The following is a 247,371-nucleotide window of genomic DNA, read 5'->3' as shown; positions in this document are numbered from 1 at the left end:
AACGACTCGTTAACGACTCGTTAACCGAAAGACAGAGGGGAATGAAATGCCCATTTTACAAACGAGAACCGAAAGACAGAGGGGAGTGAAATACCCATTTTACAAAAGAGAACCGAAAGACAGAGGGGAATGAAATACCCATTTTACAAATGAGACAACTGAGCTACGGCAAGATTATGCATCCAAATCACCCAACAGGCGCCCTAAATACGAGAACCCAGGTCGTCTCTTTTGGCGGCCCAGTACCCGTTTTTATAAGTCTCGACCCCTTCACTACCAGCTTCAGCGCTTAGAACAGTGCTTTGCACATAGTGAGCGCTTAACAAATGCCATCGCTCTTATTACTCTCCCAATCGCTCAGGCAAAATGGTCTGCCCAAAGTAAGCTCTGATGAGCGACTCGTTAACGACTCGTTAACCGAAAGACAGAGGGGAATGAAATGCCCATTTTACAAACGAGAACCGAAAGACAGAGGGGAGTGAAATACCCATTTTACAAATGAGACAACTGAGCTACGGCAAGATTATGCATCCAAATCACCAACAGGCACCCTAAATATGCGAACCCAGGTCGTCACTTTTGGCGGCACAGTGCCCGTTCTTATAAGTCTCGACCCCTTCACTACCAGCTTCAGCGCTTAGAACAGTGCTTTGCACATAGTGAGCGCTTAACAAATGCCATCGCTATCGTTACTCTCCCAATCGCTCAGGCAAAACGGTCTGCCCACAGTAAGCTCTGATTGAACGACTCGTTAACGACTCGTTAACCGAAAGACAGAGGGGAATGAAATGCCCATTTTACAAACGAGAACCGAAAGACAGAGGGGAATGAAATACCCATTCTACAAACGAGAACCGAAAGACAGAGGGGAATGAAATACCCATTTTACAAATGAGATAACTGAGCTACGGCAAGATTATGCATCCAAATCACCCAACAGGCACCCTAAATACGAGAACCCAGGTCGTCTCTTTTGGCGGCCCAGTACCCGTTTTTATAAGTCTCGACCCCTTCACTACCAGCTTCAGCGCTTAGAACAGTGCTTTGCACATAGTGAGCGCTTAACAAATGCCATCGCTATTGTTACTCTCCCAATCGCTCAGGCAAAATGGTCTGCCCACAGTAAGCTCTGATTGAACGACTCGTTAACGACTCGTTAACCGAAAGACAGAGGGGAATGAAATACCCAATTTACAAACGAGAACCGAAAGACAGAGGGGAGTGAAATACCCATTTTACAAATGAGACAACTGAGCTACGGCAAAATTATGCATCCGAATCACACAACAGGCGCCCTAAATATGAGAACCCAGGTCATCTCTTTTGGCGGCACAGTGCCCGTTTTTATGTTTCGACCCCTTCACTACCAGCTTCAGCGCTTAGAACAGTGCTTTGCACATAGTGAGAGCTTAACAAATGCCATCGCTATTATTACTCTCCCAATCGCTCAGGCAAAACGGTCTGCCCACAGTAAGCTCGGATTGAACGACTCGTTAACGACTCGTTAACCGAAAGACAGAGGGGAATGAAATGCCCATTTTACAAACGAGAACCGAAAGACAGAGGGGAGTGAAATACCCATTTTACTAATGAGACAACTGAGCTACGGCAAGATTATGCATCCAAATCATCATCATCAATCGTATTTATTGAGCGCTTACTGTGTGCAGAGCACTGTACTAAGCGCTTGGGAAGTACAAACTGGCAACATAGAGAGACAGTCCCTACCCAACAGGCACCCTAAATATGAGAACCCAGGTCGTCTCTTTTGGCGGCACAGTACCCGCTTTTCTAAGTTTCGACCCCTTCACTACCAGCTGAAGCGCTTAGAACAGTGCTTTGCACATAGTAAGCGCCTTATAAATGCCACTGTTATTATTATTACCAAGCAAAAGATCATAAGTCCCGTAAATCCCCACCGACCAAGACCACCCGAAACTTGAGGTATATGTATGTATGTTTGTACATATTTGTACATGTACATGTACGCACATATTTTTTACTCTATTTATTTAATTTGTACATATCTATTCTATTTATTTTATTTAGTATGTTTGGTTCTGTTCTCTGTCTCCCCCTTTTAGACTGTGAGCCCACTGTTGGGGTAGGGACTGTATCTACATGTTACCAACTTGTACTTCCCAAGCGCTTAGTACAGTGCTCTACACATAGTAAACGCTCAATAAATACGATTGATGATGATGATGAGAGACATAAAAAGCCCAAAGAAATGGCGCTTTATTAACAACCTATGAGAATTCTAATAGTACAACAACCACAGCTGAAAAAAAAGCCAGGTAACTCGAATCACAAAACGCAAACTTACTCTTCCGCCATAACACAAAAAAGCAGCTGCACGCTTAAACACTGCTCTTGTACATACTTAAACCTGTTCTTATACCAGCGAAACAGGGGAGAGCGCGAACGCAGTCCCCCACTACCACAAATTATGCAGTCGAGTTTCCCGCATTTGGGGAAATCGCAGGGGTCAGCACAGCCGGAGTGCAATGGCGGAGCCTCACCCTGGGAAAACCACCTACGTGATCATGGTGTCTCCCCTGCCAGGTAAGTATGAGTTGTTTGGGCCACCAATGGCCACGGCCTCCCACGCAAGACGCTGTTAAGTTGCGCTCCCTAATGACACGCCACAACCCGCCTCCCAAAATAAGGCTCTTTGGGACTGTATTTACCGCTCTCCCTAGCGCTCATAAAATGCTGCCCTTTCCTCCGCAAAATCCGCTGCAGGATTGTACCGAAAGGCCGGCCGAGCCATTTCCCAGGATGCACAGCGCTTTCATTTACATATACCCACCCTCGAGGCTGACGTCATCGCCCTGCCCTTTCGGCCAACCGTTTGTACTGGGCGCTTACTGGGCGCAGAGCCCTGTACTAAGCGCTTGAGAGAGTACTAGGCAACAGCAGACACATCCCCTGTACTAAACGCTTGAGAGAGTACTATACAACAGCAGACACATCCCCTGTACTAAACGCCTGAGAGAGTACTATACAACAGCAAACAGACACATCCCCTGTACTAAACGCTTGAGAGAGTACTATACAACAGTAAACAGACACATCCCCTGTACTAAACGCTTGAGAGAGTACTATACAACAGTAAACAGACACATCCCCTGTACTAAACGCTTGAGAGAGTACTATACAACAGCAAACAGACACATCCCCTGTACTAAACGCTTGAGAGAGTACTATACAACAGTAAACAGACACATCCCCTGTACTAAACGCTTGAGAGAGTACTACACAACGGTAAACAGACACATCCCCTGTACTAAGCGCTTGAGAGAGTACTATGCAACAGTAAGCAGACACATCCCCTGCACTAAACGCTTGAGAGAGTACTATACAACAGTAAACAGACACATCCCCTGTACTAAACGCTTGAGAGAGTACTATACAACAGTAAACAGACACATCCCCTGTACTAAACGCTTGAGAGAGTACTATACAACAGCAAACAGACACATCCCCTGTACTAAACGCTTGAGAGAGTACTATACAACAGCAAACAGACACATCCCCTGTACTAAACGCTTGAGAGAGTACTATACAACAGCAAACAGACACATCCCCTGTACTAAACGCTTGAGAGAGTACTATACAACAGCAGACACATCCTCTGTACTAAACGCTTGAAAGAGTACTATACAACAGCAAACAGACACATCCCCTGCACTAAACGCTTGAGAGAGTACTATACAACAGTAAACAGACACATCCCCTGTACTAAACGCCTGAGTACTATACAAGAGTAGACACATCCCCTGTACTAAACGCTTGAGAGAGTACTATACAACAGTAAACAGACACATCCCCTGTACTAAACGCTTGAGAGAGTACTACACAACGGTAAACAGACACATCCCCTGTACTAAGCGCTTGAGAGAGTACTATGCAACAGTAAGCAGACACATCCCCTGCACTAAACGCTTGAGAGAGTACTATACAACAGTAAACAGACACATCCCCTGTACTAAACGCTTGAGAGAGTACTATACAACAGTAAACAGACACATCCCCTGCCCACAACGCGCTCACAGTCTAGTGAGGAGACAGGCATTAATATAATAATAATAATAATAATGATTGCATTTACTAAGCACTTACTATGTGCAAAGCACTGTTCTAAGCGCTAGGGAGGCTAACAAGGTGATCAGGTTGTCCCACGGGGGGCTCACAGTCTTCATCCCCATTTTCCAGATGAGGTAACTGAGGCCCAGAGAAGTGAAGTGACTTGCCCAAAGTCACACAGCTGACAAGTGGTGGAGCCGGGATTTGAACCCATAACCTTTGACTCCAAAGCTCGGGCTCTTTCCACTGAGCCACGCTGCTTCTCCTATTCATTATTATTCATTATTAATATGAATAAATAAACTACACTGGAACAGTGTAACAGACACTTTCTCTGCCCCCAACGCGTTTACACCTCCTAGAGGCAATAAATAGTTAAAGGTTTACTCTCCGGCCCCTTCAGAGCCTTACTGAAGGCCCACCTCCTCCAAGAGGCCTTCCCAGCTTCAGGCACACTTTTCCTCATCTCCCGCTCCCTTCTGTGTTGCCCCTACTTGCTCCCTTTGCTCTTCCCCCGCCTCGCTCCACAGCACTTAAGTATACAACTGTCACTTGATTTATTGATTGATTTATTAGAGAAGCAGCGTGGCTCAGTGGAAAGAGCCCGGGCTTTGGAGTCAGAGGTCATGGGTTCAAATTCCGGCTCCACCAATTGTCAGCTGTGTGACTTTGGGCAAGTCACTTAATCAATCGTATTTATTGAGCGCTTACTGTGTGCAGAGCACTGTACTAAGCGCTTGACTTAACTTCTCTGGGCCTCAGTTACCTCATCTGTAAAATGGGGATTAAGACCGTGAGCCACATGTGGGACAACCTGATCACTTTGTAACCTCCCTAGCGCTTAGAACAGTGCTCTGCACATAGTAAGCGCTTAATAAATGCCATTATTATTATTATTGATGTAGGGACCGTCTCTATATGTTGTCAACTTGAACTTCCCAAGCGCTTAGTACAGTGCCCTGCACACAGTAAGCGCTCAATAAATACGACAATTTATGAATGATGTCTTTGTATTGCTGTCTGTCTCCCCCCTCTAGACTGTGAGCTCATTGTGGGTGGGGATTGTCACTACTGCTGCACTGTACTTTCCCAAGCGCTCAGTACAGTGCTCTGCACACAGTAAGTACTTGTTAAATACCATTCATTCATTCAATCGTATTTATTGAGCACTTACTGTGTACAGAGCACTTTACTAGGCGCTTGGGAAGTACAAGTTGGCAACATATAAAGACGGTCCCTACCCAACAGCGGGCTCACAGTCTAGAAAGGGGAGACAGAGAACAAAACATATTAGCAAAATAAAATAAATAGAATAAATATGTACAAATTAAATAAATAGAGTAATAAATATGTACAAACATATATACAGGTGCTGTGGGGAGGGGAAGGAGGTAAGGCGGGGGGTGGGGAGGGGGAATCATTGAATTTAATGATTGAATGAAAGTCTTAACGATGACTAACCTTGCACCTGTATATATGTATATATGTTTGTACGGATTTATTACTCTATTTTATTTGTACATATTTATTCCATTTATTTTATTTTGTTAATATGTTTTGTTTTGTTCTCTGTCTCCCCCTTCTAGACTGGGAGCCCACTTTTGGGTAGGGACCGTCTCTATACGTTGCCAACCTGTACTTCCCAAGCGCTTAGTCCAGTGCTCCGCACACAGTAAGCGCTCAATAAATACCACTGAATGAATGACAGAGGGTGGCAATGAATAATTATTTGTCGTTGGGGCCCAGAAATGCAGTTGCTCGAACATGAAAACACACAGATCATCCAGAAAGCAATGAGCTCAGAGGGAGGCTGTAAGAAGGGAACATAATTTTAATGGAGACATCGGCTTCATTAAAGCCAATGTACTAGTAGCTGGTTACACATAGTTGGCTATACAACAGTAAACAGACACATTCTGTTGTGATCGGGTTTGTCTGATCTCCATTTTGCTTTCCCATCCCTTCCTCCCATCCCTTTGTACACCCTTCTTCATGGAAGAAGGATGCCCGCCAAAACTTCCCGCCACAAACCCTGCCTAACCAAGGCCTCCCCCACCCTGACCTGCCTGACAAAAGCCATCCCTGTTGTCCACTAGCGGACTTGACATGACTGACTCCATTTTGTGCAGGCTGAGAGAACAACTCCTTTTTGTATTGTCTGCAACAGATGCCTTCAAGGCCATTAAACAAGTAACACTTATCTATGTAAGGTCGTAGGTCAGATGACATCCTGACAAGACAGTGACAACAGAAGATAACCGAACTTACACACCTATTTATACAAGGCCATATGGCAGATAACAACAACCTTTACAAGGCAGTAAAAACAGAGAATTTACAGCATCCTGTAGGTGCTAATTGGATTCCTGAAATTCCTAAATGCTCCCTCCCATGTTGCTGTAACTCAATAAAAGACACAGTGAGACTGGCATCGGGGCTGCTTGATCTGGGTTCCTGGCCCCTTGCAGCCGCGCGCTAATAAAATCCACTTCTAGATTACTACTTGGGTCTCACTCGCTGATTCTCGGCACAACAATTCCCTGCCCACAACGGGCTCACAGTCTAGAGGGGGAGACAGACATTAATAGGAATAAATAAACTACACTCGAACAGTTTAACAGACACTTTCTCTGCCCCCAACCAGTTTACACCTCTTAGAGGCAATAAAAGTTTACTGCACACAGTGAGCGCTCAATAAATACGACCGAATAATAATGGAATTTATTAAGCGCTTAATATGTGCAAAGCACTGTTCCAAGCGCTGATAAGTGGAGATGATGGGGATTGAACCCGGGGCCTCATACATACAAAGAATGCGCTCTCCCACTGAGCTGCATGCCCGAACCCAAACGAAAGTGAGACGTTGGGTTGGGTAGGGACCGTTTCTTCTATTTATTTTATTTTGTTAATATATTTTGTTCTCTGTCTCCCCCTTCTATCATCATCGATCGTATTTATTGAGCGCTTACTGTGTGCAGAGCACTGTACTAAGCGCTTGGGGAGTGCATATTGGCAACATATAGAGACGGTCCCTACCCAACAGCGGGCTCACAGTCTAAAAGGGGGAGACAGAGAACAAAACCAAACGTACTAACAAAATAAAATAAATAGAATAGATATGTACAAGTAAAATAAATAAATAAATGGAGTAATAAATATGTACAAACATATATCCATATATACAGGCGCTGTGGGGAAGGGAAGGAGGTAAGATGGGGGGATGGAGAGGGGGACGAGGGGGAGAGGAGGGAAGGGGCTCAGTCTGGGAAGGCCTCCTGGAGGAGGGGAGCTCTCAGTCCCTTCTAGACTGTGAGCCCGCTGTTGGGTAGGGACCGTCTTACTATGTTGCCGACTTGTCCTTCCCAAGCGCTTAGTCCAGTGCTCCGCACACAGTAAGCGCTCAATAAATACGATTGAATGAATGACAGAGGGTGGCAATTGTTGTCCACTAGCGGACTTGACATGACTGACTCCATTTTGTGTATGCTAACAGTAACCCTCCATTTTGTGCAGGCCGAGAGAACAACTCCTTTTTGTATTTTACGCAAGGCTCAGCAACAGATGTCTTCAAGGCCGGTAACAAGTAACACCTATCTATGCAAGGCCATAGGGCAGATAACAACAACCGGCACAAGGCAGTGAGAACAGAGGATAATGAGAATTTATAGCATCCTGTCGGTCCTAATTGGATTCCTGAAATTCCTAAATGCTCCGCTCCCATGTTGCTGTAACTCAATAAAAGACACAGTGAGAATGGGATCGGGGCTGCTTGTCACTCGTCCCTCTCCCGGGAGGTGAACGGGCAGGTAGCCACTTTCCTCTATCTGAACTCCTGTCTCCGAGTCATTTTTCCTATCTGCGTCACCACCCTGGGTACAAGATTTACACCGATTAACCTATTTTGCACCCTACTTGTCGATAACAGTAACGCCTGATTATTTGTCGTTGGGGGTCAGAAATGCAATTGTTCGAACATGAAAACACACAGATCATCCAAAAAGCAGTAAGCTCTGAGGGAGGCTGTAAGAAGGGAACACAATTTTAACTGAGACATCGGTTTCATTAAAGCACACAGTAAGCGCTCAATAAATAGGACTGAATGAATGTTGGTTAGGGACCGTCTCTATATGTTGCTTGTAATAATAATAATAATGTTGGCATTTGTTAAGCGCTTACTATGTGCCAGGCACTGTTCTAAGCGCTGGGGTGGATACAAGGTAGGGGCTCACAGTCTTTATCCCCATTTTACAGATGAGACCGTCTTTATGTGTTGCCGACTTGTACTTCCCAAGCGCTTAGTATAGTGCTCTGCAGTACGTACTCAGCACCCCTTTCCCTAATTTCTTTTCTTCTCCTTAAACCTCCTATCCCCCCAGCAAACCTAAAAAAATAACGTTTTGCGAGGGGGTTTTAAATGGTATTTATTCCACACAGTAACGACAATAAAGTGCTTGGGGTGAAACGAAATCTGGTCAGGTGACGTACCCGAAGTGAGCTCCATTTTACAGCTGAGAAAACTGAAATCTAAGAACTACATATGATTTGCTTAAAATCACGCAACAGTCGAATGAAAGTAGCGCAGACAAGACTGGATATCTACAGCCTTCTTCAACACTCTCTGCATCACTTAAAAGAACGCACTGTACCAAAATCAGAAAACACCCTACTAAGACTACTCCAGATTTTTAATGAAGAGTGACAAGAATCAATCTACTTTTAAACTGCAAATCAGGGGAAAGCGCGAACGCAGTCCCCCACTACCACAAATTATGCAGTCGAGTTTCCCGCATTTGGGGAAATCGCAGGGGTCAGCACAGCCGGAGTGCAATGGCGGAGCCTCACCCTGGGAAAACCACCTACGTGATCATGGTGTCTCCCCTGCCAGGTAAGTATGAGTTAAAAACGTTTCCACGACCCCACGCCATGCCAGGCACCCCACTGACTACTTATGCCCACTCTGCCTAGGCCCGATAAAACTCTCGTATATTCGCTTGGGGACTGCCAGAACACTATATTTTCGTTTAAAAATCCCTAGCAAAAGCCGATTCCCCAGGAAAAGAAGAAAGAATTTTAATACCGGAGCATTACCCAGAATGCAGAGCGCACTGTTATTTCCATAGCCATCCCTCCTGTTGTCATTACTCTGGAAGCAGTCTGGATGGAGACCAAGGGGAAGGGCCTGGAAAAGTTCTGAACATTCATTCATTCATTCACTCATTCATCCATCCATCCATTCATTCATTCATTCATCCATCTATCCATCCGTCCGTCCATCCATCCATCCATTCATTCATTCAGATTTATTGAGCGCTTACTGTGTGCAGAGCACTGGACTAATAAGCACTTGGGAAGTACAAGTTGGCAACATATGGAGACGGATCCTGCCCAACAGTGGGTTCACAGTCTAGAAGGGGGAGACAGAGAACAAAACAAAACATATTAACACAATAAATTAAATATAAATAAACATGTACAAATAAAATATAGAGTAATACATACGTATAAACATACATACATATATACAGGTGCTGTGGGGAGGGGAAGGAGGTAAGGCGGGGAGGATGGGGAGGGGGAGGAGGGGCAGAGCAAGGGGGGGGGCGCAGTCTGGGAAGGCCTCCTGGAGGAGGTGAGCTCTCGGTACATGGAACCGACAGGATGCGATGACCGACTGTAATGTGGGTTGAAGGACAGAAATGAGGCGAGGATACTTTTCCGGATTTCTGAGACGGGGAGGATGGTAGTGATGTCGGTAGTTCATTCATTCATTCATTCAATCGTATTTATTGAGCGCTTACTGAGTGCAGAGCGCTGGACTAAGCGCTTAGGAAGTACAAATTGGCAACATATAGAGTCGGTCCCTACGCAACAATGGGCTCACAGTCTAGAAGGGAGACAGACAACAAACAAAACATGTGGACAAGTGTCAAGTCATTAGAATAAACAGAAGTAAAGCTAGATGCACATCATTAAAAATAAGTAGAATACTAAATATGTACAAGCACAATAGAGTAATAAATCTGTACTGACATATATCCAGGTGCTGTGAGGAGGGGAAGGAGGTAGGGCGAGGGGATGGGGAGGGGGAGAGGAGGGAGGGGGCTCAGTCTGGGAAGGCCTCCTGAAGGAGGTGAGCTCTCAGTAGGGCTTTGAAGGGAGGAAGAGAGTGAGCTTGGCGGATGTGCGGAGGGAGGGCATTCCGGGCCAGGGGGAGGACGTGGGCCGGGGGTCGATGGCGGGACGGGCGAGAACGAGGCACAGTGAGGAGGTTAGCGGCAGAGGAGCGGAGGGTGCGGGCTGGGCTGGAGAAGGAAAGAAGGGAGGTGAGGTAGGAGGGGGCGAGGGGATGGACAGCCTTGAAGCCGAGAGTCAGGAGTTTTTACCTGATGCGTAGGTTGATTGGGAGCCACTGGAGATTTTTGAGGAGGGGAGTAACACGCCCAGAACGTTTCTGCACAAAGATGATCCGGGCAGCAGTGGGAAGTATAGACTGAAGTGGGGAGAGACAGGAGGATGGCAGATCAGAGAGAAGGCTGATGGAGCAGTCCAGTCGGGACAGGATGAGAGATTAAACCAGCAGGGTAGCGGTTTGGAAGGAGAGGAAAGGGCGGAGCTTGGCGATGTTGCGGAGGTGAGACCTGAAGGTTTTGGTGACGGATTGGATGTAAGGGGTGAACGAGAGAGCGGAGTCGAGGATGACACCAAGGTCGCGGACTTGTGAGACGGGAAGGATGGTAGTGCCGTCTACAGTGATGGGAAAGTCAGGGAGAGGGCAGGGTTCGGGAGGGAAAATAAGCAGCTGAAGGTGATGGGAAGCTCCTAGGCACAGGCCTAGGAACCAGAAGACTTGGGTCCTAATCCTGTCTCTGTCACTTGCCTGCTGTGAGACCTTGGGCGAGGCAGTTAATTTCTCTGTTTCGGGGTCCTCATCTGCTAAAAGGGGATTCAAAACGTATTTTCTCTAAGGGTTTGGGTGGGAAGATTGGGAGTTCAGCTTTGGACATGTTGAGTTTGAGGGTCATTCTCGTTTCAGAAGGTAGGAGGAAATGTGAGTTTTTAGACAAGGAGAGAGGTCGGAGTTTTAGGAAAAGAGATTGTAAATAAAGCTATACGGGCAAGTGAGCCTCCAGGACAGTGGGTTTAAATGGACAATATTGGAGGACCCAGAACTGAGCCTTGAGAGACTCCACATTTGTGGGGTAGGAGGGAAAGAGGTAGTAGGAGAACCTTTGTGAGAAGCAGCATGGCCTAGTAGATAAACAACAGGCCTGAAAGTCAGGACCTGATTCATTCATTCATTTTTATTGAGCCCTTGCTGTGTGTAGAGCACTATACTAAGCGCTTGGGAGAGTACAGTACAATAAACAGACACATTCCCTGCCTGCAACGAGTTTACAATCTGGGGTGGGGGGGGGAGTGACAGTTCAAATCCTGACTCTGCCACTTGACTGTTGTGTGACCTTGGGCAAATCATTTAACTTCTGTAACATTTAACATCTGTAAAATGGGGATTAAGACTGTGAGCCCAATATGGGACATGGCCTATGGCCAACCTGATTAAGCTGTATCTATTCCAGTACTCAGGCTAGTACCTGGCACATAATAAGCACTTAACAAATACCATAAAAAAAGGAGGAAAGTCTCTGAAACCAAGGTTTGGTGCTCTTTTCATCATCATCATCATCAATCGTATTTATTGAGCGCTTACTGTGTGCAGAGCACTGTACTAAGTGCTTGGGAAGTACAAATTGGCAACATACAGAGACAGTCCCTACCCAACAGTGGGCTCACAGTCTAAAAGGGGGAGACAGAGAACAAAACCAAACATACTAACAAAATAAAATAAATAGAATAGATATGTACAAGTAAAATAAATAAATAAATACAGTAATAAATATGTACAAACATATGTACATATATACAGGTGCAGTGGGGAAGGGAAGGAGGTAAGACGGGGGGGATGGAGAGGGGGATGAGGGGGAGAGGAAAGAAGGGGCTCAGTCTGGGAAGGCCGTATTTCCAAGTGAAGGGGGTAGTCCACAGTCTCAAAAACAGGTGACAGGTTTAAGGTATTTGATGGAGTAGAGTCCGTTGGATTTAGAAAAGAGGAGATCATTGATGACTTTGGAAAGAGAAGCCTCAGTGGGGAGAAGGGGGGCGGGGTGCTCAGAAGCCAAATGGCAGGGGATGGAGAAGAGAGGTTGGGAAGGAGAAGCAGTAGATATAAACATCTGGTTCAGGGAATTTGGAAGTGGTACAAGGGAGTAATAGCTGGTAGGGTAATAGCTGGAGGGTGCAGGGGGCTGTCAAGGGTTTTGGGGTCTTTTCTGTCAATCGGTATTTATTGAGTGCTTACTGTGTGAAGAACACTGCACTAAGCATCTGGGAAAGTTCAATTCAGCCAAGTGGGTAGGCACGATCCCTGCCCACAAGGAGCTTAAAGTCCTCGGGGGAGACAGACACTAAAATAAGTCACAGAAAGGGGAAATAGTAAGGATATGTACAGAAGGACTGAGGGTTTAGGATGAATATCCCAGTGCTTGAGGGTTTCCAAGCCAAGTGCCTAGGGAAAATGAGGGGTTGGCCAAGGACCGCTTTTTGGAAGAGATGTGATTTTAGGTTTAGACAGTGGGTAGAACGATGGGCCACCGGATATGAAGGAGGAGGGAGTTCTAGGCCAGAGGGAGGACTTGGGCAAGGTGTTGCCGGTGAGAGAGACATAATTCAGGCTCAGTAGGTCGGTTGGAATTGTACTTCCCAAGCGCTTAGTACAGTGCTCTGCACACAGTAAACGCTCAATAAATACGATTGATTGATTGATTGATTGATTGGAATTAGAGGAGCGAGGTGTGAGGGTTGGGTGGTAGTATGAGATCAGCCAGTTGAGGTAGATTTTTGAGATCAAGACGTGTTTGAGAGCACAGGGGAAATTTCCATAAAAAGATGACCATGATGTGGGAAAAAACGCCAATCCCCTTCAGGCCTTGGCTTACATGCTGAGCACTGTGACAGAGAGAATCAAGTCGGACGCAAAAGTCTTCACAGTGTGAGGAGTAAGATTTTTAAAAAGCTTTTAAAAGATTTTTAAAAGATTTAAAAGATTTAAAAAGATTTAAAAAGCTTTAAAAAGCTTTTAAAAGATATAAAAAGCTTTTAAAAGCTTTAAAAGATTTTTAAAAAGAGATTTTTAAAAAGAGATTTTTAAAAAGGTTTTTAAAAAGGAGTTTTTATGGCAAACTCCTATAGCGTCCCACTTTATAAAAACTGGGGAAGACACAAGCTAGTTAAATGGGACACAGCCCCTGTCCCCCTGATACTCAATCTTATTTGCCATTTTACAAGTGTTGCAACAAAGAAGTAAAATGATTTCCCCGAGATCGCACAACACCCAGACAACTACAGCTCCTATGAGCACCAGCTAACTGGAAAGAAGAAGAGAGAGCAGTCCCACAAAGCACCCCGTGCAAATTACCTACAACTTTACTTGGGAAACTGAACCGAAAATAAAAGAGATCACGAAAACTGCCCCCCCCACGCCCCCGGACTACCCTGTCAACTTTCATCACCATCCATCGTATTTATTGAGCGCTTACTATGTGCAGAGCACTGTACTAAACGCTTGGGAAGTACAAGTTGGCAACATATACAGTCCCTATACCCAACAGTGGGCTGTGCTTCTCGACTTTGGTGATAATGAATTAGAAAAATGCATCAAACCAAGGAGCAAACTGGTGTGACCGCGCCAATAAGACCAACACAGAAGAATAACTCCACCCTCAAAGACTCATTCATTCACTCGTATTTAGTGAGCGCTTACTGTGTGCACTGTACTAAGCACTTGGGAAGTACAGGTTGGCAACATATAGAGAAGCATTGTGGCTCAGTGGAAAGAGCCCGGGCTTTGGAGTCAGAGGTCGTGGGTTCAAATCCCGGGCTCTGCCAATAGCCAGCTGCGTGACTTTGGGCAAGTCGCTTCACTTCTCTGGGCCTCAGTTACCTCATCTCTAAAATGGGGATTAAGGCTGTGAGCCCCCCGTGGGACAACCCGATCACCATGTAACCTCCCCAGCGCTTACAACAGTGCTTTGCACATACTAAGCGCTTAATAAATGCTATCATTATTATTATATAGAAACAGACACTACCCAACAACGAGCTCAAAGTCCAGAAGGGGGAAACTGACAAGAGCACAAAAACACATTAACAAGCTAATCAATCAATCGTATTTATTGAGCGCTTACTGTGTGCAGAGCACTGTACTAAGCAGAGACTAGTGAATATGCACAAATAAAAGAAGCAGAGTAAAGAATCTGTACAAGCACACAGAATTACTTCAGAGCAAAAAAGAAGCGGTAGGATAAGGTGGAACAAAGAAAAAGAAAATTAAGTCAGAAAAAACAATGAAAAAAAGAAACAGTAGAATAACGGGGAACACAAATGAGAAAACATAAGCCAGAAAAACAAATGAAAAAAAGAAGCAGTAGAGTAATACAAACTACAGAAAAAAATTAAGTCAGGGAAAACATACACTTTCTCGCGCTTTCATATACATATTCATATATATAAAGGTATAAAAACTTAAAGTAGTTATTTAGTCTCTTCTTGCACTAGTAAAACAGGGGAGAGCGCGAACGCAGTCCCCCACTACCACAAATTATGCAGTCGAGTTTCCCGCATTTGGGGAAATCGCAGGGGTCAGCACAGCCGGAGTGCAATGGCGGAGCCTCACCCTGGGAAAACCACCTACGTGATCATGGTGTCTCCCCTGCCAGGTAAGTATGAAATAAAACTTTTCCACCACCCCACGCCATGCCCGGCACCCCACTGACTACTTGTGCCCACTCTGCCTAGGCCCGACAAAACTCTCGTATGTTCGTTACGGGACTCCCAGAACACTATATTTTCGTTTAAAAATCCCTAGCAAAAGCCGATTCCCCAGGAAAAGAAGAAAGAAATTTAATACCGGAGCATTACCCAGAATGCAGAGCGCACTGTTATTTCCATAGCCATCCCTCCTGTTGTCATTACTCTGGAAGCAGTCTGGATGGAGACCAAGGGGAAGGGCCTGGAAAAGTTCTGAACATTCATGCATTCATTCATTCATTCATTCATCCACCCATTCATTCATCCACCCACCCATCTATCCATCCGTCCGTCCGTCCATCCATCCATCCATCCATCCATTCATTCATTCAGATTTATTGAGTGCTTACTGTGTGCAGAGCACTGGACTAATAAGCACTTGGGAAGTCCAAGTTGGCAACATATAGAGACGGTCCCTGCCCAACAGTGGGCTCACAGTCTAGAAGGGGGAGACAGAGAACAAAACCAAACATATTAACAAAATAAAATAAATAGAATAAATATGTACAAATAAAATATAGAGTAATAAACACGTACATAGATACATATATGCAGGTGCTGTGGGGAGGGGAAGGAGGTAAGGCGGGGGGGATGGGGAGGGGGAGGAGGGGTAAGGGGGCGCAGTCTGGGAAGGCCTCCTGGAGGAGCTGAGCTCTCAGTACATGGAACCGACAGGATGCGATGACCGACTGTAATGTGGGTTGAAGGACAGAAATGAGGCGAGGATACTTTTCCGGATTTCTGAGACGGGGAGGATGGTAGTGATGTCGGCAGTTCATTCATTCATTCATTCATTCAATCGTACTTATTGAGCGCTTACTGAGTGCAGAGCACTGGACTAGCGCTTAGGAAGTACAAGTTGGCAACATATAGAGTCGGTCCCTACGCAACAACGGGCTCACAGTCTAGAAGGGAGAGAGACAACAAAACAAAACATGTGGACAAGTGTCAAATCATCAGAATAAATAGAAGTAAAGCTAGATGCACATCACTAACAAAATAAGTAGAATACTAAATACGTACAAGCACAACAGAGTAATAAATCTGTACAAACATATATAGGTGCTGTGGGGAGGGGAAGGAGGTAGGTCGGGGGGGTGGGGAGGGGGTGAGGAGGGAGGGGGCTCAGTCTGGGAAGGCCTCCTGGAGGAGGTGAGCTCTCAGTAGGGCTTTGAAGGGAGGAAGAGGTGCGGAGGGAGGGCATTCCGGGCCGGGGGAGGACGTGGGCCGGGGGTCGACGGTGGGACGGGCGAGAACGAGGCACAGTGAGGAGGTTAGCGGCAGAGGAGTGGAGGGTGCGGGCTGGGCTGGAGAAGGAGAGAAGGGAGGGGAGGTAGGAGGGGGCGAGGGGATGGACAGCCTTGAAGCCGAGAGTCAGGAGTTTTTGCCTGATGCGTAGGTTGATTGGGAGCCACTGGAGATTTTTGAGGAGGGGAGTAACACGCCCAGAGCGTTTCTGCACAAAGATGATCCGGGCAGCAGCGGGAAGTATAGACTGAAGTGGGGAGAGACAGGAGGATGGGAGATCAGAGAGGAGGCCGATGCAGTAGTCCAGTCGGGACAGGATGAGAGATTGAACCAGCAGGGTAGCGGTTTGGAAGGAGAGGAAAGGGCGGAGCTTGGCGATGTTGCGGAGCCGAGACCAGGAGGTTTTGGTGACGGATTGGATGTAAGGGGTGAACGAGAGAGCGGAGTCGAGGATAACACCAAGGTCACGGGCTTGTGAGACGGGAAGGATGGTAGTGCCGTCAACACAGATAGGAAAGTCAGGGAGAGGGCAGGGTTCGGGAGGGAAAATAAGCAGCTGAAGGTGATGGCAAGCTCCTAGGCACAGGCCTAGGAACCAGAAGACTTGGGTCCTAATCCTGCCTCTGCCACTTGCCTGCTGTGAGACCTTGGGCGAGGCAGTCAATTTCTCTGTGTTTCGGGGTCCCTATCTGCTAAAAGGGGATTCAAAACGTATTTTCTCTAAGGGTTTGGGTGGGAAGATTAGGAGTTCAGCTTTGGACATGTTGAGTTTGAGGGTCATTCTCGTTTCAGAAGGTAGGAGGAAATGTGAGTTTTTAGACAAGGAGAGAGGTCGGAGTTTTAGGAAAAGAGATTGTAAATAAAGCTATGCGAGCAAGTGAGCCTCCAGGACAGTGGGTTTAAATGGAGAACACTGGCGGACCCAGAACTGAGCCTTGAGAGACTCCGCATTTGTGGGGTAGGAGGGAAAGAGGTAGTAGGAGAACCTTTGTGAGAAGCAGCATGGCCTAGTAGATAGAGAACAGGCCTGAAAGTCAGGACCTGATTCATTCATTCATTTTTATCGAGCCCTTGCTGTGTGTAGAGCACTATACCAAGCGCTTGGGAGAGTACAATACAGCAATAAACAGACACATTCCCTGCCTGCAACGAGTTTACAATCTGGGGTGGGGGGGGGGTGGTGGCAGTTCAAATCCTGACTCTGCCACTTGACTGTTGTGTGACATCTTGGGCAAATCATTTAACTTCTCTGTGCCCTAGTTCCCTCATCTGTAAAATGGGGATTAAGACTGTGAGCCCCCCGGGGGACAACCTGATCACCAGCGCTTAGAACAGTGCTTTGCACATACTAAGCACTTAATAAATGCTATTATTATTATTTATTTTTATATAGAAACAGTCCCTACCCAACAACGAGCTCACAGTCCAGAAGAGGGAAACAGACAAGAAAACAAAACACATTAACAAAATAAGGCACATAGACTAGCGAATATGTACAAATAAAATAAGTAGAGTAAAAACCCTTTACACTAGTGAATATGTACAAATAAAATAAGTAGCGTAAACAACCTGCACACTAGTGAATATGTACAAATACAATAGAGTTAAAAACCTGTCCACTAGTGAATATGTACAAATAAAATAAGTAGAGTAAAAAACCTGTACACTAGTGAATATGTACAAGTAAAATGAGTAAGAAACCTGTACAGTAGTGAATATGTACACATAAAATAGAGTAAAAAACCTGTACACTAGTGAATATGCACAAATAAAATAAGTAGAGTAAAAAACCTGTACACTAGTGAATATGCACACATAAAATAGAGTAAAAAACCTGTACACTAGTGAATATGTACAAATAAAATAAGTAGAGTAAGAAACCTGTACACTAGTGAATATGTACAAATAAGTAGAGTAAAAAACCTGTACCTTAGTGAATATGTACAAATACAGTAAGTAGAGTAAGAAACCTGTACACTAGTGAATATGTACAAATAAAATAAGTAGAGTAAGAAACCTGTACCTTAGTGAATATGTACAAATACAGTAAGTAGAGTAAGAAACCTGTACACTAGTGAATATGTACAAATAAGTAGAGTAAGAAACCTGTACACTAGTGAATATGCACAAATAAAATACAAGTACAGTAAAAAAACCCGTACCCTAGTGAATACGTACCAATAAACAAGCAGAGTAAGAAACCTATAGACTAGTGACTCTGTACAAATGAAATAAGTAGAGTAAAAAACCTGTACAAGGAGTTATTTCAGGAAGAAAAAGCAGTGGAACACCGTGGAGAATGAAGAAATTCAAATCAGGAAAAACATCCACTCTCTCCCGCCACGCACAAAAATACAAAAACTTGAAGCAGTTATTCAATCTCCTCTTGCACTAGCGAAACAGGGGAGAGCGCGAACGCAGTCCCCCACTACCACAAATTATGCAGTCGAGTTTCCCGCATTTGGGGAAATCGCAGGGGTCAGCACAGCCGGAGTGCAATGGCGGAGCCTCACCCTGAGAAAACCACCTACGTGATCATGGTGTCTCCCCTGCCAGGTAAGTATGAGTTGTTTACTCCCGCAGGAAGGTGGCCCTACATTCACGACACCTTTCAGAGACGTCTACTACGACACGGCCAGACACAACTCATGAAACGACCTGCTGGACGAATTGCAAAACATCCAATGCATTCGCCCAAGAGTTAAAAACCTTCACCAACGGTGGAAATTGTAGTAAAGATAAAATTTTATCAAACGAATGCCCAGAATGCACAGCGTGACATTTACATATGCCCTGTCCTATTGAGGACGGAACCGCTCTTTCGTTTCCTCTGCTGTCTCAACTTTCACATTCTGTTCTGTTTCGGGTTCAGTACTTTTCCCCACATGAAATTCTCTGAATCCTCCCAAACAACTACGTAGTCTGCAGAAAATAAGTACCATCGTTGTCACAATTAGACCTTTATTGAGCGCTTGCTAGGTGCCACAGTTATAAGCACTGGAGTAAGTTGTTCAATTCACTCATTCAATCCTATTTAGTGAGGGCTTAGTGTGTGCAGAGGACCGTACTAATTGCTTGGGGAAGTACAGTACAACAACAGACACATTCCCTGGCCACAGTGAGTTTACAGCTTGTGGGAGAGGGATTAATCAGGTCTAACAGAGTCTCTATCCCACATGGTGTTCACAGTTTACATAGAGGAAACGTGAAAAGTAAGCTACAGGCCTCTACACTATAAACTCGTTATGGGCAGGGAATGTTTATTGTTATATTGTGCTCTGCACACTCACTAGTTAAATATCCAGTAAATTCGATAGACTGAATGAGCTATGGAAAAGTTGAGTGGCAAAGTCTCATAGCAAGTAAGGGGTAAACCCAAGCTTAGAATCCAAGCTTTTAAACCTTTGCTGCTCTAAGTTGACCACATTATCTCTAATAATAATAATAATATTGTTTGTTAAGCGCATAATATGTGCCAAGCAGCGTTGGCTCATCGTTAAGAGCATGGGCTGTGGAGTCAGAAGTCATGGGTTCAAATTCCAACTCTGCCAATTGTCAGCTGTGTGACTTTGAGCAGGTCACTTCACCTCCCTGTGTCTCAAGTTACCTCATCTGTAAAATGGGGATGAAGACTGTGAGCCCCTCGTGGGACAACCCGATCACCCAGTAACCTCCCCAGCGCTTAGAACAGTGCATTGCACATAAGTGCTTAATAAATGCCATTATTATTATTAATTACTCTTCTTAAGCGTTGGGGCAATAACAATAATAACGGCATTTGCCACACACTTACTATGTGCCAAGCAGAGGGGTAGATACAAGGTAATAAGGGTGTACCACGTGGGGCTCACAATCTTAATCCCCATTTTACAGATAAGGTAACAGGCACAGAGAAGTTACATGACTTGCCCAAAGTCACCCAGCCGACAAGTGGCGGAGGCGGGTTTAGAACCCATGACCTCTGACTCCCAAGGCCGTGCTCTTTCCACTGCGCAACGCTGCTTTCCAGGGGAGAAGTCATTTCCAGGGGCGAAGTCCCAGATACTATGGGGAAGGTCATTTTTAATGCAGTTAAAATTGATATCTGCCTCTACCTTTAGATTATAAACTCCTTGTGGGCAGGAAAAGTGCATATCTACCTTGAACTCCCCCAAGTGCTTAATATAGTGCCCTGTATAAAGTAAGCCTTCAAATACCATTGATGATGATAGGATAAAAAATAACTTGTTAGTTACTCGCTATAAAGCAAGCTTTTACTTTTATACTGTTAGGTACTCAATTACTTAACCGCATTCAAAGCCCAAAAGGGTGAACTATGTACTAGGAAAGCACCGGACAATACTTTAACTTCACCTATCTTCCGGGCTATAAAAAAAAAACCCTCACCACTAACAGTTGAAAAGAAAGACTACAGTTCTTCACTCAAAGACTTAGTGGATACAGCATGAGCCTGGGAGACAGAAGGACCTGAGTTCTAATCCTGCTTCTGCCACATATCTGCTGTGTGACCTTAGGCAGGTCAAATCACTTCTCTGGGCCTCAATTCCCTCATATGTAAAAGGAGGATTCCACGTGGGACACAAACTCTAACCTGATTAATTTATATTTCCCTAGCGCTTGGAACCGTATTTAACACATAGTAAGTGCTTAACAAGTGCCATAATTAGTATTAAACTACAGAGAGTCAGGTCATCAAAATACATGACAAATATTCAGGGTTTACCGCATCTATACTATTTTGTCTCCCTCTCACAATATACAACTAGGTATAGAATTTAAATGACATTAAATGCAACATAATGATAATAAAGGCATTTACTAAGCACATCCTTCGGGGCAAGCTACGGGAGTAGATGTTTAGCGGAGTATAGACCTTTAAAGCTGGTGTGACATTGAGAAAGTCCAGTAATTCTTCGCACAACGATTTCCTCATCTGCAAAATGGGGGTTAAACAGTTGGTCTCGTTCCCCTTTAGACTCTGACTCCCACATGAGGCAATCATTGGGTCCAGTTCAATTTATCATCACCATATACCAATGTGTCTTTATTGAACACATTCCGTGCACAGAGCACCGTACTAGGCGCTTGGAAGAATACACTACAACACAGTCGATAGACCCCGTTCTCTGCCCATGAGTTTACAGTCCCGAGAGGGAAACACACAGAAATAGAAACATACTGGCACTTGGAACGTCTCAGGTCCAACAAAAGCAATTACAGCAATCATCATCATCAATCGTATTTATTGAGCGTTTACTATGTGCAGAGCACTGTACTAAGCGCTTGGGAAGTACAAATTGGCAACATATAGAGACAGTCCCTACCCAACAGTGGGCTCACAGGCATGGAAAATGTACGTTAAACTGTACCCTCCCAACTGTTTAGTTCAGTGCACTAAACACATCGAAGCTCTCACCATTTAATAATACCCTTTGGCTTAAAAAAAAAAAATCTATCTGCTAAAGCAGATTGAGGAAGCAGCGTGGCTCAGCGGAAAGAGACCGGGCTTTGGAGTCAGAGGTCATGGGTTCGAATCCCGACTCCACCATATGTCTGCTGTGTGACCTTGGGCAAGTCGCTTAACTTCTCTGAGGCTCAGTTCCCTCATCTGTAAAATGGGGATGATGACTGTGAGCCCCACGCGGGACAACCCGATCACCTTGTATCCCCCCCAGCGCTTAGAACAGTGCTCTGCACATAGTAAGCACTTAATAAATGCCCCTATTATTATAAAGCCAAATAGACCCCCCAAAAGAGCGGTTCATTCAGAAATACACAGAAAAGACACTGCGTGAAACCCACTCATAACGGCCCTGTATCGCTAAAACAATAGGATCTGCTTTTAAACACCAAACCAGGGGAGAGCGCGAACGCAGTCCCCCACTACCACAAATTATGCAGTCGAGTTTCCCGCATTTGGGGAAATCGCAGGGGTCAGCACAGCCAGAGTGCAATGGCGGAGCCTCACCCTGGGAAAACCACCTACGTGATCATGGTGTCTCCCCTGCCAGGTAAGTATGAAATTTTCGTTCACGGACAGACCATGTTATATCCGGCACGTCACTGTAAAGCCATGCCCGCTAAGACATGGCCCAATTTAACTCATAAATGTTACGCCTTGAAAATACCCAAACACAGCAGTCAGCGTCTAAATGATGGCAACATCTGCTGGACTCACGCCAAAAAAAGAGTGATAAATACAAAGCGCACTGCCGAATCCATTTCCCAGCATGCACAGCGCCCCACAAACCATCCCGTTTTCATTCATTCATTCATTCATTCATTCAATTGTATTTATTGAGCGCTTACTGTGTGCAGCAGAGCACTGTACTAAGCGCTTGGGAAGTACAAGTTGGCAACATATAGAGACGGTCCTTACCTAACAGCTGGCTCACAGTCCAGTAGGGGGAGACAGACAACAAAACATATTAACAAAATAAAATAGAATAAATATGTACAAATAAAATAGAGTAATAAATATGTACAAACATATATACATTCATCCGTTCAATCGTATTTATTGAGCGCTTACTGTGCGCTGAGCACTGTACTAAGCGATTGGGAAGTACAAGTTGGCAACATATAGAGACAGTCCCTATCCCGCAGTGGGCTCACAGTCTAAAAGGGGAAGACAGAGAACAAAACCAAACATACTAACAAAATAAAATAAATAGAATAGATATGTACAAGTAAAATAAATAGAGTAATAAATATGTACAACCATATATACATATATACAGGTGCTGTGGGGAAGGGAAGGAGGTAAGATGGGGGGATGGAGAGGGGGACGAGGGGGAGAGGAAGGAAGGGGCTCAGCCTGGGAAGGCCTCCTGGAGGAGGTGAGCTCTCAGTAGGGCCTTGAAGGGAGGAAGAGCGCTAGCTGCTGACAATTGGCGGAGCCGGGATTTGAATCCATGACCTCTGACTCCAAAGCCTGTACTAGAGATCCTCATTCAAAGACACCCCCGCCCCCCCCAAACTAAACCAGTAGTTAAAGTTAACGGGATCATACTCCCCGGACCCTAGCCCCTCCTCGACTCCATCTCCCGTTTTCCAGAGAGAAGTAAAAGACGCTTAGGCTCCATAGTGCAGTCATCATCAACTGTGGTGTTTGTTAAGTACTTACAATGAATGGGCTAAGCACTGAATTACTTCAGGTCGGAAATCAGGTCGGCCACCGTCCCTTTTTATTTCAGTGGGTGGGGCTCACAGTCTAAAACGAGGGAGAATTTATGTACATAGCTGTAATTTATTTATATATACTTTGTATTTTTGTATTTATTTTATTCGTCTATCTCCTCCCCTCTGGACTCCTCTAGGCTCGTTGTGGGCAAGAAACGTGTCTGTTTACTGTTGTACAGTACTGACTCAATGTGTCAATCCCCATTTTCCAGATGAGGTAACTGGGGCACAGAGAAGTTAAGTGACTTGGCTCAGTCACACAACTGACGAGTGGTGTTGTCGGAATTAGAACCCATGACTAGATTAGATTAGATCAGAACCCAAGTGTATTTATTGAGCGTCTACTATGTGCAGGGCACTGTACTAAGCGCTTGGGAAGTACAACATATGGAGACGGCCCCTATCCAACAACGGTAATATCTGCCTCCACCTCTAGAATGCAAACTCGTTGTGGACAAGAAAAATATCTATTTACAATGTACTCTCCCAACTGCTTAATATAGTGCTCTATAAAGGGTAACCCCTCAAACCCCATGAAAAGCAGCATGGCTCAGTAGGAAAGCGCCCGGGCTTTGGAGTCAGAGGTCGTGGGTTCAAATCCCGACCCCGCCAATTGTCAGCTGTGTGACTTTGGGCAAGTCACTTAACTTCTCTGGGCCTCAGTTCCCTCGTCTGTAAAATGGGGATTGAGAGTGTGAGCCCCCCGTGGGACAACCTGATCACCTTGTAACCTCCCCAGGGTTTAGAACAGTGCTTTTCACATAGTAAGCGCTTAATAGATGCCATCAAGAAAATACGATTGACAGTAGTATTAAGGTAAAGAGCTGATACACGCTATAAAACCAAGCTTTCATCACTCCAAAAGTATCTCAACTAACAAAGTGCATTCACTGAGAAAACTTGTGCTCCAAACCGTAAAAACATATCTCAGGAACATAAAACCGAGATCTTACAGCCGCAAAGAACTAACAAGGTTTCCTCAAGTCGCTCCTGGAACACCCCCACGTGTCACTAACTGAGCGCGAAATAAAGTCTTCAGAGAAATTTACTCTTGAAACTAGAATTTCAGGGGAGAGCGCGAACGCAGTCCCCCACTACCACAAATTATGCAGTCGAGTTTCCCGCATTTGGGGAAATCGCAGGAGTCAGCACAGCCGGAGTGCAATGGCGGAGCCTCACCCTGGGAAAACCACCTACGTGATCATGGTGTCTCCCCTACCAGGTAAGTATGAGTTACTCTACTCATAGGACAGGGCGCCATGTCCAGCAGGGCGCTGTACACATATGTCTCCTACGACACAAGGCGGCCGAATTCAAATGTCATTTGGTGTGGGCCTGTGCTACCACTCTGCCTAAGCGAGAACGGCTGCTCTCCTCAGCAAAACCCGTAAATCCCATCAACGAGAAGATGGGCAGGTCATTTCCCAGGATGCACAGCGCTCCCGCCTCTCCATGCCCCGCCTTCCCTGTGACGTCACCCACCGGGGCCTTCGGCTCCTCCCAGCCTCCGCCCGGTTCCTTAAGGCGCATGCGCACTACCTTTCCTTCCCTCTCCTTCGCGAAACCTCCCAACTTTAGGAGAAATAACACCAAGGAAGGAGCAATTCGAGCCACCCAGGCTCGAATTATGATTAATTTATTATTGGACCAGTCTCTTAATAATAATAATAAAAAGAAGAATGGCATTTATTAAGCGCTTACTATGTGCAAAGCACTGTTCCCCCACTTAATAATAATGGCATTTATTATTGGACAAGTCGTTTCATGATATTAATGATAATGGTATTTATTAAGTACTTGCTATGTGCAAAGCACTGTTCTCCCACTTAATAATAATGGCATTTATTATTGGACAAGTCGCTTAACAATAATAAAAATAACGGCATTTATAAAGCACTTGTTATGTGCAAAGCACTGTTCCCCCACTTAATAATAATAATAATGGCATTTATTAAGCGCTTGCTATGTCCAAAGCACTGCTCCCCCACTTAATAATAATGGCATTTACTATGGGGCAAGTCGCTTAATAATAATAGTAATAATAATGGCATTTATTAAGTGCTTACTATATGCAAAGCACTGTTCCCCCACTTAATAATAATAATAATGACATTTATTAAGCACTTGCTATGTAAAAAGCCCTGTTCCCCCACTTAATAATAATGGCATTTATTAATTTATTATTGGACAAGTCGCTTAATAATAATAATAATGGTATTTATTAAGCACTTGCTATGTACAAAGCACTGTTCCCCGCTTAATAATAATAATAATAATAATGGCATTTATTAAGCGCTTACTATGTGCAAAGCACTGTTCCCCCACTTAATAATAATGGCATTTATTATTGGACAAGTCGCTTCATAATAATAATAATAATAATGGCATTTATTAAGCGCTTACGATGTGCAAAGCACTGTTCCCCCACTTAATAATAATGGCATTTATTAATTTATTATTGGACAAATCGCTTAATAATAATAATAATGGCATTTATTAAGCGCTTACTATGTGCAACGCAGGGTTCCCCGCTTAATAATAATAATAATGGCATTTATTAAGCACTTACTATGTGCAAAGCACTGTTCACCTACTTAATAATAATGGCACTTATTATTGGACAGTTCGCTTAATAATAATAACAATGGCATTTATTAACCACATGCGATGTGCAAAGCACTGTTCTCCCACTTAATGATAATAATGGCATTTATTAATTTATTATTGGACAGGTCGCTTAATAATAATGGCATTTATTAAGCACTTACTATGTGCAAAGCATTGTTCCCCCACTTAATAATAATGGCCTTCATTAATTTATTATTGGACAAGTCGCTTAATAATAATAATAATAATAATAATCATGGCATTTATTAAGCGCTTACTATGCGCAAAGCACTGTTCCCCCACTTAATAATAATGATAATAGCATTTATTAAGCACTTATTATGTGCAAAGCACTGCTCCCCCACTTAAAAATAATGGCATTTATTATTGGACAAGTCGTTTCATAAGAATAATAATAATGGCATTTATGAAGCACTTGCTATATGCAAAGCACGGTTCCCCCACTTAATAATAATAATAATAATGGCATTTATTAATTTATTATTGGACAAGTCGCTTAATAATGATATTAATAATCATGGCATTCATTAAGGGCTTACTATGTGCAAAGGACTGTTCCTCCACTTAATGATAATGATAATGGCATTTATTAAGCGCTTAGTATGTGCAAAACTGTTTCGCCACTTAATAATAATGGCATTTATTATTGGACAAGTCGCTTAATAATAATAATGGTATTTATTAAGCACTTACTATTTGCAAAGCACTGTTCCCCCGCTTAATAATAATGACATTTATTAATTTATCGTTGGACGAATCGCTTAATAATAATAATAAAGGCATTTATTAAGCGCTTAGTATGTGCAAAGCACTGTTCCCCAGCTTAATAATAATAATGGCATTTATTATTGGACAAGTCGCTTAATAATAATAATAATGGCATTTATTAAGCACTTACTATGTGCAAAGCACTGTTCCCCAGCTTAATAATCATAATGGCATTTATTAAGCGCTTACTAGGTGCAAAGCACTGTTCCCCAGCTTAATAACAGTAATGGCATTTATTATTGGACAAGTCGCTTAATAATAATGATAATGGCATTTATTAAGCGGTTACGATGTGCAAAGCACTGTTCCCCCACTTAATAATAATGATAATGGCATTTATTAATTCATTATTAGACAGGTCGCTTAACAGTAATAATAATAACGGCATTTATTAAGCGTTTACTACGTGCAAAGCACCGTTCCCCCACTTAATAACAATGGGATTTATTATTGGACACCGAAGGACTCGCTTTGTCTGGATTAACTCACTTTTGCAACGGAATACCCGTAGAGAAAATTCGTGACAATTTCGTGAAAAGTGCGGAGACAGAGAGTCCTCCACTACCACAAATCACACGGTTGACTATCCCACATTTGGGGAGGGGGCTTGTTCGCTTTGGTGAAAATAACTGGGGAAACAGAATACACAAGACCTGAATGGATTTATCCCACCGCAGAAAGCCACCAAATGGCAAGCACGACCCGTAAAATCACGACCCGTAAAATCACGGAAACGCATCTAGATGAAAATTCCGTTTGACTTATAACACCAGAGCAGGGGAGGGCGCGAACGCAGTCCCCCGCTACCACACATTCTGCAGTCGAGTTTCCCGCGTTTGGGAAATGTTGCAAAAGAAGAACTGAAAGGATTTGTTACAGTAAGTGCTAGTAAAGCGCTTAGGACCTTTTCAAAAAACTATCTCGTTCATCTGCGTGCTCAGTACTTTCAGAAATAAAATCCTTTCCCAAACCCCCAATCCACCAAAGCAGTCTCCAGGAAATTGCATCGGTATTATTACGAGAGCTGTGGTATTCGTTCAGTACGCGTTGACGAAGTATGTTCTCAACACCGGAGCAGATACAAGTTAACCAGGCCCGGGATTCCCCGTCCCACACGGGGCTCACAGTCTAAATGGGACCTGGGACTAAGTAAGAAAGACAACGGGCGGCGAGGCCCCGTTTCGGAAAAGAGGGAACTGAGTAACAGAGAAGTTGAATAGTTTGCAACAGTGAATTGGCAACGGCGAGATTAGACTGCGAGTCCGCGCCTGTCAGGCTCGGACTGCTTAAGCACCGCTATGTGCAAAGCACTTAAGTGAATTAAGCACTTGCTATGTGCAAAGCACTGTTCCCCCGCATAATAATAATGGCATTTATTAAGCGCTTACTATGTGCAAAGCACTGTTCCCCCACTTAATAATAATGGCATTTATTATTGGACAAGTCGCTTAATAATAATAATAATGGCATTAATTAAGCACTCGCTATGTGCAAAGCACTGTTCCCCCACTAAATAATAATGATAATGGCATTTATTAATTCATTACTGGACAGGTCGCTTAACAATAATAATAATAATGGCATTGGTTACTATGTGCAAAGCACCGTTCCCCCACTTAATAATAATGGGATTTATTATTGGATACTGAAGGACTCTGTCATTTTGTCTGGATTAACTCACTTTTGCAACGGAATACCCGTAGAGAAAATTCGTGAACATTTCGTGAAAAGTGCGGAGACAGAGAGTCCTCCACTACCACAAATTACACGGTTGACTATCCCACATTTGGGGGGGGGGGGGGGGCCTTGTTCGCTTTGGTGACAATAACTGGGGAAACAGAATACACAAGACCTGAATAGATTTATCCCACCGCAGAAAGCCACCAAATGGCAACCACGGAAACACGACCCGTAAAAGCACGGAAACGCATCTGGATGAAAATTCCGTTTAACTTATAACAGCAAACCAGGGGAGGACGCGAACGCAGTCCCCCGCTACCACAGATTCTGCAGTCGAGTTTCCCGCGTTTGGGAAATGTTGCAAAAGAAGAACTGGCAGGATTTGTTACAGTAAGTGCTTAGGACCTTTTAAAAAAACTATCTCGTTCATCTGCATGCTCAGTACTTTCAGAAATAAAATCCTTTTCAAAACTCCCAATCCATCAAAGCAGTCTCCAGGAAATAGCACTGCTATTATTACGAGAGCTGTGGTATTCATTCAGTACCCGTTGACGAAGTATGTTCTCAACACCGGAGCAGATACAAGTTAACCAGGCCCGGGGTTCCCCGTCCCACACGGGGCTCACAGTCTACATGGGACCTGAGACTAAGTAAGAAAGACAACGGGCGGCGAGGCCCCGTTTCGGAAAAGAGGGAACTGAGTAACAGAGAAGTTGAATAGTTTGCAACAGTGAATCGGCAACGGCGAGATTAGACTGCGAGTCCGCGCCTGTCAGGCTCGGACTGCTTTCAATTCCACCACATTGTTGTGACATTTCCCAACTACGAAAGGGACACTGAGCCGAAATGTACACTAGGAAATGTACCCAGCTACGAAACGTACACTAAGTTTTCCTCCACGGAACGAAGTCGGCGGAGTAGCATTGGCCGAAATAACGGGAACGGGGCCAACAGGAAGCCACGCCCCCACTTCTAGGGGTAGAAAAGCAGCAGCATCGCGAAGCGGCGGCACAGTGGGGCTGGTTTTTTGCGGGCTCTGGTCTCCTGTCTCCTGCTTCTACTAGCCTGCCAGCCCTTTACCGGGCTGGGACTTTCCAAGCGCTTTCAACAAACCCGACTTGCCGGCCCAGCTCGCTCGCTCGCTCGCTCTTCGATAGCGGCTCCCGGAGGAAAGTTTCCGTCGGCGGAGAAGAGGAGCCCCGGCGGGCCGGCCGGCCGGCCGGCCGTACGGAGAGCCCTCCCTCTCTCTCTCCCTCCCTCCGTCTCTCCCTCCCTCCGGCCATGCCCGGCCGCAGCGCCAACGCCTTCTCCGTCGCCCGCACCCTCCTCGGCCACCTCCTGGGGCGGCTCTGGACACCGGGCGCCACCGGGCCCGGCCCCACCGCCGGAGAGGAGCCTCGGCCGGACAACCTCGTCTACGTGATCATTCTGCCCTGTCCTGCGGCGGGGAGCGGCCTGCTGTTTTCCCTCCAAACCCGCCCGTCCCGCTAGAAGCCGTGGACGGCTCATCGACGGCGGAAACTCGACGATGGGATGTAAACCTCGGCCTGGAGCGACCACCTTCACGCCCCAAAGCGGGCGGGGACCGCGGACTAAACGGCTGGCTGAAATGGGCGGGCTCCACGGTGGACAACTGACCCCAAGACTCCTCTTTTCCAATGATGAAAACTGAAATATTGAAATACTTCAATATTGAATTGAAAATATTATCATTTTCATTGATAATTAAAAAATGTATAAGAAGAGCCGCAATCTCCACCGTGTGCCTGAATTGCCTCTCCCAATCTTCTGACAACCCACCCTCTTTCCCTGGGCCTTTATCCCCTGACCCACGTCTCGAACGTCTGTGTTATCACCTGCTCCTTTCACCGCTTGCTCCTCGACGGCTTTCCTTTCCTCTCCTCTCCGACCTCCCCCCCTGGGTGCGTGTGTCTCTCCACTTTGGGGATATTGAATTTGTAGATGACGGAGGTACTCTGAAATGAAGAAACTCGCCCAACACCACTAAGCGAACGAGCGCCCGACCTCCTATTTGATCGGGAAGGCAGGATTCACTGAAGAACTAGCATTGCCTGGATCAATTTGCTTTTGCACCGGAATACCAAGAGGGAGCACGAAATGCCATACTAATGGCATTTATTAATTCATTATTGGACAGGTCGCTTAACAATAATAATAATAATAGCATTTATTAAGCGCTTACTATGTGCAAAGCACCGTTCCCCCACTTAATAATAGTGAGATTTATTATTGGACACCGAAGGACTCGCTCTGTCTGGATTAACTCACTTTTGCAACGGAATACCCGTAGAGAAAATTCGTGAAAATACCGTGAAAAGTGCGGAGGCAGAGAGTCCTCCACTACTCTGTGCAAAGCACTGCTCCCCCGCTTAATAATAATAATAATGGCATTTATTAAGCACTCACTATGGGCAAAGCACTGTTCCCCCACTTAATAATAATAATGATGGCATTTATTAATTCATTATTAGACTGGCTTAGCAATAATAATAATAATAATGGCATTTATTAAGCGCTTACTATGTGCAAAGCACCGTTCCCCCACTTAATAACAATGGGATTTATTATTGGACACCGAAGGACTCGCTTTGTCTGGATTAACTCACTTTTGCAACGGAATACCCGTAGAGAAAATTCGTGAAAATACCGTGAAAATTTCGTGAAAAGTGCGGAGACAGAGAGTCCTCCACTACCACAAATCACACGGTTGACTATCCCACATTTGGGGAGGGGGCTTCTTCGCTTTGGTGACAATAACTGGGGAAACAGAATACACAAGACCTGAATGGATTTATCCCACCGCAGAAAGCCACCAAATGGCAAGCACGACCCGTACAGTCACGACCCGTAAAATCACGGAAACGCATCTAGATGAAAATTCCGTTTGACTTATAACAGCAAACCAGGGGAGGGCGCGAGCGCAGTCCCCCGCTACCACACATTCTGCAGTCGAGTTTCCCGCGTTTGGGAAATGTTGCAAAAGAAGAACTGAAAGGATTTGTTACAGTAAGTGCTAGTAAAGCGCTTAGGACCTTTTCAAAACACTATCTCGTTCATCTGGGTGCTCAGTACTTTCAGAAATAAAATCCTTTTCCAAACCCCCAATCCATCAAAGCAGTCTCCGGGAAATAGCACTGCTATTATTACGAGAGCTGTGGTATTCGTTCAGTACGCGTTGACGAAGTATGTTCTCAACACCGGAGCAGATACAAGTTAACCAGGCCCGGGGTTCCCCGTCCCACACGGGGCTCACAGTCTAAATGGGACCTGGGACTAAGTAAGAAAGACAACGGGCGGCGAGGCCCCGTTTCGGAGAAGGGGAAACCGAGTAACAGAGAAGTTGAATAGTTTGCAACAGTGAATTGGCAACGGCGAGATTAGACTGCGAGTCCGCGCCTGTCAGGCTCGGACTGCTTAAGCACTGCTATGTGCAAAGCACTTAAGTGAATTAAGCACTTGCTATGTGCAAAGCACTGTTCCCCCGCATAATAATAATGGCATTTATTAAGCGCTTACTATGTGCAAAGCACTGTTCCCCCACTTAATAATAATGGCATTTATTATTGGACAAGTCGCTTAATAATAATAATAATGGCATTTATTAAGCACTCGCTATGTGCAAAGCACTGTTCCCCCACTTAATAATAATGATAATGGCATTTATTAATTCATTATTGGACAGGTCGCTTAACAATAATAATAATAATGGCATTGGTTACTATGTGCAAAGCACCGTTCCCCCACTTAATAACAATGGGATTTATCATTGGACACTGAAGGACTGTCGCTTTGTCTCGATTAACTCACTTTTGCAACGGAATACCGGTAGAGAAAATTCGTGAAAATTTCGTGAAAAGTGCGGAGACAGAGAGTCCTCCACAACCACAAATTACACGGTTGACTATCCCACATTTGGAGGGGGGGGGGGCTTGTTCGCTTTGGTGACAATAACTGGGGAAACAGAATACACAAGACCTGAATAGATTTATCCAACCGCAGAAAGCCACCAAATGGCAACCACGGGAACACGACCCGTAAAAGCACGGAAACACGACCCGTAAAATCACGGAAACGCATCTGGATGAAAATTCCGTTTAACTTATAACAGCAAAGCAGGGGAGGGCGCGAACGCAGTCCCCCGCTACCACACATTCTGCAGTCGAGTTTCCCGCGTTTGGGAAATGTTGCAAAAGAAGAACTGAAAGGATTTGTTACAGTAAGTGCTAGTAAAGCGCTTAGGACCTTTTCAAAAAACTATCTCGTTCATCTGCGTGCTCAGTACTTTCAGAAATAAAATCCTTTTCAAAACTCCCAATCCATCAAAGCAGTCTCCAGGAAATAGCACTGCTATTATTACGAGAGCTGTGGTATTCATTCAGTACCCGTTGACGAAGTATGTTCTCAACACCGGAGCAGATACAAGTTAACCAGGCCCGGGGTTCCCCGTCCCACACGGGGCTCACAGTCTAAATGGGACCTGGGACTAAGTAATCAAGACAACGGGCGGCGAGGCCCCGTTTCGGAAAAGAGGGAACTGATTAACAGAGAAGTTGAATAGTTTGCAACAGTGAACCGGCAACGGCGAGATTAGACTGCGAGTCCGCGCCTGTCAGGCTCGGACTGCTTTCAATTCTACCACATTGTTGTGACATTTCCCAACTACGAAACGTACACTGAGCCGAAATGTACACTAGGCAATGTACCCAGCTACGAAATGTACACTAAGTTTTTCTCCACGGAACGAAGTCGGCGGAGTAGCATTGGCCGAAATAACGGGAACGGGGCCAACAGGAAGCCACGCCCCCACTTCTAGGGGTAGAAAAGCAGCAGCATCGCGAAGCGGCGGCACAGTGGGGCTGGTTTTGTGCGGGCTCTGGTCTCCTGTCTCCTGCTTCTACTAGCCTGCCGGCCCGTTACCGGGTTGGGACTTTCCAAGCGCTTTCAACAAACCCGACTTGCCGGCCCAGCTCGCTCGCTCGCTCGCTCTTCGATAGCGGCTCCCGGAGGAAAGTTTCCGTCGGCGGAGAAGAGGAGCCCCGGCGGGCCGGCCGGCCGGCCGTACGGAGAGCCCTCCCTCCCTCTCTCCCTCCCTCCGTCTCTCCCTCCCTCCGGCCATGGCCGGCCGCAGCGCCAACGCCTTCTCCGTCGCCCGCACCCTCCTCGGCCACCTCCTGGGGCGGCTCTGGACACCGGGCGCCACCGGCCCCGGCCCCACCGCCGGAGAGGAGCCTCGGCCGGAGAACCTCGTCTACGTGATCATTCTGACCTGTCCTGCGGCGGGGAGCGGCCTGCTGGTTTCCCTCCAAACCCGCCCGTCCCGCTAGAAACCGAGGACGCCTCATCGACGGCGGAACCTCGACGATGGGATGTAAACCTCGGCCTGGAGCGACCACCTTCACGCCCCAAAGCGGGCGGGGACCGCGGACTAAACGGCTGGCTAAAATGGGCGGGCTCCACGGTGGACAACTGACCCCAAGACTCCTCTTTTCTAACGATGAAAACTGAAATATTGAAATACTTCAATATTGAAATGAAAATATTATCATTTTAATTGATAATTAAAACATGTATAAGAAGAGCCGGAATCTCCACCGTGTGCCTGAATTGCCTCTCCCAATCTTCAGAAAACCCACCCGCTTTCCCTGGGCCTTTATTCCCTGACCCACGTCTCGAACGTCTATGTTATCACCTGCTCCTTTCACCGCTTGCTCCTCGACGGCTTTCCTTTCCTCTCCTCTCCGACCTCCCCCATGGGTGCGTGTGTCTCTCCACTTTGGGGATATTGAATTTGCAGATGACGGAGGCACTCTGAAATGAAGAAACTCGCCCAACACCACCAAGCGAACGAGCGCCCGACCCCCTATTTGACCGGGAAGGAAGGAGTCACTGAAGAACTAGCATTGCCTGGATCAATTTGCTTTCGCACCGGAATACCAAGAGAGAGCACGAAAGCAGTGCTCCACTACAGAAAACTAGACAGTTTACTACCGGGCCTTTAGGGGGGCTTCTCCCCTTTCGGAATACAACAGATACGAGCCAAACGGAGCCATCCGAGGATTACGGCACTGGATTAAGCGGCACTACACCCCAGCAATGAAAACCCACACCTCATAACAAAAAAAACAGACTGTCAGTACCGCAATATTAAAATGACTAAGCTGCACACTCCAAAAAAAACCACCCACGTGAAGACGCCTTCTCCCCGACTGAAAATTCATAGCCCCTACGGCCCACCCCACGCCAGGCAGCCCACCTTAAACTCACGCTCGGCAAAGGTACCACGTTACATAATTGCTCAGTAACTCCTTAGCCTGTCCGCACGCTACATCTACCGGCATCAACAATGAAAGGAAACGCCTGAAAATGAAGACTAGCGAAGAGATTTTGGCGAAAGACGTGCCGGCATGCCCAGCGTTCCCTCATCTCCATATTCCGTTTCTCTGCTCCTCCCCCGCCGCTCTCTTTCCTCCGCCCAGCGCCGTTATTCCTCCTTTTTTTACCTCGGCTGCGAGCTCCCTCCCTAATCTTTCCTCACCTTCAAACCCCCAACCTTAAACGGCCACGAAGGAAAATCAAAAAGGATGGATCGAAAAAGCTGGCAGATCTGGCCCCAAGACATACAAATTTTTACATTTCAACGCCTCAAAATGGCTTCCAGAGGGGAAGACATTTTACTCTGTGTTCTGGTTTCGTTTCTGTTTCATTTCTCTCTTCCTTTCGGTACGAGCTCAGCAATCTCTCCTCACCTTAAGACTCCTGGCTAACAACGAGTACAAAATTTAAAAAATGGTATTAAAATGCAATTCGTTCAATCGTATGTACTGAGTCCTTCCTGTGGGCGGGGCACTGTACTAAGCGCCGGGGAGAGTACAATTTCGACAACAAAGCCAGTCACTACCCTACAGTGGCCTCACAGCCTAGGAGGGGGAGAATAACACCTCTCAGCCTCGACTTCTAGACCCTCAGCTCGTTATTGGCAGGAAACGTTTCTACAAACTTTACTATATTGTACTCTGCTAAGCGCTCGGGACGGTACTCTCCGTTCAACCAGCTCAATATTTACTGAGCTATACTAAGTGGCTGGGAGAGTACAGCGTAACAATATATCAGACACGTTCCCTGCCCTCAACGAGCTTACGGCCTAGAGGAGGAGACAGACGTTTATATAAATCAATTACAGATAGACCCTTAAATGCTGTGGGGCCAGGGATGAAGAAAGGGAGCAAGTCAGGGGGGCACACTAAGGAGTGGGGGAGAAGAGCTAAGTGGGGCTTGGTCTGCCAAGGGCTCCTGGAGGAGATGGGCCTTCAATAAGGCATTGAATCAATCAATCAATCAATCAATCGTATTTATTGAGCGCTTACTATGTGCAGAGCACTGTACTAAGCGCTTGGGAAGTACAAATTGGCATCACATAGAGACAGTCCCTACCCAACAGTGGGCTCACAGTCTAAAAGGGGGAGACAGAGAACTGAACCAAACATACCAACAAAATAAAATAAGTAGGGTAGAAATGTACAAGTAAGATAAATAAATAGAGTAATAAATATGTACAACCATATATACATATATACAGGTGCTGTGGGGAAGGGAAGGAGGTAAGACGGGGGGATGGAGAGGGGGACGAGGGGGAGAGGAAAGAAGGGGCTCAGTCTGGGAAGGCCTCCTGGAGGAGGTGAGCTCTCAGCAGGGCCTTGAAGGGAGGAAGAGAGCTAGCTTGGCGGATGGGCAGAAGGAGGGCATTCCAGGCCCGGGGGATGACGTGGGCCGGGGGTCGATGGCGGGACAGGCGAGAGCGAGGTACAGTGAGGAGATTAGCGGTGGAGGAGCGGAGGGTGCGGGCTGGGCAGTAGAAGGAGAGAAGGGAGGTGAGGTAGGAGGGGGCGAGGTGATGGAGAGCCTTGAAGCCCAGGGTGAGGAGTTTCTGCCTGATGCGCAGATTGATCGGTAGCCATTGGAGGTTTTTGAGGAGGGGAGTAATATGTCCAGAGCGTTTCTGGACAAAGATAATCCGGGCAGCAGCATGAAGTATGGATTGAAGTGGAGAGAGACACGAGGATGGGAGATCAGAGAGAAGGCTAGTGCAGTAGTCCAGACGGGATAGGATGAGAGCTTGAATTAGCAGGGTAGCGGTTTGGATGGAGAGGAAAGGGCGGATCTTGGCAATGTTGCGGAGCTGAGACCGGCAGGTTTTGGTGACGGCTTGGATGTGAGGGGTGAATGAGAGAGCGGAGTCGAGGATGACACCAAGGTTGCGGGCTTGTGAGACGGGAAGGATGGTAGTGCCGTCAACAGAGATGGGAAAGTCAGGGAGAGGACAAGGAAGGAGGGGATTGTCATCGTCGGACATTCATTCAATCGTATTTATTGAGCGCTTACTGTGTGCAGAGCACCGGACTAAGCGCTTGGGAAGTCCAAGTTGGCAACATATAGAGACGGTCCCTACCCAACAGTGGGCTCACGGTCTTGAAGGGGGAGACAGACAACAAGACAAAACATATTAACAAAATAAAATAAATAGAATAAATATGTACAAATAAAATAAATAGAGGGAGGCAGCAGACTTTTCACATTTTAACTCTAACTGGCACATGAGACAATTCCCATCTGTCTCCCCTTTGGCACACCTCCCCTTTGAATAACAGGCCAACTGAGGCCTTGTTTGGCTTTGGAGCTAATTTGCTGGATTAAACCATTTCCTGCCTTACCTAGGGGTTCCTGAGTTACGTTAATTTCCCGACCCGTAGAGAACTTTCCCTAAGGCCTCCACTAGGCTTTGCACTCTCAATGATGAGAGGAGTTTACTTGCCAGCAGAATTCAGAAAGTGGCACAGATCATGCAGTAGAGTTCCCCTAGCTGGGGGTGCCTCTCCCCTACTTTGGTAACACTGAATTGGAAGATGACAAGGATGCAATAAACTAAACACACTGGTCGAGGACAACGAATCAAATACGTAGAAAATATTTATTTTTTAAAAATATTATTAAATTGCTCATTGTATTTACATGGGAGTTTCTCAGCTTCTCATAACAAAACCACGCCTCCCATTAACAGCCAGACTTCAAACTCATACTACAGAAAAACGATTCATCTCACTGTTGTACTAGCCAAGAGAAAGCGCGAACGCTGTCCGGCGCCACCACAAATTGTACAGTCGAGTTTCCCGCATTTGGGGGTCCTTCCGCGCTCTGATGACAATAATTGGGAAAACATATATGACCTGAAGAGTCTTTTCCAACCGCGGAAAACCAACGAACGAGAAGGACAAAAACACAACAGCTCTTTACACCCCCCGAACCTTACCCTTGCAACAATAAAACTACAAAAAAATTCTGTTTTTATACTTGCGAATCAGGGGAGAGTGCGAACGCAGTCCCCCGCTACCACAAATTATGCAGTCGAGTTTCCCGCATTTGGGGAAATCGCAGGGGTCAGCACAGCCCGAGTGCAATGGCGGGGCCTCACCCTGGGACAACCACCTACGTGATCATGGTGTCTCCCCTGCCAGGTAAGTATGAATTACCTACTCCTGCAGGACGGTGGCCCGACATTCACGACACCTTGAAGACACCTCTACTAGGACACGGCCAGACACGACTCATGAAACGACCTGCTGGACGAATTGCAAAACATCATATACATTCGCCCAAGAGTTAAAAATTCTTACCAACAGGGGAAATTGTACTAAAGATAAAATTTTATCAAACGAATGCCCAGAATGCGCAGCCTGATATTTACATCTGCCTTGCCCTATTGAGGACGGAACCGGTCTTTCGTTCCCTCTGCTGTCTCAACTTTCACATTCTGTTGTTCTATTTCGGGTTCAGTACTTTTTCCAACATGAACTTCTCTGAATCCTCCCAAACAACTACGTACTCTGCAGAAAATAAGTGCCATCATTGTCACAATTAGACATTTATTGAGCGCTTGATAGGTTTCACAGTTATAAGCACTGGAGTAAGATGTTCAATTCACTCATTCAATCGTATTTAGTGAGGGCTTAGTGTGTATAGAGGACCATAGTAATTGCTTGGGTAAGTACAGTACAACAACAGACACATTCCCTGTCCACAGTGAGTTTACAGCTTGTGGGAGAGGGATTAATCAGGTCTAACAGAGTCTCTATCCCACATGGCGTTCACGGTTTACATACAGGAAAAGTTAAAAGTTAGCTACAGGCCTCTAAACTATAAACTCGTTATGGGCAGGGAATGTTTATTGTTGAATTGTGCTCTGCACACTCACTAGTTAAATACCCAATAAATTCGGTAGACTGAATGAGCTATAAAAAAGTTGAGTGGCAAAGTCTCATAGCAAGTAAGGGGTAAACCCAGGCTTAGAATCCAGGCTCCTCTTTTAAACCCTTGCCGCTCTAAATTGACCACGTTCTCTCTAATAATAATAATAGTAATATTGTTTGTTAAGAGCATACTATGTGCTAAGCAGCGTGGCTCATCGTTAAGAGCACGGGCTGTGAAGTCAGAGGTCATGGGTTCAAATTCCAAATCTGCCAATTGTCAGCTGTGTGATTTTGGGCAAGTCACTTCTCTGGGCCTCAGTTCCCTCATCTGGAAAATGGGGATGAAGACTGTGAGCCCCCCGTGGGACAACCTGATCACCTTGTAACCTCACCAGCGCTTAGAACAGTGCTCTGCACATAGTAAGAGCTTAATAAACGCCATCACTGAGGAAGGAAGTAGGTGAGATGGAGGCCCAGCGAGAAGGTTAGCGGCCCCAGAGGAGCAGCTGACTCCTTGACTCATCCTAGTCTGCCTTAGACAGTTATCACCCCCGGGACTAAGGGCCGGCCGGGGCAGGTCGATGCAGCATGCTGTAGTGGACCGAGGTCAATCAATCAATCAATCAATCGTATTTATTGAGCACTTACTGTGTGCAGAGCACTGGACTAAGCGCTTGGGAAGTCCAAGTTGGCAACATATAGAGACAGTCCCTACCCAACAGTGGGCTCACAGTCTAGAAGGGGGAGACAGAGAACAAAACCAAACATATTAACAAAATAAAATCAATAGCATAGATATGCACGAGTAAAATAAATAAATAAATAAATAAAAAGAGTAATGAATATGTACAAACACACTTACATATATACAGGAGCTATGGGGAAGGGAAGGAGGTAAGACGGGGGGATGGAGATGGGGACGAGGGGAAGAGGAAGGAGGGGGCTCAGTCTGGGAAGGCCTCCTGGAGGAGGTGAGATCTCAGTAGGGCCTTGAAGGGAGGAAGAGAGCTAGCTTGGCAGATGGGCAGAGGGAGGGCATTCCAGGCCAGGGGGAACTCCACCTATCTCCCAGGCTATAAAAAAACCCACCCTCACCACTAACAGTTGAAAAGAAACACTGCAGTTCTTCACTCAAAGACTTAGTTTATAGAGCATGAGCCTGGGAGTCAGAAAGACCTGAGTTCTAATCCTGCTTCTGCCACATATCTGCTATGTGACCTTGGGCAGGTCAAATCACTTCTCTGGGCCTCAACTCCCTCGTATGTAAAATGGGGATTCCATGTGGGACACGAACTCTAACCTGATTGATTTATATTTCCCTAGCGCTTGGAGCAGTACTTAACACATACTAAGTACTTAACAAGTGTCATAATTAGTATTAAACTACAGAGAGTCAGGTCATCAAAACACATGAAAAATATTCAGGGTTTACCGCATCTATACTATTTTGTCTCCCTCTCACATTACATAGCTAGGTATAGCATTTAAACGACATTAAGTGCAATATAATGATAATAAAGGCATTTATTAAGCAAATCCTTTGGGGCAAGCTACGGGAGTAGATGTGTAGAGGAGTATAGACCTTTAAAGCCGGTGTGACATCGAGAAAGTCCAGTAATTCTTCGCACAACGATTTCCTCATCTACAAAACGGGGGTTAAACCGTTGGTCTCGTTCCCCTTTAGACTCTGACTCCCACATGAGGCAATCACTGGGTCCAGTTCAATTTACCATCACCATACACCAATGTGTCTTTATTGAACACATTCCGTGCACAGAGCACCGTACTAGGCGCTTGGAAGAATACACTACAACACAGTCGATGGACTCCGTTCTCTGCCCACGAGTTTACATCCCGGGAGGGAAACACATAGAAATATACTGGCGCTTGGAGAGTCTCAGGTCCGTAAGGGCACAACAAAAGCAATTACGCAATCGACATAGGCATGGAAAGTGTATGTTACACTAGCACCCTCCCAACTGTTTAGTTAGCGCACTAAACATATCAAAATTTTCAACATTTAACAATTTTCAACATTTAATAATACCTTTGGAGTAAAAAAACTCTATCGGCTAAAGTCAAATGGACCCCCCAAAAAAGCGGTTCATTCAGAAATGCACAGAAAAAGCACTACAAAAGACCCACTCAAAAGTAGGATCTGCTTTTAAACGTCAAAACAGGGGAGAGCGCGAACGCAGTCCCCCACTGCCACGAATTATGCAGTCGAGTTCCCCGCATTTGGGGAAATCGCAGGGGTCAGTACAGCCCGAGTGCAATGACTGAGCCTCACCCTGGGAAAACCACCTACGGGATCACCGAAGGACTCGCACTGTCCTCTCACTCTCACTTTCGCAACGGAATACCCGGAGAGAGTGAAATACCGTGAAGAGTGCGGAGACAGAGATTCCTCCACTACCAACAATTACACGGTTGACTATCCCACATTTGGGCGGCCTTGTTCGCTTTCGTGACAATAACTGAGGAAACAGAATACACAAGACCTGAATAGATTTATCCCACCGCAGAAAGCCACCAAATGGAAAGCACGGAAACACGACCCGTAAAATCACGGAAGCACTACCCGTAAAATCACGGAAACACGACCCGTAAAATCACAGAAACGCATCTAGATGAAAATTCCGTTTAACTTATAACACCAAACTAGGGGAGGGCGCGAACGCAGTCCCCCGCTACCACACATTCTGCAGTCGAGTTTCCCGCGTTTGGGAAATGTTGCAAAAGAAGAACTGAAATGATTTGTTACAGTAAGTGCTAGTAAAGCGCTTAGGACCTTTTCAAAAAACTATCTCGTTCATCTGCGTGCTCAGTACTTTCAGAAATAAAATCCTTTTCCAAACCCCCAATCCATCAAAGCAGTCTCCAGGAAATTGCATCGGTATTATTACGAGAGCTGTGGTATTCGTTCAGTACGCGTTGACGAAGTATGTTCTCAACACCGGAGTAGATACAAGTTAACCAGGCCCGGGGTTCCCCGTCCCACACGGGGCTCACAGTCTAAATGGGACCTGGGACTAAGTAAGAAAGACAACGGGCGGCGAGGCCCCGTTTCGGAGAAGGGGAAACCGAGTCACAGAGAAGTTGAATAGTTTGCAACAGTGAATCGGCAACGGCGAGATTAGACTCCGACTCCGCGCCTGTCAGGCTCGGACTGCTTAAGCACTGCTATGTGCAAAGCACTTAAATGAATTAAGCACTTGCTATGTGCAAAGCACTGTTCCCCCGCATAATAATAATAATAATAATGGCATTTATTAAGCGCTTACGATGTGCAAAGCACTGTTCCCCCACTTACTAATAATGGCATTTATTATTGGACAAGTCGCTTAATAATAATAATAATGGCATTTATTAAGCACTCGCTATGTGCAAAGCACTGTTCCCCCACTTAATAATAATGATAATGGCATTTATTAATTCATTATTGGACAGGTCGCTTAACAATAATAATAATAATGGCATTGGTTACTATGTGCAAAGCACCGTTCCCCCACTTAGTAATAATGGGATTTATTATTGGACACTGAAGGACTCTGTCGTTTTGTCTGGATTAACTCACTTTTGCAACGGAATACCCGTAGAGAAAATTCGTGAAAATTTCGTGAAAAGTGCGGAGACAGAGAGTCCTCCACAACCACAAATTACACGGTTGACTATCCCACATTTGGGGGGGGGGGGGGGGGCTTGTTCGCTTTGGTGACAATAACTGGGGAAACAGAATACACAAGACCTGAATAGATTTATCCCACCGCAGAAAGCCACCAAATGGCAACCACGGAAACACGACCCGTAAAAGCACGGAAACACGACCCGTAAAATCACGGAAACGCATCTGGATGAACGCAGTCCCCCGCTACCACAGATTCTGCAGTCGAGTTTCCCGCGTTTGGGAAATGTTGCAAAAGAAGAACTGAAAGGATTTGTTACAGTAAGTGCTTAGGACCTTTTCAAAAAACTATCTCGTTCATCTGCGTGCTCAGTACTTTCAGAAATAAAATCCTTTTAAAAACTCCCAATCCATCAAAGCAGTCTCCGGGAAATAGCACTGCTATCATTACGAGAGCTGCTGTATTCATTGAGTACGTGTTCGTGAAGTATGTTCTCAACACCGGAGTAGATACAAGTTAACCAGGTCTGGCGTTCCCCGTCCCACACGGGGCTCACAGTCTACATGGGACCTGAGACTAAGAAAGACAACGGGCGGCGAGGCCCCGTTTCGGAAAACAGGGAACTGAGTATCAGAGAAGTTGAATAGTTTGCAACAGTGAATTGGCAACGGCGAGATTAGACTGCGAGTCCGCGCCTGTCAGGCTCGGACTGCTTTCAATTCCACCACATTGTTGTGACATTTCCCAACTACGAAAGGGACACTGAGCCGAAATGTGCACTAGGAAATGTACCCAGCTACGAAATGTACACTAAGTTTTTCTCCACGGAACGAAGTCGGCGGAGTAGCATTGGCCGAAATAACGTGAACGGGGCCAACAGGAAGCCACGCCCCCACTTCTAGGGGTAGAAAAGCAGCAGCATCGCGAAGCGGCGGCACAGTGGGGCTGGTTTTGTGCGGACTCTGGTCTCCTGCTTCTACTAGCCTGCCTGCCCTTTACCGGGTTGGGACTTTCCAAGCGCTTTCAACAAACCCGACTTGCCGGCCCAGCTCGCTCGCTCGCTCGCTCTTCGATAGCGGCTCCCGGAGGAAAGTTTCCGTCGGCGGAGAAGAGGAGCCCCGGCGGGCGGGCCGGCCGGCCGGCCGTACGGAGAGCCCTCCCTCTCTCTCTCCCTCCCTCCCTCCGTCTCTCCCTCCCTCCGGCCATGCCCGGCCGCAGCGCCAACGCCTTCTCCGTCGCCCGCACCCTCCTCGGCCGCCTCCTGGGGCGGCTCTGGACACCGGGCGCCACCGGGCCCGGCCCCACCGCCGGAGAGGAGCCTCGGCCGGACAACCTCGTCTACGTGATCATTCTGACGTGTCCTGCGGCGGGGAGCGGCCTGCTGGTTTCCCTCCAAACCCGCCCGTCCCGCTAGAAGCCGAGGACGGCTCACCGAGGGCGGAAACTCGACGACGGGATGTAAACCTCGGCCTGGAGTCACCACCTGCGGCAGCATCGGCCGCCCCAAAGCGGGCGGGGACCGCGGACTTAACGGCTGGCTAAGATGGGCGGGCTCCACGGTGGACAACTGACCCCAAGACTCCTCTTTTCCAATGATGAAAACTGAAATATTGAAATATTTCAACATTGAATTGAAAATATTATCATTTGAATTGATAATTAAAAAATGTACAAGAAGAGCCGCAATCTCCACCGTGTTTCTCAATTGCCTCCCCAAATCTTCTGACAACCCACCCGCTTTCCCTGGGCCTTTATCCCCTGACCCGCGTCTCGAACGTCTATGTTACCACCTGCTCCTTTCACCGCTTGCTCCTCGACGGCTTTCCTTTCCTCTCCTCTCCAACCTCCCCCACGGGTGCGTGTGTGTCTCTCCACTTTGGGGATACTGAATTTGTAGGTAACGGAAACACTGTGAAATGAAGAAACTCGCCAAACACCACCAAGCGAACGAGCGCCCGACCTCCTTCTTGGCCGAGCAAGAAGAGTTCACTGAAGAACTAGCATTGCCTGGATTAATTTGCTTTTGCACCGGAATACTAAGAGAGAGCACGAAAGTCGTGCTTCGCTATGGAAAATTAGGCAGTTTACTACCGGGTCTTTAAGGGTAAAATGCTTGCTTCTCTGCTTTCGAAATGCAACAGATACGCGCCAAACGAAGTTATCCAAAAACTACCACGGTGATTTCAGCAACAACACTAAAACTACAATGCAGTGAAAGGCAACAACTCATACAGCGAAACTCGTAAGTAACTCTGTTTTTACACTCGTAAGCCAGGGGAGAGCGCGAACGCAGTCCCCCACTACCACAAATAATGCAGTCGGGTTTCCCACATTTGGGGAAATCACCGGGGTCAGCACAGCCGGAGTGCAATGGCGGAGCCTCACCCTGGGAAAACCACCTACGTGATCATGGTGTCTCCCCTACCAGGTAAGTATGACTTGAACCTCTCCCCACGGGCCCACCCCACGCTAGGCACCCCACTTTTAACCCACGCTCGGCAAAGGCACCACGGTAAATAATTGCTCAGTAACTTCTTAGCCTGTCCGCACGCTACATCTACCGGCATCAAAAATGAAAGGAAACGCCTGAAAATGGATACTAGCGAACAGAATTTGGCGAAAAACGTGCCGGCATGCCCAGCGTTCCCTCATCTCCATATTCCGTTTCTCTGCTCCTCCCCCGCCGCTCCCTTTCCTCCATTCAGCGCCGTTACTCCTCCTTTTGTTCCTCGGCTGCGAGCTCCCTCCCTAATCTTTCCTCACCTTCAAACCCCCAACCTTTAACGGCCACGAATGAAAATCAAAAAGGATGGATCTAAAAAGCTGGCAGATCTGGCCCCAAGCCATACAAATTTTTACATTTCAACGCCTCAAAATGGCTTCCAGAGGGGAAGACATTTTACTCCGTGCTCTGGTTTCGTTTCTGTTTCATTTCTCTTTTCCTTTCGGTACGAGCTCAGCAATCTTTCCTCACCTTAAAACTCCTGGCTAATAACGAGTACAAAATTTTTAAAATGGTATTAAAATGCAATTCATTCAATCGTATTTAGTGAGCCCTTGCTGTGGGCGGAGCACTGTACTAAGCGCTGGGGAGAGTACAATTTCGACAACAAAGCCTAGTCACTACCCAACAGTGGCCTCACAGTCTAGGAGGGGGAGAATAACACCTCTCAGCCTCGACTTCTAGACCCTCAGCTCGTTATTGGCAGGAAACGTTTCTACAAATTTTGCTATATTGTACTCTGCTAAGCGCTCAGGACTGTACTCTCCATTCAGCCAGCTCAATATTTACTATGCGGCTGGGAGAATACAGCGTAACAATATATCAGACTCGTTCCCTGCCCTCAACGAGCTTACAGCCTAGAGGAGGAGACAGATGTTTATATAAATCAATTACAGATATACTCAAATGCTGTGGGGCCAGGGATGAAGAAAGGGAGCAAGTCAGGGGGGCACACTAGGGAGTGGGGGAGAAGAGCTAAGTGGGGCTTGGTCTGCCAAGGGCTCCTGGAGGAGATGGGCCTTCAATAAGGCATTGAAGGAAGGGGATTGTCATCGACGGACATTCATTCGTTCAATCGTATTTATTGAGCGCTTACTGTCTGCAGAGCACTGGACTAAGCGCTTGGGAAGTCCAGATTGGTAACATATAGAGACGGTCCCTACCCAACAGTGGGCTCGCGGTCTAGAAGGGGGAGACAGACAACAAAACATATTGACAAAATAAAATAGGATAACTATGTACAATTAAAATAAATAGAGGGAGGCAGCAGACTTTTCACATTTTAACGGGCACATGAGACAATTCCCATCTGTCTCCCCTTTGTCACACTTCCTTTTTGACTAACAGGCCAACTGAGGTCTAGTTTGGCTTTAGAGCTAATTTGTTGGATTAAACTATTTCCTGCCTTATCTAGGGGTTCCTGAGTTATGTTAATTTCCTGACCCGTAGATAACTTTCCCTAAATCCTTCACTAGGCTTTGCACTCCCAATGATGAAAGGAGTTTACTTGCCAGCAGAATTCAGAAAGTGGCACAGATTTATGCAGTCGAGTTCCTCTAGTTCTCTCCCCTACTTTGGTAACACTGAATTGGAAGATGACAAGGACGCAATAAACTAAACACGCTGGTCGAGGACAACGAATCAAATACGTAGAAAATATTTATTTTCTAAAAGCATTAATAAATTGTAAATTAATTGCAAATTGTATTTACGTGGGAGTTTCTCAGCTTCTCATCACAAAACCACGCCTCCCATTAACAGCCAGCCTTCAAGCACACACTACAGAAAAAGGATTCATCTCATTGTCGTACTAAACAAGGGACAGCGCGAACGCTGTCCGGCGCTACCACAAATTATACAGTCGAGTTTCCCGCATTTGGGGGTCCTTCCGCGCTCTGATGACAATAATTGGGAAAACCTATAAGGCCTGAAGAATCTTGTCCAATCGCGGGTAAGCAACAAACGAAACGGCAAGGGCAAAGACGCAATGACAGCAACTGGGAAAACATGTATTACCCGAAAAGTCTTATCCCACCGCGGATAACCAACCAGCAGCAGGGAGAAAAAGTTAACAGATCTTTACATCTGCAACCTTGCAACCGCGAAAGCACGGCAAAGACAATCTACTCTTATACTTGCGAATCAGGGGAGAGCGCGAACGCAGTCCCCCACTACCACAAATTATGCAGTCGAGTTTCCCGCATTTGGGGAAATCGCAGGGGTCAGCACAGCCGGAGTGCAATGGCGGAGCCTCACCCTGGGAAAACCACCTACGTGATCATGGTGTCTCCCCTGCCAGGTAAGTATGAGTTATTCTACTTCTAAGACAGGGCGCCATGTCCAGCAAGGCGCTGTACACATATGTCTCCTATGACACAAGGCGGCGGAATTCACATGTCACTTGGTGTGGGCCTGTGCTACCACTCTGCCTAAACGAGAACGGCTGCTCTCCCCAACAAAACCCGTAAATCCCATCAACGAGAAGATGGGCAGGTCATTTCCCAGGATGCACAGCGCTCCCGTCTCTCCATGCCCCGCCTTCGTGGTGACGTCACCCACCGGGGCCTTCGGCTCCTCCCAGCCTCCGCCCGGTTCCTTAAGGCGCATGCGCACTACCTTTCCTTCCCTCTCCTTCGCGAAACCTCCCAACTTCAGGAGAAATAACTGGATGACACCAAAGGAGGAGCAATGCGAGCCACCCAGGCGGGAAATGCTTAACCCACAATACCTCAAGCAAGTTCCATTACGACCAGAATGTGATCCCCCTTTTAAATTAAACCTCCAAGCTAAATCAATCCGCAGGGAAATAGATAGTTTCCGCAAGTAATGGGAAGTCTTTCCTTCAAACCATGTCAGCGTAGCAGGCCATCGCAATCCCTCAGTACCACAAATTATCCAGTCGAGTTTTCCCCAATTGGGGAAATGTCAGGGGTCAACATACTTGAGGTCCAATACAAGGACCGAACCTCACCTTCGGAAAAACACCTACGTGAACATGGTAAGTAAGAGTTAACCACTCAACAACTGCTCAATTAGCCTGCGCACAGACTCACACTACAACCTCGTAAATAATTTGCTATGGGGCTGTTTAATCACTACATTTACGAGTAAAATGCTGCTCTCCTCTGCAAAGTCACTTAAATGACAATACTGAAAGTGTGGTGGAAGCATTTTCCAGCATGCACAAGGCTCTTCTACAAATCTCATCAACTCATTGCTGGCCAGACTCTTTCTTCTATTAATTCTTAATTGCACATGCTCAATCCTCAAAACTCCCAATCTAAAAAGGCCTCAAAAGAAAAAAGGGACTGTAAGCTTCCTGTGGGCAAGGAATGTGCCTGCTTATTGTTATACTATGCTCTCCTAAGTACTTACTACAGTGTTCTGCATATGGTAAGGATTCAATCAACACGACTAAGTGAATAAAAGAGATGGTACTCTACAGCACACAAACATGCAATCTAGGCGCTGGCTGAGTCCCTTAGTCTCAATTTCTTAAACTAAGGCATGGTTAAAACACTGACACTTGTGCCTAGAAAGTAATGAACTTCTCAAATCAACAAAATACCCATATGTACCTTTAGAACAAGATATCATGGTGCAGTCTCCCAGTACCACAAATTACTTGGTTGAGTTGCACTCAGTTGGGGAAATTACAGGGGTGAGCACAGCCGGAGCACAGGGGGTCAGGTAAGTATGAGTGCTTAGCCACAGGACACGACACCACGGTTGGACGACACACATGAAATGCTTAGGTCTCCGATTACCCCAACGGTAATTCGGGATTATTGCCTGCCATCAAGTGCTACAGCCCATTCTGCCATCAATAAGGAAAGAATTTCCCATCTTGACCTTAGCATGGCATCCACACCTCGTTTGCCGACCACATGCTCGGCCCTCTTCCAACCATTTTCATTCCTTTAATGCCCAAGCACTAATTTTTGTGGGTTCTTACTTTGCAGTTCATATTTTTTTTTGTTTACTGAAAACCTAGGACACATTTCAGGAGCCATGAAAACACCTTCTAATCCATGATATCCTTCTTATTTAGACTGTGATCCCCATGTAAGAAAGGGACTATGTCCAACCCGATGAACTTGAATTTACACCAATGCTTAGAACAGCGCTTGGCACATAAGCACTTAAGATCTATTTTTAGTAGTATTGTTTTTATTATTATGACATAACCTCTCAGTCTTTCAAGATCTCCACTACCTTTTGATTTACTATGCACTTTTCCATCAACAAAGCATTGCACCTAGTAAAAGCCAGGGAAAATTACCCAAATTAAAATCACTGAGCTTACATTCTAAATGGGGAAGACATCTATTTTTTCTTTTGGTTCTTCAACTTTGTCTACCTGAGGACATGAACATTACTAAAAACAGTGAGCATAAGTGAATTAAAGTACATTTAATATTTTAAGCAGGTGGATTTCTCTTTGGGTCTACCCCAGTCTAAAGTACCAAGTAGACAGTGGGCAAATTTACAAGAACACCACATCTGCATTATAGGAAAACTATATGGCCAATTTACAAAGGTCTAGGAGAAGCAGCATGGCTCGGTGAAAAGAGCACGGGCTTTGGAGGCAGGGGTTCAAATCCCAGCTCTGCAAATTGTCAGCTGTGTGACTTTGGGCAAGTCACTTAACTTCTCTGGGCCTCAGTTACCTCATCTGTAAAATGGGGATTAAGACTGTGAGCCCCCGTGGGACAACATGATCACCTTGTAACCTCCCCAGTGCTCAGAACAGTGCTTTGCACATGGTAAGCGCTTTATAAATGCCGTCCTTATTATTATTAAAAAACAATTTGTTACTTCAAGATAGCCCCTAGCTTCTTCCAACAGTATGAACTGTTTCAAAATAGTTGACTTTTGTAAGGTAACATACAGCATTTCTTCCAGTTGGTGCAACTAGAATGTATTTATATTGCCATTCTGGAAGGATGTTATTCCTGTTGACTCTTCAGGAGTTAAACAGGGGCTGGGAATTGGGGCTGTGCAGAGAGTAGATAAATGCTCATTGTAAATGCCTTGGAGGTATTATTTTCGGAACAGACTTTTTATTTGACCTCCTATATTGCTTGGCTGAATTACAGATGGCAGAGCTAGTTGACACCTTGGTCTCTTGGGAAGAGCCAGTGTGCTGCTTTGAGGATCTAGGAGATATAAGGTGGTGGCTGGCGAGGTTCGGAGGGGAATAACATCTCGTGACTATCTTTTGGATATTCTGACTTGAAAATTGAGGGTGAAGCTGATGACCAACGCAGGCAAATCAGTGGGTCTGAGTGGAGCCAACATGAAACTAAATCCAGTTGGGTTCACGTGGCCTCAGAAGGCTACCAGACTTTTCACAGGGGCATCCTCATTTGGGAAAGATTTCAAGCCAGGGACGCATACCACAGTGGGCTAGACGACTGCATCACACACAGAAACTCCACAAATTTGAGGGTTTTCCTGAATTGGTGAGGCAGCTTCCAATATGTAAAATCAATTTCCAATTTGGTGTTGCTCACTTCCAGAGCAATGAGGATTCAATGAGGTTTGCCTGGAGGAAAAATTTTGAACTGGTCTGGACCTCAGATTTCCAGTCCATAAAGGTTTCTACTTTGAGAATACACTCCTGCTCATCTTTCTCTCCCTTCCCGCCCAAACTGCATTTTTTTCTGACTGTGAAATCTTTCCTGGTTTTTACAAAAGGTCACTTATTTTTAATTCTCGATTTTTACACTATTGTTTAGTGAAATATCTTCAATGACTGACAGAGTTTGATATGCTACTGCAGCACATCCCTCTGATTAGGTATTTTATATTATTTTTGTAACCAGTTTGGTTATTGTAAATCTCATCAATACAGACAACACATTTTTAGATCCCCTCAGAATTGTCTTCACACAACTTTACTGTAACTCTCTCTGGGAAATTTGAGTTAAAACCTCAGAGAAAAGGTTGCAATCCAGTTTTAATGCCGATGTATCTTCACTGCATGGAAAGTCCATGATAAACAATCAAGCTGACAATTTTTATACACATTACTTTTTAAGATGTTATGATAGGAAAGTAATCATGAAGAGAATTAATACAATGAAAATGGGGCTGCAGGTAAGACTGTTAGCTCACTGTAGGCAGGGAACATACCTTCCAACTCTGTTTTATCATACTCTCCCAAACACCTAGTACAGTGCTCTACACAAAGTAAGTGCTCAATAAATATGATTGATTAATTGATTGTGGTCAGACAATGGCAGAGTGACAATATCTGTCAGATGTCGCAAATTGTTCTTCATAACCCACATAGCTCACAGAGCTTCAATTAAACCACTCATGTCCTTCAACTGGAGAAAAATCAATTAAAGTTATTACTTTCTACTTAGAGTAGATGAATGATAGGTACCACCCATAACCGCCCTTACAGAACCCACAGAATGAAACATCTGAACAGTGCCCAGCGCTTAGAACAGTGCTTTGCACATAGTAAGCGCTTAACAAATGCCATTATTATTATTATTAATATTATTATTATCATCTCAAAATGTGAGCGCCCTTCTCAGGGTCCGGGGTTCCCCTTTTCTCTAACCACTGTTCTACTGTCCTCTTCCAAGAATTTAGTACAGTGCTCTGCACACAGTAAGTGCTCAATGAATATTAGTGATTGATTGATTGATATGGCTCGTGGCCAGTGCAAAGAGCATGGCTCTGTGAATCGGAAGGTTTGGGTTCTAGTCCCAGCTCTTCAAGTAGAGAGATATCTACTTGAGTTAAACCATTAACAGATAAGGTTTCAATTTAAGAACCATTTAGGCTTTTCTGGGGCGGGTGTGTGTGTGTGTGTGTGTGTGAATTCATTCATTCAATTGTATTTATTGAGCGCTTACTGTGTGCAGAGCACTGTACTAAGCGCTTGGGAAGTACAAGTTGGCAACATCTAGAGACGGTCCCTACCCAACAGCGGGCTCACAGTCTAGAAGGGGGAGACAGACAACAAAACAAAACATATTAACAAAATAAAATAAACAGAATAAATATGTACAAGTAAAATAAGTAGAGTAGTAAATATGTACAAACATATATACCTATATACAGGTGATGTTCTAATAATAATAATAATAATGGTATTTCTTAAGTGCTTACTATGTGCAGAGCACTGGGGAGGCTACAAGGTGATCAGGTTGTCCCACGGGGGGGCTCACAGTTTTAATTCCCATTTTACAGATGAGGTAACTGAGGCCCAGAGAAGTTAAGTGACTTGCCCAAAGTCACACAGCTGACAATTGGCAGAGCTGGGATTTGAACCCATGGCCTCTGACTCCAAAGTCCATGCTCTTTACACTGAGCCACGCTGCTTCTCCAAGCACGCTGCTTCACAGTTCTAGACTGTGAGCCCGCTGTTGGGTAGGGACCGTCTCTATATGTTGCCAACTTGTACTTCCCAAGCGTTTAGTACAGTGCTCTGCACACAGTAAGCGCTCAATAAATACAATTGAATGAATGAATGAATGAGGGGAAGGAGCCCCTTCCTTCCTACTGAGCCCCTTCCTTCCTCTCCCCCTCGTCCCCCTCTCCATCCCCCCATCTTACCTCCTTCCCTTCCCCACAGCACCTGTATATATGTATATATCGTTGTACATATTTATTACTCTATTTATTTATTTATTTTACTTGTACATATCTATCCTATTTATTTTATTTTGTTAGTATGTTTGGTTTTGTTCTCTGTCTCCCCCTTTTAGACTGTGAGCCCACTGTTGGGTAGGGACTGTCTCTATATGTTGCCAACTTGTACTTCCCAAGCGCTTAGTACAGTGCTCTGCACATAGTAAGCGCTCAATAAATACGATTGATGATGATGATGATGAAGGAGGTAAGGCGGGGGGGATGGGGAGGAGGGGGAGAGGGCTCAGTCTGAGCCCGTTGTTGGGTAGAGATCGTCTCTATATGTCGCCAACTTGTACTTCCCAAGCACTTAGTACACAGTAAGCGCACACAGTAAGCGCTCAATAAATACGATGGGATGACATTATTATTATCCAATTTCTCAGGGCAGGGGCTCGGTCCGAAGCTTCTAGAACCGAGGCCCCACCCTCACTTCTGATGCGATTCCCTTATTTAGTGCCATACTCTGTCACGCTTCTGGCCAGGCTTAGGGCTAACCACGTCTTCTTTTCTTATTTTATTTTGAACCCAACCGGCTTCCTCTCAACGCGGACCTCCCCAACAACCACCGTCTTCCCCAGACGGGACGGCCGTTTGAATCAATCAATCAATCGTATTTATTGAGCGCTTACTGTGTGCAGAGCACTGTACTAAGCGCTTGGGAAGTACAAGCTGGCAACATATAGAGACAGTCCCTACCCAACAGTGGGCTCACAGTCTAGGAAGTTTGCCTTGGCCTGTTTGAGAAGCAGCGTGGCTCAGTGGAAAGAGCCCGGGCTTTGGAGTCAGAGGTCAGGGGTTCGAATCCAGGCTCCACCACAAGTCTGCTGTGTGACCTTGGGCAAGTCACTTAACTTCTCTGAGCACCAGTTACCTCATCTGTAAAAATGGGGATTAAGACTGTGAGCCCCACGTGGGACAACTTGATCACACTGTATCCCCCCCAGCGCTCAGAACAGTGCTTTGCACATAGTAAGCACTTAACACATGCCATCATTTGTTAATGTCATTTGTCATTTGTTAACAAATGCCCCATCTGTAAAAACGGGGATTAAGACTGTGAGCCCCACGTGGGACAACTTGATCACATTGTATCCCCCTCAGCACTTAGAACAGTGCTTCACACATAGTAAGCACTTAACAAATGCCATCATTTGTTAAGGTAATTTGTCATTTGTTAACAAATGCCCCATCTGTAAAAACGGGGATTAAGACTGTGAGCCCCACGTGGGATAACTTGATCACACTGTATGCCCCCCAGCTCTTAGAACAGTGCCTTGCACATAGCAAGTGCTTAACAAATGCCATCATTTGTTAATGTCATTTGTCATTTGTTAACAAATGCCCCATCTGTAAAAACGGGGATTAAGACGGTGAGCCCCACGTGGGACAACTTGCTCACACTGTATCCCCCCCAGCGCTCAGAACAGTGCTTTGCACATAGTAAGCACTTAACACATGCCATCATTTGTTAATGTCATTTGTCATTTGTTAACAAATGCCCCATCTGTAATAACGGGGATTAAGACTGTGAGCCCCACGTGGGACAACTTGATCACATTGTATCCCCCCCAGCACTTAGAACAGTGCTTCACACATAGTAAGCACTTAACAAATGCCATCATTTGTTAAGGTAATTTGTCATTTGTTAACAAATGCCCCATCTGTAAAAACGGGGATTAAGACTGTGAGCCCCACGTGGGACAACTTGATCACACTGTATCCCCCCCAGCGCTTATAACAGTGCTTTGCACATAGTAAGCGCTTAACAAATGCCTTCATTTGTTAATGTCATTTGTTAACAAATGCCCCATCTGTAAAAATGGGGATTAAGACTGTGAGCCCCACGTGGGACAACTTGATCACAATGCATCCCCCCCAGCGCTTAGAACAGTGCTTCGCACATAGTAAACGCTTAACAAGTGCCATCAGTTGTTAATGTCATTTGTTAACAAATGCCCCATCTGTAAAAACGGGGATTAAGACTGTGACCCCCACGTGGGACAACTTGATCACACTGTACCCCCCCCAGCATTTAGAACAGTGCTTTGCACATAGTAAATGCTTAACAAATGCCATCATTTGTTAATGTCATTTGTCAACAAATGCCCCATCTGTAAAAACGGGGATTAAGACTGTGAGCCCCACGTGGGATAACCTGATCACACTGTATCCCCCCCAGCGCTTAGAACAGTGCTTTGCACATAGTAGACTGTGAGCCCACTGTTGGGTAGGGACCGTCTCTATATGTTGCCAACTTCCCCCTCTCCATCCCCCGCATCTTACCTCCTTCCCTTCCCCACAGCACCTGTATATATGTCCATATGTTTGTACATGTTTAGTACTCTATTTACTTATTTATTTTACTTGTACCTATCTATTCTATTTATTTTATTTTGTTAGTATGTTTGGTTTTGTTCTCCGTCTCCCCCTCCTAGACTGTGAGCCCGCTGTTGGGTGGGGACCGTCTCTATATGTTGCCAGCTTGGACTTCCCAAGCGCTTAGTCCAGTGCTCCGCACACAGTAAGCGCTCAATAAATACGATTGATTGACTGTACTTCATCATCATCATCATCATCATCAATCGTATTTACTGAGCGCTTACTATGTGCGGAGCACTGGACTAAGCGCTTGGGAAGTACAAATTGGCAACATCTAGAGACGGTCCCTACCCAACAGCGGGCTCACAGCCTAAAAGGGGGAGACGGAGAACAAAACCAAACATGCTAACGAAATAAAATAAATAGGATAGATATGCACAAGTAAAATAAATAGAGTAATAACAGTAATAACAGTTCTCTGTCTCCCCCGTTTAGACTGTGAGCCCACTGTTGGGTAGGGACTGTCTCTATGTATTGCCAATTTGTACTTCCCAAGCGCTTAGTACAGTGCTCTGCACATAGTAAGCGCTCAATAAATACGATTGATTGATTGATTGATTGAATAAATATGTACAAACATATATACAGGTGCTGCGTAGTACAGTGCTCCGCACACAGTAAGCGCTCGATTGATTGATTGATTGAATAAATATGTACAAACATATATACAGGTGCTGCGTAGTACAGTGCTCCGCACACAGTAAGCGCTCGATTGATTGATTGATTGAATAAATATGTACAAACATATATACAGGTGCTGCGTAGTACAGTGCTCCGCACACAGTAAGCGCTCGATTGATTGATTGATTGATTGTACTTCCCAAGCAGTTAGTACAGTGCTCCGCACGCAGTAAGCGCTCAATAAATACTATTGATCGATTGATAGTAGGCGCTTAACAAATGCCAGGATGATGATGATGACTTTCCGTTCCGTTCTTCCCCTCAGGGAGCCTCCCCTTCCCGCTGTCTCCCGGCCTGGGGTACCTGCTTGGTCGTTGGGCGGTGAGGGCCGTCGAGGAGCCGGGCCTGGGCTGGGGGCAGGTGTCATGGCGGGCCTCGCCCACCCCTGAGGAGACGCGCGGCCGGCGGCCCCCCTCCCAGAAGCCTTTGCGAGCGCGAGAATGGACAAGAAGGGCCGCCATGGCCGCCAACGCCCACGAAGCCCGGCCCCCCTCACGCCCAGAAACGCCCCTAAACGCCTTTCAAAGGCCTCAGGAAACGGTTCAACGACAACTGAAGACAATCCACGACTCACCCTCCGATTTCCAATGGCGTTTGCAGGAGAAAGAAGCGGTTTGGGGGCCGGACGACTGTTCTGCCCATCCCGTGTGGCCCAGTGGCAAGCGCACGGCCTTGGGGGCCCCAGCACGTGGCTTCTAGGCCCGGCCCCCACACTTCATTATCAGGGCATTTACTAAGCAATTACTATGTGCAAAGCACTGTTCCCCCCCTTCATTTCATTCATTCATTCAATCGTATTTATTGAGCGCTTACTGTGTGCAGAGCACTGTACTAAGCGCTTGGGAAGTACAAGTCGGCAACATATAGAGACGGTCCCTACCCAACAGTGGGCTCACAGTCTAAAAGGGGGAAACAGACAACAAAACAAAACATGTAGACAGGTGTCTACAGGTATCATCATCATAATAATGGCATTGATTAAGCGCTTACTATGTGCAAAGTGCTGGTCCCCCATACATAATAATAATAATGGCATTTATTAAGCGCTTACTGTGTGCAAAGTGCTGGTCCCCCATACATAATAATAATAATGGCATTTATTAAGCGCTTACTATGCGCTTACATATTTATTACTCTATTTATTTATTTATTTTACTTGTACATTTCTATCCTATTTATTTTATTTTGTTGGTATGTTCGGTTCTGTTCTCTGTCTCCCCCTTTTAGACTGTGAGCCCACTGTTGGGTAGGGACTGTCTCTACGTGTTGCCAATTTGTACTTCCCAAGCGCTTAGTACAGTGCTCTGCACATAGTAAGCGCTCAATAAATACGATTGATTGATGGATTGATTATGCGCAAAGCACTGTTCCCCCACTTAATAATAATAATGATAATGGCGTTTATGAATTTATGATTGGACAAGTCGCTTAAGAATAATAATAATGATAATGGCATTTATTAAGCACTTGCTATGTGCAAGGCACTGTTCCCCCACTTAATAATAATGGCATTTATTAATTCATTGTTGGACAAGTCGCTTAATAATAATAATAATAATGGCATTTATTAAGCGCTTGCTATGTGCAAGGCACTGTTCCCCCACTTAATAATAATAATGATAATGGCATTTATTAATTTATGATTGGACAAGTCGCTTAATAATAATAATAATAATAATGCATTTATTAAGCGCTTGCTATGTGCAAAGCACTGTTCCCCCACTTAATAATAATGGCATTTATTAATTTATGATTGGACAAGTCGCTTAATAATAATAATAATAATAATGGCATTTATTAAGCACTTGCTATGTGCAAGGCACTGTTCCCCCACTTAATAATAATTGCATTTATTAATTCATTATTGGACAAGTCGCTTAATAATAATGATAGTAATGGCATTTACTAAGCACTTGCCATGTACAAAGCGCTGTTCCCCCACTTAATAATAATGGCATTTATTAATTTATTATTGAACAAGTCGCTTAATAAAAATAATAATAATAATACTGGCATTTATTAAGCACTTGCTATGTGCAAAGCACTGTTCCCCCACTTAATAATAATAATAATGACATCTATTAAGCACTTGCTATGTGCAAAGCACTGTTCCCCCACTTAATAATAATGGCATTTATTAATTCATTGTTGGACAAGTCGCTTAATAATAATAATAATAATAATAATAATGGCATTCATTAAGCACTTGCTATGTGCAAAGCACTGTTCCCCCACTTAATAACAATGGCATTTATTAATTCATTATTGGACAAGTCGCTTAATAATAATAATAATAATAATGGCATTTATTAAGCACTTATTCTGTGCAAAGCACTGTTCCCCCACTTAATAATAATAATAATGGCATTTACTAAGCACTTGCTATGTGCAAAGCACTGTTCCTCCACTTAATAATAATGGCATTTATTAATTCATCATTGGACAAGTCGCTTAATAATAATGGCATTTATTAAGCACTTACTATGTGCAAAGCACTGTTCCCCCACTTAATAATAATAATAATAATGGCATTTATTAAGCACTTACTATGTGCAAAGCACTGTTCCCCCACTTCATAATAATAATAATTGCATTTATTAAGTACTTACAATGTGCAAAGCACTGTTCCCCCACTTCATAATAATAATGGCATTTATTAATTTATTATTGGACAAGTCGCTTAATAATGATAATAATAATAATGGCATTTATTAAGCGCTTACTATGTGCAAAGCACTGTTCCCCCACTTAATAATAATAATAATGGCATTTATTAATTTATTATTGGACAAGTCGCTTAATAGTAATGAAAATAATAATGGTATTTATTAAGCACTTACTATGTGCAAAACACTGTTCCCCCAATTAATAATAATAATAATAATAATAATAATAATGGCATTTATTAATTTATTATTGGACAAGTCGCTTAATAACAATAATAATGGCATTTATTAAGCGCTTACTATGTGCAAAGCACTGTTCCCCCACTTAATAATAATAATAATAATAATAATGGCATTTATTAATTTATGACTGGACAAGTCGCTTAATAATAATAATAATAATGGCATTTATTAAGCGCTTACTATGTGCAAAGCACTGTTCCCCCACTTAATAATAATAATAATAATGGCATTTATTAATTTATTATTGGACAAGTCGCTTAATAATAATAACAATCATAATGGCATTTATTAAACACTTACTATGTGCAAAGCACTGTTCCCCCACTTAATAATAATAATAATGGCATTTATTAATTTATTATTGGACAAGGCGCTTAATAATAATAATAATAATAATACTGGCATTTATTAAGCACTTGCTATAAGCACTTGCTTGCCACTTAATAGTAATATTAATGGCATTTATTAATTTGTTATTGGACAGGTCACTTTATAATAATAATAATGGCATTTATTAAGTGCTTACTATGTGCAAAGCATTGTTCTAAGCACTGGGGAGGTTACAAGGTGATCAGGTTGTCCCACGGGGGGCTCACAGTCTTCATCCCCATTTTCCAGATAAGGGAACTGAGGCCCAGAGAAGTGAAGTGACTTGCCCAAAGTCATACAGCTGACAATTGGTGGAGCCGGGATTTGAACCCATGGCCTCCGACTCCAAAGCCCGGGCTCTTTCCACTGAGCCACGCTGCTTCTTGTCAGCTGTGTGACCTTGGACGAGTCGCTTAATAATAATAATAATAATGGCATTTATTAAGCGCTTACTATGTGCCAAGCACTGTTCTAAGCGCTGGGGAGGTTACAAGGTGACTAGGTTGCCCCACGGGGGGCTCACAGTCCTAATCCCCATTTTCCAGATGAGGGAACTGAGGCCCAGAGAAGTGAAGTGACTTGCCCAAAGTCGGGGGGCTCACAGTCTTCATCCCCATTTTCCAGATGAGGGAACTGAGGCCCAGAGAAGTGAAGTGACTTGCCCAAAGTCACACAGCTGACAGGTGGCGGAGTCGGGATTTGAACCCATGCCCTCCGACTGCAAAGCCCGAGCTCTTTCCACTGAGTCACGCTGCTTCTTGTCGGCTCTGTGACCTCGGACAAGTCGCTTAACTTCTCTGCGCCTCAGTGACCTCATCTGGAAAATGGGGATTAAGACTGCGAGCCCCAGGTGGGACAACCTGATTACTTTGTATCTATGTACCCCAGCGCTTAGAACAGTGCTAGGCACATGGTAAGGGATTAATAAATACCATTATTATGATGATTATGATTATCATCCCGGGTCCGCCACTTGTTTGCTGTGTGACCTCGGGCAAGTCACTTGACTCCTTTGTGCTTCAGCGCCCTGAAAAATGGGGATTCAGTCCGGCTCTCCCTTCTTTTTGGACTGTGAGCTTCGTGTGGGACAGGGACAGGGACGGGGATGGGGATGGGGACGGGGACAGGGGGTGGCATCGGACCCCCGGCCCACATCACCCCCCGGGCCTGGAATGGCCTCCCTCTGCCCATCCGCCAAGCTAGCTCTCTTCCTCCCTTCAAGCCCTTCTGAGAGCTCACCTCCTCCAGGAGGCCTTCCCAGACTGAGCCCCTTCCTTCCTCTCCCCCTCGTCCCCCTCTCCATCCCCCATCTTACCTCCTTCCCTTCCCCACAGCACCCGTACATATGTATATATATTTGTACATATTTATTACTCTATTTATTTTACTTGTACATATCTATTCTATCTATTTTATTTTGTTAGTATGTTTGGTTTTGTTCTCTGTCTCCCCCTTTTAGACTGTGAGCCCACTGTTGGGTAGGGACTGTCTCTGTATGTTGCCAATTTGTACTTCCCCAGCGCTTAGTACAGTGCTCTGCACACAGTAAGCGCTCAATAAATACAATTGAATGAATGAATGAATGAACAAGACTGTGTTTCTAGAGACTGTAAGCCCGCTGTTGGGTAGGGACCGTCTCTATATGTTGCCCACTTGGACTTCCCAAGCGCTTAGTCCCGTGCTCTGCACACAGTAAGCGCTCAATAAATACGGTTGATTGATTGATTGATTGATTGATTGATGAACTTGGATCTTCCCCAGCGCCCATCTTCTCGGAGGCCCCGCCCCTTCCCCTAGGAGACCCGGCCCCACTCAATCAATCAATCGTATTTATTGAGCGCTTACTGTGTGCAGAGCACTGGACTAAGCGCTAAACTGCACTCCTTCGCAGGCCACGCCCACCACCTCGGAAGCCCCGCCCATCCCTTTCGGAGGCCCCGCCCATCCCCTCACAGGCCACGCCCATCTCCCCGCAGACCCCGCCCCTTCCTCGGTGCCCCTCCCTGCTCAGGAGGCCCCTCCCCTGGAAGACCCCGCCCATCCCTTCGCAGGCCACGCCCAGCACGTCGGAGGCCACGCCCACCCCATCTGAGACCACGCCCACCTCCTCGGTGGCCACGCCCGTCCCTTTCGGAGGCCCCGCCCATCTTCTCGGAGTCCCCGTCCATCTTCTCGGAGGCCCCGCCCCTTCCTCTGGTGCTCCTCCCCGCTCAGGAGGCCCCTCCCCTAGGAGACCCCGCCCCACTCCTTCGCAGGCCACGCCCACTCATTCATTCATTCATTCGATCGTATTTATGAAATGAATTATTCACTATCATTATTATTATAAATTTATTTCTTTATTTATTTAATTTAACATCACTTAAATATTAAATAATTAAATATTAATTAAACAATTAAATATTTGATTCAATTTATTTATTCATTAAACAATTTATTAAATTATAATAATTCTATTATTTATTCATCGCATCGGAGGCCACGCCCATCCTTTCGGAGGCCCCGTCCGTCTCCTCGCAGGCCCCTCCCATCTCCTCGAAGACTCGCCCATCTTCTCGGAGGCCCCGCCCCTTCCTCGGATGCTCCTCCCTGCCCAGGAGGCCCCTCCCTTAGGACGCCCCGCCCCATTCCTCTGGAGGCCCCGCCCATCTCGTAGGAGGCCCCGCCCATCTCCCCGCAGGGGCCGCCCACCCCTCGGAAGCCACGCCCCTCTTCTAAGAGGCCCCGCCCACCCCTCGCACGCCCCGTCCATCTCCACGGAGGCACCGCCCACCCTCTCGGAGTCCCCGTCCACCTTCTCGGAGGCCACGCCCACTCCACCGCAGGCCACACCCACCCCATCGCGGGCCCCGCCCATCTCCCCGGATGCCCCGCCCATCCCTTTCGCAGGCCCCGCCCATCTCCTTGCAGACTCCGTTCATCTCCTCGGATGCCCCGCCCATCCTTTCGCAGGCCCCGCGCCCTCCCTCTGCCCATCCGCCAAGCTAGCTCTCTTCCTCCCTTCAAGGCCCTGCTGAGAGCTCACCTCCTCCAGGAGGCCTTCCCAGACTGAGCCCCTTCCTTCCTCTCCCCCTCGTCCCTCTCTCCATCCCCCCATCTTACCTCCCTCCCCTCCCCACAGCACCTGCATATATATATGTTTGTACATATTTATTACTCTATTTATTCATTTATTTATTTTATTTGTACATACCTATTCTATTTATTTTATTTTGTTAGTATGTTTGGCTTTGTTCTCTGTCTCCCCCTTTTAGACCGTGAGCCCACTGTTGGGTAGGGACTGTCTCTCTATGTTGCCAATTTGTACTTCCCAAGCGCTTAGTACAGTGCTCTGCACATAGTAAGCGCTCAATAAATACGATTGATGATGATGATGATGATGATGATGATCCCCTCGCAGACCCCGTTCATCTCCTCGGATGCCCCGCCCATCCTTTCGCAGGCCCCGCCCACCGCCCCGCAGACCACGCCCATCCCCCCCGCAGGCGCCGTTCGTCTCCTCGGAGGCCACGCCTATTCCATCGCAGGACACGCCCACACCATCAATGGCCACGCCCATCTCCTCGGAGCACCGCCATTCAGTCGCAGGCCACGCCTCCTTCAACCACAAGCCACGCCCATCTCCACGAAGACCACGCCCCTCCCCCTCGGAGGCCCCGCCCCTCGGGTCGGGTGTTCGGCCGGCGGGGGGGACTTGGCGGGCTTTGCGCACGCGCGGCCTCTCACTCGCCCTCCGGCTCGCCCCCTCGCCCTCCCGCTCGCCCCCTCGCCCGCCCACTCGCCCGCCGTTTCTTCCGGGCCGGTGGATCGGCCGGCGGGTGGGTGGCCGCCCCGCCATGCAGCGGGCCGTGGGCAGTTTCCCCGTGGCCCCCGCCGTGCGCGCCAAGCTGGTGGCCGCTGGCTTCCAGACGGCCGAGGACCTGCTCCACATGAGGCCCTCCCTGCTCAGCCAAGGTAATCAATCAATCGATCGTATTTATTGAGCGCTTACTGTGTGCAGAGCACTGGACTAAGCGCTTGGGAAGTCCAAGTGGGCAACATATAGAGACAGTCCCTACCCAACAGCGGGCTCACAGTCTAGAAGGGGGAGACGGACAACAAAACCAAACCTATTAACAAAATAAAATAAATAGAATCATCATCATCAATCGTATTTATTGAGCGCTTACTGTGTGCAGAGCGCTGGACTAAGCGCTTGGGAACTACAAGTTGGCCACATATAGAGACAGTCCCTACCCAACAGCGGGCTCACAGTCTGGAAGGGGGAGACAGGGAACAAAACCAAACCTATTAACAAAATAAAATAAATAGAATCATCATCAATCGTATTTTTTGAGCGCTTATTGTGTGCAGAGCGCTGGACAAAGCTCTTGGGAACTACAAGTTGGCCACATATAGAGACAGTCCCTACCCAACAGCGGGCTCACAGTCTAGAAGGGGGAGACAGACAACAAAACCGAACGTATTAACAAAATAAAATAAATAGAATCATCATCATCATCAATCGTATTTATTGAGCGCTTACTGTGTGCAGAGCACTGGACTAAGCGCTTGGGAAGTCCAAGTTGGCAACATGTAGAGACGGTCCCTACCCAACAGTGGGCTCACCGTCTAGAAGGGGGAGGCAGAGAACAAAACCAAACATATTAACAAAATAAAATAAATAGAATCATCATCATCATCATCAATCGTATTTATTGAGGGCTTACTGTGTGCAGAGCACTGTACTAAACGCTTGGGAAGTACAAGTTGGCCACATGTAGAGACGGTCCCTACCCAACAGTGGGCTCACAGTCTAGAAGGGGGAGACAGGGAACAAAACCAAACATATTAACAAAATAAAATAAATAGAATCATCATCAATCGTATTTATTGAGCGATTACTGTGTGCAGGGCACTGTACTAAGCGCTTGGGAAGTCCAAGTTGGCCACATATAGAGACAGTCCCTACCCAACAGTGGGCTCACAGTCTAGAAGGGGGAGACAGGGAACAAAACCAAACATATTAACAAAATAAAATAAATAGAATCATCATCAATCGTATTTATTGAGCGATTACTGTGTGCAGGGCACTGTACTAAGCGCTTGGGAAGTCCAAGTTGGCCACATATAGAGACAGTCCCTACCCAACAGCGGGCTCACAGTCTAGAAGGGGGAGACAGAGAACAAAACCAAACATATTAACAAAATAAAATAGAATAGATATGTATAAGTAAAAGTAAAATAAATAGAGTAATAAATACGTACAAACATATATGCATATATACAGGTGCTGTGGGGAAGGGAAGGAGGCAAGACGGGGACAGCCTCGACTGGCCGCCCAGCACTGTGCTGAGCGGCGGGGGAGGTCCAAGATAGGCAGGGCCCCCATGGGGTTCACCAAGTACGAGGCAGAAGAATAATCGTAATAATGATGACAGAATTTGGGAACAGCCCGGGCTTTGGAGTCAGAGGTCGTGGGTTCAAATCCCGTATCTGCCAATTAATAATAATAATAATAATAATGGCATTTATTAAGCGCTCACTATGTGCACAGCACTGTTCTAAGCGCTGGGGAGGTTACAAGGTGATCAGGTTGTCCCACGGGGGACTCACAGTCTTCATCCTCATTTTACAGATGAGGTATCTGAGGCCCAGAGAAGTGAAGTGACATAATTAATGATGACATTTGTTAAGCACTTACTATGTGCAAAGCACTGTTCTAAGCACTGGGGGGGGGTGATACAATGTGATCAAGTTGTCCCACATGGGGCTCACAGTCTTAATCCCCATTTTTACAGATGAGGTAACTGAGGCTCAGAGAAGTTAAGTGACTTGCCCAAGGTCACACAGCAGACTTGTGGTGGAGCTGGAATTCGAACCCACGACCTCTGACTCCAAAGCCCGGGCTCTTTCCACTGAGCCACGCTGCTTCCCCCAATTGTCAATTGTCAGCTGTGTGACTTTGGGCAAGTCACTTTTCATTCAATTGTATTTATTGAGCGCTTACTGTGTGCAGAGCACTGGACTAAGTGCTTGGGAAGTACAAGGCGGCAACACATAGAGACGGCTCCTACCCAACAACGGGCTCACAGTCTAGAAGTCACACTTCACTTCTCTGGGCCTCAGTTACCTCATCTGGAAAATGGGGTCAAGACTGTGAGCCCCCGTGGGACTACCTGATCACCTTTTAACCTCCCCAGCGCTTAGAACAGTGCTTTGCACATAGTAAGCGCTTAAAAAGTGCCATCATTATTATTACTCTTATTATTAAATGCTTACTATGTGCTAAGTACTGTTCTAAGTGCTGGGGTTGATATAGAGTAGTCAGGTTGTCCCACGTGGGGTTCATTCATTCAATCGTATTTATTGAGTGCTTACTGTGTGCAGAGCACTGTACCAAGCGCTTGGGAAGTACAAGTTGGCAACATATAGAGACGGTCCCTACCCAACAGCGGGTTCACAGTCTAGAAGGGGGAGACGGACAACAAAACAAAACATATTAACAAAATAAAATAAATAGAATAAATATGTACAAGTAAAATAAATAGAGTAATAAATATGTACAAACATATATAAGTTTATACAGGTGCTGTGGGGAGGGGAAGGAGGTAAGGCGGGGGGATGGGGAGGGGGATGAGGGGGAGAGGAAGGAGGGGGCTCAGTCTGGGAAGGCCTCCTGGAGGAGGTGAGCTCTCAGTATGAGCTGAGGCACTGTGAAGTGACTTGCCTAAAGTCACCGAGCAGACAAGTGGCGTAGGCAGGATTAGAACCCACGTCCTCTGACTCCCAAGGCCGGGCTCTTTCCACTAAGCCACACTGCTTCTCTAAGCGTTGAATCCCCATTTTACAGACGAGGGACCTGAGGCACAGAAGAGGGAAGTCACTTTTTGCCCAAAGTCCAAAGGCAGATTAAGAACCCAGGTCCTCTGACTCCAAAGCCCGGGCTCTTTCCAAATACCATCATCATTATTACGATTATTCTTCTCCCTCCTACTTAGTGAACCCCATGTGGGCCCTGCCTATCTTGGACCACCCCAGCCGCTCAGCACAGTGCTGGTTACCCAGTCGAGGCTTGTGCCCTTTACAGCGCTTAGAACTGTGCTTTGCACATAGTAAGCACTTAACAAATGCCATTATCATTATTATTATTATTATTGTTATTATTTACACCAGGCCTCGCTGCTTCTCAGGAGCCCCTTGCCCTCCAAAAAAGCACCCCCCCAAAAGAAAATACCACCTGATTCTCGTCCCTCCTCTCCACCTGCAGCCCCCCACCCCGGTTTCCTCCCTCCCCAAGCCCTGTGGTTTCAGCTCCGGGCTCCCCGAGTTTTGGGAAAAACTCCTGAATCTAACATGAAGTCTATCGCAGAGTTTTTCATTTTACCACAAATGAGGTCGCTCCACACCGGTGTCGCTTTTTCGTTTAGGCTAAGTCACTCAATATGATGCGATTTCCCAAAAAGTGAAGCGCAAGGTGGGATGGAATTGAACCTACTTTATGGAAATCAGAACCTAAGCAGTTGGGGGATGCTTCTAATTGGAGGAGGAGAGAATAGTAGTTACGGTTTTTTATTAAAGCGCTTACTATGTGCCAAGCACTTTTCTAAGCATTGGGGTAGGTATAAGATTCAAGGCCCTGCTGAGAGCTCACCTCCTCCAGGAGGCCTTCCCAGACTGAGCCCCTTCCTTCCTCTCCCCCTCGTCCCCCTCTCCATCCCCCCCATCTTACCTCCTTCCCTTCCCCACAGCACCTGTATATATGTATATATGTTCGTACATATTTATTACTCTATTTTACTTGTACATATCTATCCTATTTATTTTATTTTGTTAGTATGTTTGGTTTTGTTCTCTGTCTCCCCCTTTTAGACTGTGAGCCCACTGTTGGGTAGGGACTGTCTCTATATGTTGCCAATTTGTACTTCCCAAGCGCTTAGTACTGTGCTCTGCACATAGTAAGCGCTCAATAAATACGATTGATGATTGATGATTATCAGTTTGGATACAGGCCCTGTCCCAAACGGGGTTTACAGTCTACGGAGGAAGGAGTAGCATTTAAACTTGTCTACATGTTTTGTTTTGTTGTCTGTCTCCCCATTCTAGACTGTGAGCCCGTTGGGTAGGGACCGTCTCTATATGTTGCCGGCTTGTAGTTCCCAAGCACTTAGTACAGTGCTCTGCACACAGTAAGCGCTCAATAAATACGATTGAATGAATGAATGAATTTAACCCCCATTTTACAAATGAGGAAATTGAGGCACAGAGAAGTGAAGTGACTTGCCCAAGGTCACACAGCAGGCTAGTGGCAGAGGCAGAAGTAGAATCCAGGTCCTCTGACATCCAGTCTTGTGCTCGTTCCACTAGGCCACCCTGTCCCATCCATTAGGATGTTTTTAGTCCTCTCAAGGCAGGACCTTTTTTTGTTCTGCAGATTTCGTTTGGCACCTAGCCTCCTGTAGATTCTAAGATGTTTTTTTTTTTTTTTTTTGCTTTGTTTTGGTTTCTCTTCGTGGAAAGAGCCAAGCGTTTCCATTTTTAGCAGAGAAGCTTCACGCCTGTCTTGAAGTTGGTTGTGATCTGTAGTGTTCCAGATAATTGGCCGAATTAATCCCTCAAGGCAGCACACTTAAGCATCAGAGATGTCAGACAAGCATTCAGAAAGTAGAATATATTTTGCCACTCTTCTGCTTTTTTGTATGTGTTTGGGTGCTATTTGTTAAGCACTTACTATGTGCCAGGCACCGTACTAAGCGCTGGAGTAGATACAAGGTGCTCAGGTTTGGACCCAATCTCTGTCCTCCATATGGCTTGCTCAATAGGCCTGTGGCAGAGCTGGCACTAAATCCTCTTGTTCTCAGGCCTTCATATATTCATTGCACTAGATCATGCTCCCTCCGTAAATACTAATTCAGACCCGGACCCTGACCCGAAGTAAGCCTGCCGGTCTAAAAGCAGTGGGGTGGAGGAGGTGATGGACAGAACATGATACAGAAAGAAATAGATTAACTAAGAAACGATAAAGAAATAACATGAAGGAAAACCAGCAAATTAATAACGGTGATAACAACACTAACCACAAAAGCTGCAGGCTATTAAATAGGTTGAAGGGAACAGTTTCAGAGTCATCATCAATCGTATTTATTGAGCGCTTACTGTGTGCAGAGCACTGTACTAAGCGCTTGGGAAGTACAAGTTGGCAACATAATGTCGCCAATTCTCAATGTCGGAGGGGATGAGCTGCCTATATAGCGTCTCGCTGTTCTTTCCTTGCAGGTTCGGCTTATTATTATAGTTATTTTTAATAATTAAAAAAATATTAGAGAAGCAGCGTGGCCTAGAGGATAGAGGCCGGGAGTCAGAAAGTCCTGGGTTCTAGTCCCTGCTCTGCCACTTGTCTGCTTTGTGACCTGGGACCTGCTTCAGTTGCCTCATCTGTAAAATGGAGATTAAAACTGTGGGCCCTATGTGGGATAGGAACTGTGTCCGACCTGATTACCTTGTATGTACCCTGGCGCTTAGAACAGTGCTTGGCACATAGTAAGCACTTAATAAATACCGCAGTTATTATTACTAACAGAAGTACCCGGTGGGCAGACAGGGCTGGGGTAGGGTAAGCAGGGAATCACTAATAGAGATGCATCCTTGGGCCTCTTAATTAATTAATTAATTATGCCAGGCAAGCGGCAGAGTCATGATTAGAACCCATGACCTTCCAACTTCCAGGCCCTTGTTGCCCAGGAAAAGAGAGCTGGCATCTGGGGGCACCTGGAGTTGAGGGTGTAATCACCCCTACCCTCATCTCATTGCATCTCATAAACTCCTCCCGCAAATCCCTATTCTTGTTTAAATCATCATCATCATCATCATCAATCGTATTTGTTGAGCGCTTACTATGTGCAGAGCACTGTACTAAGCGCTTCGGAAGTACAAATTGGCAACATATAGAGACAGTCCCTACCCAACAGTGGGCTCACAGTCTAAAAGGGGGAGACAGAGAACAAAACCAAACATACTAACAAAATAAAATAAATAGAATAGATATGTACAAATAAAATAAATAAATAAATAGAGTAATAAATCTGTCACCTAGCATTTTTATACGTAGATTGTAGTTCAGTCAGCTACTCTACATGAGCAGACTTTGACTTCCAAATTTCTAGGCAGTCAGGAAGCATGACTTTATTTTGCACAGCTTTAAAATAGATTATTTTGCTCATTTTAAAAAAAATTGGGAATTAAAACGCTTGAGAGTTGTTTCCTGTGGGAAATATTACTTTTAGCTCTCTTTTGTTTAACACTGTTTTCATGGAACTTATTACAATGTTTACCAGATTATTTGGTATAGAGTTATGAGGAAAGACAAGAAATGCTGCGTTTACTTTGTTACCTAAAAGAAAATTTTTCTTTTTGACTTTCAGAAATTGGCATTTCTAAAGAGGATGCATTAGAAACACTGCAGATTATAAAACGAGAATGTGTCTCACATATGCCAAAATCGTCGTGTGCATCAGAGTCAGGAAAGAAATATACAGCCCTGGAACTTCTTGAGCAAGAACACACCCAAGGCTTCATAATTACCTTCTGTTCAGCCCTGGATAATATTCTCGGAGGAGGAATACCTCTAACCAAGACAACGGAAATCTGTGGTGGGCCTGGTGTTGGAAAAACACAGTTATGGTAAAAAAAAAAAAAATTGTAAATATGGATTTTATTTATTAGTCTTTAAGGTTCTAATGAGTGTGTATCTGGAGGTCTTGGATTGGGATCGGTTAAAGAAAACCGTTCATTAACATCAGAGAACGTTATTGTCAAGTTGAATTTTGTGTCCAGAACCTGCTCAATTATTTCAGTTGCTGCTCATCCTCTTTTAATGAGTAAGCATAACTTTTTGTGTGTGTGTGTAACTTAGCATTTTTACAATTTATTTAGCGTCATCTTCATTTTTCTGGAATTTTTTTGTGTGCTTTATGTTTTTTTAATGCCTTTTGTTAAGCGCTTACTTTGTGTCAAGCACCGTTCTAAGCTCTGAGGTAGATACAAATTAATCAGGTCAGGCACAGCCCCTTTCCCAAATGGGGCTCACAGTCTAAGTAGAAGGGAGAACAGGTATTGAATCCTCATTTTGCAGTTAAGGAAACTGAGGCATGGAGAAGTGAAGTGACTTGCCCTAGGTCACACAGCACGCGAGAGCCGGGATTAGACGAACAAGGTCCTCTGATTCCCAGGCCTGTGATTTGTTCACTAGGCCATGCTGTTTCTGTTTCTGTGTGTTTAGGTGTTTTTCATTGGTTTCTATTCTGCATTTGGGCTAGTTTTACTTTTCTTTATGCTACCGAGAGCTGAAAGCTTGCCACTGAACTCTTCTAAAATTGTAAGCTCCTTGTGAGCAGGGAACGAGGCTGCCAATTCTATTGTACTGTACTCTCCCGAGCGCTTAGTACAGTGCTCTGCACATCATGGGCACTCAAATACCACCGACTGACAAATTGAACTCTGCTAAAAAGGAAGCATACTGTCCAGTGATGCAAGGTTACATCAGGAAGTAAAAAACAAGGCTAGTGTAGCTTTTGGGTGCTGTGGCATTCTGTTGTATTGTACTCTCTCAAGCGCTTAGTACAGAGAAGCAGCGTGGCTCAGTGGAAAGAGCCTGGGCTTTGGAGTCAGAGGTCATGGGTTCAAATCCCGGCTCCGCCACTTGTCAGCTGTGTGACTTTGGGCAAGTTACTTGACTTCTCTGAGCCTCAGTTCCCTCATCTGTAAAATGGGGATTAAGTCTGTGAGCCCCACGTGGGACAACCTAATCACTTTGTATCCTCCCCAGCGCTTAGAACAGTGCTTTGCACATATTAAGTGCTTAATAAATGTCATTATTATTATTATTATTATTATTATTACAGTGATTGAATGAGTGAATGAATGATTTTGGGTGGCTAGGGCTTCATTTTGGTCTGCCACTTACCTCAATAAGGGCACCACATTGTTGAAGGGCAGTTAGCGCCGTGAAACACAGACCTAATACGAATGTCATGTTCAATTTGTAGAACAATTCTGTCAGTGCCACCTGTGAGGCAAACATTGTATCAACAAGCAACAAAGATGAAAATAAAGTGGTTTTGGAATGCAGTCTATCAGTACTGAAGACCTGAGGGGTAGCCAGTCAGTACTTATTGAGTATTTACTGTGTGCAGAGCACTGTACTAAGTGCTTGGTAGAGTACAGTATAGCAGTATAACAGACCTAGTCCCTGCTCACCATGGGTTTACAATCTGCGGGGGGGAGACAGACATTAATAAATCAAATTACAGCTATGTATGTAAGTGCTTTGGGGTTGGGAGGGGGGATGAATATAGTTTTGATTTGAATATAGCTGAGTCTAGCTTTGAATATAGCTGTGCATATAGCTTTAATTCTATTTTTTATGGCATTTATTAAGCGCTTACTATATGCAAAGCACTGTTCTAAGCGCTGGATGTTCTGTACTTGTCCTTCCCAAGAGCTTAGTACAGTGCTCTGCACACAGTAAGCGCTCAATAAATACGATTGATTGATTGATGTTCTGGCGATTTTGACACCTGTCTACATGTTTTGTTTCGTTGTCTGACTCCTCCTTCTAGACTGTGAGCCCGTTGTTGGGTAGGGACCGTCTCTATATGTTGCCGACTTGTACTTCCCAAGTGCTTAGTACAGTGCTCTGCACACAGTAAGCGCTCAATAAATACGATTGAATGAATGGATGAAATGAAGGGAGCAAGTCAGGGCAACACAGAAGGGAGTGGAAGAAAAGGAAAAGAGGGCTTAGTCAGGGAAGGCCTTTAGGAGGAGATGGGCCTTCAATAAGGCTTTGAAGCTGGGGAGAGTCATTGTCGGATTTGAGGAGGGAAGGTGTCCCAGGCCAGGGGCAGGACGTGGGTGAGGGGCCCGCGGCAAGGTAGACGAGATCGAGGCACAGTGAGAAGGTTACTGTTAGAGCAGGGTGTTCAAAAAGCTGCTCTAAAGTGAGCTAAAATGTGAAAGCCATAAATTGAATGGATAGAGGAAACATAAAGACACAGAGAAACCTAAAATTCCAGTGATTTGGTAGAGCTTTTTTTAATGATATTTGTTAAGGACTTCCTATGTGACAGGCACTCTACTGCGCACTGAGGTAGTTCTTGTAGAGCTCAGAGAACACCTGAATATAAACAGTTGGGTTAAATATAGGTATATACTTAATGCCAGTCCAATAATAATAATAATGATGGTACTTGTTAAGCGCTAACTATGTGCAAAGCACTGTTCTAAGCACTGGCGGGGGGATACAAAATGATCAGGTTGTCCCACTTGGGGCTCACAGTCTTAATCCCCATTTTACAGATGAGGTAACTGAGGTGCAGAGAAGTTAAATGGCTTGCCCAAGGTCACACAGCTGACAAGTGGCAGAGACGGGATGCGAACCCATGACCTCTGACTCCCAAGCCCCTGCTCTTTCCACTGAGCCACGCTGCTTCCCCAATGAATTTCAGGTCTCAAGTAATTCAAAATACATTTTTTTTTCTTCTGCAGTTGGGATAAACACGCTGAAAGAATCAGTATTATTCCCACAGTGCGATTATGTTCTAGTTGTTTAACTAGTTTAACACAACGCATGTTAAGGCAAGTGGAGTTGGGATAGTAGGAAACTTGTGCGGAGCTACACGGTGTCAATCTAGGTATAGTGCTGCTCTACTTTGCAGCCTCACTGTTTTGCTCATCATCATCATCATCATCAATCGTATTATTGAGCACTTCCTGTGTGCAGAGCACTGTACTAAGCGCTTGTGAAGTACAAGTTGGTAACATATAGAGACAGTCCCTACCCAACAGTGGGCTTACAGTCTAAAAGGGGGAGACAGAGAACAAAACCAAACATACTAATAAAAGAAAATAAATAGAATAGATATGTACATGTGTTTCTTAATATTGCAGTGTTTAATACAGTAAAATAAGTGTTCTAGTTGTTCTGACGACTTTGACACCTGTCTACATGTTTTGTTGTCTGTCTCCTCCTTCTAGACTGTTAGACCGTTGTTGGGTAGGGACCATCTCTGTATGTTGCCGACTTGTACTTCCCAAGCGCTTAGTACAGTGCTCTGCACACAGTAAGCGCTCAATAAATACGATAGAATGAATGAATGAAAGTAGCAAAGGGGTGAAGCATTGTGTTAGTGGCATACCTTAATAGTAATGTAGGATTTCTTCATTCATTTGTTCTATCATATTTATTGAGTGCTTACTGTGTGCAAAGCACTGTACGATGCAATTGGGAGAGGACAGTGCAACAACAGACACAGTCCTTGCCCACAGTGTGCTCACAGTCTAGATGGGAGACAGACATTCATATTCATAAATAAATTACAGATATATACTTACATGCTGTGGGGATGGGAGGGAGGATGAACGAAGGGAACAAATCAGGGTGACGCAGCAGGGAGTGGGAGAAGAGGAGAGGAGGGATTAGTCAGGGAAGGCTTCTTGGAGGAGATGTGCCTTCGGTCAGGCTTTGAAGTGGGGGAGAGCAATTATCTGTGTGATATGAGGAGGGAGGGCGTTCCAGGCTAGACGTAGGATGTGGGAGAGAGGTCAGCGGCAAGGTAGATGAGACTGAGGTACAGTGAGAAGGTTAACATTAGAGGAATGAAGTCTGTGGGCTGGGTTTTAGGAGAGAAGCGAAGTGAGGTAGGAGGGGGCAACGTGATTGAGGGCTTTAAAGAGTGCTTTAAATGTGTTTCTTACACATCTTTCAAGGGTCTTTTTTGGTCTTGCCTTTTCTCTGTAGTATTCAGCTGGCAGTTGATGTACAGATACCAGAATGCTTTGGTGGAGTGGCAGGCGAAGCAGTTTTCATTGACACAGAGGGAAGCTTTATGGTGGATCGAGTGGAAGGCATCGCCACGGCCTGTATTCAGCACCTCCAGCTTGTTGCAGAATCACACCTGGAAGAGGGTGAGTTAAAGTTAGATTTTCAACATGGCAGAATCAATCAATCAGAGGGATTTGCTTCCTGGGTGTCAGACACTGTACTAGGCGCTTGAGAGAGTACGGTACGGTAGAGTTGGTAGACACGTTCCCAGTCCACAGGGCCCGGGAGTCAGAAGGACTGTGTTCTAATCCCGCACGGCCGCTCGTCTGTTGTGAGGCCTTGGGCAAGGCACTTCGCTTCTCTGGGCCTCAGTTATCTCGTTTGTAAAATGGGGATGAAGACTGGGAGCGCCATGTGGGACTAGGGACTGTGTCCAACCCGATTAGCTTGTATCTACCCCAGCCCTTAGTACAGTGCTTGGCACATAGTAAGCGCTTAACAAATACCAGAAAAAAAGAAACCCCAAAAACAGAACTCCCCCTCCAAGCTCTCCCTAAGAACTTGGCCCTGTCCACCAGGTGGGTGGGGCTTTCCCAAAATTCCCGATACTTGCAGAGCTCCTCCCAGAATGTTGCAATAGCTTCTGGGACAATTCGTACTTCATTCATTCATTCATTCATTCATTCAGTCGTATTTATTGAGTGTTTACTGTGTGCAGAGCACTGTACTAAGCGCCGGGGAAGTACAAGTTGGCAGCATATAGAGACGGTCCCTACATAACAACGGGCTCACAGTCTAGAAGGGGGAAACAGACAACAAAACAAAACATGTAGACAGGTGTCAAGTCATCAGAATAAATAGAGCTAAAGCTGGATGCACATCGTTATCAAAATAAATAGAATAGTAAGTATGTAATTCTGCTTCCTTCCCTCTACTCCTCTTTCCAGGCTTGTTTTTGAAGGGTTTTTAAAGCACATTGCTTCGCGTGCGGCCTGGCTAACAGCAGCTGGGGAAGGGGATGGCCTTATTGGGAAGCAAGTGTAAAAATACTTTTCAGAAAGTGGCACCAGATGGGGGAAAAGCAGGGACCACATGGACTGGGGATACAGCGGGTAGGAGAGGGGCATGGGAAATTGGAAACAGTTTTAGAAGTAAGGATGTGGCGAGGGGAGGCGGGAGGGCAGGAGGAGACCATTTTAAAGGGGGGCAAAGTGAGAGGAGGGAGTAGAGAGGATTCTGAGTACCAGGTGGGGTCCCCAGGGAGGGCCAACACACGTCCATTTTACTGTCAAGGAAAATCAAGTCGGCCACCCTATTGTGGAAACTCCGTGACTCAAAATAGGTGTATATAATCGACTGCGTTCACAATTTGGGGACAGGGACTTCTCTGGCCCGATGATCTACTATCCACCCTAGTGCTTGCGGCCACAGTAAGTGTCACCGCAGTTCTGGGAAATTTTGTTTAAGAAAAAGGATATCTGACTGGGGATCAGGCCCCCCCCCCCCCCATTTATTAATGCTGTTTCTGTGAGAAAATTAGCTCCAACTTAGATTTCGACCTAGGCCGTGGTTTTCAGGAAATGATTTTGTTATGTATCTGAAGGCTGGCCGCAATTGTTTTTGATGGGCAAAAGAAAAATATCATCTAGAGACTGGAGAGCAGGTCAAATAGTAGAACCTGTTTGCATCCCGCAAATGGGAAGAATGAAGAATTAAGATAAGACAGCTTATGCAGGTTCTATTAAAAGTCGGTGGGGTGACTAAAAATAGGACTTGGAGTCAGAGGTGCCCATCCTGTTGGGACAACAGGGGTCACTCAGTCAGTGGTATTTATTGAGCACTTACCGTGTGCAGGGCATTGTACTAAACGCTTGGGAGAGTATAATATAACACTAAACAGACACACTCTCTGCCCACAATGAGCTTACAGACTTGAAGACTGGAGGGTAGTGCCTCCCCAGTTATCTGAGCTGGAGTCCTAAACTCTTTCATTCCAGGCCTCCTCTAAGACCTGAGAGTTTCCAGGAACGGCTGAGAAACCTCCAAAGGGTGGTCTTCTGACGCATTAGCTCTTTGAAGCCCGTCCCCTCCCAATCTTCATCCGTTTCTTCAATCCCGCCCCCACTTTGCTTCTACCCTCAAATAAAAATTTGGTTCCTTTCTGGGCTTCCTGGCTCGCAGTGCTGAACTTTACCTAAAGCCATGTTTGTGGAGAGACAAAGCCCAGAACAGGTGCCCACTCATTTTGCTTTCCTTCTAAAAAACATTCACATTTGGTAGGGCGGAGATGCTCCCTTAGAATGTAGATTTCATTTCGTTTTTTTGGTTTCTTTCCCACAATCGCCGATCCAACAAAACGTTGAAAGCAAGTCATTGTCATCGGACTAATTGCTGTTTGTTTCAGAGCAACAAAAAGCTTTGGAGAATTTCTCCCTTGAAAGCATCCTGGCCCATATCTATTATTTTCGTTGTCACGACTACACGGAGCTGCTGGCACAGATTTACCTCCTGTCAGACTTCCTCTCAGAACATTCACAGGTATGGGTTGCAGTAGAATTAACCATTGATTTTTGCAGGGTTTTGGAAAGCTTGAGAAGTACAGTAGTACAAGAAAAAGAGAGATGAGTTTTTTTTAACACATTTCCTTTTTTTACATTATAAATAGATGCACCCTGAATTTCTCTTCTGTTCCCTGCAAATGATAGATTAACTTTTAGTATAATTTTCCACCTTTGGATGTGTTCCCTAGTCAGCAGTTTTCTGCTCCTTAAAGGTAACTTATAATTGATTCTCCTGTGCTCTGGAGAGAGGGTAAATTTGGCTCTTAAGGCTCTGTTGATTAAAACACATAGGTATCACCACTAAATTCTTACTGACTACATTTCTGCTCCACACCTGAAATTACATCCCTTCAAAATATGAGAAGCAGCATGGCTCAGTGGAAAGAGCTTCGGGGTCAGAGGTCAGGGGTTCAAATCCCAGTTCTGCCAATTGTCAGCTGTGTGACTTTGGGCAAGTCACTTAACTTCTCTGTGCCTTTACCTCATCTGTAAAATGGGGATTAAGACTGTGAGCCCCCTGTGGGACAACCTGATCACCTTGTAACCTCCCCAGCACTTAGAACAGTGCTTTGCACATAGTAAGCGCTTTATAAATGCCATCATTATCATTATTATTATTATTATTAAAATAGGTGAGAATCAATGAAAACTACTCTACCGAATTTACTTGAATCTAGAGGAAAGCATGTTTTCTGAGAATTGGTACCATCTTGCTCTCTTTCCAGTTTTGACCGAAAGCACTCTTCCTTCTTGCTTTTCACTTCCCTTACTTACCCCTTGTAGAATCTGTATTTTCTGCTTACATGTAACAGTACAGTGAGATGTCTTGGGATGCCATCATCATCATAATCATCAATCGTATTTATTGAGCGCTTACTATGTGCAGAGCACTGTACTAAGCGCTTGGGAAGTACAAATTGGCAACATATAGAGACAGTCCCTACCCAACAGTGGGCTCACAGCCACCTGCTCCTGCCAGCTGGAATTATGTGGGGATCCACCATTTTAAGCTAATCTTCCTTTTTCAAAGAATTTCAGTTGAACATGGCTTCTGGGGCTCTACTTTCTGCATAGTAGGTAACCCAAAGGAGCACTGACTCTGCTCACTGAAGTTCGACTGCAAGTTATAATTGTTTTTCAGTTGGCAGTTGAGCATCTGATCAGCTTAGTATTAGTTGCTCTCTTGGAAAACATTTATGATGAGAAAGTCTATAAATTTGAAACTTCTTGACTGTAAGCTCGTTGTGGTCAGGGAATGTGCCTACCAATTCTGTTTTTTTATTGTACTCTCCGACCTGCCTATTACAGTGCTCTGCACACAGTAAGTGCTCAGTAAATACTGTCGATCAATTGATTGAACTGACTCACTTTTAAGCCAATTCTGCCCCAGGCAATTGTTTTTAGCAGTTTTGTTTGAGATCATTTTCCCAGCAAAAATAAATTTTGGACCCAAATATACATAGGACAAAATACATTTCTAGTGTCAAATAAACATTTACTGAACATTTTGCTGAACATGCCAATTCTTCCTTCCCCCTGCAAAAAATAACCAAAACAACAAAGCAAATCTACCCTTGTATGTTTTTTGTTTTGTTGTCTGTCTCCCCCACTTCTAGACTCTGAGCCCGTCGTTGGGTAGGGATTGTCTCTATCTGTTGCCTAATTGTACTTTCCAAATGCTTAGTATGGTGCTGTGCACACTGTAAGCGCTCAGTAAATACGATTGAATGAATGAATAAGTTCCACAAGGCAAAATATTGGCTGCTCTGTGTGAATCACAAAAAAACCTTTGATTTAAATCCAATACTCAGTGCTGTGCAAACAAGACTCAAAATACTTACACTGTTAAGAAACATGAGGTTTAGTGTTATTTTGTTTGCTTGGATTTGTTGTTTTTTGGTTTGGTTTTTTTTTTTTTTTTTGCCATATGTAGACTTGGCCATAGATGCCTCCTCTGTCTAATTTACATTGGGTTAAGACTATATTGGGTCTATCACAACAAAGATACTTTTCTTCTGGGTGAAAAATAGAGCCCCAAGTGTCATTTTAAAAATTTTGATTGATGTTCCCTGGCTCTTTATTCTTTTGAATCTCCGAAAACTATTTAGCACACAGCCAAAGGACGGAAGCTTTGTGGGAAGTGATCTTGAAAATTACTGTTGAAAGAATTATTTTGCAGAGGTAAACCTTCAGATTGTGAATCCTACATAAACTCAGTTTTGATCAGAATGATAGCCCTCAGCTTCAAATAGGTTATTTTTAATATGACGCACCTTTGTAAAGAGCAACATCCTCTCACCCCCACAAAATACGAAATTGCCTCGACGTATACTCTTTATGTCCAGGTGAAAACCAAAGATTAACATTCATTTTTCCCTTCCCTTTTGGCTGGATGAATGTGATTTTAATAAGGCTTTGAAAGTGGGGAAAGTGGTAGTCTGTCCTGTGTGAAGAGGGAGGGAGCTCCAAACTAGAGGGAGGGTATGGGCAAGGGGTTGGTGGTGAGGTAGATGAGCTTAAAGGACAATCAGTCAATCAGTGGTATTTATTGAGCATTTGCTTACTCTGTACAGAGCACTATACTAAGCTCTTGGAAAGCTACCAGGTAACAGAGTTGGTAGACACGTTTCCTGCCCGTGATGAGCTTGTAGTCTAAGGGGGAGACAGACGTTAATATAAATGAAATACAGATATGTATTTAAGTGCTTAAAGGATACAGATCCAAATGCATAGGTGTCACAGAAGGGAGAAGGAGTGGGGGAAAAGAGGGCTTGATTGGGAAAGACCTCTTGGAAGAGATGTGACCTTAATGAGGCTTGGAAAGTGAGGAGGGGGCGGAGTTCCATGTTTAAGGGAGGATGTGGGAAAGGGGTCGGCTGTGAGATTGATGAGATCGAGGCACAGTGAGCAAGCTGGCACTACGGCAGGGAAGTGTGAGGGCTGGGCTGTAGTCAGCGATCTGTGAGGTAAGGTCGGAGAGGGGTGAGCTGATTGACAGCTCTAAATCCTATGGTAAAAAGTGTCTTTGATGCAGAAGTGAATGGGCAACCACTAGATGTTCTTGAGTGAGGAGATGTGTATGGAGCGATATATTTTTTTAATGATCTCGGCAGCAGAGTGAAGTATGGACTGATATGGGGAGACCCAGGAAGCAGGTAGGTGGTCAGTGAAGAGGCTGATGGAGGAGTCTTCTAGCCTGTGAGCCCATTGTGGGCAGGGATTGTCTCTATTTGTTGTTGAATTGTACTTTCCAAGAGCTTAGTAAAGTGCTCTGCACACGGTAAGCGCTCAATAAATACGATTGAATAAATGAATGAATGAGTCAAGGCGGGACATGATAAGTACTTGGATCAGTGTGGTAGCAGTTTGGATGGAGAGGAAAGGGCGGATTTTAATGATGTTGTCAAAGGGAGAACTGACAGGATTTGGCAACCGATTGACCATGTGAGTCGAGAGAGAGAGACGAGTCGAGGATAAGGCCAAGGTTAGGGGTTTGTGAGACAGGAGGATAGTGGTGTTATCTGCAGTGACGGGAAGGACACCACACTGAACTAGGAGCCCTCTCTTTAACCGAAAGACCCTTCTTTCTGAGCATTTTCATTTTTGGGTGTTTCTCTTTTTTAAAGCAAATGATGCACTCACATAATTTACCAACAGTGCTGTTCTCTCCTTATATGTTTAGGTGCGATTGGTGGTAGTGGATGGTATCGCATTCCCTTTTCGCCATGACTTTGATGACCTCTCTCTGCGAACAAGACTGCTAAGTGGCTTGGCCCAGCAACTAATTAGCCTCGCGAATGATCACAAATTAGCTGTAAGTTTATGGTCTTTGGAAATATTGTTTCATAGCCAATTAGAATATTGTTCAAATGAAGTTCACTGGTGTCTGGAGATTACAAAATAGTGCTCTAGTGATTTAATTTAAAACTGATTAAATTGTTAATGAGAAGGGTAAGCATAAGAGTGAGAGCAAGTTTGTGTGTGTGCGTGTGCGTGCGTGCCGTTTATCTGGACAATTTAATCTGGTAAGTTACAAATGAATTTGTTGGCCAATGTCAGAATAGCAGATTTGTAATTTCTAAAATTTTTTTCTTAAATCCTTTTTGAGTATGTAAACCTTAGAAGCTCCTGGATATATGTACAGTCTCTAGACTATAAGCTCATTGTGGACAGGGACTGTGTCTGTTTTTTGTTATATTGTACTCTCCCAGGCACTTAGTACAGTGCTCTGCACGCAGTAAATGCTCAATAAATACGATTGACTGACTGACAGGTAAGCAGGTTTTTATCTCTTGCCAATACTCAAGACTTGTGAATTTTTGCTGCAGGTTTTTCTCTGGACTCCAATTCTCCCTTTTCTTTCTGGAACATAGTTACACTAAGCTACATAACAACCTAGGAGGCATGTTTCCTTTGCAGTATGATATCACAAAGGTGACTTTTGTAGACTTATTGCCTCTTGCTTTTTTTTTTGCACGTGTATGTATGTTTAATATGATGTATGTATGCTGATTTAGCTGAACTCTGTATGTGTGTATGTATGTGTATGTAAAACAGTAGGTGTATGATGTATGCTGATTTAGCTGAACAGTGTGTGTATGTGTGTAAAACAGGAGGTGTATGATGTATGCTGATTTAGTTGAACAGTGTATATAACAGGAGATATATGATATATGCCAAATTATTTGAACCAGGATTTTAACTGGAAGGGGGAATTGAGGCCTTAATAGTTCAAGAGAAAACTGTTTCTCTGAACAGGTTTTTTTCACTGGTAGTTGCCTAGTGCAAAAGTTTACAACTACTAATAATAATTTTGGCATTTGTTAAACGCCTACCATGTGCCAAACTCTGAACTAATCACTGAGGTAGATACAATATAAGCAGAGAGGACATGGTCCTAGTCCTACTTTGGGCTCACTAGAAAAGAGGGCAAGGCCACGCTTCCTCATTAGTACTTTGAACACCCCTGTCATCCACTTAAACACAAGTGATAAATAAGAGTAGCTGAGACTTAATATCCCAAATAGCAATGAGAATTTTTGAAATGCTTTTATTTTCTTGTGATGAGGTTTTTCTTCCATCATATAAAATGCTTTAGTACCCTACCCTTGGAATATTTTTCACCCCATTTACCACAACACTCCAGCCTGTTAATTGAGAGTTTTTATAGCCAGTAGATGGCATGCAATACCATCAGCTGTTTGTAGCTACAGTTGAAGGATTTTTTAGAAGACAAAATTATTTTTGTATTCTTAAAATGGTGTTTGAAACTTTACTGTTTCTAGAGTTTCATTCTATTAGGATTTTTTTTTGGGGGGTATCTGTTAAGCACTTAATCTGTAGAAGGCACTGGGGTTAATCAGGTTGGACACAGCCCAAGTTCCACTTGGAGCTCACGGTCTTCATCCCCATTTTACAGATGAGGGAACTGAGGCACAGAGGAGTTAGGTGACTTGTCTAGGGTCACACAGGCAGGTGGCAAAGCTGGGATTAGAACCCATGTCCTCTGACTGCCAGGCTCTTGTTCTATCCACGCTGCTTCTCGTGGGGTTTCTGCATCTCTCACCCAGTTGTTCATGAAATTCCTTTTGTTTTGCCATTTTACATTAGGGTATTTGCCTAAATATTTCCAAAGAAATAGTAAAATTACATTTTTTAAACTTGCTGGGGGCACCATCTAAATTGGGCTACTTAGCCCCATGTAACAAAGCCAGAGGCCAATGTTTCAATTTCCATCCATTCAACATGGCAAAGTGGGTAAAAAAAGTGAAAGTATTCTTTCAAAATGTGTTGGTTAGTAGAAACAGGTTTACAAATGAAGTAGCTCTTAACCTGTTAATTCTTTCCTTGCTTGGAAATTTAATTTAACAGACTTGTGCATGATTATGAGCCACCTCTGAGTCTGTTTGAAGACCCCAAGGCTTGATTTGAACAACTTTTAAATGAGAAAGAATCAAGTTATTTGAATTTTAAAAAATAGAAAAAATGGATTAATCACTGAATTTGTGTTGGACAACCATTTTCCATTCCAGATCCTTCTACAGATTTTGTTGATAATCTGGAGTATCACTTCCCCATTCCTGATTTTTCTTGTAAATATGAAAATGATAGTATTGTCTGGAAATGTAGCTCATGAGGTGGGGTTCAAGTAAAAGCAGTCCAGTGTAAATAGGGAAATTATCCTGGAGCCTTTTTTAATTTTTTTCACTGATTCATTCTGATTTTCAGATTCTATCATGCATCCATTGTCTTTTTTAAGCCTCCGATTTCTCTGAAGCTAGTTCCTTGAAAAACCCCTTGACTGTTTGGCTTTATTTTTTATAATTCTGCATTTAGTATGTTTAAAATAATTTTGTATTTATGAAACAAGTACTCATTCTAGGGAGGAAATTGGGTGTTCTGTCTAGTTATAAATAAAAAATTCTTCTGTTATGAAAAGAAAAATATTTACCCCATCATACTTTTTTTAAATTTACTGAAATGTGATCCAAGTTCCTTGGTGGGAGGGAACATATCTTTTGCTCTAGTGTACTCACTCAAGTGCTTTGCATTCGGTAAAGGTTCATTCAATAAATACTGTTGATGGATTGATTTCAGAAAATGTTCTTTCTTCTCATCTCTTATATGCAGGTAATTTTGACAAATCAAATGACCACAAAGATTGATCAGAATCAGTCCATGTTGGTACCAGCTTTAGGTAAGTAATTAGCTTGAGCTGTGATTTTTTTCTCATCACAAAGCAGAGTTATGCTACAATTACTGCGATCCCAAAAGGACATTAAGGAGGTAGTGGTATTTAATAGGCAAGTGAAGTATGTAATAAAATGCTATTGTTACTTTACGAGTTATTCTGGAAATAAGATCCAGAGTAGTAATGGATAGAACACGGGCTTGGGAGTCAAAAGGTTTGGGGTTCTAATCCCGACTCTGCCACTTCATCATCATCATCATCAATCGTATTTATTGAGCGCTTACTATGTGCGGAGCACTGTACTAAGCGCTTGGGAAGTACAAATTGGCAACATATAGAGACAGTCCCTACCCAACAGTGGGCTCACAGTCTAAAAGGGGGAGACAGAGAACAAAACCAAACATACTAACAAAATAAAATAAATAGAATAGATATGTGCAAGTAAAATAAATAAATAAATAGAGTAATAAATGTGTACAAACATATATACATATATACAGGTGCTGTGTGCTGTGTGAGCTTGGGCAAGTTACTTCAATTCTCTGGGCCTCAGTTACCTCATCTTTAAAATGGGGAATGAGACAGCGAGCCCCAAGTGGGACAAGGACTGTGTCCAACCTGATTTGGTTGTATCCACCTCAGCCCTTAGTACATTACCTGGCACACAGTAAGTGTTTAACAAATACCACAATTATTATTATTCTTATCCAGACTGCAGCAGTCCTGGCTTGTTTTTGCTTTTCTTTCTTTTAGAATTATTTCCAAATATCGTTAGTACAGTTAAGTCATTGACATTCTCAACAACTTTAGTCAGTCAATTTCAAAACTGAATGAAAATATAGTAATAATTCGAATATCTGGTTTAATAACTGCTGCACTGTTATCAACTCAATTACAGTATTATTTTTTTTACAAAGCCCTATACTTTGTGTAGAATCCTGGTTGATTCTGCATTGATTTTTTTCACCTGTTTTTATGGTATTGGTTAACCATTTGTTACTCTGTGCCAGACACTGTGCTATGCATCAGGGTAGATACAAGCTAATAAGGTTGGACATGTCCCACATGGGCTCACAGTCCTAATCCCCATTTTACAGAAGAGGTAACTAAGGCCTGGAGAAATGAAGTGAGCTATAAACTCAATATGGGCAGACACTCATCTGCTAATTCTCCTGTATTGCACTCTCCCAAGCACTTAGTACAGTGCTCTGTATATAATAAGAACTCAATAAATACCATTCATTGATTGTGCATGTTAAGAGCTTTGGGCTAAAGCTGATTGAGTCCACTGTTGGGTAGGGACTGTCTCTATATGTTGCCAATTTGTACTTCCCAAGCGCTTAGTACAGTGCTCTGCACATAGTAAGCGCTCAATAAATACGATTGATGATGATTGAGCCATACTCTCCTTCCAGGGAAGAGGAGAAGTAACTGTCAAATCCAAAAGCTCATTTTTTTTTTTTAATGGTATTAAGCGCTTTCTATGTGCAAGGCACGGTACTAAACGCTGGGGTAGAGACAAGCTAATTAGATTGGACACAGTCCGTTTCCCACATAGGGCTTCCAGTATTAATCCCTACTTTACAGATGACGGAAGTGAGGCCCAGAGAAGTGAAGTGACTTGCCCAAGGTCACCCAGCAAACAAGTGACGGAGCTGGGTTAGAACCCAGGTCCTTCCGACTCCCAAGGCCGTGCTTTATCCACTGGATCATGCTGCTTCTCTACTGCTCATTACAGATTGGGAGCGTGTGTCCCAAATTGCCCCTGGGATTATTGGGATTAATGAAGAGGCCACGTGCCTCTTGAATCACGAGAGCGCAGTGCCTGGCTAGCCACTCTGGAGAAATAGTTGGGAAAATAAGCCTGCACTTACTATGATTCTGCCCGAGTCCTGCCAACCTCGTTCTGTCTTCCTTCCATTAGTTTCCAGACTGGTCAAGGGCGTACTGGGAGTGATGGAGTTAGTCGATTTGCCCACAAATCAGGACATAGCATTGATTTTTCTATTGATTGCAGACTTGCTTCCAGTAAAGAAATGCAAGTCGGGCTGGAGGGAGACTGTTTGTAATTACAAGGTGGTTCATCATTCTGCTTTCTGGAGCCGTAAAGAGCCACGTTCAGTAAAAACCAATCCCCAGGCCAGCTGGTGTGTTAATTTCCCAAGGCAATTACTTTTCTTTCGTCAACTAGGAGGAGCAACTAACTTAATTAAAAATGACCCCCGTCTAAGCTAAAACTTTATTTTATATCCTGCCATCAGTTTTAGAGTTTTTAAAAAAAACATGCAAATGGGGATGGTGGGCTTTTTGGGGAGATTTCAATCTCCAGCTTTGCAAGCTTCTTGCCTGAGGTATTTTCTTTTACCGTGTTTGTTTTTCTTCAGAATAAAGGCCAAAATGCAAATAGTTGTGTGAACAAACCCATCAGCGCAGGTGTCAGTGAATGTGAAATGAGTCAGTTCTCAGTTTTTCCCACCTAGTTGATTGCCATCAATACTAGACCCTGAACGGGCGAGCAGAAGAAGAAAAACAAAAGAGGAATGAGAGCGACAAGCAGTCAAAAGGACAGGAATATGCATTCATGTGAAATAAAGTATAAAAGGTTAAAATAACAAATCCATAAATCAGTAGCATTTCTCCAGGGCCTACTTCAATCAATCAATCAGTGGTACTTTTTGAGTACTTACTATGTGCGAACACTTTTCTACATTCTTGGGAAAGTAGAACTACAGAGAATAAGGAGATGCGTTCCCTGTCCAAAATGAGCTTGCAGTCTAGAGGGCAGAACTTAGCCCTGTGCTTAACAAATACCGCTGTTGTTATTACTGTCCTTGTGAGGTACAGAAGGGCTGAAGTGGAAGTTGGGGAAAATAATAAAGCACTCTCTGTCAATTTACAGAACTATAAGATTGCATTATTGGGTGGCAGAGTTAGGTTTACATGGATATGAGTCAGGGAAACCTTCATTTTTCGTCTTCATCCTTCCTGCTGCCTGTCTTTTGATGGTTTTGCTCTGCATTGTCTTCTCAACAAAATGGAGGAAAGGGAAAATCAAAAGAGGAAAATCTCAACTCCCGTACTGTTGCTCCTTGTTTGCAAGGATTGGTAGGGGAGGAGGTTGACTGAAAGCTGCTTAACTGAGCCTTTTTGTGATACCTGTTGATTTGATTTCTCCATGTATATTTGCCCTCCAACAACTTGGTTAATTGAGTGTTGGGACTGATTGGAGAAGTCATTTTATTTGGATCGTATTTGTTTGAATTGTGAATGTAGAAAAAACCCTTTTTTCCCTCTCCTTTGTATGTTTCTCTGTGTTTCTGCTTTTTGGCAGCCATGCCGGTTGTAAAGTGAACTATAAGAATAGCTTGTTTGGGAGCAGGTATGGGGAGAATTGTGGCTGGGTTTTTGTTTTGTTTTTTGAGTGAATATCCAATGTATGAAAAGCCACTTTACATCTGAGGAAATGAAGCTATTGGAACAGAAAAATCTAGACACTTCCATTTCTGTGACTCATCCCTCCAAAGATCAAGTATTGTCTTGTGCTTTTAAATATGAAATTTTTTTATTGGCATTTTTCCTCCCAATTTGAGGTCAGAGGCTGCTAAGTCCGCTTGTCTAAATTGCTCGTATAAAGATAAATTGATTCAAGCAAAAATCTTCTGTCATTAACCTAGAGGGTAAATTCTATATCTACTGACAGGCTATTTTAGCATAGTAATAAAACAGCCAGAGCGGAAAATCTCTTTCCCAGACCATTTTTTTTTATGGTGTTGGTTAAGCACTTACTATGTGCCAGGCACTATACTAAGAGCTGGAATAGATACAAAATAATCAGGTTGGACACAGTCTGTTTACCACCTGTCTGCCCTGTGACCTTGGGCAAGTCGCTTCACTTCTTTGTGCTTTAGCTTCCTCATCTGTAAAAGGGGTCTAAGATGGTCAGCCCCATGCGGGAGAGTCGGAATTCGAATCCAGGTCCTTCTGACTCCCAGGCTCGTGCTCCTGTCTGCTGTGTAACCCTGGGTGAGACCCTAAACTTCTCTGTCCCTCAAATCCCTCATCTGTAAAATGGGGATTAAGAACGAGTGCTTCTTGAGGGCTTAGAACACTGCTTGGCACATAGTAAGTGCTTAAAAAATGTCATCATTATTATTATTATTTACTGTTTGATAGAGAGGTATTGAGTGAGGTAATGAGAGAGAGAGAGAGAGAGGTATTGGCCCTGCTGAGAGCTCACCTCCTCCAGGAGGCCTTCCCAGACTGAGCCCCTTCCTTCCTCTTCCCCTCTCCCCCTCGTCCCCCGCTCCATCCCCCCCATCTTACCTCCTTCCCTTCCCCACAGCACCTGTATATATGTATATATGTTTGTACATATTTTTTTTACTCTATTTATTTTATTTGTACATATCTATTCTATTTATTTTATTTTGTTAGTATGTATGGTTTTGTTCTCTGTCTCCCCCTTTTAGACTGTGAGCCCACTGTTGGGTAGGGACTGTCTCTATATGTTGCCAATTTGTACTTCCCAAGCGCTTAGTACAGTGCTCTGCACATAGTAAGAGCTCAATAAATACGATTGATGATGATGATGATGACAAGGACTGTGTCCAATCTGATTAGCTTGTATCTACTCCAGTGCTCAGTACAGTACCAAGCACATAGTAAGTGCTTAACAAATACCATAAAAAGAAAAAAAAGATTTCTAGGGCCAACCAAATACCTCTTTGCCTTTACTTGATTGACTCCTGAAATGAATCAGCACCCACTGTTAGAATAATGACTATCAAGCCTCCTGCCAAGAAATGTGGTCCTGAGGACCACACAAAAGTACATACAAAACACTTGAGCAATACACCAGAAGAAGTAGAAGAACCGATCTCTGCAAAACACTTTCTTACATTTCTATCCAGTGAAGGTTTTTGCTTCTTTTGATAGCGTTTTTCATCTTGAACTAATTTGCTTTGCACTTTTTCCAAAATTTTGTACCATGAACAAATACTTCATGTTTCCCCCCTTGCCTTCCCCGGGCTTGTGACCTAACAGTTTTGCAAATGCTTAATCAGTAGTTAATGAATAATTGCACATGGTTTATTCAGCACGCAGGCTTTTAATAACAGAACTTAATTTAAAAAAACCTGATTCCCCACCCCACCCCCCAAAGAATAAAAATTTAGCAATAGTCAAAGGGTCTTTGGTGATTAGGCAGCAAGGTCCTAAGTCACAATGGTAATTAGTCTAATTGTTTTTTTCTTGATTCACTCCCCCGCTCCCCTTTGTCTTTTTCTCTCTTAGACAAATTATTTTTCCTTCCAATTTCTATTCTTGGAAACATTCTCTTATAAAACTCATAAAACCACTAATCCCCAAACTCTTGTTAAGTTTCCTAGTGGAAGAGAAGCCATTAATCATGAAAAATAACAGCTATATTATCTCTTAAGAGTATGAAATAGAGCAAAAACCTTAATCTGAGTGTTGTTGGATCATCTATAGGCTTAGAAATTTGCCCTCTAGGTAAAATTCACTTTGATAGTTCACTTTAGGGTTTGGTTCAAATAATTTTTTTCTGATGCCATAATTACCCCGGAAACAAATATTAAAATTAAAATTGCAGTCCCCAACCAAAGAAAATGTATCAACTTCATTCGCATGTATTGGAATTTAGTATTTCAAGAGGCTCTTCCTAGTCTGTAAGCTCCTTGAAGGCAGAAGTCTACCAAGTCTATTGAAGATTTGAAGGTCATATTAATCCACGTACACTAAATTGGCTTAAAGGAAAGAGCAACGGGAGTATGCAGCATTTCAGCAGATGGCTCGAAAACCAGTTTTTTCAGGGGGCTGCACGGCTTCTGTTTTTTGGACACAGAATGCCGGTGATCCGGTCTAAAATTCAGATAGCAGTCATAGTTGATAATCGAAAGTGTCCTGTAATGACTTAGTTTAAAATGCCCATTCTATCTTATTCAGTGTATGTAATTTTTCCATCATGCAAAAAAAATACTCGCTTATAGGAATTGTGTTCTTTCCCTCAGGGGACAGCTGGGGACACGCTGCGACAATTCGGATAATCCTTCACTGGGACAGAAAGCAGAGGTAGGTGAAGGAACACAAGGTCCACATCTCTGTGACAGAATCGCTATTTCATAACAATAGTGCTAATAATTATGGTATTTGTGAAGTGCTTAGAAGCAGCGTGGCTTAGTGGAAAGAGCCCGGGCTTGGGAGTCAGAGGACGTAGGTTCTAATCCCGGCTCCGCCACTTGTCTGCTGTGTGACCTTGGGCAAGTCACTTGACTTGTCTGTGCCTCAGTTACCTCATCTCTAATATGAGGATGGAGACTGTGAGCCCCGTGTGGGACAACCTGATTACCTTGTATCTACCCCAGTGCTTAGAACAGTGCTTGGTACATAGTAAGCGCTTAATAAATACCATAATTATTATTATTACTACTATGTGCCAAACACTGTGCCAAACAGTAGGGTAGATACAAAATAACCACATTGGACACAATCCCTATCCCACATGGAGCTCACAGTCTAAGAAGGAGGAAGTAGGATCTGACATGTCAATTAAATCTGTTGTCTTGTACTCTCCCAAGTGCTTAGTACAGTGTTCGGCACATAGTAAGCAATCAAAAAATACCATTGCTTGATTTAATCCCCATTTTGCAAATGAGGAAACCGGGGCACCTAGAAGTGAGTGACTTGCCAAGGTCCCAGCAGACAAGTGGCGGAGCCGGGATTAGAACCCAGGTCCTTTAACTCCCGGACCTGTGCTCTTTCCATTAAGGCTACACTTCTTAGTAAACTCTTCCTCATAAGCCATTTAATGAGAAGTCACAGCTCTTAATTCTTGTTCTAGTCAGTACATTGGGCTTGAAAGACATTAGGTTGGGGTCTACCCAGGCGAGGGATTTTCTTCTGTAAAATTCCATCTCCGGGTAGGCTTTCTGTTTGTTCTGCTAACTTGCTCTGACAACTGCTTCCCAGGTTGTGCCAGGAGCTCCTTTTCCCTTCCCTGACAACATGTGTAGACTCCGGGAACAGTCCTGAGGTTCCGGAAATTAGCAGCAGGGTTGGGGCTAGCGGAGCTCAAATTTTTTTCCATCTGGCAAATGGGTAGCCAGGACTAGTGATTTTAGTTTGGCTTGCAAAGGGCATTCTCTGCTAATGTTAGCCAGCCAATAAAATGGGTATTTAAATAAAAAGTATTCCCGATAGCTTTCCAGTTCTAATTCTTGAAGTTAGTTTTGGCTAGCGTGTGGAAATCAGTAAATATATCTTGCACTTTCCTTGTGTCCAGAGTAGCTGTTATCCAAGAAATGTTGCACTGTGCCCAAACTTTTTTTTAAATGGTATTTGTTAAGTTCTTACTATGTACCAGGCACTCTACTAAGTGCTGGGCACTCTACAAGCTAGTCAGGTTGAACACAGTCCCTGTTCCACCCTTAAGGGGCTCACAGTCTTACTCCCCATTTTATTCATTCATTCAATCGTATTTATTGAGCGCTTGCTGTGTGCAGAGCACTGTACTAAGCACTTGGGAAGTACAAGTTGGCAACATATAGAGACAGCCCCTACCCAACAGTGGGCTCACAGTCTAGAAGGGGGAGACAGAGAACAAAACAAAACATATTCACAAAATAAATAGAATAAATATGTACAAATAGAATAAACAGAGTAATAAATACGTACAAACATATATACCGGTACATATTCATTCATTCATTCATTCATTCAATCGTATTTATTGAGCGCTTACTGTGTGCAATTTTACAGATGAGGAAGCAAAGTGGCTTGATGAAGGTCACACTGCAGACTTTGTGTTCAGAGTATTGAGGCAAGCAACATAAATATAACTTTGATTATTGCGTTGATGGTTGCTCTTGACAACCACACTTTTACGGGAGCTGTACCTCTCTGAGTGCTTTACCACTAGGGAGTAACTTGGACAAGGGAGGAAAAAAAGAGACTTTTGAACCCTCCAGCAGTAATAAATTACAGAATTAAGTAACTTGGACATCATTTCAATCAATCGTATTTATTGAGTGCTGTATGCAGAGCACTGTACTACATGCTTGGGAGAGTAATCTAACAGAGTTGGTAGGCAGGTTCCCTATCCGCAATGACCTTACAGTCTAACCAACATCATTTTTTTTGTGTGCTCAGTCTCCAGAAAAGTTCAACTTTTGTCTTTTCTTTTTTTTGGTGCGGGTGGGAAGGAGCAGGGGATATGAATTTCCATCTTTTTACTTTCCAAGTTGGTGATTAAATACCTTCCGGAACAAAAACTGTAGTTTGCAGTAAACCAGCAAATAATATTTCTTGGGGGTAAAATTATTTTGGTGATTCAAAATGATTCTTAACCGTGCACCCTGTATGAAAGGCAGGTCTTTCTTCCTATTGCATATTCATGATGGTAGGAGAGAGTGCTTGCCTAAAATTGTACCTCGATGTGCCAGAAGGATCAGGTGGTAACGCCGGGTGACAAATCACACCCCCACACAGGGTTTCATATGTGTGCTGGGCCGCAGAGCACAGACTGAGCTTCTGTCTCATTTCTTCCTGACCTAAACTACGTAATTCAGCCATATGTTAGGCTTCATCCCAGAGGTGGTGGAAAGCCAAACGATGCTTCTGCTTAGATTTTTAAGCTGCCGAGGGCTCAGAAATGCAAGGATCTCACTTTTATATCCAGGAGTATTCGCCCAAGACAGATGGCTCTGGTTAAGCCTCGAGCAGGTGTGGGAAGGCACACAGATCCAGAGGTCAAATCACAGAGGAGGTTAAAGAGGAAAAAAGCAGCGAGAAAACACTAGAAGATTCTAAGTGGGGAGAGGATAATCAAATGGAAAGGGAAAAAGGACAGGGTTTTACAGTCCTTCTAGACTGTAAGTTTGTTGTGGGCAGGGAATGTGTCTGTTATATTGTACTCTCCCAAGCACTTAGTACAGACTGTGAGCCCACTGTTGGGTAGGGACTGTCTCTGTATGTTGCCAACTTGTACTTCCCAAACGCTTAGTACAGTGCTCTGCACACAGTAAGCACTCAATAAATACGATTGCATTTTACAGTGCTCTGCATACGGTAAGCACTCAATAAGTATGATCGACTGACTGACTGACAGGCTTCTCAAATGTGAAAGAGAAGTAGTGCTCTCCCCGGGCCCAAGCCCATATTTCTCTCGCTACCCTCTGCAGCAATAGGGAGGAATGCTGATTCCATGGGCAAACATGGAAAAAACACGGGCCCTGCGGACACAGCTATGTCTCAAAGTGCTTTGAAAGAGGTCACACTCTCTTCTACGCCCAAGAGACCAGCAAACACGAGAAGGAGCTTGAGCTAGTGGATAGAGCACGGGCCTGGGAATCAGAAGATCGTGAATTCTAATCCTGGCTCCACCAATTGTCTGCTGTGTGGCCTTGGGCAAGTCATTTCACTTCTCTTTGCCTCAGTGTCCTCACCTGTAAAAGGTGGATTGAAACTGTGAGCCCCACATGGGACAGAGACCGTGTCCAACCCGATTTGCTTGTATCCACCCCAGTGCTTAGTACAATGCCTGGCTCACAGTAAGTGCTTAACAAATACCAGTATCATTATTATTATTTTTATAGAGCACAAGCCCAGGATTCAAAAGGACCTGGGTTCTAGTCCCAGCTCCACCACCTGTCTGCTGGGTGACCCTGGGCAAGTCACTTCAACCTGGGCAAAGTCACTTCACATTTCTGGGCTTCACTTACCTCACCTGTAAAACGGGGATTAAGACTGAGCACCGTGTGGGACATGGACTGTGTCCCATCTGATTAGCTTGTATCTATCCCAGTGCTCAGTACAGTGCCTGGCACATAGTAAGTGCTTAACTAATACCACAAAGCAAAAACCAAAAATAAAACCTGTGTCTTCTACCTGATATGGTGGAAATAGAACCATGACTTTTGCCCCATTCTTGAACGCACTCTCTTGAGGATGGAAGCCAGGGGGGAAAACAGGAACATCTACATCTTTGTAGATGTCTGGCCAGGGAGAGGAGGGCTCCGAATAAAAAAAGCCAAGAGAGGGAAAGTGACTAAAAAAGCGGGGAAAAAAGCAAGAGTCGGGAAGAGGGATAAACAGGGCCAGGGAGTTAGTGAGAGATAGAGGAATTGGACTGAAAAAGACATATAACGTCGGTAATGGAATAGAGGAGAAGGAAGAGAGGGGACAGAATGTGACAGCAGCACAAGAAGGGGGAAGGATGTTGGTGAACAAAAGGAAAAGAGGCACTAACAAGGCAGGAGAGCAAGGACAGAGGCAGCAAAACCAGTTAAATGGAGGCATAAACACCAGAGAGGAATAAACAGATCAACGTGACAGCTGAGGAAATTAGACGTAGAGTGCTACATGACAGTGGGAAATTTGGAAAATATGGGATTCAGAGGGGCATGAGAAAAAGAAAAATTATATCCTTTCCCCAACTCTGGCAAAGCCGTTCAGCATCTCTGGAGATAACCTAGGTTTCTTAGACTCTTGTTTTCTTAAACTTGGGCCAATGAATAACAGTCACCATTTGGTATCTTGATGTAAAAATGCTAAACATTTTAAAATGACCCCCAAAATGTAATTGAAATTCCTTCAAATGGAATCAAGCCCTCTTGCATGTCATAACTGCTGAACTGTAAAACTGCTTCAAGGGAGGTGATCTAGTTTAGGGTTTTTTGGACCATTGAGGGAGGGACAGAGTTCCAGTCCCGAGGGTTTTCCCCACAGAACACCCATGTCTTCCTGCTGGGGCCCTGCTGAGCTGGTTTGGGCCACTTCAGACTGTCCATAGCCTGGGAAGCAGCAGCTCCTTTCATTTGTAAAGAAGTCAACTCGTGGACTCAGAAGTTCCTCCACGCTTACAGGTGCCGCAGGTCCCAGCAGGCCAGAGATTACGCTCCCATTCGCCCCTGGGCTTCAAGTTGGACATGGTGCAGCTTATTGGACTTTCTCAGGGCCTTTCCTGGTTTGAGGGAGGCCCAACAGACTACTTTTGTGGAGGGTTCAGACGCTCAGACAAGTTCTAGATCCCGAACCCAGTGAGGGTCTTCTCCTTGGGCGAGAGTTGGGGGGCTAACTGAAGAGGGAATCCTACAGAGCCACACTTTGGTCACTGCCATCACCACTTAGCTGCTGTGCACCTCCTCATCCCCTCGCTGAGGGGATCAAGAGGGAGACAGCTCCCCCAGGGTTGCCCCCCACACAGACAGAAGGTGTGTCCTGCTCACTCTCCTTTCCCAGTCACGTTCCCCCTCTGGAGTTCAGCTCCCCTCCCCTTCCCCCCCGATGAACAGAATCCAGATTAGTGGATCAAAGAAGGCTAAATAATAATAATTTAATATATGGTATTTGTTAGGCGCTTACTATGTGCCAGGCACTGTTCTAAGCGCTGGGGTAGATCATCATCATCATCAATCGTATTTATTGAGCGCTTACTATGTGCAGAGCACTGTACTAAGCGCTTGGGTAGTACAAATTGGCAACATATAGAGACAGTCCCTACCCAACAGTGGGCTCACTGTCTAAAAGGGGGAGACAGAGAACAAAACCAAACATACTAACAAAATAAAATAAATAGAATAGATATGTACAAGTAAAATAAATAAATAGAGTAATAAATATGTACAAACATATATACAGGTGCTGTGGGGAAGGGAAGGAGGTAAGATGGGGGGAGGGAGAGGGGCACGAGGGGGAGAGGAAGGAAGGGGCTCAGTGTGGGAAGGCCTCCTGGAGGAGGTGAGCTCTCAGTAGGGCCTTGAAGGGAGGAAGAGAGCTAGCTTGGCGGATGGGCAGAGGGAGGGCATTCCAGGCCCGGGGGATGACGTGGGCCGGGGGTCGATGGCGGGACAGGCGAGAACGAGGTACAGTGAGGAGATTAGTGGTGGAGGAGCGGAGGGTGCGGGCTGGGCTGGAGAAGGAGAGAAAGGAGGTGAGGTAGGAGGGGGGTAGATACAAGGTAATCCAGCTGGACACAATCCCTGGCCCTCCCAGGGCTCACAGTCTTAATCCTCATTTTACAGATGAGGGAGCTGAAGCGCAGAAAAATGAAATGACTTGTCCAAGGTCACTCTGCAGACAACTGGCAGAGCCAGGATTAGAACCCAGGTCCTTCTGACCCTCAGGCCCATGCGTTATCTATTAGGCAAGGATATTCAAGGAGAAAAGATAACTTAGTAAGTGACGGACAAAAGCCAAGTTTGTATTTCTACGCTCCTAGAAATACACAGCCCCTTTACTAACCAACAGGGTTTCCCCTCAGCTTTACAAGGAGTCCACAGTCCAACTCAAAAGTGGCTCAGCAGTTAGGTTTTACTCTCAGCATCCTTCAGCACAGCCCCAAGGATCTCCTTTTCGTATTGGGCTTTTTTTTATATCTTTTTCATCACCTCCATCCCTTTCCCTGGTGATTGGTTCTCAGTCCTCAGGTGATTGATTCTCCCTAATTATTCAGGTGGAGTTCAACAGTTTCATAATTAACCCAGCGTGCTAAATTGCCAAGAGGGGTTTTTGAGGCTTTTACCTAAATTACTTTTCCTGTGCAGCTTTCCCCATTCCTTAATTGTATTATCCCTGGGATGGGGAACTGGTTAAATCAAAATAAGCATATTTCTTCCTCTCTTTTTATAGTATTTTAATGAATTAGCTTGCTGTGGTGACTTTTACTAGCAAACTTTACTCCTCTCTTCCTTTTGCACTATTGTATTAGTATGAAACTTTCATAATAAGCAACTGTACGAAGCTTAGCGCCTTTTCAGACATTCTGCTTTACTTTTGTCAGGGTACAAGGGCATTTTATTAAATATTACATATGGGAAGCAGCTTGGCTTAATGGAAAGAGCACGGACCTGGGTTCTGCTCCAGCTCCACCACTTTCCTGCCTTGTGATCATGGGCAAGTGACTTCACTTCTCTGTGCCTCAGTTTCCTCAACTGTAAAATGGGAATTCAATACCTGTTCTCCCTCCTACTCAGACTGTGAGCCCCATGTGGGACAGGGACTGTGTCCAATCAAGTTTATTTGTATCTACCCCAGTGCGAAGAACAGTGTTTGACACATAGTAAGCACTTAAATACAATAATAACAATAATATATGTGGAAACGGACTCTGTGCTTGACTCCTTCTGAGCCAGGTTTTCAAGTGAAGTAGGCTCTACTTCCACTTTCCTGAAACTGAAATTTTGAAAATGGTTAATAAGAGTGTCCACATTTATTATGATCCCCACTATTGTGAGAACTCCTGGAAGAGAAGTTGTTTCAGTGCTTAGAACAGTGCTTTGCACATAGTAAACGCCTAATAAATGCCATTATTATTATTTCAGAGGAAGCCATGGCTCTTGAACCCTGATTTGCAGATAGAAAACAAATGAGCTGCCCAAGGGCACAGGTTTATTATTATTCTTTCAGCTGGATCCTTAAAAACAAATGAGATTGCACATTTGGAACTAGTACCTAGGTAAACTTAAAGAACAAATCTCGCTTCAGGGATTTTCACTTATAATCTATAGTAAATCAGATTTACCATATAAACCATATTAATATGACACCTGATGAAAACTGAATGGTTTTCTACTCAAGTTATGGCATTTAATTCGAAGAGCCTGGTCATTTAATGAAATAGCACCTCCACAGGCCCTGATAGCTCAGCACTGTTTAGTTGAAACCAAGAGACTAGCCTATAAAATTTTTATTTTAAAGCACATTTATTTAAAAATGAATAGCCAAATAGACTGGCTCTGCTCAGGAGTAGAGTAGCGAGGCAGGGACGGCTTTGCATTCTCTATTTCATAGACACACACTCTTACACGGTCATCCAGACCCCCTCCAATCTCCTTCCCGGGAACACAAGCCCGTGTCGAAATAGTCACCGGAGTCGAGCCGATACCCTCATGGTGTAGTGGAGCAGCAGAAGTAAGTAAGGTAGAAAGGAGTCCCTGTTGTGGTTCAAAGCTAGGGGCAGCATGGGTTGGTTGGTTTTTGTTTTGTTTTGTTGTTTTAAAATGGTATTTGTTAAGTGCTTCTATGTGCCAGGCACTGTACTAAGCGCTGGAAATCAGGTTGGACACTGTCCCTGTCCCGTGGGGGGCCTCACAGTCTCAATCCAGTTAAAACCCATGACCTTCTTGCTCCCAGGCCCATGCCCGATCCAATAAACCACGCTGCTTCTCCTGGCTGTCTTGCTGGCTACTGCTACAACGCTTCCCTTTTCTTGCTTCCCTCCCTGCCCCCAAGTTCTTGCCCAATAATAATAATAATGATGGTATTTGTTAAGCGCTTAATGTGCCAGGCACTGTCCTGAACACTGGGATGGATACAAGCAAATCAGATTGGACACAGTCCCTCTCCCACATGGGGCTCACAGTCTCGATCCCCATTTTCCAGATGAGGTAACCAAGGCCCAGAGAAGGGAAGTGACTTGCCTAAGGTCACAGAGCAGACAAATGGTGGAGCAGAATTAGAACCCATGACCTTCTGAATCCCAGGCCCATGCTCTAGCCACTAGGCCATACTGCTTCTCTGCAGGGAGCCCACAGCAGCAGCAGCAGCAGAAGCCCATTCAAAGAGAAACCCCACTGTTGCCATAGAGAGGCTCTCAGCCGTGCCAACGTGCCTGGAAAAAAGCATACGTTCCCCTTCCATGGCAGCTTGGCCTTGACACGTGTGCTTTGTCACCGTGGTGCACCCAAGAGCTCAGTGTCCCCATTCCCTTTACTGACATAAAAAGACATTTTAGCTCCCTCTAGACTGTAAGCTCCGTGCGGGCAGGGAATGTGTCTGTTTATTGTTGTATTGGTCTCTCCCAAGTGCTTAGTGCGGTGCCCCGATCACAGTAAGCGCTCAATAAATACAACTGAATGAATGCATTTTACTAGCTAACCCGTGAGATTTTAGGGGATTTTGCCTCAGGAAAAGGGTCTCCTTTCAGTCATTCCGCTCTAGTGTTCTGTGCCATAATGAAGCAAACTACCTGGTAGCTAATTATTTTATACTGACACTCCCTTATATTACCTTCATTTGAGGGCAAGTACTCTACCGTAGTTCTTTTAGAGAAGCAGCGTGGCTCAGTGGAAAGAGCCCGGGCTTTGGAGTCAGAGGTCATGGGTTCGAATTCCAACTCCGCCACATAGCTGTGTGATCTTGGGCAGGTCACTTAACTTCTCTGGGCCTCAGTTACCTCATCTGTAAAATGGGGATGAAGACTGTGAGCCCCACGTGGGACAACCTGATCACCCTGTATCCTCCCCAGTGCTTAGAACAGTGCTTTGCACATAGTAAGCGCTTAACAAATGCCATTATCATCATCATCATTTTATCTCTTTTTTTCCCCCTTTGGTAGTTTAGCTTTTTGTTAGCTAATATAATGCTATACAGTCTTTACTGGGGAATCTAAAGATACAGCATAATTGTGAAATTCATTTCTAATCAAGATGTTTGTATTATATCTCCCAAATCAGGTTGGCAACATTGTACAAATCACCCAGTCAGAAGGAGTCAACGGTTCCATATAACATTACGGTTAGTACTATTTGACTACTGTGTTGTTGTATTTAAGTCTGTGGACGGTGACGAAGCTACTTGAGGGCAGGGATTATGTCTAGCTACTTTATTGTACTCTTCCAAGCGCTTAGTACTGTGCTGTGCAAACAGTACATGCTTAATATTGATGGGTGTTGTGTAAAAAATACTACCTGCCTTGATATAAGTTGCTTCACGCTTAGCCCCTTCAAGAGTAAGCCTTGGTCCTTAAATTATTATTTGTGAAATATTAAAGCCATACTTAATTCTCCAGCATTTTCCATTGAAATGAAAATTGGTCAAAACTTTCATTCTTAATAATTTGGGAAAAACACTCTCCTTATTTTCGGGTCAAGCGTTAGGCTGCAGTCTTGAAAATCTATCATGTCAGCAGTTAGACCAACTTATGGGTCTGAAAAAACTTTAAATTAGCCCTCCCTACTAGCTCCTTTCCACAGCTAATCTATCTTCTCTCTGAGTGAATTTAGCTCTGAAATTATGGCTAGACGAGGAGTGTGTTGCTGCTGCCTCTAGATTGTAAGCTCCTTGTAGGCAGGGAACAAACGTCTACCAAACCTGGTGTATTGTCCTCTCCGAAGTGCTTAGTCCACCCAGAGTAAGCCCTCAGTAAATACCATTGATTGATTGATTGCTTGCCTCTGACGACCTAATTGGAGACATTGTCTTCCAAGAGCATGAATGTACAACGTAGTTATCTTAATGTATTTGGCTCCAAGTTTTTCTTGGAATTAATGTCTATTTGGAACATCATCGCTTTTTTCTATCAACAGGGCCAGGGTTTCCGAGATGTCACTGCTCCTCCTCCCTGGTCAACCCCAGAAGGAGCTTCAGAGAATCCTCGCAAAAGGTCCCGAGTGGAAAGCTAAGATGACTCACATTCCAAAGAGTAATTGTGATATTTTGCCAGTCCATTTTTAAAATGTTACCAAATCTAGTCATTTTTTAATTGATTCAGAAAACACATATCTTTGTGGAATATCTAAACACCCAGAATAAGATTTTCGGTAGAGTTTTCTCAGAAACAGTGTTATTTTCGCCTGCTTTGGTATGTGTGACACTTGACAGCCTGATTCGGTGGATGCAGTGTCAACGGAAAGACATTATGATTCTGGGGTTCAGATCCAGGCTTTGCACTTTACAGCATCTCCCATTCTTTTCCCCTTCCTCCATTCCCATTCCCCTCTTCTCCTCCCACACTCTGATTTCTTGGGCTGACAATCCAACTTGTTTTTGAAGCACAAAAATGCAATAATTTCAAGCATCCTTATGGAGTCACCAGCAAAATTTCAAACCATTGATGAGAGGATCAAACTTCAGAAAGTTATTGTTTGTTATAGGGCTCCATTGATCTCTCTGGGGCTGGGGGAGCCATCGGATCCCTCTCCTCCCTCCAGATACACTGTGAGCTGTTTGCCATCCAGAATGTCCTCCGTCTGGTTCCTAGTAACTTAATTCTGAAAAACCTAAAGTGTGCTTAAACCATTTTGTCTCTAAGTTATAGTCTTCTCGTTTGATTAAAGGAATTTCTTGGGCTCTGGTTTATCTTTGCAGTTCCTGCTAGAAACTGTTCAGTACTTGCTGCTGAAGAGCCAAATTGGAGCGCACACATTTATGTAATAGGGTTTTGCTTTTTAAATCCAGTAATGTACCATATATGTTGCCATATATATGTATATATGCCATATATATATATGTTTGGTACATATGTTGCCAACTTGTACTTCCCAAGTGCTTAGTACAGTGCTCTGCACACAGTAAGTGCTCAATAAATACGATTGATTGATTAATGCATTTTTTCTAGTTATCCAGGAGTAGGTGGCACCCCCGTGGAACAATCTTGGGTGTCTCCTCCCTCCCCTGCTCGGCCTTCCCCCCGTACATCCACACCATTTGGTCATAGAGGTGAAAATCATAGTCTTTTTTTCTACGTTCATTGCTGTCTAAAAATATTTTTAATACACCTTTTATTAATTGAGAAGCAGCATGGCGCAATGGGTAGTGCACGGACCTGGAAGTGAGAAGGTCATGAGTTCAAATCCTTACTCCATCAGTTGTCCGCTGGGTGACCTTGGGCAAGTCACTTCGCTTCTCTGGGCCTCAGTTCCCTCATCAGCAAAGTGGGGATTGAGACTGAGCCACACGTAGGGCAGAGACTGTGTCCAACTCGATTTACTTGTATACACTTAATGCTTAGTACAGTGCCTGGCACAAAGTAAGCGCTTAACAGATAGCACAATTAAATGAGAAAAAACAACAACACGAGGGTAGGGGAAGGATAAGGTTGCTGAGGGGGTCGAGTTTGGGGTACTGAAGGCGAGCAGGAAAATGGCTGGAAACTAGGGAATGGGACCAGGAGCGATAGATTGGGTGAAAAGTTGATGGGATTAGCCAGCAAGCCCATAGGATATGGCCTTAGGTTTCATATATTGTGAGGAGCTTGTAACCTGGTGTATGCCTGTATCAAGGGGAAAAATGGCATGATTTTAAATTCAGAACCACAGTTCAACCTGCCTAGTTTTGAAGCCTAAGGGCAGAGGCTTATGCTCCCATTTGCTTTGATTTTGTTTTTCGACACTCAAGTAATTCAAATCATAGCCTTGTTCCAGTATAATGGAACGTTAAAGCTTTTAGAAGGCTGAATTCATTTTTGTCTGGTAGGAGAATTTAAAAAGCACATTTCCAAATGGAGGTTTTTGAACGAGTTCTTCAGTTCACATGGTAAGGCAGCATTGCCGCTTTGTCATTCATGTGCCGGTGTTCTTGTGTGGGTCAAGGTGCACGTTTATTGGGATTGTAGAAGGCCTCCTGAGGGAGGTTGGTTGTTTTTTGTGTTCTAGCCCAAGGGTGTAATAGGCACATGAATTGGTGTTTTTCTTTTTTGAAAGACTGTTTAGGGAGGCAGTGTTGTCTAGTGGAAAGAGCAGCAGACTCTGACAGTCAGCATGGCGTAGTGGATAGAGCACGGGCTTTGGAGTCAGAAAGAAGGTCATGGGTTCTTCTCCCAGCCTCACCAGTTGTCTGCTGTGTGTCTTCAGGTGCGTTACGTCTCTGGGCCTCAGTTACCTCATCTGGAAAATGCGGATTGTGACTGCGAGCCTCACATGGAACAGGGACTATGTCCAACTCGATTTGCTTTTATCCAGCCTAGCACTTGGTACAGTACCTGGCACATAGTAAGTGCTTAACAAATACCATCATTATTATTATTATTATTATCATCATCATAAAATGAGATAAGTAATGTGAGAATGCTTTGGAAAGCAGAGTTGTAGAAAATTCAAGGTATTATTGAATGGTTTTTTCTGCTAACCGTTTCAAAGTCCGTACTTCTCATTTTTGGACATATAGTTGTTCCTGCAAGTCTCAATTTGGAATCTTAAATTACAAATTTCCATTTTTGGCATTGCAGTTGTACTCCAATCACATTTATTACGTTATAGAATTTTTCCTGCTGGCCTGTTTTCCCCACTAGCTTCTTTGCAACACTTGCTTCTAGCAGTGTGATTGTATTGTATCCACCCAGTGCTTGGCACATAGAAAGTGCTTAACACATTATTATTGTTGTATTTATTGAATTCTTATTACATTTTTCACATTTTTACTTTGAAGTCCCATTGCACAATAGTTGTGAAATTGGGGGCTGGACATTTCAAGTACGTTCGTCTTGTGTTTTAGGTGCTTTTGCACCTAATTTTGGACTCTCCTCTTGCTTTAAAAATAGTTAGAAAATTTTCAGTAGGGTGAAAACTATAGCTGGTTTACAATTATGCATCTTTTGTTAGCCTTAGCTTCTAAACTTACAGTTAATGTTAAAATTCACGAGCTGTTTGTTTCCATAGAAGTAGTTTGGGCACAGGATGTGTATTTTTGGCCATGGCAAAATTCCTTTTGTACCTGCTGTTTGGGCGGGGGCGCAGGATGGGGGACATTTTATTCCTCATAAAAGTTTGCCGTTCTAACAAATGTATTTTTTTAAATCAATGATTATTTTCCATATATAAGAAATAATGTCAAACAAGATAATGCCTGCACTACAGTCCCCCTCTCTGTACTATATTTGAGGCTACGAACAATTGATTTCTTTTGTGACCTAAAAAGCAAATCGATTTGAAGCAGTTAAGAAATAACAGATCACCATGACAATCAGAGCCTCTGGAGAATTCTCTTGAGCTGGCATCGTTTCGATCAAGGCAGAGGAAATATTTTTATTAACACTTAGCCGCATCTTGTTGCGGTACCCTTATCAAGTCCTAACTCCTTGACCCTGGCAGTTGGCGCCAAGGAACGTGTTATTTATTGGGTGCTTACTGTGTGCAGAGCACTGTACTAAGCGCTTGGGAGAGTGCACTAGAACAGAGTTGGTAGACCCGTTCCCTGCCCACAAAGAGCTTACAGTCTAGAGGGGAGACTGTCATTGTTCATGACCACAAGCTGCACTACGAGCGTGTCCCAAAGTTAGAGAAAAGGGGTGAGTGCATCTGGTGCAATGTTGAGAGGAGACTGACCATAAGGCGAAAGATGAGAAGCAACGTGGCTCAGTGGAAAGAGCCCGGGCTTTGGAGTCAGAGGTCATGGGTTCATATCACAGCTCTGCCAATTGTCAGCTGTGTGACTTTGGGCAAGTCACTTAACTTCTCTGGGCCTCAGTTACCTCATCTGGAAAATGGGGATGAAGACTGTGAGCCCCCGTGGGACAACCTGATCACCTTGTAACCTCCCCAGCGCTTAGAACAGTGCTTGGCACATAGTAAATGCTTAATAAATGCCATTATTATTATTATGTCCTCATGGGTGGGGGCCACGTCTACCATCTCTGTTGTACTGGACTCTCCCAAGTGCTCAGTACAGTACTCCACGCCCAGTAAGTGCTTGATAAATACCATTGATTGATGTATTGTGTGATACAGTTAAATCAGATTTCCCAGCAGGGAGGCAAATCTACTTTCCTCTGGGGATTTTGAGACTTGTTAGGAAATATTGGCTGATGTGAAGGAACAGGTACATCATTCTGTTCCTTCACGTCGACCAATATTATGATCCTTGGAACTCTAATGGAGAGGCAGCGTGGCCTAGTGGATAGAGCTTGGGCCTGGGCCTGGGTTTTAATCCCAGCTTCACCACCTATCTGCTGTGTGACCTTGGGTAAATCACTTCACTTCTCTGGACCTCAGTGACCTCACCTGTAAAGTGGGGATTAAGACTCTGCACCCCGTGTGGGACATGGACTCTGTCCAACCTGATTAATGTGTATCTACCCCAGCGCTGGCACATAGTAACTGCTTAAATACCCTAAAGAAAATTAAAAAATGGGTTTGGGAGATAAAGAGCAGCTGATTGACTGTGGACCTGGGAATATTTCTGTGACTAACTTCCTTGATACGATTTCCAAACCTTAAGGAATTGATCTTCATTAGGATATCTTGCCATACCGTGTCATAAAAATGCCGTTAGAAGTCACAAGTATTCTTATCACTGATAAACCCAGTCACATTATAAAATCGTTATCTGAGTAATTGCATCCTCATATTAAATTCTCTCTTCAGGTAACTGTTTCAGAGTCAGGATACTTTTTCCTATCAGAAGCTAATTTAGAACCGGTAGGACGTCAGAGCAGTGTCTATAAGTGTACAGACTATTATTTAAACTTTGACAATTAACAGTACTTGACCAAATTAGACATGTTACCAAGTTTGTTGCTTAGTGATCTGAATTGTTACGTAGAATTCTTTTCTTCTATGTCCTTGAGGAGTTTCAAATCCGTGCTCATGGTTTCAGCTAGTACAGATTGGAAATGTTTTGGCTTTTGGGCTAATTGATCCAAATTGGAAAGGATAGTAAATAATGCTTCTTTTGTGCCTCTACAGATGCTTTTTTCTCTGAGTGCTAGTTGTTGAAGCTAATTCAGTTTACAGAGGTTTAAAATAAGAAGTTCAGACTCACCTAATATTCCACGTAAACGACTGAAGTTTAATGGAACAACTTTCCTGAGAAATCATTTTCTATTAAAGAAAAAATGTATAGATTTTTTAAAAAAACCATACTACACCCCCAAAAGAAAATGTTGTCATTGAATAGCATTGTGGAATTTGTTACATTTTGCTTTTCAACTGCTGCTTTCTGTTCATATTTGCTTGGTAATGATATAAGAGTATATCATTTAATTTATAATTTAATTTCTCTAGTCCCTCCAAACACCATCCATTCTCTGTGCTTTCTGTTTTGTGGCTAAAGCACAAAATGTATGGCTCTCAGCAAGGAATTGATATTATTTGATACCTCGTATAAAATAAATTGTTAGATTTCTGTTCCCTTTTTGTTTCCCTTCCAAAGTCCTTCAGTTATTTCAAAAATGCTTTTATTTTTAATAGTCCTTTTTCTGTCTCTTCTTTCCTTGAATGACCATCTTATAAATGTAGGATCACCCATCATCTAATAGTCACCAAAATTTGCCCAGGGAAATGTGAATTTTAATAACTTCATTGACTTTCTTTAGATTAACATAGGGCTATTAAAATCTGTTGTATTAATGATTCCATCCATTATTAAACAGCACTTTCACATGGTATAGAGGAAATAAATATAATTTATGAAAAGGCTACTTCCTGCAGAAATTTTCAGTCTTCAAGAGGCAGTGGCCCACAAACGCAGGATAATAATAATAATTGTGGAATTTGTTAAGCACTTACTCTATGCCAACCCCTTCTCTCTGCTTCCGGTCAGTCGGTCAGTCAGTCGTGTTTATTGAGCCCTTACTGTGTGCAGAGCACTGTACTAAACTTAAGCACTGGGGAGAGAACAATATAACAATAAACAGACACAGTTCCTGCCCACATTGGGCTTGCAGTCTAGAGGGGGGAGAGAGAGGTTAAAGGCTGTCAGCGTAGGAGGCTAGTTCTAAAAATGGTCCTGGAAAAATTAGGGAGAAGGGCATAAGCTGAGTTGCCCCCTAGACTATAAGATCCTTGTGGGCAAGGTTCGTGGCTTCCTTTTCTAGTATATTGTCCTTTCCCAAACTCTTAGTATGACGCTCTGCACGTAGCAAGTGCTCAGTGAATACCAATGATGGATTGGTTTGTGCGGCAACACTGAAACTCTTGGCATATTAGGGGCTGTGGCAGTGGGAAGAGGCTTCTGAAGGTTTCTGGAATTGAAGGAGAAGGTGGGTTCTGGAGAGGAAATTAGGCCTAAGGCAGCATCAACACGTGGAAGGAGCCAAAGGCCAGGCCCATGCGGCCGTGAAAGTGACAGTCATCCAGGGCACCCGGTCTCCTCTCTCCCACAGTTGAGTTCAGAGCAGATCACCTACCCGACTTCTGCTCCCAGACATGGTGCTGCCCTCTTTACCCAAGCAGGAGGGGCCAGCCTGATGGGTGAAAACAGCAGTTGGCACTATTTTCCCATGTTCCATACTTCATGCTGCTGCCCGGATTATCTTTGTCCAGAAACGCTCTGGGCATATTACTCCCCTCCTCAAAAATCTCCAGTGGCTACCAATCAATCTGCGCATCAGGCAGAAACTCCTCACCCTGGGCTTCAAGGCTGTCCATCACCTCGCCCCCTCCCACCTCACCTCCCTTCTCTCCTTCTCCAGCCCAGCCCGCACCCTCCGCTCCTCTGCCGCTGATCTCCTCACCGGGCCTCGTTCTCGCCTGTCCCGCCATCGACCCCCGGCCCACGTCATCCCCCGGGCCTGGAATGCCCTCCCTCTGCCCATCCGCCAAGCTAGCTCTCTTCCTCCCTTCGAGGCCCTGCTGAGAGCTCACCTCCTCCAGGAGGCCTTCCCAGACTGAGCCCCTTCCTTCCTCTCCCCCTCGTCCCCCTCACTATCCCCCCGTCTTACCTCCTTTCCTTCCCCTTCCCCACAGCACCTGTATATATGTATATATGTTTGTACGTATTTATTACTTTATTTATTTATTTTACTTGTACATATCTATTCTATTTATTTTTTTTTTGTTTGGTTTTGTTGTCTGTCTCCCCCTTTTAGACTGTGAGCCCACTGTTGGGTAGGGACTGTCTCTATATGTTGCCAATTTGTACTTCCCAAGCGCTTAGTACAGTGCTCCGCACATAGTAAGCGCTCAATAAATACGATTGATGATGATTTGTGTTTTTTTTTTGTTGTTTTTTTAAATGGCATTTGTTAAGTGCTTACTAATATTAATAATAATTGTGGTATTTAAGCGCTTATTATGTTCCAGGCACTGTACTAAGCCCTGAGGTAGATACAAGTTTAGCAGGTTGGTTAAAGTCCATGTCCTACATGGGGCGCACAGTCTTAATCCCCATTTTACAGAGGAGGTCACTGAGGGTCAGAAAAGCGAAGTGACTTGTCCAAGGTCACAAAGCAGACGGGTGGCAGAGCCAGGATTAGAACCCGGTCCTTCTGATGCCCAGGCTCTATCCACTAGGCCATGCCACTTCTCCTTACTCCAGCAGTGCTGTGCATATCTGTGGGTAGGCACTGAAAGCAAATCAAGGAGGTGGCAAGGCAGCCTAAAGGGGAGAGAGGATAGAAAGCCGAACGAACGGGACAGGTCTGGACATTGGAGGGTTGGAGGATTGTGGGGCAGAGAGTGAAAGCCGAGAGGAGAGTAGGGATCGGTGCCAAGAGCGTGAGAGAGCTGAGGTTACAGATGCGGACTGAAGGAGGAGGGCGGGAACGGGAGAGAGGACATCTGGAAAGAGAAAGCCTAGCCAGAGGGACAGGTGGGAAGAATGCCAAAGATGGAAAACAGAGTCCAAAAGAAGGTGGGCATGCCTGGGAAAGGGAGAAGGGCAAGTCAGAGCAGAGAGGGGGCCCACGTCAGTAGAAGATAGCAGTGCAGTCTGTGATGTCAGGAATGAGAGCATGCATTCAACCTAAAGGTTAAACAGGCAGGAGAGGGAAAGGGAGGGAGAGTCAGTCACAGACAGAAAAGAAAACCAGTCAGGCAGTGGTGTCTGTTGAGCACTACCTGTGGGCAAAACATCATCATCAATCGTATTTATTGAGCGCTTACTATGTGCAGAGCACTGTACTAAGCGCTTGGGAAGTACAAATTGGCAACATATAGAGACAGTTCCCTACCCAACAGTGGGCTCACAGTCTAAAAAACACTGTATTAAGCGCTTGGGAGAGTACACTGGTCACGTTTTCTGCCCATAGTGAGCGTACAGTCTAGAAGGGGAGACAGACATTAATATAAATCAATCAATCAATTACGGCTCTGGATATAAGTGCTGTGGGGCCGAGGGAGGGGTGAATAAAGGGTGTAAATGCAGGATACATCTTTTCCCTCTTCTCCCCTGCAGGGATGAGGATCCCAGCAACTGTTGTCTGCCGGAAGGACCTCTTTCAATAAAAAGTAATGGAAAGCAATCCTTGCAGATCAGGGTGTGGGAATGGACCGATCTTAGGGTTTTTTTGTTTTGTCTTTTTTAGGGTATTTGTTAAGCGCTTACTATGTGTCAAGGACTGTTCTAAGTGCTGGGGTGGATGTACAAGGATATCAGGTTGGACACAGTCCCTGTCCCACATGGGGCCTGCAGTCTAAGTAGCAAGGAGTAGGATTTAAGTGCATAGCACAGTGCTTTGAACACAGTAAGCGCTCAGTAAATACAGTTGAATGAATTTAATCCTTATTTTACAGTTGAGGAAAATGAGGCACAGAGAAGTTAAGTGATTTGCCCAGGGTCACCCAGCAGGCACTTAGAGGACCTGGGTTCCAGTCCTGACTCTGCCAACTCCAGGCCCGTGCTCTTTCCACTAGGCCAGGCTGCTTCTCAGGTTCTCTTCAGATTCTTTGGGATTTCGACAGGTTAATAACTATTATAGCTATCTTGCTTTGGATAACCAGTGGACACCCTAACATTGTTACAAGGCTGTGTCCTGTGACGTGCTCATGGATCTTAAATTGAATTATAGATGCTACCAATTTGCCAAGTGTAGAAGTGAGAGCCTTTAATTCCCAGGATCAACTCTGGAACTCTTCCTTGGCAGTCTGTCAGTCTTCCTATTCAGCGGCTGTTTATCACAGTAGGTTAGGCGTTTTTGCCAGGATTTTCATGATTGGAAGCACCTCAAGGCCAGGGACCTTGTCTTTGTCATTTCTGGGTTTTTTTTTAATGGTATTTGTTAAGCACTTAATATGCGTCCAACACTGTTCTACGTGCTGGAGCTGGTACCGGTCAATTAGTTGGACACAGTCCCTGTCCTGCATGGGGCTCACACTCTAAGTAGAAGGGAGAACAGGTACTGAATCCCCATTTTACAGTTGAGGAAGTTGAGGCACAGAGAAGTGAAGGGACTTACCCAAGGTCACACAGCAAGCAATTGGCAGAGCCAGGAATAGAACCCAGGTCCTCTGACTGCCAAGCCCATGCTCTTTCCACTACGGCATGCTGTTTCTATTGCACTATTATTATTATTGTTATTATTGTGGTACTTAAGCCGTTTCTATATGAATCAAGCACTGTTCTAACCCCTGGGACAGAAACAAGTTAATCAGGTTGGACACAGCCCCTTTCCCTCATGGGGCTCACAGTCTACTCAATCAATGTAACTGTTGAGCAGAAGCAGCGTGGCTCAGTGGAAAGAGCCCGGGCTCTGGAGTCAGAGGTCATGGGTTCAAATCCCGCCTCTGCCACTTGTCAGCTGTGTGACTTTGGGCAAGTCACTTCACTTCTCTGGGCCTCAGTTCCCTCATCTGTAAAATGGGGATTAAGACTGTGAGCCTCCCGTGGGACAACCTGATCACCTTGTAACCTCCCCAGCGCTTAGAACAGTGCTTTGCACATAGTAAGTGCTTAATAAATGCCATTATATTGAGCGCTTGCTGTGTGCAGAGCACTGTACTAGGCTCTTAGGAGAGTACAACACAACAGAGTTGGTAGACACATTCCCTGCCTACAACGAACTTCCAGTCTAGAGGAGGGAGGTGAAGTAGGAGGGAGAACAGGCATGACACCCCCATTTTAAAGATGAGGAAACAGGCCCAGAAAAGTGAAGCGACTTGCCCTAAGTCACATAGCAGGCAAGTGGCGGAGCTGAGATTAGAACACAGATCCTCCAACTCTCTGCCTTGGGCTTTTTCTACTAGGCCACACTGGTGGCCCAGCTGGTTAGCAGGTGTTCAGTGTGTGCTGCCTCACCACCGTACTTTTTTTTAAATGGCATTTATTAAGCGCTTACTATGTGTAGAGCACTGTTCTAAGCGCTGGGGAGGTTACAAGGTGATCAGGTTGTCCCACGTGGGGCTCACAGTCCTCATCCCCATTTTACAGATGAGGGAACTGAGGCACAGAGAAGTGAAATTCTCACCTATCCACTCCACACACGGGGTAGGGGCTACCTATGCTCCATCATCCTCTTCAGTCACCCTCACACCAATACCCAAGATGGCTGGCAAACAAAAAGACCTTTTGGTATCAAGTCAAACCAAGGATTTTATCGAGCCCGTTGCTACATTTAGTGTCCATCTTTGCATCTTTTTACACCTGGAACAATCAAGTGACCTCACTGATCGAACAATCAGTGATGTTTGTAGAGGGCTTACTCTGTGCAGAGCACTTTACTCAGTGCTTGGGAGAGTCCAATACAAGAGTTGGCAGACACGTTCTATGCCCACTATGAGCTTACAGTCTAGAGGGGGACACAGACATCAATATAAATAAATCATTTATATATAATTTCAAGATATGTACATAAGTGCTGTGGGGTTGATGGGGTGACTATCAAACGTCAAGGTCACTGATTACTTAACTAGCTTCCTGCCTGGTATATTTGAAGAATATTTTATTATTAGCTTTGGCATTTCTCTCAAGATGCTCTTCAAAATCTTTTTTCGCTTACCCAATTTCCTGACCTGCCCCTTTATGGACTTTCCAGTTCCCATGTTAGTGAACTTTCCATCTACCACTTTTTTTTTCCTCTGAAAAGCATTTCACTCTGGCAGTAGTTTAACTCTGCAGGGTTTTTAATATGTTCATTTGCTTTATTTTATTCTGTTGAACGCATTGTACCTTTGCTGCCAGTATGGTGTTTTTTAAATAGCCTCCAAGTTTTGTGGAGGTTAGAGATTTTTTAGCTCCTTTTTTCCACTTTTTACCTTAAGGTTCGCATTTTCTCATAGTTCCCTTTTCTAAAATGTAGTAGACTTTGATGGCTTTTTGGCTTTCTCTCCCTAGTGAGGATGCTAAATTGCAGTAGTTATGGCAGCATGATTAAGAGTGGTCTCCTACATCAAACTCCAGCCCTTAAGTCCTATCCACTGCCTGGAATTAAATTGTAAGTTCCTAGTGCAACACTGTACCCCGTAAGTACCCATTGATAAAACCATTAAATTAGAGAAGCAGCTTGGCCTAGTGGAAAGAGCCCGGGCTTTGGAGTCAGAGGTCATGGGTTCAAATTCCGGCTCCGCCACTTGTCAGCTGTGTGACTTTGGGCAAGTCACTTCACTTCTCTGTGCCTCAGTTACCTGATCTGTAAAATGGGGATTAAGACTGTGAGCCCCCTGTGGGACAACCTGATCACCTTGTAACCTCCCCGGCGCTTAGAACAGTGCTTTGCACATAGTAAGCGCTTAATAAATGCCATCATTATTATTATTATTATTAAAGAGCCCAGGCTCGGGAGTCAGAGGACCTGGGTTCTAATCCTGGGCTCTGCCACTTGCCTGCTGTGTGACCTTGGGCAGGTCACTTTTCTGTGCCTCAGTTGCCTCATCTGTAAAATGGGGATTAAGACTGAGAGCCCCATGTGGGTGTGTCCAGCCCGATTAGTTTGTCTCTACCCCAGCGCTTACTACAGTGCCTGGTGCATTATAAGTGCTTAACAAATACCCTAAGAAAATAATAATTTCTCCCCCCAAAACCTCCACTGTCAAGTCTGACGGTGACAGTCCACTTCAAGGCGCCCACACCGTACCTCCGGGTATGTGTGGTGCAGATGCTCTGCTCAGCAGCCCCCCTTCCCCGACTGGGTTTAGGGGAGCTTCGGGCGAGCCCGTGTGGGGCTTGAAGGCCAGCGCGGGCCAGTGAGGGGCTGTAGTTCAGCGACCTTCTCGGAACATTCCCACGCCCTCAATTTTCCTGATTCGACTTCACTTCCGGACAAGTGACACATTTCTAGGCTAGAAGTTTATTTCGGATATGTCGTTCTTTTGGGGAAAGAGGCCATTAAGTGTTTTTCCTTCTGCTTTCACCTTTAGAGGGCAATTCAATTCAACCTTGAATGTTTGCCTTCCGCTTATTTGTGTCACAAGCAGAAATCCCTGTTTTTCAACCGAGTCAGGTTACTGCTGACCTTTTCCTCCCTTTCCTTTCCTAAATCTTTCCCTGTACTCTTTTCTGTCTTTTTCTTCCTTTCCCTCTCCTCCCGGTTTCCCTTTACTCCCTTTCTCTGCCCCCCTCTGCTCCTTTGTTCTTCCCTGAGTCCTTCTTCTGACCTTTTTTTTTTTTTTTGCCTTGCCACCTGTCCCCTGACTGCCTGTGGCTGCCCATTCCTCCGTGACCTAGTGGGAAGCAGCATGGCCGAGTGGAAAGAGCAAGGGCCCGGGAGTCAGGAGGTCCTGGATTCTAATCCCGGTTCCCCCACTTGTCTTCTGTGTGACCTTGGGCAAGTCATTTCACTTCTCTGGGCCTCCGTTACCTCATATGGAAAATGGGGATTGGGAAGGGGACAGGGATGGTGTCAAACCCAATTTGCTTATATCCACCCCAGTGTTTAGTACCTGGCACATAGTAAGTCCTTAACAAATGCCACAATTAATAACAATAATAATGATGTTGGTATTTAAGCGCTTACTATGTGCAAAGCACTGTTCTAAGCACTGGGGTAGATGCACGGTAATCAGGTTATCCCAAGTGGGGCTCACAGTCTTCATTCCCATTTTACAGATGAGGGAACTGAGGCCCAGAGAAGTAAAGTGACTTGCCCAAGGTCACCTAGCTGACAAGTGGCATAGCCGGGATTAGAACCCATGACCTCTGGCTCCCCAGCCCGTTCTCTTTCCACTCATCCTCTCTACCAGCTCCCTTTTCTTCCATGAGCGACTCAGCTCTCATTTTTCCATATTCTCCTTTTTCTCAGTTGCTCGGTACTCCTCTGGATTGCGCCTTCCCTAGGGTTCTGCCTCTTCCACTGACCTTTTATTTTTCCCAGGTACTCCCCACTGGCTCATTTTTCTCTTGCAGTAGAATAATCATTATGGTTTTTGTTATGCACTTACTACATGCCAAGTACGGCATTAATTGCTGGGGTATATAAGATAATCAGGTTCCACCCGGGGCTCACAGTCTAAATAAGATGGAGAACAGCAATTGCATCCCCATTTTGCAGATGAGAGAACTGAGGCACAGAGAATCAATCATTCATATTTATTGAGCACTTACTGCGTGCAAAGTGCTGTGCTAAGCGCTTGGGAGAGTGAGCCTGTTATTGGGTAGGGATTGTCTCTGTTGCCGAATTGTACTTTGCAAGTGCTTAGTGCAGTGCTCTGCGCACAATACGATTGAATGAATGAATATAAAGTAACAGAGTCAGTAGACGTGTTTCCCACCCACAGCGAGCTTACAGTCTAGAGGGAACCTACAGTCTAGTGAAGTGACTTACCCGAGGTCACACGGCAGGTATATGGCAGAGCCCGGGATTAAAACCTTGGTGCCCTCCCTGATGCCCAAGCCCGGACTCTTTCCACTTTGGGCAGGGAATGTGTCTGTTTATTTTTGTAGTGTTCTCACTCAGCAAGCGCTCAATAAATGCGATTGAATGAATGTTTCCTTATCTGCCCCCCCATGTCCTCCTCCTAGCAGCCACCTTTTTCCGTGAGGCGACCAGATGGCGACGGCTGATTTTACTTTCCATCCTCCTCTCTGTGTAACAGCAGTTGGTGGTTTTGCTGCTTAGGAACAGAAAGGGCAGGCGGTGAATCTCGGGGCCAGTCATCTTGATTCCAAATCGGGAAGGAGCGGTCTAGGAAACCTGAACTTTAAAATGTCGGTCGAATTTTGTACGCGTTCTAGAAGTTCTCTTTTGGAAGTAATGCTAGGCATTCATTCATTCAATCATATTGAGCACTTACTGTGTGCAAAGCACTGTACTGAGCGCTTGGGAGAGTACACTCTAACAACAAACGGGCACATTCCTGCCCACAATGAGCTCACGGTCTAGAGGGGGAATTAAGGTATTAAGAGAGAAATCACTGTACTGAGACAGTTTTCCAGAGATCCAGAATTCGCTGTGTGAATAGGTGTAATGAGAACCCGTGACTTTGAGAATCCATCGTGATTTAGAAATAATTCCTAATATACTATTTAGTCATTTGGGGGGCCAGTCGGACTAGGTGTCAGTATGCAGGGTCACGGAGAAGCTCGTGCTTCATGTTGGGGCTCCAGATATCACTTATAGATTCTTCTTTGACAAAGTAATCAGGCTTTTCATTTGCCAAAATGACTTAGTTTCCACCCCGGAGAGCTGTGACAGCTCCATTATTTCTGCGGTAATGGACAGTGGCTGTGAGGACTGCACTCCACGCCGCTTCTAGCCCAAGCAAACCATCCAACCACCTCTGATCACCATATGTTTCTGCCCTGTCCGTGAATGGGATTTCTGCCTTTCTTTCCAAAAGCAAATGTCATTATGGCTCAGTTCCATCAACCCCTCATTCTAGGAATAAAATGTGAACTCAGCCTAGAGGACGGACACCTTTGCCAACCACCTTCATACCAAACTACTCTCTTTTGTTTGACTATTCGATTTAAAATTACAGGTGCGGTGTAGACGAACGGAGGCTCAGTGGAGAAGAGCACGGGCTTTGGAGTCAGAGGTCGTGGGTTCGAATCCCGGCTCCGCCACATGTCTGCTGTGTGACCTTGGGCAAGTCACTTAACTTCTCTGAGCCTCAGTTACCTCATCTGTAAAATGGGGATTAAGACTGTGAGCCCCATGTGGGACAACTTGATCACCTTGTATCCACCCCCAGCGCTTAGAACAGTGCTCTGCACATAGTAAGCGCTTAACAAATGCCATCATTATTATTATTATTATTATCTGCTAAAGTGAATGTGGCACAATCGCTATCTGCCTCTGATTTCTTGCAGTTATTGATGAAAAATGCAAGGAATTGCTAAACATTGAAAGGGGAAAAAAACCCCAATTAAGGAACTAGGTAAAATGGGTTTCACAAGCTTGAGGAAATTCTGTGTTGGTCCTGGGTGGTGAAGATTGAGAGAAACCTAGTTTACAAAGTATAGCTGTTCACTTTAAGAGGAACTCACGTCAGAGATTTATGAGGTTTGAACATCCCCCCAAACAGCTGGTGTTATCATCTCCTCCCCCCTCAGCAGACCCCTGCCTAGAAATGATCATCATCATCGATCGTATTTATTGAGCGCTTACTGTGTGCAGAGCACTGTACTAAGCGCTTGGGAAGTACAAGTTGGCAACATATAGAGACAGTCCCTACCCACCAGTGGGCTCACAGTCTAAAATTATGGCACCTGAGCTAATCTGATAATTGTGGTATTTGTTCATCGCTTACTACGTGCCAGGCACTGTACTAAATGCTGGGGTGGATACAAGCAAATTGGGTTGGACACAGTCCCTGTCCCGTGTGGGGCTCACGGTCCCAATCCCCATTTTCCAAATGAAGTAACAGGCACAGAGTAGTGAAGTGATTTGTCCAAGGCCTCATAGCAGACAAGTGGCGGAGCTGGAATTAGAACCTACGGTTTGTACAAAAGTGCTGTGGTTGATTGATCTGATGTTATTTATTTTACTTGTACATATCTATTCTATTTATTTAATTCTGTTAGTATGTTTGGTTTTGTTCTCTGACTCCCCCTTTTAGACTGTGAGCCCACTGTTGGGTAGGGACTGTCTCTAGATGTTGCCAATTTGTACTTCCCAAGCGCTTAGTACAGTGCTCTGCACATAGTAAGCGCTCAATAAATACGATTGATGATGATGATGTCTAGTACTGCAGTCTCTCTGACAGTCTCCCAGGGAATGGACTAGAGAGAAGCAGTGTGGCCTAGTGGATAGCACACAGGCCCGGGAGTCAGAAGGACCTGGATTCTGATCCCGGCTCTGCCACTTGCCTGCTGGGTGACCTCGAGCAAGTCACTTCACTTCTCTGTGCCTCAGTTCTCTCATCTGTAAAATGAGGATTAAGACTGTGAGCCCCATGTGGGACAGGGACTGTGTGGAGTCAGAGGTCATGGGTTCAAATCCCGGCTCCATCACTGATTAGCTGTGACTTCGGGCCAGTCACTTAATAATAATAATAATAATAATGTTGGTATTTAAGCGCTTACTATGTGCAAAGCACTGTTCTTAACTTCTCTGTGCCTCAGTTACCTCATCTGTAAAATGGGAATTAAGACTGTGAGCCCCCCGTGGGACAACCTGATCACCTTGTAACCTCCCCAGCGCTTGGAACAGTGCTTTGTACATAGTAAGTGCTTAATAAATGCCATCATTATTATTATTATCACCTTGTACATACCTCAGCACTTAGAACAGTGCCTGGCACAGAGTAAGCACTTAACAAATATCATTAAACCCCACACCCTCCTAAACGCCCCCCCAATCCCCACCCCAAAAACCAAAAAAAACCCAACTTCTTGACTGTTTTCCGTTCCCTTGTCTACTATTGTATTGTTAGTTAGGGTTCTACAGAAGTAATATAATTCAATGACAGAATTTAGCCAGCTGTTACAATTCTTTGCGCTGGGTTTCCCTGCTGCAGATTAACTCATTATTTCAGTTTTCTTCAGACTAATCATTAGTCAATCAATCAATCAATCAATCGTATTTATTGAGCGCTTACTATGTGCAGAGCACTGTACTAAGCGCTTGGGAAGTCCGAATCACCTAGTTGATTCTACAATTTTGTTGCGCTGTACTCGCCCAAGTGCTACCTACAGTGCTCTGCACACAGTGAATGTTCAATAAATATGATAAACAAATAAATAAATAATAAATCAATCAATAAATGGCTGCTTCTAAGTTCCTCTTGGGTGCCATGAGTGCAGCCAGGAAGCTGTAATGGTGAGGTCACTACTGACTTGAAAGACTTATAGAGACAGCTGGCTCCATTGAGGAGCTTTTCTCTCATTTTCTCTCATTTTTTCTTTAGTTCCCTGCCTTTCAGGACTCAAAAGAATCCTTCCTTCTGAAGGCAAGGTTATGTAACATTTAATATCAGCAAGCACACCTCTCTTACTGTTGTAGAGAGGAGTAGGCTTTTTTCTTTTAATTTTTTTGTCAGTCATTTAGTAATAATGTTTTCCCAACATACCCCATTTCTTTTTGATGTGCTAGCTGAGTCATGAATTAATGTTACAAATAAATGTCATCTAGACAAGGTAGCATTAACTTGAGAAGTAAAACATTGTAACCCATGACAGCCGAGATTTTTTTAAATCTCTTAATAGCGATGTCAAAGACATTTATTGAAAAGTCATTAGGTTTTAACGCTTGGTCACTTTGGCTTGCAGCAAAAACTTCGTAACAGAGCGATCTTTCTGCAAGGTTTTCCGACTGAGAAATGAACAGGTGGGTTGCAAACAAAGTAGCTGAAATACTTTGGCAAAGAGGGAAAACATAAATAAATACATTTTGACTGGCAGTTGACTTTATAGGGTTTTCCCATTTACTTTGGAAGTGAAAATAGGTAATTAAGGAGGTGTTCATCTACTCGCTTTTTACACTCGCCGTTACATATATTACTTTATCTCTTCAGTCTGGGATGTTGAATAGTGATTACTTGAAATGCTGCTTTCATGTAGAACATTAATGGACCAAAGCCACTTGCGCTTAAAATAACGGTATCACTGCAGGGGTTTGAGCTATTATATAATTAATAACAGCTGGCAGGATGAGTCTCACTGTTAATAGCTGGTTGGAGAAGCTGTGTCTTGTCGCAGATCCTAAATTCAACCAGTTACCAATAGGAAGGTCAAACAAGATGCAGGTGCATGGTATTGGGAATAAGCAAGGAGACTGTTTTTCAGGTTAAAGAAGGAAAGAAGCACCGCTTTTCTAAAACACTGCATTTTATCTGGAGCAGGAGAACAAGTTCCCAGAATTTTTTATTTTATAATGACATTTAAGTGCCTACTGTGTGCTAGGCACTGTACTAAGAGCTAGGGTAGATACAAGATAATCAGGTTGGACACAGTCTGTGTCCATATGGGGCTCACAGCTTTAATCTCCATTTTACAGACGAGGTAACTGAGGCCCAGAGAAGTGCAGTGACTTCCCCAAGGTCACCCGGCAGACAAGCGGCGGAGCCGGGATTGGAACGTGTGACTTTGACTCCCAGGCTGTTGCTCTATTCATTCATTCAATCGTATTTATTGAGTGCACTGTACTAAGCGCTTGGGAAGTACAAGTCGGCAACATCCACTGGGCCATGCCGCTCCTCAAAAGCGCAGTGACTTGCCCAAGGTCACCCGGCAGACATATGGCTGCCAGTAGAGAAGCAGCGTGGCTCGGTGGAAAGAGCCCGGGCTTCGGAGTCAGAGGTCATGGGTTCAAATTCTGGCTCCGCCACTTGTCAGCAGTGTGACTTTGGGCAGGTCACTTCACTTCTCTGGGCCTCAGTTACCTCATCTGTAAAATGGGGTTGGACTGTGAGCCCCCCGTGGGACAACCTGATCACCCTGTAGCCTCCCCAGCGCTTAGAACAGTGCTTTGCACATAGTAAGCGCTTAACAAATGCCATCATTATTATTATTATTTTTCTCTGGGCCTCAGTTCCCTCATCTGTAAAATGGGGATTAAGACTGAGCCCCCCCCCCCCCCGTGGGACCACTTCATCACCTTGTAACCTCCCCAACGCTTAGAACAGTGCTTTGCACATAGTAAGTGCTTAATAAATTCATTCATTCATTCAATCGTATTTCTTGAGCACTTACTGTGTGCAGAGCACTGTACTAAGCGCTTGGGAAGTGCAAGTTGGCAACATATAGAGACGGTCCCTACCCAACAGCGGGCTCACAGTCTAGAAGGGGGAGACAGAGAACAAAACATATTAACAAAATGAAATAGAGTAAATATGTACAAGTAAAATAGAGTAATAAATATGTACCAACATATATACAGGTGCTGTGGGGAAGGGAAGGAGGTAAGGCTGGGGGATGGGGAGGAGCGGGGTTAGAACCCAGGTCCTTCTGCCTCACATTCATTCATTCAATTGTATTTATTGAGCGCTTACGGTGTGCAGAGCACTGTACTAAGCGCTTGGGAAGTCCAAGTTGGCAACATATAGAGACGGTCCCTACCCAACAGTGGGCTCACAGTCTAGAAGGGGCTAGCGGATGCTAGTGGATGTTTCCACGGGCACGTAGGCAAAAAGCAGCGTGGCTCGGTGGAAAGAGCCCGGGCTTTGGAGTCGGAGGTCATGGGTTCAAATCCCGACCCCACCACGTGTCAGCTGTGTGACTTTGGGCAAGTCACTTCACTTCTCTGGGCCCCAGCTCCCTCATCTGTAAAATGTGGATTGAGACGGTGAGCCCCCCCTGGGGACAACATGATCACTTTAGAAGCGCTTAATAAATGTCATTATTGTTATTATTATTGTTATGTTGCCAACTTGGACTTCCCAAACGCTTAGTCCATCACCTCGCCCCCTCCTACCTCACCTCCCTTCTCTCCTTCTACTGCCCAGCCCGCACCCTCCGCTCCTCCGCCACTGATCTCCTCACCGTTAGGCCTCGTTCTTGCCTGTCCCGCCATCGACCCCCGGCCCACGTCATCCCCCGGGCCTGGAATGCCCTCCCTCTGCCCATCCGCCAAGCTAGCTCTCTTCCTCCCTTCAAGGCCCTGCTGAGAGCTCACCTCCTCCAGGAGGCCTTCCCAGACTGAGCCCCTTCCTTCCTCTCCCCCTCGTCCCCCTCTCCATCCCCCCGTCTTACCTCCTTCCCTTCCCCACAGCACCTGTATATATGGATATACGGTTGTACATATTTATTACTCTATTTATTTATTTATTTATTTATTTTACTTGTACATTTCTATCCTACTTATTTTATTTTGTTGGTATGTTTGGTTCTGTTCTCTGTCTCCCCCTTTTAGACTGTGAGCCCACTGTTGGGTAGGGACTGTCTCTATGTGATGCCAATCTGTACTTCCCAAGCGCTTAGTACAGTGCTCTGCACATAGTAAGCGCTCAATAAATACGATTGATTGATTGATTGATTGATTAGTCCAGTGCTCCGCACACAGTAAGCGCTCAATAAATACGACTGATTGATTAAGAGCCCCCGGTTAGTGGGCGGGCCCCCGGGATGCTCCGGGCTCGGGGGGGGGGGGTGTCTCCATGGTTACGGTCTCCAGGCAGCTCGGCCCGCCCCGTCTCCCAGGCGCGGGGGCTCGCCAGGCGGGGGCGCGCACGTCGAGCCCATTTTTTTCCCGCGGGGGCGCGCACGTCGCGGGGGGGGGGGGCGCGCCCCCCAGCCGACTTTTCCCCCGCGGGGGCGCGCGCGCACGTGGTGGGGCTCGGCGGCGCGCACGCCCCGCCGTCCGCCCGAGCCCTCGGCAGTGCCGATCGGCCGGCGGGAGCGCGGTTGCCCGGCGACGCGCGCCCGGGCCCGGAGCAGCAGCAGCAGCAGCAGCAGCAGCCGCCGCAGCCATGGCCGCGGGAGGCCCCGACGAGAAAACTTACCGCCGCTTCTTGGAGCTGTTCCTGGGGGAGTTCCCGGGGCCCCAGCCCCAGCCGCCCGAGGAGCGGCGGGAGGAGCAGCGGGAGGAGCCGGAGGAGGAGGAGGAGGAGGCGGCGGCCGGCCGGCACGACGGAGGCGGCGACCCGCAGGCTCAGGAGGGCCACCGGGAAGAAGGGGAGAAGGGGGACCAACGAGGAGGAGGAGGAGAAGAAGAAGAAGAAGAAGAGCGGGAGGAGGAGGAGGAGGACCAGGAGCAGGCGGCGGGTCCGGAGCATCCGCCCTCGGCCCGTCCGCAGCCGGCGCCGCCCCTGCCGCCCCTGCCGCCCCTGCCCCCGCTCCCGCGCCCGCTGTCGGACCGCATCACCCCGGAGGAGGTGGAGGGCGAGAGCCTGGACCTCTGCCTGCAGCAGCTCTACAAATAGTTAAGTGCCGGGGTCGGCCCAAGGCCCGAGGGACGGGTGGATAGGGTGGGGGGGAGACACCAGCCCGACCACCTCGGCTCCTCTTCCTCCGCTCCCCTGCATCCCCATCCCCCCCCCCCCCGCCTTACCTCCTTCCCCTCCCCACGCCTTACCTCCTTCCCCTCCCCACAGCACCTGGTTCTATGTTTCCCCACAGCACCTGGTTATACGTTTGCACGGATTTATCCCTCTATTTTATTTGCACGTATTCTATTTTATTGTGTTAATATGTTCTGTTTTGTCGTTCGTCCCCCCACCCCTTCCAGACTGTGAGCCCGCTGTTGGGTAAGGGCCGGCTCTATGTGTTGCCGACTTGGACTTCCCAAGCGCTTAGTACGGTGCTCTGCACACAGTAAGCGCTCAATAAATACGATTGATTGAATGAATGAATGAATGAGTCCCCTCCTTCCTCTCCCCCTCCTTCCCCTCCCCACAGCACCTGGGTATATGTTTGCACGGATTTATCCCTCTATTTTATTTGCACGTATTCTATTTATTTTATCGTGTTAATATGTTCTGTTTTGTCGTCCGTCTCCCCCTTCCAGACTGTGAGCCCGCTGTTGGGTAGGGACCGTCTCTATGTGTTGCCAACGTGGACTTCCCAAGCGCTTAGTACGGTGCTCTGCACACAGTAAGCGCTCAATAAATACGATTGATTGAATGAATGAATGAATGAGTCCCCTCCTTCCTCTCCCCCTCCTTCCCCTCCCCACAGCACCTGGGTATATGTTTGCACGGATTTATCCCTCTATTTTATTTGCACGTATTCTATTTATTTTATCGTGTTAATATGTTCTGTTTTGTCGTCCGTCTCCCCCTTCCAGACTGTGAGCCCGCTGTTGGGTAGGGGCCGGCTCTATGTGTTGCCAACGTGGACTTCCCAAGCGCTTAGTACGGTGCTCTGCACACAGTAAGCGCTCAATAAATACGATTGATTGAATGAATGAATGAATGAGTCCCCTCCTTCCTCTCCCCCTCCTTCCCCTCCCCACAGCACCTGGGTTTATGTTTGTACGGATTTATCCCTCTATTTTATTTGCACGTATTCTATTTATTTTATTGTGTTAATATGTTCTGTTTTGTCGTCCGTCTCCCCCTTCCAGACTGTGAGCCCGCTGTTGGGTAGGGGCCGGCTCTATGTGTTGCCAACGTGGACTTCCCAAGCGCTTAGTACGGTGCTCTGCACACAGTAAGCGCTCAATAAATACGATTAATTGAATGAATGAATGAGCCCCTTCCTTCCCCTCCCCACAGTACCTGGATATATGTTTGCACGGATTTATCACTCTATTTTATTTGTACATATTTATTCTATTTATTTTATTGTTCTGTTTTGTCGTCTGTCTCCTCCTTCCAGACTGTGAGCCCGCTGTTGGGTAGGGACCGTCTTTATATGTTGCCAACTTGGACTTCTCAAGCGCCTAGTACGGTGCTCTGCACCCAGTAAGCGCTCAATAAATACAATTGAATGAATGAATGAGCCCCCTCCTTCCTCTCCCCCTCCTTCCCCTCCCCACAGCACCTGGATATATGTTTGCTCGGATTTATCACTCTATTTTATTTGTGCATATTTATTCTATTTGTTTTATTGTTCTGTTCTGTTGTCTGTCTCCCCCTTCCAGACTGTGAGCCCGCTGTTGGGTAGGGACCGTCTCTATATGTTGCCAACTTGGACTTCCCAAGCGCTTAGTACGGTGCTCTGCACACAGTAAATACGATTGAATGAAGAAATACAATTGAATGAATGAATGAGCCCCCTCCTTCCTATCACCCTCCTTCCCCTCCCCACAGCACCTGGATATATGTTTGTACGGATTTAATCACTCTTATTTGCACATACTCTATTTATTTTATTAATATGTTCTGTTTTGTCGTCTGTCTCTCCCTTCCAGACTGTGAGCTCGCTGTTGGGTAGGGACAGCCTCTATATGTTGCTAACTTGTACTTCCTAAGCGCTTAGTACAGTACTCTGCACACAGTAAAAGCTCAATAAATACTATTGCTCCCCATCCCCCCGCCTTATCTCCTTCCCCTCCCCGCAGCACCTGTATATATGTATATATGCTTGTATGTATTTATTACTCTATTTTATTTGTACATATTCATTCTATTTATTTTATTTTGTTAATTTGTTTTGTTGTCTGTCTCCCTCTTCTAGACTGTGAGCCCGCTGTTGGGTAGGGACCGTCTCCATATGTTGCCAACTTGCACTTCCCAAGCGCTTGGCCCAATGCTCTGCACACAGTAAGCGTTCAATAAATACGATTGAATGAATGAATTCATTCATTCAAGCCATTCGGTCGGATCTACTGAGCGCCTGCTGTGTGCAGAGCAGTGGACTGAGCGCTTGGAAAGTACACTACGGCAATGGAGACTCAGTCCCTGCCCGCCGCGGCCTTACAAGGGTAGAGAGGGGAGCCAGGCAGCCGGCCAGCCCCACCTGGGCCCCTCGGGGCTCCTCCGAGTCCCGGCTTGGCCGCCCTGCTCCACCTGGGACCCCCTTCCCCCTCCTCTTGCCTCCGAGCTCCCCAACCCAGTCTCCCCCCACCCTTCCTTCCTTTCTTTCGCCCCCGCTCCCCATCCCACCGCAAGACGCTTGCTTCTCCCCCCGTTTCCAGGCCCTGCCTTTCCCCTTTCTTCTCATCTCCTCCATTTCCAGGTCCTCCTTTTCCCCTCCTTCCTCTCTTTGCTCCCCATTTCCAGGTCTTCCTTTTCCCCTCCTTTCTCTCTCCACCCCCATTTCCAGGCCTTCCTTTTCCCCTCCTTCCTCTCTTCTCCCCCATTTCCAGGTCCTCCTTTTCCCCTTCTTCCTTTCTTCTTCCCCCATTTCCAGGTCCTCTTTTTCCCCTCTTTCCTTTCTTCTCCCCCCATTTCCAGGTCCTCCTTTTCTCCTCCTTCCTCTCAGCTCCCCATTTCCAGGTCCTCCTTTTCCCCTCTTTTCCCCCATTTCCAGGTCCTCCTTTTCCCCTCTTTTCCCCCATTTCCAGGTCCTCCGTTTCCTCTCTTTTCCCCCATTTCCAGGTCCTTCTTTTCCTCTCTTTTCCCCCATTTCCAGGTCCTCCTTTTCTCCCCCTTCCTCTCTTAGCTCCCCATTTCGAGGTCCTCTTTTTCCCCTCCTTCCTCTCTTTGCTCCCCATTTCCAGGTCCTCCTTTTCCCCCATTTCCAGGTCCTCCTTTTCCCCTCTTTTCCCCCATTTCCAGGTCCTCCTTTTCCCCTCTTTTCCCCCATTTCCAGGTCTCCGTTTCCTCTCCTTTCCCCCATTTCCCGGCCCTCCTTGTCCCCTCTCCTCTCTTCTCCCCCCATTTCCAGGTGGTTCTCTTTTCTCCCCCCCCCCATCGAACGGGCCTATTATTCCTCGTGCGGGTCTCCATCTCCCTCCCTTCCTTCTTCCCGGTCCTTTTCCATTCCCCCCCCCCCCCTTTTTTTTCCCCGGGACCCGCTCTCTCCCGTTGGGAGCTATTTGGCTGCTCTTCTTTCTACCGCGCTGGGAAAGGAGCTGGGCTGCAGCAGCGACACTAAGAATAATAATAATTGAGTCTAAATCTGGGGGCGGCTGCAGAAAAGACCCTTCCTGGGGCTAAGGTTTGAAAGGAAAGGACCCCATGGAGGCTTCTGTAGGAGGGGGAAATCTCTCCCCAAAAGAGAAACAGCATCTCCTGAAAAGGAACTAGAAGGGAAGAGAATAAGCTAGGGAGGGACATATGGGGGCAAAAATCTAAAAGCCGGCCCCCTGAAGGACAATAAAATAGGGAATTTAGATTGTTGCTGGAAATTAGTCCTGCAATTCGTTAAAAGAGCAAAGGCAGAGATTGGTCCCGTTAATTGCATTTAGGTACTGTTCTCAAGCAGTTTTGATACACGGGGACGGAAAGAGAAAGTCAATGAACTGCCTAGTGCAGAAAATCAATAGCCTGAACAAAAAGCTCATTACCAATGCTTTAGTTGGTATTCCTTTTCTGTCTGGGGGGCCTTAATTAGAAGCGGGTGGTGCTGTTTCAAAATGGAACTGTTTTTACCTAGAGGGTGCACGGGGAAATCAGTGAACCAGTGAAGAAGTGTCTAAGCCGGGGAGCATTTTTGCCATTTGAGCTGATAATTGTAACCTAAGATGTTACACGGTATCTCTCCTAAGTAGTTTGTCAACAGTATTAGATTCAGGTCAATTTTAAAGTGCCTTTTGGATTCGTGAAAAAGTCAAACACGGGAAAGGTCAGGACATTTAAAGCAGGTTTTCTCTCTCTCTCTCTCTCTCTCTCACACACACACAAAGTCGGCAGACATGCTTAAAGTCATTCCAAATGTTACAGTAACAGATTCAAGAAGTGGAAAAGGAAGCTTTCATGAAGACTGCAGAAGTATTTCTCTTAATATTTCCATAAGCCTTATTGACCTCAGTTCACAAACTCATTTCATGTAAGGCACTACCTGTAATAGACTTTTTTAAAATTCTGTTACTAAAAGCAACTGGGGGAATTTCTAGCTCAGTGCCTGTTTGGGAAAACACTCAGTTAATGCTTTCGGTTACTCCTGTCACCTTTGCAAATGTAATTACCACACCATGCTAAAGGAACAACATTTTACAGGCTACAGAAGTTGTAAAAATTTGCCTGGGGCGTATTAAGAGTTGAGTTAATGTAGCAACATGTATCCTTTCAGATAGAGAAAACCACATATTTAATTGTTAGCCAAAATGTGTAAAGCTTTAGGCTAGGAAAAAAAGGTAAGCTGTGGAAATGTGGGGTTGAGTAAAAAATGCCACAATGGAAATCAATGTGGAAAGTACCCCTTTCCCATAAGATAATCCGATGGTGTCTTAATGGTGTTTCTAGGAAGATGGTGTGCATCTCTTTTAATTTATCATAAGATGGCATGGCTTAATTTAAAATTTTAGGCTGAATATTGGCTTATATCCTGATTTCTTTTTAGAAATACTTGGAAATGTTAACAGAGCATTGTAGAGTTCTAAAAGCCATGAAATATATTCAGTGAAACAAATCTGAGAAGAATTTTAAGGACCTAGGGAGTATATTCTTCCTTAAAACATACTCAAATATGTGTCTGATCCTTTTGGGGATGTTTAGCACACTTTTTCAAAAGCCTGGTGTCATGGCTGTCATGTTGTTTATGCTAGCCAACTGAAGGAGCTGTAGGTCAGGATTTCTTGCATCACTTTCAGATACAGTTTGGAAATTTACTTCCAACACACTGTCAGCAGGTGTTACTTTAATTAGCAGGCACATTTTTTTTTTTCTGTGCTACTTGGTTTGCCCAAAATCTAGCTATGCATATATCCTATACATCGCATCCTTTTTTAAAAAAACTTTATAAATGGACTTGAAGCTGAGGGAAAATAAACTATGTTTTCCTTTTTAACAGTATTTTTTGGCATATTGGTCAAAGTCATGATTTTTCTGTGCACAGATTTCTCTAATAATTTTAGAAAAGGGGCAGCGCACATTGATATAAACTCTTCTAAAACTTTTTATCTCAAACCCCTATGACCATTTGAGAAATAGTAACTTTGCTACTAAGTGAAGTAAATGCGTTCTGACGCATTAAATTTATTTTGTCATAATTAAATTGTATTTTAAAAACTTTCGTAATAATTTTTATTGTTAAATCTAGTTGAGCAGTATATAAACTTAAACTGTTTTCTCTCATGAATGTTTTTCCATAGGTGTAGTTATTGCTTACCCCCACGCTTGCTTAGCAGTAATACCTTCAACTTCTAAATGGAAAATCCATTCATCTGTACTGTGATATTTAAGCACAGTTTTATTTCTAAACTTCTAAATATTAATTCAGGGAGTCGATTAAATGTGTTTCAAGGAAGTATTGTACTTTCATTGCAGTTTCTGCAGTTGATAAGCAATTCCATTGAAGGTGGGATTGGAGATGTGCACATATTGAAAAGGAAGATTTGAGACTGGGAAATTCTAATTGGTGATTCATCCTGTGGTAGATATGAAGTGGAGGGAATAGTCCTTTGATTTTTTCACTGATGGGTTACTTTGCACTGTGGATTCAATTACCTCTCTTATATAACAAGAGAAACAGAATGTGCAGTCTAGCAAAATTAAGTCCCCTTGAAATCTCCATTAATACCGTTATCCGTTTTTATCTTTGCGGAGTTTCCTCTGAGTTTTTCCATTTAGTTTATTAAAGCCCCCCTGAAATCTTCAGTAGTAGTTTTATCCCCTTTTTCTTCATCGATGTATTTCCTGAAATAGTTGTTCATTTAGTTTGCATCTGACTCCCCACCATCCCCAGACGATGAGAAATTCTGATGACCTGAGCAGCCCCAGATAGCTTTGCTTAAGCACTAGATGCCCTACTTGTGGGCTGCTTTCCCCTCCCTCCCTTCCTGTCGTGGAGCATGTCATTGCAGTGGGGTTTTTCACTTTGAAAAATACAGAATACCCTGTGTCTTTGGTGCTCCCCTTTGGTACCTTGCCTTGTGGCTCCGCCTGAACATCTCTGAGAAGGTTGCCGGACCTCTCGTCTAGGAGCAGTCTTTCATCTCCGACATTTTACTCTGGTGCTTTCAGCCTTCTAAGAGTTCTGGTGGCCTATGGCCACGCTTCTGCCTAGAGACTGTTACCTCAGGAAGTGGTCCTTTTTTGTTCTTGTTCCCTTTCCTGAAAGAACTCACAGTAAACTAGGGGTTTTTGGTATTCATTTCAATATGGAGGATGCCATCCATTACTACTTTGAATTTATTAGGTGCCAATGGCTCAATTCCTTTCCCTTCCCCTTCTTGCAGTGACCTGTGGACACTTGGGGTTAGACCTGCATCTTAAAAAAAAAATGGTTATCACCACCATTTCAGACCTGTTTCTGTTTAATTCTGGTAGTGTTTATGGTATGAAAGGATTCCTTTTCAACTTTTTTCCTTTGGAGAAGGGAAATCTCGGCATTCCCAGGTTTTGTTTCCAAAGGGCTACTGTGAATCACATTCCTTCGGATTCCCTCTCTGTAAAACAGAATTCAGCTCCTTATGAGATTTAGGACAATATTTTGAGTTTCTTAGTTGATGTGTGGTGTGAAAATGCAGTTTATTTTAATCAGAAAACACGTTTGCCTTTTTTGTCTTCCATGCTAAATACTGGTGAATGCTCTTTCCTTTCAATCAATTGCTTGAGTGGTGACTTCGAAAAGAGTATGAAAAAAAGCCCAAATCTTCCATGCCTATGTGGGTATAATAATAATGGTAATTGTTAAGCCCTTCTATGTGACAAGCACTGTTCTAAGCACTGGGGTAGATACAAGGTAATCAGGTTGGCCCACATGGGGCTCACAGTCTTAATCCCCATTTTGCAGATGAGGTAACTGAGGCATAGAGAAGTGACTTGCTCAAAGTCTCACAGCGGATAAGTGGCAGAGCCGGGATTAGAACCCATGACCTCTGACTCCCACTCCTGTGCTCTTTCCACTAAGCCATGCTGCTTCTCCATAGGGTATATGGATCTATTAAAAACTAACATTTCAATTATGTTGAATTAGATGAGAACCTAAGCTTAAGTTGTGGCTCAATTAGTAATTAGATGACTTTGTGGAAAGACTTTCAATTTGGGGAACTCAGTTTCCCCAATTATACAATGGAAGAAAGTGCTACACCTATGCAAACCCGGCAGACCCCCGTTAGACCTTGTAATTCCACTTATCATGATGTTGTTGTTGTTGTTGTGTTATGCTGTTGAGTTGTGTCCATCCCATAGCGACACCATGGATACATAAGCAACTACAAAGCATTTTCCCCAAGCAATATGACATCAAAGCCCCTGGAATAAGGTAACATTTGTGGAAATACAATAGTGCTCCAGTATTCGTAAAGCGTGAGCCTTTTAATCAGGGACACTTGAGAAACCATAATGTATGGAAATGCCTTTATTATTCTCTTGGAGTTGACAGGCTTTAATTTTAAAGATCCATTCTCCATCAAGAGTTCAATTTATCTGTCTAGGAAGACAAAGATAGAATTCTTGTCTTTCAGTTTGTGGTTTGATTAGTTTGGATATTGAACACCTGATGCTTAAGCTACTGAGCTATTCCTTCTGTCCAATATTTTTGTTCAGGTTTTCAACTGATTAGGGAAATAATGTTTTAATCTCCAAATATCTTTTTTAAATGGTCCTAAAATGATCTCACTACAAATGTCGTGGTGAATTTATCAGGTGTTCTAAATGTCAGTAACGAAAAGTGATTGTATATGTAGGGGGTCAGCTACGGTAAAGATTAAATAGACATTATGGAAGCTAGGAGTGAATATATTTAAAAAGGATTTCAAAATATTACGCTTAAATGTCTCATTTCACATATACTTTGAGTTGGCACAAGCAGGATAGTTCTAAGGGTAACAATATAAATGGAAAAATCCACATATTTTGTGTGCTTACTACATGGGCATTGTTTTAATTACATGATTTTCAGGTTTACTGTCCCGAAAATTTTAATCCTTGCTTCTCTTCAAGAAGGCAGTTTCGTTCGTATCTCAAAGTATGTTTGCTACAGTGACTGAAATTCCCAATGGCAAGGGTGCCGTCATAGAGGAATGTCACTGGCGTGGAAGATCACTTCAGGGAATATGCCCTATTGCTCTGGGCCAACTCTGCCTGCCAGGTTACTCAGAAAACAATCTTCCTGTCACCAGACTCTCAGGATTAAAATACATAGTTTGCCTTTCCCGATTGTATCTCGTTCAAGTCTAATGACTTCTGTTATTTATAAGATTGCGTTTTTTGTAAAGCAGAACATGGTTCCCTCAACCGTAGACTCCACGAAGGTAAAGATGACGTTGCATTTGTTTCGTAGACTCCAGGTTTTTGTGGGTGCTCAGATATTAAATGACAACAAAAAGATGCATACTTTGATTCCATTTAAGGGATTTAAATGACCATGTTAATAAAGTGGCAGGGACTTGCGTTCTTTGGTAGCATTTAATGTCTTCAAAGCTCAGGAGAAGAAAGGCTATGCCAGCTTTGTTCAACTAATTGTACTTTGATTAATATAACACTCTTTATTCAAAGCATATTGCTTCCTCCTTTAGAACAGGCAAAGTGAGGAACAGAGTGGTTAGTTGATTTTCAAAGGTCTTTCAGAGAGATGGTGATGAAGCCAAGAACAGATCCCTTGACTCCCATTTGAGTGTTTAAGCTGGCCTCTAAGTAGGTAAATACGAATTTACAGCTTTAGAAAAGAACGTCCCCCAGCCATGATATTTTCAAACCCCTAGGTAGTTGAATAAAAATAGCTTATGTTTGACTTCCTCAGCAGTATAAACCTGCAGATGGCTAGCTTTGTCCACATTGGAAGTTAAAAGGGGAAAGAGCAGCTGTGGACCTATTTTATGTTCCTCAGGCCAAATATCATAAGCAAACTTTCATTACAGAGATAAATACCAGTGGAAGCACTGAGGCATCCCAATTCAGAAGTTACTTTGACAGTTTCCCAAAATCGTGTGAGTGGGGGTGTGTGTGTGTACACACATACGTTGTCAGTACTAATGAGAATAATGGGGCTTGGCCCTGGCCACACTCTCTTAACAGACTCTACCATTTCCAACAATGTCATAAAATTTCTTTTTTGAAGTAATGTCTTGCTGGAAATGTGTTAAAAATTGACACCTATCAGGATATCTGTAACCTTGGGCAAAGCAGCATGGCTTAGTGGCAAGAGCCTGGGCAAGAGTCAGAGGTCCTGGATTCTAATCTTGGCGAGACACTTAATTTCTCTGTGCCTCAGCTAACTCATCTGTCAAATGGGGATGAAGACTGTGGGCCCCACGTGGGACAACCTGATTGCCTTGTATCTACCCCAGGACTTAGAACAGTGCTTGGCACATAGTAAATGCTTAATGAATGCCAACATTATTATTATTATTGTTCGCTGGGCCTCAGTTACCTCATGGCAAATGTAGAAATGTTAATCAGTTTGGACACAGTCCCTGTCCCACATGGGCTCACAGTCTAAGTAGGAGGGAGAACAGGTAGTGAAACCCATTTTACAGCTGAGTAAACAGGTACAGAGAAGTGCAGTGATTTGTCCAGTGACACCGCAGCAAGCAATTGCCAGAGCTGGAATTTAGAAATCTGGTCCCCAGGCATGTGCTCTTTCCACTAGGATACAGATGATAGGGGTAATAATAATTGTATTTCCTTCAGAGTTGGTACGTGTGTATGCTTGAGTTGGTACGTGCATATATGTGTGTTTTCCCTTTGGAAATATCATAACTGGACAATATAATGTCCAAATGGGATTACACAACCCTCAACTCTGAAGCATCAGTGGTTCTTTGAACCATTTTATAATATGTAGAAGAACTAATTATGTGATGAGAATGATTACAAAAATCTTATGGGGAATGGGTCCAATTATGGGGCTAGTAATCTGTGGCAAGTTACTAAAATATAAGTAATCATTGCTATATTGTGTACTCTATCAATGCTGACCAGTATTTGTTGTAGTAGATTTAATGTTCCATCATAGTGACAAAAATGTCTTCGTGCCATCATTTAACTTAAAAATATTTTCTTAAAAAATGATTTTGAGTAAATGAGTACTGCATCTGTAAAGAAATGACTCCATTTTTTCAATAATTAATATTGAAATTGAACAAGTTAACTAGAGTGAATGATTCACTTTTCAGGATTAAAAATATAGCTGCAGGCTTCTAATAACTGAATAGTTCAGGGTTTTCATGCTCTGGTTTTGTTACTGTGTTCTGGATTCCATAAAACTATTTGCAAACCCTGTATTTCTAATTGTGTTTTTTTAAGAAGTGGAGGTAAAACAATCTGGCCTTTGGATGTTTCCCCACTCCTAGTTTACAAAGAGAATAGCTTAATTTTTAGTGGAAAAATCTGGGATTACTCGTATTCAAATATACTGAAGCTCAGTATTGTCTATGGATTCTAGAATTAATTGACTGTACTAGAAGACACAAACATCAGCGCCCAAAGAAGGTTTTTGCCAATTTTTGGTATTGTTTCTTTTCTTAAAGAACAGTCAATGGGTCTTGATTATCCCTGGTTACCATGTCTTCAGTAAGTATATCCTTAACCAGGGAGCTTCTAATTTCAGTTGCTTGAGAATGTACCGTAGTACTTCAGCATCTGAATGAGCCTTTTTGATTAACTGGGGGAAACCAACTTTGGTTCATTCATTCAGTCGTATTTATTGAGCACTTACTGTGTGCAGAGCACTGTATTAAGCGCTTGGAAAGTACAAGTTGACAACATATAGAGACGGTCCCTACCCAACAGCGGGCTCACAGTCTAGAGGGGGGAGACAGACAACAAAACAAAACATATTAACAAAATAAAATAAGTAGAGTAGTAAATGTGTACAAGTAAAATAGAGTAGTAAATATGTACAAACATATATACAGGTGCTGTGGGGAGGGGAAGGAGGTAGGGCAGGGGGGATGGGGAGGGGGTTCAGTCTGGGAAGACCTCCTGGAGGAGGTGAGCTCCCAGTAGGGCATTGAAGGGAGGAAGAGAGCTAGCTTAGCGGATGTTGGGAGGGAGGGCATTCCGGGCCAGGGGGAGGACGTGGGTCGGGGGTCGATGGCGGGACAGGCAAGAACGAGGCACAGTGAGGAGGTTAGCAGCAGAGGAATGGAGGTTGCGGGCTGGGCTGGAGAAGGAAAGAGGGGAGGTGAGGTAGGAGGGGGTGAGGTGATGGACAGCCTTGAACGCGAGAGTGAGGAGTTTAATTGGTTGGATTTAAAGGGCAAAATTACCCATCTAAAGATAAAAGCAAAATGAAAAAGCAAACATTTGACCTCTTAAACCCTTGAACCCAGCTGCCTTTGGACTATTTGCCATAAAAATCAAAGCTGTGAAAAGAGAATGTAGCCACTTTAGCTATTACTATCTTATGAATATGGTACTCTAATAAACTTATGTAACCATTTGGCACTAGAAAATACTGAAGGGACTAAAAACCAAAAAAAGACATTGATCCCATTTGTACTTGAGTACCCTTAGACTCTCTATCTTGATTTTATGTAGCAGAAACTGAAGCTAATTTAGAGGCCTAGGTGAATACCTTTTTTTCATGTAAAAAGCCCCGCTTAACAGCTCTGCTCCTTTGCTTTGCCACAGAGGGCTTTTTTGGGGAGGTGGCATGGGAGGGGGACATGAGGGGGAAGGAAAGCGGTGTGTGAACTAACATTTTATTTTGTAATTCAGGCCTAAAATTGTTATATTTACTTTTTCCCTTGAAAGTAAAGTCAGCTTGATTTAAACTATTTCAGCTCGATAACTTTGAGACACTTGATATTTCTGTTGTCATTTATTGCCTAAAGTTTCAATTTATCATTATAATATAAGAAATGAAATCTGGAACTAATCCCTTTAGAAAGCAACAAAGCAAAAATCTCTTAACAAGGTTTACAGAGGAAGGAGTGATAAATATTTGAACCTGGGAGCTTATGTTTCAAAAGCTGCCCATTTTCAAAAGTTGATCTTTTCTAGGATAAATGGAAACACATTTAAATATAGAATGATGTCTTTCATATTTCTAAAAACTCTTTTCTTTTTGTGTAGAGAACTGGTTATTTCCTCAGAGTAAACAAACACGAAGTCTGAGTTAAACAAAAAGGGATTCCAACTTCTGATTTAGGAACTTCATTGAATTAGAGAGTTTGCTTTAACTCCAGATAATTTTTGCTGATAAAAGTTCATGTTAAATCTTCCTTCTTCATCTGTTGTATTGATCAGACCCCTGTTCCTTAGCCTGCCTGTTTATAGGCATTAGCTACTTCATGAATGTGGGAAAATTCTGAGGAATTGTAACCATTTTTTTTGCAAGTTGGTTAAAAAAAAGGTCTGTTTGAAATTAATGGCTAAATCGAGACTTTCAAATTGTCTGTGAATTTTAGTTGTATTTGAATTCTCTACTTACTATGCTCTGCCTAATATTTGTCAAGTACCACACCAAGCACTGGGGTAGATTCAAGGTAATCAGGTTGGCCACAGTCCCTGACCCTCATGGGGCTTAGTGTAAGTTATTTGTATAATTTTTCACTACTAAACAACCAAATAAACTGTCTGATTGTGGTGAAAGATGAAAGAATAAATATGATAACATCATAGGAGTCTATTATATATCTTCAAATGAGAAAGACAAGGTAAATGGTGAAGAAAGGCTTTGGTTCAGGATATTGCTGTGACTCTACCCAAGATATATGCTGGCAAGATAATTCAGGCCTCCTGCAGGTCATCAAATAAGTTTTTGAGACTGAACTAAGGATAATAATAAATGTCTCTATTGCTGAATTGTACTCTCTGAACACTTAGTACAGTGCTGTGCACACAGTAAGTCAATAAGTACATTTGGCTGATTGAATAATTAATTGTTGTAGCATTTGTTAAGTACTTAAGCCTGCTCTCTGCCACTAGCTAGCACCCCCTCACTCCGAATGTTCTCAACCACACCATGTTTTTGGTTCGCAGCTCTTCAGTCCATGAGACTTGGTCACCCTTATATTGGAAGAAGTATGACATGCAAGAGCAGAGAAGGAATTTTCCCACTAAACGCTGGGTTCTCCCTTAGCACATGTTTCACTGGGTTTTCATTTAGAACACCTTTAGGGAAGTAGGCTATGTTTGACCACGTGAACCACTTTGGTTACAGTGGGATTGGAAGGAATGGTTTATGTGCATCCATTCAGTGGTATTAATTGAGGGTGTGCTGTGTGTCAGTTGGGGGAAGATCACGGAAATGAAAAATAAGATGTGGTTCTTGGCCCTTAGGGAGATCGCAATCTGAAAGATGGGGGCCGGGAAGTTGGCAATTGGCCCGTTCATTCATTCATTCAGTCGTATTTATTGTGCCCTCCCTCCGCACATCCATCAAGCTAGCTCTCTTCTTCCCTTCAAAGCTCTACTGAGAGCTCACCTCCTCCAGGAGGCCTTCCCAGACAGAGCCCCCCACCTTTTCCTATCCTCCTCCCCTCCCCATCGCTCCCATTCCCTCCCTCTGCCCTATCCCCTTCCCCTCCCCACAGCACTTGTGCCTATTTGTACATATTTATTACTCTATTTTATTAATGATATGTATATAGATATAATTCTATTTATTCTGATGGTATTGACACCTATCTACTTGTTTTGTTGTCTGTCTCCCCCTTCTAGACTGTGAGCCCATTGTTGGATATGTTGCCAACTTGTACTTCCCAAGCGCTTAGTACAGTGCTCTGCACACAGTAGGCGCTCAATAAATACGAATGAATGAACAAATGAATGAATTAAGCGCTTACTATGTGCAGAGCATGTACTAAACGCTTGAGAAAGTCTGAACACAAATGACTTGTCCTAGTGGAAAGAGGTGGGGCCTGGGAGCCAGGAAGACCTGGATTCTAATCACTGCTCTGCCAATTGTCTGCTGTGTGACCTTGGACAAGTCATTTAACTTAGTGCCTCAGTCACCGCATCTGTAAAATGTGGAGTAAGACTAAGCAGTGTGGCCATGTGGATGGAGCGCGAGGCTGGGATTCAGAAGGACCTGGGTTCTAATCTTGGCTCTGCCACTTGTCTGCTGTGTGTGTGTGTGACCTTGGGCAAGTCCCTTCACTTCTCTGTGCCTCATTTATCTCCTCTGTAAAATGGGAATTAATATTGTGAGCACCATGTGAGACAGGGACTGTGTTAAACCTGATTATTTTGTATTTGCCCCAGTGCTTAGTATAGCGCCTGGCACATAGTGAGTGCTTAACAAATACAACTGCTCCTTGTGGGTGAGGAATGTGTTTAGGCTTTTGTTGTACCTTCCAAGTGCCCTCGACAAATACAAGTACTACTTTTGAAAAATTGGATTATCTGTAAAATCCACTCTCTGTCATTGCCAAGCTTGTTAAATACCATTACTATAAGAAACTAGTTTATAAAATTCACTCTATCATTACCAAGTGGCAAATATATGCTATGAAAAATTAAAAAACAAAACAAAAATATTCAAAGCGAAAAATATCGCAACAAGTAAGGTGTCTTTTTTTTGCTTTGAACAATGCTCAATATTGTGGAGACATAATTATTGCTAATAATTAGGATCCTCTTATAGTTCCCTTATTTTATCCAGTAAGTGAAAAGTCTATCAGGGTGAGCGGATCGGTGATGGAAGTAGATAGCAGGGTGGTGGAGGGATAATAGAGCTGTTTTCACTCTTCTAAATGGGAAAAAAAGGATTGCACAAATGCTCTTGGAAATGTCATGCCATCAGAAGAGACAACATCAAAGAGAAGGAAGGAATGGGATGTTCTATTAAGTTGAGAGAGAAACAGACCCTCATTTTCAGCAGTGTTCCCATAAAGCCTTAAAGATGGCCAGCTGAGAAAACAGATGGTGGAGATGCCATACTTTAGAAATCACCAAGCCATGTTTGGCAGACTACCAGTTAGGCTCCGTAAGAACATCTGCCTGACAATGAAATGGGATATCTCTTTGTCACTGTTCTCCTCTCCGTTCTTTTCAAAACCCTGCTCTCTTAACATACTCATCTTGCGTATTTGGGCAGTCATGTCTTTCTCCAAGCATCTTCACTAGATGTCTCTTCTTTTCCCCATCAACTTAACTCTCTTTTTTCTTAGTTTTATGGGAAGTTTCTCATTTTCTCCTCTTTTCCTTGATGCCACCTCTTTTTACTTAACCCCTAATATTCCTACCTACAAGTCTCTTTTCAAGTGTAATTTGCCGGTACAATCAATAGCTTTATGAAAGCCCATGTATTTCCTAAAGCATTTAAATTAGCCTACTGTCCCTTAATCTTATCCTTAATCAATCAATCGTATTTATTGAGCACTTACTGTGTGCAGAACACTGTACTAAGTGCTTGGGAAATACAAGTTGGCAACATATAGAGACAGTCCCTACCCAACAGTGGGCTCACAATCTAAAAGGGGGAGACAGAGAACAAAAAGCCCAAAGAGTTAACTACCCTGGAAAGGTGATGGAGTCCTACTTAGAACCAATGAATGGTATTTATTGAGTGCTCCCTACATACAGAGCAGAGCTTGGCATATAGTAAGCGCTTAACAAGTACCATAATTATTAATTATTATTATTATTCTGGTATATTGTAATGAGAAGGTTGGGAATCAAAGGATCTAGACTCTATTCCAAGGTCTTTTAACTGTCCTTCATAAACTCTTTCCCTTTTGGCCTATTTCTTCATGTGTGCTATTAATTGTACTCTTCCCCAGGAGTCATCGGGGAAACCTTAAAGATAGAGCATCGACCTTTCTTACCCGCCCCACTTTGTCGATTTCTAGTGATTTTTCTGAAATCTATTTCCTGGGAAGAAGACAGTATCAATCAATCAATGGTATTTATTGAGTGCTTACTGTGTTCAGAGCACTGTACTAAGCGCTTGGGAGAGTACAGTGTAACAGAGTTGGTAGACACATTCCCTGCCCACAGTGAGCTTTCGGTCGAGAGGAGGAGCTTACAGTCGAGAGGGAACATGCCGTTCTTCTTGACGAGTCCATCAAGGCGAACAACCCCTCTGGAAGGCCTCGCTAACAGATGGATTAAACCAGAAGGCAGAAACAACACCAAGGTGCATAATTTGGAACTCAGTTTTTGCCAGAAGACTTGTGAGGGCAGGGTCAAAAAATACAGACCCAAGATTTGATGGCAAGCATCAGCTTTGGCAGCTAGCTTAGACTCTGGCACAGAAAAAGCTAGCAGAATGTTCTGGGTATCTTGCCAGTAGTAAAAGAACACAAAAATGACATTTTGGTGATGCAGATCTTTCTTTTTCACTGCCAGTGATTCAAATTTGTAGGGAAGACTTTAGCTATGAGGAAGTAAATGAACCAATGCCTCTATGCATACCCGATCCCCTTATTACAGTAGAAATGCAATAAACATTTATGGAGCTGGAAGAGGATACAATTCTATCTCATCGGGTCTAATTAGATGCTTCTATGCACCAATAATGAACTGGTCTCAGAAAACAAGGTTTGCTAATAGACTAAGAGAACTGAGTGCTAGGAAACTTATAAGAATATAGCCTCTGGGGTCAAGACACTGGTCCCGCCAGCCTAGTATTCTTTTCTCCGTCTAGGCAAAAAAGAAAGCTTAAAAGAACGGTGTGCATTTCACCTCCTTTGACATCAAGCCTCAGTGTTTAAAATCTCACATTTTCCTCTCTAATAACCCATCATGGACCTATTAAATGTCTTTGCGAGCCTTCTAAGATCTACAGCTCGGCCATGGATTTATTAGAAATGGCCTCAAGCCCGTTGATATTTTCTGCCAATATGACATCCCGTGATCACAAATTACATATGCTGACTTTTGTGGTTACCCTGAGTATGTATGTTCCTGGTCATCCCTGAATTTTGAGGATCACCTTATTTTGCTGAATGCATTTGAAGAGGCAAAAGGCAGTTAAAGAAGTTCTGAGGAAATTAAAAATAGCGGTGAAATACAAATGGAGATGACATTTCCAGGAGACGGGAAGTTTTAGAATTATGTGGTCGTTGAGAAAATATCCAGTCAAAAGGAATTCTTTTCCAATATTTGCAAATTGAAAAAATTTCAACAGCAGGTTCATTTTTACCTTGGATTTATATTAGCAGGGAAAGAAATAATACATTTCAAATTGGCCTAGCTAGTATCAACACTATATATCCTTTTGTTCCCTTTTTAATGGTAAAAATATCAGAGAAGCGTGCTTATGAATTTTAACAAGCCATTTAATCATGAGTCTTAGTAATTGGTGTTCAAAAGTTTGTAGAAAAATGGCCTGGTCTCTGAAGTCTTATATTTTGAAAAGGGAAATAGCTTTAGTTGAAAAAGAGCATTTTCCAAGGCTGGGCTGTAGCACCCTCTTTGAAATTTCTGGAAGCAAGAAAAGTTGATTATGATATTTCCTAAGTGCTTACTAAGTGGCAAGTAGAAAGATCTACGAAGCCCTCGAATATACTCTGGCTGTGATGAGTTTGGGATCATTTTTTTCAAACCCACCTCTTTCAAGTGGTGGTGAGGATCCAGCCTCAATGATGGCAGGCCATTGAGACTGTGGCTGTCCAGCAAAGCTCTGTTGCGGGTCCCCCTACTCATCTCAGTTTACCCTGACTCTTTCAGAGAGGTCTTCTGCTCCCCTGGCTTCCTGTAGGCTCTCAAATCTACCTCACTAGGCCCTGACCCCTCCTTTCCTCTCCTCTCACTCCCTTCTGTGTTGCCCAGACTTGGTCCCTTTATTCATGCCCCCCCCCCCCCCAGCCCCACGGCACTTATGTCCATATCTATAAGGTAATTTATTTATATTAATGTCTATCTCCCCCTCTAGACTGTAAACTAGTTGTGGGCAGGGAAAATGCCTGTTATATTGTTATATGGTACTCTCCCAAGTGCTTTAGTACGGTGCTCAGCACAGAGTAAGCGCTCAGTAAAGATGACATACTGACCCCCTCCAGCCATTCAGTCTTGCACTCAATTCAGTCTTGCCATTTCTTCTTACCTCTGGGGATGTCCCGCCAGCACCTCAAACTCAAATTTCTAAAATTGAACTGATCTGCACACAGTGAGTGCTCAATAAATACCGTAGATGGATTGATTTGATTCCTTCTTAAACTCAGTCATCTCATTTTCCCTCTCGGGCTCTTCTGTCTATCCTCCCTGTCCCAGAAGACTGCAGTCTTGCTGCGGACTTTAAACTTGTCTTTCGGCTCTCAAATTAAGATTCTGCCAGTTCTTCTTCAGCTTACTGGTTTTATTCCTTCCTGTCCTCCGAAACAGACACTGCCCTGGTTCAAGCTTTAACAATATGGTTAGGATACGGTAGCAACCTCCTCACTGGTTTCCCAGGCTTTAATCTCTTTACCCTTTCATCCTCTACTACACTCTGCTGCCCGGATCGTCTTAAAACATTCCTTGGGATGTGTCCCTCCAACTCCTCAAAAGCCTCCAATGGATACACACTTCCCTCCACTTTAAGCAGAAACTCCTCGCCTTTGGCCTCAAAACTCTGCCCCAACTTTCCTCATCTTACACGATGGCTCTCTTTGCCCACTGTGTTCCAGTTCCCACTGTTTTCTAGTCCCAGATTCACCTAAATCCATCCCACTCTGGACTCTCCCACCTTCAACCTCTTTCTTATGCTATCCTCCTACTTGGGATTTCCCTCCCCCTTCAAATAGACCAGCCCCATCTTCAGAGTCCTCCCATCTCCTCCAAGAAGCCTTCCTTAATTCATTCTCAAAATCTCAAGTCATGTCCACCCAGTGACAATCATGTATCTCGTATGAAGCAGTGTGGCCTAGTGGATAGAGCATATGGGCCTGGGCGTCAGAAGGACCTGGGTTCTAATTCTGCCTCTGCCACTTGTCTGCTGTGTGACGTTGGGCAAATCACTTAACTTCTCTGGGGCTCAGTGACCTCATCTGTAAAATGGTAAAAAAAAAAAAACTGTGAGCCTCATGTGGGACAGGGACGGTGTCCAATCTGATTTGCTTGTATCCACCCCTGCACTTAGTAATAACAATGATAATGATGATAATAATAATGGTACTTGTTAAGCACTTACTATGTGCAAGCAGTGTTCGAAGCATTATATGCCAGTACCTGGCACATAGTAAATGCATAAATACCACAGTTATTATTATTATCATCCATTCTCAGCACTTAAGTATTTATGCCTCATCCAGTTGTTTCACTAATGGCACCTGAATCACCTATGAGTCCTATACAACTTTAAACAGCAAAACAGCATCACTAATCCGTCCCTGGAATGCAAGATTGATGGAATTCTTCCCTGGATGTTACTTTGCCGAGCTGGACGTGTAAGAACAGATGGCAGTGAGAATAACCAAATAGTTGAACAGGGGCAACTATAAGCTGGGTGAGCAGAAAAAAAAAAGTATTTAAGGACATCCTGAAGGACAGTGTCAAATGAGTCAGGCTCAGTATAGGCTGCTAAGAAACCTCAATGTTGGAAACTCAGCCTGGATGCAGAGTGATCTGAGGTGAGATGGATATTTTCTAGTAGAAGTGTTGGAAGCTGGGAGTTGAAAAGGGACTGATAACGTGGGATAGTTTTGACAAATAGTTGTAGTCACAAACCAAAAGACAATCTCTGCAAACATGTATGTGTGTATACACACACACACACACACACACACACACACACACACACACACACACACACACACACACACACACACACACACAAAGTCCATGGGTCCCTCATCTTTTCAGCTATGCATGCTTACCCAGGTTGAGTTCACTATTGGTATCATCATCTTCTGATACTCAGGATTATCATTTTCTCTGAATATGGCCCATGATTTGACTTTGGCCCGGGTTGCCCAGATCACAAGGCTTCTCACCTTGCATAACACAGTGCATGTCAGTGCCTGAGGAGACGACTATGTGAGTTTTTGCAACAGGTCAAATTCTCCACCTTGTGTGCACATCTGAGAGATGAAAATGGTGATTTCACATGTGATTCCTTCGTGGACCGATCAAGTTATTCTTTTTCATTTTGTTTCAAATAGATCTATGAGGCAAGAATTAAAGTTCACAGATTGCGTCGCAGTTCTTCTCAAAGGCGGGAATGTTCTCTTGAACTTAAAAGATGGAAGTCAAGTTAATGCAATAGTAATGATCTTAATAATAATATTCTGGTGCTTATTAAGCACCCACTATGTACCAAGCGCTGAGTAGGTCAAGGTAATTAGCTCAGAAATAGTCCCTGGTCCGCTCGGGGCTCGGAGAGGTAGGGAGGTGAGAGGTCTTTTCCCCATTTCTGGAGCTGCAGCCCAGAAAGGTTTAAGCGACTCACTTTGTCGCCCAGCATGCCAGTGACAAAGCCGGGACTAGAACTCGGGTCTCCCGGTTCCCTGTCCTGCTCTTTCTGCTGACCCATGTTGTTTCTTTGGGTTCCATTCCTGGGTTTACTTCTCTGCAGAGTGGCCGGAGGGAGACATTTTCCTTTTCCATTCCCATTCCCATTTTGCTATCTGTGAAATAGATACGATCGTAAGAGTAGGGACACTTTATTAATAATTTTAGATCACTTTTCTATGATTAAGCTGAAGGAGTGGGAGCAGTATTTTTTGGTACATCGTGCCACTTTTCACTGCAGCTTCTCTGAAATAGGCTCCTGGTGGCATCTGTGTTTTTGTTCTGAAAATCAGAGACTCATAGAACACAGTGCATTCCAATAGGAATCAAGTTGCCTCATCTTTGGTAATCAAAACAGAACATACCAAAGCTTTCTATTTCTAGTCTTGCCTCTTGTTTGGTTTTTAGAACAGAAGTATCCTCAAGAATGCCAAATCGGGTGTTTTTCTGAACATATCTTTCAGTGGTCCACATGGTGTCAAATTGTGGAGGGCCTTTAGAACTGAAGCATAACTAAGGTGCTTATTTAGTTTATCATCATCCATCTGAATTCCTGCTAGAAATTAGAAACTTCTGAATTTTGGAAACACGGAAAATGTAGAGACTACCTAGTATCCAGTCACACTATGCACCTGATATTTTGGACTTCAGGTAATTGTCAAGACTCTGCTCTCGTTGTTGCCTTTGCTGTTAGTGTAAATGGCATCTTAATTTGCCCCGTCATTGAACAGTCAGGTACAACATCACAAAATGCAATGTATTTTAGGCTTTTTGATGACCTATTACATATTTCTAAAGCAGACATATAATAATAATAATAATGATGGCATTTGTTAAGCGCTTACTATGTGCAGAGCACTGTTCTAAGTGCTGGGGGGGGATACAAGGTGATCAAGATGTCCCACGTGGGACTCACAGTCTTAATCCCCATTTTACAGATGAGGTAACTGAGGCTTAGAGAAGTTAAGTGACTTGTCCAAGGTCTCACAGCAGACATGTGGTGGAGTCGGCATTCGAACCCATGACCTCTGACTCCAAAGCCCAGGCTCTTTCCACTGAGCCATGCTGCTTCTCATATCACATATCACACAAAGTGTCCCAATTTGAACTTGTCCCCATAGACAGATTGCACCCCCATTTGTCCTTATTTAGAGAAACAGGTTGTGTTCAATCCCTATTGATTCTGGATGAATAATACATTTGCCAATGGATTTTTCTTCGTTGGTGTCAAAGTAAATCTCAAGGCGCTGTTAAAGAGGTCTGTTGTCAATAATTAAAATCACAGCAGATGGACAGAGTTCTCAAAGTGTAATGTGTTAGGCAAGGGAATCAGTCTCATTTGGAAGAAAAAGGCAAACTGGAATCACTGAGAGTGCGGTTAGGGGCAGGCATAACAGAATTTCTAGGGTCTGATCCTCTAGCCTATTGAGGATTGTCTGAAATGATGGTGCCACACATTAAAATACAGAGACTAAAATTTTACGCAAAACAACGTAGCCATTTTATCTTGAAACTGCATAAGCTGTGGAATCAGTCTGGTGCTTCCAAATCATAAGTGAAAATTGTAAGTCTGCTGTAATGCCAACTGAAAGTGGGACAGAAAGTTGAGACCATTATCCCTTGTCTCTCGGAACTTTGCATTCTCAGTTCTTATCGTGAACTGTCCTCCCCTCGCTCCTCTACAGGTTTATCCATCCCCCCCTGCCACACAAACACACTTCTCCTTCATTCCCATTCACTCCCTTCTTCCACGTGCCCTCACTCCTGCCTCCCCCATAGGCCCTAGGTGACAGGAACCAAATTCACACCTTCCCAGTGAGCGAGCTTTTCCCCAGCCAGAAACCCAGGACTCTCCCTGTCTGGCTAGCGGCGTCTGAGTGCTGAGGAGAACTGGAAGTGCGCCCAGGTTTAACTGGAAGTATTTCAGCACTGGGGAAAGTGGAAATTTGGCACTCAGGTTCCTGCTGTCACCGCTGCCAGTCTGTGGTGGCAGGGCATCCACTGCCCTGCCCGAGTGAGGGGCAGCGGAAGTTCTGGAAAGAGAGGGAATGGGAAAGAGGGGGCAGGAAAATCTTTTGCCTTCCCCCCACCCCTTCCCTTCCTCCCTTCTCCTCTCCCCAGAGCTCTCCTCTTTCTTCCTTTCATTTCCTTTCCTCCTACACTTCCCATCCTTCCTCCTTCACTGTTTCTCCTCTCCTCTTCCCCTTCTGAACTTATTTTCCTCCCTCTCTTACCCTCTTTCAACTTTTCCCTTCCCCCTCCTCTTTCCCATCTTTTCCCCCTCTCCTTCGCAGTATCTTTTCCCTCCAGCCCCGGGGTCATTTGGCTTGGGGGAGAGGGGCCAAGGGGCGTATCCCTTTAGTCAGTCAGTCAATCGTATTTATTGAGCGCATACTGTGTGCAGAGCACTGTACTAAGCGCTTGGGAAGTACAACTTGGCAACATATAGAGACAGTCCCAACCAACAGTGGGCTCACAGTCTAAATGGGGGAGACAGGGGAAAAAAAACCAAACATGCTAACAAAATAAAATAAATAGAATAGATATGCACAAATAAAATAAATAGAGTAATAAATATGTACAAACATATATACATATATACAGGTGCTGTGAGGAAGGGATCCCTTCCCTTTTATCCCTTTTATCCCTTTAGAGAGCAGGAAGCCAGAAGGTGAGAAGGAAGCTGTGCTTTCTGAATAATTTCTAGTTGCAGGGAATGGCCCTGACTTGGATTGTTGAGCAGCATGGCTTAGTGGATAGAGCATGGGCCTGGGAGTTGGGAGGTCTTGGGTTCTAATTCCAACTCCCCCACGTTTCTGCTGGGTGGCTTTGAGCAAGTCACTTCACTTCTCTGGGCCTTAGTTACCTCATTTGTAAAATGGGGATGAAGACTTTGAGCCCCATGTGGGACAGGGACTGTGTCCAACCCAGTTTGTTTGTAAGCACCCCAGCACTTAGTACAGTCCCTGGCATATAAGTGCTTAACAAATACCATAATTATTATTATTAGTAGTAGTATTACTTGTTGCTCGGGTAGATTGGCCTGCAGAAATTCACAGTTAAGTAATAGCGGGAGCTCAAGCTCACCACCTTATTGAACAAATAAGAATACTGATAACTGAAGCCAACACTTGGTAGTGCTGACAGAATGACCAGGAAAGCTGCACCATGAAAGTTCAGATCAAGTTCAAGACTTGTACTTCCCAAGCGCTTAGTACAGTGCTCTGCACACAGTAAGCACTCAATAAATACGATTGAATGAATGAATGAGTATAATCTGTCCCCCAAATCAAAGCATTGTGCTTGATTCATTCATTCAATCGTATTGAGCACTTACTGTGTGCAGAGCACTGTACTAAGCACTTGGGAAGTACAAGTTGGCAACAAAGTATACGAAGTTGGCTTCGAAGCATACGAGACACCTGGAAAATATTCTGTAGTTGGGGCTCTTCTGTTCTCGAGTGTAATTACAGCACTATCTTTCAGGAGTGTACCAGGGTTGCTTTGACAGAGTAGCTAATCTAGTTTCATAATAATGAGAAGCAGTGTGGCTTAATGGAAAGAGCACAGGCCTGGGAGTTAGAGGGCATGGGTTCTAATCCTGGCCCTGCCACGTGTCAGCTGTGTGACCTTGGGTAAGTCACTTCTCCTCTTCTGTGTCGTAGTTACCTCATCTGTGAAATGGGGATTACATCCTACCTCCTCCTACTTAGCCCCTTGTGGGATGGGTACTAAGTCCAAACTGATTCACCTGTATCTCTTCCAGTTCTTAGAAGAGTGCTCGGCACATAGTAAGCACTTAAGAAGTACCAAAATAATAACTGTAATATGGGTGGAGATGGGGTAAGGTATTGTCCTCTCTTTATATTTAAAAATTTTTTCCAAGGTGTTTTCATCTGAGGGCCTTATGATTATAATACACCGAGGAAAACAGTGACCCCAGTTTTCTAGGTAAGCACTTTTCTTGGCACCCATTAATTGAAAATGAAAATTTCAAATGGCCAACTCTCGCTCTGTTTTGCTCAGTTTTCAAAGTAAACAGATTAGTGTGGACAAATAAGGATCCACGCTTAAATGATATATGAAAATATTGTATAATTTGGGGCCCCAAATCATCGACCAGATTTTGTCTTGATGCTCCACAGCTTTGAGGTGCTTTCGTGACTTGGTGTTATGAACAGAAATGGAGGCATTAAATGTAATCTACTTGTTTTTGAAAGAAAACAGTGTGGTCTTAGGTGAGAAGCACAAAAATAACACAGTTCCATGGTGTATGACTCACAATTTTATTATGAAGTAATTCATGTCAGAGATAGCTGTGATTCTGATAGTGCTTATTAAAGAATTCATACTGCTTATCGTCCTCGGGCTTAGGATTCCAGCTCGAGTTTTAGTTGTCCATTTATACTTTATCTGTGATCCCTCCAAGTCCGGAATTCTTGATAGCGTGCCAGCTGACTTGGCTTATGTATTGTCCAAGAGGGGAAAAGCTGAAATAAGCAGTAGCAAGTAGCAGTAGGAATAAGCAAGGCCAGTTGAGATCGCAAGACAAGAACTCACTGATTCCCTAGATGATTCGATAGCTCCCTAAACCCAAATTGTCATTATCGTTGAGTAATGTAGAATTGCGCAGTTATTTTTTTTTAAACTAATACAGATTACTTGTCATACATATCATCTGAAGCAAACCTTACTACTTTAATTTTCAGTCTCATTCTCAGCCATTTCTTCATTGAGTGTTTTAGTTAACATTGGATAACAGATGTTGGCATTTAGAGACAGGACTCACGTAAAAAACATTTTAAGGTATTAACAAAAATTGTTTAAATTCTTTAGGGTGGATATAGGGAAATGGTCTTCATCTTTCCTTCTCAAACTCCAGTGCATATCTTATTTTAGCAGTATATTATTCAGGTTGCCCCAAAAGACTCATTTATTTTCTTATTCTGAAGTTATCAGAATACACACGGAGGCATTCTGAAAAATAACCAGCTTGACAGTATACTTCAGTTCTTGTCCTTGGAAATGAGAATTTTAGCTGTTGGTGAAATGCATGTAGGAAAAAATATACATCTTTCTGATAAAATGGTAGGGAGTGAGATTCCTCCCCCACCCCCAAAAAATAGTGCATGCTTATCAAAAAAGATTTGATCTTGATATCAGTCAGTCTTGTTTTTCTATCCAAAAGTGACACAATTACACTTTTCCAATATTTGCTTTAACAACAGTCAGAGGCAAGGGTACAATTGGAGGGGAAAATTAAAGGAGTTCTTCAGTGTTAATTATAGTTAAGAGGACTCTATATAGGGTTTACCTTTACACCAAACTTCCTGGAAAAAAAAGATAGCCACTGCTCAGTAGTAAAGTCCCATCATTCACAGAAAAGGAGGGATTTTAAATGTGCTTTTGAAATTATGGCAGATTCCTTCATTAGAAAACAGATAGTGACCGATCAGAAATACGGTTATGTGGAAAACATTCCTGGAAATGAATAAACTGGATTTAAGCAAACCATTCCAATACGTCAAAGTACTAAAGTGTGCAATTGATGGTAAACAGTAGTAGAAAAAATTATATGGCAGAATATTCCCAGAATTTAGTTGTGGTGGATTAAATGAGAAAATTTGACAGTAGAGTGAGAACAGAAAAGCTATTAAACTGCAAAAATACGAGGTGGAAGTCATCGACCAAAAAAAGTCATACATTTGGAAGCATTTGTAACTGCTTCAATGGATAATCATCTTGCATTGATTTGTTAGAGCAAGAAGAATTCAAGTACCAAAATGGAAAGTAAGTACCATCGGTGAAAAATAACACCAGCGTGCTTGAGCAGATTACCGAGGACAAGAAAGAAGGCACCTACAGATATGCAAGGGAGGAGAAATTAGAGAAGTCAGAGGACCCAAGTCTAGCCCCATCTCTTCCCTGTGTCAGCTGATTGAGCTTGAGCAAGCCACTTAAACTTCTGTATGGCTCAGTTACCTCATCTGTAAAATGGGGATTCAATAGCTGTTCTCCCTTCTACTTAATTTGTGAGCCCTGTGTAGGACAGGGACTGTGTCCAACCCAGTTATCTTGTATCTTACGCAGTGCTTAGAACGGTGCTTGTTATGGCACTTGTGCTTAAATGCTTAACAAATCCCACAATTAATAATATTATTATTATTACTAGATGAAAAGAAAATCTAGATGAAATAGCAGTATGTTCATTTAGACTGTAGACTATGAGCTCTTAATGTAGACATTAAGACTGCAAGCTTGTTGTGGGCAGGGAATGTGTGTGTTTACTCTTGCATTATACTCTCCCAAGTGCTTAGTACAGTGCTCTGCACACAGTAAGCGCTCAATAAATACAATTGCATGAATAAGAGCGTGGGTGTGGGAGATGCAACCTGGGTTCTAATATCACAAGACGATAGTAGTAATGGTATTTCCTGAATACGTACTTTGTGCTGAACACAACTCTGAAGCACTAGGGGAAATATAAACTAAATGACCATGCTGCCCTGCACACAACACTCAACCAGGGCAACATAGCCAAGTCATTCATTTAATGCTTGTGCTCCCCTTTCCTCATCTCTAAAATGGAGACAACGTGCCTCTTAGATGGTGAGCCTTGTTGGCGATGGGGATGATGTCCAAGCTGATTAATCTTGCATCCAGAAAGTGCCTCATGGATAGCATCACTCACAAACTTGGGGTTATCAACATAGTTTTATTTTTTCCTATCTAAAACCTTTTCCTACTTAGGCCATTGGTACACTTTTTAAGAAGATGTTATGGCTGCCTGATTTACTTAAGTGTGAAATAATAATAACAGTTTATCATTATATAATGATTAGGTACATATCTGTAATTTATTGATTAATATTAATGTCTGTCTCCCTCTAGACTGTAAACTTGTTGTGGGCAGGAAATGTATCTGTTATATTATACTCTCCTAAGTGCTCAGTATAGTGCTCTGCATACAGTAAGTGCTCCATAAATACATTTGAATGAGTGAATGAATGAAATACCTTGAAAGAGACACTCTGACTTGGGGAGAGATTGATAAAGCAGGAATGAATTTGCTGCATCTCCCAATTTTAGATATCATTTATGTCAAGGTTTTAGTTTGCAACTTAGACAATTGGTAGAACCCAATCCTCACCTTTGACTTTGTCTTCTAAACAGACTAAAAAGACTTTCTCTTCTGTTTAGTTTACCTGGCCTGCCAAATGATGCAGCTTTTTGTGTAAAGCTACCTTTTCTTCATCACACTGATTTTTCACTCAAAAATAGCACGCCTGAGATTTCAGTTTGACTCACTGACGTTTGTGGTTTAGTTAAGTGAAGTAAGGGGTGCTTAACTGGGATGAGCCATAGTGACTAGATATCCTACTTCTAACTGTGACAGTCCTGAAATTGTGCACAGTGGATCCTACAGAGATAAGTTTGGTGAAGTAGAAAGAAGACAGGTCTTGGAGCTTGAGGGCCCGGGTTCTAGTAACAGCTCTGCCACTTGTCTGGGCAAGTCGCCTGAATCTTCCATGTTTCAGTTTTCCCATCTTCAATCTGTTACTAAGAATACCTTCTAGACTGTAAGCTCACTGTAAATAGGGAACGTGTCTGCCAATTCTGTTATACTGGACTCATCCAAGCGCTTAGTACAGTGCTCTGCACACAGTAAGTGCTCAGTAAGTATTATCTCCTTTCCCTGCCTCACGGGGATGTTACGAGGACAAAAATGACCTAAGTAAGGTGAAAGCACTTTGGCTGTAAAAGTGCTGTAGAAAATCAAGGAATGATTATAAGCATAATAATAATAGTGTTCATTAAATGCTTGCTATGTGCCAAACGCTGTTTTAAGTGCTGGGGTAGATGCAAGATAATTGCTCTTCACACAGTAAGCGCTCAATAAATACGATTGAATGAATAATTGGGTTGGACTCAGGCTCTGTCCCACAGAGGGCTCACAGTTAATCCCCATTTTACAAATAAGGGAACTGAAGCACAGAAAAGAGAAGTGACTCGCCCAAGGTCACATGGCAGACAAGTGGCATCATCATAATAATACCAGAGTCCGGCTTTGCTAGGTTGGCAATTGGGCTGAGTAAAGCTGTGGCAGAAAGCACTGCCGCGACTTGAACCGTGAGCCTGCAAACTAAAGCTGCGACTGTTGCAGCAGCAGCCGGGGCAAGCTAAGCCATGGAGTCAATTCCCTGCTGCTTCTGTCCTGCTGCCATCTTCCCAAGCGCTTAGTACAGTGCTCTGCACACAGTAAGTGCTCAATAAATACGATTGAAAGAATGAATGAATCTTCCCCGTGGCTTCCAGACAGTTTGGCAGCAATTCCCAGGAGAACGTCACCCATCCCCCTGCTCATCTCCCGCACGGCGTGATCTCAGCGGTGAGCCAGTCTTTCCAGGAAGCGGTCAACTCTGGTTCAGAAACAGGGTTCATAGTCATATTGCACTCTCCCCAGCGTCTAGTACAAGTGCTCTGCAAACAGTAGGCTCTCAGTAAATAGGATTGGCTGGCTTATCAAATGCAGGCCTCCATTCGTCAACCCTGAGTACTGAGTGGTGATCCATCATGAGTTGACCAAAACAACAGGGAAAGCACAAGGGCACTGAAATAATGGAAAATCAACTACAGCTACCAACCACCTCCTCCCCCCGCCCCCGCAAAAAAAAAATTAAACCAAAGTCCAATGCAGGAGTATGAGACTAGTGGTAGTACAGTTAGACTTGTGAAATAGGCCACCGTATGCTGGGCTAAGTGAGATGGATGAAATCGCTCCAAGAATTGGGCCCGTGATGAATGTGGTAGCTCTGTGCTGTGCTTCTCAGATCATTCTTCCCATTTGATATTATCAAATAGAACAAAAGGAAATGAAATGGGTGAATAGCTATTTATTCATTTCTCACAGTGTTAATGGTAGTAGGTGGGTGGGGTGTTGATGGGGATTTAGACGTCTAAGATGAGGGGGAAGAAAAAAGACAGGAAAGGCACAGACAGAGAAGGACATCCGGAGACCGAGGGCCACCCGCCCCCAGACGATACTCTTATTCTGCTCTTGAAAATAGTAAAGAGAAACGAGCTTTAACTCCTTGCTCTGGTTTCTGCCCCCATACAGAACTATATGGAAACGAATGTGGCCAAGTGAGAAGCAGTGTGACCTAGTAGATAGAACACAGACCTGGGTTCTAATCCCAGCACCGCCACTTATCTGCTATGTGACTTTGGGCAAGTCATTTCACTTCTCCGTGCCTCAGTTCCCTCATCAGTAAAATGGGGATTAATGTTATGAGCCTCACATGGGATATGGACTAGGTCCAACCTGATGAGCTTCTATCTATGCCAGTGCTTAGTACAGTGCCTGGCACATAGAAAGCACTTCAGAAATACCATAATTTTTTAAAATCAATCAATAATTCTTCAATCAGTGGTATTTCTCCAGTGCTTACTATGTGCAGAGCACTGTACTTAGGGCTTGGGAGAGTACAAAACAAAAAGAGTTGGTAAACACATTCTCTGCCCACAGTGAGCTTACTGTCTGGAGGGGAAGTTTACAGCCTAATCGCCATATCTGACAGACCATCACTCTCCACACCTTCAAAGCCTTATTTTAAGGCACATCTCCTCCCAAAGTCCTTCCCCAATTTAGCCCTCTTTTTCCCCACTCCCTCTCTCTTCTGCATCACCTGTACACCTGGATCTGTAGCCTTTTAGCACTTGACATTCACCCCACTGTGCTTATGTACATATCTATAATTTAGTCTGTTTTCCCCCTGTAAACTGTAAGCTCCGTATGGGCTAGGAAAGTGTCTACCAACTGTGTGGTACTCTCCCAAGCGCTGGGGAAAGTGTTTTGCACACAGTAAGTGCTCAGTACATACCCTGGATGGATTGTGTGTGCATGTGTATGGGTGCATATGAGCAGTTAGTGGAAGTAGTTCTCATGTAAAAACTGAAACAGGATTCTCTTGTTTTACTGGTAGTTCCAAAGCGCTCGTTCTGTGCAGAAAGTGATCACACGTAATTCACCAGGTGGGTGGCTTTTCCTAAACCAGTCTCTTTATGAGACATTGCTATCACTCTGTAGCCATTATAAAATGAAGTGGGCGAGTAATTTATGCAATAAATGAGTAATTGAGGTAGCAAATCATGATCCATCATTCGTAAACTGAATGAGGGAGACTGTGAAGTTACATCAAGATCATCTTTAATAGGAAAAGGGATACTAAGGCGGCAGCATAGCCTAGTGGAAAGAGCATGGCCTGGGTGTCAGATGCCCTGGGTTCTAATCCTGGATTTTCCAATTGCTTGCTGGGTGACCTTGGGCAAGGCACTAACCTCTCTGCCTCAGGTTCCTCAACCGTAAAATGGGAATTATAATCCTCCTCCCTCCTACTTAGACTGTGAGCCCCATACGGGGCAGGGACTGTGTCCAACCTGATAGACTTGTTGACCCCAGCGCTTAAAGCAGTGCTTGGCACATAGTAAGCACTTCACAAACACCATAAAACAAACACTAGAAACTGGTAGATTGTGCAGGGCTGTTGCAAGGGGCCCTTCTAGAAAAACAGCGTGGTCTAGTGGGTAGAACTCAGGCCTAGGAGTCAGAAGGAGCTGGGTTCTAATCCCAGCTCTGCCCTATGTCTGCTTGGTGACCCTGGGCAAGACACTTCAGTTCTGTGTGCCTCAACTCCCTCATCTGTGAAATGGGGATTAAGAGAGTGAGCCCCATGTGGGACAGGGACTGTGTCCAACCTAATTAACTTATACCTACCTCAGCTCTTAGAACAGTGCTTGGCACATAAATGCTTAAGTACCGTTATTATAATAATAATAATTATTATTATTATTATTCGAGGCCTCTTCTGAAACAGGTGAGAGAATGACTGGGATGGATCCGGGTACAGTTTGGATGCTGGCCCTGAGTTTGAGGTGGAAGGGCCACAGGGTTTAGTACAGTGCTAGGCACATAGTATGCCCTTAACAAATGCCACAGTTCTAATTACATTGCAAATGCCACCCGGGGATATGGTGCAGGATACAATCTACTTTTGTATATATGCACCTGTATATATGTACATATGTTTGTACATGTTTATTATTCTATTTTACTTGTACATATCTATTCTATTTATTTTATTTTGTTAATATGTTTAGTTTTGTTCTCTGTCTCCCCCTTCTAGACTGTGAGCCCACTATTGGGTAGGGACCATCTCTATATGTTGCCAACTTGTACTTCCCAAGCACTTAGTACAGTGCTCTGCACACAGTAAGCGCTCAATAAATGCGGTTGATTGATTGATTGTATATTTCCCAAGCACCTAATACAGGGCTGTACACTCAGTTGACCTTCAACATTCTTGAAGTACATACCGATCTTGTAATTACTATTTTACCTTTAAACGAAAGATGTTACTTGGCTAACAGACCAAAGTTTCCTATCATATTTTGGGCCCAGAAAAGGAAAAAATAAAGTGTTCCTTTTTTAAGAGGTAAAAATAAAGGGAGTGATAGGCTAACTGATCAAACATCAAGCATTCTCTTCTCATTTTATTAATGTTAAACATGTCACTGCTCTGTTGTAAAGAGGTGATTGTCTTTATGGAAACCAGGGGGAAGGACAAGGGAAAATGAAAGTCTCAGCTAATGCATTTGGAGCTGTAAATTCTTTGTTTAAAGGAGGATTATAAATTACTTCACAGGTGCAGGATTGGGGAGCTTCCCAGTTCTATGTTCTATTCTTGACTATCATAGCATTTGTCCTCTTTTACCCATTTTTCTCTGGTAACAATGTTATTGTTTTGTGCTTTATTTCACTGTCTCTGGAGATTGCTATGACCTTACCACCCTTGCCCAATCATTGTTAATTGACATTGCAATTGCATTTTCTCTTTTAAATGGAATTGGGTAGCAGATTTCATAGCCCCTTTTCATGACTCCTGCTCCAACGTCGTAATCTTGCTTCTTAAAGCAACCCCAACTATCATGACCAAAATAAATCAGGCACGAGCACAACAATTATTTATTAAGAACACAACAATGCACGAAGCCCTAGCCTAGGGCTGGGGAAAATACAGTGAAAATGAACATAAATGGATTCTGCCCTCAAGAAGCTTCTAATTCAAAAGGGGTGGGGGAAAATAGACCAAAAATAACAGGCAACTTCCATAATAACCAAATAACGGCGAATAGAGCTCTTCAAAATTGCTCAGTTAATCAGAAGCATTTCTGGGACAACAGCCCAGCACTACAAATATAGTCCTCAGTAGACATAATAATAATAATTGTGGTGTTTGTTCAGCATTTACTATGTGCCAAGTACTGTACTAAGCGCTGGAGTGTAGATATAAGGTAATTGAGTTGGACCCTGTCTCTAAGCTTGTTGACAGCAGGCAACGTTTCTATCAACTCTATCCCATTGTACTCTCCCAAGTGCTTACTACAGTGCTCTGCGCACAATCCAAATAATTGATGATATCAAGATCAGTTTAGCCCTCCACTCTCTCAGAGGCTGGGAGAGGACTGCCAGGGATTGGGGTGCACAGTTTCCTTTCCCAGGTGGTGAGAGTGGGCAGGAGAGAAAATGAGTTAAGGACGCTCCCTAAGATTCCTGTGTCAGAGATCAGACCGGTGCCACCTCCTTGTCTCACTCCACAGCCCAGTCTGCCTGCTGAGCCTGAGGTCCTCAGCAATTGACATCTACAGCGATCTGAAATGGTGATTACCTCAAAGGACAAATGAGAGTCTTTATGGATTAACCAAAGGAAAGCTTAAAAATAAATATTGGAGCTCTGAGACCTGGGAAGAAACAAGGAGTGTGACTTGTCATGTCTACTGGGACCATTCTTTGGAAATGCTAGCAGTAAACGTATGACTTTTTTTAAATTTTTAGTGTGATGTTAGCTCGCCATATTAGCAAGAATTTTTCATTCTCCCCATGTTCTTTAGAAAAGTCGTCTCTTCAACTTAGCCCTCCGTGGTGTAGAAAGTCACTAAAAGGCATGGAAAGGCAGGAGCTTTGAGGGAAGTTTTGTTGCCCGGGAATGATATATTTTAAAATCAAGATGAGTTTTTTTTTTCCCCACAGTAACTCTGATGAGGACTTTCTCCCTGAGATAGTAGTAGTGGGCTAGTTTTTTTTTTTATGGTATTTCTTCAGCTCTTACTCTGTACCAGGCATTGTATTAAGCACTGAGATGGATACAAGCTCATCAGGTTGCACACAGTCCGTATCCTGCATGGGTTGTTCAGTCTGTGTTGCAGTGAACTTTCTGTAGCTTTTCTGCAGTTCCTTCCTAAACGTGAAGCTTCTCCTTTGGAGATTCCAGTAGGCCATTCGTTCATTCAGTTGTATTTATTGAGCGCTTACTGTGTGCAGAGCACTGTACTAAGCGCTTGGGAAGTACAAGTTGACAACATATACAGGCGGTCCCTACCCAACAACAGGCTCACAGTCTAGAAGGGGGAGACAGATGCACGTGGGAGATCCCCGGGAAGACATTGTAAATTTAGGAGAAAAATTCAGAAGTCTGTAGTTCGTCTTCTCTTTTGTCTTCCCCCCCCACCAATGCCCGCTTCCTGAGTTTGCCTGGGAGAAGGGAGTGCGTGGCGGCAGCCACTTGGAATGTGCTTGTTTGTCGTCACCCGTGACCATTGAAAGTACTAAAGTTCTAAAAGGATTACTTCTAACATCACTGTACTGTTGAAATTTTATTTAGGATCCCCCTTCTTGAAGGGCCTGGGTTCTAATCCGGGCTCTGTATTTACCTGCTGGGTGCCTTTGGGCAAGCCACTTACCTTCTCTGTGCTCAGATTCCTCATCTGTAAAATGAGAATGAAATACCTGTTCTCCCTCTCCTATAGACTGAGGGCCCCATGTGGGACAGGGACTGTGTCTAACCTGGTTATTTTGTTTCTACCCTCATGCTTAGTACGGGCTTGCCCAAGAATAAGTGCTTAACTAATACCACTATTATTATTATTGTTATTGCTTGTTTTTCCAAATCAATCATCTCAGAAACGTCTTGTCACTAGATACAGAAATTACTTCATCCTTCACTGGAACCACATGAAACCTCTGATCATTTTGGCTGATAGGGAATATTTCTAATTTTCCTACTCTGAATGTCTGACTAAAGTTCCTGATGTTGGCTTAAGGATGCATGTTAAAGAGTGGAAGAGGATAGAAGTGTATATGAATAGAATGTAGTGGTTGCATTGTGCCTCTTATTCAGCAATATCCGAATGTTAATGTATTTTGGGTTAATACTATTCAGTGGTTAACGTTTTCAGTTGTAGAATAATTGAATATGTTTAGCCTCTGAAGTAGTTGCCAATGACTGATAATTATGGCTATAGCCTGAAATGAGAAGAAGAAACATATACTTTCTTTTTTTTTACAAATTAACTCAGAAATTTGTTTCCTTTTTAAAAAAAATCAAGCCCTGGATATTTTGATTGCTAATGGACTGGAAAAAAAAAATCTCCCACTTTCCCAAATTACAACAACAATTAGTTCCAAAGCATGAAAATGCCAGTTCTTTACACAAACACTGCACAACCAGTTCCAAGATCTATTTTTGCATTCTTTTAGCACACAGAATTGCATAAAGGCTTCTCTCCTTGATGCTCAAAGTCAGGGTCAGACTCCCTCTCTGAAGCAATTTGGGAAATTTTCACAGAGATTGGCCTTGGGCAGAGCAGTGAAGAGGTGAAGCATGGAAATGGCTTATTCCTCCAGTATTAATCTCCTTGGAGTAAACTGCTTCCTTGCGAGTCAGAAGACAGAAAGACGTTTCCCAAGTGTGAGTTTCAGGTGGGCTATCCCCTTTCTCCTTGTCTCCGTTTTTTTTTTCCACTCAACCTCCATCTTGTATGACAATCTAGACAATCCAGGAGGCGTTTTTCTCTGAGTGATGACCTTAAGCTTATAGCAAATATCAGGAGTTCTCACAGAATTGTCGGCCTAGCTTTAATTCCTGAATGTCCCTTAATCAGACCTATGACCTGAGTAATATCAATCAGAAAATGGAATGTACCAGCTTTATTAATATCCTTGTTATCACTCCCTAACGGCTCCTTAATTAAGTTGTTGATTCTGTCAGTAATGTGGTTCTCTGTTATTTAATTGATTCTGAACCTTCTTAGCACTTGATATTCACCCTGTCCGCAGCCCCACAGCACTTAGGTACATACCCATGATTTATTTATTTGTATTCATCTCCATCTCCCCCTCCAGACTGTAAAGTTCCTCTTGGGCAGGAAACATGTCTGCAACTCAGTGATATCTTACTCTCCCAAGCGCTTCATACAGCACACAGCAAGCTCTCAATAAATGCCATTGATTGATTGATTCTTCTCCATTAGTCCTTTTTTTTAAAAAAATCTAAACTCCCCATGATTAGGACTGCAGACTTTCTCCAATAAGGAGTAATTCAAGCAATTTCCACAGCACACTGACTCTTTCATTGTTTCAACTTTCTGTAGGTTCATTTGCCTCGCAATAACCGAGCCCAAATTTGCTAATAGATTGAATTCCTTCAATCACCCATTCTGTGCATGTTCTGCACTTAGGAGGCCCAGGTCAACACATAATAATGGAATTTGCTAAGCGTTTATTATGTGGCAAGCACTGGTTTAGAGAGAAAACAATCAGGTCAGATATAGTCCCTGTCCCACATGGGGCTCACAGTCTATGTAGGAGCAAGAGCAGGTAGTTCATCTCCTAAAAATGAGGAAATGGAGGCACAGGGAAGCAAAGTGATCTGCCCAAAGTCACACAGCAGTCCAGTGACAGAGCCAGAATTAGAGCCTTGGACTCCTAGGCCCATTCTCTTTCAAAACAGTGGAAACAGTGATTAATGTTTTCAGGTTTCTCTCCCCATATGGGTGAAGGCCTGTAATCTTTTATGCCTGAAATTCATCTATTCAAATTTCTGACTCAATTATATGCTAAGCAAGCATAATAAAAAAAATCTGTTCCTATAGAAAGTGCCTAAACTATGCCTAAAATGCCTAAACTATGACTTTTGATGATGAAATACAGATTTCCAGCTTAAAAAAATATTTTCAAAAGATTTAGCGAGCTGGTACTTAAAATAATTCCAGTTACTTAAATTTAGGGAAATTGAACTATTTTCTGGGCATCTAGCTTTTTCACTGAGCATGAAATGGATACATTCTAATTGATTGTACGCTGTTGCCTAATATTTTGTTCTGAAAGAGTCAAATAAGGGACTCTAGGCCTGTGTGGGTAGCAGTATCACATCTCTTACTTTCCTATTTCAATTGTGTTGTCCTGGAAAGTTAGCCCTCACCTTGTTGCCTTGTGCCTCTTGAACAAAGGCATTTATCAACAGTACTCTGAGACAGTGCTGGAGCAATGAATAGCAAAGATGCTACAAGAAGTCGTTATTGCCAAAACCCAGAGGACGGTGTTCATTTGGTGTACAAAGAACTACTGATGCAAGCATTTTTTCAGTCCCACAAAACAGCAATGTCTTTGACTTAATCAGTTGTATTTATTGAGCGCTTACTGTGTGCGAGCTCTGTACTGAGCTTTTGAGAGTACAATTCGAATAAGAACACTAACAGTATTTTCCTCCATTGTTTTGGGCTCCATACTAGTTAGGGTATTTATTAATAATAATAATAATAATAACAATGATGGCATTTATAAAGTGCTTCCTATATGCAAAGCACTGTTCTAAGTGCTGGGGAGGTTACAAGGCGATCAGGTTGTCCCACAGGGGGCTCACAGTCTTAATCCCCATTTTCCAGATGAGGTAACTGAGGCCCAGAGAAGTTAAGTGACTTGTCCAAAGTCACACAGCTGACACTTGGTGGAGCCGGGATTTGAACCCCTGACCTCTGACTCCAAAGCCCGGGCTCTTTCCACTGAGCCACGCCGCTTCTCAGAAGGTGGGTGAGAGGAGGAAAAGGGGAGACGGAGTAGAGGAAAGAGGAGATGGATGATGGGTGGGGAATAGGGAGGCTAGGAAGAGGAGGGGAGAGGGGAAAGGTGTGGAATTCCTCCTACCCCAGGGAGGAGCTGGCAGACTCAGTGGGCCAGTTGGCGCCATGGCCTTGGCAAGTGGGAGGGGGTTGGGGAGGGGATGTTGGGGAAGGGGTGTTAAATGCTTACTCGGTTCCAAGCACTGGGGCCGATTCAAGCTGATCTAATTGGATACCCTCCCTAACCCACAGAGAACTCCCAGTTTTAAGGCAGGGAGACGTGGTGAGGATACTGGGGCACAGAGAGGTTGCTTACGGTGAGAGATTGGGCCAGTAGTAGAGCTGGGAAACAGCATGCCCAAATAGATAAAGCACGGCCCCGGGAGTCAGAAGGACCTGGGTTTTAATCCTTAGAATGCCTGACGTTTATGCCTGAAATTCACCTATTGAAATTTGACTCAATTATTTGCTAAGAAAACATAATAAAAGGGCTGTTTCTTTAGAAATTACCTAAACCACGGGTATTGTCTTTACTTTTAATGATGAAATACAGATTTCATCAGATTTGTCCGCTGGGTGACCCAGGGCAAGTCACTTCACTTCTCTGGGCCTCAGTTACCTCATCTGCAAAATGGGGATTCAGATTGTGAGCCCTGCATGAGGCATGGTCTGTGTCCAACCTGATTAGCATGTATCTACCTCAGTGCTTAGTACAGTGCCTGGCACTTACTAAGTACTTACTAGTAAGCGCTTAACAAATACCATATTTTTTATTATTATAGCTGGGACCAGAGGGTTTCCTGACCCCTGGTACTACGCTCTTTCCACTAGGCCCTGCTGCCTCCCCATTCCTTAGTCATAGACATTTAGTTTTCATCTACTATCCTCAAAAATGATCAGGTGTTATGTAGAAAAGGGGAGAAAAATGTAGATAATGGGGAAAAAATGATTTACCAATTAAGCAGTGATATCATCAAGTCTCAGTTATTCGGGGTCTATTCAGCCTGTGCATTTTGTAGGTCTCTAACTTTCTGACTTCTAGATTTCTGGAGATGCCTTTCTTGTCCACTGGAACAGCTTAAGCTGGTGTCATTCTGAACAGACTTGCTGTTTCCTTTAGCTCTAACAAATGATTGCAGTAGTGTTGTCCATTGAAGCAAAAATTTGGCCTTCTTTGAGATCATCACAGCTCAACCTAAAATGTACTTCAGTAAGTCCTATTACACTAGGGAGGAGAACTAATGCCTAATATAGAATGTATTAACTGTATATGTGTGTTAATTCATTCTGTCCCAAATTGACAGCTAGTCTTCTTCAGTAACCACTGACATCGTCACAGGGTCCCACTTACATATCCATGGAAATCTATGATGAAGGCATCTCCCTTCTCAGAAGCTCAACTTTGATTCATTCATTCATTCATCGTATTTATTAAGTGCTTACTGTGTGCAGAGCACTGTACTAAGCGCTTATAGTAGTGGCATTTATTAAGCGCTTACTGTGTGCAAAGCACTGTTCTAGGCGCTGGGAGGTTACAAGGCGATCAAGTTGTCCCACGGGGGGCTCACAGTCTTAATCCCCCATTTTACAGATGAGGTAACTGAGGCCCAGAGAAGTGAAGTGACTTGCCCGAAGTCACACAGCTGACAGTTGGCAGAGCAGGGATTTGAACCCATGATTTCTGACCCCAAAGCTCGTGGCTGGAGAAACCACAGGGATCAAGGGACCTCTGGGATGCAGAGGCGAGGCGCTACCCTAAAGACAGCTGCCAGTTGCCGGGGCACAGCTGGCTCCGGAGGCCCCTGCCATCATTTTTCAGACTCCTAGAATTTACTCTTGGATCTGCCGGCTAATCCTACTCTTTTGATAAAGCAGTACCCGCACAGTTTTTCAGTGGCTTTTCATTTTGCCGCAGCAGAAACATTTGCAGTTGTCAGGTTGGACGTTTAAGCGAGCTGGGATTGGGAGGGGACTTACTCGAGGGGAGTGTGGCCTAGTGGAAGGAACCCGGGCCTGGGTGTCAGAGGACCTGGTTTCTCAGCCCAGCTCCACCGCTTCTTTGCTACATGACCTTGGACAAGTCACTTCTCCGGGCTTCAGTTACCTCATCTATAAAATGGGGATTAAGACTGTGAGCCCTGTGTGGGATAGGAACTATGTCCAAACTGATTAACCAGAACTTAGTACTGTGCCTGCAACAGAATAAGTCCTTAACAAACACCATAAAAAAAAATACCCTTTGGAGAATGGGTCGTTTTACAGTTTCAGAAACATTACAGTGGATGAAAGTATGAGCATGCTTTTAGCTGGAATTTTAAAATCATGATTTTTGAGGAGCTTTTGGTTTCCAAGTTTCCATAACAACAAGGAGCACAAAATATTTTTTTCCCCACATTTTCAAAATAGTCTCATAAGCTTACGTTTTTGGATATGTTTGCCTCTGTGCAAGAAAAGACTACAATTAGAGCAAGTAATAGGATGCTTGCCCTAAAAAATGTCCACCTCCGTTTCGGTGTACACGTACAAATGGTTTATAGAAATAAAAAAGATTGCCTTGTAGGTGGTCTTCGTCTTCACCAAGGTGTACCTCGCAGACTTGGATTTAGAAAAATGTAAACAGGTATTGTGGGAGAGGGGCATGGGGACTGCCTCCAATCTGATTACCTTATATTGACTTAGTGTTTAGTCCAATGGAGGGCACTTACAAAGTGTATAATCGAGACTACAGCAAACTGTGTAATCAGTGCAGGGGGGTAGCACAAACATAACCCAAAGGAAACTCTTCTAAACAGTTTTATTTTCATATTTTCTTTATGGTCCTTCTTTGTGTCTTTGTACATTTAGATGGTTTTTTGAAGATTTTTAGGTAGCTTGTTTATATTTTCAGACTGCCCCAAAATTGAACTTAGAGAATTTCCTGATCCCTTGTGTAAACATGTGGCAAGGCATTCCACTGGGAGAAAATTAGTTTGCTTTCCTTTATATTATCTAAGGTATTCCTTCCTGCAGTGTGTGGTAAGTAACCTTGAATAGTGCCATTAATCATGCCTAGAAGATGCCTCTCCATTCATTTTATTCTACTCTCCTATAGGAGTCTAAAAAATGGAAATGAACCGAGGAAGTGTGGGGCAAAATTTTAGGGGGGTGGGGGGTATCAGAGTGAACAGCGACGGGAAGCTGCCAGTTCTGTTTTTAGTTACTTTTGGGTTTCCGGTTTGTCATTTTCCAGGGAGAGATGAAAAGCGCATGAATTCTCTGCAGAGAATTTTCAGTTTAACGATGGTTCAAAAGTATAGACAGTTTCTATTTTTAATCCCTAGAAGTGCTAAAAACCATGGCTTCAGGAAGGCAGCGGCGTATGTTTCAGATCTGGGGGAATGGGTTTTTCTTTTAGTGGTAACTATAGGAAAGGGGAGCAATCTCATCAGGCAATCACTTGTAATTAGATTTGCCAGAAACAAACTGAAATAAAGTCACGGGGACTCCATGTTGCTAGGTGTTTTGAATTTTTTTGTTAATTTGTATACTTTAAGCTTCTTTAAATTGAGGTTGGTAATGGGCTAGATCCCTCATTGTAGCCGTCAAAATTCTTAGAACGGTACTTGGCACATAGTAAGCACTTAACAAATGCCATCATTATTAAAGGGACCTTCTCTGACCATCTCCCTCCTACTAGTGAAGTAAAGGAGAGTTGAGTTGTAAATCTAGTCTCAGTAAATCTATTTCTGCACAGCCATGCTTGAGAATGCAATACAAAATTGGAAACTGGCTTTATTACATGGCTATGGTTCTGAGAAACTTGCCCAACTCAGTAGGCTAAGAACATCATGGAAAGGCTTTGAATCAGTAGCTCTTGAGCAGCTTCACTGTTGATTGGCTTCTAGAAGCCACCTGGAAGAAAGTATGTAGGTGATTATTAATCAGTTTTCAGAATTAGAGGAAAGGTGGACTGAAAACTAACCTGAGGGAGACCAAGATTTTGTACCATCCAGCACCCAGCAATCTGTATGTTCAACCTGAAATCTTTATTGGCGATTAGAAGCAGCATGGCCTAGTGGAAAGAACACAGTCCCGGGACTCAGAGGGACCTGGGTTTTCAGTCCCCGCTCTGCCACTTGTTTGCTGTGTAACCTTGGCCAATTCACTGAAATTCTCTGGGCCTCAGTTTCCTCATTTGTAAAATGGGACTTAAGATTGTGAGCTCCGTGTGGGACCTAGACCGTGTCCAACCTGATTATCTCGTACCTACCCCAGTGCTTTGTACAGTACCGGGCACATCGTAAATACCATAAAAAAAAGGAATGCTGCTACTAACTTCTGCTGTTTAGGCAGCACATTGGCCAGATATTTAAGGACAGGAAGTCAAATCAAGAAGGTTAGTGTGCTCTGTGTGCAACTGATAGAGTGGGATGCTGTTGTGTTTTTATCCCTCAAATCCAACCAGAGATTTGGAGTGCAATTGTGCAGTTTTCTTTACGGTTTGTGAGAACCGGACTTCCCACAGGCTGGCCAGGGTTATGGTAAGTAACCCCCGACATTGTTTCATGCCTTAAAGCTAAATATGATCGCCTTTGGATGAAACTACTGCATCACTGGAGTTGGGTTGTGAGAAGCAAACATGTATTGTAGGAATATTGGCCTTTTGGGACCCTGCCCTCTTTCCTTTTTCCCTCCTTCCTTCCTTCATTCTTTCATTCAATCACATTTATTGAGCGCTTACTGTGTGCAAAGCACTGTACTAAGCTCTTGGGAGAGTACAATATAACAGTAAACAGATACATTCCCCGGCCACGATGAGCTTACAGTCTAGAGGGTTCATACTCCTCCTGGAAAAGTTTTGGGCTCTCAAAAAGAGTCTACCCTTGCAGGACTTCAAATCTTGAATTAAACAGCCACAGTTCCTGATATTAATGGAAATGGGAAACATCGTTTTAGAAGTAATTCAAAAGTGTAATTGCTTGGCTCTTCATGTAAATAGCTATTACCACACAAAGCGATGGAAGTGCTTCAACAAAATTTTGAATGTACTAATTTATCTTGTCACTTTTTCCTTCAGTAGAAAAAAAATAGAGTAAAACAATTATAGGCACAAAGAAGAAATAATATTCCAAACCATAAATTAAAACCTGGACGGCGCCTCTTTTGTGGTGGAAATTGTAGCGTTTATCCCTTACATTATTGAATCCAGAGGTGCACGCTTCTTGACATCCAAGTTGCATTCATTGAGTGTTCACCTTAATGTGTTGTGCAGTCTGGTGGAACTAAGTGATTTGGAAAAAAAAAAAAGAACTGAGACTTTTTCCTTCCCTTAGCTACGGTCTTGAGCTGTAGTCTTCTGGGTGAATGTGAAGTGTCCTGTGTTGAAACACTAGCAATTTACCTGTCTCTCTAGGCTGTTTGTGATTAGTGATTAGCAGTTGCAAAGGGAATGCATTCTGCCCCTCCCAGTTGTTCTGGTCATGTGGGTTTGGATGCGTGTACTGTAATTTTGTACTTGTAATTTGCACCGCAACCCAAAGACAACAAAACCTCTGAATACACACCATCACCCTCTGTGCTTGAGAGATAGACTTTGAACAACGGACTGGGCAAAATTCCCTCAATTCCATCTCCCCCAACCCTCTTCCCTATCCTCATTGACTCAGAGTTCTGATGGAATCTCTTCAAACAGAGTAATTACTTCACAACCGACCCTTCTTTATTTGGACAGTTGCCTGGTGGTCTGTGAGATAGACCACACTTTTCCCGGTTGGATAGAGGGAGGAGGAAAGGGTTCAGGGTTTATTTTTCTTCAGGAAATCCCTTCCAAGTCCTCCCTCCAAAGACCTAAGGCTTCCATCGGGTCAGATCCAACAGGATTGAGATTTGCATGAAGAGAAGGGATCTAGGAATAGAACCTCATATAGCTTGAAGTTAATGATGCAGTACCGTTTTTTTAAAAAAATCAGGAAATCCCTTTCGAGTCCTCTCTCCTCAGCGAGGCTCCCTGAAGCTTGTTTAGACTAGGTGGGGCTTTGGTTGAGAGACCTTTCAGGAGAGTAAGGTTCATTATGAGCATATTGTCCCTGCCCTGGGTGGCTGAGTGGGCAATGGTTAGGATTACTTGCAAGGTGATTTATGGATGAACAGTTTTGTCTACAAATAGATGTTACTGAGTGATGAACTTGAAGGGGAAAAGTAATTGCCTATGGAAGTAATCAAGGCCAGAGAGGTTCTCCCATCGAAGGATAGTTCTGCCGCATTGCAGAATGAAGAAAGCATCATCATCACTGTCATTTATTTTTTATGGTATTTCTGAAGCACTTAATATATGCCAGACACTGAAGTAAGCTCTGGGGTAGATACAGGTGAATCATGTCGGACAAAGTCCCTGGCCACCTAGGGCTTACGGTCTTAACCCCCACTTTACAGATAAGAGCAGTGCCAGGCACTGTACTAAGCACTGCAGTAGATACCAGCTAATCAGATTGGACACAGTCCCTGCCCCACATGGACTCACAGTCCCATGCCATGGGGCTCACAGTCTAAATCCCCATTTTACAGATGAGGGAACTGAGGCACAGAGAAGTGAAGTGACTTGCCCAAGGTCATATAGCAGACAAGTGGCGGAGTCAGGATGAGAACCCAGGTCCTTCTGATTCCCAGACTGGGAAAGAAGCAGGGAGCAGGGGCTGTTTCCCTCCACCGTCCCCTAACCCGATGAATAGGTACAGAGCCGACCGCTTCTCAGCCTGTAACTCTACTCTCCATCTACCTCGCAGGGGGAGCTGAAGGGGTTGGGGGAGCCAGAGTGACTGGGGCTGAGAGCACAGGGCATGGGGTGGGGAGGAGCCTAGTGCCCTGCAGCCTTTTAACTGCTGACGAGGGAGTGAGGAGGTCAACAGAAAAGATGAGCAAGGACAAAAACAGGTCACCTTAGCAAATGCCATCACCTTTCAGTCAGCCCCAAAGGTAATAGCCAGGTCTGGGGAGCCCTATTTCCCTTCCCTTCGTATGAAAGGTGCTAGAGAGAAGCTGGGAAAACCCAGGTGTGGGCTCTATTTGGTTGTTTTGGAAAGATGTGTTATTCCGTTCTTACCGGGCGGCTTACTTGAAAATCTAGCAGGCGCCCCTGGTTCTAGGACAGAGCTTTCCAAATGAAAATGGATAGGAAAATCGGAAGGAATTTCCTTACATGGGAAACACGGGATACATTTAACAGGGATAATAGTGCCCTCAGAGATTAAAAAACGCACTAATAGAGATAAGGGAAGGATTTGCTTGGCATAAATATGGTGAAAAAGACTGGTGTAGTTGACTGACTGATGATTGAATCAGCTGTTGTAGTGCCTACACGGAACTAGACCATATCAACAGGAGTTTTCCATGCCCATTTTCAGAAACATCGCTGTCAGGTTCCATAGTAATCAGACCTTTATGTTATATCCCGGTCTTTTCCCGTCCGTACACTTCATAAAAATGAAGAGATTTCGAAGAGGATTTCGGGATGAGAGGCGGAAATGATTAAAGGAAGCAGAACCACGTTCTCTGAGGAAAGATGGAAGAACTGATGTTGCTTAGCCTAGAGAAGACGACTAAGGGGTGATATAATAATTACTTTCACATGTGTGAAGGGATTTTCTGGGAGGACGGCTGACCATTAGTGCTGTACATCTTCCGCGGCCCTGACAAAGGAAAACAGGCTTAAAGGTAGAGAGGTTTCATTCGGATGTAAGGAAGAACTTCTTGATTAGTGGGGTGATGAAACCCTGGAATGGCATTCCAGAAGAGGTTGTGGAGTCAACACCATTGGTTATAATCAATCAATCAGTGGTATTTATTGGGCCCTTACTATGTACAGAAGTATGTATTAAATGCTTGGGAGAATACAATACAACAGAATTAGCAGACCCATTCCCTGCCCATAACGAGTTTACAGTCTCGAGGAGATTATCATGTATGTTACTTATTCACTTGCCATAAGGCACAGGCCCAGCTAGACCAAATGAGTCCAAGTCCCTTCCGGGTCTATGATTCTTCTCTCCCTCTCTGCTTCTTTCTTTCTCTTTTCCTTCTTTTACTCATTTGTCCTTCTCCTTCATATAAGTGAGTTGGGGGTGAGAGAGAGGTAAAGTGGAATGTCGGCAAAATGGCCCTGAGGTGATTTAGAAGTGGAGATTTGATGCCTCAACTCCTCCCTCATGGGATGAGTCAGGAATGTAAGCTTAGCCTCTGCCTCAGCTCCTAGTCATAATGCAACTCCTGTAACCTAAATTAATGAGCTCCCCAATTCAAGGGTAATGAGAAAATAGCCTTAGAATGTATAAAGAGTCAATTCATTTTTGAATTTAATGGGAGTATCTGGGTTTTTTTTTTTTTTTCTTCTCATTTTTGATGGGGGGTGAGTAGGGAGGACCGGATTTTTTTCATCGTTATTTTTCCCCAGGGGAAAGAATTTTCACTCTGAGCTGGACTATCATGCATTGGGTTGCCAGGTGTTATCGCTTGTCAGTGGGTCCCTCGGGCAGACCCCTTCTTTGGCCCCTGCGTTGCATCGCCAAGAATGCTGGAAAGGTGGGCCAGCCGCTCAGACCCAAGCAGAAGTTCCAGCTGCTCTTTCCCAAATTCCTCACTCCAAGAGAAGGGCTGCCTTCCAGATCTTCTCCAAGCAGCAGTGGAGACTTGGGGAAGAAAGGGGAAGCTGTTGCTGCTCTGTTCTCACCTCCTCAAAATACCCTTCCTCTGCTCCATGCCAAAAAATGTCCATACGCATGAGTGTCTGTTTCCTTCGCCTCTCTGCCTGTTTCTCATGCATGTCTTTTTATTTATGGTATTTGTTAAGCTCTAAGCACTGGAGTAGATACAACCTAATCAGGTTGAACACAATCCACATCCCACATGGGAGTTACAGGGTTCTCTTTTTGTGGTATTAAATGTTTACCATGTGCCAGGCACTGTACTAAACCCTGGGGTAGATACAAACAAATCAGGTTGGACAAAGCCCATGTCCCTAATAGGGCTCACAGTCTTAATCCCCATTTTATGGATGAGATAACTGAGGCCCAGAGAAGTGAAGTGACTTGCCCAAGGTCACACAGCAGGCAAGCGGTAAAGCTGGGTTTAGAACCCAGGTCCTCTGATTCCAAGGCCCATGCTCTCCCCACTATGCCAAGCTGCTTCTCTGTGTCTTTGTGAGGGTGTGTGCTTGTGGATAGCCTGTACTGTGTGTGTGTCTTCTTCCATCTTCCTTTCTTTTCTCTGTCTCCTCTATTTCTCTGCTTCTTTTCCATCCTTTTTCTCCTCTGCCCTCCTTGCCCCCACCCATGGCTTCTCCTCCTAGACATTGTTCCCCCTTACTCACTTGGCCAACTTGAGAAAATCTGGTTTCTTTGTATGGGCCCAAGAATTCAGTCTCAAAAAGGAGAAGGGAAATGCATTTTTTTTCCCCCGTCATTTTTGGAACTCTGAGGGCCTAAAAAAAATGATTTATTTTGGAAACTTTTAAACAGTCAAGGTGGTCTAGCGGATGGAATGCTGTGCTCAGTCAAAAGACTTGAGGTCCAGCCCTGGATTTATTACTGTGTGGCCAGGCCAAATCGCTTTTTCATTTTATTATCCATCAATCAATTAATGGTATTTATTGAGAGCTTACTGAGTGCAGAGCACTGTACTAAGCTCTTGGGATAGTACCATACTCCCCCAAGCAGTGTGGCTTAGTGAAAAGAGTGCAGCCCTGGGGCTCAGAGGAATTTGGTTCTAATCCTCGCTCTGCCACTTGCCTGCTCCTTGGCCTGAGGCAAGTAACATAACTTTTTGTGCCTCAGTTACCTCATCTATAAAATGAGAATTAAATCCTCCTCTCTCGGATTTAGACTGTAAGCCCTATGTGGGACAAGGACTCCGTCCAACCCATTATTTTGTATCTATAATAATAATAATTATGGTATTTGTTAAGCGTTTACTGTGTGTCAAGCACTGTTCAAAGCTCTGGGGTAGATACAAGGAGTCAGGTTGTCCCTTGTGGGGCTCACTGTTTTAATCCCCATTTTCCAGCTGAGGTAACTGAGGCCCAGAAAAATGAAGTGATTTGCCCAAGCACAACAGACAAGTGGTGGAGCCTGGATTAGAACCCATGACCTTCTGACTCCGAGGCCCTTAATCTGTCCAATACACCATGCTGCTTCTCCTGTCTACTCGAATGTATAGTACGGTCCCTGGGTCACAGTAAGCGCTTAACAAAGACTATTAAAAAAAAAAACAAACCACAGAGTTGGTAGACATGTTCCCCACCCAGAACAAGCTTAGTGTCTGTAGGATAAACTCAGTTTTCCCCAGGTGCAATATGGAGAGAATGTTGCCCCTCCTTACCTCACAGGTTTGTTGAGATATTAGCTATAAAAGCACTGAGTTGGTAAGAAGATAGGTGTTGCTTCAATATTAAGTGATATAATTGCATTTTTCCTCTGAGGACAGTTTGAATGCAGCATTCTCAACCTTATGAATCTGTCAGTTATTTTCTGTGAGGTAGTAATAATGGCAGTGTACTGCATTGATCCCAACCAGTAGAAATTGCCACGGTAACCTCCTGTTTTATTTTTTAGAGCCCTGCATATTGTCAAACACTCATTTTTTTTTTATATCTGTGCATATGACCTTCAGAATTAATTAGCACCACCATCTGTGGTACTGGTACAAACACTTTCAACAGGAAAGGAATTGAGATTTGAAAATTTCATCTATGGTACCGTTAAGGAATTTGAGTTGCTTCATTTACCTGATAAATAGTTCTTGCTTTCAGTGTCCGTGTTTCTTGCTTGGCGGTTGCACCACCGTCTTATATTGGGTGTTTGTAAAAAGAAGAAACATTTAAAAATTTCTAAGCAAGTATTTGCTGAATGAAGGCTGATGAGTCAAAAAAATTGTGTTTACATTATTATTTCTGAAAGAAAGCATGGAAAAGGAATGCAAGACTTTATTTGACCATTCCTTTCACTGCAAAGCCAGTAGGAGCGTTTCTGTACCGGGTATTACTATTTGGGGGGATTTTTATGACTCCCGACATTGCTGTTGTGTCTAAAAGCTTATTCAGGGAAAAGAAGAAATTCTTTTGTTTCTTATGAGAGAAATTTAGGCAGACGAATCCAGCTGTTTGATTTAAAAATAGCTACAGATGTCCCCAGCAATAACGGGTTTACTCGAGTTGTTATGGCAACTGGAATTCAGCAGCTCCTCAAAGATAAGCAGTGTTGTAGCTTTTTTTCGTTAAATGTACATTTAAACAAATTATAGCCTGAGGGAGGGTGGGGCGGGGGGGAGTCAAGGAATGAACATGCTTAATACAGAAATGATTTGGGATTCCAAAGAAAGCATTTTTATAATTTAGATGACTATATGGCAGCTTCTTTCAGCGATTGCAGTACCGTAGGTTTGCCGTTTCAATTTACTCAACAGCCCCACTGTCTAGTGTGTATCATATTTTCACTGGGTTGAAGCTAATGGACAATTTTCTTGAGCAGGGCCTAGGTGCAGTTTCTGACCATGAAGAGTGGTTATTTTACTTATTTCGCCTCTGTTAATCTCCATTAGGAACTTGAGACCTGCCGTACATTTAAGTTTCCCTTCTGTGTGCACACGAGGGTCCTGAGGGGGAGATGTGCATGGTAGGTGTTTGTGGGATGGTAGGATCTTAAGTGTGTAAAAATGCTTGTGTGTGTGTGTATGTGTGTGTTTGGAGGAGGTGTGTGCGTGTATGAGAGGCAGCGTGGTGTAGCGAAAGAGTTCTGGTCTGAAAGCCAGAGAACCCGGGTTCGAGTTTGCGTTCTGCCACCAACCTGCTGTGTGACATTTAACCTCTCCATTCCTCGGTTTCCTCATTGCAAAATGGAGCTAGTAATACCTACTTTTCTGGTAGCTGTTTGGGTGGTAGGACAGAACCCCAATAAGAGGGGTTGGCCCATCCGCCAAGCTCGCTCTCTTCCTCCCTTCAAGGCCCTGCTGAGAGCTCACCTCCTCCAGGAGGCCTTCCCAGACTGAGCCCATTCCTTCCTCTCCCCCTCGTCCCCCTCTCCATCCCCCCTTCTTACCTCCTTCCCTTCCCCACAGCACCTGTATATATGTATATATGTTTGTACATATTTATTACTCTATTTATTTATTTATTTATTTTACTTGTACATATCTATCCTATTTATTTTATTTTGTTAGTATGTTTGGTTTTGTTCTCTGTCTCCCCCTTTTAGACTGTGAGCCCACTGTTGGGTAGGGACTGTCTCTATATGTTGCCATCTTGTATTTCCCAAGCGCTTAGTACAGTGCTCTGCACATAGTAAGCGCTCAATAAATACGATTGATGATGATGATGATGAAGAGCTATCCTCCTATCTAATACAGGTCCAGGCTGTTGGACTCACCCAAGTCTGGTAGAGGTCACGCTACCTTGTGGCTTCAGTTTCCATTTGGTTCCTTTGCCAGGAATCTCTTGGGGTCTGCCTTCCATGTAACTTTTTCCCAGTCTGAACCCCAGAGATGGTTCCTGAACTAGTATCGTTTCATTTTCCTGCTGTTTCATTGGGTGGAGAGGCTCCCTTCCAGCTGTCTGCCTGGATTCCTGCCTGCTCTTTATTTAACAATAGCTGGAGTTTGGAACTTCTAAGACTGCAAATGAGTTTCCTAGAAAGATGCTTGAAATGATCGTATCTTGTGTTTGCGCGTTAGTTTCAGTAACATGGAAAACCTCCAGTATTTACATCTGGCCTGATTATCTTGGATCTAAACCAAAGCTTAGCAGAGTGTTTGGCACGTAATAAGTGCTAAATAAAAGGCCACCATATTGTCAGTGTGAACCTATCTATATGATGATCAGTTCCATTCTCAGCTACCTTAATCGGTAAATCCTTCAGAAGTCTTCTGCTATGCTGTGCTATCCTATAATTGATAAAACACCCTTGTAGATCTAGCCAGGAGGCCATTTTTCAGATGGGCAGATGGAAGATAGTGTTTTCTTCAGTATTACCGATCCCTCAGGATTCCATTTGGTAGGCAGCAATTTTTGGAAAGTGTTTCTAGTGGTCCACTTTTCATTTTATATGTTTTTTCTCTCCAAAATTTGACCCGTTCCTGAATCTTTTTAGTAGTTGAACAGTTGGCATAATTAGACTGTCTTTAATAAGATAATATCCAAGGCAGATTTCTCCTGCCTGGATAGGAATTTAGTGCCATTTATAGATGCTTATATTGACCGCTGGGAGACAAACATTTGGTTTTGGAGGTCATTGGTCAAAAGACTGCTTTGTTTGCTGGTAGCGGATTTTCCCACCCAGAATCTAGTTTCAGTGTTTTCTGATTCCGTTGTCCTTTAACACTCAGTAAGACACCTCTGTGGTAATGCATTCACTGCATGAAAACTCTGGGAGCAGTCTTGATTAGAGCTAAAGAGAGAAATAACACAGGCTAGGAGTAGGTGGGAATGAGCAGGTGCTGAAAAAGATTCAAGTGCTATCATGTGGATGGAAAACCTCTTTCCCCTCTAGACTGTGAGCTCGTTGTGGGCAGGGAAGGTGTCTACCAACTCTGTTGTATTGCACACTCCCAAGCGCTTAGTACAGTGCTCTGCCCACACAGCGCTTAATAATTGATTGATTACGCACATTAAGCCTGTGTCCTCAGCTGTTGGTACAGGCAGCATATCTGGGGATATTGTAGTATCAATATATCAATTATTTCCTTGCTCCGTTTCTCCATTTGTAAGTTAATACTTGCGTTGACTTTCACGATATATGAACAGTCTTTTATGGAAACATTTCTGGATTGCATCCTTCCGTGTTCTATGAAAGAAATTCTGGGGTAATTTTTGCTATTCCAGATCTTGGAAATCCCTTAAAGTCCTCCAAGAGAAGGATTTTCATGCTACAGGGTGGGTTTTTTAGTTAAGATTAAAAGAAAACCTAACTTCCAGTACTTTTCCGATTCTGGAAGCAAACAGTGAGAACATGACTCATATCTGAACAATGATTAATTAGTTTCTTGGCCTCACATGGCCTGTGTTGTAGGAGAAAGGGAGGTTCTGAAGAAAACCACTTAGAATCAATCATATTTATTGAGTGCTTACTGGTTGCAGAGCAGTGGACAAAGTGATTGGGAGAACAGATACATTCTCTGTCCACAATGAGCTTACAGTCTAGAGGGGGAGACTGACATTAATATAAATAAATAAATTACGCAAATGTAAGTGCTGTAGGGTTGGGAGGGATGAATAAGGGGAGCAAATCAGGGCAGTGCAGAAGGGAGTGGAAGAAAAGGAAAAGAGGGCTTAGGGAAAGCCGCTTGGAGGAGATGTGCCTTTAGTAAGGGGCGAGAGTAATTGTCTGTTGGATATGAAGAGGGAGGGTGTTCCAGGCCAGAGGCAGGACGAGGGCAAGAGTTCAGTGGCAAGATAGATGAGATCAAGGTACACGGAGTAGGTCGGCATTAGAGGAGCACAGTATGTGTGTTAGGTTGTAGTTGGAAAGGAGCTAGGTGAGGAAAGAGGGGAAAAGATGATGGAATGTTTTAAAGCCAATGGTAATTAAGGACTTTCTGTTTGATGAAGAAGTGGTTGGGTAACCACTAGAGGCTTCAAAGGTAGAGGTCCCCAATAAGCCATGTTTGAAGTTTTGGGGGAATCCCGAAATAACTGGATATAATCGTAATAATAATAATAATAATGGCATTTATCAGGCGCTTACTGTGTGCAAAGCACTGTTCTCAGTGCTGGGGAGGTTACAAGGTGATCAGGTTGTCCCAGCAGCAAGTCATCCATTAGAGCCTTAGAAATCGGCTGTATCCATGTGAAATGAGACTGGGCAGAGCTCAGAAAAGGCGGGTGGGGCACAAACATGAATGTTCCGGAAACTCTCAGACCCCAGGCCTGGAGGAAGGCTAGCACCGACTGCTATGTGCCCCATTCAACCTGTGCTAATAATCCATGTTTTTGTTAAAGTGAGCACCTGAAGCCCAGTTAGATGCTGCACTGAGACTTTGCTTCAGAGGACTACTATCATTAGATAATAATAATGATAATAATTATCGTATTTGTTAAGCACTTAACTGTGCGCCAGGCACTGTTCTAAGTGCGGAGGTGGATACGAGAAAATTGGGTTGAACACTGTCCCTGTCCCACATGGGGCTCACGGTCTCAACCTCCTTTTGCATATGAGGCATCTGAGGTGCAGAGAAGTGAAGTGACTTGCCCAAGGTCACAAATCAGACATGCCACAACCTGATGATGATGATGATGATGGTATTTAAGTGCTTACTATGTGCAAAGCACTGTTCTAAGCACTGGGGGGATACAAGGTGATCAGGTTGTCCCATGTGGGGCTCACAGTCTTAATCCCCATTTTACAGATGAGGTAACTGAGGCTCAGAGAAGTTAAGTGACTTGCCCAAGGTCACACAGCAGACATGTGGTGGAGCCAGGATTCAAACTCATGACCTCTGACTCCAAAGCCCATGGTCTTACCACTGAACCACGCTGCTTCTCCTGATAACCCTTTAGGATGGCGATTGGCCACTGGGCAGGTTTTATTCCACTCAGTCCATTTCCCCGCTGGTCTTGCCCCCTACCAGGTGGCGATACGGCCCCAGACAACTTTTGGACCCGGATTTTATTTTTTTAAACTCCTTAGCCTCCCTTCGCCTCAATTCCTACCTTCACATCCCACCGCTCAGAAGCGGCACCCACGTTTCCAGGGACCCGGGAGGGGAGCGCAGCCACTCCGGAGTTGGGGGCGAGGGTCGCAAGACCAGCTCAGCTGAAAGGAGGAGGAAGAAGCCAGGCTCTTCCTCCTCTAGCCCCAGCCCACCCAGGAGCAGTCTATCCTAGATCCAGCAGAGTGTCTCTCTCAGAATTTCTGGATTCTCCTAGCCAGGCTCCTGGAATAGCCTACATGACAACAACGGACAGGAGACTTTAAACTTGTTGAGGGCAGGGAATGCTGCTGCTAATTCTGTTGCACCGTACTCTCTCAAGCCCTTAGTACAGAGCTCTGCACGGAGTAAGCGTTTAATAAATACCACCGATCGAGATGGCCGGTGGAACTGAGGCCGCTAGGGACTCTTCCCGTGTCATGTCTGTTATTGTTACCAATAGTGGCCGATTGACAGTTTATGTACAACAGAGCCCTTTAAAAGAAAGTGCTTGTTTGCAAGGAAAAATAATTTAACTACAGTCACGCCGATGTGTCGCTTGTGGTGGTGGGGTTGGCAAAGTATAACCCGCATGCTTGAATGACATCAGTAGCTGTCAGTCAGTCAATCATTGGCATTTATTGAGGGCTTACTATGTGCAGAGCACTACACTAAGCCCTTGGGAGTGGAGTGCAACAGAGGTGGTGGACACATTCCCTGCCCACAGGGAGCTTACAGTTTAGAGGGGTAAGCAGGTATTCAGATACATTAAAAATACCAGAGTGCGGTGGAGCTGAGGTTGGGATGAATCTCCAGTGCTTGAAGGGCACCGACCAAGTGCAGAGATGATGCAGAAAGGGGAGGGAATAAAAGAAATGAGTGCCTAGTTGGGGAAGGCCAATATATTCTTCGGACCTTATCTTTTCTCCATCGGAAAAAAAAAGGTCATGGAGATGAAACACCTTCCCTGTCAATGGTGCTTTGCCTTTACTACTCCCCACCATGATGAAAGATGAACCCTTTCTACTCTGAGCTCCCTTTTGCCCCCAACCCAAGTAAACATAAGTCAGCTGCCAGGAAAAATGACAGGATAAGGGAAGAGGGAAAAAGCATTTTTACGTAATATAATATTCTAGTTATTTAAGCAGGCTCCAGGAGTGTATTGCAAGACATTTTAGTGGTAGTTACAGCATTAGTTAAGCACTTACTGTGTGCGGAGCGCTATACTAAAGGAAAATTCAGCTGCACAGTTTTAAGTGACTATCTGAAAGCACAATAGCTTCTCAGGCCTCACAAAATATTACTTTGCAGATTTTGTAAAATTTCCTAGAATATTTTACCAGAAATAATAAAACAAAGACGTGAGACTAAGTGACTTTTGTTGAATTGAAATTGCTCTTAATATCTTGTTGATGTTACAAAACACTCTAATTCTTTGCCTTTGGGAGATACTTTAACATATCTGCATGCAGAATCATCTAGAGTGTCTACACTCTAGAATAATATTCTAGCTAAATGCAATGAAGAGAACATAGTATTATTGAACTTATAAAAGGGGGGAGGGGATAACATTTATTCCTCCATTGAATTGCTTATCTGTAGCATTCTTCCAATACAAATAATAGTAATAATGGTATCTGTTAAGTGCTTACTATGAGCCAAGCACTGTTCTAAGCGCTGGGGTAGGTACAAGGTAATCAGGTTGTCCCACGTGGGGCTCACAGTCTTCATCCCCATTTTACAGGTAATTGAGGCACAGTTAAGTGATTTGCTCAAAGTCACATAGCTAATAAGTGGTGGCTGGGATTAGAATGTTCTCAGCTTCCCTTTGAACGTAATGTGTGATATTCCATTTCCCTTCGGCTCCAGGTAGGTAAACTGAGTGGTTTCAGAAGGAATCCTTCCTGGAGTTAGTTTGAACTGTTTTGTTTGCTCTTTACACTTACCTTATAGCAAATCTACAGAGATTGGCAGGAGGCAAGCAATCCAGGGTCCAGGGATCAATTGTATATTTAATGAATCGATCAGTGGTATTTATTGAGCGCTTACTGTGTGCAGAGCACAGGGCTAAGCATTTGGGAGTACAGTATAACAGAGTTGGTAGACAAGCTCCCTGCCCACAACAAGCTTACGTCTAGAGGGGACTGTAAAACCATAGGCTTCCCTGCTGTTCTCCTTTGCCATTTATGCACTGAGCCCATCTAAGAAAATAAACTGTGGAATCCATACCGGTATTTACAAATCCCACCGATTTGCAAGATCAAGGGGTAGACAGACAAAAGATTGCCTGGGGCTGCATCTCACCAGTCAATTGATTCTATCTGAACAGTGCTAGATCCAGCCAAAATTAAAAAGATATATAACATCAGTGTTCAAGAGGACATCTGCTTCACATTTATTAGTAGGTTTATTAGCTTTATAAGTTTATGTGGAAATCATATGAAGGGCTTGCTGTATTATAAATGCCTGAACAGTTTTATTGGTGGAAATCTGGAACACCAAATATTGTATTTGGGCGGCTCTAAGCTGCTCTGGCCCAAATAATGGCCGACCTCTGCCCTAGACCTATATTTTAGGATTCTTATAAATGGTAGTCTGTGGAAAAAGGGGTTTTTTAATAATCATTTTTTTCAGCAGACAACTACAAGCAGAAAGTTAGGACTTTAAGAAGTATCAAGACCTGTACCACAATGCATGTGGATGCAGCTTTACCCAAGTATCTTATATGCTAAGAAGTAGCCTCTAAAAGATGATTTCTGCTAATTTTTCCAGGTGTCCCCATCAATCTAGCAATGGTGTATATTGAGCACTTACTGTGTGCAGAGCACTAAGCACTCGGGAGGGTATGATACAACAGAGCTGATAGACATGTTCCCTGCCCACAACAAGCTTAGAGTCTAGCTGTTCCAAAAAAGTGGGGTAGCAGGTTTTTTTTCCTTTTAAAAGGATCCCCAAGGTGCAGCTTTGTCTCAAATTTGGCACTAGAAGACTCAAAAAGTTTGTTTGAACAATGTAAACAAGGTATTTTGGGCTTGAGATTGTTGTTGGCTCAGGAAATTTCCAAATGGCTGGCTGCTGCTGCTGGGGAGTGCTGGCCTCTAGACTGCAAGCTCCTTGTGGGCAGGGAGCACCTAGACCTGTTCTGTTGGATTGTAATCAGTCGATCATATTTATTGAGCGCTGACACTCGGCAGAGCACTGTACTAAGCGCTTGGGAAGTGCAAGTTGGCAACATATAGAGACGGTCCCTACCCAGCAACGGGCTCACAGAGCGCTGACAGGGGGCAGAGCACTGTCCAAAGCCCTTGGATCAGAGGTATGTTTAGTACATAGCCTGTCTGGCACCAGCATTATTATTCTCATATATCTTGTGATAAACCGAGCACCCCACTTCCAGTATATGCGGGAATAAAATGGTTGTCTTCAAGAGCAAGGCAAGGAAGCTACTGGTGCATACGTAGACCAGGGAAAAAGGAAGAATCCCTGAAAATCTTTTTGCAGACTCTTTTCCGGGAGACAAAACAATATGATTTGATGACCTCAAGACCCCCAGCCTTCCATAGGCTCCAGAAGGGCTAGAATGAAAATCCCTCTTCAAATAGCCAACTAACCCTTCCATTCTACTCAAGGATCTTGGATAAATTCAATTATCTTCATCAGTGTTAATTGGTCTCCTTAGCAGCAGACCCTTGAATTCTCAAGGGAACTAAACCAGCAAGGATTATAGTGGGAGAAGAACGAGTGAGGAAGCCAGGCAGAGGGTTTCCTCCTGCTCTTTGGGCTTTGCAAGTGGTAGGAATTGCTCCCATAGCCCCCCAGACTGTAAACTCTGTTGTGGACAGGGAATATGTCTGCTTACTGTTTTATTATACTCTCCCAAGTGCTTGGTCTAGTGCTCTGCACACAGCAAGCAAACATAAATACAGTTGAATGAATGAATGAACTGACCCTAACCTTTTCTTGACCTTATCTTTAAGGAGCCCCAACACTTGCTCTCAGATTTAAAAAAAACCTTCCAGACACTGGCCCTAACCCTGTCATTCTGAGAGCCATGATGATGATGGTATTTGTTAAGCGCTTACTATGTGCCCGGCACTGTACTAGGCTCCGGGGTGGATACAAGCAAATTGGGTTGGACACAGCCCGGGTCCCACGCGGGGCTCCCAGTCTCAATCCCCCCTTTATAGATGAGGTAACTAAGGCACAGAGAAGTGAAGCAACTTGCACAGGGTCACACAGCAGACAGGTGGCAGAGCCGGGACTAGGACCCATGACTTTCGGACTCCCGGGCCATGCTCTGTCCACTGTGCCATGTGGCTTGGTCCTCTTAAACAAACCCCCAAATAGAAACGGCCTCCATCATTTGCTTTCGAAAAGTAAATTCCTATATGCTAAAGCTTCCCTTCTAGAGGGAAATCAAACTGAATTCTGTCTACTTTGTTTTAAAGCACCCCAGTGATTCATCAGCAATCACAATGGGCTGAACAAAGAACTAAATTTAGGACCTTGTTTGAAAGGTACTGTAATTACCTCGGTTTTAGTTCTGATCATTACTAGTTGTGTGGGTCATGCAGAAAAGGAAGGGAAATGCAGTTCAGCAAAGAGGTTACCTGGGAGATGGGCGAATGAGTGACTCACGCATATTAGGTCTGAGGTCCCGGTGACACAGCCCTGGGAAATTAACATATTTGCTTGGGAAAGACTGAGGGATAGGGTGCAGTACAGGGACAAATTTAGGATCGGCTGTCGGGTGGGACATTGGTGATGGAGGAAAAGGAGAGGCAGGTAAGGAAAAGTGGGGAATGAAGGGAGAGGAAAGCTCCTGGTGGACCGGGAATGTATTGACCGACTCTGTTGTATCGTACACTCTCTAGCGCTTAGGATAGTACTCTGCACACAATAAACATCCAATAAATATCACTGATGGAGAAGATTTTCCATCTTCCTCCTCCCCTACTCTCGCTTTTCTCATCTTCGCTGGACTCCAGGACCAGCCCTTTCTGTCTCTCTCACCCGCCCCGGTCCACTGAGCCTGGGTGGCCGGGTCAATTGATTGATCATTGGTATTTATCGAGCACTGACTGTGTGCAGAGCACTGTATTAAGTGTTGGGGAAAGTACAGTATTACAGAGTTGGTAGACATGTACCTGGCCCTCAACGAGCTTGCAGGCTAGAGGGGGAGACCGGCATTAATAGAAATAAATTACAGCTGTGTACATAAGTGCTTTGGGGAGGAGTGAATAAAAGGGGCAAATGCAAGGGCAACGCAGAAGGGAGTGGGAGAAGAGGAAATGAGAGCTTAGTCGGGGACCGTGTGAGGTGGGTGGATGACTCCCGTGCTCTGGTAGTGTTTAGTGAAGCTGGGGAGGTGGAAGCGGACCGACAGAAAGGGTGAAAAACCTCTCTCCCTTCCCTTTGGCTTCGCCACCCACGGTGCCGAAGTTCCTTTCCAAGCGACAGGCTCCGTGAAGTGCTAATTCTGGATACATTATCGTTCAGGAGATGAAAGAACTAATGTTTGCATCTTCATTTAATACTGCTGGGATTTTGTTCTACTGACCACAAGCCAAAAGATGTGTCATGTGGTGTTTAGTACAGTGAACAGCAGTATTAATTTCCCTTCAGAGATGATGCTTTGTGATTTACCCCTTAAGCAAGCATTCAGAGTACGTCAGTCTGACAGTTGGCAAGTCTCGTTGCTTCATGGCAGGTTCCCTAAGCTTCCTTTATTTTGGCCGATGTTCTGTTTCACAGAGGTTTTGAAGATGAAATTTTTATGCTCTCTTTTTTTGTGGAAAAAAAAAAGAATTGTTCCTATATTTTCATGGCCGTTAATTCTTGGTGGTATTTTTTTCAGCAGTTATCTTTGGGCATGCTCTCAGACTGCTTTAAAGCCCGGAGACTCTAGTTTTCCAGAGGTCTCCAAAGCTAGCTCTCCTACTTTCACAGAACGTTTGGCCTTTGCTGAGACTGTCAAACCATCAATCCACAGGGAAATTCACGCCCCCTTTCCGGCCCCACCACCCCTGAAGTGTTTGGAAATGATCTTTAATCATGACTGCTGAGGACGCTCTTGGCATCTTAAAGGAAGCTGAGTAATCAGCAACCTGAAAATGTGCATTCACATTCAAGCTAGGCCTACATACACCCTACCTCTCTCACTCTCTGAAATGTCAGAAATCGGGCACCTATTTGTCAATGCCTTTAGGTTTCTTGCACTCTTAAGGGGTAGCATTTTTCAGGGCTCAAGGCATTTGGAGCACATTTCTAACTGACATAATGTGTGTAGGAAAGGCAGTGAGTCGTTAGTCATTCCCAAAATGTGTTTGGAAGCATCCTCACTTCATAATTCAGCTTTTCATGGCCCATTCCTATTTCCAGAATGCAAAACAAATGTTTTCGATGTGACAGATTTTGAATAATGTTGCAGTATTATTAGGACAGGGAATTATTAGGTTACTATGTATTGCCCCCGAGTCATGTCCGTATGTGCAGATTTGATTTATTTAAACTTGGGTGAAAGTCAGTTTGAAAGTGAAAGTTCTGGGTTTTATTTTAATTTCTGTTTTTGTGATTTGCAGCCACTTGTAAGACAAGGGTTTTTGTTCTACAATCCCTCCTTTCCAGCGTTTGCAAATAATATTAAATCTAACTCAGTAGTTAAAATGAGTCAGTGGTGTTTATTGAGTGCTTACTCTGTGCAATCAATCAGTGGTATTGAGTGCTTGCTATGTTCAGAGCACTGTACTAAGCACTTGGGAGAGTACAGTACAACACAATTAGCAGACACGTTCCCTGCCCATAATAAGTTTACAGTCTAGAGCAGAGCACTAATCTAAGTGCTTGGGAGAATACAAAATCAACCAAGATGATAGAGATAATCTCTCCCCTCAAGGAGTTTACAGATCTAGTCAAGGGAGACAGACATTAAAATAAATTGCATAAAGGGGGAGTGATGTGGCCTGGTGGATTGAATGAGGGCCTGGGAATCAGAAAAACCCAGCTTCTAATCCCAGCTCTACCACTTGTCTGCTGTGTGACCTTGGACAAGTCCCTTTACTTCTCTGTGCCTCTGTTACCTCACCTATTAAATGTAGATTAAGACTGTGAACCCCGTGTGGGACATGGGTTTTGTCCAACCTGATTACCTTGTATCTACCAAGTGTAAACATAAACTTAAAACATAGTAAGTACTTAATACTATTTTTTTTTTAAGTGGCACAGCTTAAAGCTGTGTACATAAGTGTCATGGGGCTAGAGGTGGGGTATCAGAGTGTTTAAGTGTACAGTTCCAAGTGGATAGGTGAAACAGAACAGAGGGCAAATGGAGTGGAGAAACGGGAGGTTACTCAGAGAAGGCTTCTTGGAGGAAGTATGGTTTAGTAGGGCTTTGAAGATGGGGAGGGTGATGGACTGTATTTTTCTTTGTGGGCAGAGATCGTGTCTCCCAATTTGGTTGTTCTTTCCCGAATGCTTAGTACACAGTAAGTGCTCAGTAAATACCATTGATTGATGAAGGGGGAGAGAGTGCCAGGCCACTAACAAGTACCTGTTGGTTCACGTGACAGTGTTAAAGCAACCTTTCTCAATATCAGGTTTAGGACTCTGTCAGCAATCCAAAACTTAATCATTTCCAAATACAGTTTTTAAGGTGGGAGATTTGTATTAGAGCAAGGAATTAATGAATTGTGACAAGGTAAGCAAAGACCGACCCCAAGTGCCAATTATCCCCCCAAAACCTCCAGACTCTTTTTAGACTGAGATAAAGGGAAATTTCCCAGAAAACTATAGAAATTTTATTATTCAGGTGGACTAAATTTATTTCAGTCTGCCGGGGCAGAATTAGGATGGCCTTGAAAATTAATATAAGTGCATTTTGGCATTATTTTACTTGTACATATCTATTCTATTTATTTTATTTTGTTAGTATGTTTGGTTTTGTTCTCTGTCTCCCCCTTTTAGACTGTGAGCCCAATGTTGCTTAGGGACTGTCTCTATATGTTGCCAATTTGTACTTCCCAAGCGCTTAGTACAGTGCTCTGCACATAGTAAGCGTTCAATAAATACGATTGATGATGATGAAGAGAAAATGATTAGAATTTTACAGATTAACTCTCTAGAGTGTTTTCTGGATTAATCTTAACTTTATAAAACAAACTGAAGGGTAACAGCCAGAGAAGCAGCATGGCATAATGGATAGAGCACGTGCCCGTGAGTCAGAAGAATCATGGGTTCTAATCCCGGCTCCACCATTTGTTTGCTGCGTGAACTTGGGCAAGTCACTTCACTTCTCTGTGCTTCAGTTACCTCATCTGCAAAGGGGGGATTGAGATTGTGAGCCCCATATGGGACAGGCACTGCGTCCAACCTGATGTGCTTATATCCACCCCAGCGCTTAGTACAGTGCCTGGCACATAGTAAGTGTTTAACAAATACCACAATTATTATTATTATTATTATTATTATTATTCTTGTTAGTGAATTGTCTAAGGCCCTGAATATCCATAGCCTTATTATAAATCTCCAAACCGAGAAGAAAAGACAGGCGAGGCTTTGGTCGACACCCCAAAGCGATGGGCAACTACCCAAGATATCAGCTGGAGACCACTTCCAGGGGCGTACCTCACCAGGGGCATTTGGGACTGCATTAGAAACAATACTGTAGTGTTGGGATTAAGGGGGTCTCTGCTGTGGATTTGATACGGTGAACGAGGAATTTGGTCAAGGAAGAAAAGGTGGATGGACACTTTGGTGGAACATCACAAGACAGTCATATTCAGGATCCTAAGGGAGAAAAGGAAACTTAAATTTAAGAAAGAAGGATATTTTAATGAGTTTATGGTGTTGGTAGGATGGTACCCTTGGACCATAGCCTAAGAGGCAAAGGGATCCAGAATTTTGCTGCTGAAGAAGACCATTCTCTAGGCAGAGAAGCAATCTCACCCCATTGCCCAGGATTATAAGAAAGTTAACAAGATGCCAAGTTGGCTAAACTTAGAATTCATGGAGGCCTGAAAGGCCAACGCCAAGAAAAAAATGACACTTGGAATTGATGAGTAAAGGAATAGAATTATTGCGTATAGACACAGGCAAGCTCAAGCAGAACTGCTAGTCTGAGACTTAAAGGGCAATATTAACATACTTCAATTATATTCATAATTTAAATTGTGGTATTTAAGTGGTTATTTTCTTGGCAAGCACTGTACAGAGATAATCAGGTCACACCCAGCCCCTGCCAACATGGGGCTCACTATCTAAGGGGGAAGGTAAAACAGGTATTTCATCTCCATTTGATAAATGAGGAAACTGAAGCAAAGGGAAGTTGTGACATGCCCGGGGTCGTACAGCAAGCCAGTGGCAAAAGGGGAAAGGCAGGGGGAATGGGCCTCTCCCCTCATCTCTTTAAACAGGCAGGAAGGGATAAGAGATTACTGTGAAAAGATAGAGGCTTCCTTTGTTTCTGTTTCTTCTAAACCTCTACCTTTAAAAAAAAAAATAGAACATCGAAGCAAGTCCCACTTGGTATGGAGCCAAATTAGAGTAGAGAAAGAAATAGTTAAGACAATCCTAAAAAAACAACAGTGTGTGTTTATTTAAATCAGAGAGACCCAATGACATGAATTCCAAGATCTCCAGGGAATTGCAAGATGTTATTGTCAAACCACTCACCAGTATTTCTGAGAACTCTCGGAAGACCACATTGGAAAAATACTAAGCATTTTTTAAAAGGCCGGCCGTAGTATTTACAGGTCGATGAGTTAAAATCAGTATAGGAGAAGATGCTAGCACAAATGAGAAGCAGCATGGTCTAGTGGAAGGAGCGTGGCCTGGGAGTAAAATGTTCTGTGTTCTAATCCCAGCTCCGCCAGCTACCTATCATGTGACTTGGGTAAGTTGTGTAACTTCTCCGTGCCTCAGTTACCTCATCTGTGAAATGGGGATTAAGAATGTGAGCCCCCTTTGAGACACGGACCATCCAACCTGAGTAGCTTGTATCTCCTGCAGTGCTTAATACAGTGCCTGGCCCGTAGTAAGCGTTTAAACAAATACCATCAAAAGAAAAAAAAAAAACCAACCCAAATGCTCAAACCATCCATTTCTGTGATCACCCTAAAAAGCATGAGGCACTAGGAAGCCACCAGTATTTCTTTGTGAAAAGTAAATCAGATTACACATATACTTTTCATCCAAGATGGTGCCAGATTTCTTCCCACTTCATGATCTGTCTAGGTTTCAGTACAGCTTTTGATTCTGTTCCCCAAGGTCTCCCACTCGAGGTGGGAAGGTATAGGATCTTGATCATTCCATGGTTAGGTGGCTGGGGGCTGACTCGTAAACCCAGTTTGGGGACAGATGAGACTGTGGTTCTGTTCCCCATCTCCGTGGACAGCTGGCCTCACATTAAACACACACACATATCATCAATCGTATTTATGGAGCGCTTACTGTGTGCAGAGCACTGTACTAAGCACTTGGGAAGTACAAATTGGCAACATATAGAGACAGTCCCTACCCAACAGTGGGCTCACAGTCTAAAAACAGTGGGCTAACAGTGGGCTCACAGTACATATCTCAGTACATCATTGGAAATTGAACGTGAGGATGCAGCTCTGAGTTGAACAGTAGAGGCCATCAACTATTGAGTGCCTACTGTGGGCTGAGAATATACTACATGCTTGGGAGAGAAGACAGTGCAGCGGCATCGATAGACACGTCCCCTGCCCACAACGAGCTTAGAGTCTAGAGGTGAGGCTGGTGAAATTATATCCAGGAGTGCAAGGGTCTTTGAGAGAGAATCCCTTGCAAGCTTGCACACTCTGTCCCAGAGAATGTAGTTGCACGCCTTTTCTGTTTCTTTGCCCTTCAGGTGAACATTTCTTAGGCACCGGTGACTGAGGGGAGAAAGGTATGTCCTATCACCAGCAGGATGTGTATTTGACTTACTTGATGTGACGACCTGGTTTTGAGTTGCTGTCTATCATACTCTTGTCATTAGCAGTTTTTATTGAATTCTTATATGAATTATTTGTTCATAATAATAGGCTAAATAGGCCCACGTCATTTCTAAATGAACTGGTGCAAGAAGAACCCAAACATATGGATAGAGGGAGTGTTTATTTTGAAGCCTGGGAGTGTTTTTGACCGACTCGAATGCACATTCATAAACGAGTATGTGAAAATGTGTGGTTTTTTTTTCCAGGTATTCCACGAAAATAGAGAATTTTAAGGTCTGTATTTCAAATGCGTCCTCACACCTGTATCCCAAAACAGTTGGGTCCAATTTCATTTGAAAATATATGAATAGCTCAGTGCTTCGTATCCAGTTTGTAGATTGCCAGCCTCAAGTAGGCCCAAGGTAGAATTTAAAAGTAGAGCATCCAGCCTTGTTAACGTAATTTGGAATGTGTTTCGAGGAGCAAAATAAGAAACCATGTTTGCTGCATCTTTCCACCTAAAACTTTCAATTAAAGTCAATATTGTTAAACTCCAACAACATGGAACTTTAAGGTTGCATGAGATGGTTTCCTGCCTGCCTGGGTATCCATCTTAACGCTTAGGAATGTAAATCTAACATTCCTAGCTTTCCCCTCTCTGTTTTGAACATTTCCTTTAGTTATCTAACTTAGCCTTCCAGTCAATGATTGTATTCAGACCATTCTTCATTCATTCAGTCATATGAATTGAGAGCTTACAGTGTGCAGAGCACTGTACTAAACACCTGGGAGAGTACAATACAACAGTAAACCAACACATTCCCTGCCCACAACGAGCTCACGTTCTTTCATTTCCTTTAGTTATCTAACTTAGCCTTCCAGTCAATGATTGTATTCAGACCATTCTTCATTCATTCAGTCATAGGAATTGAGAGTTTACAGTGTGCAGAGCACTGTACTAAACACCTGGGAGAGTACAATACAACAGTAAACCGACACATTCCCTGCCCACAACGAGCTCACGTTCTTGAACTTAGTGGTACATCCAGCCTGCTTTACAACTCAGTTTGGTCGTGAATTCCGTATGGCACCTTGGGCTGTGCGGAGAAGGATCTTCGTTGACTTTGTACCTCCTTTCTTCAGAGTTTATTTGGTGGCCCCTCATCCCGGAGTTGTGCAATTAATGAGCCAACTCAGTGTTTCCCCCTGCCAGCCTTTTCATGAGTTTTGAAATTTCAGTACTCTGCTGTCTCAGCCTTCATCCTTCTGAGCTGAAGGGTCCTAATCCTTTCAGCCTACCCTCGATTCTCTCTCGATGACATTTCCCCCTCATGGATGCGATTTCATCAGCTGTGGTGTCTTTGAACTGAAGAACAGATCCTCTCTCCTGAGCCCTTATTTTGGACGTCATTCTCTGTCCTCAGTATATTTTTCCCAGAATCCTGTTGCAGACTTGCTTGCAGGATTCTGCCAGTAAGACTCCCTTCACCATAACAAAAGCAATAATAATGAAAATAAATGTGATATTTAAGTACTTCCTATGTGTCAGGCACTGTACTAAGCGCTGGAGTAGATACAAGATCATCAGGTCCCATATAGGGCTAACAGTCCAAGTAGGACTGAGAGCAAGTATTGAATCCCCATTTTGTAGATGAGGAAACTGAAGCCCAGAGAAGCGAAATGTCTTGCCCAAGGTCACCCAGTAGACAGGACACAGTTTATAACCCAAGTCCTCTGATTCCCAGGCCCGGGCCCCTTCCGTCATCCCAAATTGTGCATTTTGAAGAGCTAGGGAGTTGTCCCTCATTCTGTGCCTAATGCTCTTAGTGCCTCTCATGAGATTTTTCTTTTTTTTTAAACCAAAAGCAAAAAACTTGGGCCATACTATGCAGTACTCTCCGGACCATTACCAGTGGGGATGTCACAGCTTTCTGTGACTTTTTGGAAGAGTGAAAGTAGCTTCCCAGGAATTTTCCCTCAAGGATTGGCACGGGGTGGTTTTTTGCTGGGAAAGAATACCCCCAAGTGAACTCTTACTTTTCAAAAAAAGAACCCGTGGGCAGCTTAGCTCCCTTCCTTCTAGTCTCAGAATCCAGGGCCATTTGGAACGAAGAACAAGTCTCTTCTCTCTGAGCAACTAACTGGATCCAAATGGATTGAGAGATTGCTGCTCTAGGGGACTGCAGTTCACCTTCCTACTGAACAGAGGCTCGGATTTCTCCCTTAATGGTACAGCCCTCCCTCCCTGACTTCTTCTAGTCCGCTGTTCGCTGGTCTGACTCATCCAGTCTGTTTTATATAATTTTTCTGGAGGTGGCATTTGAAAAGAATAAAGAGGAGGAAGGAGTAGGCATCCAATAAGACCCCTGCTGCAGCTAGGCAAGTTATTCCCCAATGGATTGGAGACTTGGACGAACTGTACAATATTGATCTGCATCTCTTAATTTAGTATATCCCTCCCTCTTCCCTACCTCTTCCTGGCCCCCATCCAAACACTATGGGAGATATTAGCTATTTCCAGTTAAAGGTGGAAGTGCCCAGGACCTTTTTTAAATCCCTGACAGAAGATAAAGCAAAGCATACAGAATGACTAGGTGGAAATAGAAACTACTTCTCTAGATAGGGTCCTGAGAGTGGGTCTCAGAACCGCACCATCCACCGTGAGTCTATTCTTTGTGCACTGAAGCCCCTCTCCAATCTGAATGATAGCGGAGGATAGTCAGAGTCTGTCTTTATATTCTGTGCCTTTTTCACCGTCTGGATTATTTTTTCCCTCCTTGGTTTATTTTCACCGACATCCTTCCTTGCCTCTCTTAATGAAACATCCTGAGGTGCCATCCTTCAAACTCTTGATAAATTGTTTAGGGGGGTGGGAGAAGAGGAATTTTTAATTTAAAAGGAAGAGCAGATGTCACAGCATTCTCTGGCAGTTTGAAAATTTTCAGCTAAAATGAGTCATGAGAAATCTGGCCTCGCTCAGTTATGCAATCTATTCCCGGGGAGAACCGGCAATCTCCGCATCCCAGATTCCCTCAAAGGGCAAAAATTTATCCCAGGTCTATTCTTGCTTTTTTTAAAAAAAAGTATGAAATGTAAGTTAATTACATTTTCCTGATCTCTGACTAGCGTTACCGATGACCCATTTTCTTTCCTATTTGCCTGCCTTATAGTTTATTTACCTGGGCTTGGAATTAGTTTTTCCCAGATATTTTAGAAAGATAAGTTAATAAGCAAATTCATAACGCTTTAACTTGTCGATCTGAGTGATTAGAATTGTGTTTGGTACAGCATTCATTCTCTATTTTATGTTGAGTCAATTCGTTCCCTTCCCTACTTCATCATGATGTAATGAATGTGACTTGCAGTAGTGACTGACTATTGAAACGAATGCAGGGTTGTCTGTCCCACTTGGGACACAGATGTTCTCACTCCAAAATCAAGCAGCCCCATTAATACTCCGAGGAAAAGATGGAACTGAAGAGTGCTGCAGTTGGAAATGCCAAGAGAAGTTCAAAGTGGCAGGAAGACTGTATATTTGGATCAAGACAGTCAAGCAGGGGGATTTATTGAGTGCTTGCTGTGGGCAGAGAACCGTACTAAGCACTTGGGAGAGTCTAATGCAGTAGAGGTGGCAGACACGATCCCTGCCCTCAAGGAGTTTACAATCTGGGGGCAGACAGACACTCAGCAGATTTCAGATAGGGGAAACGGGAGTATCAGGATGTGTACATAAGTGTGTGGGTCGGGGTGGAGTGAGAATCAAAGTTCTTTGTGGGTACGGATCCCCTTCAGTTACCTCATCCGTGAGATGGGGATTGAGACTCTGAGCGCCATGTGAGCCATGGCCTGTCTCCAGCTTGATTAAGAATAATAATAATGATGGCATTTATTAAGCGCTTCCTATGTGCAAAGCACTGTTCTAAGTGCTGGGGGGATACAAGGTGATCAGGTTGTCCCACGGGGGGCTCACGGGCTTCATCCCCATTTTCCAGATGAGGGAACTGAGGCCCGGAGAAGTGAAGTGACTTGCCCAAAGTCACACAGCTGACAACTGGCGGAGCTGGGATTTGAACCTATGACCTCTGACTCCAAAGCCTGGGCTCTTTCCACTGAGCCACGCTGCTTCTCCTAGCTTGTATCTCTATCTAAGCGCTGTCCACCATGTAGTAAGCACATAACAAATATCATTAAAAAAAAACCATTATCCAAGCTCTTAGGCTCCATGCCCATTCCCCTGATCTGCTTGTGACGGGGTTGGAGCCACTGCCACAATCACTGTCTTCAGTGGTGGAGGGGGAAGAGAAGAAGGGATAGGCTGGGGAAAGTGGATAAACAGAGAGCGAGGCCCAAAATGCTCTTTCCCTAATATTTGCCACAATTATCACAACCACCAAGAAAGTAAAAGCAATTTCCACTGATCCCAGCTGGAGGGCACAAACCCAAGGCACACAAAAAACACCTGTTCTGTTCCTTCGCCTTTTCACCACTGCACCTCCTTCCCTGACTTTTGGACCACTCTGTGGAAAACCTGCCTCTTGAGCTCCAGATCAGTAGGAAATTCTGTGCTAAGGGGCTTAATATTGTATTTCAATTTCTTGTATCTGGATTTCACAGTAATAGGGGTTGTATCTGTTCAGCGTTTACTCTGGGCTGTGCTGAGTCCTTGGGCAGATTCAAGGTCGGACGCAGTCCCTGTCCCAAATGAGACTCAGAGTCTAAGTAGGTGGAGAACAGGCGTTAAATCCCGTTTTACAGATGAGAAGACTGAGCCACAGAGAAGTTAAGCTACTTACCCAAAGTCATACAGCCGTCAAGGGGCCGAGCTAGGATTTGGACCCAGGTCCTCTGACTCCCGGGCCTGGGCCTCCCTGCTTCTCTGGAGATATGAGGACTGCACAGGAAGATCTGAGGATTTTGGAAAGGAGTGTTGGGAGTATTTAAGGTTTTTGTATAAAGAATTCAGTTTCTGACAAGCGTAAGTTCAGGATGTTATCTAGGTTTCTTTTTTTAGCCCGGTAATGTTTTTTAGCTGGCACATTATAGAGTCATCAATTGCTCTTGTAATTTTGTGAATCCGAGGCATAGTCACACGATTGACTGACTGATGAGAATGTACAGATATATTTTGCCTAAAATCTGTCAATCCCCAAGGCACAGTTAAATTGTTAATCTAGGGGCTGGTCATCATCATCATCATCAATCGTATTGAGCGCTTACTATGTGCAGAGCACTGTACTAAGCGCTTGGGAAGTACAAATTGGCAACATATAGAGACAGCCCCTACCCAACAGTGGGCTCACAGTCTAAAAGGGGGAGACAGAGAAGAAAACCAAACATACTAACAAAATAAAATAAATAGAATAGATATGTATAAGTAAAATAAATAGAGTAATAAATATGTACAAACATACATACGTATATACATGTATACAGGTCCGATGATAAGCATCCTAAGTAATACCGTGAGCAGTTATTTACCTAGTTGTTTCCTTCTGTTTGCAACCTCCTCTGTTTCCTGTCTCCAGAACTGTTTGTGTTTACCGACTCCCCCCAAACTGCAGCAGAATCTTATTGAAACTGGCAAGGTTACGGAATGACTTTCCCATGTTAGTTCTTAAGCAGCAATAAGCTTTTTGTTGTTACCTTGGAGAAAATGAGAGGAGCATTCTAAAAGAATATTATTGAATTATGAGATAATTTCTTTGAAACGAAGCAGAGAAGAAATATGAGACTGGAATAGATTCTTGCGCCAAAGGGCTATTAGCTATTATTTGGGTGTTTTAATTTTCGATGGAATTTTGGAGATAACGATTTATTTGCCATAGAGGTAGCAATAAACTCTTGTTCTTTTGTAGAACCTGGATTGTGGCCAGATTTTATGGAGGCGAAAGGTTTTTTGGGGAGAGGACGGGTCGGTTGTGAAGCTTTCATAGCATGGCGGTTTCAGTAATTAAAATTGAAATCACCAGGGGTGATCTTGTCATCTATGCATTTGGGTGTGGACTCCTTAAGCACTTTTTTTAATGGTATTTGTTAAGCACTTACTATGTGCCCGTCACTGTACTAAGGGGTGGAGTAGGAGTAGTTACAAGATAATCAGGTTGGACACAATTCCTGCTCCACATTGGGCTCATAGTCAATCCCCGTTTTCCAAATGAGGTAACTGAGGCCAAGAGAAGTTAAATGACTCACCCAGGGTCACACAGCAGCAGGATTAGAACCCAGGTCCTTCTGACTCCCAGGGCTGCGCTCTATCCGCTAGGCCAAACTGCTTCTCAACACTCACCTCAGCCCCACAGCACTCACGTACCTATCCTCGTACTTCCCCATTTCCCCGATCTCTAATTTATTTTAATATCGATCTCCCCCTCTAGCCTGTAAACTCCTTGTGAATAGGAATCGTATCTACCAACTTGGTTGCCTTGTAACCTCCCAAGCGCTTAGTATGGTGCTCCGTACACAGCCAAAGGAGCATTCCCCAGTACTTTCTCCCCATGCTCACCCCCAAAATCCGAGATCCTGCCCCTTTCTCCCCCAGTTGTCAACTAGGGGTGCGTCCTGGACTGTAACTGGTGGAGTGTGGATCCCAGTGAACTCGTAGCTGCTGCTTATAATTGTGGAATGGTTCCATTTGTCTGGGCCTGGTGGTTATTCATCACTGTGGGTGACTCAGAGCTAACTCGTATTTTATTTATTCACAGCTTCCCAAGGCTCTAAACAAAATCCATTTTTGCTTGAGGAAACTTTTATGCCGACTGGTTATTTTTAGATCACCTGACCCCAAATAAACCTCCAGATACCACTCTCCGTATCTACTTGTTTATCCACAACAAAGGCCAAAATGAGAGTTTGGTGAGTTAAGCATTATAAAGGCTTTACTTCCTGCAAACATTTCTCAGGGGATAATGTGATTGAACTTGAAATTGAGTCAGATGGCAACTTTACAGATATGAAAATGGTAGTTCGTCATCCCTGTCCGGGGCAATTTTAGAGCTCTGCGTGGGCTGGAAGTCTTTCATTCATTCATTCATTCAACCAATCGTATTTATTGAGCACTTACTGTGTGCAGAGCACCGTACTAAGCGCTTGGGAAGTCCTAGTTGGCAACACATAGAGACGGTCCCTACCCAACAGCGGGCTCACAGTCTGGAAGTGGGAGACAGACGACAAAACAGAACATATTAACAAAATAAAATAAATAGAATATGTGCAAATAAAATAGTGATAAAATAGAGTGCTCAATAAATATGATTGAATGAATGAATGAAGAACTACAATTGAATGAATGAATGAATGAATGAATGAGCCCCCTCCTTCCTCTCCCCCTCCTTCCCCTCCCCACAGCACCTGGATATACCCACCTTGCTTCTGGTTAGTCCTAGGATCACTTAGGCCCCACAGATGCCCCAGCTCAAAATGGCCTGAGCTGAGAGGCTCCAGAGAGATGGTGTTGGGGCATCCAATCAGACCTAAACCCATCTCTGGGCCGTCTTTCGGCCCATAGAACTCCCGGGGCTGAAACCGAGCCAGGGTATGGCTCTGATGGGCCTGAACCCAGCAGAAGCTTGGGATGAAGGAGGGCCCCACCCTCAGAATAGGTGCATCCACCCCTACCTCCACGCACATGCTCTCTGCTTAAGCCTCTGTTGTGGGCAGTTTGGAATGCAGACAGTAGTCCCCGGGGAGGGCGAGCGACGGTTGTGACGGCCGCGGGATTCCCTTCAAGGCTCAGGCCGGTTCCTTCATTCGCCTGCTCATTAAAGCGACCTTGGGATCACCGGGATTCCTGGGCACCTGGAGCTCAGTGTTTCCTAAACCGAACTCCTCATTTTACCTTCCCGATCCTCTCCTCTCTAAGTTTCCCATCACAGTTAACACCACCACCGTCCCTATCTCTCAAGTCCATGACTGTGGCATTATCTCCAACTTCTCCCTCTCTTTCAACCTCCCCCACCATACTCACTTGGCTTATCCTCCACCATCTACCCCTTCCCCTCCATCCAAACTGCCACCATACGCCAGCCCAGGCACTTGCCCTCTCCCTCCTCAGCCACTCCATCAGCCTCCTCGCAGACTTCCCTGCCTGTAGACTCTCTCCCTTACCCCATTCATCCTTCCCGTGCTGCCTGGGTTATCGAGTTAAAGCATTGTTCTTTGCGGATCCCCTCTCCAAGACCCTCCAAGGGTGGCCCATTCCTTTCCACATCAAGCCAAGGATTGGAAACATTAGCTTTGAGGCATCCAATAAGCCATCTCCCCACTGCTTATTCTTGTTCTTCTCCCCCAGGCCTCAGATCGTGTGCTTTGACCCTCTCCATCGTGCACACCGTGCCTCTTCTCTCTTCCAGTGGCCCTCTTGCTCCCGTCCTCCCTTCTTCCTCCAAGTCCCTCCCCCTTCACATCCGGCAGACCAGTGCTCTCCCTATCTTCAAATCCCTTCTGTAAGCACATCTCCAGTAGGTCTTCCTTCTCATCTTCTGCCCTCTAGACTGTAAGCTCATTGTGGGCAGGGAATTTGTTTATAATAATAAACAGTACAGAGTATTGTACTCTCCCAAGTGCTTTGTACAGTGCTCTGCACACAGCAAGCGCTCAATAAATGCGATTGACTCACCGACTCTCCTCCAATCCCCTCAACTGCCATTGCAACGGTTCTATGTAGCCTGAGCATCTGGGTATCTCCCTCCCCGCCCACCGTCCCCTGTATTTTATTCTACTTTCTGTCTCTTTCCCCCCCAGCCCTGGCTAGCTTATAAATTCTTTGAGGGCAGGGATCATGTCTGCTAACTCTGTTGGACTCTCTCAGTCGGGTAGCACAGTGCTTTGCGCACCATAAATGTTCAGTAAAACCAATTGATTGGCTGTTTCTAGCAAGGTGCGGGATAGAGACTGATCGGGAGAAAGTGAATCTTCCTGTACACCGCAAAGCTTGTGCAACTGTCTGTATAGGGAAATCCATGCGTGTGATATTCCACGCATATTATAGTCACCTAGGAATGTGCAGAACAGAAGAGAGGTTGATGGTAAAAATACACTAATAACAGCTTCAAGCTCCTCTCCTCAAGCGTGTGATCTAATGTGGCTTTCGATGTTAAGCTTAAAAGAGAAACTCCTTTGTATAACACACTGAGGGTTTGTTTGAAATCTCGACCGGTTCAGGAATCATATACCTGACCCAAGTATGAGCACAAAAAGCTGTATGGAGGCATGTAGCGCTGGCAAGCCATTGTATTTTTTAAAAAAAATCAGATTAAAGCAAATTTCTATTCTTTATCCCTTCGGTGTTTGAAGTTTTTCCCTTTTTGGAGTTTTTTTTTTGGCTTAATGCTGCATGCAATTGTCTGGATAATACTGCAGTGCAAATCAAAAATAATTTGCTGAAGAAAAAGGAGAAAGGGGAGAGATGTAAGTTTGTTACATTTTTCTGCTATCCAGAGTGTCTAAACAGCTCCCCGTTTCTCTCGTTTCACATTTGGTGGGTGGAAATGTCAGCATTAACCATAAGAATGGGGAAAATTTCTTAAATGCCAAGTTGGCGCAAATATGATTTGCTCTAGCGTGAGTGAAGGAATACTAGCTAGTTAGGAAGAAAAGGATTATACATATGGATTTTATGATCACTGTGGGAATTGCCCAACTTGACATATTCCTATTTGAGTTGAGGTTTAATGTATACGGGGATCCTTTTCTGCGATGCGGTTTCTGTAACAGCCACCATTTTGCTCTCCACTTCCGAGTTCAATACGGGATATGGAAGGTATTTCCCTAAAGAACCGCCAGGCTAGATCCATGAATAGGTCCCTCCCCACAGACTATTGAAGGAGACTGATACAAGAAACACCACAAACGTGGCATGGAAGGGAAAAACTCCCACATATTCCTCCTCAAGCATTGTTTTCTTTGTTAGGATAAGTGACTTAGAGAAACAGCATGGCCAAATGGATAGGGCATGGGCCTGGGAATCAGAAGGACCTGGGTTCCAATCCCAGCACTGCCACTTGTCTGCTGCGTGACCTTGGGCAAGTCACTTCACTTCTCTGTGTCATTGACCTCATCTGGAAAATGGGGATTCAGGCTGCATGTGGGTCAGGGACTGTGTCCATCCTGATTTGCTGTATCGATCCCAGTGTTTGGTACAGTGTCTGGTGCATAGCAAGCACTTTTCAAATACCACTATTATTATTATTACCATGCTCAGTCTATCTACATCAGAAACTAGAGTACTCAGAAAACATAATTTATTTTTTTTAACTCTGGACTATCTTCTCAAGTTGTCTGTCCAAGATGTGGGACCCTGTGACCCACCTTCTTAGAGGGAGTACTCAGGTTCCCTTCTCCCCAAGGCCATGCTTACCCCAATCAATCAGTCAGTCAGTGGAACTGATTGAGCGCTTCTTCCAGACTGTAAGCTCCTTTGGGTCAGGTAATGCATCTGTTGTTCTCTTGTACTCTCCCACGCGCTTAGAACAGTGCTTTGCACACAGTAAGCACTCAATAAATAGGATTGGAGGAATGAATGAATGCAGGGCACTGTAGTAGGTGCTTGGGAGAGTCAGCTAGAGTAGGTGGACATGATTCCCCCCGCCCCCCCCTCTTTGGGTACTGCCTTCAGGGCTTTCCTCTCAACTTGGGTTGAGAGGATTCAGCTTGCAGGGGTTCCCCTTTCTACCTGTCTTCCTCCGGCTCGCAGCTCCGCTCCACTTAAGAGGCCTTCAACTCCATTTCAGCTGGGAGCAGCCTGTCCACCTCCGACCCCAGGAAAGTTTCCCTTGAAAGGGTTTTGTGCTGCAGGAGCGGGGAAAGGAGTGAGGGAGAAGAAACTGCTTAAAGGATCCTCCCGAGGGAATGTCGGGAGAGATGAATGGAGCTAGGGCACGGAAATCCCCAAGAGCAGCCTGATGCTGCAGCTCTGTCTGCGGGGGGTGGGGGGTGGGGGGGGCAGACAGAGAGGAAGTGCCAATGACAGCAGGGCAGGACAAGTAAAAGGAGGGGAGGGAGGGAGGGAAAGAAAGTGGGAAGAATATTAGTCATGTAGTATTTAAGCATTTACTCTATGCCAACAACTGTTCTAAGTGCTGAGGTAGATTCAAGGAAATCAGGTCCCCACGTGGAGCTCACAGTCTTAGTCCTCATTTTTACAGACGAGGTTACTGAGGCATAGGAAGTGAAGTGACTTGCCCAAGGTCACACAGCAGATATGTGACACGGCTGGGAGATTAGAACACACGTCCTCCGACTCCCGGGCCTGGGTTCTTCCCACTAGGCCACACTGATTCTCCAAAGTAGTAAAAGTAATAGGTGGAATAGTATTTACTACTAATAATAATAATTATGGTATTTGTTAAGCCCTCTCTAGGTGCCAAGCACTATACTAAGCACTAGAGTTAATCCGGTTGGACTTGATCCATGTCCCACAGGGAGGCTCACAGTCTTAATCCCCATTTTACAGATGAGGTAATGGAGGCACAGTGAAGTGAAGTGAGTTTTCCAAGGTCACAGAGCAGATAGGTGGCAGAGCTGGGATTAGAACTCAGATTTTCTGACTCTAAGGCCCGGGCTCTTCCCATTTAGACCTCAGTTTATTGAGCACCTTTTGAAGGTAATTCGCTCTACTAAGAATTTGGGCAGCACAAAGTGGAATGACATATTCCCTGCCCACAAAGAGCTTACAGTGTAATGGGGGAGACAGAAGTATTTACTAATAGAGTAAGCAAAATAAATAATCAAACATCTATACAGATGGATAGAAGTAAGCAATAAGTGCTAGTGATGGCTGATGAATTCATACATGGGGTCCTGGGAATTAACTGGGGAAGGTGAAACCCATAACAGTGTAGATGGAGAAGGTAATGTTGCTGTGTACAACTGCACAATACCGTATTTTGCCAGACACAACGGCAAGATCGTTGCACTAGAAAGGAGGAAAGAGGGAAGGATGAGATTCGAGCTGGGACCGGTGAAAATTTAGGGCTTCACATTTGGCCAGGAAAAGACTGCAGAAGAAGCAGTATGGCCTAGCGGAGAGAGCGCCAGCCTGGGAGTCAGATGACCTGGGTTCTAATTCTTCTTCTTGCCTGCTGTGTGACTTTGAGCAAGTCACTTCACTTCCCAATACCTGTTCTCCCTCCTGCTTAGATGGTATGTCTCCCCCCTTCCAGACTGTAAGCCCATTCGTATTTGTTGCCAAATTGTACTTTCCAAGCGCTTAGTACAGTGCTCTGCACACAGTAAGCACTTGATAAATGTGATTGAATGAATGAATGGTGAGCCCCATCTTTGACAGGGGTACTCTCCAACCTGATTATCTGGAATCTACTCTGTTGTGTAGTACAATACTTGGCTCATAGCACGTGAAAAATACCACAGTTATTAGGGTGTGCCCACTGTTAGACTGTGAGCCCACTGTTGGGTAGGGACTGTCTCTATATGTTGCCAATTTGTACTTCCCAAGCGCTTAGTATAGTGCTGTGCACACAGTAAGCGCTCAATAAATACGATTGATGGTGATTAGGGTAATTTTCATTATTAGGCAAAAGCTATTTAAAAAACAATTGGAGGAGTGGAGGGAAACAAGAATGTGGGGGTTGTGGGAGTCGTGGCTGGGGAAGGTGATGGAAGGGAATAAGACCAACTGATAAAACAAATTCTCCTGCCATTTTTTCATACCTATAAGTTATGTCTGGATTTCTCCAGGCAAATGTACTATTGAACTATGCAAAATCTTCTTCATGCCCTTTGGAGACATGTGACGCAAGCAGTGAAAAGTGAACTGACGGATTTAGCTGAAAATGAAGGGGATTTAGGTCTGGGGAATGTGGAATTACTTACCGTTTGATTTGTATTATAATTTTGGGAAAGAAAGAGGCAAGAAAGACTAGAGGCAAAGTGTGAGACATCTGTTTGGGTAGCTGACTTTGTGAAGGGAAGTGCTGCCTTGTTCAAGAGGAGGAGGAAGAAAGACCTCCTAAAGAAGCAATATGCAGTAAAGATGGGCGAAATTGAATTTTGACTTATGTCAAAGAAAGGAAAAAATTACCTAAGGAGATTGTAGAAGAAAATACAAGTGTGGGCTAAACTATAAGGAAAGAAACATCGCTTTACTAGAGAGAGAGGGAAATCTTAAAAGGTTGCCAGAGAAGTGCCTCTTAGTCATCAGGTGCTAAATGAAAGGTTACGGTTCAAAAAAGAACTTGAATTTTAGGAGAGATGAGAGAACTCTTCCCTGGACCCAAGATCAGTGCTTGGAACATAGTAGGCACTTAATCAATCAATCAATCGTATTTATTGAGCGCTTACTATGTGCAGAGCACTGTACTAAGGGCTTGGGAAGTACAAATTGGCAACATATAGAGACAGTCCCTACCCAACAGTGGGCTCACAGTCTAAAAGGGGGAGACAGAGAACAAAACCAAACATACTAAGTAAAATAAATAGAATAGATATGTACAAGTAAAATAAATAAATAAATAGAGTAATAAATATGTACAAACATATATCCATATGTACAGGTGCTGTGGGGAAGGGAAGGAGGTAAGATGGGGGGGATGGAGAGGGGGTCGAGGGGGAGAGGAAGGAAGGGGCTATAACAAATGCTATTATTACTGTTATTAGGATATATAGATAAACAGAAGAAGCAGCATGGCGTAGAGGAAAGAGCATGAGCCTGAGAATCACAGGATCTGGGTTCTAATCCTAACTCGTCCAGTGTGACCTTGGGCAAGTCACTTAATTTCTCTGTGCCTCAGTTCCCCCATCTGTAAAATGGGGATTCAGTACCTTTTCTCCCTGCTATTTAGACTGTCAGTCCCATGTGGAATATGATGATCTTGTATGTACTCCAGTGCTTGGGACCACACCTGGCACTTTGGAAGTGCTTAACAAATAACAGTTATTGTTAGGAAGTAGTAGCAGTAGATGATATAGGAACTCAGGAGCATTTAATAACTGAATGTTTCATGAATCATTAATTTTCAAAGGTCTTGGAAAAATATTAAGAATGCCAAAATTGCAGGCAAAGGGTACAAAGAGAGACTATATGAAGTACTTGGGAAAAGTATGAGGACGAATTCCACTATAAATACAGTTGGAATGAAAGTATGGGCCAGTGAAATTGTAATTCTTTAGAATCAGTGGATGTTGCATCACGATTATTTTGGAGGGTCCTTAAACTGAATGAAATGAGAAGGAAGAGGCCAGGAATACGAAATCAATGCAATCACTTCTGCCATGACTCGTGTTTTCAATGCCCCTTTCGGCTTAAATGCAATTAGGGAATTAGGAAACATCTTTCGACAACCCAAGATTGTTTGGACTCAGCATATGCCATGTCTTAGAAGGAACTATATGAGTGTCTGTGGGTAGAATTTGAACAGGTGAGAGTGTGTTTTTTCCCTTAACGTGAGTTTTTCAAAGTCCACAAACGTCACACTCAAAGGGTGTACTTGCTTAGTTGGCAGACAAGTTCACCCCTAGTCCCAGGAGAAAATGCATTGCACATAATGAAAGTTTGGGGTTTTTTTCTCTTTTCTCAGTCAAAGGTCATTTTCTGTGAATGCTGAAAAGAAATGTCGACTCTTTTTGAGTTACGTGCAATGATTTAAGATACATTTGGAGAAAGAGGGTAGAGTCTTGAACTGTAGCAGATACAGGCAATGCATATTTTAAAATATGACATGCAAAAAACTTACATGGTCTGAAACTTTACCTCACTAAAAAAAAAAAAAAAGCCTGCACAGGCAGTGAGCTACTGCCAGCAACTAAGGTCAGTCTCATCCCCAAAACCCAGGTCATCATCATCATTATCAATCGTATTTATTGAGCGCTTACTGTGTACAGAGCACTGGACTAAGCGCTTGGGAAGTACAAATTGTCAACATATAGAGACAGTCCCTGCCCAACGGTGGGCTCACAGTCTAAAAGGGGGAGACAGAGAACAAAACCAAACATACTAACAAAATAAAATAAATAGAATAGATATGTACAAGTAAAATAAATAGAGTAATAAATATGTACAGACCGCTTCTGGAAAATAACTTTCCAGTGTCCTTTTATGCAGCTCTTTGGGACCACAGTAGGTAAGGGAATAACTTGGCAATCAGATTTTGAAAGTCCAACTGGTGACATCTCAAGTGCTTAGTACAGTGCTTTGCACACAGTAGGCGCTCAGTAAATTTGATCGAATGAATGAAATGTACCTGACTACCAAAAATGGGTGGCTCTGAGATTTGGCGTACTGCCTACCTACCTAGCCCTCTGTGTTGTAAATCAGTCAGATCTTTCAGTTTCCTTTTGGCAGCCGTTATTTATTAAGAATGATTGAAATAGCTGCGTAGCTCAGAACCGAATACATTTGGGACTCAGCGTGAAGGGGACCGGTGAAAACATTTTGATTATCATAGGAGATAAACACCGACAGGATCTGTTTCAATTCTACGCTGGGAGAGTGAAGGGAATTAAAATGCAATTGGTTGGGGCTGTGATGTGTCTTGTCACAGCCACAGAGTAAATAAACTGTACTTCTCATTGCCCTTCCCATCTAGAGAAGCAAACACAAAATGCCCAACAAGGTCAGGCGGATACCTTCGCAGAACAACCCCTATTGCTTTACGCTAGGAAATGTTGCGGCGCTTTAAAATGGAAGCGGGGGAAGCAGCGTGGTCTAGCAGAAAGCGCACGGGCCCAGGAATCAGAGTCCTGGGTTCTAATCCCGGTTCCGCCGCTTGACCCCGTACTAGCCACTTCACTTCTCTGTGCCTCAGTTACCTCATCTGTAAAATGGGGATTATGATTCTGAGCCCCACGTGGGACAGGGACTGTGCAGTGGGTACAAGAGGTGATGGGTTTTAGGTCATATTTTGTGTCGGGATAGGAACTTTCAAACAGAAATGTGCACAGTGTAAGTAACATTGACTGTTTAATTTATGGCCCCTGTACCAGTATAAAACAAAATTCATTTTTTTTCCATAGTGTCAGTAGTGACGGAGAGTTGGATTCTTTTCACCATTAATGGGGCTATTAGAAAGCGATCGACTCAGGCTGGCTTTCAGATTGACTGAGCTTCAAGGAGAGAAAAATCCATAGCATGCCATCGTAACTTTCTAAAGAGCCTTTAAGTAGGCCTCATTCACTGAAATAAATGTACCGTGACAATTATGACTAGCCATCAATTTAGATGGGGGCAGACGTCTTTCAGTATGGATCTAGATTTCATGATTCCTTTCCAAAGAGCAATATCTGAAAATTGTCCAGGCCTGTAGCAAATTCTTGTTGAAAGATGGCTTTCTGAACTTGTGTGAAGGATTCTTTGAAGTTACAGTTCCCAAATAGCATTTTAAGGTTTTTTTTTAAATCTAAATGCGTATATATGAAAATGGCAGTAAGAAGAACTGAAATACCATGGTGGTGGAATCATAACAATGGAACTAATTGGGCTTGATAGCTCTGTTCGTTGAGGTCAAATGGACCAGATGATATGGGTCCATTGGAGGCTCTAGATAGTGAGCTCGCTCTGGGCAGGGAACGTATTTGCTAATTCTATGGAATTGTGCTCTCCCGAGCATTTAGTACAGTGCTCTGAACACAGTAAGTGCTCAATAAATATTATTGATTGAGCCAAAGTTCCTAGAGAAGCAGTGTGTCCTAGTGGATAGAACACAGGCCGGACGCAGAAGGATCTGGGTTCTAATGCCAGCTCTGCCACTTGTCTGCTGTGTGACCTCGGGCAAGTTAGTTCACTTCTCTGGGCCTCCATTCCCTCATCTGTAAAATGGAGATTCATACTGTGAGCCCCATGTGGGACATGGACTGTGTCCTGTCTTATTGGCTTCTATCTACCCCAGCACTTAGTACAGTGCCTGGCACGTAGTAAGCGCTTAATAAATGTAGTCTCCCATCTGCAGAGTCACCAAAGGACAACCCTATCTAGTACAGTGTGTTTTCAGGCTCCTAGAAATAAATAATCACACAGTTTTTCTCAGCCTGCCCTACATGGAAAATTAATTAACTGAGGGCGAAAACTTCTGAGGTTCAAACTAGGTTTCGGAGAAATGTACAGACATTTTGTTCAAAGTAACCTTGGGGAGATGATTTTTATATAACTTGATTTCTATAAGGCTCATATTTTTACCACATGAATGACCAATTCAGCCCACTAAATCACTCATTAAGTGAAAAAGAATGGACCGGAAGCCTGATTTAAATTTCTTAGGTGGAATTTTTTTAAGATTTTTAGGATTTTTCTAAGTTCTCTACAGTATTATCCAAATCTTCACTTTTGAAACCCTAACTCTTTACCCCAGTTTCTACTCTGATATTAAATGTTTTTGTTTCCTTCTGAGCACATTGTTCTCTTTGGTGTCTTTATTGTTCCTAAATTTTAGGTTTTTCATTAAGTTTCAGTTTCTTATGCAATATGTACCATATAAAGTAGCCTTGGCTTCTCCTCCTAATTTCATCGTGCTCAAATTTTGAAAGAATTTCTGTCACTTCAGTAGATCCCTTTCTTTAAATCCCATGTTGGCACTTCATACTTTCCCCATATCCTTTTTTTTTCCCCTCAAGTTTTATTCTGGTCTCACTATTCTCTAACAAAACATTCTCTTTTAACCTACTGGAACACTCCCCTCCTTCCTTTTTTAAAGGAGACGAAGCTTCCCATCATCTTTCCAACTGTGGAAACACCCCTTTGAACTCGCCCCCCTTCCTCCTCTTCTCCTGCTTTCCAAAAGTTAACGCAACAGGTTTTTGTGAAAGAAATGCCCATTTGTCATAAAGCACCACCTATTTACTCATTCCCAATTCTGCTCACACCATTCCCTCTTCTCACAATAAATGAACCCTCTTAATATCAGTCAAGTACCCCTATAGCATAGAAGAGCTCCCCAGTGAATTTTTTAAAACGGTGTTTGTGCCAGTCACTGCACTAAGAGCTGGGGTAAATACAAGATAATCAGGTTGGACACAGTCCTTGTCCCTCATGGGGCTCACAGTCTTCATCTCCATTTTTCAAGTGGGATAACTGAGGCACTGAGAAGTGCAGTGACTTGCCCATGGCCACACAGCCGAGAAGTGGTGGAGCCGGGATTAGAACCCAGGTCCTCTGACCCCCAGACTCATACTCAATCCATTATGTTGCCAACTTGTACTTCCCAAGCGCTTAGTACAGTGCTCTGCACACAGTAAGCGCTCAGTAAATACGATTGATGATGATTAGGCCGTGCTGCCTCTCAGTGGAGCTAAGCAGTTGTTCTCCACATGGTTGGTAAATTCAGAAACGTGTTTCCTTCAGATTGCTTCATCTGTCCCTTCCCACTATCTAATAACAAAACCCAAAGTCCCCAACCCGCAGGGGAGGGGACCTCTCCCCAACCACATTCTTAAAACCTTGCCTTGCTCTATCTGTTTATAACCCATCCATCATTCCCTCCCTTCCTAAATTTCCCATCTGTTTTTTAATAGTATTTACTGAGAGCATACGCTGGTGAAGAGCATTACGTATCTATGAGAAGCTCTCTATGTATGTGTGAGAAGCAGCGTGGCTCAGTGGAAAGAGCCCGGGCTTTGGAGTCAGAGGTCATGGGTTTAAATCCCAGCTCTGCCAGTTGTCAGCTGTGTGACTTTAGGCAAGTCAGTTAACTTCTCTGGGCCTCAGTTCCCTCATCTGTAAAATGGGGATTAAGACCGTGGGCCCCCCGTGGGACAACCTGATCACTTTGTAACCTCCCCAGCACTTAGAACAGTGCTTTACTACTATTATTATTAATATTATTAATTATTATTATATTATTATATTATTATGATTATTATTATATTGTATTATTACATTGCATTATTATATATAATTATTATTATAAATTTTATGTTATAATTTATGTATATCAACTTCTGCTTCCCCCTCAGACTGTAATCTCGTTATCAGCAGGGAGCATGCCTACCAACTCAGCTTTATTGTACTCTCTCTCTTAGTACAGCACACAGTATACCCTCAATAAACACCAATGACCATGGTGATTGATGAGCCAATCCATTAAGCGCTCCGGACAGTACAGAAGATGTGATTTTACCCTTGCACTTATGTACAATCACATCTGCCGGTCCGCTGATATTTAGCGGCCGGTTCCTCAGATGTTATGGAGATGGCATCTGCCTAAACCACCGCTGGATCGGAATAGCGTTTTACCTTCCTAGTCCTGTCTCTGCTGGCACTCCTTGTTCTTAGCTAGGGATCTGTTGCCCCAGCATGTAATGAGTGCCACTCCTTGCTATTCCTTAAATTCCTCCCCTCCTGCCCTGTCCCCCTTCCGTCTGCTACTCTCGTATAGCCACCGTCCCTTTTTATCATTCTAACGGGATTCCAGGTCCTGAGGGTTTTCCCTCCTAACCTACACACATACCCACTCCACCTCCCTTCCTGTGCAAGCTTCACATTTTATTTTAAGAGCAGAAGAAAATCCCCATTTCTTCGGCCTAACAATTTATTTTAAGAGCGGAAGACAGTCCTCATTCCTTCTGCCTTTTACAGTGCCCCTCAGCTTTCCAGATGGATGCCCTTCCTTTCCCCACCACCTCCAACCTCCTTCACAATCTCCCCATATTGAACCCTTAATCGAGAAGCAGCTTAGTGGAGAAAGCTCGGGCCCGGGAATCAGAGGACCCGGGCTCTAATCCTGATCTGCCACTTGTCCGCTCTGTGACCTTGGACCAGTCACTTCACTTCTCCGGGCCTCGGTTACCTCATCTACAAAATGGGGATTAAGATTGCGAGCCCCGTGGGGGACAGGGACTGTGCCCAACCTGATAATCTCGTATCTCCCCCGCACCACATCTGGTTATCGTGCCTTCCAATCTGCAGTGGCAATCCTGAGATGGGCTTGCGTCATTAGCAGCGAGTTATTGCGGGCCCCGTGAATCGCCTCTGGCCTTCGTCGGGATAAAAAACTTTCGAGAACTCCTTCGGTTAATTGGAAGCAACCTTACCTGATGGGTAAACAGTTTGGCAAGGAAGTGGAGCAGCTGGCATGCCGAAACAGAAACACGGCGTTCCTTATCCTTAGCTGAAGGCAAAGTGAAAGACCAGATTAGAGGCAACAGGCGCACCACTTAGCCGAGACGGGAGGGAGGGTTTTAGCGTGGAGTCCGGTTAACGAAAAAATTTAATCTCCCGTTAGCAAAATTGTGTTAAAAGGAAAAGCGGAGACGGTGTGTTTTCCAACACGGTGGCCCCCTTTTTCCTCTCCTCCTCCCCATCCCCCCCGCCCTACCTCCTTCCCCTCCCCTCAGCACCTGTATATATATTTGTACAGATTTATTACTCTTTCACTTGTACATATTTACTATTTATTTTGTTAATGATGTGCATATAGCTTTAATTCTATTTGTTCTGATGATTTTGACACCTGTCTACATGTTTTGTTGTGTTGTCTGTCTTCCCCTTCCAGACTGTGAGCCCGTTGTTGGGTAGGGACCGGCTCTATATGTTGCCGACTTGTACTTCCCAAGCGCTTAGTACCGTGCTGTGCACACAGTAAGCGCTCAATAAATACAATTGAGTGAATGAATGCAAAAGACCGTGAGGGTCCCAAGCATGGCCTGCACCTTGTTAAACCTGTGATAATCCCATTTCAATCAGTCAATCAGTGGTATTTGTTGAGGGCTTGCTGTGTGCAGAGCACTGGACTAAACGCTTGGAGGGCACAATACAACAGAGTCAGTGGGCACGTTCTTCAGCCCGGGGAGGGGGTGGACTAATGTAATACGCCATGAAGATTTAGGAAAGCAATAGTTAAATGCTTTAAACAGACTGGTGGTTGCTTAAGAAAAGAGTAGAAGGACACAGACGACCCAGAACTGGATTCATTCAGTTCATTCATTCATTCAGTCGTATTTATTGAGCGCTTACTGTGTGCAGAGCACTGTACTAAGTGCTTGGGAAGTCCAAGTTGGCAACATATAGAGATGATCCCTACCCAACAGCGGGCTCACAGTCTGGAAGGGGGAGACAGATGACAAAACAGAACGTATTAACACAATAAAATAAATAGAATAAATATGTGCAAATAAAATAGAGTGATAAATACGTACAAACATATATCCAGGTGCTGTGGGGAGGGGAAGGAGGGGGAGAGGAAGGAGGGGGCTCATTCATTCATTCAATTGTATTTCTTCATTCGTTCAATCGTATTTACTGTGTGCAGAGCACTGTACTAAGCGCTTGGGAAGTCCAAGTTGGCAACATATAGAGACGGTCCCTACCCAGCAGCGGGCTCAGTCTGGAAGGGGGAGACAGACGACAAAACAGAACATATTAACAAAATAAAATAAGTAGAATAAATATGTACAAATAAAATAAATACATAGAGCAATCAATACGTACAAACATATATACATGCGCCACAACCCGCGTTTTCATTTCAGGGTTTGGTTTGAACTTCAGGGGGTTAGGGACTGCCCATCTGACATAGCAAGCTGGTTTGGGTACAGCGCAGAAGCAGCTTATGTGCCACTTGCCTGGCATTGGAATGAGTGAATAGATATGGAGTGTCCCGACGGGCAGAGACTGTGTCCAGTTTCCACCTGTGAATCCTCTCCCAGCACTTAGTACGCTGTCCTGCACACAAAAGAAGCAACACGACCTCGTGGATAGAGCACGGGCCTGGGATCTAATTCTGGCACTGCCACTTGTCTGCTGTGTGACCTTGAACAAGTCACTTCTCTGTACCTCAGTTACCTCATTTGGAAAATGGGGATTAAGATTGGGAGCCCTATGTGGGACAGGGACTGTGTCCAAACTTGTTTAGCTTGTGTCTAGTACAGTGCCTGCTACATAGTAAGCGCTGAGCAAATACCATTAAAAAGAATAAGCACGTAATAGCACTTATGAACATATCCCTGACTTATTTATATTAATGTCTGTCTCCTTGTCTAGACTGTAAACGTGTGGGTAGAAGTGTGTCTACCAACTCTGTAGTATCGTCCTTTCCCAACTGCTTAGTTGAGTACAGTGCACACAGTAAGTGCTCAATAAATACCATTGATTGATTAATAAATACTATTACTACTACAGCAAGGAGTTTTCATTAACAAGTAACATTCAAAAATACAACCTGGGACCAAATGCACTAGGTGTAAACTGAATCCACATTCCCTATCTGAGCATGGGCCATATGCTGCCTTTCTGTATGTATTTCTCGCTTTGTGTGTTTCTGCTTGTGATTTGGAAAATCATTTACCAAATGCACTAGGTGTAAACTGAATGAGTAAAGAGCAGCTAGTGGCATAATCTTTGATCACTGAATATATCTGATGAACATAGAAATATCTTTAATTCAATATATTCATTGAGTGTGACCCACGTATTCAATCTGGCACCAAATCCGGTCAGTTCAACCTTTACCACATCACTAAAATCCTCCCTTTCCTCTCCATCTAAGCACTTAACCTATCCCGCCTTGATTACCGCATCAGCCTTCCCTGACTCTTGAATCTCCCCACTTCAGTCCATACTTCACTCTGCTGCTTGGATCATTTTTCTACAAAAACATTGTCGGTGTCAACTCTGAAGTTTTGTTAAAAAAAAAAAAAGTATGGTATTTGTTATGCACTTAGTATGTGTCAAGCACTATTCTAAGCGCCGGGGTAGATAGAAGATAATCAGGTTGAACACGGTCCCTGTCCTACATGAGGCTTACGGTCCAAACTAGGGGGAGGAGGATTTGATCCCCGTTTTACAGATGAGGTTACCGAGGCATAGAGAAGTGACTTGCCCAAGAGCAGACAAGTGGCAGAGCCACGATTAGAACCCAGGTCCTCTGACTTTCAGGCCTGTGCTCTTCCCACTGGCTTCCCCAGAACTTTTTATTTGTAGTCTTTAAAATGACAAATTAAGCTACGCTAAGTTTTCCGTCTCAGAACAGTGGTAAGATGTGCCTTTCTTTTTGGTGTGTCATTCTCAATTTAGAAGAGATGAATTAAATCTGAGGAAGGGATTGGATTTCTTGAAAATGTCAGGGCTGTCATCCTCGAACAAGGGCACAGTGAATATTAGCATCATCCTAAGACGTGGGCTGAGTTGAGCCTGCTTCAGGTTGTTTTCCTCAAAGTTGAGACGTGGAGGCTTCCCACCTTGAAAATCTCTCATTCCAGTAGCCATGCTGTGAATTCCCGTCGGTTGGAATGCAGCGTGAGGTTGGCGGATAGACGCCCACACTGCCAGCCTCGGGAAAGGACGTACTTGCAAACCTCTAATTTATCTAATAATTTCTTTAGTGCCTTGTGTAGGGTTGGCATGGAAATGAAAAGGTTGCCTGGCTGGGGTTAGAATGAGAATTCGGCTTTCGACTTGAGGTTTTGGATGCTATGTTTCGACAGAGCCAGCAATTTTATACCCGGTACCTTTCTATTTTCTCACTCCCTTTCCCCCATACCTCCACTCCATTTTTTTTTTCTTAAATGATGATGATGATGGCATTTGTTAAGCGCTTACTATGTGCAAAGCACTGTTCTAAGCGCTGGGGGAGGATACAAGGTGATCAGGTTGTCCCACGTGGGGCTCACAATCTTAATCCCCATTTTACAGATGAGGTAACTGAGGCTCAGAGCATTTCTTTGGGGACAGGAAGATGTGGTGCTAGAACTTGAGTGGGCTGACTGAGGTAGAGGCCAGGAGTGGCTAGGGGAGAGAGCACATCATTGACTCATGCCTAGGGAAGAGCCATCTGGTCTTCACGGCGTTGGGTTCTTTTAAATGACATTGTTAGGCTCTTACTATGTGCCAGGCACTGTACTAAGTGCTGCTGTAGAGACAAGTTAATCAATTCGGAAGGAGACCCTCTCCCACACGAGGCTCACCTTCTTAATCCCCATTTTGCAGATGAGGTAACTGAGGCACAGAGAAGTGACTTCCCTAAGATCTCACAGCGGACAAGTTGGCCGAGACAGGATGAGAAGTCAGGTCCTTGTGACTCCCAAGCCCCTGCTCCATCCCCTAGGCAACAGTGCTCCTCTTTGTTTTTAATACATTGAAGGAAATATTCTTTGGCTATTAGGCCCACAGAAACCGAATAAGCCGTAAGCGGCCCAGTTTCAGATTGCCTTCACGGAGTTTTTACGACAGAAAACTCCAAGAACCACCAGGTATTACGAGAGTCGGTTCCTAAAGTAGGGGTTTAGATTTTGAAGGGCTTGGAAATTTCCAAGTTTCACGAAGAAACAAAACCTTTTGACAAAGAGTCTGAGACACTGTAGACTTCAGTAGATTGTGTGTTTGTGTGTGTGCGCATCTCTAGCTAGTCAGTCGTATTTATGGAGCGCTTACGGTGTGCAGAGCACTGTACTAAGCACTAGGGAGAGTGCAATAGACCAATAAACAGACACATTCCCTATCTGAGCATGGGCTATATGCTGCCTTTCTGTATGTAGTTCTCCCTTTGTGTGTTTCTGCTTGCGAGTCCATCAGTGGGTGGCCTGGCAAGTAGGTTCTTGGTCAGCAAATACCTGCCTATTTGGTGCGGGCCCCCCCGATGGATCGACCTGTTTACGTGGACGTGCCCTGTTCAGCCTCACCTTCATGATCTCTCCGCTCGTCCGTCCCTTTCTCCGACAACACCTCTAAATTGGGAACACGCCGTGGGAAACATGAAAGCGTTCAAGTCCCCTCCTGCCAGGCCCGTTCCTTCCCACCGTGCTTCCTGCCGCTGTTCCCTGCCGCTCTGCTTGCAGGAATGATCCCGTTCACTCGGGCTTTTATCCGTCGAGCCAAAGATTTCCCCTTTAGATCGAGACCCGTCTCCCTTTGGAAGAGGGAGGGGGCGGCTAGAAGCTGCAACTTGTTAAGGGAGGCCTGTATTCCTCAAGAAGTGATTGAGGGTAGGGATCCGCCGGGCTCTGTGGAAGCCTCCCCTAAGTCAATCACTTTATCGGAGATTCTTCTGGGTCGTGAAGAGGATTCGGCGTCGGAAATGACTCTTCCATTGAAGTTAAACCAGGGTAGAGCTTCTTGGGGGTGTTCTCAAGCGTAAAAAGCTGCCTCGGTCCCTTGATTTAGCTCAGGATCTTGTTCGAAATGGAAGAAGCAATAGAAAGGCTAGGGGTAATGATGATTGTAATGTTGACTTGTTCCCTGAAGTGTCAGCTCGCCCAGCGTGAGACCGCAAACCCCTCGTTCAAAAGGCCGCATGTGTCACCGATTACAGAGCTAAAAAGGCACTCTAGCAATACGCGGAGTCTGACATCTTTGTGTTCCCGATGGCAAAATGGAGGCGGAACACTGGGGATTATAGCTATTCTGCTTTCTGAGTTGTCTGGGCTAGTGATGTGTAGCCAAAGAACTAACCCTATTAGCTGAAGACACTGGATAGTAATGATACTAATAATATTTTTAAGCACCATGTGCCAAGCACTGTGTTAGAGTCAAGATGGTTTAATTGGACCCAGGTCTTGTCCCACATAAGGCACACGGTTTAAGAAGGGGAGAGGAGATTGAGGCACAGAGATGTCAAGTGACTTCTTTATTTTATTTATTGGGGCGCGATTGGACGGTGGGCAGAGAGAAGAGTTCTGCGCCAGCCCTCAGCTGTGGATTTCCATCGGAGCGCTTTGGATGTGTGTAGCATTTCCTTTGGGCAAACTGTTACGGTAATAATGACGGTATTTGTTAAGTACTTACTGTGTGTCAAGCACTGTTCAAAGCGCTGGGGGAGTTACAAGCTAATCAGGCTGGACACAGTCCCTGTCCCATATGGGGCTCACAGTCCCCATTTTACTGGTGAGATGACTGAGGCACAGAGAAGTTAAATGACTTGCTTAAGGTCACACAGCACAGAAGTGGCAGATCAGGATTAGAGCCCAGGTCCTCTGACTCCCAAGCTCTTTTCACTAAACCACGCTGCTTCTCGATTAAGGGTTCAGTATGGGGAGATTGTGAAGGAGGTTGGAGGTGGTGAGGAAAGGAAGGGCGTCCATCTGGAAAGCTGAGGGGCACTCTAAAGGGCAGGAGGAATGAGGACCGTCTCATGAGGACTGAACGAGGACAGGAGGAAGTGGTGGAGCCAGGATTAGAACACAGGTCCTTATAATTCCCAGGCCTGGGCTCTATCCACTAGGCCTGCTGCTTCCCTGGATTTTTGTGAGGCCTCTTATCCAGTCCTCAGTGTGGAACTGATGCGATAAAATAGTTCACAGTTACCTTCGCATCTTCTTGTGCGTGAACCTCTAGGGCATGAGACGTCCACACGCGGCAATTCCCAAAATATTGACTAGGATTTTCAAGAATGCTTGAAGCCTCTGCTGATTCAGTGGAAGCCTTCCTAGACTCGAAGCTCTTCATCTCTGGCCGTGCCTCTTGTTGTGCACGGAGTCCTGAGCCAAGCGCCCGGGAGAGCTCAGTATGGTTAGTTTAGAAGACGAGACTTCTGCTTTCGAGAAGCTTCTGATCTGGAGAAGACCAACCCAAAATACTGGTGAATTAGAGAGAGGGGGAAGAAAGGCATGGAGAGATGACTGTGTGGATGGGTGAAAGTTTAGACAATAAAGATAATAATAATCATGGTGGTATTTTTTAAGCCCTTATGTGCCAAGCACTGTACTAGGCACTGGGGAAAATTCAAGGTTAAGAGATCGGACACATTCCCTGTCTGACGTTGTGGTAGAGGTGAGAGCGATGGGGAGCAGATGAGTCCGTTTTATGTACGGAAATGGCACGGCTCGTTTGGTTGTGTAAGAGTAGGGGTGGTGGTGGCAGAACTAGTGGGAGTTGAGAGGTAAGAGCTGGGGAGGAGAAAAAATGAACTGGGGCAAACATCTTAGAGGCAGTGGATTTTCAGAAGGGTTTCAAAGATGGGGAGAGGTTAGGTCTGGCAGATTCGAAGGGAAAGGGAGTTCCAGGGAGGAGGAAGAATGTATGAGCCATGGATTAATGGTGGTGGGAGAGAGAAGAATGAAGAATGGGCTGTAGTGGGAGGAAAGTGTGGGTAGATTCATTCATTCATTCATTCATTCAATGGTATTGAGCACTTACTGTGTGCAGAGCACTGTACTAAGCGCTTGGGAAGTCCAAGTTGGCAACATAGAGAGACGGTAGATAAGTGGATGGCTAGATAGATAAGTGCCCCATAGCTCTTACCTACATATTGTAATTTATATACATTCATGTCTGTCCCCCCCTCTAGACTATAAGCTCGTGTGGGCAGGGAATGTGTCCGTTTATATTGTATTCTCCCAAGTGCTCAGTACAGTACTCTGCACATAGCAAGTGCTCAATAAATATGATTGAATGAATGAGTGAGAGAGAGAAGAAGACGGAGTGTCTTCAAGCCAACGATCGGTGGTTTGTTTCATCATCATCATCATCATCATCATCAATCGTATTTATTGAGCGCTTACTGTGTGCAGAGCACTGTACTAGGCGCTTGGGAAGTACAAGTTTCAGGGTAGGCATCCCTAAATCTTCCCTTGAGCGGGATTATGAAGGGTGGTAGAGTTTTGCCTCATTGTTTTGATGGAAGTAGAGCTCCAACCCAGATGTCACAGATAAGAAATCAGCAGGGCCGGCTAGCACCCACCCGAGAGCTCGGGAGTAACTGAGTGGGGAGGTTGTGGACTAGCTGTTGAAGGCATGTCCAAGGTGACCGGTGGGACTCTCCAAGGTGACTCCCAGCTATTCAAAAAGCAGCCGAGGTGATCCTGGGAATCCGTAAGGCTGACTTTGCTGCCTAGGCAATGAGTAGAATTTATAGTTAAGGTCAGGGATTAGCGCGCAGTGGGACCGACAGCCTGTTGGGGCAAAGAATGTGGGCTCTACTTGTTTCCCACAGGCCCCATCCCTTGTCAGGCGCCGAACAGAGAAGAGGAGGAGGAGGAGGAGGTTGTGTGTGAAGGCTTCCGGGGGCAAGAGCCGGTTTCTATAGGCCCGAGAGGCGGGGGGAACAAGAAAGAGGAGTGGAGTCACCATCCCTCCGGAGTTGTCAGAGACGGGGAAGGGGCCACAGCCACCCCACCGGGCCACCTGGCTACTCTGCCATCCCAGGGCTGGGCTCCCGTCCTTCCTGGCACCAACGGGGTAGGAAAGACCGAAGCAGCAGCAGAATGCCCCCCTCCACCTCCACCGCCGTTCATTCATTCATTCAGTCGTATTTATTGAGCGCTCACTGTGCAGAGCACTGTACTAAGCACTTGGGAAGTACAAGTGGGCAACATATAGAGGCGGTCCCTACCCAACAACGGGCTCAGAGTCTAGAAGGGGAAGGCAGACAACAAAACGGACCACGTAGACGGGTGTCAGAATTGTCAGAACAAATAGAACTAAAGCTATATGCACCTCAGCAAGTCAGGATGACACAGAAGAGAGTGGGAGAAGAGGGCATGAATGAGGGCTTAGTCAGGGAAGGCCTTTTGGAGGAGCTGCGTCTTCAGTAAGGCTTTGAATCGGGCGACGGTCACTGTCTTTTGGAGGTATGGCCGTATGGACGTGATGACAATGGAAAACCCGACGCTGCTGAGGAACGTGGTGAGATAGAGGACCCTGATGGATCACCAATGGCTCCGGTGGAGCTCTTCCGTTTTAATCACCTCCCACCGGCTGTTCCCCGAGGCTTCCCCACCAAATACACGCACGCACGCACACACACACACACAGACACACACAAAGTTGAGGATATTGGGCAGGCTGGGACTGCTGGGTTCTGAGCCACAAGGAGCCTGAAATTCTGCTTCTCTAATAATAATAATAATTTAATAATGGCATTTATTAAGCGCTTACTGTGTGCAAAGCACTGTTCTAAGCACTGGGGAGGTTACAAGGTGATCGGGTGGTCCCACGGGGAGCTCACAGTTTTAATCCCCATTTTACAGATGAGGTAACTGAGGCCCAGAGAAGTGAAGTGATTTGCCCAAAGTCACACAGCTGACAACCGGCAGAGCCGGGATTTGAACCCTTGACCTCTGACTCCGAAGCCCGGGCTCTTTCCGCTGAGCCACGCTGCTTCTCCAGACACCGTAGACACCGTCTCTAGACATCGTAGCCTATCGCTCTTGTAGTACTTCTTATTTGCCTTGTCTTTTGTGTTATTTTTGTGTTTGTTCTTCTCAACTTTCTGTATGTATCCATCCCCAGCCCTCCCCTCCTTATACCTTGTGAGTCCTTGGGGGCCAGAGACTGCATATCCTTTTCCCCAGGGCTTAATTCAGAAGGCACTTAATAAATACCGTTCTACTACTAGTCCCCTGTGGGACCATCCAGACATGGTTTTACAGTACATGGAGTTTCCCAGGGGAGTGAAACGGAGCTGTGATGTTTTATGCTATTAGAAAAAGATATAAATTCTACACATGGCTTTCTAGTGAAGTAGTCACTGTCCTCGACCAGCATTTAGGCACAATCTCGGCCCTCAAAGAACTTACAATCTGATGGGGAAAAAAACCTGATACCATTGATAGACTATAAATACCTGAGAGAGGTGAAGCTATTCATAGATAGTATAAATTCTTCAGTTTGAGTATTGATTGGCTGTAAGCTCATTGTGGCAGGGAATGTGTCCAGGTATTGCTTTATTGTACTCTCCCAAGCACTTAGCACAGTGTTCTGCACACAGTAAGAGCTCAATATATATGACTGATTGACTGGCTGACTTGAGAATGAAGGGGAACAGGAAAGTCAAGGAATAGACATGCCAGAAAAAATTTTTTTCATCCATCTGCACTCTGTGCCATTTGTTCTCAAGATGTAAACTCCTTGAAGGATGGGGCTGTGGCTACTGTCCAAATATGTAATCTGAGCCCTGTTGTCCCCTTCTAAGGCCACCTTCTCCCATCCCATACTCCCTCCTTCCTTGGTTTGTTCAATCGTATTTATTGGGCACGTCCTGTGTTGTATACTATAGCACCATACTATAGTGCTCTATACTCCCAAGCACTATAGAGCACTATAGTATAGTTCTATAGATGCAAGTGTACTGCATATAGATGCAAGTATAGATGCTCTATACTCCCAAGCACTATACTAAGCGCTTGGGAAAGTACAATATAACAATAAATCTCGGGTTCACAGACTGTGAGCCCCATGATGATGTTGTATCTACCCCAGCACTTAGTATAGTGCTTGGGAGTATAGAGCACTATAGTATAGTTCTATAGATGCAAGTACACTGCATATAGATGCAAGTATAGATGCTCTATACTCCCAAGCATTATACTAAGCGCTTGGGAGAGTACAATATAACAATAAATCTTGGGTTCACAGACTGTGAGCCCCATGATGATGATGTATCTACCCCAGCACTTAGTATAGTGCTTGGGAGTATAGAGCACTATAGTATGGTGCTATAGTATAGAACACAGGACGTGCCCAATAAATACGATTGAACAAACCAAGGAAGGAGGGAGTATGGGATGGGAGAAAGTGGCCTTAGAAGGGGACAACAGGGCTCAGATTACATATTTGGACAGTAGCCACAGCCCCATCCTTCAAGGAGTTTACATTTTGAGAAAAAATGGCACAGAGTACAGATGGATGAAAAAAAATTTTTCTGGCATGTCTATTCCTTGACTTTCCTGTTTCCCTTCATTCTCAAGTCAGTCCATCAGTATGGAACTATACTATAGTGCTCTATACTCCCAAGCACTATACTAAGCGCTTGGGAGAGTACAATATAAAAATAAATCATGGGTTCACAGACTGTGAGCCCCATGATGATGTTGTATCCACCCCAGCACTTAGTACAGTGCCTGGCACATAATAAGCACTTAGCAAATACCGTAAAAAATACGTTTGGGTTTTGGCCAAAAAGAGTGGGACAGTTGCCACTGTTCTGTGGGCAGGGGACGTGTCTGCCAACTTTGGCGCTTAGTATAGTGCTCTGCACCCAGTAAGCGCTCAGTAGTACCATGGATTGATCGTTCCCCTGGTAGGATTGTTTGGGATGTATGATCCTTGCCCTGGATACGGGGCATACGGGGGTCACCTAGGGGTGTGCAGTTGTGTCAGGAACACACCACATGGCCCAACACTCAGATCAATCAATCAATCAATCGTATTTATTGAGCGCTTACTATGTGCAGAGCACTGTACTAAGCGCTTGGGAAGTACAAATTGGCAACATATAGAGACAGTCCCTACCCAACAGTGGGCTCACAGTCTAAAAGGGGGAGGCAGAGAACAAAACCAAACATACTAACAAAATAAAATAAATAGAATAGATATGTACAAGCAAAATAAATAAATAAATAGAGTAATAAATATGTACAAGCATATATCCATATATACAGGTGCTGTGGGGAAGGGAAGGAGGTAAGATGGGGGGATGGAGAGGGGGGCGAGGGGGAGAGGAAGGAAGGGGCTCAGTGTGGGAAGGCCTCCTGGAGGAGGTGAGCTCTCAGCATGGCCTTGAAGGGAGGAAGAGAGCTAGCTTGGCGGATGGGCAGAGGGAGGCCATGCCAGGCCCGGGGGAGGACGTGGGCCGGGGGTCGATGGCGGGACAGGTGAGAACGAGGCACAGTGAGGAGATTAGCGGCGGAGGAGCGGAGGGTGCGGGCTGGGCTGGAGAAAGAGAGAAGGGAGGTGAGGTAGGAGGGGGCGAGGGGATGGATGGACAGCCTGGAAGCTCAGGGTGAGGAGTTTCTGCCTGATGCGCAGATTGATTGGGAGCCACTGGAGATTTTTGAGGAGAAAGGAGGGAGCAGTCTCCTCACCTTGCATAGGCCCCAGGTGCATCACGCTCTCTGTGCAGGCTGACCGGAGCTCCTTCTCCAACAAGGAGGCTGGAGAAACGGCTCAGAGTTGCCCTTCTCATGGGGCCGATGCGGTGACTGCCCCACACCCACCGGCTTTGTGGAGGAGAGCCGGGTTGGCTGCGAAGGGGGCTGTTGGCCAACCCTCCTAACCGTCCCTTCTCCCCTCAACCTCAGCCCTCACAGCCCAATGCCGCAGCAGTGGCCTCTGGGCTAAAACCAGCCCCAGCATCATCAGGAAGGGGAATGTGTGCGTCAAACCAGGGGGAGAAAAACCACCAGGCACTTTGTCCGGGAAGCCCTCACGGTTTCTTCTGTTGGAGCAGCAGTGGGTAGTCGCTGCTTCTGTGCCAAGAACCCCTTGGCCCAGTGAAAAGAGCCTGGGCCTCGGAGTCGGAGGATCCGGGTCCTCGTTCTGGCTCCGCCGCCTGCCTCCTGCGTGTGACCTTGGGCGAGTCACTTCGCTCCTCTGGGCCTCAGTTTCCTCGACTGTAAAATGAGGATTCTCCCTCCTGCTCAGACTGTGAGCCCCGTGTGGTACTGGGACCGTGTTCGACCTCATCAACCTGCATCTACCCTGGCATTTAGAACAGTGCTTGGCATATAGTTATCGCTTAACAATTAGTATTATTGTTACTATTATCATAGTAGCGTGGCTCAGTGGAAAGAGCCCGGGCTTTGGAGTCAGAGGTCATGGGTTCAAATCCCAGCTCCGCCAATTGTCAGCTGTGTGGCTTTGGGCAAGTCACTTAACTTCTCTGTGCCTCAGTTCCCTCCTCTGTAAAATGAGGATTAAGACTGTGAGCCCCCCCCATGGGACAACCTGATCACCTTGTAATCTCCCCAGCGCTTAGAACAGTGTTTTGCACATAGTAAGCGCTTAATAAATGCCATTATTATTATTATTATTATTATTATTATTATTTTCATCAAGGCCTGGGGTTTATTCTCCAGGAGACCTTTCCAGACTGAGCACCCCCTTTTTCCTCTCCTCCTCCTCCCCATCACCCCCCTGCTCTACCGCTCCCCAAAGCACTTGTGTATATTTGTACATATTTACTACTCTATTTTATTAATGATGTGTATATAGCAAATATATACACGTCCCTAGTCCCCCTCTCCATCCCCCCATCTTACCTTCTTCCCTTCCCCACAGCACCTGTATATATGTGTATATGTTTGTACATATTTATTACTCTATTTATGTATTTATTTTACTTGTACATATCTATTCTATTTATTTTATTTTGTTAGTATGTCTGGTTTTGTTCTCTGTCTCCCCCTTCTAGACTGTGAGCCCACTATTGGGTAGGGACTGTCTCTATGTATTGCCAACTTGTACTTCCCAAGCGCTTAGTACAGTGCTCTGCACACAGTAAGCGCTCAATAAATACGATTGATTGATTGATTATATAGCTATAATTCTATTTATTCTGATGGTATTGACACCTGTCTACTTGTTTTGTTTTGTTGTCTGTCTCCCCCTTCTAGACTGTGAGCCCGTTGTTAGGTAGGGAACGTCTCCATAGGTTGCCGATTTGTACTTCCCGAGAGCTTAGTCCAGTGCCCTGCCCGCAGTAAGCGCTCAATAAATACGATTGAGTGAATGAATTAGAGGCTGCGAGGTATTAATCTCCCCCTTCTAGACTGAGCAACCATTGTTGGGTAGGGACCATCTCTATATGTTGCCAAATTGTGCTGTCCCAAGCGCTTAGTACAGTGCTCTGCACACAGTAAGCACTCAATACATACTATTGAATGAATATTCATGGAACATCCTGAAACACCTTTGAAAGAACAATCATTTTCAGCTCTACCTCCAGCAGTGAATTATTAGGGAATGCTGTTGAAAGAGCCCGAGTTTTTATGACTTAGCTGGAGAAAACTAGAGGAGTTGATACCACCACACTTAACTGTGTGAAGTCTAGTTATTTTTATTTACTGGGAGAATAAGAACAGAATACACTTGACAGATACAAATCCCTAATTTTCCAGGCCCCACAAAAATCCTTCCAGACGCCCACTGACGCCTTTCAGGATTCACAGAAACCTTCAGCCCAATACCATGAAATTTGAGCAGTGGATCTGCCAGGCCAGCCCTGATACTAGGGCAGCCCGAGTAGGTGCGTATTAGGATTTTATGAGCAATAATCACTTTATTCATTCCCAGTAATTCGCTTAGCGACGGGAACATGGCTTTGCCCCAACGGTATCAAATATTCTGCGATATGATGGCACTTGCAAATGATGTGCAGATGCAGTCATTGTTTCTGATGAAGCACCCTTCAGTTCCAAGTCAAAACCACAAGAAGCTAGCTATTCAAGTTTGGTTTTCAGTTTTCTGACACCTCGAAATAGCTGACGTGGGTGAAGTGTCTAGCTTTGATGTGCATCTCTCCAGGTATTAGTCAGATCGTTCCCTTCCTCACCTCACCTAAAATATTTTCATTTCCTCAGAGGAAGAAAAATGGCATTAACATGGGCTAACGACTCTAAATAGAATTGACTACGGTACTTGTCTTATGCCGTCGAGTCGTTTCCGACCCGCAGCGACACCACAGACACATCTCTCCCGGAACGCCCCCCTCTCCATCTGCAGTCGTTCTGGTCCTGGTTTTATTTTCCCCAGTTCTCAAATCCCAGTCTTTGAGAACTCGGATTGGCACATAAATCATTTCAGAGCAAAAAAAAAAAAAAAAAATTCAGGCTGGCTTTAGCACCTGGCTGAAGAGCCTAAGAAGGGTCGGAGCACCTGACGGAAAGGGGTTAGCTCCTTTTGTTGGATTCAGATGGAAAATAAAAATCAATCGTATTTATTGAGCGCTTACTGTGCGCTTGGGAAGTCCAAGTTGGCAACATATAGAGACGGTCCCTACCCAACAGTGGGCTCACAGTCTAAAAGGGGGAGACAGAGAACAAAACCAGACATACTAACAAAATAAAATAAATAGAATAGATAGGTACAAGTAAAATAAATAGAGTAATAAGTAGGTACAAACATATATACATATATATCAGACGCCAGTGCCTTAATCCCAAGCGTGGGAAGGTCTGCTGGTGATTCAAGTGGCTACGATCAGCCAAAACGGGTAGCAAAATGAAGGGAAATATTAGGCTTGAAGTGTTACGCTTGAAATGTTACATTAGCTTAGGGTGGGCAGGAAACATGTCTGCTAAGTCTGTTGTTTAGTCCCATCTCAAGCTCTTAGTCCAGTGCTCTGCACGTAGTGAGCGCTCTTGATAAATACCACCGACGGATTGGTTGATCACGAACCCGCTCTTCAGAGCAGATAACACGACCTCCTCGCCCTTGTTAAATTAGCTGAAAATTCCTTCCCGCTCTTTCCCTTTCCAGTAACTGCCCTTCATTTCTGGCTGCCGCCTTGGCCAGAGCGACGTCAGATGAAGTCCTTCAGAGTGATCTTTCGGTGCACTACATCCCAAAGGAAACAGACGGGGCCGAAGGGACCGTTGGTAAGTGTGTGTCTGCGCTATTTACCGTAAGATAGAAAATGGTGTCCAGGGTGGAGCGAGGACTTTGCCCGACGTCGCCCCGGATCGCGGTTCCGAGCGGCCGAGTGAAATCACACGGAACCGACCACCTCCTTCCCCTGGGGTGGCTGGGGGCCCCCCGCTTCTCCCTCTCTGTGGTTCTGCTGATACAGCGGCTCAGCACCCGGCCCACCCCTACTCAATCATTCATTCAATCGTATTTATTGAGTGCTTACTGTGTGCAGAGCACTGTACTAAGCGCTTGGGAAGTCCAAGTTGGCAACATATAGACACGGTCCCTACCCAACAGTGGGCTCACAGCCTAGAAGGGGGAGAGAGACAACAAAACATATTAACAAAATAAAATAAATAGAACAAATATGTACAAGTAAAATAAATAAATTCATTCATTCATTCCATCGTATTTATTGAGCGCTTACTGTGTGCAGAACGCTGTACTAAGTGCTTGGGAAGTCCAAGTTGGCAACATATAGACACAGTCCCTACCCACCAGCGGGCTCACAGCCTAGTAGGGGGAGACAGACAACAAAACACATTAACAAAATAAAATAAATAGAATAAATATGTACAAGTAAAATAAATAAATTCATTCATTCCATCGTATTTATTGAGCGCTTACTGTGTGCAGAGCGCTGTACTAAGCGCTTGGGAAGTCCAAGTTGGCAACATATAGACACAGTCCCTACCCAACAGCGAGCTCACAGCCTAGTAGGGGGAGACAGACAACAAAACACATTAACAAAATAAAATAGAATGAATATGTACAAGTAAAATAAATAAATTCATTCATTCATTCCATCGTATTTATTGAGCACTTACTGTGTGCAGAGCGCTGTTCTAAGTGCTTGGGAAGTCCAAGTTGGCAACATATAGACACGGTCCCTACCCACCAGCGGGCTCACAGCCTAGACGGGGGAGACAGACAACAAAACACATTAACAAAATAAAATAAATAGAATAAATATGTACAAGTAAAATAAATAAATTCATTCATTCATTCCATCGTATTTATTGAGCGCTTACTGTGTGCAGAGCACTGTACTAAGCACTTGGGAAGTACAGGTTGGCAACATCTAGAGACAGGGCCACCGAACGGCGGGGGGGTGTCCCCTTGGGTTGGTTTCGTCCCACCTCCGTGGACCTGCGGGTCACCTGCGGGGCCTGTGGGTCACCTCCCTCCCCTCCCCACCCAGGAAGGATCCAGCTTGAACCGGTTCCCCATTTTGGGGGAAACCCAACGTGGGTGTGCCGAGAGAGCCCTCTGAATTCCCGAGAAGCAGCGTGGCCTAACAGAAAGAGCACGGGACTGGGAGAGAGGAGGCCTGGCTTCTAAACCCGGTAGCGATCCGCTAACGAATACCACCATTATTATTATTATTATTATTAATCAGGGTGGCCAGGGGGCGGGGAAGGAGCAGATGCATCTAGGCTCGGAGACGAGCTCACGTGGGAAGGAATGGACGTGGTGGAGCGACTGAGGCTCCGAGCATCCGGTGCTCTTTTCGGGAGGAAGGGCGGATGGGGACCCGATGTTTCTGACACTGTGAATCTGGGAGGGCGGACAAACACAGATGTGCCTCTGTGCCTAAAGAACAAAATTTGAAACGTGCTATTAGAGGCCTCTTAGCTGAGGGGAGAGCTAAAGTACTGTGAGGCAGAGGTTCCTGGTTGGGAGAGGAGGGAGTAGCAACGGAGAAACAACAGGCCCTTTAATGAGCTCACCACTCACCCTTGGCTGGCACCTCCCCTTCTCCTCTGCAACGCACGCACGTCTCCCCTATCCTGAGAAGACCTTCTTCGGATCCCGTGGCACCATCCGGCTGGAACTTGTCCTGTCGTTCCTCCCATACCACCCACCCCCGGATGTGCTCCCTGCCTCTACCTCCCTTCTGGCCCCCCCCGCCACGCTCAGCCGAGACCACTGTTGCCCGAGATCACCCCTTGGCCAATCTAACGCTCCCTCCTCCGTCGTACTCCCGCTTTACTTTCCGGCTGCCTTTGCGGTCGCCTGGACCCTTGTACTGGGAATCCAATCTAAGCTGGGCTCTCCTGGCTCTCCTCTCCTGGTTGCTCTGGCCTGGTGAAATAGGACTGGAGGGGGAGAGAGACTAAGCCACAGAACCGAGGACTGCCCCCAACCCCGAAGCGCCCGGAGATGCAACGGGAGGCCCAGGCGGGGGAACCCCCGGGGACCCCGAAACCCCACCGGGGTTCGCATCAGGACGTACCCCGAAAATCAGAGGCCGCAGCCGGGGAGGACCAGGGCAGAGGGAAGAGGCAAGGGGCAGGTGGAGGAAATCGTAGCCCCGCCGGAGGGCCAGCTAGGCGGGCAGGTCCGCCTCGGTTGCCCACTCTGCCCGAAACTCAGAATGGGTGAAGTGGCTACTAATCCAGTCCCTTAAACTTGGCCCTTTGAGGTGACACAGATGACGAGTCTTGGCAGGCCGAGTGACTTTTCTGAGAGAGTTTCAGTAGGATTTTTACTTCAGTTGCACATGGTTAAACAAGCCTGCCTATCGAATCAATCAACCATTCTTATTGAGCGCTTATTGGGTGCAGAGCACTGTACTAAGCGCTTGGGAGAGTACAGTATAACAGAGCCGGAAGACACATTAGCTGCCCTCAAGGGATCACAGGCTTACCGTCTAGAGGACTTTCGGCGGCCCAGTACTGATAAGCCAATAATCCGTGGTATTAATCAAATGCTTACTGTGTGCAGGGCACTGTACTTGGGAGAGTAAAGTAACATATAAGTAGATACAATCCCTGCCCTCGAGGAGCTTACAATCCAGTGTGGGGAGACAGCCATTAATAAATTTCAGATTGGGTAAGCACCAGAGTCTAGGGATATGTACATAACTATAATAATAATAAGAATTATGGTGGAATTTGTTAAGTGCTTACTATGTGCAAAGCACTGTTCTAAGCGCTGGGGGGATGCAAGGTGATCAGGTTGTCCCAGGTGGGGCTCACAGTCACACCGGCTGATCTGGTACCTGTCCCAGCTCTTAGTACAGTGCCTGGCATATAGTAATAACAAATATCACAATTATTAAATGCTACTAATAGAGGACGGCTGAAGTCTTGGAACCGACACCTCATTCTCGCCAAGAAATGGGGTTGCCAGCAAGCAGCCTTTCTCCCCCCAAGGGAGCCGGAGATTTATGGTCTAAAGGCCTGTCTGCTGCTATCTGGAGTGAGATACTTAAAAATAATAATAATAATAATAATGATGGCATTTGTTAAGCGCATGCTATGTGCAAAGCACTGTTCTAAGCGCTGGGGAGGATACAAGGTGATGAGGTTGTCCCACGTGGGGCTCACAGTCTTAATCCCCATTTTCCAGATGAGGTAACTGAGGGACAGAGAAGTTAAGTGTTACTCTGTTTATTTACTTATTTATTTTACATATACCTATCTATTCTATTTATTTTATTTTGTTAGTATGTTTGGTTTTGTTCTCTGTCTCCCCCTTCTAGACTGTGAGCTCACTGTTGGGTAGGGACTGTCTCTATATGTTGCCAGCTTGTACTTCCCAAGCGCTTAGTACAGTGCTCTGCACACAGTAAGCGCTCGGTAAATACAATTGATTGATTGATTAAGTGATTTGCCCAAAGTCACATAGCTGACAATTGGCGGACCTGGGATTTGAACTCATGACCTCCAACTCCAAAGCCTGGGCTCTTTCCACTGAGCCACGCTGCTTCACTGCTGCTCTTTTACATGAGAGCGGTGGGGATGGGGTGAGCCCATACGCGTTTAAGGGACGGGGGATACGGATGATAAGGAGGGAAACTAGGATGGAGAGATGAGTCCGGGAAGGCTTCCTGGAGGAGATGTCGTTTTAGTAATAATAATAATAATAATGGTGGTATTTGTTAAGCGCTAAGATGGGGAGAGTCAGTGGCCTGCTGGTTGTGAAGGGGGAGAGGGCTCCAGGGGAGGAGGGAAGGTGGGAGTCAGGGACCGGCAGCGAGGGAGATGAGAATGAGGCCCGGGTTAGAGGAGCAAAGTGTGCTGGTGGGGTTGTAGCGGGAGAGGACTGAGGAGAAGTAGGTGAGATGAAGCAGCGGGATCTAGTGGCTAGAGCTCGGACCCGGGACTTGGAAGGACCTGGGTTCTAATCCCGGCTCCGCCACTTATCTGCTGGGTGACCCTGGGCAAACCACTTAACTTCTCTGTGCCTCGGTTAACTCATCTCTAGCCAACAGTAAGGAGCATCTGTTTGATGCCGAGGTGGATGGGCAACCACTGGAGGTTCCCAGGGAGGGAGGAGCCGAAGGCTGAACGGAGTCTTACAGGAAAATGATCCGGGCGACGGAGAGAGATGTGGACTGGAGAGGGGAGAGGTAGGGAGGGCAGCAAGAAGGCCGAGGAGAGTGGGAAGGGAAGGAGAAAGCTGGAGGGGCCGGGGTCTGCCATTGGATATGGAAAGGAAAGGGCAGCCACTGGCTTGTTTGGAGAAGGGGAGGGAGGCATTTTGAACATATATACGTTGCCAATTTGTACTTCCCAAGCGCTTAGTACCGTGCTCTGCACATAGTAAGCGCTCAATAAATACGATTGATTGATTGATTGATTGAACAGAGTTTTAGGAAGACGATCTGGGCAGCAGAGTCTAGTTGAGACCCCAGAGAGGGCAGGAAGAGGGAGCCCCCACTGGGCAACATCCCGGAGGAAAAACTCCCACGGGATTTAGAGAGTGAAAGGATTTGGAGATACAGGACAGAGACGAGTCATCCTTGACACCAAGGTCGCAAGGCTCTGGGACAGGGGGGACGACAGGAGGGTGGCCCGGACTTGTGGGTCTGTTTTCAGAATATTCAATTCCCGGTTCCCCTTTTACCCTTTGTAAATGTGCTTCCATCTGTCTCCGCTTTGGTGGGTTAGCTCTTTCTGGGCGGGGGACGGGTCTTGAACGCTTTCCCAGGCGCTTCACACGGTGCATCGCACCCAGCGAGTGCCCAGTAAATACCGTCCCCTCTCGGGGTCATCTAGGAGAGACGATGAGGCTGCCGTTCTCCGGGACGGGGTGCGAGTGAGGCCATTCCTGACTCGTGGGTTGTGGGGCCCTGGGAAACTCATTTCTCATCCTTGGACCTCTGCTTTCCCAAATTGGGAAGAAATGGTGACTTCCCCCTGCTGCCTAAAGAGTGAGAGCGAGTGAGAGTTTGCTGAAGGGATCCCAAAGTCCCGTCACACTTAAGCAAGGATGACCTGCACCCCAATCAATCAATCGATCAGTCGTATTTATTGAGCGCTTACTGTGTGCAGAGCACTGTACTTAGCACTTGGGAAGTACAAGTTGGCAACATAGAGAGACAGTCCCTACCCAACAGTGGGCTCACAGTGTAAAAGGGGGAGACAGAGAACAAAACCAAACATACTAACAAAATAAAACAAGTAGAATAGATATGTACAAGTAAAATGAGTAAATAAATAGAGTAATAAATATGTACACACAGACACAGACACAAAGACACACTCACACAGACACACACAGATACAGACACAGACACACAAACACACACACACAGACACAGAACTACACACACACAGACACATACAGACAGACAAACATACACACACAGACATACACACCCCCGTGCCCCGCCGCCCAATTGTGGGCAGTGTCTTCTCCCCCTCCCCCTCCGCTAGACACACTCTTTTTCACATGGTTCATTCGACTGTAAGCTCGTTGTGGGCAGGGACTGCGTCTGTTGTTGTGTTGTCCCTATCTACCTATCTATTCTATTCATTTTATTTTGTTAGTATGTTTGGTTTTGTACTCTGTCTCCCCCTTCTAGACTGGGAGCCCACTGTTGGGTAGGGACTGTCTCTAGATGTTGCCAGCTTGTAGATCCCAAGCGCTTAGTACAGTGCTCTGCACACAGTAAGTGCTCAATAAATATGATTGATTGATGCGCTCTCCCAAGCACTTGAGTACAATGCCCTGCACACAGTAAGTGCTCCAAAAATGCCACTGACGGGATAGAGTCCAGGCTGCAGCTAGATTTGGAAATGGCCACCAGCAAATAGCTCTCCTTGCCTCTGTTGACCATAATTGAGTCTCCCGGAGCCAGAGGGGCCCAGCGTGGGCCTGGGCGGGCGGAGGCCCCGACCTGACAACTAAATGTGGCACTGAAGCGGGTCTGCTTGGGGGGAAAGGCACAGTGAGGGCCCCGGGAGGGAGATTACTGGGAGATTAAATCCCAACGGCTGCAGGGGGGTGATGACTGACTCAGCTGGAGCGCAGCCCTTAATGGCTGATGAGCAATTTACAGCTGTGAGGGGGTGGATCGGCTTCCTTGGACCTTGGCACACACCCCCCCCCCCCTTTTTTAATTTCTAGCGGCACTTAGTTGTGTTGCCGAGACACCCCACGCGCTCCCTGCAGGAGGGGAATATCGAACCGGGGAACCTGCCGTGACCCTCCCTCCTCCTTTCTTCTTTACCAAGGAGGCCGGTAGAATGCCACAAGCCACGGCCCCCCAAAATGAAAGGCTCTTTCTGTTCAGAGAAATGAATGGGGCGGGGTGTGTCGGGGGGAGCTGTGGTACCTGAGATCCTCCAGGAGCAGAGGCAAGTGGCTCTTTGGCTTGATCCAGATCAGCCGATGGGAGGGAGAGTAGAAGCAGGGTCACCTGTTCTCTGGCCCCAGTCCCGCTGCCCACCTCAGAGGCCCTGCCGGCGAGGTTCCCGGACCTGCCCGCTCCTTTGGCACCAAGGCGCCGAGCCGTCAAGGTTTCCCTCCGATTCTTGCCTTCCACATCAGCTGTTCCTATTAAAAGTTATTTTCAAAAAATAAGTGCCTCTATCTTCAGGTGCTCTTAGAGATTATTTCTTCTCCTCCTGCATCCATCTTCTCCACTTACCCACCCACTAGCCTCCTCTGACCATTCTCTTCTTCATTCGTCCATCCATCAGTCAGCCAACTTCACCTAACCTCCATCCGTCCACCTCCTGCAACTGTGCGTTTCTTCATCCACCCGGCTGTCAATTAACCTCCTCCATTCCTCCACCTCACCCATCCATCCCTCCGTCCACCTTCTCTAGTCGTCCTCTCCTCCGTCCAGCCACCTCCTCCAACTAGCCTCTTCTCCTTTCATCAGACTGTCATCATCATCATCAATCGTATTTATTGAGCGCTTACTGTGTGCAGAGCACTGTACTAAGCGCTTGGGAAGTCCAAGTTGGCAACATATAGAGACAGTCCCTACCCAACAGTGGGCTCACAGTCTAAAAGACTGTCCGTCATTTGGTTCCACTTGCATCCATCCCCTTTTAGACTGTGAGCCCACTGTTGGGTAGGGACTGTCTCTATGTGTTGCCAATTTGTACTTCCCAAGCGCTTAGTACAGTGCTCTGCACATAGTATGCGCTCAATAAATACGATTGATTGATTGATCCATCCACTTCCTCCACCTATCCTCTCCTCCATCCACCACCACCCACCTCAGCTAGTTTCAATCATTCACCCATCTGCCTGGGGCAGTGCCGCACCCTCTGCAGAGTTAATCCCTCACCCACGGCACGACCTCTGCCTTCCAGAAACATTGAGTAGAAACGTCTCCCTTATACCGTCCGTCTCCTTTTTCTAAGTATACTAAGCACCGAGGTAGATACAAGCTAATTGGGTCGGACACGGTCCCTATCCCACATAGGGCTCGCAGTCAATCCCCGTTTTACAGATGAGGAAACCGAGGCACGGAGAAGTGAAGTGACTTGTCCAAGGCCACCCAGCAGGCAAGAGGCGGAGCTGGGATTCGAACCCAGGCCCTTCCGACGGGCAGGCCAGTGCTGTATCCTCTAGGCCACGCTGCTTCTCTTGGGAATCTCGTTGGTCGAGAAGGAGCCGGGTTAAGCTGTCGGACTTCTGTTTGGATCTCGTAAACCAAGGGAAAGTCCTCTTCCCAGAGCGTTTATTTAGAGGCGGGGGCTGGGGTCGGGGGGGTTGTGTTTCTTCTGCAGAGATCGAGACCGTGAAACTGGCCCGTTCCGTCTTCAGCAAACTCCACGAGATCTGTTGCAGCTGGGTGAAAGACTTCCCTCTCCGCAGGAAACCCCGGCTCTACTACGAGACGTCCATCCACGCCATCAAGAACATGCGCCGGAAAATGGAGGACAAGCACGTCTGCATTCCGGACTTTAACATGCTCTTCAACTTAGAGGTAACGGGGGCCGGGGGCTAGGGAAAAAGAGAGTTTCTAACCTGCGAACGACGGAGTTTTAAGCACTTCTCCAGTGGAGAAGAGCAGGGGCCTGGGAGACAAGGGTTGGAAGACTTCGGTCATGTGAAAACTGAGACAAGCGTCCTAGCTGAGCCCTTTATTAGCCCCCCCGGTAGCAAAGAGTACTAGGTAAGTGAACGAGGATTTGCACCCTTTATTCACTCCTCGCTAAGCACCACAGCACTTACGTCCATATCATCAATCGTATTTATTGAGCGCTTACTGTGTGCAGAGCACTGTACTAAGCGCTTAATTAATATCTGTGATTTATTTATTCCTGTTAACATCCGTCCCCTTCTAGAGCTTGGGAAAGTACAGTGCAACAGAGCTAGCAGATACGCACCCTGCCCACAATGAGTTGCAGCCTGCAGTTCTCCCTTGGGCAGAATTTCTCCAGAACTTGGCCTTGGGCTGTCTGACCTTCCTTTTTTGTTGTTGCTGTTGTTAAGCGCTTATTATTTGCCGGGCACTGTAATAATAATGATAATAATAATGATGGCATTTATTAAGCGCTTACTATGCGCAGAGCACTGTTCTAAGCGCTGGGGGGGGATACAAGGTGGTCAAGTTGTCCCACGTTGGGGCTCACAGTCTTAACCCCCGTTTTCCAGATGAGGTAACTGAGGCTCAGAGAAGTTAAGTGACTTGCCCAGGGTCACACAGCAGACAGGTGGTGGAGCCAGGATTCGAACCCATGACCCCTGACTCCAAAGCCCGGGCTCTTTCCACTGAGCCACGCTGCTTCTCACCGTACTCAGCTCTGGGGTAGATCCCGGCTAATCGTCTGGGACACAGTTCCTGTCCTCCATGGACCTCGTAGCCTTAATCGCCGTTTTCCATATGAGGAGAGTGGCGCCCAGAGAAGTGAATTGGCCACTTGTCTGCTGGAAGACGGGGAGGGGAGGGGGTCAGAGACAGAGAGCAGAAATGATCCAGTTCATCCCAATGAGTCTTTCGAGGATAAAAATCTCCCTTCGACCCACTCGAAATGCGCAGACTTGGTTTACCAACCTTCGGTTGAGTGAGTTGTGATTCCTGCCTGATCTCTTAACACCCCCAGGGGTACCGGTTTGGTTTTTTTTTTGGTGCGTGTGTGTTTTGTTTTTTTTAATGATATTTAAGCACTTACTGTACTAAGCGCTCGGGTAGATACAATCAGGGTGGACATCGTCCGCGGTACTTGAGGCCCAGAGAAGCAAAGCGACCTGCCCAAGGTCACACACAGGAGACAAGTGGCGGGAGCTGGGATTAGAATCCAGGTCGTTCTGATTCCCAGACCTTTGCTCTTTCCGCTCTGCCACGCCGCTTCTCTACCGCACTTGGGATTGAATTGCGTGAATCTCTGTGATCGATAAACTGAATCCGTATGACGTCTTTCGGCTTAATGACCGTTTTCTCGTGCAATCCTCTCACCCGTTCCGTGAGGCGGCATTATGTTAAGGCCAACAGAGGTAGGTGCGTTTCACCCGCCTGTCACTTGCCAGTTTTCTTCAGTCAAACTTGGGTTTGAGCCCATCACTTACAAATGACAAAGAGTAATATTGTGCTCATTCAGATGACTGTCACAGTTAAAACAGTAGTGATAGTGGGTTGCTGTATCGTGCAGCTAGTTAGCGAGAAGCAGCATGGCCTGGTGGGCAGAGCACGGACCTTGACGTCAGAAAGATCTGGGTTCTAAACCTGGCTCCGCCACTTGTCTGCTGTGTGACCTTGGGCAAGTTACTTCACTCTTCTGTGCCACCGTGAGCTCGTCTGGAAAATGGGGGTGAAGACTGTGAGCCCCATGTAGCACAGGAACTGTGTCCAACCGGCTGATCTGGTACCTGTCCCAGCTCTTAGTACGGTGCCTGGCATGTAGTAAGTGATTAACGAATATCACAATTATTAATTACTATTAAGAGAGGACGGCTGAAGTCTTGGAACTGGCACCTCATTCTCGCCAAGAAATGGGGTCGCCAGCAAGCAGCCTTTCTCCCCCAAGGGAGCCAGAGATTTATGGTCTAAAGGCCTGTCAGCTGCTATCTGGAGTGAGAAACTTAATAATAATAATAATAATAATAATAATAATAATGGCATTTGTTAAGCGCTTACTATGTGCAACGAACTGTTCTTTTAGACTGTGAGCCCACTGTTGGGTAGGGACTGTCCCTATATGTTGCCAACTTGTACTTCCCAAGCGCTTAGTACAGTGCTGTGCACACAGTAAGCACTCAATAAATACGATTGATGATGATGTTCTAAGCCCTGGGAGGATACAAGGTGATGAGGTTGTCCCACGGGGGGCTCACAGTCTTAATCCCCATTTTCCAGATGAGGTAACTGAGGGACAGAGAAGTGAAGTGACCTGCCCAAAGTCACACAGCTGACAAGTGGTGGAGCCGGAATTTGAACTCATGACCTCTGACTCCCAAGCCCGGGCCCTTTCCACTGAGCCACGCTGCTTCTAGAGGAATAAGAGGATGGGTGAACCGTGGGAACTGAGGACCAAATTTTCCCTCAGCAAATCTGCTTGGAAAACATGATGAGACCAAAAGCCGTTTTCGGTGTCCTGCTCGCACTCGGTCCTTGGTGACTTTACCGCTTAGGTGCTCCCCTGGTCCAAATGAGAGACTTTTCTGGTCGGCTAGTCAGAAATTTCACTCGTGATTGGCTTTTCATACAATTTTGGGGCCCTGGCCATTAGGTGTCTTTTTAACCAAGACACCAGCTAAATACAGAGCCCATTTAAGGTGTGTGTCGGGGGCGGTATTCTCTCCACTTCGTCTTCAGGGAAGGTTTGACAAGAGGCGTTAGAGCTTTGAAATTGTTCTAATGCCTGATGTATGTGGAGGAGGGGGTGTGGGGAGTTTCCCCTATTGTATATCCATTCATTCAGTTGTATTTATTGAGCACTCACTGTGTGCAGAGCACTGTACTAAGTGCTTGGGAAGGACATATACATCTATCACAGGAATTATTGCTAAGGTGACTAGGCGGCCTGCAAAAGCTGGACTGGGGAGGGGAGAGGTCCGTGGCCTGGCACGTACAAGGTCCAAGGCTGGCAGATTTGAGCCAAAGTGGCAGGGGGATACCCCAATCAATCAATCGTATTTATTGAGCGCTTACTATGTGCAGAGCACTGTACCCCACCGCCGGGCCAGTGGCCAGAGCGGACAGGCAGGACCACGGATGTGAGGCCGCCCAGGCCTCTCTGTCCCGGTTTCTTCATCATCACCCTCAGTAGCAGCAGCGTGGCGGCCCCCCCGCTCTCCTCACTCCCCTCCCGACGTCTGCTGAACCGGTCCACTTTGGGCCCGTCCACGCCAGGCTCTGGGACTACAAGAAGCACCCGTTTCTGGCCGGGCGTATCAGATGCCCATCAGCCGTCTGAGGTGGGCCACTTGGGTCAGACCGGTGGGGATGGCGAAGCTGATACTGAAGTCGCTGCCCCAGAAAGAAGAGGAGGAGGGGCACCCCTCTGCTCCTCCTCTCTTTCCCCTGTCCCAAGGGTGGTGATGGGGCAGGGGGGTGCCAACTGGCATTCTAGGACGGCGATGCAATTTGGTGATATGCCCCAGTTCCCTCCTTTTCCCCGATCTTTCTTTCCCTCTGTTCCCCCCCCCCCCCCATTTCCCTCTTGACTCTCTTTTCAAACACATATCAGGGGTTTCACGCCCTACACCACTCCAAGCCGCTCACCTGAATTTACGCCCCAGGGTGTTGAGCCCGGTTTCGTCTGGACTGGACTTCCCAAGTGCTTGGACTTCCCAAGCGCTTAGTACAGTGCTCTGCACACAGTAAGCGCTCAATAAATACGATTGATTGATTGATTCATTTTGTTGTCTGTCTCCCCCTTCTAGACTGTGAGCCCGCTGTTGGGTAGGGACCGTCTCTATCTTGTTGCCAACTTGTACTTCCCAAGCGCTTAGTACAGTGCTCTGCACACAGTAAGCGCTCAGTAAATATGATTGATTGATTCATTTTGTTGTCTGTCTCCCCCTTCTAGACTGTGAGCCCGTTGTTGGGTAGGGACCGTCTCTATCTGTTGCCAACTTGTACTTCCCAAGCGCTTAGTACAGTGCTCTGCACACAGTAAGCGCTCAATAAATACGATTGATTGATTGATTGATTGACCATCACATGAGCTGATGAGGGGACCAGACTCTGAATGCGGTTTGATTCAGCTCTGCCGTCGTGATTTTCCCCTAGTTTTTTTCTTCTCCAAGATTTGTGTTTTGAAGAGCCCCCTTCAGTTTAAGTAGCTTTCGTTTATCCCCTCTCTCCTCTCTCCTCTCTCCTCTCTCTCATTTTGTATGTCAGTCACATTCACAAACAGAGAAGCAAATTTGTGTGTGTGTGTGAGCAGGCAGGTTTCCATAGTCCCCCAGCGGGGACTTGCCCGCAGAGGGGCCAGTTGGGCCTGAGCTCACTGGGCAGCGTGGCTCAGTGGAAAGAGCCCGGGCTTTGGAGTTAGAGGTCAGGGGTTTGAATCCCGGCTCTGCCAATTGTCAGCTGTGTGACCCTGGGCAAGTCACTTCACTTCTCTGGGCCTCAGTTCCCTCATCTGTAAAATGGGGATTAAGACTGTGAGCCCCCCGTGGGACGACCTGATCACCTTGTAACCTCCCCAGCGCTTAGAACAGTGCTTTGCACATAGTAAGCGCCATTATTATTATTATATTATTATTGGGTTCCAGCTTCCTGCCATATAACCAGAAGCCCTGCCCGGCTAGCCACCGTCTGAGCAGGAAAGGAAAGGGCATGGAGGGACCCTCCCGGTCCCCGACGCTGTTGCCTGTGGTTTTCCGCCATCTGCCCCACCCCCCGTCCCTGTCACACCCCTCATGGGGTGGGCGGGCATGGAAGCGGACAGCGCAGACCTCATTGTGGGGCCCCGGGGGAGCCTTTCTCGAGTATCGACGGGGGACCCGGTGGCCCCGGGCTCGCCCGTGGCCCAGTCTCTGACCGGATTTACCGACAGCCCCTCTGTCCTACTCCGAGTCTGGTGGCCCGTGGTTGGGTTGGGGGAGGTATTGGGGCCGAAGGAGTCCGTGGCCCGCTTTGGGTGCTGCTCGCCGCTGTCACAAGAGAGGGCCACCGGGAGCAAGGACGACCCGAGTGGCCGACGCGATGGCTTTTTGGAATCGGGGTGGCGGACTCCCAGCTCACCCGATTGCCTGCTCATTGTGTTTCCGTTGACAGGACCAAGAGGAACAGGCTTACTTCGCGGTGTTCGACGGGCACGGAGGCGTGGACGCCGCCATCTACGCCTCCATTCACTTGCACGTGAACATGGTGCGCCAAGAGATGTTCCCCCACGACCCGGCCGAGGCCCTCTGCCGCGCCTTCCGGGTGACGGACGAGCGGTTTGTGCAGAAGGCCGCCAGGGAGGTGAGGCTCTCACGCTCTCTCTCTTTCTCTCTCTCTCGGTCTCCCCGGGGCTTGAGTGCTGAGACCCTGGCCTGGTCCAGTTATGCCTGAGGCTGCCTCCTCTTCCTCCCTCTCCCCGCCGGTCCGGGCTTGAGCGCTCTCCCAAACGTTTCTCCTCGAGTCGGGTTGGCCTTCTCCCCGGCTGAGCGGGGCGACCATCCCCAACCTTCGACGTGGGTGTTTTGGGGGTCACGGAGGCGGTGGCTCGAGGGGGACCCCGAGAAAGCTTCCAGGCTGCCGCTGGATGAGCGGGGCCCCGGAAAGGGGCCCATTCCCACAGCTGGGCCTTGACGTTGAGTTTCGCGGACAGTGTCCGGGGCCTGATTCCCTCCGAGACGCGGGGAGGATCCGTGTTTCCTTCCTTCCCGGCCCACGGGGTTGCTTTATCTGAGGGGGCTTGTTCCGGGCTAGCTGTTCCAGGCCGAACCAACCTGGCTGATGTTGGGTCTTAGGATCCAGCAGAAAGAATTTCAGCCTCATGAATCACAGCAAGCAGTGGGGTATAATTAACCCCGGGGCAAATGGGAAAAGAAAACATTTTCTCCCCACCGCCCCCGAGTAATTACAGTTCGTATGCAGGGAAAGAAAACCACCTTGGCTCTCCAAGGACTCACATGCATTAACGCATCAGGGGAGCCGGCAGGGTGGGCTGGGACGCAATGACCTCACCCCTGTTTGACAGCTGCGGAAATATTTAACTACATTGAGGCTGAAAGCAGTCCGGGCTGAGCAGCGGCCGGGCTGCACCTCAGGCCCTGGAGGAAGAGGGAGGTTGAAGGTGGGTCTTTGCTCCTATAAAACCGAGCCTTTAATGGGCCCAGGGCAGCGGCATCCCTCTGTGGCGGTGGGCGGGCCTCCGGAGTACGGGCGTCATTGGCGACGCTGCTCTCCTCCCTGGACGGAGGCCCCTGGGACCTCAGACCTGGTCTACTGGAGAATGGGCTCGCCCCGAGCGGGACCCCCGCCCGACTTAAACCGGGGCTGCCCCTGCCGACTCTGAGGGCCCAGTCTCCAACCGCCACGAGAGCCGGAGCCTGGGTGCCTCGGTGTATGATTTGGAGAGGGCGGGGAGGGACCCTCTCGCCACCAGATCTCTTGAGGCCTCCCCGTTCTCATCCCGCCACCCCTCCCGCCTTCATCATCATCATCAATCGTATTTATTGAGCGCTTACTATGTGCAGAGCACTGGACTAAGCGCTTGGGAAGTACAAATTGGCAACACATAGAGACAGTCCCTACCCAACAGTGGGCTCACAGTCTAAAAGGGGGAGACAGAGAACAAAACCGAACATACCAAGAAAATAAAATAAATAGGATAGATAGGTACAAGTAAAATAAATAGAGTAATAAATATGTACAACCATATATACATATATACAGGTGTTGTGGGGAAGGGAAGGAGGTAAGATGGGGGGATGGAGAGGGGGACGAGGGGGAGAGGGAGAAAGGCCTTCATTTGGTTTCGCTCCCACAGAGACCTCTGAGGATCCGTGCGGCATTCTTGCCCGCATCCGGCCTATTTGCTGTGCCCAGAGCTCTCATGCCCCTTGGCCGCTCCGACGACCCGCCTCGATCTCGTCTGCCTTAGGACCGGGTCGGGTTTCTCTTCTATAATAATATAATAATAATGACGGTATTTGTTAAGCGCTTACTATGTGCAAACCACTGTTCTAAGCGCTGGGGAGATACAAGGTGATCAGGTTGTCCCACGGGGGGCTCACAGTCTTAGTCCCCATTTTACAGATGAGGGAACTGAGGCCCAGAGAAGTGAAGTGACTTGCCCCAAGTCACACAGCTGACAAGTGGCGGAGCTGGGACTTGAACCCATGACCTCTGACTCCAAAGCCCGAGCTCTTTCCACTAAGCCACGCTGCTTCTCTTCTGTTCCGCCGTTTGCCGTTGGCTGCAGAGAAAAAAGGAGCTCTTCCTGTTGGGAACCGGCCCGACCTCCTGTTCTCTGGAGAGCATATGTGCGGTGGAGGGCTTTTATGATGTGTTCCAGGGGGCTGAGCTAGTGGGAGAGAGAGAGAGAGAGTGAGTGTATGTGTGCGCGCACGTATGCATGTGGGAAGACGTTTCCTTGTGGGTGAGAATGCATAAGACACTTGGCCCGCGGAAAGAACACGAGCAGTGAGTTGTGATATGGGGCGCTCAGGGAGCCTTTCCCCGCCTCTGACTTCTTGGTTCGGATGCGGGCTGGGGTCTCCGGGGACCGGAAGCCACCCCCGCTCCGATGACTCACGTCGGATGGATCGGTCCCCTCCGTGCCGGAGCAGAAGGAATCGAGAAAGCCCGGCGCCAGCCTGCCAAGCCGGGTACATGGCTCCACGTGTGCTGTTCCCAAAGCCCAGGCCCCCAGAAACAGAAAACACGGTTCCAGGGTCTCGCTGTCACCGCAGGTGTAAACAGTCCTTGTATGGCGCTGACACCGAGCCCGGCTCCGCTCTGGGGACCCCCTGTGCACTTCAGCCAAAAGCCAGCAAACCCTCGGTGGCCTCTTTGGCTCCTCTGATTGTACCCGTGGTAGGGGCCGCTTGTTCTCCAGGGGCTCTCCTGACTGACTGTGTCTGTGTCTGTGTGTGTGCATGTGTGTTTGTGTGTGTGTGTGTTGAGGAGGGGGCAGCAGGGGAGAGGGAAAAGTGCAACTCAGGAGTCCCAACGTCCAGTCCATGTCTCTTGAGTCCCTTGGGGCGGTCGGCGGGCCGAGGTGGACGCGGAGGCAAAGAGTGCGCTCTTGCCCCACGTGGGACAATCTAACCTTGGATCTACCCCAGCAGTTAGAACAGTGCTTGGCACATAGTAAGCGCTTAGCAAATACCATTATTATTACTGTTGTTATCATTTATGGGGGAGTTTGCGGGGTCTGATTGTTGGCTGACCTGGTTTCAGAGCCTGCGCTGCGGGACTACGGGGGTGGTGACCTTCATCCGCGGCAACATGCTGCACGTGGCCTGGCTGGGCGATTCCCAGGTCATGCTCGTGAGGAAAGGCCAAGCCGTGGAGCTCATGAAGCCTCACAAGCCCGACAGAGAGGTGAGATCAGCCCGTTTCTCGGCGGATGGCCCCAGGGCCTCTTCCCAGCTGCCCTTCCGGGACGACTCCATTCGGCCCCGGGAACGTCATCCCCGGGGATCGAGCTTACCGCCGTCCCTTCATTTTCCAATCACCCAATTTGGCGTCATTAGCGGAGTGTTTAATGCGTTTTTATATTGTCCTCTTCTTAGCGCTTCATAAGAGTTCTGCACATAGTAAGCGCTCAATAGATCCCATCGACGGATCGATGGACCGACAGTGAACACGGATTGATGTGCACACGGGCCGGTATCGGGCCTTCCTTTCAACGAAGGGAATGGCCGATGCCGAGGCGACCGCTGACGACGGCTCTCTCCGCGACCTCACGCCTTTTGCCTTTCGCTTTTTCCACTAGTCTGTTTTTCGGGAACCGAGCCTTCTCGCCCCTGGCACCCGTTATTTTTAAAAACAGCAACCTCTCCCGGCCGTGGCCGCGGCCCCCTGGGGGGTGAGCCGAGGTGCGGGGAGCCGGGGGCGTACGAGGAACCCCGCCCGCCGCGTCGGCTAAAACGGATTGCTTGGGTATGGTTTGGAGAGCGAGAAGCGAATGCGAGGACCTCGGGCTTCTTAATGGAAGTTTGTGGGGGTTGTTTTTTTCTTCCGGAAAGATGTCCGCTGTAGGCCCGGCCCCCGCTCTCTCCGCCGAGAGTCATTATCAGTCAGAGGTAAAAAGAGCTGCTTAGGCCCGAGCGGAGTCCTGCCTCCGCCGGTGTAGAGCCGAAGAACCCCTCCCTCTCCGTCCCATAGATCCCACCCTCCACCCCCATGGGCTGCATGTGCCCGCCTGATTGAAACCGTCTTATTTTGTCCCGCCCGCGGCCACGCGGTTTAGGACGAGAAGCAGCGGATCGAGGCCCTGGGCGGCTGTGTGGTCTGGTTCGGGGCCTGGCGCGTTAACGGGAGCCTGTCGGTCTCCAGAGCGATTGGTAAGAAAATCGAATTTCATTCTCCTCCCCTGGGTCTGCTTTCCTCTCATGTCCCAAGGCGGCGTATTCGCGTCGTCCTTCCCCTCCCACCCCTGGGGCCGTCGATGCTGGGATGACCCCCGATAAAAAAAGGGTTTCCCCCAGTTCCCCCCGACCTCACCTTATGAAGAAGGTGTCAGCAGGGACAGCTTGTAGTGAGAAAGAGTGGTCCAGCCCTTCCCTCCCCAGTTAGGGAAAAAAACGCACCAGTAACCCTAGCAGAAACCTCCGTGCCAACCACCTGATTTGTTGTCAGAGAAGCAGCGTGGCTCAGTGGAAAGAGCCCGGGCTTTGGAGTCAGAGGTCAGAGGTTCGAATCCCGGCTCCTCCAATTGTCAGCCGTGTGACTTTGGGCAAGTCACTTCACTTCTCTGGGCCTCAGTTACCCCATCTGTAAAATGGGGATGAAGCCTGTAAGCCCCCCCCCCCCCGTGGGACAACCTGATCACCTTGTAACCTCCCCAGTGCTTAGAACAGTGCTTTGCACATAGTAAGCGCTTGATAAATGCCATTATTATTATTACTATTATTATTTTCAGTCCCAACGGAATTCCTTCAGGCCAGGGTTACTACCCTTATTTTACAGATGAGGAAACAGAGGCTCAGAGAAGTTACGGGTCTTGGCTGGGGCCCGACAGCAGGGCAGGGGCAGAGCTGGGACCAGACTCCGCCGGGGCGGGCGGGGGAGGTTAGACTACGGAGGGGCGGCCACGTCCCCCCGCTTCCTGGCGTCTGTGGTGACTCCGTAGGTGAAAGGGTCTCCTTTGAAGCCAGACGGGTGGGATTTTGACCGGTTTCGGACAAGAGGATGATGAGGGGCTCGGCTGGGATTCTGAGACCCGGTAACCTTAGAGGCGAACAATGAGTCACGGCTTGCGATCAAACCCCACAGCTGAAAAGGAAAGAAAGCTTTGGGACGCCATGGTTTTCAAAATACGGCCTCCTTCATGCCTCTCGAGCCTCCGGAAAGCGGGGAGGTGGAGAGGCTGCTTGGGAAAGGGAAATCCACAGGTAATCTCGAAACCCAATTTTCACTCAATACCTCTCGCTCAAACAGTAAATAATAATAATAATGATGGCATTGTTTAAGCACTTACTATGTGCCAAGCAGTGTTCTAAACGCTGCGGGGGGGACTACAAGGTGATCAGGTTGTCCCACGTGCGGCTCACACTTTTAATCCCCATTTTCCAGATGAGGTAACTGAGGCCCAGAGAAGTGAAGTTTCTCTGTCTTTTAGACTGCGAGCCCACTGTTGGGTAGGGACTGTCTCTATATGTTGCCAACTTGTACTTCCCAAGCGCTTTGTACAGTGCTCTGCACACAGTAAGCGCTCAATAAATACGATTGAGTGAAGTGACTTGCCCGAAGTCACACAGCTGACAAGGGGTGGAGGCAGGATTCAAACCCATGACCTCTGTCTCCCAAGCTCGGGCCCTTGCCACTGAGCCACGCTGCTTCTCTAGCCATGCTGCTTCTCTGATAGGAGGCTCCCCGGGCCCCTTCCCTGGTGGAAACGCAGATTATCGGACAGCCTCGGCCCTAGATACCCCCAGGTTAGCCCCTTGACCTCTGAGTAATTGCAAGTTGGTTCTCCTCTGCACTGCAACGGGGGGCTGAAAGTTAGTAATGACCGGGAAAGTGGGGAAAAGAGCTAAACGGTAAACTTCATATTTCCAAAGTCACTGCTCTGCTGAATTTTTGGTTTGGTAGCCGCTTTCATTCATTCGTATTTCTTGAGCGCTTACTGTGTGCAGAGCACTGTACTAAGCGCTTGGGAAGTACGAGTTGGCAGCATATAGGGACGGTCCCTACCCAACACTGGGCTCAGAGTCTAGAAGGGGGAGACAGACAACAAAACAAAACATAAATAATAAATGCCATCGTTATTATTATTATCATAGTAGGTCCTGTTCCAGACCTGCCATCTCCTTGTGTCTGTGGCAGAGCTGTGAAGCAGCGATGATCTTGGCAAATGCAAACTCATTCGGCCGAGAAGGAAACTAGGTTCTCCCCCTCTGAAGTGTGTAGGACAGACAGAGGGAGGCCGAAGCCACGGAAAAATCGAGCCAAGGAGGCAGTTAGGCCCGTACACCTGCCGGGCAGCAGCAGACCTCTCCATCTGACAGAAAGAGGCAGGGGAGGGGCCCAGGGCAACCTGAAGCCAGAAAAAGCTTCCCCCCGAGGCCCAGCTTCTTCCTCCTGGGATGGAATCAGAACCAAAGTGGCCTAGTGGAAAAGTGCCCGGACCAATTTGTTCTAATTCCGACTCTGCCCATTGCTCGCTGTGCGACCTTGGGCTTCGCTTCTCTGAACCTCAGTTCTCCTGTTCGCCCTCCTACATACCCCGTTGAACATGATTGACTTGTATCCACCCCAGCGCATAGCGAGCGCTTAACACGCACCATAAAAACCAAACCAGCTGGAGTAGCCAGTGGATTGGGAGCCTAAGACTGCTCCCCCAAAGGGAAAGCCCAAACTCACCCTGGCCCGCCTTTGTTCTCTCGCCCGGCCAGGGGACGCCGAGCACAAGCCATACATCTGTGGAGACGCGGACTCCGCCTCCACGGTCCTGGACGGGTCCGAAGACTACCTCATCCTGGCCTGCGACGGCTTCTACGACACCGTGAACCCCGACGAGGCGGTGAAGGTGGTGGCGGACCACCTGAAGGAGAACAACGGCGACAGCAGCATGGTGGCCCACAAGCTGGTGGCCTCGGCGCGGGACGCCGGCTCGAGCGACAACATCACGGTGATCGTGGTCTTCCTGAGGGACATGAACACCGCCGTCCACGTCGGCCAGGAGTCCGACTGGACAGAGAACTCGTTCCGGGGGGGGCAGGAAGACGGCGGGGACGACAAGGAGAACCACGGAGACTGCAAGCGCCCGTGGCCTCAGCACCAGTGCTCGGCCCCGGCGGACCTCGGCTACGACGGGCGGGTGGACTCGTTCACCGATCGAACTAGCCTGAGCTCGGGTCCCGAGATCGGCGCCCTCCAGGACCCGGGCTACCTCGACCTCGCCGAAGCGGACCCCGGCCGACCGCCGGGTGCCGGTTGGGGACCGGCCGCGGAGGCGTCCGGGCCCGGAGGGCCCGAGGTGGCGGTCTGGGCCGACGTCGCGACCAAGGCGGAAGAACCCGGCAGCCTGGCGGCGGACGGACGGAGTGGAGGCCGGGAGCGTCCGGCTTGTTTCACCTTGGATCCCGCGGGGCGGCCCGGCCTCCGCCCGGAGAATCCGTTTCCGGTCTGGTCGGGGCCGGAGGGTGGACGGTTCGAGCCCGGGGAGAGGAGAGGGCGTCACTACGATTACACCAGGAGGCGGCACGGTTTCAGGGTCAAGCCAAAGTCTCATTCCTTCCTCTTTGCCCGAGAGCCTCCCCACGGGGCGGGCAGCGGCCGGGCTCCGCTGGGCCCAGCCGGGCGGAGAAGCAGGTTGCTGCCGAGGCCGTCTCTGGGGTGGAGGCCCGACGGTTGCCAAAGTTACAGTGGGAACGTGCTGATGATGCTGAGGAAGAGTGACTGTATACCTTACCCCAACTTGCCCTGGAGCTGTCAAATCTAGCACTTCTTTAAAGTAGATTAGCCACACAAACCCCCCCCCTTTAAGCCCCAAGAGCAACGACACCCGCCCGTCTGACTAGCGAGGTGGCCGTATCAGAACCATCGTGTGTTTCGTATTAGGATTCCCTGTAAGGCTCTTCTCTGTAAATAGCTGTCTAGAAATGTAGACTAGTGTATCAGTCCCAGGGGGAAATACCGGTGACTCCACTACTTAAATTAACACTCGGTGTACTCCCACACCTCTAGCCATCCTTAACGCGTACCCCTCCCTCCCTCCCCCCCATCTCCTCACATCACTAGTAGATACTGCTCAGCTGGCTCCTTTGACAAGATGCGGTTAGGAAACAGTTTTAGATAGTCGATGCAGCTGAGCGAACAGTCCAGATAGTCCTGAAATGTCTTTGGAGCCATATTCTTGGAGATTCTTAATTCCAGCTGCCAAACTGGGTGGAGAAAAGGGGTCCCAAAAAGCCTGGGTGCGCTTCTGGGCTTTAACTTCGGGTTTTCGTTACCGTAATGAACCATCTCTAGGAAAAGACTCACTTTTTAGGTAAGAGATGAGAAACGTAAGGAGTCAGGAAGTACGGAAGACTGTGGCCGTGTCAGATTGAAGCGTGTCGTCCGAAGAGGTCAGTGGTTGATTTTTTCCCATAACCGAAGAGGCTGGATAGGGGACCGGCTGATGTAGTAAAGTGATTCCCTCTCACTCTAGTTTACTCGGGGCTTCTTATCCTTTTTTTGGTGCTCATCAGGGAATCGCTCATCACCACCGTTGTCCTGAGCGACTGGTTTAACCTAACACGAAGCTGCCGGTCTTTCAGCCAGCTCTTGTCAGTAGTGGGGCCTTCGTCTCGGTGGAGCGAACGGGAACCGGCTGCCGGGGAGGCTGTCCAGGTATAAGCGCGGTCGTGTCTATTGGACGTTTTTAAAATCCCTTATTTCCCATCAGTTAAAAAAGGAATTTGGTTTTCTAAGTTTACAAAGAGCGGGAGGCGCGATTGTTCTCCAGCGCGACCCTTGATTTTAGGGGCATTAGAGCGCTTGAGCTTTGTGAGGTTGCTCTCAGTCAGTGGAACGAGGACTCTCGAGCCGTAAGGGTGGGAGGTTAAGGGCTGAAGAACGGGTGAATGTAGAGGATGAGTTGCTTGGTGGGGTGCAGAATGCAGAGTCCCCCCAATCTGCTCTCGTGAGACGTGCTGACTTCTCAATCTGATCCTTGGGAAAAAGTAGACACCTAGGTATTTTTCACGTAGTCTTCGGATTGAAGCTCTTTTTGTGTTTTCACACTAGGATAAAACTGTCAGGATAATGAAAGGAAAGAATTAAGAGTCTAACACGGCAGTATTATCCGGCCAGCAAAACACTCACTAACTCGTGCCTAGACTCCCAATTTGTGTAGTGTCATTTGTTAATCGTGGATGTAAGATGTAAATCCCGAGAACCGCTGGAGCAATGAGTGATCGGTGGTGTTAACGGTGTACTACTTTGATTTCCGGGGAGATTCCTTTGGATTCTAACTAGTGATTTCTGCTGCTTGAGAACTGAAGACTTGCATCTTCTGCTGCGATTGAGGCTTGTTCTTTTGGTAGATCTTTGAAAGCAATCGGATGCAGTGTTGAAAAGCTGGGAGCCAAATGGGTTCCAAATGCAGTATTAGGTTCCTTTAATGATTCTTTTTCCTGCTTTGGTATTGTATACATCCTTAGGGACCTGGTGGATCTTACCTCTGTCTTTTTTCCCCCCAAAGCCTTGAGCCGCTGTTTAACCAGCTTGCAGGTGAAGAGTGTCTGTTTCCAGTAAGATTAGCTAAGGAAACTTGAGGAACCATGGGGCAGAGGTAATGGGGCCTCGCCCACCCCAACCCCAATTTTTACACTTCGACAAGCAAACCCGAAGTAGGTGGTGTGACGGTATCAGTCTTTCTCACTGAGAGATGAGGTAAGTGCAAATCTCAGCTCGAAAAGAAACAGGCAGCCATGGAGAGAGGAACTGGAGAATGGCTTTTTCTGCAGGAATGGGTTGCCTGGCCCGGGGCCTATCCCTGCCCATCACATCTTTAAGGGTGTGGTTTTCAAAATCGGTCTTCTAAGACACATCATGCCACCTCTCAGCCCTATCCCTGTGGCATATGAATTCACCAGTAGTTCCAGGGTGGCCACAGTCTAAACTGATACTAGTTTTTAAGGAGAGAGAGAAAAAAGACAGAAAAAGCATTCTTTTCTTCATCACGAGCATATAGAATAGTTAGGTACCATTTGTAAGGTAAGTCCTTTAAAAATCCTATAATATTATAGTAGTGGTTTTTGGTCTGATATGCTGCTCTGGGTTGTACACACTAGACAAAAAGCAGTGCTTTGTGAACCGCAGTGTTTTACCTTCATGCCGCTGGTGATAGGAAGTAGTCTTCTTCAGTTGAAACTCCTGTGCCCTTATCTGCTGCTTGCTGAAGTAAGCAATAAATCCTCCTCTAACGGTATTTAAGCATTTCTGTATCTCGTACCCTCCGATGGTGAGTCTGGTGCCAGTGTTAAACATTGTAGACAGATATCAAAGTAATCTATAGGACGTATTTATTAACTTACTGCTGAGGCTTAGTCCGTGAACCGTGTGTTGTATTTTTAGTCACTGTGTAACTACGTGGTGGTGATGGTGGTGGTGATGTTGTTTGAATAAGCAATCCTTAAAGAGCTGCAGTATCCCCTTTTCACCCCAACACCAATCTGCCTCGGTTTCAGTGGATCGGCTTCACGGGTCAGGGAAAGGAAGGAGCTAGGAAAAGAGAAGAAAGGGGGTGGTTTGGGAAGTGGACTTCAGGCCTCCAGCTTCAAGTTTTCAAAAAAAAAAACCCAAGAAAACTCGCTTCTAAGCTCCTCACTGTGAGTTTTAAAGGGATTCAATTCCCCACTTACTGTTTTTCTGCATTTGCTTTGGAAATGTGCAATTTAGGCCACAGGACAGCACCACAGCGTAGTGCTGTTGACCCCCACTTTGACTTTTACACTAAAAAGGTGGGTGGAAACACACACACACACACACACACACACATACATACATGTAAATAATTTTTCTTTACCTACAAGTGCCATCCATTGTCCTTGCAAATAAGGAAACTACATTCCTGCCCTTGGCCCACCGAGCAGTCTCACCTGCCTAATTCAGCTCAATGTGACCCTTTCTCCGAGGACAGTGTCAAAACTTGAGTTTTAACTTTTACCACATTTATAGTGGTTACGTTGTCAGCACCGCATTTTCATGAAAACCCCACTTCACTGTTGGAACGCTGGGTGTCAGTGAAAAGTGCATGGGCAGATAAATATGGTGCATTAAAAATTTTTTTTCAGTATTTTTAGGTAGGTGTAACTGCTGCTATAGTTCTAATACCCCCCCTCCCACGACACACACACCCACCACCCCAGGCTGGCTGTAGCTCAAGAAAGATTGATTTAAATTACTGGTTGTGGTTTAGCACAGACTTGTCCGCTCATCTGCCGCCCTCACTTTGACCAGGCCATAAAAAAAAAAAGGGGATACTTCAGCTTTGCTCATGCCTATAATTTAGGCCAATCTTTCCTTGAAACCTGGCGCCAGGAAAAAAAAAAAAAAGGCAAAAAAAAATAGCATTTCCTCCCTCGTCTCGTGTGTGATAGGCAGTGCGCGGGGGGCCGGCCCACCCTCGTTTCTAGCTTGTGGAAACTTAAAATACTTTTCAGTGGGGTTGGTCGGTCGGGCTCCAACAACCACAACAAACAAGCCTATCAGCTGCCGCTATTATAACAGAAGAAGTATTTTCCATGAAAAAAAAAAAGAATTTAGTTGAAAAGGATTCTTCACGTTGCTCAAGTTTTCCCATAACTACATTTAGCTGCCAACGGTTGGACTGTTAACTTGGCCAGAGAGAGAGAAAACCGGAATCGGGAGAGAGAAGCCCGGTTAGCAGGCTGTCTTTCGTTAGGACTCTTCAAAATGGGTTTTGGAGCTGGGTTAGCTGTCTGCGGGGTGAGCTTCAAGTCTTATACTGGGTGCTCTTGGTGAGAGAGACATGCTGTATTCTCTTGTTCATGACATTTCTCTGCAATGAATTCTCTGTGAAGTGAATCATTTGAAGCCAATCCTTTCCTACAGAGTCTATGGAATTTCTCCATTCGCGAACCTGCTCTACAGCTCGCCCGCGGGCTGAGTTGTAACCATGTATTCACCCGTGTTTTATTTTAAAATAGTTCATTCAGGTAAGAACTATGTTGAAACTCTGCCAGTATCTTAATAAAACACAGCAATTAAAAAGTCCGTCCGTCTCCCTTGTTTCTTTAAACGTAAGTCTGCCTTTCCTCCTGCCTTCAGGACTCTCTCTACTTGGATGTCCTGCCGACATCCCAAACTTAAATCTGAAATGGAACTCCTGCTCTCCCCCGTCTTCCCCTCGACTCTCCTGCCACCAAAGACACCGCCACCTTCCTCCCGCTCTCACACGCAGTTCAACCTTAAACATTATCCTCAACTCATCTCTTTCAACCCACACCTTTCATCTGCCACAAAATCCTGTCGGTTCCACTCCCTTCAAGGCCCTGCTGAGAGCTCACCTCCTCCAGGAGGCCTTCCCAGACTGAGCCCCTTCCTTCCTCTCCCCCTCGTCCCCCTCTCCATCCCCATCTTACCTCCTTCCCTTCCCCACAGCACCTGTATATATGTTTGTACATATTTATTACTCTACTTTACTTGTACATATGTATTCTATTTATTTTATTTTGTTAGTATGTTTGGTTTTGTCCTCTGTCTCCCCCTTTTAGACTGTGAGCCCAATGTTGGGTAGGGACTGTCTCTATATGTTGCCAATTTGTACTTCCCAAGCGCTTAGTACAGTACTCTGCACATAGTAAGCACTCAATAAATATGATTGATTGATTGATTGATTGCTAGCTCTAGAATCCACCCTTTTCCTCTCCATCCAAACTGCTACCACGCTGATCCAACCACTAATCATTTCCCGCCTTGCTGACTGCAGCCTCCCTCCCTGCCTCCTGTCTCTCCCCTCGCCAGTCCACACTTCACTCTACTGCCTGGACCATTTTTCCGAAAAACCACCCCGTCCACATCTCTCTCCTCCTCAAAAAGCTCCGGCAGTCGTCCTTCCACCTCAAACCCAGCCCTCGGCTTTAAGCCACTCAATCCTATCTAACCTCAATGATCTCCCACTCCAACCCAGCCTCGCACACTTTGCTCCTCTAGCACCAACCTGAAACTCTTATCTCCATCCACGAGAAGCAGCGTGGCTCAGTGGAAAGAGCCTGGGTTTTGGAGTCAGAGGTCGTGGGTTCAAATCCCAACTCTGCCAATTGTCAGCTGTGTGACTGGGCAAGTCACTTCACTTCTCTGGGCCTTGGTTCCCTCATCTGGAAAATGGAGATGAAGACTGGGAACCCCCCCGTGGGACAACCTGATCACCTTGTAACCTCCCCAGGGCTTAGAACAGTGCTTTGCACATAGTAAGCACTTAATAAATGCCATCATTATTATTACTATTATTATTATTTTCTCCCCGCTGCCCCCTGGCCCCTTGCACACATCCTCCTGCTAGCCTGGAACTTGTCCCCCTTCATCTCTGACCGACCACCACTCCCCTGACCCCCCAAATCCTTTTAAAATCATATTTCCTCCAAGCTGCCTTCCCCCACTAACCTCTCATTTCTCCATGCTAGATGCCCTCCCTTCTGCCTTGCCTATGGACTTGGGTCTGTTCCCCTTAAGCACTTTGATACTCAGCCCACCCCAAGCTCCACAGCACTTACCTATCGATCCCCAACCTGTAATTCATTTTAATGTTTGCCTCCCCTCACTAGATTGTAAGCTCCTTGAGAAGGATCACATCTACTGCCTATTGTGCTCTCCCCTGCATTTGGTCCAGTGCTTGGCACATAGTAAATACTTAGCAAATGCCATCATTATCATTATTATTATTATTATTATTAAT

At 45.2% G+C, this 247,371-nt stretch overlaps 3 protein-coding genes and 10 non-coding genes across 16 annotated transcripts; 2 read left to right on the top strand and 11 right to left on the bottom strand.

Moving 5' to 3' along the window:
• Positions 1-2,409: 2,409 nt before the first annotated feature.
• LOC119939764 lies at positions 2,410-2,573 on the bottom strand. The gene has a single exon (XR_005454727.1). It is a non-coding gene; the product is annotated as a U1 spliceosomal RNA (small nuclear RNA).
• Positions 2,574-8,818: 6,245 nt separating this feature from the next.
• On the bottom strand, positions 8,819-8,982 carry LOC119939895. Its single transcript, XR_005454849.1, has one exon. It is a non-coding gene; the product is annotated as a U1 spliceosomal RNA (small nuclear RNA).
• Positions 8,983-14,702: 5,720 nt separating this feature from the next.
• LOC119939752 lies at positions 14,703-14,866 on the bottom strand. The gene has a single exon (XR_005454716.1). It is a non-coding gene; the product is annotated as a U1 spliceosomal RNA (small nuclear RNA).
• Positions 14,867-18,597: 3,731 nt separating this feature from the next.
• LOC119939786 lies at positions 18,598-18,761 on the bottom strand. The gene has a single exon (XR_005454749.1). It is a non-coding gene; the product is annotated as a U1 spliceosomal RNA (small nuclear RNA).
• A 3,291-nt stretch (positions 18,762-22,052) lies between these two features.
• On the bottom strand, positions 22,053-22,216 carry LOC119939775. Its single transcript, XR_005454738.1, has one exon. It is a non-coding gene; the product is annotated as a U1 spliceosomal RNA (small nuclear RNA).
• Positions 22,217-24,445: 2,229 nt separating this feature from the next.
• LOC119939808 lies at positions 24,446-24,609 on the bottom strand. The gene has a single exon (XR_005454771.1). It is a non-coding gene; the product is annotated as a U1 spliceosomal RNA (small nuclear RNA).
• A 13,220-nt stretch (positions 24,610-37,829) lies between these two features.
• LOC119939819 lies at positions 37,830-37,993 on the bottom strand. Its single transcript, XR_005454782.1, has one exon. It is a non-coding gene; the product is annotated as a U1 spliceosomal RNA (small nuclear RNA).
• A 2,901-nt stretch (positions 37,994-40,894) lies between these two features.
• On the bottom strand, positions 40,895-41,061 carry LOC119939842. Its single transcript, XR_005454804.1, has one exon. It is a non-coding gene; the product is annotated as a U1 spliceosomal RNA (small nuclear RNA).
• A 3,554-nt stretch (positions 41,062-44,615) lies between these two features.
• LOC119939831 lies at positions 44,616-44,779 on the bottom strand. The gene has a single exon (XR_005454793.1). It is a non-coding gene; the product is annotated as a U1 spliceosomal RNA (small nuclear RNA).
• A 2,210-nt stretch (positions 44,780-46,989) lies between these two features.
• Positions 46,990-47,153, bottom strand: LOC119939741. Its single transcript, XR_005454705.1, has one exon. It is a non-coding gene; the product is annotated as a U1 spliceosomal RNA (small nuclear RNA).
• A 13,557-nt stretch (positions 47,154-60,710) lies between these two features.
• On the bottom strand, positions 60,711-62,678 carry LOC119939060 (WAG22 antigen-like). Its single transcript, XM_038758827.1, has 3 exons — positions 62,243-62,678; positions 61,388-61,720; positions 60,711-61,066 (listed from the first exon to the last, which is right to left on the bottom strand). Exons 1-3 carry the CDS (start codon positions 62,676-62,678, stop codon positions 60,711-60,713), a joined length of 1,125 nt encoding a protein of 374 aa, XP_038614755.1.
• Positions 62,630-220,056, top strand: RAD51C (RAD51 paralog C). Of its 4 annotated transcripts, none has more exons than XM_038759885.1 (10): positions 62,630-62,794; positions 69,241-69,499; positions 73,617-73,783; positions 76,045-76,178; positions 79,884-80,015; positions 82,832-82,898; positions 88,922-88,982; positions 98,363-98,423; positions 99,215-99,330; positions 220,010-220,056. In XM_038759885.1, exons 1-9 carry the CDS (start codon positions 62,677-62,679, stop codon positions 99,308-99,310), a joined length of 1,095 nt encoding a protein of 364 aa, XP_038615813.1. In that variant the 5' UTR covers positions 62,630-62,676; the 3' UTR covers positions 99,311-99,330; positions 220,010-220,056. The 4 variants fall into 4 exon arrangements, with proteins under 4 accessions (XP_038615813.1, XP_038615812.1, XP_038615814.1 ...); XM_038759884.1 differs by lacking the exon at positions 220,010-220,056 and adding an exon at positions 114,194-114,257; XM_038759886.1 differs by lacking the exon at positions 220,010-220,056 and adding an exon at positions 101,480-101,498.
• PPM1E (protein phosphatase, Mg2+/Mn2+ dependent 1E) lies at positions 119,996-245,690 on the top strand. The gene is made up of 7 exons (XM_038759882.1): positions 119,996-120,513; positions 220,010-220,128; positions 228,139-228,338; positions 233,580-233,768; positions 236,697-236,840; positions 237,712-237,805; positions 240,359-245,690. Exons 1-7 carry the CDS (start codon positions 120,062-120,064, stop codon positions 241,405-241,407), a joined length of 2,247 nt encoding a protein of 748 aa, XP_038615810.1. The 5' UTR covers positions 119,996-120,061; the 3' UTR covers positions 241,408-245,690.
• The last annotated feature ends 1,681 nt before the right edge of the window (positions 245,691-247,371 follow it).

Source organism: Tachyglossus aculeatus, chromosome 17 (genome assembly GCF_015852505.1).
Source record: "Tachyglossus aculeatus isolate mTacAcu1 chromosome 17, mTacAcu1.pri, whole genome shotgun sequence".
Taxonomy (NCBI): Eukaryota; Metazoa; Chordata; class Mammalia; order Monotremata; family Tachyglossidae; genus Tachyglossus; species Tachyglossus aculeatus.
This window is presented reverse-complemented; position numbering and strand designations above follow the sequence as displayed.

Bases quoted from the DNA above. Each gene is read 5' to 3' on its own strand.
- RAD51C (XM_038759885.1), top strand. From the start codon at position 62,677: ATGCAGCGGGCCGTGGGCAGTTTCCCCGTGGCCCCCGCCGTGCGCGCC. The intron at 80,016-82,831 runs GTAAGTTTATGG...TCTTATATGCAG, and splicing joins CGAATGATCACAAATTAGCT to GTAATTTTGACAAATCAAAT. The intron at 98,424-99,214 runs GTTAGTACTATT...TTCTATCAACAG, and splicing joins CGGTTCCATATAACATTACG to GGCCAGGGTTTCCGAGATGT.
- LOC119939060 (XM_038758827.1), bottom strand. From the start codon at position 62,678: ATGGCGGGGCGGCCACCCACCCGCCGGCCGATCCACCGGCCCGGAAGA. The intron at 61,721-62,242 runs GTCTGCGAGGGG...GGCCTGCGAAAG, and splicing joins CATCCGAGGAGATGAACGGG to GGATGGGCGGGGCATCCGGG. The intron at 61,067-61,387 runs GCGAGTCTTCGA...GGGGTCTCCTAG, and splicing joins CGGGGCCTCCGAGAAGATGG to GGGAGGGGCCTCCTGAGCGG.
- PPM1E (XM_038759882.1), top strand. From the start codon at position 120,062: ATGGCCGCGGGAGGCCCCGACGAGAAAACTTACCGCCGCTTCTTGGAG. The intron at 236,841-237,711 runs GTGAGATCAGCC...CACGCGGTTTAG, and splicing joins CTCACAAGCCCGACAGAGAG to GACGAGAAGCAGCGGATCGA. The intron at 237,806-240,358 runs GTAAGAAAATCG...TCGCCCGGCCAG, and splicing joins GTCGGTCTCCAGAGCGATTG to GGGACGCCGAGCACAAGCCA.